The 231,128-nt window shown below is 41.3% G+C and overlaps 23 protein-coding genes and 2 long non-coding RNA genes across 99 annotated transcripts; 11 read left to right on the top strand and 14 right to left on the bottom strand.

The window, feature by feature from the left end:
- Positions 1-22,591: 22,591 nt before the first annotated feature.
- Positions 22,592-74,597, bottom strand: Oamb (Octopamine receptor in mushroom bodies). Of its 7 annotated transcripts, none has more exons than XM_086839411.1 (7): positions 50,559-50,751; positions 49,394-49,808; positions 40,325-40,768; positions 34,964-35,255; positions 34,657-34,893; positions 32,911-33,439; positions 22,592-24,687 (listed from the first exon to the last, which is right to left on the bottom strand). In XM_086839411.1, exons 4-7 carry the CDS (start codon positions 35,213-35,215, stop codon positions 23,768-23,770), a joined length of 1,938 nt encoding a protein of 645 aa, XP_086695537.1. In that variant the 5' UTR covers positions 35,216-35,255; positions 40,325-40,768; positions 49,394-49,808; positions 50,559-50,751; the 3' UTR covers positions 22,592-23,767. The 7 variants fall into 7 exon arrangements, with proteins under 7 accessions (XP_086695537.1, XP_020799483.2, XP_086695538.1 ...); XM_020943824.2 differs by having other exon boundaries at positions 50,608-50,705; XM_086839412.1 differs by having other exon boundaries at positions 50,370-50,701.
- On the top strand, positions 69,698-70,586 carry LOC110177213 (phenoloxidase-activating factor 3; the record flags this gene model as incomplete). The annotated part of the gene is made up of 1 exon (XM_020943832.2): positions 69,698-70,586. A coding segment is annotated over one exon (837 nt), but the record flags the coding sequence as incomplete, so codon positions are not given.
- On the top strand, positions 70,657-73,107 carry LOC110177214 (uncharacterized). Its single transcript, XR_002319295.2, has 3 exons — positions 70,657-70,942; positions 70,993-71,376; positions 71,439-73,107. It is a non-coding gene; the product is annotated as an uncharacterized LOC110177214 (long non-coding RNA).
- Positions 74,598-74,971: 374 nt separating the features above from the next.
- On the top strand, positions 74,972-76,771 carry Cdk2 (Cyclin-dependent kinase 2). Its single transcript, XM_020943828.2, has 7 exons — positions 74,972-75,237; positions 75,530-75,725; positions 75,779-75,889; positions 75,942-76,103; positions 76,157-76,351; positions 76,414-76,614; positions 76,697-76,771. The coding sequence occupies exons 1-6, from the start codon at positions 75,110-75,112 to the stop codon at positions 76,561-76,563; spliced, it is 942 nt and encodes a 313-aa protein (XP_020799487.2). The 5' UTR covers positions 74,972-75,109; the 3' UTR covers positions 76,564-76,614; positions 76,697-76,771.
- Positions 76,772-76,805: 34 nt separating this feature from the next.
- LOC110177209 (uncharacterized) lies at positions 76,806-77,975 on the bottom strand. Its single transcript, XM_020943827.2, has 2 exons — positions 77,854-77,975; positions 76,806-77,784 (listed from the first exon to the last, which is right to left on the bottom strand). Exons 1-2 carry the CDS (start codon positions 77,973-77,975, stop codon positions 76,806-76,808), a joined length of 1,101 nt encoding a protein of 366 aa, XP_020799486.2.
- Positions 77,976-79,388: 1,413 nt separating this feature from the next.
- On the top strand, positions 79,389-95,159 carry LOC110177205 (solute carrier family 35 member F3). Of its 38 annotated transcripts, none has more exons than XR_015273150.1 (12): positions 79,416-79,534; positions 86,197-86,739; positions 86,805-87,213; positions 87,282-87,460; positions 87,515-87,643; positions 87,721-87,910; positions 87,987-88,076; positions 88,543-88,672; positions 89,027-89,096; positions 90,777-90,806; positions 91,842-92,113; positions 93,432-95,159. XR_015273150.1 is itself a non-coding variant. In XM_020943823.2 (11 exons), exons 2-11 carry the CDS (start codon positions 86,242-86,244, stop codon positions 93,927-93,929), a joined length of 2,223 nt encoding a protein of 740 aa, XP_020799482.2. In that variant the 5' UTR covers positions 79,416-79,534; positions 86,197-86,241; the 3' UTR covers positions 93,930-95,159. The 38 variants fall into 38 exon arrangements, 24 of the variants coding, with proteins under 24 accessions (XP_086695522.1, XP_020799482.2, XP_020799478.2 ...); XR_015273149.1 differs by lacking the exon at positions 93,432-95,159 and adding an exon at positions 92,370-92,484; XR_015273151.1 differs by lacking the exon at positions 93,432-95,159 and adding an exon at positions 92,370-92,484 and having other exon boundaries at positions 79,433-79,597.
- On the bottom strand, positions 82,320-84,455 carry LOC110177211 (CLIP domain-containing serine protease B9). The gene is made up of 2 exons (XM_020943829.2): positions 83,112-84,455; positions 82,320-83,048 (listed from the first exon to the last, which is right to left on the bottom strand). The coding sequence occupies exons 1-2, from the start codon at positions 83,290-83,292 to the stop codon at positions 82,348-82,350; spliced, it is 882 nt and encodes a 293-aa protein (XP_020799488.2). The 5' UTR covers positions 83,293-84,455; the 3' UTR covers positions 82,320-82,347.
- On the bottom strand, positions 83,668-84,777 carry LOC110177212 (phenoloxidase-activating factor 3). The gene is made up of 3 exons (XM_020943831.2): positions 84,689-84,777; positions 84,509-84,625; positions 83,668-84,455 (listed from the first exon to the last, which is right to left on the bottom strand). Exons 1-3 carry the CDS (start codon positions 84,744-84,746, stop codon positions 83,758-83,760), a joined length of 873 nt encoding a protein of 290 aa, XP_020799490.2. The 5' UTR covers positions 84,747-84,777; the 3' UTR covers positions 83,668-83,757.
- Positions 95,160-95,213: 54 nt separating the features above from the next.
- On the top strand, positions 95,214-153,180 carry Syp (synaptotagmin binding cytoplasmic RNA interacting protein). Of its 29 annotated transcripts, XM_020943800.2 has the most exons (14): positions 95,214-95,762; positions 112,162-112,251; positions 133,320-133,438; positions 133,510-133,831; positions 133,904-134,145; positions 135,252-135,387; positions 138,910-139,043; positions 139,107-139,235; positions 139,302-139,442; positions 139,504-139,610; positions 140,037-140,158; positions 141,718-142,022; positions 144,280-144,541; positions 148,126-153,180. In XM_020943800.2, exons 1-14 carry the CDS (start codon positions 95,750-95,752, stop codon positions 148,299-148,301), a joined length of 2,298 nt encoding a protein of 765 aa, XP_020799459.1. In that variant the 5' UTR covers positions 95,214-95,749; the 3' UTR covers positions 148,302-153,180. The 29 variants fall into 29 exon arrangements, 27 of the variants coding, with proteins under 27 accessions (XP_020799459.1, XP_086695510.1, XP_086695504.1 ...); XM_086839378.1 differs by lacking the exons at positions 95,214-95,762; positions 112,162-112,251; positions 135,252-135,387 and adding exons at positions 119,846-121,806; positions 136,702-136,837 and having other exon boundaries at positions 140,061-140,158; XM_086839376.1 differs by lacking the exons at positions 95,214-95,762; positions 112,162-112,251; positions 135,252-135,387 and adding exons at positions 119,846-121,806; positions 136,702-136,837.
- On the bottom strand, positions 95,780-101,028 carry LOC110177201 (uncharacterized). The gene is made up of 7 exons (XM_020943796.2): positions 99,955-101,028; positions 99,600-99,895; positions 99,355-99,535; positions 99,164-99,281; positions 98,101-98,630; positions 97,674-97,791; positions 95,780-97,560 (listed from the first exon to the last, which is right to left on the bottom strand). The coding sequence occupies exons 1-7, from the start codon at positions 100,866-100,868 to the stop codon at positions 97,294-97,296; spliced, it is 2,424 nt and encodes an 807-aa protein (XP_020799455.2). The 5' UTR covers positions 100,869-101,028; the 3' UTR covers positions 95,780-97,293.
- On the bottom strand, positions 110,109-112,616 carry Takl1 (Tak1-like 1). Its single transcript, XM_086839416.1, has 4 exons — positions 111,409-112,616; positions 111,068-111,247; positions 110,851-110,995; positions 110,109-110,783 (listed from the first exon to the last, which is right to left on the bottom strand). Exons 1-4 carry the CDS (start codon positions 111,553-111,555, stop codon positions 110,185-110,187), a joined length of 1,071 nt encoding a protein of 356 aa, XP_086695542.1. The 5' UTR covers positions 111,556-112,616; the 3' UTR covers positions 110,109-110,184.
- Positions 113,209-113,942, bottom strand: LOC147642700 (uncharacterized). The gene is made up of 2 exons (XR_015273154.1): positions 113,863-113,942; positions 113,209-113,479 (listed from the first exon to the last, which is right to left on the bottom strand). It is a non-coding gene; the product is annotated as an uncharacterized LOC147642700 (long non-coding RNA).
- Positions 153,181-153,402: 222 nt separating the features above from the next.
- On the bottom strand, positions 153,403-158,722 carry Fancd2 (Fanconi anemia complementation group D2). The gene is made up of 13 exons (XM_020943843.2): positions 158,594-158,722; positions 157,783-158,537; positions 157,545-157,686; positions 157,399-157,467; positions 157,148-157,338; positions 157,022-157,094; positions 156,794-156,963; positions 156,247-156,734; positions 155,984-156,182; positions 154,794-155,929; positions 154,508-154,732; positions 154,231-154,450; positions 153,403-154,178 (listed from the first exon to the last, which is right to left on the bottom strand). Exons 1-13 carry the CDS (start codon positions 158,666-158,668, stop codon positions 153,503-153,505), a joined length of 4,419 nt encoding a protein of 1,472 aa, XP_020799502.2. The 5' UTR covers positions 158,669-158,722; the 3' UTR covers positions 153,403-153,502.
- Positions 158,723-158,838: 116 nt separating this feature from the next.
- Positions 158,839-161,136, bottom strand: LOC110177184 (uncharacterized). The gene is made up of 5 exons (XM_020943778.2): positions 160,926-161,136; positions 160,001-160,161; positions 159,848-159,938; positions 159,656-159,774; positions 158,839-159,587 (listed from the first exon to the last, which is right to left on the bottom strand). Coding segments are annotated over exons 1-5 (510 nt in total). The 5' UTR covers positions 160,928-161,136; the 3' UTR covers positions 158,839-159,450.
- A 1,046-nt stretch (positions 161,137-162,182) lies between these two features.
- On the bottom strand, positions 162,183-165,022 carry LOC110177156 (lymphotoxin beta receptor inhibitor). Of its 2 annotated transcripts, XM_086839418.1 has the most exons (6): positions 164,702-165,022; positions 164,511-164,624; positions 164,200-164,447; positions 163,726-163,874; positions 162,650-163,517; positions 162,183-162,577 (listed from the first exon to the last, which is right to left on the bottom strand). In XM_086839418.1, the coding sequence occupies exons 1-5, from the start codon at positions 164,813-164,815 to the stop codon at positions 163,282-163,284; spliced, it is 861 nt and encodes a 286-aa protein (XP_086695544.1). In that variant the 5' UTR covers positions 164,816-165,022; the 3' UTR covers positions 162,183-162,577; positions 162,650-163,281. The 2 variants fall into 2 exon arrangements, with proteins under 2 accessions (XP_086695544.1, XP_020799400.2); XM_020943741.2 differs by lacking the exon at positions 162,650-163,517 and having other exon boundaries at positions 164,702-164,982.
- A 347-nt stretch (positions 165,023-165,369) lies between these two features.
- Positions 165,370-166,496, top strand: RpS20 (ribosomal protein S20). Its single transcript, XM_020943743.2, has 4 exons — positions 165,370-165,459; positions 165,593-165,748; positions 165,975-166,064; positions 166,309-166,496. Exons 1-4 carry the CDS (start codon positions 165,457-165,459, stop codon positions 166,420-166,422), a joined length of 363 nt encoding a protein of 120 aa, XP_020799402.1. The 5' UTR covers positions 165,370-165,456; the 3' UTR covers positions 166,423-166,496.
- Positions 166,487-167,482, bottom strand: LOC110177157 (calmodulin-like protein 4). The gene is made up of 4 exons (XM_020943742.2): positions 167,308-167,482; positions 167,138-167,168; positions 167,011-167,075; positions 166,487-166,943 (listed from the first exon to the last, which is right to left on the bottom strand). Exons 1-4 carry the CDS (start codon positions 167,308-167,310, stop codon positions 166,593-166,595), a joined length of 450 nt encoding a protein of 149 aa, XP_020799401.1. The 5' UTR covers positions 167,311-167,482; the 3' UTR covers positions 166,487-166,592.
- A 92-nt stretch (positions 167,483-167,574) lies between these two features.
- Adss (adenylosuccinate synthetase) lies at positions 167,575-173,571 on the bottom strand. The gene is made up of 5 exons (XM_020943844.2): positions 173,176-173,571; positions 170,948-171,050; positions 168,976-169,255; positions 168,551-168,911; positions 167,575-168,491 (listed from the first exon to the last, which is right to left on the bottom strand). Exons 1-5 carry the CDS (start codon positions 173,338-173,340, stop codon positions 168,063-168,065), a joined length of 1,338 nt encoding a protein of 445 aa, XP_020799503.1. The 5' UTR covers positions 173,341-173,571; the 3' UTR covers positions 167,575-168,062.
- Positions 173,572-176,899: 3,328 nt separating this feature from the next.
- LOC110177174 (zinc finger HIT domain-containing protein 2) lies at positions 176,900-178,347 on the top strand. Its single transcript, XM_020943761.2, has 2 exons — positions 176,900-177,084; positions 177,140-178,347. The coding sequence occupies exons 1-2, from the start codon at positions 177,056-177,058 to the stop codon at positions 178,311-178,313; spliced, it is 1,203 nt and encodes a 400-aa protein (XP_020799420.2). The 5' UTR covers positions 176,900-177,055; the 3' UTR covers positions 178,314-178,347.
- Positions 178,267-187,558, top strand: Synd (protein kinase C and casein kinase substrate in neurons protein Synd). Of its 3 annotated transcripts, none has more exons than XM_020943758.2 (10): positions 178,267-178,445; positions 180,580-180,686; positions 181,346-181,455; positions 185,024-185,361; positions 185,456-185,682; positions 185,749-185,869; positions 185,936-186,046; positions 186,115-186,329; positions 186,450-186,607; positions 186,676-187,558. In XM_020943758.2, exons 1-10 carry the CDS (start codon positions 178,392-178,394, stop codon positions 186,786-186,788), a joined length of 1,554 nt encoding a protein of 517 aa, XP_020799417.2. In that variant the 5' UTR covers positions 178,267-178,391; the 3' UTR covers positions 186,789-187,558. The 3 variants fall into 3 exon arrangements, with proteins under 3 accessions (XP_020799417.2, XP_020799419.2, XP_086695496.1); XM_020943760.2 differs by lacking the exon at positions 178,267-178,445 and adding an exon at positions 178,939-179,062; XM_086839370.1 differs by lacking the exon at positions 178,267-178,445 and adding an exon at positions 179,000-180,519.
- A 2,126-nt stretch (positions 187,559-189,684) lies between these two features.
- Positions 189,685-192,860, top strand: LOC110177179 (uncharacterized). Its single transcript, XM_020943769.2, has 3 exons — positions 189,685-190,612; positions 190,669-190,951; positions 191,007-192,860. Exons 1-3 carry the CDS (start codon positions 189,900-189,902, stop codon positions 192,186-192,188), a joined length of 2,178 nt encoding a protein of 725 aa, XP_020799428.2. The 5' UTR covers positions 189,685-189,899; the 3' UTR covers positions 192,189-192,860.
- Positions 192,861-194,724: 1,864 nt separating this feature from the next.
- LOC110177261 (homeobox protein MSX-2) lies at positions 194,725-195,369 on the top strand. The gene has a single exon (XM_020943911.2). The coding sequence runs from the start codon at positions 194,836-194,838 to the stop codon at positions 195,367-195,369; it is 534 nt and encodes a 177-aa protein (XP_020799570.2). The 5' UTR covers positions 194,725-194,835.
- A 2,733-nt stretch (positions 195,370-198,102) lies between these two features.
- On the top strand, positions 198,103-198,954 carry RpS30 (ribosomal protein S30). The gene is made up of 3 exons (XM_020943719.2): positions 198,103-198,133; positions 198,350-198,438; positions 198,519-198,954. Exons 2-3 carry the CDS (start codon positions 198,361-198,363, stop codon positions 198,837-198,839), a joined length of 399 nt encoding a protein of 132 aa, XP_020799378.1. The 5' UTR covers positions 198,103-198,133; positions 198,350-198,360; the 3' UTR covers positions 198,840-198,954.
- On the bottom strand, positions 198,870-202,690 carry Ir93a (Ionotropic receptor 93a). The gene is made up of 9 exons (XM_086839368.1): positions 202,582-202,690; positions 202,371-202,523; positions 201,611-201,747; positions 201,440-201,548; positions 200,807-201,354; positions 200,637-200,739; positions 200,426-200,577; positions 199,765-200,371; positions 198,870-199,708 (listed from the first exon to the last, which is right to left on the bottom strand). The coding sequence occupies exons 1-9, from the start codon at positions 202,688-202,690 to the stop codon at positions 198,972-198,974; spliced, it is 2,655 nt and encodes an 884-aa protein (XP_086695494.1). The 3' UTR covers positions 198,870-198,971.
- Positions 202,691-202,955: 265 nt separating this feature from the next.
- On the bottom strand, positions 202,956-209,775 carry KaiR1D (Kainate-type ionotropic glutamate receptor subunit 1D). Its single transcript, XM_020943752.2, has 13 exons — positions 209,310-209,775; positions 208,739-208,894; positions 206,695-206,789; positions 206,550-206,639; positions 206,325-206,482; positions 205,525-206,200; positions 205,295-205,464; positions 204,978-205,238; positions 204,791-204,922; positions 204,537-204,735; positions 204,364-204,475; positions 204,188-204,307; positions 202,956-204,125 (listed from the first exon to the last, which is right to left on the bottom strand). Exons 1-13 carry the CDS (start codon positions 209,407-209,409, stop codon positions 203,830-203,832), a joined length of 2,565 nt encoding a protein of 854 aa, XP_020799411.2. The 5' UTR covers positions 209,410-209,775; the 3' UTR covers positions 202,956-203,829.
- Between the last annotated feature and the right edge of the window lie 21,353 nt (positions 209,776-231,128).

Below are 231,128 nucleotides of genomic sequence, written 5' to 3'. Positions count from 1 at the left end.
AGCATAACTAAGCCAAAAATGCGTTAATTTCAATTCGGAAAGCTGTTCTGTGTTAGTCTTTATAGCGCCAACAAATCTGCATACTGTGTTTTGAAATTTAAAAAATTCAATTTTTGGTCGAATTTAGTAAATTTTAATGATGTAACCCCTTATGTTTTTTTCAAATTTCGGAAAAAAATGCAAACATTTATTTTGCCACTAGACATGGCTAAATCGATTCAGCTGTTCATTCTGAACAATAATATATATGATTTATAGGGTCGGAAATGATTCCTTCATTGTGTTTTCAGCTTCTGATTAATACTAAGACCCAGCAAAAAGGTATAAAAGCCGGCAATTTTTGTAAAAATGCAGTCTTTTGCAAACATTATAATTATGCCAATAATGCGTTAATTTCAATTCGGAAAGCTATTCTGTGTTAATTTTTATAGCGCTTACAAATCTGCATACTGCGTTTGTTGATGCTGTTAAAAGCTTCGGACTGAAAATATAATAACCAGAAAAAAGGTATAAAAACAGGCAATTTTTTTTTTAAAATTTAGTGTTTTGCAAACAGCATAACTAAGCCAAAAATGCGTTAATTTCAATTCGGAAAGCTGTTCTGTGCTAATTTTTAAAGCGCTAACAAATCTGCATACTGCGTTTTGAAATTTAAAAAAATTCAATTTTTGGTCGAATTTAGCAAATTTTAATGATGTAACCCCTTATGTTTTTTTCAAATTTCGGAAAAAAATGCAAAAATTTATTTTGCCACTAGACATGGCTAAATCGATTCAGCTGTTCATTCTGAACAATAATATATATGATTTATAGGGTCGGAAATGATTCCTTCATTGTGTTTTAAGCTTCTGATTAATACTAAGACCCAGCAAAAAGGTATAAAAGCCGGCAATTTTTGTAAAAATTCTGTGTTTTGCAAACATCATAATTATGCCAATAATGCGTTAAATTCAATTCGGAACGCTGTTCTGTGCTAATTTTTATAGCGCTTACAAATCTGCATACTGCGTTTGTTGATGCTGTTAAAAGCTTCGGACTGAAATTATAATAACCAGAAAAAAGGTATAAAAACAGGCAATTTTTTTAAAAATTTAGTGTTTTGCAAACAGCATAACTAAGCCAAAAATGCGTTAATTTCAATTCGGAAAGCTGTTCTGTGTTAGTCTTTATAGCGCTAACAAATCTGCATACTGCGTTTTAAAATTTAAAAAATTCAATTTTTGGTCGAATTTAGCAAATTTTAATGATGTAACCCCTTATGTTTTTGTCAAATTTCGGAAAAAAATGCAAACATTTATTTCGCCACTAGACATGGCTAAATCGATTCAGCTGTTCATTCTGAACAATAATATATATGATTTATAGGGTCGGAAATGATTCCTTCATTGTGTTTTAAGCTTCTGATTAATACTAAGACCCAGCAAAAAGGTATAAAAGCCGGCAATTTTTGTAAAAATTCTGTGTTTTGCAAACATCATAATTATGCCAATAATGCGTTAAATTCAATTCGGAAAGCTGTTCTGTGCTAATTTTTATAGCGCTTACAAATCTGCATACTGCGTTTGTTGATGCTGTTAAAAGCTTCGGACTAAAATTATAATAACCAGAAAAAAGGTATAAAAACAGGCAATTTTTGTAAAAATTTAGTGTTTTGCAAACAGCATAACTAAGCCAAAAATGCGTTAATTTCAATTCGGAAAGCTGTTCTGTGCTAATTTTTAAAGCGCTAACAAATCTGCATACTGCGTTTTGAAATTAAAATATTCAATTTTTGATCGAATTTAGCAAATTTTAATGATGTAACCCCTTATGTTTTTTTCAAATTTAGGAAAAAAAGCAAACATTTATTTTGCCACTAGACATGGCTAAATCGATTCAGCTGTTCATTCTGAACAATAATATATATGATTTATAGGGTCGGAAATGATTCCTTCATTGTGTTTTAAGCTTCTGATTAATACTAAGACCCAGCAAAAAGGTATAAAAGCCGGCAATTTTTGTAAAAATTCTGTGTTTTGCAAACATCATAATTATGCCAATAATGCGTTAATTTCAATTCGGAAAGCTGTTCTGTGCTAATTTTTATAGCGCTAACAAATCTGCATACTGCGTTTGTTGATGCTGTTAAAAGCTTCGGACTGAAATTATAATAACCAGAAAAAAGGTATAAAAACAGGCAATTTTTGTAAAAATTGTTTTGAAATTTAAAAAATTCAATTTTTGGTCGAATTTAGCTAATTTTAATGATGTAACCCCTTATGTTTTTTTCAAATTTCGGAAAAAAAGCAAACATTTATTTTGCCACTAGACATGGCTAAATCGATTCAGCTGTTCATTCTGAACAATAATATATATGATTTATAGGGTCGGAAATGATTCCTTCATTGTGTTTTAAGCTTCTGATTAATACTAAGACCCAGCAAAAAGGTATAAAAGCCGGCAATTTTTGTAAAAATTCTGTGTTTTGCAAACATCATAATTATGCCAATAATGCGTTAAATTCAATTCGGAAAGCTGTTCTGTGCTAATTTTTATAGCGCTTACAAATCTGCATACTGCGTTTGTTGATGCTGTTAAAAGCTTCGGACTGAAATTATAATAACCAGAAAAAAGGTATAAAAACAGGCAATTTTTGTAAAAATTTAGTGTTTTGCAAACAGCATAACTAAGCCAAAAATGCGTTAATTTCAATTCGGAAAGCTGTTCTGTGTTAATCTTTATAGCGCTAACAAATCTGCATACTGCGTTTTGAAATTTAAAAAATTCAATTTTTGGTCGAATTTAGCAAATTTTAATGATGTAACCCCTTATGTTTTTTTCAAATTTCGGAAAAAAATGCAAACATTTATTTTGCCACTAGACATGGCTAAATCGATTCAGCTGTTCATTCTGAACAATAATATATATGATTTATAGGGTCGGAAATGATTCCTTCATTGTGTTTTAAGCTTCTGATTAATACTAAGACCCAGCAAAAAGGTATAAAAGCCGGCAATTTTTGTAAAAATTCTGTGTTTTGCAAACATCATAATTATGCCAATAATGCGTTAAATTCAATTCGGAAAGCTGTTCTGTGCTAATTTTTATAGCGCTTACAAATCTGCATACTGCGTTTGTTGATGCTGTTAAAAGCTTCGGACTAAAATTATAATAACCAGAAAAAAGGTATAAAAACAGGCAATTTTTGTAAAAATTTAGTGTTTTGCAAACAGCATAACTAAGCCAAAAATGCGTTAATTTCAATTCGGAAAGCTGTTCTGTGCTAATTTTTATAGCGCTAACAAATCTGCATACTGCGTTTTGAAATTTAAAAAATTCAATTTTTGATCGAATTTAGCAAATTTTAATGATGTAACCCCTTATGTTTTTTTCAAATTTCGGAAAAAAATGCAAACATTTATTTTGCCACTAGACATGGCTAAATCGATTCAGCTGTTCATTCTGAACAATAATATATATGATTTATAGGGTCGGAAATGATTCCTTCATTGTGTTTTAAGCTTCTGATTAATACTAAGACCCAGCAAAAAGGTATAAAAGCCGGCAATTTTTGTAAAAATTCTGTGTTTTGCAAACATCATAATTATGCCAATAATGCTTTAATTTCAATTCGGAAAGCTGTTCTGTGCTAATTTTTATAGCGCTAACAAATCTGCATACTGCGTTTGTTGATGCTGTTAAAAGCTTCGGACTGAAATTGTAATAACCAGAAAAAAGGTATAAAAACAGGCAATTTTTGTAAAAATTTAGTGTTTTGCAAACAGCATAACTAAGCCAAAAATGCTTTAATTTCAATTCGGAAAGCTGTTCTGTGCTAATTTTTAAAGCGCTAACAAATCTGCATACTGCGTTTTGAAATTTAAAAAATTCAATTTTTGGTCGAATTTAGCAAATTTTAATGATGTAACCCCTTATGTTTTTTTCAAATTTCGGAAAAAAATGCAAACATTTATTTTGCCACTAGACATGGCTAAATCGATTCAGCTGTTCATTCTGAACAATAATATATATGATTTATAGGGTCGGAAATGATTCCTTCATTGTGTTTTAAGCTTCTGATTAATACTAAGACCCAGCAAAAAGGTATAAAAGCCGGCAATTTTTGTAAAAATTCTGTGTTTTGCAAACATCATAATTATGCCAATAATGCGTTAAATTCAATTCGGAAAGCTGTTCTGTGCTAATTTTTATAGCGCTTACAAATCTGCATACTGCGTTTGTTGATGCTGTTAAAAGCTTCGGACTGAAATTATAATAACCAGAAAAAAGGTATAAAAACAGGCAATTTTTGTAAAAATTTAGTGTTTTGCAAACAGCATAACTAAGCCAAAAATGCGTTAATTTCAATTCGGAAAGCTGTTCTGTGCTAATTTTTAAAGCGCTAACAAATCTGCATACTGCGTTTTGAAATTAAAATATTCAATTTTTGATCGAATTTAGCAAATTTTAATGATGTAACCCCTTATGTTTTTTTCAATTTTTGTAAAAATTCTGTGTTTTGCAAACATCATAATTATGCCAATAATGCGTTAAATTCAATTCGGAACGCTGTTCTGTGCTAATTTTTATAGCGCTTACAAATCTGCATACTGCGTTTGTTGATGCTGTTAAAAGCTTCGGACTGAAATTATAATAACCAGAAAAAAGGTATAAAAACAGGCAATTTTTTTAAAAATTTAGTGTTTTGCAAACAGCATAACTAAGCCAAAAATGCGTTAATTTCAATTCGGAAAGCTGTTCTGTGTTAGTCTTTATAGCGCTAACAAATCTGCATACTGCGTTTTAAAATTTAAAAAATTCAATTTTTGGTCGAATTTAGCAAATTTTAATGATGTAACCCCTTATGTTTTTGTCAAATTTCGGAAAAAAATGCAAACATTTATTTCGCCACTAGACATGGCTAAATCGATTCAGCTGTTCATTCTGAACAATAATATATATGATTTATAGGGTCGGAAATGATTCCTTCATTGTGTTTTAAGCTTCTGATTAATACTAAGACCCAGCAAAAAGGTATAAAAGCCGGCAATTTTTGTAAAAATTCTGTGTTTTGCAAACATCATAATTATGCCAATAATGCGTTAAATTCAATTCGGAAAGCTGTTCTGTGCTAATTTTTATAGCGCTTACAAATCTGCATACTGCGTTTGTTGATGCTGTTAAAAGCTTCGGACTAAAATTATAATAACCAGAAAAAAGGTATAAAAACAGGCAATTTTTGTAAAAATTTAGTGTTTTGCAAACAGCATAACTAAGCCAAAAATGCGTTAATTTCAATTCGGAAAGCTGTTCTGTGCTAATTTTTAAAGCGCTAACAAATCTGCATACTGCGTTTTGAAATTTAAAATATTCAATTTTTGGTCGAATTTAGCAAATTTTAATGATGTAACCCCTTATGTTTTTTTCAAATTTCGGAAAAAAAGCAAACATTTATTTTGCCACTAGACATGGCTAAATCGATTCAGCTGTTCATTCTGAACAATAATATATATGATTTATAGGGTCGGAAATGATTCCTTCATTGTGTTTTAAGCTTCTGATTAATACTAAGACCCAGCAAAAAGGTATAAAAGCCGGCAATTTTTGTAAAAATTCTGTGTTTTGCAAACATCATAATTATGCCAATAATGCGTTAATTTCAATTCGGAAAGCTGTTCTGTGCTAATTTTTATAGCGCTAACAAATCTGCATACTGCGTTTGTTGATGCTGTTAAAAGCTTCGGACTGAAATTATAATAACCAGAAAAAAGGTATAAAAACAGGCAATTTTTGTAAAAATTGTTTTGAAATTTAAAAAATTCAATTTTTGGTCGAATTTAGCAAATTTTAATGATGTAACCCCTTATGTTTTTTTCAAATTTCGGAAAAAAATGCAAACATTTATTTTGCCACTAGACATGGCTAAATCGATTCAGCTGTTCATTCTGAACAATAATATATATGATTTATAGGGTCGGAAATGATTCCTTCATTGTGTTTTAAGCTTCTGATTAATACTAAGACCCAGCAAAAAGGTATAAAAGCCGGCAATTTTTGTAAAAATTCTGTGTTTTGCAAACATCATAATTATGCCAATAATGCGTTAAATTCAATTCGGAAAGCTGTTCTGTGCTAATTTTTATAGCGCTTACAAATCTGCATACTGCGTTTGTTGATGCTGTTAAAAGCTTCGGACTGAAATTATAATAACCAGAAAAAAGGTATAAAAACAGGCAATTTTTGTAAAAATTTAGTGTTTTGCAAACAGCATAACTAAGCCAAAAATGCGTTAATTTCAATTCGGAAAGCTGTTCTGTGCTAATTTTTAAAGCGCTAACAAATCTGCATACTGCGTTTTGAAATTTAAAAAATTCAATTTTTGGTCGAATTTAGCAAATTTTAATGATGTAACCCCTTATGTTTTTTTCAAATTTCGGAAAAAAATGCAAACATTTATTTTGCCACTAGACATGGCTAAATCGATTCAGTTGTTCATTCTGAACAATAATATATATGATTTATAGGGTCGGAAATGATTCCTTCATTGTGTTTTAAGCTTCTGATTAATACTAAGACCCAGCAAAAAGGTATAAAAGCCGGCAATTTTTGTAAAAATTCTGTGTTTTGCAAACATCATAATTATGCCAATAATGCGTTAAATTCAATTCGGAAAGCTGTTCTGTGCTAATTTTTATAGCGCTTACAAATCTGCATACTGCGTTTGTTGATGCTGTTAAAAGCTTCGGACTAAAATTATAATAACCAGAAAAAAGGTATAAAAACAGGCAATTTTTGTAAAAATTTAGTGTTTTGCAAACAGCATAACTAAGCCAAAAATGCGTTAATTTCAATTCGGAAAGCTGTTCTGTGCTAATTTTTAAAGCGCTAACAAATCTGCATACTGCGTTTTGAAATTTAAAAAATTCAATTTTTGGTCGAATTTAGCAAATTTTAATGATGTAACCCCTTATGTTTTTTTCAAATTTCGGAAAAAAATGCAAACATTTATTTTGCCACTAGACATGGCTAAATCGATTCAGCTGTTCATTCTGAACAATAATATATATGATTTATAGGGTCGGAAATGATTCCTTCATTGTGTTTTAAGCTTCTGATTAATACTAAGACCCAGCAAAAAGGTATAAAAGCCGGCAATTTTTGTAAAAATTCTGTGTTTTGCAAACATCATAATTATGCCAATAATGCGTTAAATTCAATTCGGAAAGCTGTTCTGTGCTAATTTTTATAGCGCTAACAAATCTGCATACTGCGTTTGTTGATGCTGTTAAAAGCTTCGGACTGAAATTATAATAACCAGAAAAAAGGTATAAAAACAGGCAATTTTTGTAAAAATTTGGTGTTTTGCAAACAGCATAACTAAGCCAAAAATGCGTTAATTTCAATTCGGAAAGCTGTTCTGTGTTAGTCTTTATAGCGCCAACAAATCTGCATACTGCGTTTTGAAATTTAAAAAATTCAATTTTTGGTCGAATTTAGCAAATTTTAATGATGTAACCCCTTATGTTTTTTTCAAATTTCGGAAAAAAATGCAAACATTTATTTTGCCACTAGACATGGCTAAATCGATTCAGTTGTTCATTCTGAACAATAATATATATGATTTATAGGGTCGGAAATGATTCCTTCATTGTGTTTTAAGCTTCTGATTAATACTAAGACCCAGCAAAAAGGTATAAAAGCCGGCAATTTTTGTAAAAATTCTGTGTTTTGCAAACATCATAATTATGCCAATAATGCGTTAAATTCAATTCGGAAAGCTGTTCTGTGCTAATTTTTATAGCGCTTACAAATCTGCATACTGCGTTTGTTGATGCTGTTAAAAGCTTCGGACTAAAATTATAATAACCAGAAAAAAGGTATAAAAACAGGCAATTTTTGTAAAAATTTAGTGTTTTGCAAACAGCATAACTAAGCCAAAAATGCGTTAATTTCAATTCGGAAAGCTGTTCTGTGCTAATTTTTAAAGCGCTAACAAATCTGCATACTGCGTTTTGAAATTTAAAAAATTCAATTTTTGGTCGAATTTAGCAAATTTTAATGATGTAACCCCTTATGTTTTTTTCAAATTTCGGAAAAAAATGCAAACATTTATTTTGCCACTAGACATGGCTAAATCGATTCAGCTGTTCATTCTGAACAATAATATATATGATTTATAGGGTCGGAAATGATTCCTTCATTGTGTTTTAAGCTTCTGATTAATACTAAGACCCAGCAAAAAGGTATAAAAGCCGGCAATTTTTGTAAAAATTCTGTGTTTTGCAAACATCATAATTATGCCAATAATGCGTTAATTTCAATTCGGAAAGCTGTTCTGTGCTAATTTTTATAGCGCTAACAAATCTGCATACTGCGTTTGTTGATGCTGTTAAAAGCTTCGGACTGAAATTATAATAACCAGAAAAAAGGTATAAAAACAGGCAATTTTTGTAAAAATTGTTTTGAAATTTAAAAAATTCAATTTTTGGTCGAATTTAGCAAATTTTAATGATGTAACCCCTTATGTTTTTTTCAAATTTCGGAAAAAAAGCAAACATTTATTTTGCCACTAGACATGGCTAAATCGATTCAGCTGTTCATTCTGAACAATAATATATATGATTTATAGGGTCGGAAATGATTCCTTCATTGTGTTTTAAGCTTCTGATTAATACTAAGACCCAGCAAAAAGGTATAAAAGCCGGCAATTTTTGTAAAAATTCTGTGTTTTGCAAACATCATAATTATGCCAATAATGCGTTAAATTCAATTCGGAAAGCTGTTCTGTGCTAATTTTTATAGCGCTTACAAATCTGCATACTGCGTTTGTTGATGCTGTTAAAAGCTTCGGACTGAAATTATAATAACCAGAAAAAAGGTATAAAAACAGGCAATTTTTGTAAAAATTTAGTGTTTTGCAAACAGCATAACTAAGCCAAAAATGCGTTAATTTCAATTCGGAAAGCTGTTCTGTGTTAGTCTTTATAGCGCTAACAAATCTGCATACTGCGTTTTGAAATTTAAAAAATTCAATTTTTGGTCGAATTTAGCAAATTTTAATGATGTAACCCCTTATGTTTTTTTCAAATTTCGGAAAAAAATGCAAACATTTATTTTGCCACTAGACATGGCTAAATCGATTCAGTTGTTCATTCTGAACAATAATATATATGATTTATAGGGTCGGAAATGATTCCTTCATTGTGTTTTAAGCTTCTGATTAATACTAAGACCCAGCAAAAAGGTATAAAAGCCGGCAATTTTTGTAAAAATTCTGTGTTTTGCAAACATCATAATTATGCCAATAATGCGTTAAATTCAATTCGGAAAGCTGTTCTGTGCTAATTTTTATAGCGCTTACAAATCTGCATACTGCGTTTGTTGATGCTGTTAAAAGCTTCGGACTGAAATTATAATAACCAGAAAAAAGGTATAAAAACAGGCAATTTTTGTAAAAATTTAGTGTTTTGCAAACAGCATAACTAAGCCAAAAATGCGTTAATTTCAATTCGGAAAGCTGTTCTGTGCTAATTTTTAAAGCGCTAACAAATCTGCATACTGCGTTTTGAAATTAAAAAATTCAATTTTTGGTCGAATTTAGCAAATTTTAATGATGTAACCCCTTATGTTTTTTTCAAATTTCGGAAAAAAATGCAAACATTTATTTTACCACTAGACATGGCTAAATCGATTCAGCTGTTCATTCTGAACAATAATATATATGATTTATAGGGTCGGAAATGATTCCTTCATTGTGTTTTAAGCTTCTGATTAATACTAAGACCCAGCAAAAAGGTATAAAAGCCGGCAATTTTTGTAAAAATTCTGTGTTTTGCAAACATCATAATTATGCCAATAATGCGTTAAATTCAATTCGGAAAGCTGTTCTGTGCTAATTTTTATAGCGCTTACAAATCTGCATACTGCGTTTGTTGATGCTGTTAAAAGCTTCGGACTAAAATTATAATAACCAGAAAAAAGGTATAAAAACAGGCAATTTTTGTAAAAATTTAGTGTTTTGCAAACAGCATAACTAAGCCAAAAATGCGTTAATTTCAATTCGGAAAGCTGTTCTGTGCTAATTTTTAAAGCGCTAACAAATCTGCATACTGCGTTTTGAAATTTAAAAAATTCAATTTTTGGTCGAATTTAGCAAATTTTAATGATGTAACCCCTTATGTTTTTTTCAAATTTCGGAAAAAAATGCAAACATTTATTTTGCCACTAGACATGGCTAAATCGATTCAGCTGTTCATTCTGAACAATAATATATATGATTTATAGGGTCGGAAATGATTCCTTCATTGTGTTTTAAGCTTCTGATTAATACTAAGACCCAGCAAAAAGGTATAAAAGCCGGCAATTTTTGTAAAAATTCTGTGTTTTGCAAACATCATAATTATGCCAATAATGCGTTAAATTCAATTCGGAAAGCTGTTCTGTGCTAATTTTTATAGCGCTAACAAATCTGCATACTGCGTTTGTTGATGCTGTTAAAAGCTTCGGACTGAAATTATAATAACCAGAAAAAAGGTATAAAAACAGGCAATTTTTTTAAAAATTTAGTGTTTTGCAAACAGCATAACTAAGCCAAAAATGCGTTAATTTCAATTCGGAAAGCTGTTCTGTGTTAGTCTTTATAGCGCTAACAAATCTGCATACTGCGTTTTAAAATTTAAAAAATTCAATTTTTGGTCGAATTTAGCAAATTTTAATGATGTAACCCCTTATGTTTTTTTCAAATTTCGGAAAAAAATGCAAACATTTATTTTGCCACTAGACATGGCTAAATCGATTCAGCTGTTCATTCTGAACAATAATATATATGATTTATAGGGTCGGAAATGATTCCTTCATTGTGTTTTAAGCTTCTGATTAATACTAAGACCCAGCAAAAAGGTATAAAAGCCGGCAATTTTTGTAAAAATTCTGTGTTTTGCAAACATCATAATTATGCCAATAATGCGTTAAATTCAATTCGGAAAGCTGTTCTGTGCTAATTTTTATAGCGCTTACAAATCTGCATACTGCGTTTGTTGATGCTGTTAAAAGCTTCGGACTAAAATTATAATAACCAGAAAAAAGGTATAAAAACAGGCAATTTTTGTAAAAATTTAGTGTTTTGCAAACAGCATAACTAAGCCAAAAATGCGTTAATTTCAATTCGGAAAGCTGTTCTGTGCTAATTTTTAAAGCGCTAACAAATCTGCATACTGCGTTTTGAAATTAAAATATTCAATTTTTGATCGAATTTAGCAAATTTTAATGATGTAACCCCTTATGTTTTTTTCAAATTTAGGAAAAAAAGCAAACATTTATTTTGCCACTAGACATGGCTAAATCGATTCAGCTGTTCATTCTGAACAATAATATATATGATTTATAGGGTCGGAAATGATTCCTTCATTGTGTTTTAAGCTTCTGATTAATACTAAGACCCAGCAAAAAGGTATAAAAGCCGGCAATTTTTGTAAAAATTCTGTGTTTTGCAAACATCATAATTATGCCAATAATGCGTTAATTTCAATTCGGAAAGCTGTTCTGTGCTAATTTTTATAGCGCTAACAAATCTGCATACTGCGTTTGTTGATGCTGTTAAAAGCTTCGGACTGAAATTATAATAACCAGAAAAAAGGTATAAAAACAGGCAATTTTTGTAAAAATTGTTTTGAAATTTAAAAAATTCAATTTTTGGTCGAATTTAGCTAATTTTAATGATGTAACCCCTTATGTTTTTTTCAAATTTCGGAAAAAAATGCAAACATTTATTTTGCCACTAGACATGGCTAAATCGATTCAGCTGTTCATTCTGAACAATAATATATATGATTTATAGGGTCGGAAATGATTCCTTCATTGTGTTTTAAGCTTCTGATTAATACTAAGACCCAGCAAAAAGGTATAAAAGCCGGCAATTTTTGTAAAAATTCTGTGTTTTGCAAACATCATAATTATGCCAATAATGCGTTAAATTCAATTCGGAAAGCTGTTCTGTGCTAATTTTTATAGCGCTTACAAATCTGCATACTGCGTTTGTTGATGCTGTTAAAAGCTTCGGACTGAAATTATAATAACCAGAAAAAAGGTATAAAAACAGGCAATTTTTTTAAAAATTTAGTGTTTTGCAAACAGCATAACTAAGCCAAAAATGCGTTAATTTCAATTCGGAAAGCTGTTCTGTGTTAGTCTTTATAGCGCTAACAAATCTGCATACTGCGTTTTAAAATTTAAAAAATTCAATTTTTGGTCGAATTTAGCAAATTTTAATGATGTAACCCCTTATGTTTTTGTCAAATTTCGGAAAAAAATGCAAACATTTATTTCGCCACTAGACATGGCTAAATCGATTCAGCTGTTCATTCTGAACAATAATATATATGATTTATAGGGTCGGAAATGATTCCTTCATTGTGTTTTAAGCTTCTGATTAATACTAAGACCCAGCAAAAAGGTATAAAAGCCGGCAATTTTTGTAAAAATTCTGTGTTTTGCAAACATCATAATTATGCCAATAATGCGTTAAATTCAATTCGGAAAGCTGTTCTGTGCTAATTTTTATAGCGCTTACAAATCTGCATACTGCGTTTGTTGATGCTGTTAAAAGCTTTGGACTAAAATTATAATAACCAGAAAAAAGGTATAAAAACAGGCAATTTTTGTAAAAATTTAGTGTTTTGCAAACAGCATAACTAAGCCAAAAATGCGTTAATTTCAATTCGGAAAGCTGTTCTGTGCTAATTTTTAAAGCGCTAACAAATCTGCATACTGCGTTTTGAAATTAAAATATTCAATTTTTGATCGAATTTAGCAAATTTTAATGATGTAACCCCTTATGTTTTTTTCAAATTTAGGAAAAAAAGCAAACATTTATTTTGCCACTAGACATGGCTAAATCGATTCAGCTGTTCATTCTGAACAATAATATATATGATTTATAGGGTCGGAAATGATTCCTTCATTGTGTTTTAAGCTTCTGATTAATACTAAGACCCAGCAAAAAGGTATAAAAGCCGGCAATTTTTGTAAAAATTCTGTGTTTTGCAAACATCATAATTATGCCAATAATGCGTTAATTTCAATTCGGAAAGCTGTTCTGTGCTAATTTTTATAGCGCTAACAAATCTGCATACTGCGTTTGTTGATGCTGTTAAAAGCTTCGGACTGAAATTATAATAACCAGAAAAAAGGTATAAAAACAGGCAATTTTTGTAAAAATTGTTTTGAAATTTAAAAAATTCAATTTTTGGTCGAATTTAGCTAATTTTAATGATGTAACCCCTTATGTTTTTTTCAAATTTCGGAAAAAAAGCAAACATTTATTTTGCCACTAGACATGGCTAAATCGATTCAGCTGTTCATTCTGAACAATAATATATATGATTTATAGGGTCGGAAATGATTCCTTCATTGTGTTTTAAGCTTCTGATTAATACTAAGACCCAGCAAAAAGGTATAAAAGCCGGCAATTTTTGTAAAAATTCTGTGTTTTGCAAACATCATAATTATGCCAATAATGCGTTAAATTCAATTCGGAAAGCTGTTCTGTGCTAATTTTTATAGCGCTTACAAATCTGCATACTGCGTTTGTTGATGCTGTTAAAAGCTTCGGACTGAAATTATAATAACCAGAAAAAAGGTATAAAAACAGGCAATTTTTGTAAAAATTTAGTGTTTTGCAAACAGCATAACTAAGCCAAAAATGCGTTAATTTCAATTCGGAAAGCTGTTCTGTGCTAATTTTTAAAGCGCTAACAAATCTGCATACTGCGTTTTGAAATTAAAATATTCAATTTTTGATCGAATTTAGCAAATTTTAATGATGTAACCCCTTATGTTTTTTTCAAATTTAGGAAAAAAATGCAAACATTTATTTTGCCACTAGACATGGCTAAATCGATTCAGCTGTTTATTCTGAACAATAATATATATGATTTATAGGGTCGGAAATGATTCCTTCATTGTGTTTTAAGCTTCTGATTAATACTAAGACCCAGCAAAAAGGTATAAAAGCCGGCAATTTTTGTAAAAATTCTGTGTTTTGCAAACATCATAATTATGCCAATAATGCGTTAAATTCAATTCGGAAAGCTGTTCTGTGCTAATTTTTATAGCGCTTACAAATCTGCATACTGCGTTTGTTGATGCTGTTAAAAGCTTCGGACTGAAATTATAATAACCAGAAAAAAGGTATAAAAACAGGCAATTTTTGTAAAAATTTAGTGTTTTGCAAACAGCATAACTAAGCCAAAAATGCGTTAATTTCAATTCGGAAAGCTGTTCTGTGCTAATTTTTAAAGCGCTAACAAATCTGCATACTGTGTTTTGAAATTTAAAAAATTCAATTTTTGGTCGAATTTAGCAAATTTTAATGATGTAACCCCTTATGTTTTTTTCAAATTTCGGAAAAAAAGCAAACATTTATTTTGCCACTAGACATGGCTGAATCGATTCAGCTGTTCATTCTGAACAATTATATATATGATTTATAGGGTCGGAAATGATTCCTTCATTGTGTTTTAAGCTTCTGATTAATACTAAGACCCAGCAAAAAGGTATAAAAGCCGGCAATTTTTGTAAAAATTCTGTGTTTTGCAAACATCATAATTATGCCAATAATGCGTTAAATTCAATTCGGAAAGCTGTTCTGTGCTAATTTTTATAGCGCTTACAAATCTGCATACTGCGTTTGTTGATGCTGTTAAAAGCTTCGGACTAAAATTATAATAACCAGAAAAAAGGTATAAAAACAGGCAATTTTTGTAAAAATTTAGTGTTTTGCAAACAGCATAACTAAGCCAATAAAGCGTTAATTTTAATTCGGGAAGCTGTTCTGTGCTAATTTTTAAAGCGCTAACAAATCTGCATACTGCGTTTTGAAATTTAAAAAATTCAATTTTTGGTCGAATTTAGCAAATTTTAATGATGTAACCCCTTATGTTTTTTTCAAATTTCGGAAAAAAAGCAAACATTTATTTTGCCACTAGACATGGCTAAATCGATTCAGCTGTTCATTCTGAACAATAATATATATGATTTATAGGGTCGGAAATGATTCCTTCATTGTGTTTTAAGCTTCTGATTAATACTAAGACCCAGCAAAAAGGTATAAAAGCCGGCAATTTTTGTAAAAATTCTGTGTTTTGCAAACATCATAATTATGCCAATAATGCGTTAAATTCAATTCGGAAAGCTGTTCTGTGCTAATTTTTATAGCGCTTACAAATCTGCATACTGCGTTTGTTGATGCTGTTAAAAGCTTCGGACTAAAATTATAATAACCAGAAAAAAGGTATAAAAACAGGCAATTTTTGTAAAAATTTAGTGTTTTGCAAACAGCTTAACTAAGCCAAAAATGCGTTAATTTCAATTCGGAAAGCTGTTCTGTGCTAATTTTTAAAGCGCTAACAAATCTGCATACTGTGTTTTGAAATTTAAAAAATTCAATTTTTGGTCGAATTTAGCAAATTTTAATGATGTAACCCCTTATGTTTTTTTCAAATTTCGGAAAAAAATGCAAACATTTATTTTGCCACTAGACATGGCTGAATCGATTCAGCTGTTCATTCTGAACAATAATATATATGATTTATAGGGTCGGAAATGATTCCTTCATTGTGTTTTAAGCTTCTGATTAATACTAAGACCCAGCAAAAAGGTATAAAAGCCGTCAATTTTTGTAAAAATGCAGTCTTTTGCAAACATCATAATTATGCCAATAATGCGTTAAATTCAATTCGGAAAGCTGTTCTGTGCTAATTTTTATAGCGCTTACAAATCTGCATACTGCGTTTGTTGATGCTGTTAAAAGCTTCGGACTAAAATTATAATAACCAGAAAAAAGGTATAAAAACAGGCAATTTTTGTAAAAATTTAGTGTTTTGCAAACAGCATAACTAAGCCAATAAAGCGTTAATTTTAATTCGGGAAGCTGTTCTGTGCTAATTTTTAAAGCGCTAACAAATCTGCATACTGCGATTTGGACTGAAATTATAATAACCAGAATCAAGGTATAAAAACAGGCAATTTTTGTAAAAATTCTGTGTTTTGCAAACATCATAATTATGCCAATAATGCGTTAAATTCAATTCGGAAAGCTGTTCTGTGCTAATTTTTATAGCGCTTACAAATCTGCATACTGCGTTTGTTGATGCTGTTAAAAGCTTCGGACTAAAATTATAATAACCAGAAAAAAGGTATAAAAACAGGCAATTTTTGTAAAAATGTAGTGTTTTGCAAACAGCATAACTAAGCCAATAAAGCGTTAATTTTAATTCGGGAAGCTGTTCTGTGCTAATTTTTAAAGCGCTAACAAATCTGCATACTGCGTTTTGAAATTTAAAAAATTCAATTTTTGGTCGAATTTAGAAAATTTTAATGATGTAACCCCTTATGTTTTTTTCAAATTTCGGAAAAAAATGCAAACATTTATTTTGCCACTAGACATGGCTAGCTCGATTCAGCTGTTCATTCTGAACAATAATATATATGATTTATAGGGTCGGAAATGATTCCTTCATTGTGTTTTAAGCTTCTGATTAATACTAAGACCCAGCAAAAAGGTATAAAAGCCGGCAATTTTTGTACAAATTCTGTGTTTTGTAAACATCATAATTATGCCAAAATAGCATTAATTTTGATTCGGAAAGCTTTTCTGTGCAAGTTTTTAAAGTACTAAAAAATCTGCATACTGCGTTTGTTGATGCTGTTTTAAGTTTCTGACTAAAATTATAATAACCTGCAAAAAGGTATAAAAACAGGCAAATTTTCCCAAAAATCATAGATAAAAAAAAAACGCACAACTAAGCCAATAAATCATTAATTTTAATTCGGAAAGCTGTTCTATGCTAGTTTTTAGTAGATTAACAATGCTGCATACTCAGTTTTCAAATTTAAAAAATTCAATTTGTTGTCAAATTTTGGCAATTTTAATGATGTAACCCCTTATAAAATTTTCAATTTTCGGAAAAATGTCGAAAATTTATTTTCTGACCAGACATGGCTAGAACGACTGGGCTGTTGATGCTGATCAAGTATATATATGGTTAATAGGCCCGGAAATGATTGCTTCACTGCGTTTTAATCTTCTGATTGAAGCTATACTCATCAAAAAGGTATAAAAACAGACAATTTTCTTAAATAATCGGAGTTTTCCGAACATCATATTTATGCCAAAATAGCATTAATTTCAATTCGGAAAGCTGTTCTGTGCTAATTTTTAAAGCGCTAACAAATCTGCATACTGCGTTTTGAAATTTAAAAAATTCAATTTTTGGTCGAATTTAGCAAATTTTAATGATGTAACCCCTTTTGTTTTTTTCAAATATCGGGAAAAAAAATGCAAACATTTATTTTGCCACTAGACATGGCTAGATCGATTCAGCTGTTCATTTTGAACAATAATATATATGATTTATAGGGTCGGAAATGATTCCTTCATTGTGTTATAAGTTTCTGAGTAATACTAATAACCAGAAAAAAGGTATAACAACAGGCAATTTTTACTAAAATTCAAAGTTTTTCAAACATCATAATTAATCCAAAAATGCATTAATTTCAAATCGAAAAGCTGTTCTGTGTTAGTTTTAAAAGTACTAACAAATCTGCATACTGCGTTTGTTGATCCTGTTGAAAGATTCTGACTGAAATTATAATAACCGGAAAAAAGGTATAAAAGCCGGCAATTTTTGTAAAAATTCAGTGTTTTGCAAACATCATAATTATGCCAATAATGCGTTAATTTCAATTCGGAAAGCTGTTCTGTGCTAATTTTTAAAGCGCTAACAAATCTGCATACTGCGTTTTGAAATTTAAAACATTCAATTTTTGGTCGAATTTAGCAAATTTTAATGATGTGTAACCTCTTATGTTTTTTTCAAATTTCGGAAAAAATTGCAAACATTTATTTTGCCACTAGACATGGCTAGATCGATTGAGCTTTTCATTCTGATCTAGAATATATATGTTATAGGGTCGGAAATGATTCCTTCATTGTGTTATAAGCTTCTTTTTAAGATATCTGACTGTCGAACAGAGAATCCTTCCTTTATTCAGATTTGGCATTTAGCTATAAAACTAATTTAAATAACTTAAAGTGTCTAAAAAATTGAAGAAAAAATTAAAGCCTGTTTTGACTAGCTTACTTTCTTGCTATATGTTATACTAGTAATATGAAGTCAAAACACAAACAATTTTAAACATTAAGTAAATGTAAGTGTGGATGTGCCTTACCTTTTAAAATAATTATTTTTTTCTTACAGCTCAAATTAAATGTCTTGGATAAGCTTATCCTGACCTTTGCTTTAAGTTAGAGCTTATATAAACAAAATGCTCGGGGTCACAGGGCTAATTGGATGAGAGAAACTTTTTGTATTCTTTCCCTGGTAATTCGACTGTCCCAAGTTGAATTTTCCTACACAGAGAAATGACCGCAGGCATCACTTAACTTTTATATACATAATCCGAATTAGTGGGCAGTTTCCTTTGCTCATGCCAAATCAATGATCCAATATGAGAAATAAAATTACGGCTGTGTGAAATCCAGTGCCCAGTCAGCGATTAGTTTGGCCGACCTCTGACGGATCATAATTGAATCGAGCGAAATAAGTTATTGAATTGGGCCGAACGTCTGCTTCCGTCAACAAATTATCAGCAACAATAACTAAACAACTTATCAAGTGACACAAATCCGAAGCGAAAAAGGGAATAAGCAGGGCAAAAAGCCAACGAAAAAAACTCCTGGCGGAAATCGACTGCGAGTCCTCTTAGGGGCTGGGTAGGAGCACTCGAAAAATGTCCTGGCTCAAGGATATCCTCGCAATGTTTTCTGTTTTTTTGTGTTTTTTGTTTTGCTATAAAAGCAAATTGTTTGCCATTTTTGTGGATTGGCTGCTTCAACGCAAACTCCAACTTCAAATTCCCGGCGTCTTTTTTGTCGCTTGTGTTCTTTGGTGCCGAGTCGGAAAGGAAATGGGTTATTGAACTGCAAAATGGCCGGCCAGGTGGCACCTGGCAGCTGGCATGTGGCAGGTGGCACTTGGCTGACAGCGGGGAGACCGCACGAGAGTCCTGCAAATGGCAGGACTTGCTGGCTGGTACGTTAAACGCGTCACCGACGGACTTTTCCCCCCAAGGGGCTGACTCCAGCTTTTGTATATGTGTGTGGGGGAGGCTTGCGAAAATTGTTTTCGACTCGATGTTTTTCCTTGACGACGCCTGTGTGCGTGCCGGGTATTATTTTGCTTCTTTTTTTATTTATTTTAACAAAACAGTCGCCCGGCGGGTCTGCCCGTTGATTGCACTTCAGGCGGCCATAACAATTAGGCGTAAATTAATGGAATTAACGCGTTGCGCAAATTGTCATCACTCGGCTTGGGGCCGGCTGCGGTTGGGGCACCAATAGCCTCAACAACCGACCCTCAATTAAGTACGTGTGCGGGGAACTGAGAACACTCGTATTTGCCAAAAAGAAAGCCAACCGCTTGACAACGGTTCGGTCCGATTAGAAAGAGTTTCAGTGTCCTTTCAAAGAAAATGGGAATTACAATGACATCTGTGAACAGATCTCGGAAACTTCGTTACTCAGACATTGTATGTATGTAAAAGTAAGCAATTGAGACCGAAGGTTTAGTTTGTATTGCGTTCCCTTTTTTGTCCTAGAATACGTCAGATAATTTCCATTATAACTACTCTTTATTGTACTTTTATTTCAAGTATTTATAGCTAAGTCCCAAAAAATTACGTATACGCACTGGTGTAATTATATTCTTGCCGGGAGAAGGAGTCATTTCCGACCCCATAAAGTATATATATTCTTGATCAGAATCAATAGCCGAATCGATCTAGCCATAAATTTTTAAAAATTTTTCGAAATTTCAAAATTTTATAAGGGGTTACATCATTTAAATTGTCAAAAATTCGCAAAAAATTAAATTTCTTAAATTTTAAATCTTGGTATGCAGATTTATTAAGCTAATTATAACAAGCATTGGAAAGCTTTCCAAATTAAAGTTAATGTATTTTTAGCTTACTTATGCGTTTTTTAAACTTTGATTTGACGAAAAACTCGTCATATAAAAATCTCGATAAATGTGACTCAAAGAATGCGAATATTTTAAATTTACTTATGCTCGATTTCCTATTCGATACTACAATTCAATTGAAAACTATCTTTATCCTTAGTGATTGTATTAAAATTTAAGAAAAAAAGACAACAAATATAAGGAGCTATATCCATGTGCCAATATCTACAACAATATTTATTGTCATCCCAATTTATATATACTCTTTGTTATAGCTTCCTTTATAGCTACGGTATAAACAGTAACCCTATTCCCATCTCTTAACATTTGCATATGCATTAATTATGAGGAAATTTAAAAGGTCCTTACTATCAAGTAATTCGATTCCCTTTTCGCTGTCATTTCGGAGTGTTGAAACTTTTTCGAATTATCGTAAAACGTTAACTAACAACTGGCCAAACTTTTACACTTAACAAGGCCAACACAGCAGCTCTGAGCCCTGAACTGAACCGTGCGCTCAGATAACAATTCGATACATTTCCCGACCATTCGCCCATTCGAATGCGAAAGTTTTCCCCCGTAAGAGTGTGTAAACAGTTCGCTGAGTTTGCAGCCCACAAAGCTGTCTTCACTTTTTCGATTTCGGCTCTCTTGCTGGCTGGAAATGTCTTTGTGGCATTCTGTTGCCCCGATCCAAGAAGCTCTCGTACTTATATTTTTATTTCCGCTCCATTTGTCAATCCGCTTTATAGTTTTGCAAGCTGACTTCTTTGTTTATGCCTCCCGGGCTGTTGTTGTTTCCCTCAGTGGTTGATGCAAAAATTAAAGTTACCCAAAGGAGCTAAGTAAGCACAAAGAATAACAAAACAGATATAATGTTCACACATCCTTAACGTTTTGTTGTTATTCAAGAAACTATTGTTGGTTCAGCTTTTCATGCAAAATTTTTAGTTACTTCTTGGAACTTATTACAAAGTATGTAAGTAAGTTTTCACGAAAATGGAGTACGACTTAAAACGACTTTAATGTTTTTTCCGTCATTATTTTAAAGTTTAAAAGTACTTTACGGCTTTGTTGCATTGAGGTAGCAAATATTATTATTTTATACCTCTTTCTGACTTGCAGAGGGTTGGAGCTCAAGCTCAAAAATATAGACAAGTTTGACTGGCATTTTAAAAATCGGGTAACGCAAAAATCAAATCGATTAAATACCGAATCCACTTGACTCCCACTCGCTTAAAGAGCCTTCCCACAGTTTCTCCTAGAATTTGTTGTTTTGGTAAGGGATTGTAGGGATGTTTGCTCAATCGATTGTTGTTTCGAGGGGGAAAATAGGTAAAACCATTCCGCCTCTAGCATCGATGGCTTCTGTGTCTGTGTCTGCTGGCGCGTCCATCTATCCTGCACCTTGAAGTGCAAACATGGATGCGAAGCCGAAAGCACTCAGACAGCTGGACAGCCGGTCAGCCAACCATTTGGCGTACGCTTCACTGCCACCAGACCAGCTCTGGGCCTCCTAAATGGTTCTAACCAAGGCTGAGAGACCCAGCAGAGCACCCAACGTGCGCAGTCCTTAAAGGGGTCTCAACTGGTTGTTTTGTGCTCTGCTTATGTATGGCGGGCATAATGAAATCAGAAAGTTTTGTAATTTATGCCGTCTACCCCTCGGTTTGTTTCTCCCACTTGCTGGCCCAATTATCAACTACCTGCCTCCGGGCCGCAAACTTTTTGCCACATTTATGCAAATTTGCCATGTATACATGGCTATTTCATGGCAAACTTTGGCAAATCGCCTGAATTCCAAGGTGCATGCTCAAATTGTTTTCCCTAGGAGGAACTCTTGAAAAAGGGGAACGCTGTCGAAAATTAAATTCAATTTGATTAATTAAGCCTGCCGAATGAATCTTACCAACCGAGCCAAGCGCTGTTAAGGAACTCGGAATATCTTGTTAAGGTTAATAGCCAAATTTTGGGTGTTCGCCGCGCTATCTGGCCGTGACGGTTCCTCCCAGCTGCCAATTTTATGGGGATGGTGCCCCGAAACTTTAGCTCCAAGTTAATGCGTTTTATCAATTGATTTCCATCAAATAAAACACTTTCTTGTTGCGGAAAGCGAGGCAAATAAATTGGATTTCTCGGGGAGTGGCGGCAACGTTGCCTAGTTAGGCGGAATCTCCATTCGGGGCATAAATTAGTTGCCCCACTCATTTTCTGTTGTCTATTTTATGTGGCCGCGCGAGGGAGCAATCAAAGGGAATGTGTTTTCGGTATACACACACTTGGACTCGCTGCCATCCAGTTATGTTCCGTACTGTACCCACTTCAGCCTTTAATTCAGTTGGCGGAAGTGCCGCGGGCATTCCAGCTTTTAATTTGGCCTTCTCAGCTCGCAGCTCGCAGCTCGCAGCTCAGCACTTTCGTTATGCTGCAACTCTTTTATCGCACTCACCTTGTGACTTTGTAGCGCCGCCCTCCGAGTACTTCCGCTTAATTAAAAGCCCCGTTGTCCGCTTAGCCGGATGTCGGGGAGAGTGCTAGAAAGCTCAAAGGAAACCCACTTGCTTGCCTGGCAGAAACAGAGAAACAGTCGCTCCTTAAGTTTGCCGAATAAACGAAACTTCCTTTATTTGTAGCACACAAAACGTTTAACTCGAGGATCGTATATTTGTATGTATATAGTATTTGCGGATGCCCTTGGGCGTACACTATGGGGTAGGCCGGGGGTTCGTTTATTGCATTTAATATGTATGACACAGATATTTCTCAGGATAATCTCTTCGAGCTGAGAGTACAACATTAACACTTTGTTATTTTCGAATTTGCCTATGCTACTCTTTAGCACTGGGTAAGTTTTATTTGCAATTAGCAACGATTTGGTTTCTGCTTAGTCGTAACAACCAGATATTAATATTCATGCGGAAGTTAAAGGTACAACTCTCAAATGCCAGCGATATCCTAGCTAGACTCCTATGTAAATATGTACACTCTCTGCTCGCCACTCTGGCAATCTTAGGCTACGTCTATGTACAATGTTTGGTATACCACCTCCTGTCTCCTTTCGAGTCAAAGGATTGTTTCAGTTAACAGTGGAAAGTTCACAGCAACTGGATAGAGGTAAACACTGAGGAAAAAATCACATTAAGTTTTTGGAAAAACATTTAGAACCTTTTGAAATTATTTAAATGAACTACTATTGTATACATTTGCATTAGCAACTATTAGAGATCTGATGTTAATATGCTTTGTTTGAATTTATAAATGTTACTTTGGGTTTAATTTTAAATGGTAACGAAGACCAAAAACCACAAGACCTTTGAAAGTGAATTTCTTATTAGAAATCCATTAGCAAGGCTTTATGTTAAGAAGTGTAAATACATCAATTAGTTTTTATATTTTCTCATTTCATTATTTAACTTTTTCTCAGTGCTCCCACCTCTCCGCCTATCTTGCTCTTTGAAATCCTAGACCCTGGCATCGCTGTATTCGATGCGAACCATGCGCCTTGGCCGCTGCCCCGGCAATGGGACCGCCCCGGATCCCAGGCCACGCAGCGCCAATAGCTCCCGCGGCTACAATTGCGTCCGTTTGGCCACTCCGCCGGCGCCGGCCGTTCCTCCGGAGGTGGAAGCGTCGTTGGAAGTCTCCACGTATGAGTAACAGGCCGTTTCCATGACCAACGGGTGACAAATCTCGTAGACGGGCACCTTGAGGCTCGTCTTCCGCAACCCGCCCAAGCTGCTCTGCGAGCTCGAGCTGGGCCCAAACGATCGTCACCTGGGGTCGTTGCTCATCTCGGAGTGGTGCAGCTCACTCTCGTCCCCAAAGCTGTGGGCCGCTGCGCTGGGCGTGATGCTGGGTGTGCGGGCTCGAATCCGGATGGCGGACATGTCTGACCCGCGACGGGAACTCTTCAGCGAGACGGACTGGCGGGAGCAGAAGCAGCGGCAGATGATACGCTTGAAGGCGAACCGAAAGTCCTTGGAGAAAAGGGCGTAGATCATCGGATTGACCGCCGAGTTGCAGTAGCCCAGCCAGAAGAGCACCGAGAAGAGCAACGGGTCGATGCAGTCCTGGCAAAACGGCCGGATGATGTACATGGTGAAGAAGGGGCACCAGCAGAAGATGAACATGCCCACGATGATGGCCAGCGTCTTGGCCGCCTTCGTCTCCATGCGGAAGCGCTTCACCTGCGCCTTGATATTGCGTCGACCCATCTTTTTGTTGGCGGGTCGAGAGTGCCCGCCCTCGCTGGTGTTGCTCTGCCTCCTGGCCAGCTCCGGCAGGGCCTTGCCAACCTGCAGGTAGCAGGAGCTGGAGCCGCCATGCTGCTGCTGCTGGCGATACAGCTGTGACTCAGTGGCCTCCCGTCCATTGGCGCTGTTGTAGTGCACGGCGAAGAGCGCGTTGCCCGAGGGCCGTCGCTCGTGACCCCCGCCGTCTCCGTGGCCGGCCAGCTCACTGATGTTCTCGCTGGACGGATAGGACACGGAGATCTTGATCTTGTCGTGGTGGTGCATCCGCCGGGTGGCATACTTGGAGAGCCGCTCCGGCGAGGGTGTGCCCAGCGTGGTGGTGGTGCTCTGGGTGCTGCCGTTGCTGTGCATGGAGTCCTGCTGGTTCGATCCCCTGCCCCGGTGGATGCGTAGCGTCAGGCGCTGCTCCTCGAAGCGTGAACCGATGCCCTTGGAACCTGTTTGGGGGGAGGCAAGGTGAGAAGTAACATCAGTATACAAGGTATTACATGGTGGCGGTGCTGTTCGGGTATATTGCTTGTTTCCCTGTCGTCTTCCCTCACTCTTCTATCGAACATCGCTTATACGCCCCGTTGCACGCAGCGCACGCACTCGGAATTCGTTGCCTACTTCACGGCTTTCGGGCCTTTGGCCTACTGGCACAGAGCCAGACTGCTTTGCCAGCTTACCAGGCCACCAGCCTGCGCCTGCACTTTAGCAAATTAAACGCGTAATTATGCAAATGTTCAGCCATAAACGCGACAAGCACTCGACGTTGTCGTAGTCCTCGTTTTGGTGTTTTCCCGCCCTTCCGCGAAGCGTAGCCGCCTTTAAGCTGCCTTCAAAGCGAACTTTATTTCATTAACACATACATTTGCATAATCCTTGTTTTCTCGTCTCAGTCTTAGTACCTCGTCCTGCGCATATGTTGGCTGCCTTCGCCAGCCTTACATTTATTACTCATACGCACGTTTAACTGCTGAATACATTTTCATTACTCGACCCGCGACGAGTAATGAATAATCGGCACAATAATGCAGTATTTTACGCCCACCATTGGCACTGGCACTGTTGCTTCGGCTCTGGCCGTATTACAACCTGGCTTTGGCTTATTGTCAAAGGCATGCTCGAGGGCTTTAAGTCACAGTCAAGAAGTTGTGCATTTAAGTCTTCCTCGAGCCTTTTAATATCCTTTTGGACACTCTGATGAGCAGCAGACCGTAAAGCTTGAAGGCAGCCAACTTAGAGGAGAGTGACCCATAAAGTCCTATCAAAGATGATTGCTGTTTGTCTGAGAGATCCTAAGACCAAGTAATGAAGTAGCCAGTCAACAGCTTGAGGTATCTAAACGGATTTTACTTTTTCTTACCGCCTAAAAATAGAAAATGTGTATTTTTTAAAGAATAAATATGAATAATTTCATAAAAAAGATTTAATTTGAATTTTAAATGATAAGGAATTCAACATAATAAATGTTTATAAATAATAAAATGATATTCATTTACCATAAGGTCCAAAAATTAAGAAATAATTAGATAATAATTAGAAAAATTTTAAATAAGATATACAGAATGAAGGCCGACTTATAATACATTTTTCCTAAGAGAGAAACCCAGTGAAGAATCCCTTATGTGATAGTAATTCCAAGTTTCTTTGCTTTTAAGTGTAAAAAATAGTCGGTTGAGTATTACCTACTACCGATTTGATGTTCGGAATGTTTACCAGCTGCCAATACCTGTTTGACCAGCTGTCAATGCCTGTGAACTGTGACCTGTGACCTGTAACCTGTGAGCTCCCTGGTATTTGCCAATTTATTTTCTGGTGGTCGGCACTTGTTTTTGGCTTTCTTGAGCTTACATTCGATTGTCTGTTTGGTTTTTAACTTTTATTGAAAATGCGGCCGACTTACACAGCTGCTATACACACATATCATACATATACATTCATTAATATATATAATACATATACCTGGGGATTAACAACTAACAACGCGTGTGACTTTGCCCCAGCGCCTAACACACATTTACACAACGGAACTGAAAACAACGGGCTGCTTATGTCTAACAGGCGTATCTCATGGTGGCGTATCTGTATCTCATGGGTTAAGTATAGGTGTAGTTTAAGTATAAGTTAAGTTTTACATGGCCTTAGCGCTAAGGTAAATACATGAAAATTATTGCCATACAGTTACACGTCGTTCAATGCGAATACTGACAGTTTTTGAAAAGTGCGATGCGGGTGCGCCTGCGCGGGCGCCTGCTTCTGGCGGTGATTACAAAAGTATCAAAAGAGAGAAATGCATCTTCACCGCCCCCTAGAGAACGCGTCCCTTGCAGAAGCCGCCGCGACGGATCCGGCGCCCCGATCCGGAAACGGACACCGACACGGAACCGGATCCTGTGCCCTCCTGGGGCAGCGAGGCTGTCCGCTGCAAGGGACTCGGTTCGTAGCTTCCGATTAGTCAGCTAAAGTCGACACCATCACCGTCGTCCGAACAGCCGGAGATCGTCTTGTGGAACGTGGCCGGCGCCATCAGGGCCCGCGCTGCAATCATCTGGAAGTTCTCCGAGGCGCGGAAGCCACTCCTGGTGCACACGCACCGGCACACGATCCGCTTGAAGGCGATGCGGAACTCGTGCGAGAAGAGTGCGTAGATCACCGGATTGATGGCCGAGTTGCAGTAGCCCAGCCAGAACAGCACCGAGAACACCGTCGGCTGGATGCAGTTCTCGCAGAAGGCCCGGATCAGATACATCGTGAAGAAGGGCAACCAGCACACGATAAAACCGCCAACGATGATGGCCAGCGTCTTGGCCGCCTTTGTCTCCATCCGGAAGCGCTTCACCTGGATCTTGGCACTGCGCTTCCCGGCCCGCTTCTTGGCCGCCAACGAGCTGCTGGAGTGACCGCTCTCCAGGTCACCGGCGGGAGCCGAGTCCAGGTTGAAGGTGGTCTCACCAATGTCGAAGAGGCTCGTCTTGAAGGAGGCCCGCCTTCCGTTGGCACTGCTGATGACTGCGTAATGGGGCGAGGGTGGTGGCTGCTGCTGGGCCGCGTCTAGGACGTTTTCGGAGGAGGGGAAGGACACCTTAATGGCCACCTTTTCGTGTCGCTGGCGGCAAACCCGCATCGAAGTGGCACGCTTTGGAGTGCCGCCCTGGAGGTGATCCTCGGCTGAACCACCTCCTGCTCCACCGCCGCCGCCGCCGCCCCCGTTGCTATTCACGCTGAGGGTCGAGGACATGGAGTGCACGGAGAGGGGAGTGCGCTGGGGCGTGGAGCAGGGTCGTCCTCGATGGATGCGCAGGATGAGCTGGGATTCGTCCACCCGGTTGTTGCCCGACTCGCGGGGGCTGCCTGTAATTAGTGAGTGGAGCGATTGGGCGGAGATTCTTCGCGAGCACCTCTCTGGATGAGATTCGGAGGACAGTGTGGTCTTGGGGTGTGTGGAACATGGATGTAAGACATTCAGCTTGTATAGTACATGGACATGTGGTTAGATGGACGATCGGTGGCTGCTGGTTGCTGTTGTTTGTGGTGATCGGTTAGATACATTCGCAAGAGCAGATGCAGAAGAGCAGCTCCCCCGAGTTGGGTCAAGATATTGGTTGGCTGACACTTCACACAGAGCGTTGACTAACTACGAACTGTTACATTGAGATAGATATAATGTGGAATAAACTTACGAGTAATTGAGTATAATAAAATGTTGCTCTACATTGCAATTACAAATTTATTATTTATAGAGAGAGAAAAGGGCTCATTCCAGTAAAAAAATCTAGTACAAGAAAAAACGTACAAATATTGGAATTTATCAAATGTTCATTGTTATTGTTTTGTTTTGTATCTTTTTTTCGGTTGACTATAACTAGGACCAGGCATGGTTAGAACAGGGGAATGTTGGGTATTATAGATATTAATCACATAATTTATAAATGCAAAATATGTTTGATTAATAATTGCTATAAACAACTTTGTTAATTTATATGGGCTTATTGGTTGTTTGCTTTTGTTTATTTTATTGCGGTTTTCACCCTCTGGGCTAATGCTATTCATTATCCAATGTGGGATAGGTCAAGTGGGAGGGAATGGACATGAAATTGAAATGCTAAATGTACTCCATGGAGCATTATGGGCAGACGTAAATGAATTGTCCCAATCGATTTCAGGTATATTTTTCCCGAATTGGCCTAAGTAATTACCCCGAAAGAATAAAAATAGACGATGCCATTATTTATTCGTTATTCGTTATTCCCTGGCCCGTCAGACGGCCATCATTTCGGAGGTCTGAGCTGAATAAATATTGGCGATGACACCGATATGTATCTATATTCAGTCAGCGCCGTATCTTCCCGGGCTATCTTAATTTAAAGCGAAAGAGGCGGCACTTTCATTTGCATAAACCATATTAAACCTATTGAGAACAAATATTGTTCGCCCACGGAAAAGCGAGAGTGAGTGAAAGGAAAAGGCAAACAGGGAACCCGGCATATGTGTAAATAAAAAAGGGATCCACTATTGATTTTTTCCCCACATATGTATATACATATGTGCCCCCAAAAAAATGAAAGTTAAACAAACAATTTGTATACAAACATATAAACGAAAATATCCTAATGTATGTAAATATGCCTAGATATGAAGACGCAATCCCAGCGTCCACTGCCTGGCGGCTGTTTCGCCTCCTGCGGCGTTGTTGATTTAAATAAATGTATAACTTTTCTCTACCAGTAAGGACAATCCCCACTCACATTAAAATGCTACTGGCATTTTACATTTTCCACTCCATTGCAAAGCATTTTCCGCCATTTTCGTCCATTAATTTGTCATTTACAATGCACGATTCACTCGCCACACCTTTGCGGTGGCCCCTGATTGCATGGCATTTAATAATAATTAAATAGTTCCGCATTCGGCGGTGTAATTAGCCAGAATTGATTTGTCCTTTTTTTTCCCGTAAAACATGCATTATGGCTGCTGCTGACCTTTGAACGATGGCCTGGCCGGGACAGGAGACAAGTGGCTGTGGCTGCGAGTCAAGGCCCAGGACTCAAGACTCGAGCACCAAGACTGACTGCCACAGGCAGCTCGGTGCCGTTGTGCTACGTTACGTTACGTTCCGTTCCGTTCCGTTCAGCTCTGCTCTTGACACAGGGCCAGGGTCACACTTTTGAAATTTCTAAAGCCCAACAATAACAGACCGCCTCCGTCGTCCCTTCACTGCCCTTCTGGCGTAGGTCGACGCCATGAACCTCGGCAAGTTTTGAACTTGAAACTTGATTACCTCCAAAAAGCCACTGAAAAGGCGCGTGGGATGGTTGGTAGACTACCTCAAAAAAAGCAACAAAATTTGAGAAAAACTAAGCCAAAAGCATCAGAACCGCCCGCATTGTGTCACGAAGCGTTTTCATACTTTTTGCACGCACATGGCAAGTGGCCCATGTATTTGGGCTGTGTTCAAATTAACGACCGAGGGCACTCTACGAGTATCGTATCAGAAATTAATTATGCCATTAAATATTCTTTGTATATAATAATAAGGTTTTTTGTTAGTAAAAATATTGCAATATTCTTTTGCATTATTTTATTTATAAGTACAACACTTGGGAAGGCCCAAGTTGATATACCCTTGCAATTTGCTAATCATTTTTAGGATAGAATTGGAAATCAATCAAATCTAAACTTATAATTGTCGCATTCTTTAAATCACTATTTTATTGTATTATATTTTCATATGAAAATTTTTTCGCCAAATCCAAGTTTAAAAATCTCATAACTCAGCTAAAAATATATGCAAAATTAATTTGGAAAGCTGTCTTATGCTAGTTTTTACTAGGTTAATAAATCTGCATACTAAGATTTTAAATTTAAAAAATTCAATATTTTGCCAATTTTTGACATTTTTAATGATGTAACCCCGTATAAAATTTTCAAATTTGGAAAAAATTACAAAAATTTTTTTTTCAACCGGATATGGCTAGATTGATTCAGTTTTTGATGCTGATCAAGAATATATATACTTTATGGGGTCGGAAATGATTTCTTCACTGCGTTTTAAGCTTCTGACTATGATGATAATACCTTAAAACACACTATATAAAAATCAACATATTTTATAAGGCCCACCTAAATAACTCAATTAAAATCAATTTATTAGTATGCATTATGCCTTGTCAATTAAAATGTTAGTAGTTAGAAATGAAATAATGCGACTTTTAAGCTTTTGAGCCCAATTACAACGTTTTTAAGTTAAACTGGGACTTCTTAGCTCTATAGAATTAATATTCTTTAGAAAGGAGTCTATTATTCTGAACACGCCTGTTTACAGGGAAAACTATAACGAGCCGTCCATTGTGTGTGTGTTTGGCTGTGTTGGTAAACAGCTCTCTTCAGCTGTCTTACCTCCTCTCGGTATGGGTGTGGGTGTGATTGTGTGGAGACAAAGCATATTTCAAGGCTGCCACACGCTGTTTTTCGCCAGTTTTCTGCGTTTGTGTGTGTGTGCTGCTGGCAAATCTGAGCTTTGTGCTCAAAATGGCGCCAACTAACGACACGACAGTGGCAACACGAAAACGAAAACAATAACAATAACAGGGCATTGAGGAAGGAACAAGGCAAGCAGCTGGGCCGAAATGCATTTCGTCCTGGGAGCTTTGAAATCGACTTAGCCTTCAATATTGCGGCACTCACTGCCCCAAAGTATGCAATCACTTTTAAAATGCAATTTTCACAGCTTACTTCTCGACTGGGGACCAATCTATTAGCTGGAACATTGACTGACTCCCTGCTGGCTATTGATTTTCCCGACCGACAAGCCAGAAAGTCAGGCGGTCAGCCGTCAGCCGGTCGGTGGGTTCTGGGACTGCGATTGGGATTAGGTTAGTTACTGCAGATTATCATCTCATGCGTGCACTTTGCTTGTTATCATGCGGTGGCTCCAAGGATAAACGCTATGGAGCAGAGGCCAATGCCCAATGAGCTGATCACGCGGAAGAAAGTGCGCTGTGTGCAAGAAATCTGGCCCATATTAAAATAAACACTCAATGCCAGCTCAATGTGTGCCCGCCACGAACTTCAAACGGAATTTGTTCCCGGGTATTATCGCCACCGCAGAGACCAGGACAAGGACGTGGGACACCCAAGCTAGGCTAGAGCACGAGCCAGGTTAAATGAGAAAACCCCAGAAAGTGGAAAATCCCAAAGACAACGAGCTCTACACACGACAACGATGAAGCCATATTCACATTTTTGTCTTTGTCGGTGGGGTCGCTTTCATGTCCTGGCCGCCTCTAATGGCTAAATCTCTCTCGTTCTCATTTAATCCCGAGCGCCTTTTTATCTAAGCCGATTCGTTTGATGTGCTGCCTCAGCACTCGGCTGATGCTCATCGATTTTTGTTTTTGCCCATCACGGAAAATAATGCTAATTATGATGCGTGACTCCTCGTTTGCTTTGAGCATGTGATTGCTATAATGCTGTGATAATTTAAAATGAGCAAAGTCACATGGGTTGGGATGCGAACATGGGAAATGAACTTGATTCCGGATAAAACACTTTAAGTGAAGGAGAGGGTTGGCGCTTTGGGATTATTCACAATATTATGTTGTTGGGGAGTTTCGTTAATCACTGTATATATGTTCACTTAGATGGGTACACACTAGGCTAGTTAATATTCATAAGTTGGGGCTTTCTGATGCTAATTTATGGTGACATTCGCTTGAATAATGTTAAGGGGTTTTAAATTACAGGGAATTAAGATTCGTCGTTCGTCTTGTACAGGATTTATATATATTTTTTCGTTAGGGGAACTTTATTCACTTGCCCAAGATCATGGCTCTATTGGCAATCGGCTGTAAGGGGTTAACTCTGTAATGCCTGGGCTTTCACTATGTGTATATGCATACATACATTTGTATATTTATATATATTTATCCATTTGAATGTTATTTATCATGTTTATTTATGTGCAAAACACAAAAACAAAATGCCGACAATAAGTGTTTGTGTATGTGTGTGTGTATAGGGCTATGTCTGTGTGTGGGTGTTGCCATATGAGTAGTTATTTATGAATGTAAATTTAGTTGTCTATTTTTTTGCTCTCGTCGATTTATACAGTTCCTCATGTTTGCTGAGCCCCGCCGAGGGACACACACGTACACGGAGTGAATTGTTATTTACTCCTCCGACAATTTATGTTTTTCAGGCCACGAGGACAAAGATGAGGACTAGGACGAGGACGAAGGCGATGGCGAGGACTGGGACGAGGACGAGGACGTGGATGAGGATGAGGACTGGAACGGGAACTGGGGTGATTGCTGGGTGTCGTGAGGGTGTCTGGCATGAATTCTCAGTGTGGATCTGTACACTTTGGAGGGTAACCAAAATAAAATGGGACGTCACACTATTGACTACACGTCGAGAGAGTTGAAACTGTTTAGCAATCGATATTAAAGCTGAATAAAATGAACTAGCTACGTGATTACGTAATACGTACGTTACTTATTGGTAGGTAGTAAGTCGAACAAATATAAGAGAGAGATGAGAATCAAAAACCAAACTGTTAGCTACGCACAAGTTAGGACAAAACCGTGACAAGGACAAGGTGACAAGGATCAAACAATTGTGTCCAAATGATCTGGAGGTGGTGGATTCAATTCGGTTCTGCTACGTAGCACACTTACCCTTGGTGGTCTTGAAGCCCTGGTTGATGGCACGCGTGGTGCGGACAGCGGCCCGGTAGATGCGCCAGTAGAAGAAGAGCATCACGAACATTGGTATGTAGAAGGATCCCAGGGCAGAGTACAGCACGTAGCCCCGGTCGTTGGTTAGCTCGCACTTCCACGGACAGCTGCCGGACACTGTCTGGAGCCTGTTCTGCGGCGGTGAGCTGAGCAGATCGTAGTCCATCTCCGTGGACGTTGTCGTTTCCGTGCTGCTTGAACCTCCCGCCGGGGTTGTGCTCGTGGAGCCCATGGCCGCGATGCGAATCTCCGCAGATCCATCGATGGGGGCGAAATCGGGATCATACGGATTGTAGGCGTGGCCGCTGCCCAAATGCGGAGGCGGCGGCGACGACGACGATGATGACGCAGGTGACGGATGCGTTTCCTTAATGCTATCTAACCCTATTTGGCCATCCTCCGAGCTTGACATCGTGGTGGCGTAGAAAAGCGTAGAGTTTCCCCTCGAATAGGTCGGCTGAATGACGGCCTGGAACGGAATAGAGAGAGAGAGCACGTTGAGGATTGGGATCATCATCAGATGACACTTGATATTCGGAGGACCCCCATTAAAATTCCGGCCGCGTCCTGTTCACCCTGTTCACCGGGCTAAGAAGCCAATAAAAATGCAACTTAAAGCGGGTTATATTGCCAGAGATATTCGCCGACGTGTTGCGCATAAATATGGCCAAAAAGGTGGCGGTAACAAAAAGAGCCAACAGCCGGGGGAAAAATGAATGCCGCGAGCTGTATGTGAGAGCATGTTGGCTGGGCTGGCCCATCCTTTCCATGCCTCCGCCCTGCCCCTCTGTATCGGAATTGAATCCGTCGGGATGGGACGTCGCAATAATAATCGATGGCAACAGCCTCGACTTGCTAACCGAGTTTCAATATGGCAGCCGGCTGGCTGAATGCCATCCATTCAACGCAGCCCATTCAGCTGCACTCAGTCGCTGCAGTTGCACGCTGAATGGAATGGAATTGAATCGAATCCCATCGAATCGAATTGAATCGAGTCCTCGAGGAGATACTTTTCGGTGTTCATCGGCAGCTTAAGGCCGTGTCTGGGGAGCTGGTACGAGCATTCGGGTAAGCAGAGGCCATATGGCCTACGGGCTGCCAAAAGACAAGGCCATAAACCGGGTCCTGCCATGAATTCCGGCTCTGATCTGATTACCCACTGACTGGGTGCTCATAAATTCCCCCCAGCATGTTGGCGGCATGTATAACACATCATTATCAGTGCCATTGCGTAAGGAGAAGAATGTCCTGCAGAGATGGGAGATGGCAGGGAGTCGGGCGAAACGGGAGCGGAAGGAGAAATTAGAAATGGTCCCACAAAAGGACGAAGCTCGTGTCTTGTTTTACGGTAATTTTGGCACAAATGAGCCGGATTGCAGTCTTTGGCACGAGCCATTGTCGTCGTCGTCATCGTCGTCGGCATTGTCGTTGCGGTTGGGCAACCACTTTCAGCCCCAAAAATGGTGTCAATGACAGAATGGCCCCCCAGTTTGGGCCCGACTTTTGGCAACTTTCGGCCCACCCGGTTTCTTTACGAGACTCGAGCGTGCTAAAAACAGTTTACGGACTTTCAATTTCGACGGCCCCTTGTCCTTAGACTTGGCAGAGACAAACCGCGCTCGGCTCGTTAATTTATCGCACCGGGTCGCTTGTGGGTCAGTTGTGGGACTGGCGGGTCGGACTCACCTTTTGATCCTTCCAGCCGACTAGCGGCGGAAAGCAAATAACAAATGAGAGCACCCAAATGCCAGCGATTAAGGACTTGGCCTTCTTCGTGGACATGATGCTTGGGTAGGTAACGGGTCGTGTGACCGCCACATAGCGATCCAGGGATATGGCACACAGATTCAGGATCGATGCCGTGCACATCCAGACGTCGACGGCCAGCCAGATGCGACACCAGACATCGCCGAATATCCACACCTTTAATGAGATAACAATATCGGTGATTAACACCAACTTATTAAGGCTTTAAAGTTTGTAGTAAGCTCACCTTAAAGACCTCCCAGGTGGCCGAGAAGGGTAGCACCGCCAGACCCACCAGCAGGTCTGCCACGGCCAGGTTGACGATGAAGAAGTTCGTCACACTACGCAGCTTGTTGGAACAGAAGACGGCGGCAATCACGAGGCAATTGCCGCCAATGACCAGAACGTTGATAAACTCGAGTATGGCCAGGGAGATCAGATTGGCTGGTTCCGTCCATTTCACAGATTTGATGAGATCCTCGCACTCTGTCTCATTCATGGCGGTACTTTTGAGATGGGTGTGTATCCGTGTTCACCGCCTGCAATTATATTTCCGAAGGAAGGAGAGTTAGCGAGGTCAAAGCCAGCTGACTGTGTTCCTAATTGCCGCCACATCCTGTTGGCCCTCGCGTGCCTAATTAATTTATAAAAAGGAGGTCTATAAATAGCCCCAAAGTGAATAAAGTGGTTTGCAAATCGAGGCATGCCGCAAAAGAAATACAAATGTTGGGAGGTTCGTTGTAAATCTATTTCAGGAACAATGGGAGAAAGGGGAGAGCACTTGACCAATAATAATTGGAAACTCAAAACCGAATGCTTGTGCAAAATAATTCGATGTAAAAATGAATGTGAAGTGAATGTATGAATATAATTTTAATGGAATATTGCCAGCAGAATTTTCTGCAAAATTAAAAACCTGCATATAAGTTGTTATCGAGAAACAATGAGGCTTTAACTTACAAATTTAAATGGACTGTAATTAGTTCCTGGTATTGGGAAAGACAAATTTCCTGCAATGAATAATTTAATGCACGCGCAACAACCTGGAGCCTTAAAATAGAATAGTAAACTTAATGCGGGCTCATTAGACATAAATATTTCAGCTTAATTGCAGGTTAAACTAAGTGGAAAACACTGAAGCAAAGCGATTATTCCCGTATCCGTTTGCCTGATAGTTAAAGCTTTAATGAAGGCCAGAAGTCGAGTAAAGGGAATGGTGATTCGCCCTCAGCAATGAAAACAAAAAATAGGGTAATTAAAGGCAGCCGGGAACAAAAAGCGAGGAAAAAAGCACAGGATAAGGGAGTATTATATACAATAACGCCGCTGGCATATTTGCTTAATTGTTTTGTAAGACAAAATAAGCCACCTTTAAGCATAAACCGCGGCTGACCTGGCCACATGATGGAAAATTAAATGCTTGCGGAAGCGTAATGCCAACGGGATGAAGCCTCTGAATGGGGAATACATATCTCTCCCACTTGGCATTCAGCTGCAGTTGCACATTGCAATTTAATTGCCGTAATTAAATGCGGTCGTTTATAATTTCAGAGTGAGTGTGTGTGTTTGTGGAGGGTGAATCTATGAATGAATTGGCATGCGAATCGATTGCCGAGCGATCCATTGAGGAGAGCTCATATCGAGCCGATAAACTACAAATTTAGCTAAACAAGCAATCAACTGCCATAAAGTGGCCTCAATGTTAGCGCACAATTCGGTTAACTAATCAATATTTGAAATTATTTTTGACTTTAATGGCTGGCCCGACTGGGCCAGGCACGAAGCCGAAAATAGCGGAAGGAGCCACCACCGACGACGCATCCCCTGGGTCGATTTCTGTGGGGTAATTGCTGGGCATGAAATATTCACAGCACGCAACAAATCGATTAAAATATACATTAGCTTAAAGACCTCAGCCGCCTCACCGGGAGCGACGCACTTTGCTGCCGATTGTGTGAACTTTTGGCAACTTCTTCTGGTTTTGCCACTCGGCGGAGCACCTGTTCCGCTCCGTCGGGCACTGTTAATAATGCAGTACGTGTAGCGATGTGTCCACAACAGAAGCCAACAGTTGTGGTGGAACCTGTTCGACCACAGGAGGCAATCAAACAAACCAAATCAAAGCTACATATGTGTGTATGCAATTGCATCGATTGCAGGTAACTATTGATTACACGGGTTAAGTTCAAGGCTGTGCAACACCTCCGAGCGAAGGTTAATCAAAATACTTGCTGGCTTTCGGTAGTACACAGCTGGTAATTGGCAGCTATGGGCTACTCGCTGTATGCCACAATAGGGCCAATCGGGGGCAAGAAGTGCGTGTACGAGGCCCGCATAAATTGCCCACATGACAAACAGAATGCAAAGGCCAAAGAGGAGCTGCTGCTGGGCCTTTGCTTTTGTTGCCAGTTGTAAAGTTTAAAAGCATTTGCTCCCGGGGCCGTGGCAGAAAGCCTTACTCAAAGTCGGAGCAGAGCCAAGGCGCTGCCTGATGGCATTTTGCTTGGCGCACAAAATTTGCATGCCAAAATTTGCTTTGTGGCAGCTAATAATGAGAAATGCCCAAATTGAGTTGCACGCTGAAATTCGCCGACATTAAATTGCCGAGTGTAATAAATAATTGGCATTTAAACCGAGTTGTGAAAGCTTTTTCGCCCACGACCCACGCGGCGTATACGCGTTGCTGCACACTTAATACCCTTGTTGAGGGAATTACGGTCATAAGAGAACGAACATTCAAGCTTAGATTTTGGCAAACTTTTGTTTCTTTTTTTTTCAAAATAATACACAAGAACACATAACAGAATGTTAAACAAATAATTATAATCCTTATACTCTGTTTTTTCGGGAAGAGCATCACCAGCCAGTGCTGTGCTCTTTATTCCATTACGCATACGCCTAGTTGACGATGACATTAAAAGCAAAGCACGAAGTGTGTGGCAACGCAGGGGTGGCGCTTTGAAGCAAATTAAATTTAATTACTGCAGCATTAAAAAGTTAACGGAGTCCTTTAGGCGAAATTAAATTGTCAAAAGGCGTAAAAAAGTTGAATAACATTCGCCGTTAATCATACATATTTATGGAGACACGAAATGCCACTGGGTTTCTTTATGCAAATGGAAGTTCATACTCGATTCGAGGACACTTCTTGCTCTTTTCCTTTTCATTAAGCTACAGTCACTCGGGATTGTTTGATTGATTTCTTCAATCAGCAGAAAGTTGTGGTAGAGCTGCAAAGCTGTTGACAAAACTAATGGGCAATCAGTACATGCCATCGCCATAGAAATTCTTCAGTAAATACGGAATAATTAAACGTTTCCATTAGTGCATAGTAGAGACAGGATAGCGTAATTTTATTTATTTTAGTGTCCTGACTGCGGCGCCAGCAGTTCTCTTCCAACAAGGAATTTTTAATGCATATTCTGTGACAAACAATTGAGACAGTTTGCCAACAGCCTTGTGCATACAAATTAAGCATAAATTCCATTATAATAAAATAAATATTAAACTGCAGTCACAGAGGCCACAGAGTGCAGGTGAAGTGGCATAAATTCATTTCGTTTCACCTTTTTCCCGAATCCAATTTGTGTGGCGCAGCTTGAGAGGAAATTAAAAGCAGGAGGAAAGCGCATAAACCCACAGAGGAAACTGCACTAAATCTGATTTCAGAAGAGATAAGCAGGCGGGCGGTGTAAAATAAGCAAAACCAGGTGCCTCAGGCGCCAAAAACAAGTTGATGAAGCCACAATCCAATGTCAGAAACAGATATAAGCAACCTCTACTCTGGATTTAATATTCAAACAACAGTTGAACTATGATAAAAGTTGCTTGTTTTTGGGACTGTCCAAGCATTTGAGCTATCAGCTTAACTTCCTCGGAATATTATTCAACCAAATGTCACTGGTTCGTTGTAATTAGCCTGAATGAAACCACTGTGAGCAAGGACAATAAAGAGATTTCAATAACTGCATCGGCACGATTAACTCTTTCCGGGAAAATGCTCGCTCCATCGGGGCGAACAATGGCGCTACATTTGTGGCACGAAATCCAGTTGCCGCAAATTAGCTGGACCCGTAGTTTTGGAACCTAAATGAGTTGAATTAAATGGCGGAATTCGCAAGAATTCGCGAAAGCGGGGGCAGAAACCGGAAACGGGACCATTACACACAGCCACAAAGCAACCCCACGCAGATAAAACAATTTTGCGGCTTGCTGATTTCTGCCAACTGCAAACGCCCGTCGACAATTCCGTAAAAACTTTTAATTTAATTCTGATAATTGCGCGCGAATGGCGCCAAAACATGGAGGATTCAAAGGACCCCACCACTCATGTGGCCCGGCTAGGGCGATTCCTGAACTTTAATATTTGAAACTATCCTAGGGCACAATTTGCTATAGACTCTGAAAATTCCCAGTTATCGCCTAATACAATTGAGTTGTTGAAAATCAAATGCAAATGACAGGCGAAAGCCTCTCGATGTGTTCGCCGGCTTTGGCCATAAGCCTAGATTTGTGAGCTGCTCAAGTGCTACGCTCAAGGACCTGTCCTCTGAGCTCTGGAGTTCCTCCAGAGTTCTTCTGCTACTTCTGCCCTCAGCTGAGCTGATATGAATGGCTGATTTATTATGAAAATTACTTCAAGTAATTAAAATTTAATTAATGGCTCGACTGGCTGATAATGCTAAGTAGTTGGGCCATTAACAGATCCCCGACTTTTACACTCGCCTCGGTGTTTTACGACTGAGCACATGCCACTTTACGACCATCTGCCAGAGACACATGAACGCGACACAAACTGATGCTGATTCCCCGATTCCCGGACTCCCGACTCCCGACTCCTGTTGCCTCCAGCGAAGATATATTCTATGGATTCATTGCCGCTCATTTGGCCAACGGTGACTGCAGCTAGGCTAGGCAAACGGGCAAAGAGAGACAGCTACAAGATAATCAATGTCGGGCACACACATCAGCATGTCAGAGTTGATTGCAACATTCACGAGGACACAGATGCCAGACGAACGCAGGACGCCAGCGGCGAAATGTGCAACTGACAGTTGCAAAAGCAGCAGCAGCAGCAGCAGCAACAGCCATGGCCACAAAACTAGGACGTGCCTACAGCTGTCACTGCCAGTGTCGCCAAAAACCCTTCTCGGCACTGGCCCTGATGAGCCCCGCTGGGGCAGAGACTGGGCCTGGCCAGGACGTGCGTGCCTCTGTGCCACAACGGAAGCAACTGCGGAAATAATAACAGGAAATGTTGCCAACTAAATTTTTAACACACAGCACAAGTTCTGCGCTCCAGCTTGACTAATTGTGCGCGACATGCATTCCATTCCTTTCTATTTCTCACAAGTCCTTTGGGTAAATAGAGTCGCAAGCAAATTGTTTGATTGATCGTTGTTTGTGTAAGTTGTCAGGGAAATCAAGATACGAGCAGAGAAACGACTTCTGGCCCAGAAAATGAACCCTTAATAAGGATTCAAGGGAAACTTTAAGAGTTTCAAGACTTTAAATGGCTAAGGAATTACTTTAACCATTCTGATTTAAAAGGGTTTCTTAAGGGTAAATCTAGGTAAGATTAGAAGAGAAAGAGGACTCATTTACTTACCAATATCAGCTGTTTATTGGGTAGTTGTAACCATGAATTACAGCCTGCTGGACGCTGTTGCTTTATGGCCATGTTGTTGATGTGGCTGCTGATGTTGACACTGCGGTTGTGCCTGGCAATCGGTGGTGTCCTGTGCCGATGACCCTGATGCTCGTGCCAATAGGGATTGCGATACCGATACCGATGCCGTTGCCTCCGCTCCAGTTAATCCCTGAGCGTCTCGTGGGCCCCGGCACCCGCAGGTGGCTTCCATCCAGGACAGCTCCGTTCCGGTGGGGGGTCACTGGGTGTCGATGTGTGGCGGTAACTGTCGCGTCGTTCGGCCCAATATAGATGTGTTTACACTCCTGTTTACACGACCCGCGGTTTACATATCAAATGTGTGCAGAGCAAACACACTCCAATGTCAATTATTTGCGAGTGCTGTCGGGTGCTCCAAATAAACTGCAAATAACAATAGAACAGAACGGAAAAGGGAGTTCGATCAGGGCCACAATGGACAAGTTCGTTTTATCAATCACACGGCGTATACGCAATTTATCACTCAACAAATCAAACACCTTGGAAGCCTGTCAATTCGTCCGTGTGAGCATCAGGAGCAGCAGAAATATTTCTGCAAAAGAGATTAACTTTTTTGCAGAGTGTAGAACCAAGAGTTTCTATCTTAAACTGTCAGTTTGCTGGCGTTTCAACAGGAAATTGGCAACATCAATAGAAAGTTCAAATCGTTTCTTTAATAGAAGGATTTTGTATTTTGCAAAGTTCTGTTGCCCACTTAGATGACAATCAATAAATCCAATCGGCTCTCTCTCGGCTGGCAATATCTTAGCTGACAAAAGCTATCAGAATTTACTAATTGCCTGACAGGAAAGTTTCGTCAGTGATTGTGCAGAATCCTTAGAACTTATCATGCCCAGCGCTCGCTCGATGACAAAGTTGCGTTGAAAGTAAATAAATAAGTGAGTTGCTCAACAAAAACTGACAAAATAACTCGATTCTGATGAGTGGGCTCTTGCAACTTGTGCCCGGCAAGCCGAATGCAGTTACAACTTTTGTATTCCCAAGGCATTCCTGCCTTTTAATTTGGTTCGCTTCACAAAATGTCCTTTCGCACTTATGTCTCTTGAATTTATTCATTCATTTCACACGCTGTCAGCCAGGTGATTTTCCAGCTGTCCCTTATACATACCCTTAAAGCCGGAATCCCTTTTCTTCCTGGCGCCCGAAAATTAAATGTCAAACTGCGTTGCCGCCACTGTGACAGGAAGCAAAAGAAGAGAAATTGCATTTGCACAGGTAATTTGCATTTTTGCCATCATCCGTTCCTTCATTTCAAACTTCAAACCCACTCACAAGGGGCACAAAAATCGATAGGTAATCAATGTTTAATAACTTGAGCGTGTTCCTTGACCGTGGTTAAGGTTGAGGCTAAGTCAAACCCAGGCCAAACCGAACAGAACCGAACCGGCTGTCAGCATTGTAAACATTGAATGAGCCATGGGCGCGACTAAGTCGGAAAGCTGGCGGCGCGTTCACGCATATTTAATGGGAATATTGTAATAGGGCCACGTCTCCAAAATATCCCAAATCATTCGGGCCGAGCAGCTAAATACGTGGAAATGGAATAGGAATATACATAGTTGTGCCTCCAATCCACCTCCAGTCCGAATGCGTCATTTAAATTTTCCGCGCGTTCTATTCAAGAAGGTCAAATCATTGTCAGGGCCTGCCCCTTGCAGGGCCAGAGAGTCCGCTAATAACCATAATTTGTATTTAATGACATTCAGCATTCGCTCCCCTTCGACGCCAGCTAATTTCTATTCATTTCAGCCGGCACACCCAGGACCATCCGGAGTGGACACCTATTAATAAATATATTCATATTTGCCTTATGGCCACCCGGCACGAGAGCATTGATTCATTTTAAAACATCTCCACCCAGAGGAGATTAAATGGCATAGAACTGTATGTAAAGTTAATGGTATTTGCATAATGATTCCACCTTTTGTGTCTGTCATTATGACATTATGCACTGCCGGGAACGTAATGTAACGTAACGTGGTTCTCATCACGCACCGATCTCATTCGTGCTCGTGTGCGCCAAATGGAATAAACTTGCCAGAGTTGGATTTGGAGATGGAGCACATTGGCAAGGACACCCGATGCCGGAGGATGCCACGTCATGTGCAGGCACTTTTATCCTCAGCCGGAAAGCGAGCGACTTCCGACAAATTAGGGAAGGAACTGTGCGTTGCATACGGAATTCAGTGGTTTGGCAAGCTAATTAGCTGTCTGCCGAATACGTCAAAAAAAGTGGCTCACTTTGGGGCACCCAAGCAAAATAGACAGGAAAGGTTTAATTTAGTGCTCATGTGGCCAAGGGGATTCGTGCGAAATGTACGAATAGCGAGGACTTCTGCGCAATGAAGAGGTGGGAGTGGCTTACCCGTAAGCACAATTAACAAGGATATCAAACAAACACAAATACCTTTTATAGAATAATTTCTGTGAATTTCTATCTACAGATCAGAGATATATGCAATATAATTATATTACTTTAGTAAGACATATGTTTAAAATAAAATAAGATTTCTGATTTAATACAGCTCTATATAAAACTCTAATCTCATTTAATGTTTAGTTATTTATCATTATAAGGGTATTATAATTTTATTTAGAAGCATAAAACACAGTGAAGGAGATATTTCGACCCTATAAACCATATACATATATTCTTGATCAGAATCAACAGGCGATTCGTTCTAGCCATGTCGGAAGAAATACAAATTTTTAACATTTTTTCAAAATTTGAAAATGTTATAAAATTTTCAAAAATGGGCAAAAATTTTAATTCTTTAAACTTTTAAACTTATGTAGTATGCAGATTTATTAACCCAATAAAGACTAGAAAAGGTTTCCGAATTGAAATTAATGCATTTTTGGCTTAGTTATGAGATTTTTTATACTTTGATTTTTCGAAAGAATTGTAAAACTATCGAGCATTTTTTAAAAGATTTTCTGTAGATTTGTGGTAGTTTTTTGGAAACTTTAAGCATTTTAACATACTCTTAATTAACTGTCGTATATGTACCTCTTGATTTCTTTATGATAAAAGTACAGATTTATGAGTACAATATGCCATATACATATAGTGCAATGAGAGGTCCAAGCAACCCGAATAAATCACATGAGAAGTCATTACATGTGATTCTAATATGTTTTTGCTCAAATATTAGCATAGCCATAAATGTTTTATGCGTCTACGCTTATTCAAATCGCAAATGAGACCCCGGACAGTCGTAAAAAGTCCAGAAAAATGTCTTATAACCAAAAGGAAAGGAATGTCAAGGACCTTCCTCCCAATCCACATACATACGTCACCGGCCAGGTAGGTGACCAAGTTGGCTGTGTGTTGCTAACAAGACGAAATCACTCGACTGCACAGAGATTGAGATTCAGGGCCACTTAAGTGTCATTACATTTGCCTTCGCCTCGCGCTTCTTTCGGGTCTGCACTCATTTTCATTTGTGTGTTTGGCATTTTGTTTGTTGTTCTCTGTTTTCCCATTGTTGCCGCTCATTGTTAAGGTAAAAGTGTACTGTGCAACAAGAGAAACTGCCACTGCCACTGCCACTGCCACCACCTGCTAAGGGGTGGCACCGACTTGTTTACTTCATGCTAAGTTTGTGCTTGCCAAATAGGATTATTGTTAATAAAGCGAGAGTGTTTATACACATTTATTTTTGGCTGCGAAACAAATAAAAAAGACCGAAATAATTTTGTTTTCTTTAGCCTTTGAGCACGCTTGAATTGATTTCAACAAACTGTGTTTTTGTAGAAAGTTAAATAGAAATGCTGCTGTTTTTGATGTATTTCCATTAAACTAATACATTTAAATTAAATTCATTTGTTATATTTTAAATCCAACACTTTAAATAAATAGTTATTTATATCAAAAAGAACTTGATTAAATTTTGATATGTGACATTCTTTGTTTATGACAAGATCATTGAATGCTTTCGGCAGTTCTAGTTTCACAAATAATTTAGTTTAATAACATTGACTAAGCTTTGCGTTCGCAAAATAATTGTTATGTAAAATGTGGCTATTTAAAGCAAACATTATTTTGAATTATGAGGCATTATATTTATTTTATTTACAACCGCATTTATACAATATTACTTTTTGGACGTGCTCATATTTAGACAAATGTGAGCAAGAGTTCTTAGAGTGATTTATTTTTATTTAACTAGTTAAGGGAAGAGTTATTTTGGCATTGCAAGAAAGTATGGGATCTAAGGAGCATTCCTTAAAATTCGTTATCCATAAATTGGTAAATAAACCTGCTGATCCTGTGCAATACATGTACGACTAAGATTACTCAATAGGTTTTATGTTTGTTTCATGTTTGATTTAAGTTTTTACAAAGACTTTTAGTGTTAAGAGTATACTACATGTAATTCAATACATTTAGTAGTTTTCTTGTTTTCTTTAGTTTGATCTTTTTGAGAACAAAATCTTAAAGTTTTTTTTAAATCAAAAACCTACTTAAAATATGAACCCATTCATGTGCTGGTAGTTAATGTCTTTCATGCTCATTGCCACTGTCCTAAATGTACACTAACCCGCACACACAACAGCAGCAGCACGGCTCTGCTAACAAAAGGTTTTATGTGCCATGCACAACGAAATATAAAAATTTACACTAAGCCAGGCAACCCCCCATCCTCATCCGCATCCTCATCCTCATCCTCATCGCAATCCCATTCCCATTTCCAGATCCTATTCCTCCGCCAGCACACACATGTCAGGCGTTGTCTTGTCTTTGCCTTTACATACAAAATTGACTGTGAAAACGCTTTGGGCACTTTGCCTCTCTGTTTGCACACACTCTTGCCGGAATCGTCCTGCTATATAGTGCGCCACTGGTCCTATATATAACATATACACATGTATTCCGGCACAACTTTTCCTTTCATGCCTGCGTCTGTCTATGTCGCATTATGTTCCTTGTTTCGGACTCGTATTTTCGTTTTCCAGCTTCCACAATTCGCAGTTTTTGTCTTTCTATGGCGAAATAATTTGTGTTTGGATTTTATGCTGTCATAAAAGAATTTCCCTGCCACAAAAACTCGACGCACTAGAAATAGTTTTGAAAAATTCATTCAATTGAATGAATGGTTGGCGGACGGGCTTTAAACCAGAGGATAGTTTGATTTCTCTACGCTTGATTAATTAACTAATGAATGCCACTGTGTGGTGAATGCATGGACGGCTTTCATTCGGATTGGAAATTGGGTGGGAGTTCGGTTTTCAACACGCACGTAAAGGCAGACAAAGCCTGATATAAATATAGCCGGAGAGGCACCTGCTAATTAGATTAATTACGTGGCCACACACATTCCGGAGAACACACGCCCAGGAAACAAATTCGATTTTCTGTTCACTCCGATCTGGGCTCCGGGAAGTCAAAGTTGAGCGTTGAATTCGATCAGATAGCTTTGCGCTGCCAGAGCAGAGTGTTCTTGCCAATTCGGGCTGTCAATCAATATAACAAAACAATCGAAATGAAATCCATAAATTGTTTTCCTTCACACAACTATATGTTACATATGTACATATTTCATTATCCAGCCGATGCAATCGTTGCTCGTATCCATTATCTTACGATTTCAGCGTGTGCCTGGGCGTGGCCGGGTGTTGGGATCCCAAACATGGCTCGAGTCTGGCTGTTGGCTCAAACCTCGACTGGGGGGCCGTAAAAATAGCAGGGCAGACGAATCGGACTGGCTCGTGGCTCGTGGAGGTGTGCAATTAATTCAAAAGTGCCTGGCAAAGAAAGTTGCAGTCATTAATTAGCATTTCCATATAGACCCATAGACACTCATCCAAGTTGGCAAAAGTTCTTGGCGAACGCTCAGTTCATTGGGCACGTTTCGGGCGAAAGGAAGAGCTGGAATATGGAGAGCCAAAGGACCGGGAGTAAAGCTCATTTCCGCTTTATATTTAAACACTCGAGGGCTAAAATGTTTGCTCTACTATTGCCACGCAGTGCAAAATCATCATAAAAGGCAGGGAATGAAAAAATAAATAGCCTAGGCCCCGGAGAGTGCCTCTCCATGGAACTGAAAGCTGGAAGCTGTAGAGCTAGAGGTGGGAAACGCTTAGCAAGTGGATTTTTAAATTAGTTTGTCGACTCGACGGCATTCCACATCTTTGCAGATAAAAGCCAAGGCAACTTCGGACTTCCCGAGCGCAGGAGGCCACGTCCCTTTCGGCAAATGGACTTGCTTTCGGCACCAGCATCTCCTTGCTTATTTAAATGAATTAGGTGATTTTTCAAGAGCTAAGCCCGCCGCCACGAGCAGTGAACTCATTTCCGTTCCAGTTGCCCTTGGCTGTTGGCTCCTTGGCCCTTCATGCTTCATTTGGCATCGCCTCCACTTTGTGGCTGCATTGCAATGAGCTGTTAATTTGCAGGCGACTGCGTGTCAATCAAAACTTTTACGAGATCTCGCCATGGTAAATTTGATTGCCTTCCACCTAAGCAACAGAGTGCGCAATCATCGCGAATGAAAAGGAAACAAAGAGCACTGGCAGCCCAACATTTTCGGTGAAGGCGTCGTAAAAAGTGCTCGCTGAGTGTTAAATACATTAGGCAGATACTTTCCATTCAAAAGGCCCGCACGTTCTTGGGGAATTTTCTCAAAGATACCCGGCCCACACGCCGTATACGCAATATCGTGTGTTTGCCATTGTTTTCCTGTCCCCCCAAGAAGCCTCATTGCGCAGACGACGCGTGTGCCATGCAGGGAGCAGGGAGCAGGGAGGCTGCGAGGTGAGAAATTCGCAATAGGGCTGAGAAGTGGCACAAAAACTGGCACAAAATACGATGAGTGGAGGATAGAAGGTAAATGTGAAAGTGAAAGGGTTGCTCTTGCACATTCCCCATTTATTTTTTCCCCCGTTTTATTGCCAGGTTATTGTTATTTAATGCCAAGTTTAATGCCAACACACACACAGGGCGGCAGCAAACACCTAAAACAATTTCATGCCCGCCCCATTAATATATTTCAACTGGTTTGGTTTGTTTTATTCCAGCGTACGTGTGGGCTCTCCTCCAGCTCCTCCACCTGCCGCCCCAATCCCCACACTCCGCATCCCCTTTGTTGTAAAGTTTCACCCTCCGGCCGAGTGGCAAGTCATTTGCTCTGCTGGTTGCACAATTCTATGTTGACGCTCTTTTGTGTTCGACTGGGCGAAAGAATCTCAGGTTTCGGTGGCTTATGCACGTAGGTTGCCATTGTTGTTTCAGCTGGACAGGGAAGCAATTTGAATGCCTTCACAGAGCGCTGCACACAGCCCCGAATTATGTTAGAGGCAACTTTGTTGCCACTTGAAGCTCCCGTTGCCCAGCTCCCAGTTCCCAGGGGCTGACGAGGCATGAACAGCCTCGGGAACATTGGTTATAGCAGGAAAATAAATTAAAAATTCAATTCTAATTTCTTTTCTTATAGAAATTTATCAAACATTTGGTACTTTCTTAGTTATCAACAAGACAAGAGACTAACTTCGATAAGCCCAAGCTTATAAACCATTGCAGTTTGCATTTAAAATATAGAAAGGAATCGGAAGTCGATTCTATTAAAAAATATATCGATATTTAAATAAGCAATTTTTTTTTTTAAATCAAAGTTTGAAAATCTCATAACTAAGCTAAACATACATTAATATTAATTTGGGAAGTTTTCCTATGCTTATTTTTATAGAACTAACAAAACTGCATACATCTGATCAAGAATATAATATTACAATATGATTTATATTTAGCCAAAGTCTTTTCAACCATATAATAAACTATATTCTTTAAGCAGTAAATTCCTATAAAAACTATAACATATGTACATATATTATTACAACTTGTATTTAAGTTTAGCAATTAAAAGTACTTTTTGACTTGGAACAAATATTAAAACTCTTAATGGATTTTATCATAGAAGTACATTTCTGCACTCAATTTGGTTTAAACAAGGATTCGGGAAACTATTATTTTTAATTTTCCCCAGAGTATTCCTAAGTAGAAAACCTTTATGCCACTTATAAGCAATTAAAGCTAAGGTTTATGCGAGGCTTTAAATGTCAGAGAATCGTGACTTCAGTCGCATATGCGATGGATGTTTGAAACTGATTTAGTAAATAATAAATATACCAAATAATATAAAAGTCAGGGTGCCCTATATTTCTCACTTTAAAGTGAAATAAATTAGGATACATAAAAAAAAAACTTATTTATAACTACATTTCCCGGGGCCCGCTTTCCATCCGCTCGGTTGGGATGCCAACCCATCTGTCCAAGTCCACATTATTGGCTCAGTCGGCCGACGCATCGGGCCATTGTGGGCCCTGTCAAAACAACTGCCATTGTTTGCTCCCATTTCACCTGTCAACTGGCCTTTGTGTCTGGTAAGCTTCACACTCGACTCCAGCTCCGGCCAGGAAGACGGGAGAGGTAGGTGGCAAGATGGGCCTAGGGCGGAGCCGCAACTCTTGCCAAGTGCCCTGGACGGTCACACTTTGGCTGCCATTGTCAACACAGCCGGCCAGCCAATTTAGTTAATTAGGCTACCGAAAGTGAATAAACAAAATCTGTAACCATAGGCAGCGGGCGGGCGGGCACGTGCTAAGCTCTGTGTGAACAACAAAAAAAACAGCAGAAATGCACAAAACACTTGTCGAATTTTTCTAATTTTTGCCTCGTAATTTTGTATGACACGCGCCGGCCCCTTCTGTTAATTACGTGGTCGCCGTCGTGTATGTTGATATGGGTTTGTAATTAGTCGACTCCTATGGATTTATAGCCATACCGTTTTGACACTAAAGCGTATTTTTTAAGGCAAGTTGTTGAACCAATCCATAACAAATGCCTATCCCAACCGCAACCGAGTATAAGGTATACTCGAAATTTAAAACCGAAGAAAAGCTATTTTCTTAGATAAAATTGCTTTGAAACCCCGATTTTTCCAAGTGTGTAAATGATACAAAAAGTGCGTTTAACTCGAGCAGACTCACCTGCATAAATCATCGCGATCTCGATGGCGATTGAGATCGGATCGGAGTTTCTGGGCGAGATTAGCAAACAGCAGCCGCTTGCCGTCGCCGAAGCACTTGGAAAATCGGTCAAGTTTTTGCTGTTAGATGTTGTTTTCGATTCGTATTTTCCGATGCACTTGCAGGCGTTAACCGGCTCGCCCGATTGATATATATATTTTTGTGTTGTGTTTTTATTTTTATTACTTTTTTGCGACAAGTTGCCGCAGGTTGTGTTCACTCTCGCTCTCTGAGGGGCAATCAGTTGGTTGTCAGGCGTTGAGTAATTGCACGCATTTTGCCTAAAATCTCCATGGCTCGGCTCAGTGTTCGGTGTGTTGATCTTTTCGTTGGGGCGTTGCTAAGCCGGGCTCGTGAAATTAATAGTTTGTTTGCGCTAGAATTTGATTGAAATATGCTTTATTTGCTGATTGCATAGTTTGGCCACATTGTGAGCTGGCAGTTTATGGCAAAACAATTATTTGCTGTCACTGCTAAGCACATTTAGCACAGAGAATTCGGCAGATACTGCCGGCTGACATCATGTTTTTGGGGGGACCGCGTCTATAAACAGCTATGTTTATTTTTGCATTTGTGCATTGTGTGACAGCGGCGACAATTATGAAAATTGCAGCTCGTCAATGAATGACAGAAAAGAAAATTGTTTGCTAATGAGAAAATTACGAAACGAAAGCAACCGAATTGATTCGCAAACAAGCACGGCGCTGAAGAAAACCCCATAGAATCACATAAATCACATTCACACTCGTCGCACACACACCCGCGAGTTCACAATGAATGCACTCACTTACTTGTCGCGCTTTTTGCGAATATTTAAATTTTGTTTGGGTTTTTTTTATTCTCTATTTGCATATAATATTGGGCAGTAAGCACGTATGAAGCTAGATACTTTCAGTTTGAGTTTTAAGTATCAATAAAGGCCGAAAACATCACCCACTTGTGGTTTCAATTGCACAAAACTAGGCCTTAAAGTGTAACTGCTATTCTGGCATTATCCCTTTGGCTCGCACAAGGACTCAACAGGAACTGAGAGCGGAAACTGCAGTCGCAAAATGGTGGCAACAGCTGTTTGTACGCGATCAGCGACGAAGCGAACGGCGCTTCGGAAACTAAAACACACACTCACACAAACACTCGCAGCAGTCCCACAACACCCACGCAGCAGTGAAATGTACCGTTATGTGCCGTCGGCAAGAACCGATAGCCAGTGAGCTCCGCTCGAGCAAGTTGGCACAACCGACGCGGCAGAGCTTTGAAAACGAACTAACTGCCAACAGTTGGCGGTCCACATGCCATGGCGTGCTATAAATTACGAAGGTAGTCTCGTCGGGTGCCAAAGCGTTCGGGTTTTGGTCCCTTTCTGTTCGCTTTTGTTGCCAGAAAATGCAGTGTGTGGGTGCATTTTTTTTAGAAAATTAATCCTTATGCTAAATGTGTGCCATAGACACGAGTATGGCCTACAATTTTTCAAGGCACCAATATGTTAATATATGAATTATTCATATATATATAAAAATACAAAAAATTAATACGGTTTAAGCACTTCAAAGGCACATTAAAGCTTCACACTGATAGGGCTTAATCTATGGTTGTTTATTGCCAACGAGGCCACCTTTAGTAATTGTAACATGCCACAGGCCTTGTGGGAAAGTGTGGAATGGAACAGAGGCGGAATGAAACGGAACGGAAAACGGAACCTGGGGCATGGAACAGCGCTCAGGCCAAATAGAACTGAATTTTCCTATAGGCCACCTCAGCAGAAGCCGCTTTCAGGGGAAAATCGCATGCGAATTTTCCCAGGCCCAGGCACAACCAGGAAGATCTGATTAATTATAAGCTTTTGATTCTCGTAATCTGCATTTGCCTGCAGCCAGTTGCTTGAAATTCTCTTTGATTTGCGACGACGCTTTTTTGCTTGTTAACCTTTCTGGCAAAGAGGCAGGCAGACAGAGTCAGTCGTCGCCCCAATAAAAGAAACCACGCATAATAAATTGGGAAATTCGGCCGGGAGTCGAGTCAAAAGGATGCCCGTTTTCCGATGCCCAGCCTGGTGCCTTGTGCCTGGAATGACGGCTGAAAAAGGACACACACACTGGCCCCATTTTGATGGGGCATCCGCTCATCCTTATTCTGATTATCCCATTCGTTGATTTTTCTTGCAATTTCATTTTATGACAAAGTTGCCCGACTTCAATTTGGCGATTTTCGCCCCCCCACCCCCCGAACTTTGGCCAATTTTCCATTAGAGCTGCAAGGCGTTGATTGCTTTTTACCAGCTCTTTTTTTTAGTACAAGTTTTCCCATTTAATTTTATACTTTTTGCCAGCAAGTTTCGGCTTACGGTCAATTCTCGATTCCGAGCTCATTACGGAGGGGCCAGAGGCATTCGCCATGCAGGAGCTGTTTCGGCAATTACTCACTTGATTTCTGGCCGCTTAATCGGTTCACCTCCCAGCCTTTATCTCGCTGACCTTTGGCCCGTTTTGGGGGCTAGTCCGGTAATAATGATAAATGAAAGGAAAACGCCCCGCTTGGGGCCACGCCCCCTCGCCGGCATGTGTGCGCTCGTATCGCCTCTAATTAGGATAAACAGATGTTGCCGAAAATTAATTACACATCACGAGCACATGAACAGCCTCCTACTCATCCAGCTCATCCCTCTCCGCCTCTTGACTTCCCAACTTCCCATTAACTGTCTGCGGCAAACCATTGGGGTTTCGTTCTAATCAAAATGACCGCCATCACGACGATGATGTGTATCCTTTGGGTTACTTTCATCACCGCGAATGCCCAACGGACCATAAATCTCCTCCGGCTTAAGGATACTCCTCCAGCAGACCGAGACCTGCAGCAAGTTTCATCTGGATTTGCATAGCTAACCAAGGTAAATCCTCTTCGGGCCGCTGATTGTCCCCTTTTTCCAGCTGTCGCTCAGCTGAAATGTGTAAGAAATGCAATTCCGCACTTTTGGCCCCCTTAAAGCTTCACGTTGAACAAGGGGAAATCTCGGTTATGAATACTCGGCTGCGGCTTGTATTATTATTTTAAGCCATTCAATATGCAGTCCTGGGTGTCGGATTTTCCAGGAATTCCGGTTGGGTTTGCATCGAATTACGGTTTCCCTTAAATCGGATTTGAGGCATTGCCTCCGTGAGTCTCTCTCTGGCCAGATAAAAGAGATGCTCATGGCTTGCGACAATGCCAAATCAATTTGCAGGCACAATCGAGCAACGAAGTGTGGCTGGCCTCCGTCTTAAAGCCGAGTTTCCCGGAGCTTGGAGACTTTCCCGGGAAGTGCCCGCAACTAAGCTCCTGCCCGCCCTGCCGTGTGCGCCAGATTGTGCCTTCTGTCAGTCAAAGGCAAACACCTGTAATAAATATTCGTTTGTCGTCCTTCGCTCGCTTCGCTCGGTTATCCTGGATTTCTGGCTGCGCTGTCACAGATACATTTTGTCTGCTTTTCCGTGTGAGCGCACAAGACAACGACTACGCAGGAAGCGCCAGGCAGGAGCAGAAACGCTCAAAAGGTAGCCGGGAAAAAGAATGCCTAGCTGGCACAATTTTATACTTCTTTTTCAGTTCAGTGTCCTGGCCCCATTCCACGAGACGTAAGGATGCGGAGCACTTGATGTTCAGTGGCCACTTTCGGGCTCCCGCACTCAAGAAGCAATTCACTCAGCCATTTATGGGTGCACCAGTGGCCCGTGCACGCGGCCATAAATATCCAGCTCGCGGCGCTCAGTCCACAGTTTCAGCTGCAGCAGCGACTCTTAATTTTAGACCAAGTATGCCGAGGACACCGAGGAGGATGCTGGCAAGGACTCAGAGGATGGAGCGGCTGCGAGGATGCAGCTCCTGTTGCACAGCTTGCGCCCAGCTGAGCGCTCAGCGTGTGTTATTAATTGCGTAATTTGTTTATTAATACGCAAGTGAGGCTTGTGCACATATGCGCCAGCACCTGCCTCAGTTTAAGGATCCACCCGCTGCGTCCAAGGACTCTGGCTCCTCATCGCCTATTCAGGCAATCAGAAGATGTTTGCCCTGCTCTCCAGCCCAGCGTGTAATCAAATTAAATCTCGACTGCATAAACTTGGCGGCGAACTGTTTGACTTACAATTAAATGGTCGGGCCCTTCGCTTGGAGGGCGGCAGTCGTTCGTCCTACGTCCTTTGTGCTTTCCTTCCTTATTGCCCTGGCTGTTAATTGCACACACACCGAGAGTTCTAATGGCAAACACGAGCGGGTTTTCAGCCGGCAAAGATGTTATTAAATTATAATTACCAGCACCCTATTAGAACAATTAGGTTTGTGGGCCTAAACCGCAGCTGAGGACACGCTTTCTGACTTGTCTGGCTTCGTAGCCTCTGGCGGCAGGACTCAGTTCACTGCTCGCTGGCAGACAGAAAGTCACTGACATTTGGCGCGGAGTCGCTCGAAAACAAGACGAGATGACAGGGCATAAAACCCAATCAATCAAACAGATCTACTCGAAAGGGAATATTCCATTCTATTCAATTCGATTCGCGGGGGATGATCGCTCCTTGGGATTATAAATAGCTTGAGCAGACGGATTTATAGCCCCCGCATCAATCGGAAATGGGAAAAGGCATTTTGCATACGTAGATACTTAATCAAAAGCGATGCATAAAAGTGAATGCATAAACAACTGGGCTGCTGGCCATATTGCGCATACGTCACGTGGGCCAGCGAGATGCATCCGTAACTCGACAGCAGGTTCAGGTCCTGCTCATTGCTTGCCGTTGGCATATCAATGATTATCCTACTAAGTTGTACACCGAACACTGCCAGGTGCAACACTCACTTAACACACACCCACACACACACACACACATCCTCCCATGCGCTTTATCATCACGGTGAAGGCTTCAATGGCAGCCGTTGCTAGCTGCCTCCTGCAGACGGAACAACAATCTCAAAACAACAGAAGCACCAGCAACAAGAGTTTTCAAAGAAAAATGCAGCTTATGCAGAATGTGTACGTGGCTAAGAAGGAACTTAAACGGAAGTCAATGATACCCTATTTGCAATACCTAAGTCAAAGATTTTCAAGAATTTGTGGAAGAGAATTGCTTCCACACTTCCCTAAAGATTACTATGTAAAAAAAAGCAAGGAAATAATTATTTATAAGTTATAAAAAAATATACATTTTCCAGAATATAATTTACCAACAGATTAGCTAAGAATATGCATAGCAATATAGCAGTAAATGCTCTTGACAGTCCTTTAAGGACATTCCAAAGAAAACTAGAAAGGCTTATCCTCCAATCCTATCCAATTTAATATTACATTTTCATTATAATATTTCCTTTGTATTTTAACTATGAAATTTTACAAGACAAGACTTGTTCTCAGTATTCCTTCAAGGAATCATACATTTCTTAAATCTAAAATTTTCAGAAAACCTTTTTTTACAAGAACATAATTGATATTCACAAGGCTTCACTATCCCTTATCACTTCCAGAAGTATCTGAAATTTTCCTACAACCTTTACTAAGTATACCTAGAAATCAGAATGTAAGAAGGTCGAGTATTCTCCGAAATACCCATCAGCAGTATAACAGGGCGTCGAGTGCATTAGATGAATATTAAAAGCACTCACCCGCAGCAGCACTTGAAACTTAAAAGTGAATGGCAGGCGGACTGGTCCTTGTCCAGGACCTGCCCAGAGGAGGAGCAGCAGCTTCAGCAACAGCATCATGATGCGTTGCATAATTTATTGTTATGCAATCAATCGAAGCAGTCGGGTTTGGAGCACGCAACAAATGGACGCTGCTCGGGCAGCACTCATCCGGGCCGAGTGGCTCTGATGGACTGCCAGAGTGGCCATAAATAAAACATATTTATTATTATAATCCAAGCAATCATATTACATTCACCTAGGCGAATCTGTCGAATCGGCGAATCCTTCTGCCCTGCCGCGACCAAACAATGGCCTCCTGGCTAATTTGTGCTGCGTAATTTTCCGAGTGCGGCTCATGACCCGCAGATGGGGCCCCAACAATGGCGTATTAAGTGGCAGTGTCATCGCCACAGCAGGCTGACCTGTCATCGCCAAGCGGAGCCACATTTCCGGCCATCTGGAGTGCACCTGAAAGCGGAGAAGAGCAGCGCTCACGGGGCATTGTTTCCAAAGGGACTGCTTAAACCTCTGCGGGCATAATTTTACAGCATTCCCTGTGCGTAGAGAGGCCCGAAAATGGCGTTGATTTCAAATTTATGCAAATTTTCCACGGTACCTGTTGCTGCTTCCGCTGCCTTGCCGGTTGTCCCTGGCTCTTTTGGCTAATCAAGCCATGCGACAAACGCAATTTATTAAAACTCGCAAAAGGGACCCAAGGACGAAGAACACCGGCGCTAAGCTAACACACAAAGACAAGGACAGACGAGGGACCGTAAGCCATTCGCTTCTGGCCAATTTCCGGCTGCTCTAATGGCGGAAGGATACAATTAATTTGGTTAAGGTCGAATTAGGAACGTCACCTGTTAAAGCCTAACGTGACACAAAGGCCGAGAACCCGAAAAGTTGGCTTTAATATTCATGTGGACCCTGACTCCCGCGTCGTTCATCATGCGAAGAAGATGATGGCCATGATGGCTGGAAGCAGGCCGACATATTGCATGAATAATTGCTCACAAGCTGCTCCTGCTGCCTTCTGCCTTCTGCTTTCTGCTCCGGCTGCAGCCACTCACATCTGAGCAAATCGGAACAAGCCAAGCAAATTAAAAGCCTTAGCAACACAAGTGAAAAGTCAAAATCTTTGTTTAACAAATACTTTCAACACTTTACGCATACTTTGATAGACTGCCAGCACGAGGACCATGTAAACACTGGAAGATAAAACTGGTTCTCTCATTAAATATTTATAAATAACTTTAAGTCGTTGAATTATATTAATTGAAACTGTTTGGAGAAACTTTCATTGCTAAGAAAATGTGTGAACAGGAATTGGGTTTATTTAGGGAAATGGAAGTGGCCATTCCTTGAAATATTAAAATAACAAATAACAAAGAGGGTATGCATACTAAACACTAAACTAATGTTTACATAAACAAATTCCATAGAAGACAATTATTTCATGTGCGAGCATTTGTGCAATTATTTGTAATGTGGTTTGAAGATATATTTCAAGAAAAGCTTAAAACACATTTCTTCGGAATTCCTAATCATTTTTCCGCTGTGCAGACTGACGTTCAACCCCTGTGTGTGTGTATGGGGGAATATGTTTTAATCCAACCACAACACAAACACCACCGAAGTGTGGGTCGAGCCCCAAGGCAGTACACGGACACTTAAAGCAAACTAACAAGGCTGAGGCAATGGGAATCCCAGTAGCAGTAGAACCAGGAGCAGGAGCAGGAGCAGGACAAGAGCAGGATCAGCAGGACAGCAGCGAAAACAAAGGGAGCCAGGGAGGGAAGGCTAGTAAGTCAAGGCTGCTCAAATTCCTTGGCTTATCAACGAGACGCCGGAAGCTGTGGCAGCTCTCATACATATTTACATGGCTCGCTTCACATTTCCAGGACGGGGCACATTGTGTGTTGCGTCTGGTCTCATCACATTACGTATTCAGTAGTACTCGGAGTCAAACAGGGCATGTGGTTACTTCGGATGCCCTTTATCTTGACAAGGCTCATCTGGGGGCCAGGGGGATGCAAACAAACAGACGAACAGAACAGTAAACAAGCTGCACTAAACGTCAGGACTCATGGCTTCCATTCGGCTTTCGTTACTCAATTAAGGCAAGTCCTTGTCTCCCCATTCAGGGCTCTTGGAATTGAAAGATTTTCGATGCAAATTCAATTGCTGCGAAAAATGTCCATTAAAAATCGTAATTGAAACGTTAATAATTTAATGCTATTGGCGGCAATTTCTTGAGTTCCTCCTCCATTCGTATCCAGGCATCCCGGGCATCCTGGCACAAAAATCGATCATAATTCGATAAAGGCCTTGCCAAGAGGCGCAAAGTGTTCACAAGATACAAGAGGACACTGCGCCCCGTCGTAGTAGTAATTGGACTCTCAGTTTTGAGTTTTAGCCCGAAAACTGGGAGATAGAGAACGGGTTAGAATTCCAAGAAAATGAAGATACTTTTTCATGTTGAAAAATGCCATTGTAATCAGTTTTATGCGTTTGTCATCATTTCCATTGGGAACGGGGTAACGGAGGCCGGGACGACTCCACCAAAGAGCAGACTCGGAAATGAGATTCTGCAGAATCTGTACCGTAATGGGGACATCAGTTGGCAGCTCTATCCCGAAATCACGACCGAGTTCCCGCCACAATGGCAGGCATCCATCAAGCAAATTGAACACGCCCCCGTCGCATATATTACCCGCTCCTTGCCCTTTATCCCTAACCCTTTTAGCCTTTAGCCATCAGCCTTTTCCCCCTGCCGAGCGGGCTTAAGGCAGAGCAATTGCAAAGCCAGTCAGTGTCAGTCCCACGCACGACAGCCATAGACCGTTCCTCTAATATCGCTCCATAAATAAAGTCAAACAATAAGTGCGTTGCTAACCTATGCGCGGCCAAGCTGACGGATCAGTCAAGGCGACAGCTCCTGTGGAGCACACGGCCCAAAAGTGATGATGGGACAGGACACACCGCCTGTCTGATGTCGCTGACACGTGTTGACATGTCAGTTAGGCAAATGAGGGTAGACAGCTCCGAGTTTAGCCTCCCGAGCCGGCTCCGAGTGGCTGCCTACTTCCGACTCCTACGGACCTCGGGCCTATGGGCCAGTCATTAGCCAGATCTCAGCTTGGGCAGTGTAGACAAATGGTGGGTGGCTCCCCAACTCCCCATAATAAATGCCAGCCATTTGCCGAACAATTGTCCCCGGCTGCCGGCAGCTGGACCACTCTAAATCTGAGCTTAAAGACTCAGATTAATCAGAATTTGTCCTGGCGCTGAAGTCGAAGCCAAAGAGCTGGAGATTTTGTGGTGGATTTAACGACAGTCACCTCGATTGGACCACAATGCCGGTCTGAAATCCACAAAGAACCCGGAATCCGACAGGGACCGCAAGGCAAGCCGGAATCGGAATAAAACATAAAAAAATAAATGCAAAATAATAAAAATCGATTTGAAACAGGCTCCAATTGGAATTGAATAGACTCGCAGCAGCGGTACGTCCCTCGATCCGCAGGATGTGCCGATGCCGAGCACTTTGCACGTTGTCATTTGATAACCCATTGTGGCAGACGCAAATTGAAAAAAGTGCCGTCGTCCGTGGGGCGAAATGGCAAAGGGGAACAAAGCTTCCATCTGGAGAAGGGACGGAATACGGAGGACATCTGTCGGATGTGTGCGAAAGTGAGGTCTAACATGGATATAGTGAGCCCGGCCTGCTTGCCACTCTAATTCCATGAACCCCAAACCACCCACAAAATCGAGGGAAATATGCATTGAAAAGGGTTCTGGGGGCCACTTCATTGTGCCGTCGGTCGAACTTTGAACTTTCCGGGGACAAGCGATGCCAAACCGCAACAGAAAAGCAATTAACATGAAATGACACTTTGATTGAAACGTCTAATGTGCCGGGGCGGTCAAGCAACTCGGGTGAGTTCATGAGCCCTCCAATCGAACAGCAGAAAAAAGATGGAGCAAAGCCAATCTGGCTTCATTCTCACGAGTTTTCAAGGGTAAAAAAGTACTAACTTTGGGGTCAATATTAAAGTAATTTAACTATGAATTAAATCATTGGAAAATATTAAGATTACCACATAAACAATTTAAATGAACAGTGTATACAGAGCATCTCAGTCTTTAAAACCCATAAAGTATTCAGGTATTTGATTGTTTGCCAATCGTTCTGTGTGGCCAAATTTAAATTCCACCCATTTACATCCAGCTTCAGTCAGGCGTATAGATAAGAGTGGCTCAACTTTCTTCGAACCGAATTCATGCTGGCCAAATGCAAAAGCCAAAAATCCGGCATGGGTGCCCTGAAGCCCTCACATCTTTCGGCCTTGGGCAGAAGCCAGAATTCGGTGAGCACAGGATACGTGCCTTTTGCATCTGCAACGGATAACCAGAAGCCGATGCTACTGCGTATTATCTCAACTGGCCATGTGCATCTTCGCCGGACACCAGGGCGTATGCGTGTTGGGAGAGGTGGCAGGAAATGGAAGGCAAACAGCACGCTTCAGCTTCAGATTTCGCGGGAAAGTTTAATGCTGCCGGAGAGAAACGAAGCGGACACGTGTTAAGCACTTAATGTCACTCGTAAATCAGGAAAGTCGTTAGCTAGACCATGATCAAGGAAAATTAAAACGGACTTCTTGCAAAGTCGGCGACCGTGAAATACTCTGCTGCTGTCTGGTGCCCAAAATGTAGGGCGTGCCAAGTCGCAGAGATAGCCGAAATGCCCCAGGAAATTGGCAGCTGCCTGTTGCCAAATCTGTGCGATTAAAATCCAACTGTAATTTGAGTTCAAGACGCCTCCGCCTCCGCCTTCGCTTCGATTCCGCAATCTGCACAATGTTTAAGATTTAATTTAAATATATATATGTAGGCAAATCCTAAGCACGCTCTCCGTTTCGGGAATAAACAGAAAAGCAAACCCTTGCCCAAGTTTCGTTCGAGTTTTTGTTTGTGCATCAAATTAAGGGAAGTCGGCACTGGGGCCAACTTTTATGATTGGGTTGCTGAGGGCACCGCGTCCTCAGCCTGCTGTTTGGGTTAATAAAATATGCAAAAATTCTCCACGAAAATTAAGTTTCCTTTCCGTCGCAGCGACCTTTCGCACTCGCCGAGACCCCCATCTCCCCGGAAAACTGTCGGTTTTCGGTTGCCGTAGAGGAGCAACATATGCGCAGAGGAAAATAGGGACATCACACATCCGCCCTGTTGCCCGCGCGCAGCCTAATAATCAAATTATTTAATATAACTAAAACTTTTCAGGGCCTGTCACGTCTCGGCTGTGTAATGGGTAAACTGTGTTTTAAGCGCTCAAATCTGATGTCGTTATAATTATCATGTTATTGAGTTAATTACACAAGCAGCCAGGCAACAGGAATGCTATTTGACAGCTTAAAGCATTAGTTTTGGGCCCAGAACACAAAACCAAATTATGGTGAAAGTTGGGTTGAAATTTGTAAGCCACTCAAGATTAACTCTCCGTGATTACTCCTGGCCATATTTCGGGGGCCGTATGTGCCTGCCTGCCGCTATTCAACGGCAAATTCATTTAGCACACAAATATGGCAATTCTATTAAATAAATTGAATATGTGCACGGGTCCAGGAAGCCTTTTAAACTAATGTGTGGAGCCCCGCCCCTTCGTGGTCCTGCTCGCTGAGCACACAAAAGTTGGCTGGCAGAAATGCCATAAAACGAAACGAACGGAATAAGCTTAACCAGAAAGTCAAGGGCCCTTCATTTTCCCTCCCCAATTGTTGGGAATGCGGCCCAATATATCAATACCCGATGATGAACACCTACACCCCCTCCTTTCACCGAAGACCACACACTCCGGCAGCACAAAGGTATATACATTATTTATGGGTATGTATTTTAACTAAACAGAAATTGAATTGTTGTTTCTGGTTGTTTGCTATTTGTGCTGGCCGCCCTCCGCCTGCACGTGGCTTTTCGACGACTGTCAACAATTCGGTTTTTTTGTTCGCATTTCGCAGCTACCGCTTTTTGCGGTTTATTTATAAGTGAGCCACCAAATAAGAGGCGAACGTGTTTATGGGACAAATGAAGTACTTTAGATTCAATTATGCATTCGTCAACAGAACACATAATGGAATCCCAAATTGTGGCATCCGTGTGGGCGACTTCGCTGTCGTCTCCCGGCAACTCTTGGCATCTCCTGTGTTTTTGTTTGGCCCCGCTTAAATTTCGGCCCAAAGGAGTCTGTTTAAAGGCGAGACCTTGGCTTTCCCTTTGGCCACAAATCAGATTTGTGGTTTATGCCTCTCTCTCGTAATCCAGGGGCACTTAATAAGGGTAAGTGATGCCTGGGGCGGACCGCAGAAGTCCAAGGGTTTGCAGGGAGCGGTGCAGAAAACTGACCTTTGTTTGCACTTGACAGCAGCCCGACTCCAAATCAGAGCTCTCCACTGTCTGTCTGACGGCTTGAGTGTTTATTAATGGATGCCAACTTCTTTGGATTTACTCATTCTATTGCTGCGCTCCAGCAGACATTCCTCATACGCCCCGGTGGACTGGTAAAAAATCAATACTTTGGCTATCCGTTTTGGCGGCTTACAAGTGTAATCACCACATGAGTAGTTGACTAACCCAGGAGGCGTCAGGAAATCCCGGCTAATAGGCAGTTCCAATGCAATGACCGGACTCCCCGAACTGGATAGACATCCCAAATCGAAGGGGAGTCCCCAACTCTAACCACAACCGAACAAAGGAAAACTAAGTGAAGCCGAAATCCTTTGAGAAATTAGTTGGCTCGACCAAGCGGCTTTTCGCTTCTGTGGACATTTTCCAGCTGGTGGGTAGAGCTTTCGTGTCTGCGAATCCTCGGAATTCCACTGTCCTTTCGGTAGAAAGCCACACACGCAGTAAAGAAAAAAAAACGCTTAAAGAAAATGGGGACTTCTTGTAAGCATTTCGAATAATAAAATGTGGAATAGTATGTTTACAAGTTTAAGAGATACCATTTAAGGCTAAAAAGTTCTTCTCATTTAATTCATTATTCAAAAAGGACATCAAAATACTAATATACACCAATGGTTTTTCTGAGAATATTCTGATGGTCTTCTAAAGATGAATATTTTAGTTAGTTATCTAGTCGTACCACATCTCTTTTCTTAATAAATATTTAAAATACTTCCTTGAAACATTCTTAATCACAATTATAAAAGGATTTTTCTTACTCTGCACCTACTGGACAGTAAAAATCAATCAGGAATGACGTCAAGCCCGAGGACATTTCGACATGAGGACCACAGGCCTTAGGCCCCCTTCTGCGGTCACTTCAAAGTTCGATGTCGAGGTCCAAGCTTTTTGGCAACCTCTTCGCAAAGTGAGTTAACCCAAAAGTGTCCCTGTGGTGGACAGCACTTAGCTGAGTTCTCCGATGCATTTGTCCAAGTCAAAGGGCGTCTGGGAATCAAATTAACAAGCAAATGCAATTAGAAGCGACTAAATAAACTAGAGTTGCACTCTTAATTTCATTCCCAGCCAGTGCAAAGACACAGCTGCCATTGAATGTGCGAAATTAGAGAGACACTGACGGGTTTGTGCCCGATGCGCAATCAGGCCAATTTCAAGAAAGCTGCTGACTCAATTAGGGAACCAGATTCGCAAGGACACAGCCAGTACACAAATCGGATTGGATCAAGAGTCGCTGTCTCGTCTCCGGCTCCGACTCTTGGTTGAGACATTAAATTATTAAAGCCCTAAGAGCCCGTCTCGAAGCTGGAATTGGCCAAAAGTCATCACCTGTTGGCCCAGCTCCGCCCTCCCCCCCTTGGGTTCTGCTGCCTTTAATTTGCGCCTCACCTTGCCGACGCTTGTGTCACCTTGCCGGCACCCCTAATTCAATTATCGGCAAGAGAAGAGGCTCCAGCTTCAGTTCCCAGCCGCCCATCTGCAGGGTAAATATTTGCATAAACTTTACAATGAAATTATCTGAGCGTGTCAAGGCAGTGCAGGCACAACAAGGAAATTCCGCCTCCACTCGGCATCCATTGTGGCACACATTGAATTGACAAAGTAATTGGAGTGTGTTGTGGTTAACAGTGGGCAATGAAGGCTTCAATTGGTTAGGTAAATACTAGAAAATCGTTCTTATCGCATTGAATTTCAAAGAAGTTGAATATAGTAATGCATTTATCAGAGACGTAAATAATTGTCACAATAAAAAAGCATCAAGAGTAAGCATTATATCCATTTTCAGCTCAGAAAAACTTTCTAGCTGATAATCAATTACTGAAAAAGGATAAAGGGAACATTTGATATATACACTAATATCATAGGAATCAAGTGAAACAACCTTTAAAATTTATGATGCGCAAAGATATATAAAAGAATGGCTAAGACTAAGATTTGGCATACCCTAAAAATATTATAAGGTATACTTTTTCTTTAAATAAAACCTTCCTGATGCCGAGTGGTAGTAAGTCCTTTTAGAGAACAGAGCTGGTTCTTCAGAAGCAGATTAACCATTGCTGCTATCCAGCTCCTGAGCATCCGTTGCCACCAAGCACTTGGCGAAAGTCTGTCGCATTTAATTAAAGGCTTTGGCACTTAATCCCCAGACAAAGCGTCGCGACAGTCAAGTGGTCTTTTCTCGCTTTAAAAAATTAAAATTAAAAGTGCGACGAGTTCTTAAATTTTCAATAAGTTTGCTGGCTGCCGACTGATGGCAGATGCTACCCGGGAATGGCAATGAGAACCGGAGAATTTCCAGTCCCTCGCTCTCTGTTCTCGTACCGTACATAATTTAATTTGCTGACATAATACGCTGAGCATTAACAAAGTAATTACGGGCATTATGGCAACCGCATCGCCAGGGAATCCCCTCTCTGTCAATCTGCAGTCCCGCTGCGATTTCCACGGTTACCATCGCAGATGAGATGAGGAGCGGCCATTGTGGCTGCCACAACCACATCCACATCCACGTCCACATTGGTATCCTCGTTCACATTGCCTTTCACTCAGCCAATGAGATTGTGCGTTCACCAATTAAGAAAACGCTTTCAGCACTCCGACAGAGCCTAAAGCTAATGATTCCACTGAATTGCCAACTGCTGAGATAAGGCCAAGAAATGACAAAGAGCCTTGGAATGTCCTGTGAAATGGACAAAAAGGATTCGCCATTTATCAGTCTGTATGCACATGGACAACACTTTTCTAGAGAAGAAAAGCCTCAGCTTAAATTCAATTAAATTAATAAATACTGGAAATAAATTAAGAAATTCCCAGAAGTATACCCACTTTAGTAATTGATATAACCACCTTCAGACTTTAATTACTTGAATAAAAACAAAGCAGGTCTGCAAATATATCTGGATATTCCAAGAAATACCCTGTTGATTTAAACCATGTTACCCGAATTTAAGTTATTTTTTACAGCTACAACCTCTAAGCCACTTTCAGTGATTTAATTAGCCCCCATCAACTTGACATTTGACGGGTTGAATTTTAAATAAATCTGGTGCTGAATTTGTCCTTTATCTCTCCGCTCGTCCTGGGGAAAGAATGTAAATAAATAAAAAGAAAGGTCGCCGCAATATCTCTTAGTGCTGGCGGAAAATGAAAACGAAGCTTAGAGAAGTGAACAAAATATGCAGCTTTAAGTTGAAATCGTTGGCAAATTAAATTCCTGAAAATGTCAACGCAGATTTGGTATCGCAAAAGAGTGCGAATCGGGTGTATGCATTGAAAAAAAGAGAAAACACAAAACGAATTAAAATGCGATTGTTGAATTGTGAAATGAATAAGCAAGTCCCTGGGCCGGGGGCAGATTTTCGTTGTCAGTAGCGACTTTTGATTGATTCCAGCAGCGTTTATTTTCGTTCAGCTTCTTGTGCTCCTATTTTTTTTTTTTTATTCTCCGCTGTACAAACACGAATAATCAAATGCACGCAGCTGCCGTGTTTCGCAGTAAAGTGAAAGTTAAATATTTTCCCGCCCGCCCTCGGGGCGACATTCTCACATATCCACGCAGATGTCAAAGGATCCAGCAACGCTCGCCCACTCCCACGTACGTATACGCAACGAGGTATCCAAGGCCGTAGGAATGCGTATACGCCGGGTGGGCGCGTTGAAGATTCATATGTTGCATTTTTGTGGCACTCGTTAAAATGCTATTTTGTTGCATCTCTGATTGCGAGTGAAATGGCGAAGCAAAGGTGAAGCTAAAGGCCACTTCACGCATACCAAATGCAACCCAAAACCAACATTCAGTAGGTTTAGAAAAATACGTCGAAATGTCGGAAAGTGGGCAACAGGCAATGGGCGACGAGGAGTGGGCGTGGTACATGCGCAATGGCTGCCGTACGGCAACTGGCCAAAAGCCATTGCGGCCCGAACATCAAGTCTCTCCCTCCGAGGACAGCTGTCAGCTTTTGGGGAACGTGGTGGCCATGAAACGGTCCGGAATCCGGAACGTTACCTTACCATATTACGACAATGGAGCGCCTAAATGCTCCCACTAGCATAATGCGCCAAATCTCGTTGTTTATATCTCCAAATGGTCGTGAACTTTTGAGAATCGAGATTTACGGCGAAAGTTGGGGGAATCCTAGCAATTTACCATCTTCCATAGTCCAAGGCTTCTTCCAAGAGCTTAATGGGGGCGCAGGTACCGGGGAGTCAATGCCCACTCACCTGTTGATTCCACTTGCCCGGCTTTTTGTCTCTAGCCGGGTCCCAATTAAAGTCAGGTAAATGAAATAGGGCCGGTCGTCGGATCTGGCCAAGACAACTTTGCTTATCCGCAGCGCAAAAGTTTGACTTGGCTCTAATAAGTGGACAAACAGCATTGGGGTATGAACTGAATCAAATTAATCCACTTTGCTGAAATTTGTCAAAGCCCAGCCAAGTTGGAAGGAAACTCAGGCTGGGTTGGTTAGAGGTGAAGCAAATAAACTTGTCTGATTCAATGTGACAGGCCTTCAATGAAGATACCGAAGTAAACTTTTTCCATAAAGGATGGCCTAAGTTACAAGGAACAGTAAGTCAACCATGTACTGATTTACACGCGTTCTATAAATTCCAATAATTGGATAAATTGTTAGAGTTTGAAAAGATGAGTGTATCAATTAATTGAAAGCATAAAATAATGCATTCAATTTTATAGTAATTAAATTAATTTAAAGATGGGTTTCAAAGCAAACTATTATCTGTTTAGTATAAATAAGAGTTATTAGTTTAATTAACAACAATTCTTAGATTACTCTCATTACTTTTTCTTAGATTAATATTGATATACCTAATATCATTTCATAATCTATTGAGAATTTATATAATAAGTAAAACAACAAATTTAGTTTGAATTAAATCTCGATAAACTGTGATTTTCAAATCAGAGCTTCATATTTCCTAAGCAAAAGAACTTTTCATGACACAAAGACAGAATCAAAAAGCAAAGTTCTCTCTCGCTCCATGGTGTCTGGCCTAAACCAGACGGAGCTGTTCCTGGCCATTTTTGTATTAAATTATGCACGGCGATAACAAAGCAGCACAATAAGGCAAATCGGAGCGTGATAAACAACAGATGATAGGCATACAAGGCGCATTGAAGGTCTGGGTTAAGTAGACAGGCGTACTTAAGCAAATATGACATTTTCAAATTGTACATGGAAAACCTTTTACATTTCTCCCATATTGTTTGTTAGTTAGTTAGCGGTGCTGTGAATTATTTACAAGCGTTCGAGGGGAATCAGGCCACTGCCAATGCAAAGCACGGGGGAAAAGTTGCCGCGACAAGGATTATTGTAAGGATTTAGCGGGGAGCGTAGTGCGATGTTAAGGCGCACTAAGATCCTCTGCTGCGGCCTTCCCATTGTTGGCGCTAATGACACTTTTATAACTTTTTATAGATTTCTCACACACATAATGCGAACTCTTGGGCCATTTATCGTGGCAACAGCGACAACAATCCTTTTTTGTATGCCAGCATAATACACATAAACGCCGGGGACGTTTATTTCGCCTTTCTTTTCGAAACTTATTTACGAGAATGTGCGGAAGAAGCAACCGGATTTGGAGACCCTGGTCCACAGGGGGGCCGTCTGGGTGGCTGGGTGGAATCTGGTATCTCGTATCTGGCATCCTAGTATCCAGTATCCAGTGGTTGTTGCTAGTATCTGTCTGCCTCTGTGCTATGTGTGCCGGAGTGGCTGCCTCGGGGCGCACGGCGCCCGGCGCGTATACGCAACGTGACGCATACGAAGCAGGAGCGGAGCAAACAAGCCGCAATATAATTTCGCAACAAATTTCAAATGCTAGGCAGGAACAACTTTTAAACTTAACCCCCACACACACACACACAAGAGTATCTGGATCCCATAGTAACACTGATGCGTGGCAAGTTAAATTTAGAGGCGGATAAATACAACTGGGTTTGGGTTTGGGTATGGGTATGGGTATGGGTAAGTAAGCAAAATCAAAAGTAATCATGTTGATATTTGAACAACCCACAGGAATTATCTTCAGGTTTTCCAGAGACTCGTTTAGGTTGATTTGATTGGTCGTAAAGCTGTTAAAGAAGCCCCATCATCATCTATAAGTCTGATCATGGAGTTTTCCTTTTTAATTCAAAGACCAACCAAGGAGTAGCTGTGGCCTGCATATAAAAAGGGGCCACTGGAGTCTGATTACCGAAGGAAAAACTAATTCCTATGCTCCTAAATATTTGATAATTACATTCGAAGAGTTTTTATAAACTTATAAACAGAATAAATATTAATAACTAATAAGGTACTTGGAGGTTTTCGCTCCTCTGAAAAATTATTAGGATTTTTTACGTAATTTCGTAATAATCTCAGCACTTTTGATTTTCTATAGCTACCCATTGCTTTATACCAATATATGAACCTGTAGTTTCCCGGCCGAGGGCTTAGAACTGCTAGACAAACATTGTTCGCTGCAATTCAATTGGAATTAAATCCAACCGCCGGCAACTGTGCCATTCTCAGCTGACCTCAGATGCTCTTCTTTTAGACAAAGCATAGACACTTTTCGATGCAACTCACCATACAGAAGGCAGTTTATTTTAGCAAGAGTATCTGAAGTGCGCTATTTTTTTACTCGGAAATCTTTGCACGTGTCGGCAACTGCCAACCGCCGGGTATTTGTGTGTTTAATGGTGAGATTCTGTTGCTCTCTCCCATAAAAATACATTGGAAGAAACATTTAAAGATTAAAACATACTAAACTCAACAAAGTAATATTATTTATGCCAACTTAAGTGAAGCCAGAAAAGGTTATCAATATTAATGATCTAACAATAATGTATAGTTTAAAAGAAACGAATTCATTTTTTGATACTAATCAAAAATATTTATCCTTTCCTTGTTAATAACTTTGGATAAAAATATATATATATACATATAAACTTTTCTTTTTTTTTTACTGTGCATTTACAAAGGCATTGTAAGCCACTCCCTTTGACAAATATACTAACGTATAAAACTATGTACATCTGTTGGCAGCATTTGTAACTGGTTGGCTTTTGTTCAAATTACAAGTTGCATTCTTGCCCGCCATTTGCTCCTTCTGCCGGACATGCCAGGACCTGCTGGCTGTGTTGTCGGTGTGTCAATATCCTGTCGTCATTGTTATTACTGCAGCCCGAACATGCGCCTGCTCGTTAACTGGAGAATACATACATACATAGTTTCAGGGCACCCTGTTTATATGCCCCGACGTCCTTGTTTTGGCCAACAACTTCGACATTTGATCAACACCATTAAAAGCAGGACAGCAGAGCAGATGCGAGGATTCAGATTAAAGCTGGCCAGCAGCAGCAATTGGCATCGTTTAATTCCGTGCCAGCATCAGATCTCCCTGGAATCAGTGCAAAATGTCAACTGGCAGCATCCGGTTTCCACGGCAGCTCTTTCTTTTGCCGGTGTGCTTTCCATCCGTTCAACCCCAGCAGGGGGAAACTCGGAAAAACTTTCGCTGAGCAACTTTAAGCGAACCGCAAACTGTTTGCCAGCGATGAGTGCGAATTGATTATATTAATTAATGCTCAATTAGGCATGCTGATTTCGCAATGCTGTTCATTGTAAATGAATAAATAATTATGCACGGCTAATAAATCTTTATTCATATTTGCGGCAGCCTTTTATTGCTGCTGGTTTACACCCTGTCATTTTTTATTGAAACAAACTCAAGGACTTTTGAATTAAATTTGAAATTTATCGATATTGAAATGTTACTATCTGAACAGATTTAAGACTTGTATTATAGTTTTAGCTTATATTCTTTAATTCTAATTCTAAATGTTCAAACTGAGAAGTGTATAAACACTTTGGTTTATTCCATTTTCCGCTTGATGCACTATTTATTATTTATTTAATGTCAATGAGTACCAGGTTGCTCTTGACAGTAATAACTGGATTGGCAAGCCAGCTTGATTTGAGGTTTCTAGGCTTATAAGAGAGAACGCTTAAACTGGAAATATCTCAGTGCTGCTTGATCTTTATAGCCCACAAGATGCGGGTGCCCATTTTCCTTATTTCAGTGATTTCCATTTTATTTGCTAGTGAGTAAAATAATCAATTAACTTTAAATAAAATAACTCATAGAAACTAATAAATTCAACAGCCATCCGTTGCTCAGAATTGTGGAAAACTCGATGAGAAGCAGTTCAAGAACAAAAGTCCCACAACGGCGCTGAATGAGCATCCGTGGATCGCACGGATCGAGCACACTGAGAAAAATGGGGATCGAACCTGGGGCTGTGTTGGCGTCCTCATAGATGCCCGTCGGGTTCTAACTGCAGCTCACTGCGTTTCGAGATCTTCTGCTGAAGTAACCGCCGTGATATTTGGCGACTGGGATGGCAGCAATGATTACGCCGATCCTGATTGCAATCGTGAGGGACTCTGCACTCCTGTACCCCAGCGCGTGGCTGTCGGTGAGGTCGAAGTTAACCCAAATTACTCGACTAAGAAGGTCCAAAATGACCTGGCCATAATCACACTGGCGAAGGACGTGGAGTTTAGCGACTATGTCCAACCCATCTGCCTACCTCCGGTCGAGGCCACTAAAGGCGAGATTCCCAATGCAGATCTTATAGTTGCAGGCTTCGAAAGACCACCGTTCAGGGAGAGGGGAGAAGTCAATCTCATAAAGGAGCGCATAAAGATGCCATTTACAAGGACTAGTGGTGAGGAGTGCCACAAGCAGTTAGCTCAGTTTCCGGCGGAACTCATCTGCGGCAGCACTGACAGAGACCCGCTTTCCGGTAGTCCTTTGGTAGAGGCTTCTGGCACTCCGCAAAAGTATCATTTAACTGGAGTTGCAGTGGCAGGCTTTTACTCCAAATCCTTGAAAACAGATTTCCAAGGCTATGTAAATATTCGATCCCATTTAAGTTGGATAAATCGTTCATCTAAAGACTACATCCCGGTAAAGTTTAAAGAGATTTTCTGATGTTTCTACATTAACATTATTTTACAAAATAAAAAATTTGAATAATTTAAAAGTATTGAATGTTTCTGTTGTTCAAAAAACATATTTTCTTTGTATAAAATTCCATTTAAATTCCCTTTCAGAAATTCAATGGATTCTAGTGAATTCTAGATATGATTTATATGCGTAATATATTCAAAGCCACAACGTTGTATTTCTGTATTGTGTATTTAATTATTTATTTGCTGCCAAAGCTACTGCAGTTTATTTTAGTCATTAACTGGATAAACAAGCTTGCTCAATTATAAACTAACTCAGCTTATAAGAGTAATTTTAGACTTAAAACAACTCAGTCTAACTAGAACCTTGTAACATACAAGATGAGAGATGAGAATTTTGCTCTGGCGACTTTACCTTTATTGTTTTTAGGTGAGTGGCGAATGCATTTTAAGTACAACTAATTAAGGTTGTAATTTCAGCAATCTAAGCAATCGGTCGGTTGACCGCTTCGGAATACTCAGACTAACAGAGTTTAATAATAAAGCCTTGATAACTGAGCTAAATAAGAACCCTTCAATCGGATGGATAGAAAACACAGAAACACAGCTTTAGTTGGGGTTTCCGCAGGTACCCGAAACTTTTATTTAGATAGTATTTTGGTCCTTTAATTAATTCTGATACTACAGGATCTGTTTAAGTATTCGATCCCACCTGGACTGAAATAGGACCCAATGAGATCTGGGGTAAACTTTTCTCATTAGCACTGAGGGTTTTTAATTTGTAACTGCCAAGCTGTGAGGCTGTGACCTTTGAGAGGTGTACTTTTTCCGTAAATAAAGACGCAAAACTCTACGCCAAGTTCTGTGGGTATCCGTTTGACGCCTCACGCTAGTTGCTGCTTCTAATAAATTGAAAATGCTTTCAGGTTATTTGCACAAAGTTGCCGATGGCCTCTGACCCAAGCCCAAATGCATAAATCACGCGGGGCCCCAAAACACAGTTGGGGTCTTTGCTATTGGGTTGTCGTCTGCATGGAATTTAATTCCCACCGACCACATCCCATGCCCAAACCCTCGGGCCCCACAACTTTTGCCATTAGGGAACCCCAACTCTTGCCGCTGCCTGGCAATTTGGGCAATACTGTTTGTGCTACTGCTCTGCTGCTACTTCGTTTTCGGGGAAATGCACATTTTCGACACTTGGCTGGCGCCAAAAACCTTAAGTACATATCAACCGGAATAATTTATGCTACTGGTGCTGCTGCTGCTGCTGCTTCATCTCCCTCCTGTAGTCTTATCGAGGTGCAGCCAAGGAATATGGAAATGTGCGAGCAGCTGCAGCCATAAATTCATTGAAGTGAAGCACTCGTAAGGGTGGAGCAAGCTCCAAGCGGTGTTCAGCTTGTAGCTCGGAGCGAGTGGAACTGGAGATTTGCAGAGCCAATGAATCATGCCTAATTGACGCCAATCGCCGGGCACTGATCGCAGTAGCTGAAGGATTCCGGTGGAGTCGTCAACTTGAACTTGATTACGCATACGCCCCGTTCGCCGAGCTGCGTTTACCGAAATGATTAATGTGCCATAAAATGCGCGCGCCAAAAACATTCACAGCTAGTCCCTAAACACGCAAAACTCGCACGCAAAAGCAACACAGAAGCAAAGTCAAATTAAAATACACATTTTTATGGCACTTTTTTATTGCAACACGTAAAACACAAATTGAGACAAGATGAAGTGTAAGCCAATTGCGTGCGGCCCAAAACAAGCAATTACACTTTTAAATGCAACGCACATAAAATGCATGAAATGTCTTTTTAAACGATAACGAGCCGCGATTCCAAAAGGGAATACCTTACTGCTCAGCCGCAGGCCTTCTTTTTTAGCATAGTCACTATATGACTGGGCACTGGCAATGGATCGGAGTTCTTGTTTTTAAATAAAAAGTACCTTCATAAGTCATTCTGCAGATTCTATTTTAGGGAGCTATGCTCTGGAGTCCCTAGATATTAAGCGTTCAGTGAGAGATAATTGGCTGGAAAGGATCCCGGTAGGAGGAATCCTTAAAAAGCAGGTTGTGCGATCATAAGATAGCTTAATCTCGATTTGGAAAGCTTTCCGGTGTTGGCTTTTATAAGGATACTAGCATACACAGCTTAAATATTAAAAAAAATTCAACATTTTTGGAATATTTGACAATTTTCATTGTTCATTTTACCCCTTTTAATTATAATTAATTATAATATAATTATAATTTATAATAATTTGCATTATTTATTGATTAAGATTTATTTTTCAAAAAGAACAATGTATGAGTTTCGGCAATCATTGGCTTCTTGGCCTATCCATATAATCAAGATAGCCTAATATACATAAGTGTAAATTAGGTATATTAAATAGATAGTTTTATATATTATTTTTTTAGTAAATTCGTGTTTGTAAAATATCATACCTAAGCCAAAAATGCATTAATTTAAGTTTGGATACCATTTGTGTGCTAGTTCCTAAAGGGTTAACAAATTTTCATATATAGTTTTTAAATGCAAGGAATTAAAAATGTGGTAAAATTTTGATAACTTTTAAAATTTTTTGAACAAATTTCGAAAATGTATTTTTTTTTACCGGACATAGCTAGATGGGTTCTTGATGCTGATCAAGAATATATATGATTTATAGGGTCGGAAACGACTCTTTCACTGTTTTGCAAGCTTTTGGCTGAATTTAAAATTTCCCTGAAGAGTATAATAATGTTGGCTGTCAAAGTCTAAGTAAGTAAAGTCTAAACTGACTATCGTAAGGGAAAGAAATCAATATTCATGAAAAATGTATAATTAAGTTAAACTGTTAACTTTGAGTATACATTTGTTGATATCTTTAATATAAATGGCTGTATTACGTTATATTAAATTAAATAATGGCAATAAGGGATTTATTTGAAAAACAAGAAAGAAAAACAACCAAGCTAACTTCGGCACGCCGAAGTTTATATACCCTTGCAGATAGAAATTCTATGACTAGGAATCCATACAATTGTGTTAAAAAAACAATGAAGTAATACCTGTTTTTATTTCATTCACCAATACATATTATATTTGCAGTTTTACATTCACAGATTTGCATTTTTCCTCTAAATCAAACGATCGTTTGTATGGCACCTATATGATATAGTCGTCCGATTTTCATGAAATTTTACACAATATTTAAAACTTATATATAAAATGGCTATACCTCAAATTTAATGAAAATCTGTTGAAAACTGAAAAAGTTATAATTTTTAATTGTATTAATTTCTCGATCCTTCCTTTGGGAGCTATATGATATAGTAGTCCGGTATTAATAAAATTTTACACAAAATTGTAGAGTATAATATGATAAATTGGCTTTATCTCAAAATTTATGAAATTCTGCTGAAAACTAAAAATGTTATAATTTTTTTTATAAAAATTTTCCGATCATTCCTATGGCAGATATATGATATAGTCGTCCGATCTGGCCCGTTCCGACATATATACGAGTGAGAGTATATAGAAGGCTAACTACAAAGTTTCATTCAGATAGCTTCAAAACTGAGAGACTAGTTTGCGTAGAAACGGACAGACGGACAGAATGACAGAAGGACAGACGGACAGACGGACAGACGGACATGGCTAGATCGACTCGGCTGTTGATCCTGATCAAGAATATATATACTTTATAAAGTCGGAGGTGCCTCCTTCACTGCGTTGCAAACTTCTGACTGAAATTATAATACCCTGCAAGGGTATAATAAATAGCTAGCTCAGCTGATTCTAAACCAAGGCCTAATCCTCATATTTAGCATACATACATACATATATTCTTATACATACATAATATATGGTTAAGACTTACCTGAATAGGGGACACACAATTATCCTTAGTCATCATTGCTTAATTCCGTCCAGTTTAGAGTTGTATTCTTGGTGACTTCAATTTGGCTTTTCATGGTATCATCCTGGTTATCCAGATGTTTTGCATTGATCAGGTGACATCTTTAAGATCGAAGGCAATCACTATCACTGGAACTATCACTATAGATGCACACACTGGAAAAGCCACGGACAGACTGAAGCCAGAGTGAGTGCAGCGACTGTATTTATAGTCTCCGAGTAATGAGAGCAGAGAAAACGAGAGCAAGAGAGAAACAGATATCTCTAGAGAGGAATACAGAGAATGGGCTGTCTGAAGAGAAACTCAGAGAGAGTTAAATATTCCGCACAGCTAGAGGTAAACCGAGAGAGGAGCCTATGTTTCTATACATTCATAATATGTATAACGTCCAAACATGTTCTCATGCTTTAATATATTAATAAAATTAAAAAATTAACGCTGATACACAAATATGTTACACATTTCTTAATACACAAATAACTTGTGAAATATTAAATGGCGTTGCCATATCGATGGAAACCTTAGTATATCGCATAGTTACAAACTATCGATATTTTTTGTTTGGTGCTCGTGAGCTATCGTTATTGCCTTGGCATCTTTACCATCACGGAAGAAGAAGAATTTCCCTCCAAAATCATTGAATTTTGCGTTTGTTTAGATTTGTTTATAACTGAATGTCTAAGTAAACTCGATGAACACCATTCTGAACAACTTCCAACGCGCTGAGAAAATCGGCGAGGGCACCTACGGCATTGTGTACAAGGCGCGGAGCAACGCCACCGGCCAGGATGTGGCGCTCAAGAAGATCCGCCTGGAAGGGTGTGTAGCCAAGCATTCGGACGCAAGAAGCAATTCGGTGCATTCGAAAATCAAAACAATGCACGGCATCACATCACGGCAACATCATCCTTAGCGTGTCCTTGACGAATGTCATTCACCTGCATCACGCAGCCCGAATTGTGTGGGGGCTGCGCTGTTCCCCTTGCCATCCGTAGCACCACATGATTCGGCTTCGTGGTACAGGGCAGCATCCACGGATTGCCACCCGGAAATAGTCTAAATGTTTATCTGAAATCCTTAAAATTAAAGCCATTCTTCTATTCCTTTCCAGGGAGACGGAGGGCGTACCCTCGACCGCCATTCGGGAGATCTCATTGCTGAAAAACCTCAAGCACAAGAATGTGGTGCAGCTGTTCGACGTGGTCATCTCCGGGAACAATTTGTACATGATATTCGAGTACCTTAACATGGACCTTAAGAAACTGATGGATAAGAAGAAGGATGTGTTTACGCCGCAACTTATTAAAGTGAGTAATTGCTGCTGATATGCCCCCAGATTGTCTATATCGGTCCTTTTTAGAGCTACATGTATCAGATCTTCGACGCCCTAGGATTTTGCCACACGAACCGCATTCTACATCGTGATCTCAAGCCCCAGAACCTACTCGTAGACACTGAGGGCAAAATAAAGGTGGGATAATTTGATTTCTTTTCGTGTCAATCAGCTAACACTCCATTTTTAGTTGGCCGACTTCGGCCTGGCACGAGCCTTTAATATGCCCATGCGAGCATATACCCATGAAGTGGTTACCCTTTGGTACCGTGCTCCGGAAATTCTCCTGGGCACCAAATTCTACTCCACCGGAGTAGACATCTGGAGTCTGGGCTGCATATTTGCTGAAATGGTATAACAGTTAAATGCGTAGTGATTCTTTTTATAATAATTACCAACTCACAGATCATGCGCCGCTCCCTCTTTCCCGGGGACAGTGAAATCGACCAGCTGTACAGAATATTCCGCACCTTGAGCACTCCTGACGAAACCAAGTGGCCGGGAGTGGCACAGTTGCCAGACTTTAAGGCCAAGTTTCCCAAGTGGGAGGCGAATATGCCGCAGACCATCACCGAGCACGAGGCCAACGATTTGATTATGGTGCGTGAAAGACATTCCACTCCAGAGACACATTCGATATATTTTTTTATTTCGTTCTGCAGTCCATGCTGTGCTACGATCCCAACTTGCGCATCTCGGCCAAGGACGCCCTGCTGCACACCTACTTCAAGGATGTGCAGCACGTTGATCATGTGGCCCTGCCTGTAGACCCCAATGCTGGCAGTGCCTCCCGCCTCACAAGGCTCGTTTGATCGTGCCACCCCCAGACCAGATCTAGCAAACTACTTGTGATCTTTAGTATAGTAAGTCTCATGTCTACCTCGTTAGCGTTAAGGTGAACTAGTGCAATTATACGTTATCTACATTATCTAATCTCTCTTGCAGCTGCCAGCTCCATTTCATTTCACCATCACTCGCACATAACTATCAACATCCGAACAAATACACGATCATCCAGTACATACAGCGTTTATTCAAGACAGGTTAGCCTGGCTCACCAGGCGCCCAGCCGAAAGAAGCGGCGTGGATGACTGCGGGGCGATACTTTGGCCTCGGCATCAAATGCTCCTGCTCCCTCACTAGTTTGCCTCTGACGCTGCCGTGAGTGGCGATCGTCGCGCATGTACGCGCCCAGAGCATTGCGCATGCTCTCGGAGAGAGGTGAGTGGGTTGCCATATTGTTCTCTTCCTCGCCAATCGTTGAATCTCCCGATGCACTGCTGTCGTCGGAATCGTTTTCGGTGTCCTCAATCGTATCGTCGCTCTCATTGGTCGTTTCTGGCTCACTGAATTCTGTTAACTTGGCTGGAGATGGGGCTTTAGGCGCCGACACCGGCAGGGGGCGCAGTAGGGTAACCTTTCTGTTACCGAGCCTCCGCATCACGGCCGGCTCCTCCTGTTCGATCTCCCCTTGCTCCGCTTCACCATGCTGCTGGTTAGGGTAGTGGTAGAAGCTGGACTGGAAATCCTGCGGACTGAAACGCTGCACTCCGTAGTAGCTGCCGGAGTTGGTGTCATAGAAGAACATCGGCTGAGTGTGGGCTGGATGCGGCGGTGGTGCATAGTAGGGTTCATACGGGCCATAGGGATCTTCGCTTTCATCTGAATCGTATACGGGACGTCGCTTTAGCTGCTTGCGCCGTTTCCGTTTGCGCTTGCTGGAACTCTGCGAAGCCACTGGGGCAGGCTCCTCATACGGCAGTTCCTGATCGTCTTCGTAGGATTGAATGAGAACGGGTGATGTTTCGATGATATTGGCACTGCCGTCGTTAAAAAAGTTCGCTAGCGGATTGGTCAGGTTGCGCAAACTGAAGGCAGGCTGGACACTGCGAACGAAGCTATTCCAGACCCGGACCAAAGGGCGCTCTGTGGTAGTGGTCGGAGCTGCTTTCCCCAAGCCATGGACATACCGCCTCCTGTATCCACCTTTGGGATTTGGCAGGAGGACATACTCGATGGGATAGTTCCTGGAGCTGTAATTAACCAAAAATGATTACCAAGGTGCCACTTAATAATCCATCGTAACACCAGATGTAACTTGCCTTATCTTCGTCTGCTTCTCGGGCCACCGCTGTTGAATTTCCAGAGCGGATATTCTAACTGCTTGGGCAGGATAACTCCAAGCCACAAATATTAACAAGGCCACACAAATTGGCCACTGCATGGCTAAATACTGTACTGGATACGAGCTAGTGATAAAAGCGTCCGTTGTCGTTCCCGGTCGAGGGCCAACTAATACTCCTCCGAGTGTTGATTTCCGTGGTCAACACCCGGAGGGCACTGCCTTTGTCTTGTCAGCGAGCGCATCTCATTAGAACAGCTTTTATGGGACCACCGAACGGTTAGCCAATCTCTTAGCCAAATTGATTTGTAATAGCATTGTTTCCAGTCCCAGTCCATGTCGGAGCCACACTAACTCAAGCCGACAGTAAACCAACTAACCCAATTCTAAGACCACATCTCCCCCGGGCCTCGTTGTCACCAGCCAATTCCGCCCATACATATGCAAATAGATTTTTATAGATTACACAATTAATACGCCATTCAAGGTGTTGGCTGTGACTGAAAAAAAAAACTCGTTTGCCGATGGATTCTGATTTCCAAAATTATGCAAAGCTGTCTGGGGATGAGTTGCGCATCGCGAAATGCTTTCTCCAGACGAATTTGTGTTTATGATGGCTTCTCCTTATCCAGACTTTATGATCTGGCTAAAGATGTGGGTATTAATGGGTGCATTTTCTTGGCAGGCAACATTAAAGTTTGATGGCCCAACCATGCTGATTTTGATGGGAACTCCAAATGGTCGCAAAAGATGGATTTAACTAATTTGGCAATCTTTATTGCGGGGGAATTGGGAGCACTCTGCAAATTAAGATGAGATGTTTTTGTCAAATTAAAGTCTTGGAAAAGAATTATAACACTTTCTAAAATGGGAATCCAAATTGGGCTAAAGTCGTGGTTTATAAATGATTAGTTGTTTATTATTTAAACAAACCTAATTCGTTGATATAAACAACATTATAAAAGCTTAATCCTGATTCCTTTTATTCATATTTATATTCACTTTCAAAGAATACAAACCTAATTCGCTGATATAAACAACATTATAAAAGCTTAATCCTGATTCCTTTTATTCATATTTATATTCACTTTCAAAGAATACCAAGTGAACACTTACCTGAAATGGAAAAACGCTTCCTTTGGCCATGATGATAGACAACAATCGATTTGGTGACTAAAACTGCCATTTAAAAACAATTTCATTGACTTGCAATAACTTATTTTGTATCGGCAATCACGGAATGTGGAAATCCTTATCAACCAAAATCTCAAGTCCGACTTCCTTTGCCAGGCAATTTACCGAGTCCTTCAAACAGCTGAACGTTTAAGCGCCGCAAAAAATGAAAAGGCAAACAAAACAAAAAAACCAGAGAAAGAAACGCAAAGGAAAATTCCTAACAAGTGTTTTTCTTTGCGGACCCGATTGGTGGAGAGGAAAAGCGGCGAGAGCAAGCCGTGGCCCAGAGAGAGAGGGCTTTTCAAGTGCGAGAGTAAGGCCAGGAAAAGCTCCGACACTGGCTTGGGCCGCTGGCGAGGCAGCTCAGGAGTCGTCGTCGGGTCAGTCACATTGAGATTCCTGGCCAGAAACGACACGGGCTCCCCAGAAACGGCCGCGGCGCGTGCTCTAGAAAAGGAAGGCTGGAAAAGCGCCAGCAGCAAACGGTAGAACGCCAGAAACGCTGCTGTCACAGTTTCCACCTAAGTCGAAGGAAAACAAGTCAAAAGGCTCGTTCAAGTGGCAGTTGCTTTTTTTTCGGGCCAAGCCAGTGCTTCGTGTGTGTGTGTGCGTGCCTTTTGTGAGTGTGCGGCCCCCCTAGTATCTGTGTGACTGCCCTCCGCGCCCCAGCGTGCGTGTGTGTATGTGTGTGGTGGTGTTGTGTATCTGTGTGTGCATGCGTTTTGTGTATCCGTGCTCCAAATTTATACCCAGCATATTTTTGCACATTTAATTGAATTAAGTAAAGGGCTGAGCGGATACAAAGGCGACCGTCGTCGTGGTCGTGGTCGTCGCCGCCGCCATCGTGGTTTCGTCCAGTTCCAGTCGGACCCGTCCGCTCGTCCCTCCCATTCGCCCGCTATCTTTATATAAGAGAAAAGAGCGCAAGACGGCGAGAGAATTGCGTAAAGTTCGTGTGCCGTGGGAAAATGACATTAAGTGCTTAAGTAAATTATATAAAAACATTAAACGCCTCGCTAAGCATCCATAACATAACCCATCCGAAGCGACAGCTGTGCAGCCTGGAAAAACACTTTTCCCCCCCCCCACCATCGTCTTGGACGCCGCCTAAAGATAAACGGATTCGCCAGGCAATTTCCCATGCTCTGCATTCACAAGGCGAAATGAAAAATTCAGACACAACCCAAGTCCCAAGTTGTCACAACTGTCTGGTGTGGGTTGTAAGGGGAGGTGGGTGGTCTAGATTTTCGACTACTGTCAAGGTGGGCGCCCACCTCAAGGCCTAGTCACTAACCCTAAACCCGACCACAAACACAGGGAAACATACACACGCTCGGAGCGACGAATAAGTATCTTGGCGGGCGTTTTGTTTCCATTTTCAGGAGCGCATTTGTGCTTTCCAAGAGCAGCACGGGGAAAAAAAATCTAAAAAATGTTGATTACATTTAATAAGCACAACAGAAATTGCTGAGAGATTATAATATGCATGGGAATAGTATGCAAAGTTCAGCTACAAAGTAAAGCAAAACTTATTAGCATTCCATTTTGGGATTTTAAAAAGTTAACAAGGGAAAACTTTGTCAGGCTTTAAAGGAAATTAAAAATCCTTTTCATCTTAAATGATTATCAGGATTTAATCAAAATTTCAATCCACAGATCAATCGCACTTTTAGAACCCTTAACCTTTTCATTTCGAAACCGAGAATAAATTACAAATTAATCCCTTCTATTTTCTCTGTGTCCCAGGTGACTTTCTCTGTCTTTGTCTCTGTCGCTGATGTTGTTCTTGTTTTCGTTGTTATTGTTGTTGTTGTTGTTGTTGTTGTTGTTTTTGGTGAGCAGGTGTCTGACTGCCACAGTTTTTGGCGTCACTTTCGTTTTCGTTCTCGCATTGCCCTCGCTCAAGTGCTGTGCTTGACCATAACCACTAAAAATGTCACATTGCGTATACGCCGCGTGGTGTCCTCGACCGCGGTGGGTGCTCTTGTGTTGTTACTGTTGCTTGTATTTGCGGTGTTGTTGTAAGCTCTTTTACTTTGGACACCAGCACCCCCGCAAAGCTGCTCTCTCTCTCTGCGTGTGTGTGTGGGTTTTACTCATGGGGCTGTGCTCTCTTTCCTGCCACACTTTCTCTCGTTCAGCTGTTTGTTTTGTTTTGAATCGCATTTCGCCTCGAACGACTGGAGGAATGCGCTGTTTATCCGTGTGTCTGTCGGTCTGTCGGTCATCTGGTCACGTTTTGTGGCACCTCCAGCTCCTTAAGACGAGCCCGCATAGCCGACAATTTAAATTTTATTGTGATTTTTATTCTCGGAAAGAATAAACACAGAGCGTCGCTATTCTTAGCGTTGTTTTATAGAGCAATTTGGCGCCTAAAAGTATGCTCCGGCACGCCGATAAAAGCGATGTGTCTACATTAGCCTGACGAGACTTCGGGGAAGGGTGGATGATAAAAGATGAAACTTGCCAGCAATTTAATATTTAATCCTCCTGGTTGTACTTTGATGTCCCTTTGTAGCCGAGCCTATGTTGAGCATAGTTGTTGGTCGACGACGACACATTAAAATAACTCTTACACATCAAGCCATCCATTCAGTGCACAGCGCGAAAAAGGTGGGCAGATATATCCTTAATAATATACATATATGTTAAAGAATATTGCAAACTGAAAAAGTTTTATAAAAATCTATAAAGCAAATCAGAGAGAAATAAGCTATAGGGATATTTATAATTGATTTTGAATATAAGAGATTTCTGTGGAATGCTGGATTATTTATAAAACTTCAATTAAAGTTTCATTATATGCCTTCTATTTTGGTTTACTAACCAAAGCAAACCTTTTCTCAATTCATCGCTTGGATTTCCTCGAATTTTGCCAGTTAAGTCAATGTCTTGGCATTCGGCCAATGGCAAGGCAACCCAGCTGCTCTCTCCTACAGCCCCCATTGCTTCCGCTTCCGTTCTGCCGGGTTTTTTGCAACATTTTCGGCTGTCTCCTGTCGACTGGCAGACTTTAATGCCCACAAAGGGCGGACTGGGCTGGCGGGGAAGGGCGATGAAATTTCCATATTCCTCGCATTAGCCAACTAGCGGCGGCTGCCCTGCGCTGAGTGACTGCTCATTAAAATGCTATAAGTGTATGAACAGTTTGCATGTTGCACGAGCTTCGAGCTGAGAGCTGAGAACGAAGAGCTATGAGCTACGAGCTACGAGCCTCGGTTCTCTCGCTTCCAGATGAATAATTAACACCCCAGGCAAGACCTGTTGGCACCTGCTCTATGTCTTGTTTATTTTTCGCTCAGGAGCGTACAATCAGTGAGTCGGAATTCTGGTAGATAAAGTCCAGATAGTTGCGGATGGCCAGGAAGCTGGACATGATTCGGTTGTCGTGCCAACGCCAGTCTATCATCAGGCCCACCAGGTAGAAGTTTTGGGTGGCATGATTCTTCACCTGCATCCCGACCAGCGGTGCCCCCATATAGAAGCGCTCCGGCATGTTCTGGTAGCCGCAGACCGTGGTGCTGCTGGTCACCAGGGAGCTGACCTTCGACTGGCAGAAGGAGCGGCTATGTGTGTTCACCCAGACCTTCAGTCGAAGGTCCTCCGCGGTCCGTAGCCCAGCCACTATGAATGTCTGAGCCACCAGCGTCTGGTTGACCAGGTGGGGCGGTGGCATACAGATGGGCATCACGTTCGCATTGAGCTTCGCTTCCCGCTGAAGGGTCAGAACCGCCAGGCTGTTCTTTAGCGTCAGGGAATCGTACTCCGGGTGGATGGCCACTTCGGCCAGCTTGATCTCCTGGGCCGGGCGCACGCAAAAGCCATCCGGATCGCAGGAAGCCTCATTGATGGGGGTGCTCTTGTTATAGACGCCCAGGTGCACGGAAAAGCCCTCCGCCATTCCATTATACTGCACGAAGCAGTAAGCTGGGGCCAGCACCGTTCGCTTGGATATTAACACACCCAAGCAACCATTCTCCCGGATCTTGCCCTCGAAACCTGCGGAGAGTGATTAAAATGCTCTCATCCCATACATATCAATAACACACAATGCTCACTCACCCTTGGTAAAAGTGATCCGGGCCAGCCACTGCTGTTCCGTGGGATAGGCGAATCTTGTTTGCTTTAGCAGGTTATCCTCATCGAAACTTCCGCACTGAACGTTATCCTGGGCGGATTGCACTTCGGACACAATCTGAAGTAGTCCCAGTAGCACGGTGATCAGTGCGCTGTGTCCAAGCATTCTAAAGCGTAGCTCAAAGTCAACTGACAACGGGTTGGGAAAACTTGAAAATCTCCGACTATATTTCTCAATGCAATGCAATGGGGTTTATCCAGAGACTTATGATAGATATGAGCTTGATTACACGGAAAAAAATCCACTGAAACTTAACTTTAAAAGTAGTATTCTAGTTGCACCAACTTTGGGCTTTGCTGTAGGAAATGTGCCTTAAATATAATATTTATCTTTCTGTGTAGCAAGTTGTTTTTCTAATGGCGCCGCCTCTGATTAATGATATTCAATTACATTACTCTTATTGAAAACCCGTTCGCGATACGGAACTATGGGCAGCTCCCATCACGATGCATCGGTAATTTTCGAAACACCACAAACATCTTGCTTTCTCGAAGGTAAATTTATTGGAGATTTGCTAATACATATTCATTGGCAACGTTGTGCAACATGTCAATGAGTTGTGGCATCTGCCTATTTCGTCGCAGACTTTTCCATTATCCATGAGCGGGCTTGGCGCACATCCTGATAGATTTGTGTGGTGGCATCCCCGGAATCCACGGTCCTTACTAGCAATGCTACCAGGTAGAAGCTATGCGGCACATCGCGCTGCACATCGACGTCCATGAGCGGTGCACCCGGAAAGTACTTGGTACGCTTCGCAGGGAAGCCGCACAGCTGGTACTCCGGAGGCAGAATGGACTCAGTGCCGGCTATCAGAGATTTGCACTTCCGCCGGGACACCGTCATGGCCAGTCCCTTACCCTTGCGCGAGTCGCCTGAGTTGAAGCCTGCATAGTGCAGGTTGCGATTGATCAATGACTCCGGCTCCGAGCCACCCTGCATGCAGATCGGCTGAATCCAATTGTTCCACTTGACTGGCTCCGACAGACGCAAGACAGCCAGGTTGTAGTCGCCGGTGTCCTTGTCTGAATTCGGGTGCACCGTGATCCTGTTGACAATGCGCGGCACAGGACGCGGCGTACAGAAGCCCAGAGAATTGCAGTCAAGCTCATCCCCCGGCGAAAGATTTGAGTCATACATCCCCAAGAGAACCACAGCGTTGGTGTTCCCTGACCGGGTCTTGAAGGGCTTCATGCAACTGGCAGTGGTTAAGACGTGCAGCTCGTTGACGATGACCACAGAGCATCCTGCCTTCTCATAGTGACCACCTGTAAAGGTTTAAATCTCCTAGAATGTAATGGCAAACTATCCTCTGACTTACCTTTGTCTTCCGCCAAGAGACCTATCCAGGGCATCTCGGAGGGCTCCGTCTTAATGGCAGTGGTGTACATCAATTTCTCCTCGAGGCGACCGCATTGGGAATCCGCCAGGGTCAAGGCTGTCAAGGCAAATAGCAACGTAAATGTGACTAGTAAAGATTTAACTTGAATGCGCAACTCACCCGCCAGCAATGCCACAACTAAAAACTGAACAAGTTTTCCGCTTCCAAGCATTTCCATGTCGATGTGCTTCCAGTGCTCAGAGTTAACTAAGCTCAGATCGAAATGGTACTCGAACAAGCTCACAAGTTATTTATTAACAATTCCAAATCTCTCTCACGTTGTTAGACTCAGATTCAGTATCGATTTCGTGCTCTCTGACTAGACTTTCAGATCGATTGAATATGGCCAATCGCTCTTGGCAAAACAGGCAATTATCAGGACCCTCATTATATAGCCATTAGGCCCTCACAATTCCTGGGTCTACACGCTCCCCGAGGACCCCGAGGATGTGCATTTGCTCAAGACCGCCTCCAACTAGGCTGAATAATTAATGTTTCAATTAGAATACTATTATCGGGGGCAGGCACAGGCCGCTCAGCGGGATGCGAAGGTGAAGGACAGCGAAGGACATTGTAATTTAGCCGGCCTCGAGGAGGGGGCTGGACTTAACACTCTACTAAAATGCTTACAAATTGCCCGGCCAGATCCGGTTGGCAGTTTATTGTCCACTCAACCAAACTCAACTTGACCTGCTCGGGCCGGGGCGTTCATAATTCGCATTGTTATGAATCCCACTGAACCCGCATCCTTCTGCCCTCCTCGCCCTTTGTGGGCATCCAATCAATGTGCTCCTAGTTGGGCCCGGACTTTAATGAACGACCGGCTGGTTGGCTGTTTTGCTGGATGGCCGGCCATTCGGCAGTGCTCATAAAACTTGCCTGCCCTAGCCTTGAGTGTGGCCTAGGCCAGAATGTATCCCCGAGTCGTTGGCGGAAATGGAAAAGGGGAGACGGTGACGGAGACGGAGACGGAGACCCATGCAAATTGTTTGGACCCTGAGACGACTGAGCGTGGGCATTGGGTGCGCCTCTAGCTTGTAAAGGGTCGAGAAATGGCCTCCCACTTGCGTGTGCCTCAATCCTTAATCGCTGGAAGCACGTGAGCAACCTGATTCTCGGCTCCTGGGTTACCGCTGCAGGGCTGGAGCACGGTTGCCCGAATCGAACTGAATCATTGATTAGGTCTCGCAGGACCTTATTTTAAAGTGTACATTTAAGGCAGCCGGAATATTTATTTTAAGTTGAAAGAGTTTTGGGTTTGTTACCTAGTTTCAGTAGCAAAAATTTCTTAAAACTAGGAGTTAATTGATTAAACTCAAAGCCAGTGATGCTTAAAGCCCTGACATCCAAGTCAGTAATTTTCTCTTCTTGGCCAGTGCGCTATAATTGCAATTTTGCGACCACACATAGCCTTATTTAAAGTTTAATAACTATTTTTTAAGTCTTGTTTTCTCTTACGTAGCCACTTTGTTGTATTTCTTACCTAAACAAATAGGAAACAATAAGCAAAGATTTGTATTACATCTCTTGAGAAGGCTTTACATTTATTGACATTATGTCTTTTGCATTCAGACAACGAAGGAACGTTTCAAGGATAAGAATAATTCCCCTTCTCCTTGTTCTTGCAGGATCCAACCACTATGAGCAATAAAGGAGCGCGACAATGAGGCAGAATGACGCGTGACGGCGAGATTCCAGCCATCTTCAATCCGAAACGGGTGCGAACTCCTTCCGTGGTGGTCACCGGCGACTCATCCACGAATGGCCCATACAATAATAACAATAGCGGCGGCGGCGGAGCGGGAGCCAGCAGTAGCAGCAGCACGGCAGTTGTGGTCGCACCAGGATCGACTGCACCCAATGGCAGTGGGACTGGAGCGACCGGCAGCTGCGGTTTCAGCAACGTGCTCACCTCAAGCAACCCGCAAATAACCCACCAAGACTCGATCTCATCGAGCCAGCAGGATCCCAATGAGGTGATCATCATACCGGCCGACACACCCACGAGTGCTCCCGGTAGCCACAATGCAGCGCATCACTTTGGCGGCGGTGACTCCAGCGACACGCAGACAGAGCAGCACCAGGCCAATGGACATGGAGAGGAGCCGGAACTACGTTTCAGGAAGCTGCAAGCGTGCAAGGAGTCGTGTTGCTCCGAGTTGGCCCGCAAGGTGAGGTCAACAAAAGGATAATATTAGCAAACAAATTTTAATAATGGAATGATTATTATGTACAGATGTACTTTGGCGTGTGCGTGACCATCCTGATGACCGCCTCGTGGGTGGGGGCCACCCATTGCATCAAATACATGTACAAGTACAGAGCTCCGTACGACGACGTGCTAAACGACGACCAGGACACGTCCTCAAGCCGCGCCGAGCTGAGCACAGAGCTGGAGGACATACTGGCCATTAGCGACTCATCGCTGCATCATGTCGAGGACGCCACCGAGATGTTCAACATACCACCGCGCCAGCCCGTCTATTTCAGTGCCCCGTTCTTCGCCGCCTGGTTCTTCACCAACTTCTCGCTGCTCTTCTTTCCCATCTACATCCTGGGATTAGTCTCCACGCGCAAATGCGAGAAGCTGAGCGACATCCTTGGCGACGTGGTGCGGGGATTCCGGGAACGCGGCTTCACAGTGGGTGAGTTTTGTGTTTGACGTCCACTAGGGTTTCCTATATATTCCCCTAATCGCTTCCTATCCATGCAGGTCGCTTCCTCAACCGCTGCCTCTGCTTCTGCATTTTGTGGCTGGTCACCACCTATCTGTATACGCTCTCCCTGCACGTGCTTTATGCCACGGATGCCCTGGCACTGTTTGCCACCAATGTGGCCTGCGTCTATCTGCTCTCCTGGGTGATCCTGCACGAGCAGTTTGTGGGCGTGAGAGTGAGTAAATGACTATACTTTCCTACATTTATAAATTAACTATTTATCCTTAAGATCGTGGCCATTATCCTCTGCGACACGGGAATAGCGCTGCTCGCCTATATGGACGGGATCACAGAGAGTCGCACCCTGAGCGGCGTTGTCCTGGCCACGCTGGCCGGCGCCGGCTATGCTGTCTTTAGGGTGAGCTCACAGTTTACTCTGCCTTTTCGTGTGCAGACCATGTCGTGCTCATGTGGGCCTGTCCTGTCGCTTTCCAGGTTATGTTCCGCAAGGTGATGGGCGATCCACCGGTGAGCCAAATCGCCTTCATATTCACCGCCCTGGGCTTTCTCAATGCCCTGCTGCTATGGCCCGTGGTGCTGGGACTCTACCTGACTGGCACGGAAAGCCTGACATCGGAGAGCATACCCTGGAACCTGCTGTTCGCGGCGAGCCTCCTGCTCCTGGGTAGGAACTACTCCCCAGCTCCTTGCATTTCTACTATGCTGCCAACTTTTATCGTTGTAATTAATTTTGATTGCAGTTTTCCACGTTCTGATGCAGTTCAGCGCCGCCGTAACGTACAATATGTTTGTGACATTGGGTCTGATTACCGCTGTGCCCGTTTCTGGTGGTATGTACACGGTCGGGCTTCTCCCCAACATGAATTCAAAGGGGGAGTCTTGGCTAGGGGTCCCCTTCGGCATGACGGATTCCGTGACTATAAATTGTTTTAAATTGTGATATGAAATCCGGGCACTCATGTGGGGCACGTGAAATCATTTGATCCTAGTGGTCCGGAGTGGGTGGAATGCGACATAAATTTTCACATACAAATGTATGTATTATATTCCTAGCCGTATTGGAATCCTTTCTATTCAAACATTTGAACATATAATCGATATTTTAAGGTAGTAGGAAGGTATTACAAGGAGGCAGTACAAACGTTATTATTGTTTATCATCGAAGGGTAAAGGGAGAACATATTAATATTAATCATAATTATTTGCTATAAACTTTCCTTATAAAGCATTATTTATATGATAGTTCCCCAAGATTTACTGATAACTAATTCAATTTTAATTTTTCAACACCTGTAGCCCTCGATGTCATACTGTACAGTGCTAATTTTGCGGGCATGAAGCTGGCCGGAGTGATTCTGATCGGCATCGGATTTTTCCTCGTTATGTTCCCCGAAAACTGGCCAGACTATATAACGCGATTGTTGCGGTAAGTGGGAAATATTTTTGGACTTTACTCATTATTGCTACGAATAATTGTTATGCCAATTAATATGCTAATTTTCTTTTTTTGTCAGAGTAAAGACTCGTGCGTGTTTGGTTTGAATATTTAACGGCCTTAGTTGATTTCGGTTGTAATTCACTTTGCGTTTCATTTTGAATATAGTTTAATTTGTGTTAACTGCCACCGCCGTGTGGCATTAATGACTAAAAGCAAACAATTAAATAACTCATCGAAGAAATTAAAGTTTCTACCCTTGTTTGATTTTGATAAAATGCCATTGATTTCCTGTATACTCACATAAACTATATATTTAATTTTATATAAACAAACATCTTGCAGAAAGAGCGTTCGTGCCATACTCCGTTACCAATGTTGTTGTGAATTAGCCGAAATTCGCTATGCTCATTCGGTAGGCCAAAAACACAAGCTAAGCCAAAAACCCATAACCCAAACCACAATTAAAACCAAAACCAAAAACAAAATACAACCCTTGATCCAAGACACGTTTTTAGATATTAACTAGAATCGTTTAGGCCAGAATAAGATCTGTGTTTACACTAATCTAACAACTAATAACTAAACTCTTTTTTCAACTTTGACTTTACATAAAGCTAATGATAAGTAACAGAAACTTGGCAGATTTTTTACTGAATACACTATGAAAAACTTCAATGCTATCTTTAGGTCTATAAACATCCTCCATATATATATCCTCCCACAAAACAACAAATACAACACCTTGGCTTCCAAGTTTTGCGCTCACCCTTGTTGAAAGAAATATCTAGACATGTGTATCTCTGTTACTATATACATATATATTTAATTGCCTTTATGTACACACCCAAATTAACCATATACCGAAATATATACCTCCACACACACGTTTTACGAACATATATCCAAAAATATATATATCGTTACCGTTACCGATTTACCAACACCAATTACCTCGGCTGTTGTGCAATTGGTTGACAATCCCCATCTCGTTGTTGTTCTTAACGTTTTTTGGCGCAGCCTTTACTATACATGTACTTATGTTAACTACCCGTATTGTTGATACGTTTGATGATTTCGTTAAGTTCCGGCATATCAGCAACCCCCCACCCACCAAGCTCCAGATCGATCTCAGTGCCAATCTTTTGTTTTGACCTTTGTCCTTGTGGTTGTAAGATATATATCCCTATAATATCTGGATGTTGGTTGCTGATGTCGGGGCTCGATTACTGTAGTAGCGTTCGTTCGTTTACACCTCAACACCGACTGTGTATACACAACACACACACACACATGTCACACACACAGTACACCTGCCTCTACGTATGTAGTTTTGAGTTTCGCTGGTGTTGCGAAAGTTTCCATATAACGATCCGCGATCCAAGAACCCCAAGAAACTGGACGCTGGTGACTATTTCTATGACTATAATAATGATGATGATGATGATGATTCGTTTGGCTGTTTGTTGTGTGATCTCTCCTGAATTGCAGCTTTTCCTAATTGGGTTGAATCTGTTGGCTTGGCCAGTATACCTGTCTTTGGTGTAAATACATTTACTTTTTTAGTTTTCTGTTCTTTTGTTCTGAAACTGTCTGCACCTAGAGAGGAGAGCGCAAGTTATCATAGATGTTATGCAGATGTTAAGACGCAGCATGATGGATCTCTCAGTCCCCTCCTTGATCCAGAGAGCTATGTTTTGATCACCTTTTGCCTTATCATTTTGTCCCAGACCCAGTCCAGGACCCTAATGGCCAGAGGGAACCCGGATGATAACCGAATATGAACGCAAACCCCTTAAGCTACCCTTAAATACGATTAAACCCTAAATAATGATGATATCCATTAAAATGCATTCAAATTGTTAACCGATTGGCATGTTTGAACCGACCTTCGTTTTCTCTTCGTTTTTCGTTTCGAATTGACCGTTTTTCATTTTCCAAACTGATCTACTCTTGAGTTCTACTCCTTTATTTCTGTGCGATCTGTCTGTCTAACTTTAAATTCTTCAAGCTCTACTCTATGCTATATACTGTACCTACTTCTCTTATATATATATAAAATACGTGTCGACATTTCTCAATTGTCTTTTTGCAGAAGCATCATAATGCTGGGTCACAATGCGAGGTGAGTTCCGAGATTAGGCTCAGCTGAAGAATTGAATGTGTTTTTTACAACCATAAGCATAAGCAACACTTGGCCCGAAAGGTGAAAGAGAAGGGTTTTTTCGTTATTATACGCCATATATAGGAATACCTTACTCCATAAATACCCAGCCAATACCGAGACAACCAATCAACAAACTTACTTAAATATTTATCCAAATCCAACTGTAAGCGAAGTATGTTTCTTCATTCGATTTCGATTTCGTTTTATATATCCTTAGAACCGGCTCTTGCCTAGACTTTTGATAATTCGGGTTTGATTTGGTTACGTTTGGTTTCCAAAAGGGATTGCAACCGATACTCCCTTCTACTTTATCTCTCGCATCCAACTTATAATTTTGATACCAGAGTAACAGTATGATAGATGATAGCCTTAGCCTTTGGCTCCCAGTCAACTACGACTGAGGGTTAGTCTCGGTCAATCAGTCAATCAGTCAATCAGTCAGTCAGTCAGTCAGTTGGTAGCCCCTCGTATGGCCCCGCTGGTGCTAAGGTAAGTCGATCCGAGGGTCCTGCAAAAGCCCACTGCCAGCTAATCTCTCACCAACCATCACCTCATCCAAACCCAATCACTAATTCGCGAGTGGAGCCCCGCCGGAGTAGATGCAATGATCATGATCCATGACCTTCCGTCGAATTCTCCTCTCCGAGAGGAGTATGCTCCGAAATTATAGATATAGCAGCTCTCTATTGGTAGAATCTCCTGATTTGTATATAGTAACACCGCTAATCTGTACTATTGCTTCTTTTTCTTCTTGTTTTTCTCTTCACCTTTTTGCCACAACCTGCCTATCTCTCTTTTTCTCTCTCTCTCTCTCTCTCTCTGTATCTCTGTATCTATGTATCTCTCTGGTCTATCTCCTGTCTTCTCGAACTGTTCTCTCTCTCTTTCTCCACACACACACGACACCTGAATTTGGCTAACATTGCAAAATACACTGCAAAAAAAAAACGAATGTACATCACCACTAAAAACACACACACATCGAACATGTAGCGGTAGGCCAGCGCTTTGTAAGCGAGACGCTATAGTCACCGGCCCGTCCACCAGATATGCGCAAAGGCACATCACGCGCACGCACCACATAAGCTAAGGGCTTGCGGCGAGTCAATTGTTTAATTGTACAGAAACAAAAGCAAAAACATAAACAAAAAACAGAGAACAGAGAACACGACAAGAAAACGTATATTTTGTAAAAAGATTTTGAAAAAAAAACACAAAGCCAGGCCAATGTAAAAACCCAATTGCACCACTTGCCAGAAAACGGGGTAAGTACGAAACCAGATTGCATTTGTTATCGATAAGTAAGATGCTGCAAGGTACAGTTGCCACTCGTAGAAATAGTACCGAACCGGAAGTCATCTCTTATTTTGTTTTGTTTCGTCTGATCTTCCGCCACTGATATTTTCCTTTTGACATCCCCTCAAATTATGCGTTCTTTTCTCTCTCCCCAATTTCTCTCTCTCTCTATATATATATCTATATTTCTGCCTGGACTCTTTTTGGATTCTGCTCGCCTCACAGATCGCAGCATATCTATGCTACCCATTACAAACACAATCGAAAGTATTACGCGGTCAAAACCAACTCATATGGGGTTTGAGCCAATATCGCATGAACCCGAACCGTTAACGAAAAACGAAACCTTCAGGGCGGCCAGCGTGTGGCTCCCGACTGTTTTTGCTTAGGTCCATGGCCACTGCCACGCCCACGCATCCCCCCCAGAAAACCAAAAATGAAAAAAGTTTTTACAACTGTTATGCGACTGTTAAGAACACTTTTGTACCAAAAAAAAAAAAGATTACATTTAGTACCCTTCGAGTTTCAGACTGAGAAACTAAAACGAACTAACACGGTGAGAGTCCCCAATATTTGTTTTTGATCAATCAACCCTTAGACTCACCTAGCCTCACCCCAAAAATCCCGACTGCATTCACTCCTGTACAGCTCACCGGATCACTATCTATCTTTATCGAAATTCCCATTTTTTCGGAAAGTCTTTAAGTCTCTCTTCTTTTAAAGTTACCTTGCTTCTGTAATGTTTGCGATTTGCCTTTGTTGTTGGAAAGTGTCTTTACTACTTTTGAGCTACTTGTGAGATTTGTGGAGAGCACAGCTTAATGTAACTATTTGTGGCACCCGTAACTTGAACCACCCCGCTTAACCCCAACACCCAACATGGACACACCCACTACTCCAGACACAACACTCACAACACACACACAAGAATTTGTAAATAACCAACACATGACATCAGTAAAAAATCAGTAAAAAGTCTTAGCGCCTAGGCTATGGAGTCTGTGCACTGCAGGGACACGTGACCCCCAATAGGACACCGATGCCCTGCAGTGCAGAGTTCCAAGATATATCGTGCAAGTGCGTACTCTATGTAAATGTGAGTGTTTGTAGCGCCAAATGCATATAGTTCAATCAAAAATGCCTAGAGAATTAACAGAGCTAATGCCAACTGACACAGATGATGAAGAACTTTGAGACGATCGCTGAGCCGGCCGATACTAACATGTGACACCTTATCTTTACCACAAAAACAAAACAATATCTACCAAACACACACACACACTCTAGATGGGGTCGCGGCCCTCGGAGCGGTACTTCAACAGGTCAGCATCCCACCATTATCGACTATCGGACGGGATACATAAGGTCCCATCTTCGTTCACCCTCTGGCCGTGTGAGATGACTGATCTGTCGCCGACCACCACTGGGTTTCTGCATGGCCACGGCAGCGCCAACGCACAGCATCACCAGCAACTTTTACACCACCAACAGCAGCAGCACCTCCAGCAGCAGTTCCACCACCGGCAGCACTCGCTCCACCAGCAGCACCTGCAGCGCCAGCACTCGCACACCTCGCTCACCAAGATCCATCGCCAGAGCAGCAGTCACAGTGTCCACGGTGGCGCTGGACGAGCGGTGGCTGCCGGCGGGACCACCGGACGCCTCTTCTCCTACTTTGGGAACGAGCATGAGCACGAGCACGAGCGGAAGAAGTCGGAGACGTCGTTCTTCAACCTGGGCTTCCGCCGGAAGTCCACCGTGGTTTACTACGCCCCAACCGATTGAGCGGGGACTCCTTGCTCAGGCATATCAGGCGTGTAACCACTTAAGCAAGAGAATACAATCAGGCAGATTTAAGGACTTAAGTCGGATCCGCTCTTAGTTTGTGTTTGTGTGTGTGTCATTATATCATAGTTAATGTCGTCGTTGTTGTTGATGTAAAAGTTAAATCGGAACACATGCAGTTACAATTTTGCTCAAATATGAAAAACACATTTAAATGCTACAGTTACAGATTCAGATACAGATACGGATGCAGATGCAGATGCAGATGCAGATGCAGATGCAAGTACAGATACACCTCTGCACGGGGACTAGAGTCTCCATCAGCGCCAGTTGCCCGTTGCCCATGCCTCGCCTTGAATCTCAGTCTCAATTCCAGGACAAAGAAACCCAGAAAGGAGCCCTCAAAACGAGCTCAAAAGTGCCCCGAAAGTTAACTATATACGGTTATAATTTAATACTCATAATTATTATGAAATTGTATAAGGAATCGAAGCCAATTGTTTTTAGCAATTATATACATACATTAAATATTACGGAAATGATAATAGTCAAATATTTTAAAATGGATTCACTCAATGGCACACCTTAAGAAGATAAAAAAAAACGATAACGATAGCGACGGAAACGAACAAAGAAATCCAACTTATTTAAGGCAAATAGTTGATAGACACAAATAAAGATCTAACTTCACCCCACAAAGAAACCCATTAAATTGTAAGCTCATCTAGCCACTAGATCCGGATGAATTTTCATTTAAACTCAACTGTGGATTCGATTTTTGTTAAAGTTTTTTATTTGTGAGAGTGAACTGAGTGTGAACCGAGTCAAAAAAGGAAAAAAAAAACAAAGCGAAGTATTAGTATTTTTTAAATGTTTATGTGTTGTTCGTAATTTGTAATTAAAAGTGTTGTAGGATCGAAATGAATCAACGAGGATACTGATACTGTTATATTACCGCGACCTCTTATCTGAATCCCCAAAGTCCGGGAATCCCCCTTCCTGTGTTGGCGCATTCAGATCGGAGATGTTGCCTGTTATATGTATGTACTAAGTTGTGTAGCCACATCCAATAATTGATTTGTGATAGTTTTTAAAAATGTTTGATAACCAACTGCATACACTACAAAACTTTTACCTACCCGCCCCCCGAACAGAGAGGCAGAGGTATAGCTGCGATGTATTTAGATCACACAAAAAGACCGAACACGAAATAAATAGTTCAAGAAAATATTTAAAACTTGTTTTCTTTAACATTTCAACTGGCCCTGGGTCACCTGTCGGTTATTTAAACGCACATCTGTCAATGTAGACTTGGGTTGAAAATTTTTCAGTATTCAAACATCAACCGTTCAAATTAAATCTCCTCCCCTTCCAAAAATTTTGTTTAAATTCTAAAAGGATCAAAAATAAATCAAAGTCCAAATTAGAAATTACTCTTAATATTTCGCGGATAGGAAAGACGGATTGCATAGGCTCGACCAAGCGAACACAATTGATGATATCGAGCCAGTGCAGTCGAGGAACCGCGAACATATATAGAAGATAACGAAATCGGTGGAGAAATTGCGAAGCTCGACGAATCGACGCGACGGGCGACGTTAATTAATATCAAAGTTCCACGATCATTTGTGTTTTGCTTCTTTTACTCCCTAAAATATCATATATTGTGGTAACTTTCGCATTTTCATACAAACCGAGAAATTCAAACATTGGATTCTGATTTTTGATTGGAGCAAACAAACGTAATACGTTCAAATTATAAATCGTAACGGAAATTGATATCTAGACGAGCAACTGGTATCTGGAGGAGCACATGCAAGATGAATAAGTTTGGTGAGTTGCATCGATCGTTTTTCTACAAAATCATATATATTTGAACGACATTTGTTGTGTGTATAGAATATAGAATCGTTTACAATTATTAGGCACTTAGGGTTCTATTCATTAGGCTAAAAAAGAATGATGTATTGCTGTAAAAAGTCCTGCGATTGCTCTCTTTCGACACTTAAAACTAAGGTAGATTTCATAATACAAAAGAGACTATTAATTGGACGGACTGTCGTAGTTATAGATTTACAATTATTCGAGCAATTAATTAGTTAATTCATAATAAAAAAGGGACTAATCATTGGACGGACTGTCGTAGTTATAGATTTACAATTATTCGAGCAATTATTAAGTTAATTCGATTTCATAAGGCACAATGGCTTCTTGCTTTGTACTCAAGTACAAATCGATTGTGGAATGCCATGGGGACATTGCCATCACACCCAAAAACAAAACCAAAAGCGGACACAACCAGGCACTCGAACGTGTTCCGGCAGACGGGGGGCATCCTTCGGAACGGATACATAGAAATGGCAATGAAAATGGAAATGGAGGAGTTGCCCGAATGCTGAGACAGTTACTGCCCACCGCTACTGCCCTGAAATGACTATGAAAAATGTGTGAAAAATATTTTTTGTGCCCCTGTCCAGCTCCTCTACCTATGACCATGGTTGGTTTTTAATGAAAAAAAAAAGCTGGAGATTTCTTTTTTTTTGCCCTGGCCGAGGAGACCAAGTGGCTGATAAACTGGTTCCTGTGGCGCATAGAAAAAGTTCTCAGGGTACAGATAATAAAAATTCAAGCGCATATGATAATCAAGGCGCAAAAAACAAAGAGCGGAAAAAACGGCAGCATCATCGGCATATACATTTAATTCAGGCAAAAAAAAAGAAGCGAATAAAAAAACGCAGCCAACGGACCATCGACGCGATTTAATATAAGAAAAACACGACGGCAGGCGTTGAATTTTTTGTGCCATCCGTTGGCTGGTAGCAAAAAAAAAGGTGTGCATGCGGCGCAAACAACCCTCAGCTTGGACCTGGATGGACCTTCCCGATGGGTGTAGGTACGGGGCCTAACTGGGTTCCGATGTTAACAGGTTTGCGATCGCAACACACACACAGCTGTGCGACTTCACGGACATTAGAGAGGATCTCTGAAGGAGCAAAAGAATGGCAAATAGCGTTTCCGTAATCTGAGCGGAGTAGGCGCGGCTGTTTGCGCTTTTCTGCCAACGCTGCCGTTGCTCTTGCTTCTGCTTTTGCTGTTGCTGCCTTTGATAGAAATGACAAATAACCAGATTCATTGTAATAGATTATGTCTACAACTTAATCGCCTTGCAGATAAATGATGACAATGTTCAAAGGGAGCCTGGCTGGTTGTGTCAGCTCGTTTTGTTTTTGGGTGTCAATTTTTGTGTCTGTCTTGCATTGTAGTTATATATATCTATGTATATATATATATATCTTTTGTGGAGAGATTTTATGTGAGTTGCGTTTGGACGGAAGTTGGAATTAGTTATTTGGCATGCGGCTGCTTAACTAAACCTATACAGCAGAGTAAGGGTGAGCCCGATTAGGCCGACCACCAGACCCACTGCAGACTGTAGACCAGCGGCGCCGGCCAGCCGACACTTGAACATATCGTAGCGCGTCTCCTTATCGGCCACTATATTCTGATACTCAGCCTCCACGAGCTGACCGTCGTAGTAGGTGATGAGATCCTCGAACGGATACTCGTAGCCCTGCAGGCACTCGCATTTGTAGCCGCCGGTTTCATAGCCACGGCCCATGATAGGAACGCACTGAAATCGTTAAATAAATAAATATTGAATCCTCTATGGAAAGAACATAGTTATATATCAATATTGTGTTTATATACATTCCCGGTTTCACCCTTCTAAATATATTAACTCACGTAGGATGACTGTTCGTCGCACTTGTGCGTATCCTTGTAGGCATTCGGTTCATAATACATGTCCGGGCACTGGTTGATGTCCAGCTGCAGCATATCCATTGAGACGGCCACCACACCCCTGCACAGAGCAAACAAATTAAGTCAGTTTAATTGCTCGAATTTGCATCACAATGCCAAGCCAGGAGTCGAGAGTCAGGAGTCACAAGCCAGAAGTTAGGCTGTCTTGTCAACACTCCAAAATTAGACAATCAAATCCCGGGCATTTGCATGTGAATGGAACTGGGATAGGGATCCGAGAAGTGGAAGTGGGACTGCGCCCTTAAAAAGGGGTTTGAGCGGCCCGCGACAGCGGCACGCATCGGACCGGCCCAACGAGTCTATTAAACCCAACCCCTTGGCCACATCCATCCCCTCTACGCATACTCACTTGAATTCCAGTTTGACTTTGAGGCTGTCCCAGCCGAAGAAGGGCGCCGCATAGGTTATCAGCCACTTCTTCACGTATCCGTCGCAGTCGAACTGCGGCTGCGTCCAGTAGCCGTGCTTGAGGTTGGCCGCTCTGTAGAAGTTGGGGTAGTGCTCGTACTTCTGCTGGTATTCACCTGTCTCGTTGTGCCGGATCTTGATCTTCATGTAGAAGGTCTCCAGGTCATCGAAGTTGGTGTTCCAGCGCTGCTTGAGGAACTTGAAGTACTTCTTCTCCGTGTAGAGCTCGTGCGTTTTGTTGATGCGCGCCAGGTCCTCCACCTTGAACTTGCGCGTGTTGAGCTCCGTCTTGTAGGCATAGGGTGCGAAGTAGGTGCGATTTGTGAACTTGTTGCGCTCCCAGAGCGTCGATGCCGACCACACCTTGCTGTCGCCCAGGACAATGGCCAGAGTCTCGCCGATCATTTGGTCTTCGGTCAGTGGCTTGTCCGCAACACGTTTGCCGGAGTACACCTCATTGGGATCCGATACCTGCCAATGAAGAGAGGAATCATTGTTTTAGTTTCAATTTGGAGGTCAAAGCTTCTCCCCATTTTCCCCATAGCATTTCAATGTCAATACATAGAGATCGAGTTGAAAGTAAGCTCTCATCCCCATAATTTCCTTCGCATCTTGATGCTTCTACTGCTGCTGCTGATGCGGCTGGCCTTTAATGAAGACGACGCCTTGTGGCGAACCCGTTTTTCGTGTCCTCTGCGCTCAAACTAATGAATTTAGCATTTGGTAATGGTTTGACACTGAATATTTAATTCACGCCGCGCGGCTGGCAACGCAAAAGTATCAGCAGGAGCAGCGGCATAAACCGAGAAACTGGCATTGCAGGAAATTCGAGGAAGTTGAATTACGCGTGGAAAATTATAATTTACACTTGAGAAGTTTTCAAGAGCCGCAGTCGTTGTCGAAGGCTCTTAATAGGTGTCGGGTTATCAATTATTGCTCTTCATTTAGCGTGAAGGAGAGCAGCGCTGGGAACGCATCATTTGAATCGGCTGAATTTGGCTTACCTGCAGGAAGGCGCTGATAAAGTTGGCCAGTCGCACGGCCATCTTGGCTTCATTCTCGAACTGCTCTTGGGCGCCGTAACTGACATCGCCGCGCAGAATCAAATCCTGCGGATGGAAGCTGCAGAAACGAGATCACAATCGAGATTAGTAACTGAAAATCTTATCTGCAAAGTTATTTGTATTGAACTCACTTCTTGCAAGTGCGGTAGGTTACGCCATGTATGAACTTCAGGGCCTGATCTATGTTCAGGTGCTCTGCGTGAAGAGCCCTCGAACCGGTGGTATAGTTCTGATACTCTGGATGCCTGTCCAAGTACTTTTGACGTATGTGATAGGGCGCCTTCTCCCACTGAATGGGCAGCTTTTGGATCCCTGCAAGAATAAATGTGGATGTTAAAAAGGTATCTGAAAGGAAGCCAAGGTTCTTAAAACTTACATCCAATACTGAGACAGTCGTATTCGTTGTAGTACTGCTCCGCCGAGGCCCGCTCGACAATCTCGCCGAGGTAGGGCCGCCGCACAACGTTCGGCAGCCTGAAGCCCGGTTTACAGCGACACTGGTAGCCACCGCGTCGGAAGCCCCACCCTTGAAGAGGTTCACATTCCGTAGTTTCCTTTTTACAGCGCGCCGTGTCCGCAAAGTGATTTGGTCCTTTGTTGCCTTCGCCCAGGGGACACTGGTTGATGTCTATACGTTCAAAGTCCATCTCCAGTACCGAAACAGCAGTGTATCTAGGATTTAAGTTGGTTAGGATGACAGTGTACATGGCTATCGCAACAATTATACTTACTTGGGGTACTCAATATGCCGGAACTGGGTGTGGCGAGGGTAGATATCTGCAATGGGCACCACGGCGGCCACCAGCCACTTGTTGGACCTGCCACAGTCAAAGTACGGCCGCGTAAACTTAATCGGACCCGGGTTTTCCTCAGAGCCAGGCGGGCCGTGGAAGGTGTACGTCTCGTTCGTGTTGTTTGCGTAGCGAATCTCCACTTGGTAGGTGATCTTCGTGTCGTGCCGCCCCTCCACGTTGTCCGGCAGCCAGGCACGGTACCACTCGTTGATCTTGTACAGGTCGTGCGTGTAATCTTTCGATATGGAGTCGGGGTGGTGGGCGCCCAGATCCTGCACGTCGAAGGTGTTCCACGTGGAGATCTTCTGTAGGTGGATGGGGTCGTTGAAGTCGTCCAGACGGAAGGTGCGAGGTCCAAATCTCGGGAAGGTCTTGTTGAAGAAGCCGCGATACGAGGAGGAGTACGAGCTGTTGGGCGAGAAGTACACGGCCGAGGCGTTGATATGCGGGTTGGCGGAGACGTCGGCCACCGTGGATAGGAAGTAGTACATCATGCCCGGGTCGTAGGTGTCGTTAATGGCAGGCCGAATGAAACGCGACTGTAGGATGTAGCTCCAGAAGAAGCTCCTGCTAAGCGCCATGTTCTGCAGATGCAGCAGCGCAGTCCGATTGGGGAACACCGGGTTCACGTTCACCTCCTTGATGTCCGGCTTGTGGGAGACCGCATCCAAGGGCATGAACAGGTCCGAGTGATGCTGGATGGGGCAGTTATCCGCATTCACCTTGTCGAACTGGCGCTTGATCTCGTCGAAGGCGTCCCGCGCCTGCCACTCGTGCTGGGCAAACACACCCACGGCGAGTACCAGCATAAAAAGCAGGTAACTGCGCCCTAAAATCGAAGAGGGGAACATATTGTTCGTCTGCACACTAATAACACAAATAACACGTTTAACTAAGTTAAAAATTAAACATAAAATGAGATTCTAGGGCGCGTCTCACGCCAAGCCACGATTAGTAATAGAAAATTATGTTTGCACTTGTTGGAACTACGCCCTCATGAACTGTTCTAAGCTGTAATAAAAATGGTGGATGGCTTTGATGAATGCGGGTGGGAAACTGTGCTAAACAAAAACAATCACCTGTATATGGCAGCTTAGAGCTGCAAAGAAATCGATATTAACAATGTTCAAATCGATTCCGGCTTAGAAAATCGATTGACAGATGGAAATCGATTGCTTTTTTGTGAAATGAGTACAAACTAAGCATTAAAACAATTATTTTATTTGATTTTTGGAATCTTTCATTTGAATTTATATTTTATATTTGTTTTTTGGAAATTTTTTCGAAGCCTCAAAACAAACAGTGTTGTTAGCTGCACAAATTAGTGTTGGCTAACGCTTTAATTCAATGACGGTGGTTATCGAATTTGGCGGACTCTTAAACAAGGTTTAACTTTGAATATAATCCAAAATGTTTATATATATATATCTTTAAAGCAGGCCACATGTTCCAGTTGGTGACATTTGGAACTTTGCCAACGTAGTGTAAAGCCTTCAAATCTGACCTCTTTTGAGCTCGGGTTAAAAGGTTAAACAATTCGGAATACTTAAGTATTCTCTTCTAGTTTATTTAATATGAGTTTTAGTGGCCTGTAACGGCTTGCACATGGTTCATTAATTTAATATAGGAAATCTGCAAGGCTTTACACATTGTAAAGGGGAGTTTTCCAGCCCATCGAGTCAATCGAAATTCAAATGGTTACGTTGAGTAGCGCATGTTGTATTTCTAAAAAGGGGTGTATTTATATTAACTTTGCATAGGTTTATATTTATTGAAAAATAACTACATTAATTTTAATATTTTTTGTTTATATCTTCGCGATTCTTCCTTTTTTAATTTATTTACAATTTGTTTTAAACAAATGGACAAAACTGGGTGTAAAAATATTGTTTGAACGACGACTGAGACCTAGTTTTAATTAATTAAGTAATATCTTATTAGTATTATAGTATTATTAGTATTAAGATCGTAATCCCCTTTTTTGGTGGCGCCTTTGCCCTTTGACCCTTTATAGGCGACACATAACCCCCCACCAGCATTATTGAAGCCGGTCCTGTGATAGGGATTGAATTAATTCGGATTCGGGTCAGCACCCAGAGCAGCTATTTTGGCAACTTTGCGGCTGTGGTCACAGCTTGTGGCTTTCGTCCCTGGAGCAATGGCCATTTCCTGGCGCTATCGTCCAGCGTCAATCTGTTGTGGTCACCCCGCACCGGCTCCTGCTCCTGCCACGCTACCACTCCTGTCGCTTCCTGTCCCTCGTTGCTCTTCCTCTGTCGCCACCTGCGCTAAATGACACGAATTAGTGGACGAGAGATGTAACCCCTGCCCTCCTGGTGCCCTAGATGCACCACTTTCCATTACATTGCAGCGTCCACGTCCTGGCCATTTCGCCTTGGTTATTTATTACACCTGTCGTTTCTGTTTTGCCTTTGTTTTCTCCCCGGCCAGGTGAGTGGGCAGCGAGCGAGGACAGAGACGGGAGCGGTGGCATGTTTTTTACCAGTTGGATTGCTCTGGGATCCTCCTCTGGGCTCCTGGCCGACAAACTAAAATTCGGCACAAACATAATTTCCAGTTTGGCGACTGACATTTCCGTACGCGTGTGCATGTGGGTGTTCGTCCCTGTTTGCCAGAGCTGTTGCATCTTCATCAGTATCTGTATCTGTATCCGTATTTCTATCTGTATCTGTGCCTGTGTTTGTATCTGTATCTGCAGTGGTACGGCATAATGCAGATAAATCTACGCGCCTCTCGCACTGTTTTATTTTGCACGTGGGAATCATTGGGATTGCAGAGAGAAAATTTTTTTAAATTTCTGTATCAAAAGGGGTATCAAAGTAATAAAAACATATATTTGAAAGGGTTTTCCAAGTGATTTAATTTTCTGATATATCTATATATTTATTTCTAGGTCTGGGTTTCTCGAATAAAATCGGTTTGAAAAATAATAAGAATATACCCTTTGGAAAATATATTTATTTTTCTCTAAGCTTTAAATATATATTTATTTCTGCCAACTTACTTTCATTATCTTGAAATTTCTCAAACTGTTTGATATTTTAAACTTCCAAAAACCATTAATAAATATAATAAATTATAAACATTTAAAGAAACCCCTCAGTAACATTTAATTTATTTCTCTCTGTGCATTTACTTTATTCTGGCCTCTTTTCGAAGCTCTCTTGGGTTTTGTTTTAGGATGGCCCATTCGCTTTTTGTTTTTCGTTAGCACCGGCTACTGTAATTGATTGTTGTGTAAATTCCATTATTGTTGCTGTTTTTGCTGCTTTCGTTGCTTTCGTCCTAAATGACCATGGCAATTGCTTTGTGCCAACTACTGCCGGGAGGAGATAGTTTTCCTGGGGGCGGGAAGGACGCAGGATTATTGGATGTAGTGGAGAGGAGCCGCCAGGAGATTTGGCAACGTTGCATGGCAGATAACGTTTTAATTCGGCCATGTGCCAGGGCATTAAAAGTTTCGCAATTCGGGATTGAACGAGTTTCGGGATATTTGAAACTTTCACAGCAACTGATGGAGAATTACAAAAGTCCTCTTCGACCCCCCGAAAATGAAGAACAGGGGGAACTACTATACTGTTTTTATACCCTTGCAGGTATTATAATGTTGGTCAAAACCATGTTAAGCAGTAAAGGACCGACCTATAAATCATATATATATTCTTAATCAGCATTAACAGCGGAATCAATCTAGCTATCTTGGGTCGAAAAAAAGAATAATTTTATAAGGGGTTACATCATTAAAATTTGAAAAATTTAGAAAAATTTTAATATTTTAAAATGATAAATGTAGTTTATAGATGTATAAACCTAATAAAAACTCACATAGAACCGCTTTCCGAATTGAAATTAATATTTTTTTTACGTAGTTGTGAGTTTTGGAACTTTGATTGCCCAAAAAAATGTCAGATAGAAAATGAATTCTAGTACTTTATTAAAATGTATATTATAACTACTGCTTTAACATTACCAAAAAACGTTCCTTAAATACAAGAATTTTATGATAAGAAATTGCTCATATAAAATTTTTAAATTTTTAAATCACAGAAAATATATGTAGCTGCTGGGGGGCTAACTTGTGATAATATTTATCAACCAAAACGGTCTCCATTTTGCTAACAAAATAGCTGCTTTCTAAGTCCAAGGCGAGGGTTCAAAAACCCAGCAAAAAAAAAAAAACCAAAAAGCGCAGCGAGATAAATACAGAACCAACGTGAAATAAAACATCTTAGAATGCCAGACAACGGGCAGCAATTTAAACAAAATCAAACATAAATGGCTGGGGCGTAAATATAATAAAACAAAAGCGAGCGTAGACAATGCCGGACAATGACAAGAGCAGCGGACAGCGGACAAACGGACAGCGGACAAGCAGACAAGGAGTTGTTCCAAAGACATGGACATATGCAAAGCAACCGCCCTCGAATGCGATCCAAAAGCGATCACATTTTGGGCAGAAAACCGCGAAATCAAGTGGAGAAGAGAGTGTGGAGTTCATATGTGGATGTGCCTGCACGTCAGCAATCCCATCCAACCCAATCCGATCCAATCGCCTGGCAGGGCGAGCACCACCACCGCATACAAAAGCGGCCTAACACACAGCGCGGAAATGTTTTTTGTCAAGGGTGAATGACCCAGAATCAAAATCCACAAAGTCGTCGTCGTCGTCGTTGCTGCTGGCTGTTGTTGGCTGACTGTTTTGCCTGCTCCTGCCCCTTGGCTTTGTGCACCTCCTCAGCCTCATGAAGCAACAGCAGCAGCAACAGCAAGAGCAGCAACAGCAACAGCAGCAGCAAGAGCACCAACAGCAACAGCAACAGCAGCAGCAGCAACAGCAACAGCAGCGACAGCAACAGCAGCAACAGCAGCAACAGCAGCAACAGCAGCAGCAACAGCAACAGCAGCAACAGCAACAACAGCAGCAACAGCAACAACAGCAGCAACAGCAAAAGCAGCAACAGCAACAACAGCAGCAATAGCAACAGCAACATCAACAGACAGCAGCAACACAGCAACAGCAACAGCAACGAGTCTTCGTGCGTTTGGCTCGTTTCAGTTTTCGTCATCCTCGGCCACGCCGCACCTCTCGCTTTCTGCATCATTTTGTTTTGTACGAACATTTCGATGTGGTCGGGGTCCACATCCATTTCCATTCCCCGCCTGCACCAGGGCCAGCCCCTTGTTATGATTGCCGTTGCCAGACGATAACCCAGGCCAAAAAAGCAAAAATCGCAAAATACAAATACAACAATCGAAAAAGAAAGAAAAAACCAAAACAAAAAAAGAAAATAAAATACTAAATAAAAAAAAATTCACACAAAAAGCAACAAATAAAATGCTAAAAGGAACGAATTTGAACATTTTTGCAGCATTGCACACACGCGACTCCCGCTCGCTCGCTCAGCCAGACAGTCTGAGAGATACCAAATGCGGCCCACTCGCAGATACAGATACATTTACGGATGCACATACAGATACATTTATACAGAAACAGATACAAGCAATGCTGCTCTCCGGATTTGCTAAAGCCCCCAAGTGTTATCGGGCAAACCCGAGACGCGCTAATTGCCATTGTGTTTGCCGTAGATACGCGTTCCTTAAGCCTTCGAGCAATGCCTTTAAATTATGTGTCACTTGTCCTCTGGTCCAGACTTTATCAAACATTATTTTAACATTTAAAATTTATATATATTTATGAATATTTGGTAATAAAAAATGATGTTAGAAATTCGATAATGGGGTTTCGGTTTAAACTTTTAGTAAGTAATATAATCTTACGCTAAATGAAATAAAAATTGTATTTACTATAAATAATAATATTAAAAAATAATACAGTAAACTAACCACAGATTATTAATATTATAGTGTTATAATAATAAAAAAAGATAAATTTCTAATCTTCAATTAGAACTCAAGAGCCTTAAAAAAAAAGCTATAAATTTTAGCCTTACTTTAAACTAGGACATCAAATAAGAACTTTAAACTTATTGTATATTGTTCCAGCCGTAAATCAATCTAAAATAAAATAAAGAAATTTGATATTTTTGTATATAAAAAAAATATGTTCAACTCTCTACTTATCTAGTCCTTGTGTAGGGATATTCTTCGATTTTCTCCAAGTGCACTTGCGTACAAAGCGGCAATTAAAGTTGGCAGAAGACGATGTCGACAAGAACCTGAAGCCCGCTCGAGGCTCGCTTGTTCGCCTCGTCCTGTCACCTAATTTCCGTTTTAGAAAACATGTCCTCTGCCCCGGCCAAGAGCCACTTGAGGACCCCAGTCCCTCCTTCGTCTCTTTGCCATTCCGATCTTGTCTGGGGCTGTCCTGCTAGGCCAACGTCTGACTACAACTAGTTCTGTCAGTCGGAGGACGAAGGACGAAGGACGAGGGACAGCAACAACGACGACGACGACAGCAGCAAATAATTTTGTAATTCAATTGTTGTCCTTCTGCGCATATGGCGTGTGTGTGCCGACAAGAGTCCTACGGCAGGTTCCTTGAGCTAGCAGCCAAGCAAGGCAAGGCAAGTGGCCGCCTAGCCAGACGGCTGTTCGACTGCCGGTCCTTTGACTTGTCCTGCTCCCGTTTCGAGGACCTACGACAATAGCAAAAGTTACCGAGCACAACCGGAAAAGAAATGGCCGACAAGCAGCGCCGACCCCGACTCCTAAGGAGAACTTTCAGTAAATTGCAGTCTGTGTGTCCTGTCGGTATCCCTGCCCCTTTTGAGCAGCTCTAGCCGGCTCTTTCCGGTTTCTATCCACATCCACTCGTTGGTTCCTGCACCTGAGTTGGCAAACAGTTTGCACATTACCTTACCTGCTGTAGAACCCAAAGTAGCCACATTTTCCCAGATCCTGTCATACATGGCGGAAAAGTGTTGCTATTGGGAAAATTATTGTATCAATTAAATAAAAAAAAATATTGCAGAGGAAACAGTTCTTAAATAAGAGTTTAAATATAAACGTAATGTACTTAAAGGAAAATGAAGATGGAATATTATAAACTCTATTTTTTTCCTGTGTCTCTCTGTTATTTATGCCAGACCAAAACTTTAGCATAATGCACAAACTTATGCCGTTTGTTTTGTTTGGCCAAATGTTTTAGACTTTTAATTAGGGCTTGGCATAAAGTACTTCAACAACAGCAAAAGGGATGATCACACCAGGAGGCTTGAGGTGTCTGTGGCAGATGGACTGCTGCCTGGTTGTGGGATTGGACATCGTCCTTTCATCATCATCGATGGCCGGGCAAAAGTTTTTCCCAGGACTGGCCAGGCTTATCCTCCGCCATGTAATTTATGCGTATTAATTTCATCTCTGGCCTATCCGGCTTCCTGTCCCTGCGATGATGGCACAATGCAAAAATTGCTTCGCTCCTTTTCTGCTCCTCGTTATGCGTTTTGCATTGGATGGACCCCGTTCCATGCCATAATCAATCCGTTGTCCGTTGTCGTTGCGGTCCGGTCATTGCATCCCAACAGGCATATTGACCGGCACAAAAGATACGGCGTGGCAGAAAAAAAAAAAAAAAAAAAACAAAATATATATAAATACAAAAAAAAAAGAAACGGAAAGGATTCCCTTGCCTTTGCTCCTTGGCGAGGACAATGGGGGATGCAGAATGCATCGCAGAAGCCGCTCAATCGCTGCGCCATTATTCGCATTATAATGCCATTCCGATATGTGTATGTAAATAAACAACAAAAGTGGGAAAGCCTTGGCCAGGACTCGTTGTGTTCTAATTGCCGGCAAGGACCTGCCTGGATCCGAACTGCCTGATGCCCGGCATCCTGCTAGGCTGGACATGCAATTGCATTGCAGTCGCTGGCATTGTTCCAGGCCCCGCTTAAGGGTTGAGTTTCAAGTTCTGCACTCGTCGGGGTTATCGCACGATTACAAAAGATTTCCCTACACTCTCTGCTCTGGTCCTGGTCAGCAGCAGCAGCAGCAGGAGCAGGAGCAGGAGCAGAAGCTATAGCTTTAGCTGAATCGGTTGAGGATTCGGATTCGAAATCGCAATCCTGAGTACAGCATGGCGAAAAGGCATAACTTGCAGCGGAAGTCGAGCGTACATTTCATCAGCTGCCCCAGAATGGAAGAGGAGCAGGACAGGGGGCAGGGGTCTCTTGGCTTGAGATTTATCTAGGAGATACTTTATGCAGCAGCTGTGCCAGACTTTGGAGGACATTAATCACCGGTCACCGCTTCAAACTTTGACCTTCTGGACTGCGTGTGAAATCAAAGTCGTTCATCAGCAATATATCCTGATCCTTTCACGAGATTTCTATAAAATATGGTGGGTTATTTTATGACCTAAAAGATCTAAGATATATTCCTTAGTAAAAACAACTATTTCTTGAACTTCTGTTGTTGTTTTTCCCCGTGTTTGACCTTCTGAGCTGTCATTGACCCCGCTACGGTGTGTGAGGCCAACTGCATCGTAACTTTTGCGGGAAAAGGGATGCAGGGAGGGCAATATATACATATATATATATATATATATAGGGCTGAGCGGTCTCATTATATATAAGGTACTACTAGCGAGTCCTGTGCCACTTATCCCTGGCAGAGCGGCATGTGCTACCAGTCGCGTTCCCATTCCTTCTTTTGTTTTACCTCGCAAATTATTACAACACAACGTACACTTGAAACTTAGAATGCACACACACACACACCACTCTCTCTCTGCTCGGCACACTCGCCTGCACTCGAATACACTCACTGGGCCGTACTGACCTATTCCTCTGAAAACGCTGGTTGGCCTGTCCCCGTCTGGTGGCAAATGGCTCAAGTAGTAGGGAGCCCGGAACGATTCTCGAGAGCGAGCCAAGCGTAAACGTTTAAAGTTCCCATTGTTTTTGTCCAGGGATCTAATGTGGGCGGGATGCAGGGCACTGGGCATGGCAATTTAATGAATAGGATAATGAATAGGTATGCATCGCTGATAAAGACATAACCATAAGCTGAACTTCTGACAAGATCTTTACGTCTTAAGGTGGGGGGTAGAGTAATCTCCGGGCTAGTCTTAATAAGAGGTCTTAATGAGTTCTTTGCTTATCTGAAGGGGAAGAGAGAGTGCACTTTAGAATCTCCTCCGATGCGCTTCTCAGCTTTCTGCTGCAATGAACTGCAGTTTTTGCTTGAATGAAGCCAAGTGCAGGGCTTGCAAATATGATCTGCTCTCCCGATCTACCAAGATTAGTGACACTTGAGTGCGCGGCATTCTATGTCCCAGGCTCTCGATTCCTTACAAAATGTTTTAACACCTCGTTGAGCTTACAATGGGGCTGCTGGTTGCGGCTAAGACTCCAGGACTCCTGCACCTGGAAATCGATATTTGGACAGAAGGTTAAAGAATAAAAATATGAACGGCCTGCCAACACCTTGATGCAGTCGGACGGCGGGGGTATTGAATGTAATTAAAAGGAGTTGGATTACACGTGTCGGTGTCGCTGTAGAAGGGGAGCCTTCCTTGGCTGTGCCAAAGGACCCCGCACGAAAAAGGGAGAGATGCCTTTGCATGGAAAAGCAAAACAAAGCGACCAAAAGGGGAGAGGGACAAAACGTTTGGGGAGACGACGACAGAGTTCTTCTTCCTTTCACTTAGCACACAAGTGAAGCTCTCGGCTTCGTCTCTCTCTCTTCTGACTGAGCGACTCTCCAAAATGCACTTTAAATGGCAGTTTCCGGTCACACACACACACACACACATACTTACAGAGCCACAAGCCACATGGCCGTGTGTGCAGCTTGTCTGGAATAATAAAAAAAAATAAAGGAGAGAGAGGAGGAACAATGCAAAAAACGCCAAGGAGTCGCGCTGTGCCAGGAGCAGCAATGCACCGCTTGGTACAAACTGTACTCCGCCCTGCTCCGCCGCTCGTTTTGCTCGCTGTCATGTCCGCCGTCATAGTCCTCATAGTCCCGTCATCCTTGCTCACATCCTTCCCTGCTCCCTGCTCCTCGTCCTTATCCTTCGTGCTTAATGCAGTCTAAGCTTTCCATAGGCCTACCCCTTGCAGTTTGCATTTGCCTTCGTCCTGTTTCGAAGGGTTGCTCGAAAGGACTCTCTGCATGCAGTCGGCTTTTTATTAATCATTCCCGCACACATTACCATAACGAATTAATAATCATATTTTGGTCTCAGAATCGCAGCTTCTTCTTCATCTTTCTGACCGCTCCTTCCACATCCTTGCCCGCGCGGGCCACCTCACGTCCCGTATCTCCGGCCGCCCTGGAGACTTCCCGCTCTGTATCCTTTGCCGCCCTTGAAGTTTCACGCTCTCCATCCTTTGCCACCCTTGAAGTTTCACGCTCTCCATCCTTCTCCGCCCGCCGGACTTCACGTTCTCCATCCTTAGCTGCCCTGGCTGACTCCCTGCCCACATCTTGGGCTGCCACCGATACCTCCCGTGCCACCACACGACCCAATTTCGCAGTTTCCCGCTCTACGATCGGAATGGTCAGACGGATTGTTTTTTCCTGTTTGCGCCAGAAATCAATGCGCATGATGCGCCGAATGCCGGACGGATCCTTGTGGAAGGTAACCACGGCCACGGTGTCATCGCCAAGGATTTCAATATAGTCCTCATAGTTGAAGTTGGCGCACAGACTGCCTAGATACTCCTCGATTTGCTCCGAGGTAGGCCGGCAGGCGGGATCCTTATCCCAACAACGGACTATCAATTTCCTAATGCCCTCCCAGCAATCGGGTCTAACTGCTTCCAGGGGAGGACGTTCGCCTGAAGAGAAAGATATATTTAAGATATATCCATATCGGAGTATATATCGGAGTATATATAGACCTACCCCTTATGGCAGCTCCCAGAACGGCAAATCCATTATCGCTGTTTTCTAAGTGACTAAAGGGCACCTGACGGGACATCATCTCCCACAACATGATACCAAAACTGTAGATATCACATTTATCTGTGTATTTTTCGTCCTTATATACCTGTACTTGGCAATTATAAACAATTATGTCATTTACAATTTAGGGAAAGTAAAGCTTAGCTGCTCTACTCACCTCTGGAGCCATATAGGCTGGTGTACCCTTCATTTGTGAGAGATATGTTGCCAAATCTGTTGCTGTACCGAAATCGCAAATCTTTAGGCGTCCAAACATATCGGTTAATAGCATATTCTGTGGCTTAATATCACGATGAAGCACTGGCTTTGGCTCCATGGAATGCAAGTGTACCAAAGCCTATAAGAAATCAAGGGATTTAGAACTATAAAGGCAGCTTAAGGATCCATATTTCGTTTGTTTTCAAGAGGAATGCTAAGATCTTAGGGTTATTTTTTATTGAATTCTATTTAAAGTTTTATTATTTTTCTAATATTTATCTAAATATAACTGTAACTCACCGCCACACATTGTTTGGCCCAGCGCACGGCCTCCTCGACGGTGTACTCCCTCTGATCATCGCCATGGAGAAAGTCGTGGAGGGAACCCTCCTCCAAGTATTCCATCAGCAAATAGGCATATTCATCATCATCGGCGGAACCAAACATCTTGACAATATTCTCATGTTCGATTTGGGACAATTGAGCAATTTCCCGCTCTGCTGCTGTTTTATGACGCCGATCTAAGATATCGTACACCTTCACTGCGATCTCTTGGTCACGCCAATTGGCCTTGAGCACATAACCAGTGGCTCCGCTTCCTATTTTCTGTGGGGTTAGGGAATCACTGATGATTAGTCCTTGACACAATTACAAAACTAACACTGTACCTTACTCAGCTGCAGTTCCGAGAAATTTACTTTTTCAGCCATCGAAATGGGAGCTGTACGTGCCTTTAGGTTGAATAGCTTTTTAATAACTGAATTGCATGGATCATATTCTCTGTGTACATATACTGGTTTAGTTGGGAGTGATAAAGACACCTTATCGGGAATCGGACGCTCAGTTAACTTATCATATGTTGTTAAATTTATATACTCGAAACTGAGCTAAAAACAGGGGGTTACCTAAAATCTTTAAGATGTTATTGTTAAGAATAATGATGGTAGATTATATGGAAATTCTGATAGTATTTTAACTGGGAGTTTTCTAATTTATGTAGTTCTGATATAGTTATATATTTATTTTAACAAATTTCTTATTTTTTATTTGCAGTTGCCAACACCTTGTCTCGAGACACCTATCGGGTCTTCTCCAGCGAAATGTACTCCGCATTGAACAATCCTTTGACACAGCATAGTGCTGGTGAGTTCAATTCTTATTTCATTATAGTGTTTTTATCATTATATTATCAATAAGACAACAAATTATTTCAATTTCAATTATTTCTGGTAAAGAATGTAAACAAAGTTGGCTTTAACACACTTTAAAATATAATTCTAAATGTCATTAAAGAAAGATAAGTGGTTATAGGATTCACAAATATTGTAGATGATTACTATAAGGTTTAAAGTTTAAACTTTAATCTTGATTAATTAAGACTTTAAATTAAGTTCTCTTTGGCTATAACTATTACCATGAGCTTGAAACACAGAATTGGCCGTCTTTTGCCAATCTTCGTTCTGTTTTTAAGTATCTTTTCTTGTGTGTAAGCAGATGTTATTTTAGCCAGAATCCAACTAGCTCTTCAACGAGCACTTGGACTTGGATATGCCCTCGGGTGCTGGATGAGCTTAGAGCTAATGGTGCTTCATGCTGTGTGTTTATGTTGGCAGATCCCTTCCCTTCCCATCTGGATCTCGCATTACACGCCGATGCAATGCGATGATGATGCCCGTCGCCTGCTTGAATTACACGAATGTCTACGGTTACATAAAGCGGCTGACAGCAGTTGCTCTTCATTAGCCGCCGGGTTCCTTGCACTCCTTTCGTTTTCACCACACACATTTTTTGTTGGTGTAGGTCCAGTCCAGTCCCGCTTCCATTCCCGCTTCCAGTCCCAGCCCCCAGTCCCCAGTCCCAGCTCTCTCAGTTCCAGACTTATGTAAACCACATGCACACTTTACTTGGCAGGCTGCCTGACTTAACTGCTTGCTTGGCTGGTTGAATGGTAACATACACTCAGCAAATTCACTTGGTTATTATTTACATTTTATTGGTAAATTATAAATTAAGTATTCAGCATAATTATAGGAGTTTTTGTATGCTTCACATAGGGGAAAAGGTGTCCCAAGCTCAACTTCTTCATTCAATTCCATTCTATTCTCTGCAATAAGTCTCTATATTTATTTTATTATATCTAGAAACTGTATTGATGGTTATTTTTTTAAAGTGTATTTATGTCTGAGGCCCCCAGTGCACGTTTATATAATGCAAATGCAAGTACATAGCACTTGGGCATGCTCTTCGCGCCACATTTCCCATACTCGCCGGCTGCATGTGTTCTTGGCCCGAACCTGCTGTCCATCCTGTCCCGTTTCTGGTTAGCCCTTTGCCATGTCAGCACCTCGCATCATTTTTTCTTTTTTTTCGACTGGAATTAATGGGTTAAGTAAATAGCCATGTAATATGTTACAGTGCCCGAAGAGAGAGGGGGGATTGTGTTGGTTATGGTAAAAAGGACTTCAATAGCGGCGCTTGGCTGCCAATGCTGATATCCTTTTTGGTATTCAGCCATTATGCTGATGGAGCAACTTTAAGGAAAATGAATTCAAATATTTGTTTTACCAAAAGCTGCTGTGGCGAAAGGGATTTTATAAATTATGGTTATAAATAAGATATAGAAAAAGAGCCATATGATTTTAAGAATATTAAAGAATATTTCTAAATTGGTGGTCTATATTTCTAACTTTATATTAACAATAACTAGTTCTCATTAACATTAAGGTAATTTAAAATATAGTACTTAAAGCTTACCTATAACAGTTCCGTAAGTTATTTCTAATTGGGGAAAAGGTTTAAATTTCATTTGAAAGAATATATTAAGTAAATCGTAGCTTGCTGCCTTGGAAATACCCATGGGTTTTTCTCGTTAACAAAATATGTGTGTGTACATATGTCCCAAACTGAGTTCAAGGAACTATATTTCACTTAACCATGGTGGCTTTTTCTCCCTCTTGCCGGGGGAAATGTAGGTGAAACATTTCGCATTCATTTGGCGGCGACAAAAAGCGCGCGACTTGCACTTTAACCAACGCTGAAAATATCCGTAAACACAGTCAAAGCAACTAAAAGCGCTGTTGTCGTCGTCGCCATGTGTGCGCAGATTGCATTTCAATGGGCCACCACTACCACCATCCCTCCTCCATCGAGGAGGGGAGCTCCCTCTGGCATCCCGCATCTCGGCTTCCCCGGTTTCCCAGGACGCGCCATGTGCAAGCTGCAGTTGCAAAAGCGGCTGTTGCATTACCCCGTTGCAAGGGTCGTCAGTTGCGTCTTTTGTTTTAGAAAAAATAAAATATATATATATATAAATAAATAAAGAAAAAACGGTGAGAAGAACTCGCCCCATGCAATGATGCCGAATGGCAAAAGTAGGCCAAGTTAAAATTGATTTAATGCGTTGATTGCGTGGAAGTCGAAGCAGTTGCAGTTGCAGTTTGCAGCTGCTGCGTCGGCGATCGCAGTTGCAGTTGCAAATGCAATTGCTGTGGATACTGGCCAGATTTATGCCGCGTCAGCTGGGTCTTGTTTTACTTTCAATGGATCTTAATCTTGCCTGGGATCGCAGTGACCCAGAAAAGGTGAAGAATCCTCCACAGCGGACACGCGGTACACGGGGCGTATGCGTGTTGCGTGTGAGGTACGAACATTGACCCAGGGCACCTCTTTCTGTGTGTGTTTGTTAAAAATAATTGCCAGGCAACCTTCAGTGATTTTTCCGCAGTTTTTTGTTGATTTTCCCTGCTGGCAACGTCAAGTGCTTGCCTTGCCTTGCTTTCCTTTTGACAGCTAATTGGAAAAATGTTCGGAAAGTCAGCTCCTTTAGTTCGGTGTGGTGTGTTTATTCTCGCACGTAGACATAAGACCGTTGGCATGGCAATCGCTTCAAAAGGGTCCTTGGCTGGATGCGGAACAAGGGCGCATTATATTTTAACACCTTCATCCAATTGCCAGCTTTTTGTTCTATTTCCTTGCATCGATCCTGGCCGCTGTCAGATGCTCTACCCCTTCTGTCCCTTCTGCCGCGGGCTTAATTTATGGACTTTGGCGCATCATTCTGCTTTTTTTTTCTCTTCTCCCTGTGGCCGCTTCATTCCAAAAGTGACGACAAAACATTCCACAATATGACAAAAAAAAAAGAAATCCTTTTTGCAAAAGAATCAAAAAAGAACGCCATCGACAATTTAGATAAATTTTCCCACCAGCCATGGCCATAAAAACAAAGACCTCGACCCGAGCAGATCAGCGAGGGGTGCTCGCTCGCTCTCTCGCAGGATTTCAGGGTGTCCAGGCCACGGGTGCGGTCATCATCATCATCTTACTCCTTGTACTCACACTCACACTCGTACCCATACTCATATCTCCTTGGACGTAATCACGCTGTGCTCGATATCGAATGATAAACTTCGAGGCAGAGTCGCTGTATAAAAGTGATAGTGGTGTGCCAGTGCAGCTTGCCTCCAGTTTTCTGTGTGCTCAACGGCTCAGCGCATATCCTTCAGGTACAACTTACTCATATATCACAAAAGGATACTGCGCTCCTCCTGTTGTGTGCTTTTCTGCTTAGCTTTTTGTCTTGTCTGCGTGGTTAGCTCTCCTGGCTATTGCTCCCTCATCCCTCATCCTCGTCCTGCTGCCCGCTCGAAGGTGACACCGTGGCACAAACAATGGCCAAAGGAGGAGACGCTGGTCAAGCGACCGCCTCTCGCAAAGGAAAAAAAAAAGGAAGCGTCGAGCGCAAAAAAAAATTAGACGATACGAACCAGTCCCAGTCGCTGGCCAAAAGCAAAGAAATGAAAAAAAAAAAATTAAAATAAAAAGAAGTACGCAAATCAAAATCAACTCATAAAAAACTACGTTTTATATGTGGGTCTGCATTAAAAATGCAAATGTCGCATTGAGTTTCCTCCTTTCACGGCTCGTTCTTTTTTTTCTTCCTTTTTTTTTTGTGCCATCCTCCTGCGATGTCCTCGCTGCGGCTGGTCATCCACTTCCTGTCCCTGATTCTGTGTTTGGCATTTAAGATTTTGGGTAAACAATGTTTCGCAACGGTGACTAGAACCTGAGCAGCTCTAGGCTGGAACTATGGTTATATTTAAGGTTACTGAGGAAAAAGGCATTATTCAGATATAAAATCTATATAATATAAGATAAATAATACAAGAGTTTATATAAATAAAAAAAGGGATTTATATGTAATAAGAATTTATTATTTTTAAAATTAACGAATGTATTAAAAGAAAGCTGTACAAATACGGCAACTTACATATATCTTTTCGAATATTAAATCTATATAATCTGGGTTAGATATTTATATAAAATATGTATATATAATATATGTATATAATAGGAATTTGTTTGATAAGAGTTTGTTCTTTTAAAATAAAGTATTTTATTAAAAGAAAGCTGTACAAATACAGCAACCCATTTACGTGTATTAATTATAAGGAATGTTTCGGATATGGTATATTTTTTAATACGTTTTATAAAGAATATGTATTGTTAATTCAAATATTCTGAAAACGCCAGAAGGTATTTATAATATAAGGATACATCCTATATATACTATATATAGTCTCAGTTAAAGTATACAAATGTTTGATGATGCACCCTTTAAATCAAAATAAGAGGTCCTTACACATTAATTATGGATTAGGCATGGATCAATTTATGTTTAAAATGCTTATTAATAAATATTTTTTAAAAAATTGTCTATAAACCTTTAAATATTTAAAAACAGCTTAAAGCATAATTATATCTTAGTAAAAACCTATAAGAAAATTGTGGTTTAGCTTTGCTTAACCCCCAGGACTTTCTAAAAAGCAAACTCACTTATTTCAAGAGTACAGCAGGATCAAAACTCTGCAGCAGAATCAACTCTGCATAAAAATTCGAAAGAAAAATACGAAGAAGAAACCGAAATATCCGCAAAGCTCAATAAGTTTTCAGGCCCTGGACATTGTCCATCCTTGGCAAGGAGCAAGGTTCAGGTACATTCGAGGACGACGACGAGTACCTCTTCCCTGTGGCCCTACCTACATTCATTTGAATGCAGACAAGTCCTTGCGTCGTGATCTTCCTTTGTGCGGCGGCCAAGTGCGCTGCTGCTGCCGCTGCTGCTCCTGTCTGCCTCTCCCTACCCCTTTCCTTGGTCCTGCCCTGCCCTGCCCTGGCCTCATCGTCAGCAACCCCGGCATCTCGCAAGGAAATAAAAAGCATGCAGAAAAACTTTTATTATGCGCGAGAGGGGGAACATATATATATAAAAAAAAAATGCGATTTTTTATATAAAAATATTTGGAACGGACTGCGGCTGCTGGCAGGGAAGGGCAGGAGCGGCCGGGAAGGGGGTTGCTAGGGCGCATTTGGGGGTAGGCTGTGCCTGTGCCTGTGCTTGTGCGCCTCTCGGATCGCAAGAAGTGTTGGATGTCATCTTATTATTTCGAGACCATCGCTGCGACGCCGGCAGAGCGATCCGATCGCCTTGATGACCATGCGCCCGTGATACCGCCGCTGCTGCTACCGCTACCGCTACCGCTTCAGATGCTACTACGGGGCCACAGCCTCGTCGTCCCCCGTCAAGTTGTAAGCCTCGCAAGACTGTGGGAATCAAAACAGGATCGTCGCGAGGAGAACTACGGACATTTTTTTGTTGTTCCTGCCCGCCGAGCTTCTTGATGATGCCTCCGATTTTTGATGATGCCAGCTACCGTTGCTTCTGCTCCTGTCCCTACATCCGATCCTGATGCTGATGCTGCTACTGCTGCTGATGGTCAGCGCAATCGTGATCAACAGCGTTATCCTTTGAGCCTCGTTGCCTACATTCGCTCCGTTTCGTTTTCGTTTTCTGCCCTGGTTTTCAGAGAGAGAGAGAGAGATACAGCTTTCCACACAAGGTTGTTCAGGGAAAATAATACAGTTTGGAGTTTCTATAAATATTAACCATTATCTGGAATTAACGAAGTTCTGAATAAGCTACACCTGTTGGCCGGAATTAGGGTAATCTCCTATAGACTTATCATTAAGTACTCCTTATATATACATTTATAATTGTAATAGTATTAGGAATTTATAAAAGCTAAATTAAGGATTAAGATGAATATTTAAATTTTTTAATATTCAAATGTATTGTATAAAAGCAATTAACATGTTGATTCATATATGTATAATGACGATGCAAAGAATCATATTAAATAATAAATCAATTTTTCTGGGTATTAAAAAGAGAGCAATTAAGTTAAGGATAGCTTTTCAATCCCTAGTCCCAATCGGAATCAGATTTTAAGCTTTTTAGTTCCTTGAACCTATCGATTACTCGATTAATTTCCGTTCGCGGTCATCGCACCTGCCAGACTAACAAATTGAGTTGGCAAATTGCGAAAATCCATGATTCAAGATTCGAGATCCCAATGCGAGTGCGAATCCGAGAGAGATGTGCACATAGAGCCATGACAGATCTTATCGGGAGGCATCTAGATACGCTTTATTTGTCGCTCGGCCATTGTCCGTGACTTCGAGTTAATTAAACTTGGACGTTCGGGGCTCGAGGCAGCGGCGGCAAAGTGAGTGGATCATAAAAACGGATTGCCCGGCGGGCTGCGATGGGAGCAGAAGAATTGCAGTTAATTGAAATGTTCCTCAAACACGGCACACAGATACACAGATACACGCACACCCAGTGAGGGCGAGCGAGAGGGAGGCACAGCACATTGCGAGAGAGACCAAAGCCCATGGCGACAAAGCGCATCAGCGGTCGGTCGCGACTCTCAACTTTGTTGGCATCTTTCGGCAACGGCATCGGAATCTCAGTCTCTGAGGGGTCAATTCGCAGTGCATAAAAAAATCCACAAAAAACTGGAGGGAGGAGAGGCGTTTGAACTGAAGAACGAAGAGACCGCAGAGAGAGAGAGAGAGAACTGGGCGACAAAATGTTTGACTACAAGCCGGCGAAAAAAAGGCAGCGAGGCATGGCTCGGCGGCAGTGCAGCTAGAATTCTGGCTGGAAAAGAGCCTTGTTTTTAAACAAAAGATCTTAACATATATAAACTTTTTTCTCCTTAATGGATAAGATCGATCAACTATAAAAGTTACAATTATTGAAACCATCAAAAAAAGGAATATACAAATTGTTATATTCCTCATATTGAAAATATTGCCTACTTTTTGGTGGCTACGTATACTGAATATTTCAGATAAAATCAATAATATTCCTTATACAACCATTTTACATGTTTATTAATTCTTAAATAAATAAAAATCTATAAAAATGAGGAAATATAATTTATAGCTCTAAATATTTAAATGTTTAGAACTGCCTTGAAATGATGTATATATTATCTTTTGGTCAGAAGATAACTATAAGAAATAGCTTTTTCCCCGCTAGGACGCGGCAACTCTGCCGGGTGGTTGCTTGCGAAAAACTACAAAAAGCCCAGACGTTCTCTCTCCAACTTGAGGCACTTCGTCTATGCGGGAATGCTTATGTGTGTGTGTGTGCGAGAGAGATTGCAGTACTCATACCAATGCAACCGCCCGCCGCTGCGAATGCGAAAAACAAAACAAAAAGGAATCGCACGCTGCGCCTGTGTGCGAAGCTTCGCCGGCTGCTGCCGCTCTCTCTCTCTCACACTCCGTGACGATATTTCTCTCAGGGTGAGAGAGCGCGTGTATGTGTGTGGCTGCGACGGCAACTGCAGCTTTTTTTTGTCGCCGACGGAGACGAAAAGCGACGACGGCTGACTACCCAGCGAGCGCAGCCGGGTATCTGTATCTGTATCGCATCGCCACTCCACTCGCAAGTATCGCGGACGCGCAACGACCATGCGAAAATATTGCAACCACAAATCTGGAACTTTTTACACAAACGGTTGAGGAAACTCTGAATCTCATCAGCACATTTCGGAAACAAACGAACCAAAATCAGCAGCAATCGCAATCGAAATCAGTCAAAATTCAATTCTGGATCGGAGTCCGCGCATACGACGTCTTCAAAACCCTTTGGATATATCAACAGCAATAGAGCCAGCCATCAGTCATCATCAATCATCAATCAATCGAACAACAATAGAATCGAAAACCAACAGTTATCGTACCAAAACTTCTTGTTAGTGTTAAAAAAAAAGGATTAAGCAAAACATTTGCCAGTTTTTGTTTAAGTTTTTCTTTATTTGCTACATTTGATATATATATATAACAACGGTAAATCTTTAATAATAATATTCTACTATGGTTAAGTGTACAATTGTGAGGATCACAAGCTAATTACGCTTCTAATTTAATGTCAACTAAGTAAAATAATAACGCAAAAACGCACATAAAATATACATAACTATAACCAATATAAAATAATAATAATAAACTAATAATATCTATGGCCACGCGTTGCAAACTTTAAAAGCGCACGAAAATGCAGCGACATGTCTGGAAATGCATAAAAATTAAATACAAAATCTATAAATTTGAAACAAGTGAAGCAAACACAACTTAAAGCCCAGCAAAAACAAATCGAGTTTGGGACTAAGGAAGCGACTAAAAGTGCATATATATATCGTGTTTAGTGACAAATTATGATCATCAAGTGAAGCTAAAAACAAAAATAAAGCAAACTGAAAACAATTAAAGTTATATAATAATCCGGTTAGAGCCAAACTCTCGAAAAGCGACTGCGTTTAAAGCCAACAAAATCGCAATTCACATTTGCAATTTAGCCTTCGAATTGGATTGTACCCAGAGATTGGATTTGGATTCCCCGAAAACGCAGTCAGCCGAGACTTTCGAAATTTAATCTAGAACAAAATTGATCATAGCCAAAAGATCATAGCGAAATTGTAATCAAAATTTAACCAAGATACAAAGCTTTTCGATCACTAGCTTTACGTAACCCGCTGGCCCCTGAATGCAGTTACAGATCCCTTAGTGCATCCGAAGCTTTTGAAGCGGCTCTGGACCCAATACACACGATCACCGGAACGGGGCTTCAAAGCTCCACGGGGGTACACGCCCCATCCAGCCAAGAAGCTCGTTAAACCGAGCGAGAAAGAGAGAGATAGAGAGACAGACAGAGAGGAGAGCCCAACTGCAGCAGCCGAGCAAGGCCGAGAGCACTCGTAACTTGTTCTCCGGGCCGCCTTCGTGCACTTCCTGTGCAGCCGAGAGCGACGACGATCTGCAGCGACCAGCCCCCAGCAACAGGCGATCAGTTAGCTGGCGAATGCAACTCTGATTGCAATTACTGCAGAGCAGAGCAGAGCAGAGCCAACCGCCAACCGTCGCTGCTGCTGCATTCCTGGGCGAAAAGTGAAAGAGGGGCGACGCGCGACCGGTGATCTGTACTGTACTCTCCACCATCCGAGCATCCGCCATCTGCATCATCTTCCTCCACTCCGCCGCAGTCGGGCAACGTGTCGGAAAAGCGCGAAAGTGGCAAATAAATTGCACGCAACGCGAACTAAAGTCGTGAGTGCGGTGAAGTGAATAAATACTTGGTGAAGTTCTTGAATAGTGCAACACGACTACGACGATACGAATCGAAACTCAGAAAAAAACACACATTCGCATTAATTCGCATAAATAATAGCTAAGCAAATATTTTGGATTAAATATCTACACACACTCACAGCACCCATTGGATACCACTTGGATACACAGCGCCTGCCTGAGATACTCTCTAATCGGAACTTGCAGCAACAATTCGCTCGAGTAAGTCACCACTTCTGCATTATAATCGCTGCCGGTCTGGCATTAATTGCGTTTGCTGTTTGCCGCAACACACCTTTCCAGTTAGCAAAAAACAGATATGAATCTCTGATTTCGTTTTTTATGGAAAGTGATTTCGCACAGAATTTCATTTGCCATCGTAAAGATATCGCCTTTAGATGGTGAGTCAAGGTTGCGGGCTAGTAATCTGTTCTGAAGGTTTCTATTCTGGCAGAAATCGTGCGGATTTATATATACTTGATCATAATGAATTATAAAAATTACCTATGATAACTACAACCTTTGCCCTGTTAAAGAACCTTGTAGTTATTAATTAAATTTTATTACACGCTGGCAGGGTTTTACAATTATATTCAGAATTTTGCAACGCAGTGATGTAGTCATTTCCGACCCTATAAAGTATATATAATCTTGTTCAGCAGCAACAGCCGAGTCGATCTAGCCAAGTCCGTCTGTCCGTCAGTCTCTATATTTTTAAGCTATCTAAATTCAACTTTGCGGTACTTTTCTATACTCTCCAGATAGAACGATTAGGAACTATTGAAAATTTGGTAGAAAACATATTTTAGAAATTGGTATTTTCTACTATTTTATAATTTGGGTTTAATATTATTAAAATCGGGCTATTATTTCATATAGAATTATTATACTTCTATGTCATATTTTAAAATATCCCTTCTCAGAACTTCAACCTTTTTTATCCAAGAATATAACATGGAAAATAGTTGAAAATATTTATTCAGGCTTTAATAATAATGGTCAAATAAGTTATAGATAAAGATACTTCATAATTTAGATTATTTTAAATCCAAAAGAATTTATATATAGAAAGAACTAAGCTTGATTCCTTATCATATTTCGGGGGTGTTGTGATTTCTAACCACAAACATTCTCACACTTTTCTTGGAATTCCCTGAACACTCAAATTCTTTCCTTTCTAGGCTTCTAAGGTTACTCAGCTGATTTACAGTTAGTTGTCGGCATCCACTTATGTTTTCTTCCCAGGGTCTTTGGCTTTCAGAACTTTTCGGGTAACTTGAGGAGAGAGTGGCATTAACTTTATCCGCAAGATAAATACCTTTGCGGCATAACAAAATTCGATTGAAAATTCTGCGTAGAGCGCTGAAATTTGCTGTTTATTTTAACTAAAGTCATTTGGCATCACAAAAGTATTGAATGGTTGGATGGGATGTTCACGTGCTCACCTGGCTAAAGGTGGGTGTACCTGGTAGTGGTGGGGGAACCGGCAAAAACCCACAAGTTCATGACCAAAGTGCCGGGATAGCCAAACAGAGAGAAGGCGTGGGCGCCGCTCCCGGCCCCCTCTCTCTGCAGCTCCAGCCCACTGTCCAGTCATAGTCATCTCTCGTTGGCTGCAAAAGTATCTGTATCTGTGCATCGGCATCCGTGCGGTTGCAGTGGTGTGCGCTTATTTTAGTTACCGATACGACATAACGATTTTCTAAAAGTTCCTATACAAATTTACAGACAGCATCAACGTTTTTTTACACTCAGCCCTTGGGCATTTGCTCGCCGTTCTGTTTTCGCTCATTTTAACCCCTTTGAAGGAATGTTTTCGTTCTTTATTTCATCTTTTTTTCTCTTTGCTTTTGCCTTTGCCTTTGCATAGGAAGCTCTCGTCTGTGTGGAACGCATTTTTGTGGAACGTCGACAGTGTATCCCAAAGATATGCATGCGTTCTAAAGTCTCGCAGAGCAACGGCTTAACCTACGGGGTTTTTGGCCTATTCCAGCGGTATTTTCACTTTTGTTTGCGAGTTTTTATTTTACTTTTTTTTATCTTAGCCTTTTGAGAAGTTTCGGCAGCTCAGCTTCCACACGCCGCCACATAGTGTTGTTGTTTTTGTTCTTGTTTCCCCCCGATCTTCTGGAGCCGAGGGAGAGCGCCAGAGAGAGCATGTTTTTTCGCCATACGCTTTGTTGTGCAAATTCGTCTGCCACTCGCGCTGCTTATCGAGCGTCGCTCTCTCTCGCCTCGCTTGCCTGGCTGCCTGCTAGCTCTGGTTGCTGTTGTTTTTTGCCTGCCTGAGACTCACACGAACGTGTGTCTGTGTGCGAGAGTGGCGCTCTCCCTCTCTGGCTGCGTGAGTGAGTGGCTGAGTGTGTGTGCACTTTTGTCGCTGCAGCTTTTTGCGGACTGCGCTGCCGCTGCGACTGCGACTCCCCGAGAGTTGTAGTTGTGTGTTCGGTCTGCGGCTTTTGTTGTGCGACAGAATTGCGAGCGAGCGGAGCAGCCTCAGTTTGTGCCTCAGATACCGCCGCTGCTGCTGCTTCTCAGATTTTCTCCGATTCTCAGCAGTTTCTCAGCGAGCCGAGAACCGTGAACCGGTGACGTAGCCGTCCGCCATATTATTGCAACGCGGCTGGCCCGAAATAGCTCTCGCCAAACTGCAGTTAAGACAACAAAAACAAAAGGAAAGAATTAAATAAAAGAGTGCCTGCCAAAACACACATTCGAGTCGCGCGTAACGAAAATAAATGCAAACACTATAAACTCGCGTAGTTATTAATATGCTGGCAAAGAGCGCGCGCGGCAGGCGAAGCGGTTCGGAATCGGAAACGTAACGACGGAACGGCGGGCGGCCAATTGTGATCTCATACAATAAAAGTACACGGCTACCGATACGAATTAGGAATAGCGGTAGAAAATGCAGCAGAAATAACAGTGCAACGCAACGCCTTCAATATATCTCAATATCAAATATAGTTCAAAGATATAATACTACTGTACCGTCGGGTATATTATTCTATTGTATTCTGTGAATTTCCTAGTGCAAGCCAAATACAACAAACAAAAGACGGGGCGGCGACCAAAGGAAGAGGTAATTTCAGTACATTTGCCAACTGCATTTTGCAATTAGCAGCAGAGTGCACACATACACACCCATACAAGCGTATGGGGACTGCAAAAAAAATAAATAATATAGAAAAAAAGTGAGCGAACACATTATCGTCGTCGTATCAAGTGCCTGTGTGTGTGAGATTGTATGGGGCGATGTATGTGTGTGTGTGAACAACGTTCCGATGTAGGAACAAAAAGCGACGGCATTTTTACTTTATTATTTCTTTCGTTCTTCTTCTTATTTTGCATTTTTTTGTTGTCGTTTTCGTTTTATGTCTTTCTTTTCGGCGTTCTCTGCTCTTCTCCTTTGCTTTCTTGCACTGCAGCGCCCCAACATTGAGTGGCTGTGTGTTGGTGTGTGTGTGCAAAAATTAGAACCGTCTATTTGTGTTTATATATCCATATATATTTACATATATTCCCATGGGGTATAATTCTAAAAGTGCCAAACAGCTGACGCATGGCGTGAGGTGAAATGAAATGAAACGAAATTTAAATGTATGTGCGTTCAGGTGTTTTTTACGAAATTAAAAAAATAAAACGGACAACGACTACGACAACAACAACAACGCCCACCGTTTGCCGGCGTTGTTCAACACTGCACCAGCACACACACACAGACACACACGCGCGACCGAAACACGAGACCCCACAATGAAAGCGCCCCCAACACACATACACACACAGGTTGGTTCTCAGGAAAAGAGAGGTATTTTTTTGCGAAGCTTGGTTGCGGTGCGTGTGCTTGTGTGTGTGTGCGGCATTGCATTTAACATCGTCACAATCGCATTAAAGCGCCGTCGTCTACCTCTTTGGTATCCCCCTCCCTCACATTACCCGCTCCAACAGCCGCCCGTTTCCACCATTTTGATTTTTGCGCTTTGCATCGTTCTCCGCTTGCGCCTCCCTTCTTATTCGTTCGCTTTCCCTCATCCTCCTTTATTTTTTGCTCAGCTCCAATATCTCGCCGCTGCCGCCGACGCCGCCGCTTAAATCATTAAAAAGTGAACTTAAAATAAAGAAAAGTCCAGACACAGCCCCGTACGATTGTGTGTGTGTGTGTGAAACCGGTTTGTTCTGCCTTCGTATCGAAGATTTTTTTTCACTTTTTTTTTTACTGGCAACTTTTTGTTTGTTGCCTTGCCTTGCCTTTGCAGTTTGGCTTTTGGAGCAGTGCATCCTGAAACAGGCGCAGCCTGCTTTTCCTCCTGGGCTCCATTTCTCGGCCACGTGTCAACCAAATGGCGTCCACACACACACAAACACGCATGCACCGCAACTTTTAACCCACACATATGCAATTGTGAAAACCGGCCGGCGAGTGCAAAAGGGGAGCACAGACGAGGAGAGGAAAGTTTGCTGCTTGCAGCGGCCAAAAGCTTCGGAGTGCAATGCGCTCTCCACAAAGAGAGAGCATCGAGAGAGAGCATAAGAGCGGCACACACATACAGTGCAATTATTTGCAGTTCTTCTGCTTCCGTTTCTTCTTCTGCTGCTTTACTTCTTCTTCTTCTGTTGTCTGTCGCGTCCTCATAGCCCCCTGTTTTACCCCACCCATGTGCGCATAATTTGGCGCTTCGCCATGTTTTCTCCTTTGTAGGAAAGCTGCCCCCAAATGCGGCTCTCATTCCGTTTGGATGTTGCATGATGCATGACTCTTGGCGCTCAACGAATAACATGGCCGGCGGTGGCAAGGGGCTTTGGGTCGGATTAGGAGTTGGAGTTGGGAGTCGGTCGACTTGGGAGCCGTGTTAAGTAATTTTCTCCACCGCTTCGTCGCTTTCGCTTCGCTTGCCGTGCATCTTCCCATTAATTATTCAAATTGAAAATATGTATTAATAAGGTTTTGAGGTAATTGTTCTCAAAATGTCGCCTCGGCTTCGAGTGCAATTTGTAATCAATAATTGTGTGACTGTTGGTTTATTGATACGTTGTGTGATCAATTATTGTGATGGCAAAACAGAATTATAACACTTTCTTTCAAGAATTCTTTTTCGAAAGCTTTAATTTATTTATTTTTGGGAAATAATTGAGTTTATAAAATTATTTCCCTTAGTAAGTGTATTTTATTCTTCAATTTTAAGAAATAGGCTTTTTAATGTATTGTTTTAAATTAAATTAAAAGGAAATTTCTGAAAACTCTAGGTTAAAAAATAATTATTTGAAGCACATATTTCCCAATGAACACAATGATTTATAATAGGATCTTAAACTGACTGCAAATCTAAGAATCATGTTGGTAAAAATTCAGAAAAACTGCTTTAATTTTACATGTATTATTATCCAGCATTCCTTTAAAATGTAGAACTTTCCCATTAATAATTTAATATTCTAGAAATATGCCCAAGTTCTCTGTTCCCTTCTGCTGTCTCTTCTCAATTCTTTTAAATAACTTCCCAGCTCGGCACACAACACAATTTATTCAGGCCACTTTGAATACCGTTGTGGCTGATGTGGCGCGTTGCAATCAGCGGGTGCCGTGCCATCCAGAGTCATCCACCGCCAGGACATGCCGCCTGTTCCGAGCCAACTCCCCGGCCCTGCTATATGGGGGTGTAATGCATATGGCAAAAGGCACCACAGCGGGTGGCACTTGGAGCAGCCTAATTTCGCAAATAATAAAATATGCTGAAATAAAAATGCAAGATATGCGCTCAACGAGACTCGTTTACCATCTTCCCTTGCCCCCTCCCCCCATGCCTCACACTTCCCCTTGCTGCAAATGCAATGCAATTGAGCGGCGCCTGCAGCCGGCACTTTTCTAATTCGCTGAACTATGGGGAACCACCGGGAGCCAGTGGCAGGGAGCCTGCCCCAGCTATCTCCTCGGCTTAGCTCATGTTCCACCCGGATTGGGCTGGGGCTTTGTGTCGGATTGGATTGTGTTGGCCGGGCTTTTGGATGGGTTTTAGTTTAGTTAGAGAGCACACAAAAAGCGCTTTTTAGTTTCCACCGGGTCGTGTGGCATGTGCCTCGTTTTAGTATCTGTTTTTTGGCCACCTTTCAAATGCTACTTTTTTTTTAAGGTTGTAGCAAATTCTCTAATTACAACTAGGAGATTAAATATTTGGCTGGGTTCAAAGGGAATTAATTAAAAGGCTTCAGGTTTTTCTTTGGTAAATGGTTCTATTGGAGATATTTATGATACAGTAATAATAATATTTATGATAAGATAATATTTAAAATGATATTACGACCATAAATATTATAATAAACCCTATCAATATGATAAACCCAGTTAATGTAATGATTCCTATTATATTTAAAGTTAAAACCTGGATCCTGAAGAGTATATAAAGCCTCTTAAACACTCGAAACTTCACTCAAAATGTTATGAATATAGTAAAAACATATGTTTTAATATGATTCTTCATTTGTAAGAGTATTTCAAACTTCGTTCTTTAATCCTAGGCATATTTCCTTGTTTTTCCTTTCTTATTTTTTTTTTGCTCTGAGCCAATGTTGTTGTAGTTGGCTTTCTACTTTCTACGACTCTTGCTTCGACTCCTGGGGGGCATCTTTGCCAGCCATAAAAAAGCACACCATTTTCTTCTCTTGGCAAACTTTTGTGTAATTTTCATTTTGCGCTTGTCGCGTGTCCCTTTCCCCACCTTAAAAAACCTCTCCCCCCTTTGTGCCCAAGAGCCAATACGGCTTTATGTACTGTTGCAGAGGCACGTTGGATGTCGCTTTTGCACTCCTTATTTTTGGCAGTTGCACAGCGCAAATATACGGATAGACACAATGGCACACACACACAACTGTCGTTGCCGCAATGCAGTGAATTCGGTGGCACTTTGGTTCCGGGTTCTGGCCTGGCCAACACGTGACTGACCTCCACGGTTTGGTTTGTTCTTTTTCTTTTTTTGGGGAGAGTCACAGGATGAGGATGAGGCTGAGGATGGTCGCCATTTTCATTTGTTGATGCGGTCGAACAGCGGCATCCCTGCACTTTTGCGGCCACAAAATGTGAGCATCAAATATTGAAAACATTTTCCCCAACCGAACCCCGGGCTCAGTGTGCTGACTTTTTACGGCTGCCTGGCCAGGGAAATGTGTGGATATGGATGTGGATGGATGTGGTGTGCCCTGCCCGCCCCCTGGTGACTTGGCCGGGGGAGAAAAAAAGAAGAGTTTCTTTTGGCAGAAATTCCAGTAGGCAAGTTGCGCCTGATTGGTTTCTTGGCAAGACGAAGACCCACAGAAATGTAACGAGGCCCATTCCGTTTGCTGTTTACTCACATCAACCCGACTTGCAACTTATGGCCATGTTATCTCTGATTTTGGCACCGTCACAACGGCAATCGGGAGCAGCCTGGGTCCTGGTGAGTAATTGGGAGCGATGCTCTGCCGAGATGTGACTTCAGATTGGTCCATGTTTACTCAGTGATAAGATAGATAGCAGACAGATAGAACAAATATTGCAAATGGAAAGATTAAGCAAAGTGAGGAAGGGGAATAACATCAAGACTCCCAATTACCCATCCATAATTAACTTCTCAAATATTTTGTAATAATTGAGCTACGTATGAGTAATATTTCACCAAGTTAGCTTTGAATTTCACTCAAGTATTTCCATTTTAAAATTCACTTATTCTACTTAGCTGGCTTCCACTTTAATTTCCTTTGAAGCATTTCAAATATTTCATTAAACTTTAGCTCCATAAATTACAATAAATTTCATTCATTTAATATTCTCCTTAGAGAGAGGGGGAATCCCCCCCTATCCTGTGCAATCTCCACCGTTGTCTGCCTCCTGTAAGGCGATTCCATCTAATTTGCTTGGTTCGCCTGCACTTTGCTGGAAATTTGTTCGTTGTCGCAATGCCATAAATTCTGCAACTTATGCGGCCAACTGGCCGCCTCCTAATACCCTGCCCGCCCAAACGACCCGACCCCCTTCCTTGGCTATAAATTACAAGAAGGCATTTGCCACACTTCCGTTCTTCGGCTCGGTTTCGGCCTGGTCTGCAGTGTCTGCCCTGGCTGCCGTGTCTGCAGTTTCCTCCGGCCAGGCTGGAGTTATTTTTGTGCCTTAAATCGGCTTAACTGGGCGCTCCGGGGCTGTCGTTTGTTGTATTGGCAGTATGTAGTAGTAGTTAGTTTGGCTCATCTGAAAATCAATAAACCAAAGGAACTGCCATTGTTGTCGCCGTTGTCCATGGCAATAGCATTTAAATGGCGTTGGGGCTTCGTCTTGAAATTCACCTTTTTTGAAAAAGCCAGGAACTTTAAACACTTGCCCCATGCATATGATGATGGCATTGGGAAACAACCCCCAGATATATATATATATATATTTGTAGTTTCTACAGTCTGGCTTCGGAGTTAGCAAAAGGGCGTTGTAATTCTAGACCAGACACTACCGCCACTTGGCGACGCATTGTCTGGTGACGAACAAATGTGGCAAAACGATTTATTCGGCTTTATCAGCAGTTTCCCGTATCCTTTGTCTCTCCCATCGAAAGGAGCAGTAGAAGTAGTCGCATTAAGTGCTTCTCTCGCGTGGCGGTGATTTGTCATATCGCTGATTTACTAACCTTGCACACCAGGCATTATCTCTGGTCCTGGGTCCTGGTCCTGGGCTCGTAACCGGAATCGGAATCGAAAGCCAGTCCTGGGGAGTTGAGGCATTCCACCCCTGCGAAGAGGGTGACTTTTTTTTTTTTCTTTTTTGCCGAGGGTGTAACTAACCGACACAAGTGCAGCCAGGATATGCCTGTATCTGTGTGTAAGTGTGTGTGTTCTTGCGCATATCGCCGGCATCAACATAAAATTTATTGAGGTAGTTGCCAAGCGGCTCTGGCAAACAAAACGAACAGGGTTCCTTAACATGCAAACGTTTCTTTTTTTCATTTTATTTTATTTTATGCCCAGAGTTGCAACAGAGTTGAGAGAAAAAGAGGGCAACCCTGTTGTCATAACAAGCATGCATGCATATAAAAAATGTTGGCTAACACACACACACACACAAGTCGGCAAAGCCGGCAAAGTGTTGCAAATTGAAAAGGTTCACCTGAATAGCTTCCAGCCGGGATGCAACCCTAAATTGGCCCGGGAATGTGGCCAGTCTGTGTCCGGTGTAAACCCCCGTTTTTCCCCTCAGAATCCAATGTATTTGCCAACACTGCGTATGAGAAATACCTTTTATCGATATGTTTGTTATGTTCCTAATGGAATTTTCACATGCCTCCTGCATTTGTTGTCTACTCACTATCCATTGGTTGTTTGTTTGTTTATTATTCATTTCCTTGCAGTGCCCATTTTCCTGCACATTTTCATGGCGCAGACCCACCCCCCATGGTGTTTTCCCCTCTTTTGTGCTTGTCGCCAACACTTTTCACTTACAGTTCGCTGCGTTTTTCGCGCCCAACGAGACTGGCTTTTATATATTTTACATCATTTACAGGATGTGCGAAAAGGACTATTTGGTATTGTTTGTTGTTACTAACCGATGGCACTGCAGTTGTCATAAATATTTGCTCTATAGTAGTAACCCTGCTGATTTTCTTATCCATCATAGTTGGCTTTTGCAGGTAGACAGATGTCAAATGTCATTAGGTCCCTGGGTCTCAACAAATTTCATTTCATTCATTTTTTTTTCTCGAAACGTTTCGGAACACCTCTCTCTCTCCGGCCGCTGATTAGTAAAGCAAAAAAAAGTACCATTTTCAAAAAGAAAGAATCGAAAATATTAATTTCAAACGAAATTCCGAGTCTTTGAAGGAAATTTATAAAATTCTCAATTCTACTAAACGGCAATGGAGAGCAATGTGAAGCCAGTTGATGGAGGCGGTGGTGAGCCGTTGTCCACAAGCCACAAGGATCGCCTTCCAATCCCGACAACGATTGCGATGGCCATTCGCAGTGAGTAGAAGGAGAGCATTCAATGTTCAATCGAAAAGTGTGTTTCAATGTCAGCCAATGTGCGTGTGTGTGTGGAGCAGGGAACCAAATATTTGCCAGCAAACGAAATTCGCGATATAAAATAAAAAGGGGGGCAGTGGGGCGAGGTGGAAGAAAAAGCAACAAACAAAAAGGCAAAGCTATAGAAATTATTTAGAAATGTTCGCGCTCATAATCTAACGTTGCTTTCCGCTCGCTCTGGGAGCGATATTAGAAGAAGAAGCTTTGCTGATATTTTGCACATGTTACGCAATTATCGCTCTCGGCAAGTTTTTTTTTCTTTTCGTGCTTCTATTTTTTGCAATTTATTTTATTTTTTTTGCAGCTTGCTTCGTTTTTTGTTTGAACGTGGTTGTCATACACACACACGCACACACTCACTGAAAATAGCTTTGCTGATAGTGCTAAGGTAGATTTCTATGAATCTATTGGTTTTGCACACGTATACACACACATATCTGAATGGGTGTACATGTGTTTGCCACTTGACAACTGCGGAAAATTTGCATTTTCATTATGAGTCGTTGCCATAAATATTCATTTATGATAAATTTGCTGCTGAATGCAGCTGCAGGTTGTGTGTCTGTGTTTTGGTCCATTTTATGCAGTGGGAAAAATAATATTAGAAAAGTGCGAGTTATAACACTAACCAAAAGAAAACAAATAATATATATTTATGTAAAAAATAAATTATACACAAAAAATATAACAAAAATAAAGTAAAACAATAATAGTAAGGCTTTCGGTGTGACCTTTTACTAAATGAAAATGAAAAAATATTAAAAAGTGTTTTACTTCATTATAGAAGTCAAATAATTATATTTAATAAACTAAATACACATAATATATATGAAAATGATTTTAACCATTTAAAAATAAACCCTTCAAAGAATGCAGTGTCATAACACCATAATAGATAAATTTATAGTTATTGTGTACATTGTACATATATTGCTCACAGGCAAAATGAGTTACAAATCTTCTACCTATATTACCCACAAGCTCCCACTAAATATTTACAGTTAAAACATCTAAATTTAATTTGCGACAACTAGCAACCAAGTGTTAAATTTAAGACCAGAAGTCTATTTAACCAATTAATACCGTACAATAACCAATAAAATAGACACCTAGAGAACTAGGAATTAAGAACCTGATAAATATATATATGTCAAGATATCTCTGTGGTTACCATGGCAACACTGCTGCTACGTCACTCTTATCGGTCATTAAGCGAACCTCTCCACATGGCGTATACGCAACGCGGCACGCATAATTCGCCGAAACGGGCCTCTTTTCGATTGTTTACATTTTTTGGCCGCTCTCTCTTTCTTTGCTTCTCACGCACTTTTCGTGAGTATGTTGGCACCCACTCTCTATCACTCTATTTCGCGATTTTTGTGCGTTTCGCATTTTGTTTGAAGTCAATGAACTTTGGGGGCTTTTGTTGTCTGTGTGTGTCTCACTCTCTCTCGCAGTCCGGTGCGTGCGACGATGCGTAAGTTGCGAATTCTTTTCTTTTATTATTTCGCAAAATTCGCGCGACCTATTTTTTTCAGGCAGTCGAAATTTGTTGCTATTTTATAGCGTTCGTTGAACTCGTCAAGGTAAATAAATGGGAAGTGAGATGAATAGAGTTCATATCTGCTAAATAGGGAATATCTTTCTTATTTTTGTATTATTTATTTATATTGCAAAATTCATTTATTTATTTATTTAATTTGCAGAAATGGCGGAAGGTAATGGCGAACTGTTAGATGACATTAATCAGAAAGCCGATGACCGTGGCGATGGCGAACGTACCGAGGACTATCCCAAGTTGCTGGAATACGGTCTGGACAAGAAAGTGAGTCTTTAACTCAAGGAATTCTATTATTATTATGGTTATCATTAATAATTCATTAAATTTCCCTTTAGGTTGCCGGCAAATTGGATGAAATCTACAAGACCGGCAAGCTGGCTCATGCCGAGCTGGATGAGCGCGCCTTGGATGCGCTCAAGGAGTTCCCCGTCGATGGTGCCTTGAATGTGCTGGGTCAGTTCCTCGAATCGAACCTGGAGCATGTGTCAAACAAGTCTGCCTATTTGTGTGGCGTGATGAAGACGTACCGCCAGAAGAGTCGAGCGAGCCAACAGGGCGTGCCAACGCCCGCAGCCGCTGTTCAGGTCAAGGGACCCGATGAAGACAAGATTAAGAAGATTCTCGAGCGTACCGGCTATACATTAGATGTGACGACAGGTAAGATGAATTAACATATATTATGTTTTATATATGTACTAAATATATACGATTTAATTTCTCCCTTTGCAGGCCAGCGTAAATATGGCGGACCGCCACCGGACTGGGAGGGCAATGTGCCGGGCAATGGGTGCGAGGTATTCTGCGGCAAGATACCCAAGGACATGTACGAGGATGAGCTAATCCCTCTGTTTGAGAAATGCGGCAAAATCTGGGACCTACGCCTCATGATGGACCCAATGACGGGCACAAATCGTGGTTATGCATTTGTCACATTCACAAATCGCGAAGCAGCCGTTAATGCAGTGCGCCAGGTATTTAAGCCAACCAAAGAACCTTCATACCTCCATGACCACCACCACCACAGCCACCAACCAACCGACCAGAGCGTAAAACCCTGCCTCCCCCTGCCCCCCAATCAGTCTTTCCCGCTTCAATGTTTTTATACGTATTTGCTAACTATTACGATATATACATATTCCCCTCTCTCTATATATATATATACATATTTAACGTATTGTATTCACATAAAATACTCTTTCTGTTACACATCGGAAAAAGTAGGAACAGTTGTTGTGTGGCCAAAAATCCAAAATTGAACCTCTGGCAAAGAAGCAGCAAAAATATAATTGATCATTTGGCGCTTTTAGATCTGACCGCAGGAGTTGTGCAACTTTAATTGAACTTTGAACTATGCTAATCCCACCGCCTTTGCCTCCACAAAATTGAGCAGTCTCTTCTCTACTTGATCTTTCTGTAACTTGTAATGCATGTCCCGTGTTCTATGAGTTGTATTCTTAATTTACGCAAACGCATCCTTGAAATATCGAACAAATAGCAAGTTTGAAAAGAGTTCTCTACGAATAGAACGGAAACAAAAAAAGGATTGGCTTCCTACCCACCCACTCCTTTCTCTCTATTTCTCTTTGTATTATTTCTTTTTAGTTGAAATTTCTTTTCTTAGATCTAAGTCAAGCTATGTAGCCCTTAAACTTTTGTAGTCAAACTTAGACGAGTACGTTCGATCTCACTGTCTGGTTTTATTTAAGACGAGCATGTCCAAAATTCAGACCATGATCTTGGGATGCGCACCAAGACGCATTCGCATATATAGAACCTTAACCACTAACCAAAATCGTTTTCCTTTAACATTTCCAAACTGAAACCAAAACGAAATTATATACATATATGCGGCCCGCTTCGAAAAACAAATTGGTAATCAAATGAAATGTATTTACAGCCCTAACAACCCTTTAATTTATTTTATTATTTAACCCTCAACCGTCCTTATTATCGTCCCAACCTTGGCTTTATTTCAAAATTATTCGTTAGTTATGATTTTGATTTATTTATTTGATTTATTATTAACATTGAATTGGTATTAAAAAGAATCGTTTTACCTCTCCCATCCACCATTTAGCTCGATAATCACGAAATAAAACCCGGCAAGTGTCTGAAAATAAATATAAGCGTACCGAATCTGCGCCTTTTCGTAGGCAATATACCCAAGTCAAAGGGCAAAGATGAAATATTAGAGGAATTTGGTAAACTTACAGGTAAATTGACAACAACAAAACAAAACAACAAATTAACAAAAAACAAATTTATTTTAAATTAAAATAAATGGAGTTGCATTTTGGGAAACGAAAGAGGGGCAACTTCAAAATCGGCTTTAAAGTGAAAACAAAAATCCAATTGGCTGAACTGAGACTGAAATTGGCTAATTGCAGAAGTGAAGAATAAATATTAGGTAGCTTTTAGACAGGGTCCTAGGTCATTGAGTTCAATTTAAGTTTAATTAATTTGATTTTTTTTGTTTTTAAACTCATTCTAACCACTCACACCCCATCCAACCATCCGCCATTGCCATCTATCTCCATGAAAAATATTGAAAATATGGAAAAGTGCCCCCCGAGACACTCTTTTCAAATGCGCGCTCTCTCTTATATCTCTCGCTCCACGACAGAAACTGAATCATTCCTCAGTTTAATCATATAATTATACATATATGTTGCCTCATAAAGCACAACACACACACACCACACATCAACACACACCGCCACATACAAACCGCAGTCTCATTGCCATTCGTTAAAAGCTTGAATTGTCCTATAAGAGTATTTCTTTTCAACTTATTTACATAATATCTCCAGTCATTAACTTTGCCTACGAAAAAAAGAAGAAAAACAAATGATAAAAAAAAGTATTGAAATTTTTAAATTTTGTTACCAAATTGTTATGATGCATTCCAAGACTTTGTTTTTTTTTTATAAAACCTTGTGTTCCGTTTTCTCTTTAATAATAAATAATCACACCGTAGGAAAGCAGGCTCTAATGAACAAATTGTATAAATATCACGTATACGCCGTGTGTCAGCTGGAAAAGTCAGTGCGAATGAAAACACTTTCAAGGTAAGATCGAATCGCACTTGATTTTCCAGCTGCACAGAGCCAGTCGTTTTCTTTATAATTTCTAAATAACTATTACGCATAGTAAGTACTAGTATATCGGTAGTGACAACGATTAATCCAAACCAACAAGCCAACTGGATATTAGCTAAAGAATCAACCTTATTTTTGAGTAAATTCATTCTTTATTTGGCACGCATTGAAAATATAAAAAAAGGTTGTTCATAAAGTTTAGATATAATAGAAATCTACACACACACACACTCTCTCTCTCTCCCCAAAAAAACACATGAGAACTATCACCACACACACACATACGAAAAACACCCATATATTGCTCCACCACAAAAAAACCTGAAACCAAATCAATCCAAAATCAAATCGCAGTACCAATGAACTACAAATTTTTCATAGCAAATCAAAATTTTCTTTTGTTTTGTGTGAACTTTTAAACAATTGCAGCTAAATGATTTTGAAATTCGGAAAGGCAAAAAGATTGGTGTTACGATATCATTTAACAATCACCGGCTATTTGTCGGCAATATACCTAAGAATAGAGATCGCGACGAATTAATTGAGGAATTTTCAAAACATGCACGTAAGTGATTCCAAAACCAAAACCAAAAACCAAAAACCAAAAAACCAACAGCAACAGCAAACCACAAACAAAGCAAAAGACCCCGATAAAAAAAGAAACCCCTAGCACCACAAACCCCGATTGGCTGTGAGAATTGGTCGATCCCCGATAAATATATATCATATAAATGTTATCCCGAAAAGGTTTTTAGGGGCGATACTTGCAGAATTGAAAAGCGCATGGAAGCCTATGAAATGAAGTATCAATTGGATTTTTGTTTTGCAATTTTCGCTTTTAAATGCTGGAAAAAAAACCCCAAATGGAAAATTCCAACACTCCAAAAAAATACCCCACAAAATTAAAAGACATTTCCCAAAAGGATATAGCTTCATCTCATATATGGAAGCTGTGTCCTTTGGTCAATTGCATTATACCCCTTTCTCTCTCTCTCTCTGTCATATATCTCTCTCTATCTCTATCTATTTATATCTCACTCATTCTCTGTAGCGTTTAAGCGCTGTTAGTAAATACAACAAAAAATTAATTGTTCCTTAAGTTCCATTTTTTGGTTAAATCGAATTATTAAATGTGCCCAATTTGTTGACATTGAAAACCCGTAGCTAAACAATTCGCTAAACTAAAACGTTTTGAATATTTTTGAAAAAACATCAATATAAAAACTGATTAAGGGATAAAGCCTAGTGTTTTTGTTTTAGTGCAGACCTATATATAATATATATCCTTTTTAATATACACATAAAATATAGATTACAAACGGCGCACACAAACCGATTAAAATGCGATCCCTTCCCCAGAAATATAAATAAAACCAATCAATATGAAACAGCAATTCGTCCATCCAAATCGATATGTTTCGGCCCATTCACGTTGAATATAATAATATATATGAATGAAAGATTCACTTACTTAATGACTGGAGACTACTACAAGCCTTAAAAAAAAAATTAAGACTCATTTAATCTAACTCTCTCTCTGTATCTATCTCTCACATAAGCGCTACTTCCCCGAGCAATTGATGCAAACGAATCGAAGCGAGAAAAACTAAGCCAAATTCAAAATCTTATCCATATTTCGTTACGTTGTTACGTTGTTATTGTTCTCTATATACATATATCTCTATCTCCTCCTATCTCTACCGAACTCTCTATTGTATCTCAGTGTACACACGTTCTCTTCTGTCTATAACTCTGGCTATGTTTGTGTATAGTTTTCCCGTTATCGTTTCCATTACGACCAAAAGAAAACCAAGCTCAATGTGTGCTCTACTACTATGTACTCTCTGTGTTTTCGGTTACATTTTATTTACCTCTTGTTTTTATTGCAACATGTACTATAATATATATCCAAAAACAAAACAATAGCAATACAGCCACAGCCACAGAGGTTTTTAAGTGTCTTTCTAAATGTGTGTTTCATTTTACAAATACTCTATACGTACTACATATCCAACTTAATGTTATAAACCCCGCTCTCTCTCTCTCTCTATCCTGTCTCTAAATCTCGAACGAATCGAAAATGTTTTTAGCTTTTAGCAGCGTCATTCAACTATTCAAAAATATGTCAAAAAGTTAAGCAAGCAGCAATTGTTGGCATTGGTTTTCGAAATCATCTAATTCGCTCTATATACTCACAAAAGAACGTACTATAAAGAGATTCAGATTGCGGAAATATTCATTATTTTACATAACAAAATGACAGTTTGTTGTGTAAAATTTTGCGCCTTTCCGTTTTAAATTGCAATAATTCCATCTATATATATATTAATAGGCACACTGGTGTCGAGTGTGTCTTATCACCTGTACTGTACCTGTACTCTCGAACATACTATCGCACATAAACACACTCAAACACACACACACACACACACACCTGCCAAATACCAATACCAGTACCAGTAACAGTACAGATACAAATACTTTTTTGTTGTATTTCTTTCGTTTTCAAACTTTTACATATGCAACCAACTAATCATAATGCATTTGAAACTGATAACACCGCGTGCTAATTTATTGTACTCAAATGACAATTTTCTTTATTTATAAATAAATCTGATCCCGAATCCGAACCTATAGCTGGCCTTTACGAGGTAATCATATACAGTTCGCCAGATGATAAGAAAAAGAACCGTGGCTTCTGCTTTCTCGAATACGAGTCGCACAAGGCGGCATCTTTGGCCAAACGAAGACTTGGCACTGGTAGAATTAAGGTGAGTTTTATCTATAACTATTTAAAGATGTATTTAGCTAATGAGTAAATTCATTTCCTAAAGGTTTGGGGATGTGATATAATAGTCGACTGGGCCGATCCACAGGAGGAGCCGGATGAACAAACTATGTCCAAGGTTAAAGTTCTTTATGTGCGAAATCTAACTCAGGACGTCTCCGAGGATAAGTTGAAGGTAAAAGTCTCCTTTCTACTAAAATAATGATTTAATAACAAATTACTATCTGTGATCTCTAAACAGGAGCAATTTGAGCAATATGGAAAGGTGGAACGAGTTAAGAAAATTAAAGACTATGCCTTTATACACTTTGAGGATCGTGATAGCGCCGTCGATGCTATGCGTGGCCTTAATGGCAAGGAGATCGGCGCCTCGAATATTGAGGTTAGTGTACTTTTCTTTAATATTTCTATAATATTATATTAAATCCTGAAATATCCTTTAGGTCTCTCTCGCCAAACCCCCCTCGGACAAGAAGAAAAAGGAGGAGATTCTGCGGGCTCGTGAGCGCCGTATGATGCAAATGATGCAAGCGCGTCCCGGGATCGTGGGGTATGTATTCCCAATCCCTAATCCTATCCAACCTCTAAACACTTGCCTAGCACAGCAACACCAATAACCACCAATTGGCGCTAAATTCTAAAAATATATAAAATATTAAAACAATGCATTTAATGCATTTCACATTGGGCACTCTTTGTTCTCGGCTAAAACCAAATTCAAACTGTCTGTTTGCTTATCAAGTCGCCACCCCTAAAATCAATTAATTCTTAACTTATTATGATTGTTTTTTTATTTTTTTCTTTCTTTTTGCCCGCCATGCGAATTGACTTCGCCACAAAACAAACCAAAACCAACCAAAACACACACAAATACCGTAAACCGTAACCGTATCCGTAACTGAAACCGCAAAAAACCATAAACCAATAATAATTCAATGAAATGCCATTCCTCTTGTGTTGGGATTATGTTGTAAAGATTCGAAACCTTGTCTCCATACAGAAATCTGTCGCCGACACATGCCAACATGATGTCCCTGACGCCCATGCGCCTCCAAGGGGCGCGCATGCCGCTGCGTACGCCGATACCTCGCGACTACGGTAAGTTTGGCAAATTTGCCAAGTGAATAATCCGTCAGATTCGATTCTTAGATGTCTGTATGTATGTATGTATATGCATAGCCATCGGCATCGGGCCGTTGGCCATGCCAATTGAAAGTGTAAAATGTAAGGGGGCCACAGGCGGGGCCGACCTCCTCTACACGATTGAGATAAAAAATAATAATACTTTATAACTACTTTTGTTAATTTGGTTTAGTTCTCGTAGTCAGTTGTTAGCCAAGTTGTTAGGCACACTCGCCATCCATAAACCACACTACACACTACACACTCACCCACACTAACACACAGTACACAGGCTAGGATTCTGTGTTTAGTTTTAGTTGGATTTCTAACCAGCAACAGCAGCAGCAGCAGCAGCAGCAGCCAAAGTTTCTGAACTACTAACCCCCAGAAGCAGTTTTAGCCTAACACTAAGCCTTAAGTTAAACCGATATCATGTCCTGTGCCATCGAACGCAACGTTTTGTTAGCTCCCCTCTGTTCATCTAGATTATTGTTTAACCCCTTTGCCTCCCACTCATTTTGGTTAATTAAAGTCGTAGCATGTACTACGTAATCCCAAGTTTAATCAGATTCTGAGGGTTACCTGGTATATGCACGACACGTTTAGGTTAATAGAAAGCGCCCGCTATGAACACTAACATATTGTATTACACACTCACATCACACACACACACCCCATGTCCCAAGGTCACGCCTAGCACACTGCCCTTCGAGCCCCAAGTCAAGTATGAAAGAGTATCCAGCTAGATAAAGATGATTAATAACCCCCCTTTAACTAACCAATATTGGCAATCAATTGAAGTAAACCCCACACAGAAGCACCATCAATTATTTCTCTTACTTTCTCTTAATCGTAAATGTTGATGCTTTCTCTTACTTTCTTCCTTCTTTCTGATACTCGCATTTGCAAGATTATGTGTCAATGCTCGTACTTATCTTCCACTATTATCCTTATACTTTGGGTTTTATTTGCATGTCAGTGATTATTTTCAATTTATCGATGTCGTCCTGTTTATCCTTTTTGTTCAGTAACCATTACCTTCGACTCTCTCTCTATGATGTCTCTGTAAGACCCATTTCCAAACCGATATACGAACAGAAAACAACAACATATCCAAGCCATATCCAAGCATAGACATTAGACATTAAAAACCTTAACGTTGTCCATAGCTGTTTATGATTATTAAATGTTGCAATTGTGTTCTCTGTGTAGCGAATGTTAAGCACCCTGTATACTGTTTGATGTTATATCACCGGTAAGTAACCCCCCAAGTCTCATCTACTTAAGCCACCCACCCACTATTACTACTACCTTTACTGGTGTACTAAGTGTGTGTACCAGTGACCACCAAAGCGTCCAATCCCATCCCCATTTCCTCCTCCCTCCCCCCCGGTACGCGACCAATTCGTTGAACATTGGCAAAGTGAAACAATTGGCAGGGGAGCATATAGGTCTACATAGTGGGTCCCACAGCATTCAGTAGAAGAGGAGAGTATAACATCAAACCTAATCCTAATCCCGAACATACCCCGTAGACTATGATTACGACTATTTCGGTTTCTCGGACTACCGCCCCGGTGCCTATTCCAATGATCTGTACTATGATGATATGTACCGTGCTTATGATCAGGACTATGGCTTCTATGAGTACTCGAATCCCACGGGACTTGGGGGAGCTGGTAATGGCGGCGTCGGCGGCGGCGGCATCGGAGGAGGAGGAGTGTCCGGATCGATGATGCCGATGCCGGGTGGCACCGCCCAGAGTGCTCCGCTATCCGGGGGCCAGCGAACGGCCAGGGGCATGACAACTGGTCCCAGTGGCTCGGCAGGTCCTGTTATGGTGCGTTGCAACTCCCCAACGGAACGATGTCAGGGAAACAATTTGAAACAGAATCAGAAACAAGAACAAGAACACAAAAGAACGCACACAGAAACACTAGTTTTGTAGAATTTTGATTTGATTACATTTTTGATTTTAGATACTCCTTTAGTTTGATTGATTGCCTTCCCTCCCTCTCTCTCTCTATCTGTAACCCCCCGACCGACCTGTAGTTGATTTTGTATGCCATTTGCTTTATATTAATTTTTGGCTTTAATTTCCACAAAATTATATTCTTTCTGTTTCGTTTATAAAGTCAAAATTTGCACGTATATTGCCGCCAAATTCAACCACACACACCCACTCACCCACAAACAAAAAAACGAAGGAAAACCAATGCTTATGCTCATGCCACGCCCACACACCCAACACACACACACACATACACACCCACGAACGCGGATTATTTGTTGCTTGTCTCGCACTGTTTTGCTTTAACCACAAGGACATGCCATAAATTAAGGACTCCATCCGCCATGCAATCGCCAACCAATCGAATAATTAACACATTGTGCTTTATTATGCTTAACTTATGCTTCGCTTGTACGTATACCCACCCTCCCCCCTTTTTCCCAACCCGCCACCTGCTTATTTATTTATAATTTTAATTGCACAGTCCATCGCCAGGCTGGAGGAACAAACCATTAATACTTTATTTATGAGCTGAACACGGCGTGCTGACGTTTTAATTTTAATTACATTTTAGCAATTAAGTGGAGCGCTTTTAATCACAATGCGTCGCTTTATTTTTTAGTATATATATTTACCCAGTATTTATTTCGCAAAACGCTTTAATGTTTAAAAACATATTAACCGCATACGCTTATTGTAATCCCCTTTAGTTACGTTTAAAAAAAAAAACAAGTCAACAAACATGGTAAAGTTATTCTTTTCATATAAAACATATATACATATATATATTGTGTCAATCGCAAGAGGCAAAACTTTTGTTTGCTTGAACCTCCGAACGTTTCAAGCTCCCAGATCCGTTGTTATAAATAACTATATAAGTATATTATGAAACCCAAATTGACTAGTTGAACCTGATCACTCAGTTAACACACTTGATACAGAGAACAGTATATATATATACATTTAGTAATTTCTATATGAATAATACATACTTTATATGCATACATTATTACATCTCGTGTATGTACAATTCTCAAACAACAGTTTTACACCAAGAATCTAACGCGTTTATTTCGATTTTTTTCTTTTCTTTTCTTTCTTTTTATGTGTTCTTGTTATATACTTATCTATATACAAACAATTCATTTGTTTTTCGGTACTACCAATATGACAAAAACGAAAAAAAAAAACAACAAATCTTGAAAAATTATATATATGTTCGTCAAAACTAAATCAATTACAAATCCTATCTACGCCACCAACCTGAATCAAAATCAAAAATCAAAAATACCAAAATCCACCACCAACCAAATGACCAAAAACTATCGTTAACCTTTCGATTCAAAAACAAACAAAAAAAAAATTATATAAAAATGAAACCGCTTTTCCGACCCCTCTTTTTCGAAAAAAAACCAAAACAAAATTCAAAACTAAACCAAATTCGAAATTCTCACAACGATTCGAAATTCCAAATTCAAAAATCAATTCAAAAACGTTTTTACTTTGCTTACCTTTTCGTTCAATTCGAAATTCAAAATTTCAAATGACCAAACAAAAAAAATTTGACACTTATCTTGGCGATCCATATATATACAAACACATTCAATTATATATATATATATAAAAATGCTAATGCAATTCGAACCAAATCTGAAAACTCAAATCAAAACCTGAAACTGATCAAAAATCGATATCGAAAAATGCAAAACCAACGACCGATGGATAAACCCAAATGATGGATAACGGAACCGAATCTGGAAATGCAAAACACACACAAACAACACACACTCACACACGCTCACCCCCAACTCACACACACACACACACACACACGAACCGTACACACATCACACACACGCCACCTTCACAAACGCAACTAATGCATGCAAAAATGACGATGATGTTGATGATGATGACGATGACGACTACCTTTGATGGTGTTGAATCGATAACGATAACACAATATCCGGTTTGCGGATGTGGATGTGGATACGGATGTGCTTATGCCGCAATTGCTGGCGGTGTGATGCAATGTGATGTGATGTGATGTGATGTTATGGGATGCAACCTATATACGATCGTATAGGGAGTTGGTCGTGGGCTTGGAATCACAGTGCCGCGTGGCAGAGCCGTTGGCCCGCGTGGCAGCATCAGTCGTCTGGGGGGCCAAACAGTGCCACAGGCGGCGGCAGCGGCGGCGGCGGGACAGGCGGCGGCGGCGGCAGTAGCTCAGCGGGGGGCCACCGGTCAGGGGGCGCCGGCAGCAACCGGGGGGGTCCGTGGGGTGGTGCCAATGCGTCCCAGCGCTCGTGGCACCCAGCACGTCAAGCCGCTACAAAATTTACCAGGTGAGCTCAACAAACACAAGAAAAAACGTTATCAAAATAATACACCACAAAAAACCACTCTACAACCAATCAACAAAAAGCAATACCAAATCAAACTCAAACTCAAAATCGACCTCGAAATTCAAACCAAAAAACCAAATCGAATCAAAACGAAACCCTCCAACAACCTGCGCCAACTGAAAAAACTGCATAAACAATATCAACAAACTGCAACAAAACTTGAGAACAAAACATGGCGAATGTCGAATTCATATCAATTAATAATTTAAAGCCAAAGTAAAATGTAAACATGCCACACTCACACACCCCTCTTGACACAAACAAACACCACACATACACACACACACACACACTATACACCTCGCGTGCACACACACCAACGAGAGATTTTGTTAGTGTGTGAATAGTCCATCCCCCTACCCCCTCCCCCCAAGGACGAAAGAAACCCCTTACCCTACCCCCAAGAAGGTCACTTAAATGTCGTGTGTCTCGCATTTGTGTAAATGTTTTAAATGTTGTAACGTTTTTTGCCCCCTCCACTCTTTGGTTTCATGTTCTCTCTTTTGTTCGCCAAATACTTTTCATTGTTCTTATTCAATAATCGTGTATAGAGCTCTTTTTAAATACTATTTTTTTGTCAACTCAAAAGTAGTTGTGCACTTGCTGCTTACCATGGGGAATTTTTCATTTCCGTTTCCTGCCAGCGCGCTGAGATGTATGCTACGAATTTTGATGCATGCCTTTGCCTTACGTTTTTTATGTCGCCCATTTGTAAGCAGCAACTGGCACTGGCCACACACCCACAACAAACACACACCAAACACACACACACACTCCTCTCACACACCATCGCCGCCTATGTATTTATATGGAAAGCCATTATAACAAATTGTGTAACTGTGTCTCTTCACACATATTGCCTTGGATATGTGCCTAAACAATATATATGTGAGCAAAAGTCTGTAAACGTTTATGAATCGATTAGTATTTATGTCCCTGTTTCCCTCTTTCCCCCCTTACCACCGCCACACACATCACCTCACTAACTAAGCGGGCGGGCTTCGATCTATCAATCCATTATCATCCAAACCTCCCCATCGAAAAAGTCCCACCCCTCCGAGGATAATAGTGCCATCCAAAATTTTGACGTACGTGTATATAATTTTTTACGTTCGTTTGTTTTTCTCTTGAAATCTCGCGCCGACTTATGATAATATACTTATAAAATAAAAAATGAGAAAGAAACGCGCTGCAAGATTGACCGGTTCAGAGATCGATTGCGATTGCGATTGCACAAGTCCTAATAAATATATGAAACCCTTATTTACATATTTAATTATACTCTAGCCCATTAATTTAACAACTATACAATATGCATATAATATTCTGTGTGAACTATGTATATCGAGTTGTGAGTTCATCATCGATCATGCTTTAAGGAGCCAAAAAGAAAAATAGTTTAGTTGCCTCTACACACACACACACACATAATATATAAATCCAAACAATCACACATGTATGCCCATATGACCCCCATATATAATATGTATAATATATATAACCGCCCTTTAACATTTCTCTTACATATCATAATCACTCACAAAAATACACACAGGGTGACACCGATACCGATACCAAATGAGATCATTTTTCTTATTTATTTTACGTATAAACAAATACTAATCGATTCGTGTATTATGTTTACAACACGCACACACACCGGCTGACCAAGCAGTTATCTTATAATTTGTTGTCAATGGAATCCACACACTTGTTTATACATTTAAATAAATATATATATATACATATAATATATATAGCGGAGAGCCCCGAGAAACCCATCCGGAGTGTGGCACACCATCCACTTCCCCTAAAAAAACACACCGCTTCCATTTTGAACACGCTTTACATTTTTGTGGCTGTATTTCGTAGATACTTTTCGCCTTCGCGGATGATAAATTTTTTTTTATAATTTAATGCTAGAATGCTTCACACACAAAAAACACACACACACTCAGCAGCGATACAACCTTTTATCCACAAACCAAAAAAAATGGAAACCAAACACTAAATCCTTTTCTAGCTGGATCCGCACTCAAGACATTCATGGAGGGCAACTAAGCGTAGCGCGTCGACCACCTCCTCGGATAACGACGAGGTTAGCCGTCCGGTCAAGAAACATAAATCCCACAAGTTTGAAAAATCCAAAAGCAAGTCCAAGAAGCATTCCCGCAAACACAAGCAATCGCGAACCGAAAAAGACAAAAAATCCAAGCGGGATTCCGCCTGAATGCAAGAAGAAACCGAACATGAAATCGAATTCAAAATTCATAAACCGGACCGAACGCCCGAACCCCGACGTTTTGGCGCTCCTTTCCGTCCCCTAAACACAAAAACAATGACCGGCCACCTCACAACCATCAACTCACTTGGCCCTAGGTCACACCACCTGTTCCCAGTGAACAAACACACACATTTCCAAATCGAATACTACCTCGTCATTGGCGGCACTCAAGAGGACACAGTCGAGAAAACACATACAACACACATTCTGCATTGCAAGATCAGATCAGATCAGTTCAACCCGATGGACGGGCAAGCCAACACACCCCATGAAAGTTTCTTTCTAAATCAAAATTTCAAATTTGGGAGAGCTGCTGAGACACACCGCCCACTCGGCAGCACCCACGATCAAGAAGATATTTCAAGAAACCACCTTAATTCAAGACACTTCCAAGAGTACAGCGCTCTATTAGTGATCGATCAGGCGATCGATCCGCTTATCCGGCGATTGATTTGCGGTCTTGTCCCGACCATTCGCCACCCATCCATCATCGTAATGTGTTCCATGTTTTATATAAGGCGATAATATCATGTACAATGTTTTACTCACACGATAAATGTTCGGTAATTGTAATCCATACATAATACACCTCTCACCGTCATCACGAACATATAATGTATGTGCACTTGCCTCATATTGTAAACACACACACACAACACAACACAACACAACATACTTAGATATATTTGTACATGTAATCATGTCCCCAGTCCCTAAATATGTCGAGTTACACTTTCCGATTTGTGATGTGCCGAACCAATGATGAGATAAATTAAATGAACAAAAAAAACAAAACAAAAATCAAATGTTTAATGTGTTGTCTTTGATATTCTTGGATTTACGTACCTAAAACGCGCACGCTCCGCCCCCCCTTCATTAGAAAAGCGAGATACCAAAATGGACAAAACCATCAAATTGTGCTACTAAAACGACTAATATATCAAGAAAATCCCCATTCGAACCATAGACCAGTTGAAAAAATAATAAAAAAAAAAAAGAATACCAATCCAAGAAAACGAAAAAAATAATAGCAACAACATTGAACCATTATTGTATTAACAATATTTTTAACTCTCTTTCTCTTTTTTTTCTTTCGAAAAACACCATCAACCTTCCACACAAACACCACCACAACGCACACCACAACCAAAACACCAACAACAACAACACACCAACAACAACCCATCCGAATGCGATCCTCCGAACTTCGACCTGGCCGATACCATCCACCAACCTGCAGTAGTCGGTAAACGTAAGTTCGATGGAGGTCACCAAAATCCGGCAGATGTTAAGCGACGTTACCCGAGCGGTTTGATAGGAAATGGCGGCAGTTGGGGCAGTTTACCGCTACCACAGCAACCTTTAGGCACCAATGGTGAACAGTGGTACATGGATACGTTTTCGGCATGGAGTTAAAACCACACACAGCAACAACAACAGCAACAGCAAGTGCAACAACAACAACAACAGCAACATCAACATAAAACAATTGAAATCAGTTAAAAGCATCATTACGTACCGCGTCGCATGGAGGCCAGCAGGTCAACTTCTCCTAACCACATCCTGGAGAAGATCCATTTTGCGTCACAGCAACCACACTCTTACAAGCAATACATTTAGTTTCAACAAAAGTGAAAAAACGATTATATATATATACATAAAGTATAATGAATACCGATTAGCAGCAATTCAGAAAGCATCGTTTAGAGGGATTCGTTTCGAACTTGATTCATTTGCTATGCGAAATATCCATGATAGCAGGTCAATAGGTCGAGTAGAGAGTATATGTATATGTAATCACATAAACAAATAGCCTTTGCAGCAAAACAGCATTTTAAACGCAAATTTTTCATTTAGAGTCTAGCCGATTTTCCCAAAAAAAAAACTTACCAACATTTTAAACATAAAGCCTCACAACGTAGATAAACCAAAGTCAAATCGTTTTAAAAGTTCACAAAACAAAGAAAATGAAAAGTATAAACAAATTTGTCTCATAACGTTTTTAACTTGAAATTGAAACAATAATTGAGCATATAGCAAACCTATATTAAAATGCATACAAATATATTTATCTATAACTATATAGAGAGAGCAGTCTAAGCCCGTACAGATTGATTTTAAATCTTAAGCAGCATGTAGCACCTTTTATACATTGAAAACAAGAAACAAAAAAAGATAAGAAAATGATTAATTCAGATTCGATTTAAAGTAAACACCATTTTACAATACTTGCAAAGGGCATAAATCTTCTACTGTATATAACCAATGAATAGCTGGCAAATCGCTGAAGCAACAATACATATACAGACGAGATCAGGCTCAGAGATGAATTAATGTTTAGCAATCTGACAACACCAAGAAACAAGAACACACAATTCAAATTGAAAAGCAAAGCTTAATGAGGAAACATTGACTGACAAAGATAACAAAAAAAGAAAAATAAAATTAATAATTAGATTGAATGACTTAAAGTGAGAGCGATAAGAAAATACAAAAAATTAAAAAAAAGGCGCCCAGCATTATCATATAATGTCTGGCGGCAGCAACTGGCAAGACTTTCTGCATACATTTGAAAACGAACTATTTTTTAACAAGCGTAAGTTTTAGGCAACTTCAAATCAATTATCTGTCAGAAGTAAAAACGTAAAATTAAAATACAAAAAAATATGTAGAGCTAAGTAATTGCACACACAAAAACACACAAGAGCTACACCTACACTCGAGCATATAAGCTCAAAAATCGCAAGTCAACACGAAATTCGGACTGGAAAAAGGTCCGTGAAATGAAGCAACGAATTAGAGAGTCAGGATGAGGAGGACACTGACGAGCGGAGAGACCACACATCACAAAACAGTAAACTAATAATACAATTGAATATTATAAATTTTAATACCATAAAGCATACTTAATATTAACACACGTACGATGCAGCAATCGAGTCGTACTTAACCGTGGAGAACTAGACAACAAACTATGAAATCAATTAGCCAGCGCTCAAGTGCGTTAATAGCAGCAAAACCTAATTAACTCAAACTATGAAATTCTATTTAAAATCCAGTTATCTAATATCAAGTTCAGACTAGTCTCTTCCCACTTTCCTTTACTCATCATCTACAACTGCTACGCACAGAAATACGGAAATACGGAAGGAGATCCAGCAGCCGTACGCTAAGATAATAATATAACACAGATAATACAGATAATATATCAGATGCCGACTTGCAAATTGAAAACTAAACTAACTCCATGCCTATAAAGAGAAAGAACAACGCCACACACACGTGTCAAAGTACGATTATAGGGAAATCAATGAGAAAAAAAAAGACAAAAACAATGAAACTTGCCTTTCTTTATTAATTTTTATAATTTTTGCAAAAATTTCGAGATAACAAATCGTGTTTGGTTGAACAAAATTCTGTCGTTTAAGTTTCCGCTATTGCAAGATCTCAAGTAAAGCAAAAAAAAAAGTTAATTAATATATATAAATGTATAAAAACGAAAAGAAACAAAAACAAAAAACAAAAAATATATAAATTAGTTTTAAACTAACGAAAGAATACTTCCAATTTTGAACTCAAGTATAAAGCAAAATACAAACTGTTGGCAGTAGTTGATGAATGACGCGTGTGTTTTAAAACGTATCTATGAACATTGTTCAGCATAAGCCTAAAAACAATAAACGTTTTTTTAAATTTAAAAAGTACACATACACAGACAACACACATACACACACACCAAGCAGTTGCCTAAAGTAATGAAATTTAACGATAAAAACAAAAAAAAAAAACATGAATTAAACCTTGCGCAAAATTTGCAAACCAGCAAAGAACTTTAAATACATAATATTAGCCACAAACAATAAGAGAATATATACAACAAATTCTAAATGACCATAGTTAAGCTTAAATTTAGTAACACTCAATACACACACACAAACAACACACACACATATATACACATAATTATAAAAGTAAAGTAAACTGTCGTTGTAGAGGAAGAGAAGTGTGCGCCATTTTCTAACTACAATAACAAAAGAAGAAAGAGAACATAACTAAAATATTTACCATTTTTTTTTTAATTTTTGATAAGTTTCCCTATGAATTTTTCCTTAAATATTTGACGTTTTTCATTGAGAGAGCATTTCAAGCGATCGAAAGGGAGAAATACCTTTTAAACCTTTAATCATTTTATAATTTTTTTTTCTTTAAACACACACAAACACAACAAATTAATTAATTTGATAAGCAAGTGAATTACTACAAATTCTTTAACGCCGCGTCTTTTTGCATGCAAAATTTTCGATTTTTCGCCTTAGAAATTTCCACGTTTGGTGACTTAATTTGAACCTTTGAACCCAATTCAAAAATTGCAAATATATAAATATAATTAATTTTAACAATTTGTTTAATTCGATAACTGTACTGATTTTATATTGTTTTAAATTTGTAATTTAATTTGTAAGTTTTAATTGTTAATGTGTTTTTTCTATTGTAAACTAAAACTAAACTAAATCTATACACTAATTGGCAAATTGTTACACAAAATCCGTTAAAGTTGTCCGATTTCGTCGTCGATTCAAAAATTGAACAATTGAAATTATTACAAAATTATGTGCCGTTATATTTCGAAATCAATTCTTTGGAAGTCTGAAATTGTCCTGCACCCTTGAAACACAAAACCTAAACCTAAACCCATCACCCAACACCCAACCCCCCTCAACCTTTATCCCTAATTGTGTTAAATATTGTAATTTGTAATTTTTGTTTTAATTTTTCGGGAAAGCAAAAACGTTTGGCAAAATTAGTTTTTAATTTGAATATTTAGTTTTGTTTGTGCGCTTAAGTTTTCAATAGTATGTTATATATATATTAAACTATGAATATTAATTTTTAGCAAAATATTTTTACGACCTAACATAAAGCACTAATGTTAAATACTTAAAGAACTAATTTGTTTAGCTGTTTAATTGGTTTACAATCTTTGTGTATTTGTGAAAGAGGAGCAGAGAGCAAGGAGCGCAAGCAAAATTTATCTATGATCTAACAACAATAACTGTATACGTGTGTAAATTTCAACAACCAACAATTTCAACAACAAAAGCAAAGCAACTTCAACACAACAATGAAAAAACAATATAGAAATAGAAATAAAGTCGAAAAGTATCATGAAATAAAAGTAAGCAAGGTGGACAACAAAATTGCAAACTGCGCATGGAAACTGAGCGAAAAAAATGAAAAACTTTACATGAATTGTGATGATGCAAAGGCAAGATTTAATCATAATTACTAAATCTATATATACAATAAATATATATATCTTTCTCTATAAATATATATATTGAGTATATAATGTATATGTAGGCGTAGGAGTGTATAATCTAACTTTACTTTTAAACAGACTGCGTACGTATTAAAAATTTTTAAAATTAATTTGTGTAAAATGTTTTAAGTTTTTGAAAAATTGGCAAATAAAGAAAACAATAAAAATTAATAAATCAAAAAAAAAAAAACACGATCGCATTGTAAATTGAAATATACATCATATATTTCGACCTATTCAAAATTATCTCTCCAAACCTTTTCAGCTCTCAAAATCTTTTCGTGTATATTTCAAGACAAGTATCGGCTAAAACCAAGCGCAGCGCAACTGTTTATAAAGAAAGAGAGGACAGTGGCAGTGACAGTGGATGAAAGGATCAAAATCCCATTGGAATGCATCCACGATTGTTTCTTTTAATTCGAACGAACATAATTTGTATGAGGACAATATTTGTTTCACGCATACACACACGCGTTAGGCTTAGATTCGCTTAGAAAACATATTTGTTTTTAATTTAATTAAATTTATAGTTTGTGTGTGTTTCTTTCGCTCTTTTATTACATACATATATAATCATTTTTATTATCGATTGACCTTTTTAAATCTTTTTTATAAACATCACAAAACATTTGCATACATACATACCTCACGTGTATGGAAAGGGATTCATGAACCGTGAACGTAACGTCGCCAATTATTACGAAATAAAAACAACAAACAAATGGAAATTTATAATAATAAAAAAAAAACAATCAGAATTCATCGTAGAAGAAGGCCGAATGTGAGAGAATGGGAGAACAACTTTTACGTCTTAATAAACAATTATTGTTAACGAAGAAAATAAAAGTGAGAAAAGTGAAGAAGCATATTGTACTAAAATATTTGATATACATACATTTGTTATTATTTGTAATACGAAAATTAAATAAAATTGCATCCAGATAATAAAAAATGAAATAAATAAAGAATGCAAAATCATCTTCTGCTCAATTCTAGATTAAAGATTAAGTATTCACAGACCAAGTAAGCATTTGCTATATCATCTCAATGTTTGCTTTAAGAAATGATATATGTAGATTCAAATCGAGCATATATCATGCTTCGATATATACAATTTACAGCAACTAGTCCTGTCATCGGACTTGACCTCCTTCTCTGTAAGGACCTACATCCCATATTACCAAAATTAAAGGCTCGTTTTAGTTTCGAAAACTCGGACAGGACACTCACCATACAAATGTATGTATAGTAAGAGAAATGATTTATTTGTACCATTAAATTGAAAAAGTGTATAGTTTTAAAAGCATTTACTGCGTGATGTAGACTTACTGCTTCGCCGGCTGCCATCACTTGGTCTTGTGCTGATACTAATGGCGGTGATGTTGTCTCCCAGCACTGTCTCATCGACACTGGTATCGTCTTCGGGTATTTCCTCATCGCTGTTCTCCTCGCCAGCGAATGAACTGACTGGCGTTATGATGGAATCGCCGTGCAAATCCCTGTTTATCATATTACCCATGTGGAAGGCCGAGTGACAATTGTTGGCAGCTAGGAGGGCTTTCACCCGAAACACCAGCGTCTCGATCGTCTCTCGTAAGGTGGGAATGTAGCTGATGATGGCTGTATTTTTAATAAACTTTGAATGGCAGCAGAGCTGGTGCAGGAACCTGGTCACCTTCTGCAATTCGTGCAGGAACTTTGTAAGTCGTTCGGGATCCTGCCGAACAATAGATTCCAGGGCTGACATTCCCTGCTGAAGCAGCAGCTTGAGAAATATTTGCGAGTGCTTTAGAAATAGTCCAAAATTTCTTGGTTGTTCAACAAGCTGAACAATTCTAAGCAGGCCGTTTAATAAGTCCACCGTGGACTCCCAGAGTTGCAGGTGATCTCCTTTTTTGTCCACGCTAAGATGGGCACTTAGCGAGTGAATGAGCACCTCGCACAGTCCACGAAACAGCAGTGGGAAGTTGGCTCTAAGAAGGCAACGGCATTATACAGAGTACTACATGTAAGGACATAGCTTACTTCTTGAAGTTTGGGAAGGAATTCAAAGCCTTGTCCTTGGTATTAAGAATCGCACATTCCTCAACCAACTGTGCCAAAAGCTTGCTCTGATCTTCAGGTGTGGAGTTTTTGAAGAAGCCCTTGACTAGCTCGTCCAGATAGGTATTACACTGCGCACCCTTATCCACTGTTCCAGAATGGTGAAACCATTTACGTCGCAGCAGCTTGTTGCAAAGTGCGCCTGCAAAATTTAATTTTAGTTTGTAGTTAATATTTATACTACAATCTTTAAACTTACGCGAATCCTGGGCATGCTGAAAGCTAGGTTGGCTAGTATTGAATCGAGCACTTCCCAACTTTAGCAGGCAGCACAGCAATCTATGCAGTTGAACCGCTGTACTTAAATTCAAAACCGATTTCTCATACTTTAGAAAGTATTCGAATGTGACAGTGGCCAGGCGTGGAATGCTTTTCTTCTTAAGTGCTGCCCACTGTTCCTTGGGATGTAGTTGATATAGTGACTCTGGAAATAGGATTATTTTCAAATGATTTTAAATATTTTAGAAGCATGCCTTATCACTTACTGTGCAGCAACTCAGCTTGTGACTTATCCATCCACTCGCTCCAGGCAAAGTAAAGGGCAAAAAGGCGAATGCAGAGCCCAAAACAGGTTCGTATGTAGTTGAATTCCTCCTTAAACAGATCCAGATTGCTGTAAACATGGTTGACTTTCACCAATTGTGTGTCGATGGCTTCTGCCAAGGTTCTGAGGTGATTGTTCACCTCAAGCAGACAGGGAAGTAAATCGCATATAAAGTCCTCTGGCTTCGCCAAATGCAGCCTCAGGCTGTCCGTATCGGAAGAGTCCTGCTGCCCATTGACTGCAGCTTCTAGTTTGAGTACCATATCCTCTAACAGAAAACGCAGTTCTAGCAATCCCAAGAACTCGCCAACCTGTTCCTTCTCCAGTGGATAACTTAGGACGAACTTCTGCTCAACCAACAGCATAATGATGCCCACTTCCATGGGCCTATACTTCTCCCGCGGCCCATACATCTGCTCAAAGTCGATCTTCGGTTTAATGGTCTTGCAGGGTGCTACCTTGATCGAAAAGTCTGTCATCGTGGTTTGATTAGCGTCTGGTTCAACCACTGGGGCGTTGGCTTTAGCAGACGCCTTTGGTGGTCCTGGACGTTTCTGGACTTTGGCATTGGTTAAAAACTGGTATGGCGGTGCCACGAAGTCAGGCGGCGCTCGAGCCAAGAGCGGCTTAATCCTCTGCTCAATACGTATAAGTTCGCCAAGTCTCATAAGAACCCGACGTCGAGTGGCGGGATCCCGTTGCGCTGCGAACGCACTGATCGTCACCCGCATCCAGTTGACTGTGTGGAAATAGATGCTCAGAATGTCATTCTGCTGGTCGTCCCGGTAGTTGTCAAAAATGGCCAGATAGTTGTCGTCCTCAAAGAAGGCAGGCAACACGATAGCGCATCCGAGCAAGGCATTTATCTGTTCCAGACTGTAGTGGTGGCGATGGTTGTTCAAGGCCCTGACACAGTTAAAGAGCGGCGCTAAAACATATATCGAATCGCAGGCTTTGGCTTTGGGCAACAATACCAGTTTGGATATGTTTACGCCGATGCTGAGGACCTCCGTGTCGGTGTGAACATTTGTGTCGTCTAATTCGTTAATGTTTAATTGATATTCCAGCTTAATGCCCCTTTAAAAGTAAACTTGAATAGAGTTAGTTTCAGCGGAAGAGGCGTATACTTACTTTACTGTCTCGGCCAGGTCTTCGGTGACAAAGCTGTTCTGAAAGCGAAATGTTATTAGCTCACAGGCCCAGGCAATAAATTGATGATCTGGACCACAGACGGTGGTTCCGTCATGGCGCTGACTGAGAACCGTCGCCAGTTCTTCATAGAAGAGGGCCAAGGACTCGGCGCTGTTCCCTATAGATGCTTCGGTGCGAGCTGTGCAGTGGAAAAATATATGTGTAAGCCTATTGATTACTGTATGAAAGAGCCTTTTAATTACTTATCAAGTTGGAAGCCAGTTTGCCGCGTCCATCTGGCAGGGAATCCACATTTTCCACACTCGTAAAAGAATCGTCAATCTCCACATCATCGATTTGGATGCGCGCCAGAGCATCGATCAGCTGCACACAGCCAATAATACCCTGTTTCTTGATATTGTCTGTTGAGTTGATCAGCTGCTTCTTCACCACCATATCGACCTGCTCCTGTAGCTGCAGGCAGCCAGTTAGCTTAGGATCTGGGAACGCCACATGACAGAGTAGGTCCATGGCAACGCGAGTTTGCGTCAGAGTCAAGTCACTAATCCGGTCCAGCATGGGAATGAGGAGTGTGGCACAGTTTTGCACATCTTTGGCGCTCTTATACTGCAGGTCGCGTAGCAACTCCAGCGCCATGGTGGTCAAGTGGGGCGATGATTTGTCGCAGGTGAGCTCTAGCAGCTTCTTTAAGATATTTTTCTGTATCGAGTTAAATATCTTGAAAAGTATACTGGAAAAAGACAAGTCGTAAGAAAAGGAATAAATATGGATGGTATGTAAAATATTTACCTATATGAGGACTTTGCAAAGTCGGACACAGTTCGGTTTTTCTCGCGCATAAAGTCATGCAGGATGTGCATAAGTGTGCTTATATGCTGCTCCAGTATGTGCTTATAATGCAGTTTTACTTCCTCCAAAATGTTAACCGTAATGTGCTCCAGCTTTATGCGACGACGAAGCTAATAAACAATTCATTAAATTAGTTTCATCTATTTGTTATAATTAATAATAACTTACTATATTTTCAATGTACAAGGAATTATCTTCGTTCACATGTATAAGCAGCAGTAAAACAATTAACTCAAAGGAACTGAAGGAGTCAATGAGTCAGTATTTGTAAATTAATGTATAGTTACAGCTTACGTGAATCCCTCTGCGGGCAAACTAGCAGCGGTTCTCTGCCATGTCTGATAAAATCTCTTGGAACGTATCAGGCCGAGCTCCAAGAAGCCAAAGAGCTCCAGCTGCGACTTTTTGTCTTCAACTGGTGCCGAAGTGTTGTCCCTATGAACCATGTGACGCCAGTTAAAGATTTCTCGCAGTTTGATGATCAACTGACAAAAGGAAAATATATTCTTAGCAGTTTGGTTAAGAACAATATTAGTCAGTCTTACATCGCGCACACTGTCGTCCGTGTCCATTTTCAAAATGTTGAGCATGAGCCTTATGAGGTGCGCCAAGGTCTAGAGAAAAGTGAATTCATAAAAATATGTATATTTATATTGTGTATATTTTGAATATTTTATCTATATCTTCTTACTGTATCTGGGCATTCAGCACTTGTGGCATACTCTAAAATACGCAGACGTAGCCTCTCCTGGGTGCTTTCGGAGAGCGATAGATTGCTTAGAGTGTGCACAGTAGTCATGTGGAACAGGTCTTCAGTTCTCGAGTAATTAATGCTGACAAGATAATAAGTATTATTAATGTTGTTAAGAAATTTTTTTAACTAAAAACATCCAAAAACTTTATAGAACGTCCATTACAGCTAAACTTACATGAGTAGTTGAACAAATTCATCGTGCATACTGGCATCCAGTATCAACTCAGCACTGGCTATGATATCCAACTTGGCCGCATCAGTGGCCCTGTTAAAGATGCCTTCGATGCGGTTGTAGATTTGCTCCTTGTGCGAGGCGGTCAGGTATCGCAGTTGAGCCAGCATCAGCGGCAACAGTGGCAGGGGGATAGCCGCCTTTCCAGTGAGTACGCGGTCTGCAGTTGCCACCTCCTCGATCTTGTTCAACAGCACCTCCACGCAGGGATCCCGCAGGAAGTCGATCATAAGGAAATTCATGAACATGCTGTTCTGCGACTGGTATATCTGTTCCTCCCCAGAGGCGTCCACAGTGCATCCTGTGAGAAGCTTCTGCACCAGCTTGGACTTGGGCGCCATCGCTGCATTCAGGCCCGTCTTAAAGGTCTCCACCTTGTCCGTGTAGGACGAGGCGCTCATGAAAATGTCTCGCAGCTTGGACACAATGGACACATGGTCGCAGGCCAGAATCAGGCTGTCGCCCTGGTCCAACTGGACACCGGCTCGTATCAAAACCAGTTCGAAGAAGTTGTTTGGTTGCCGGGAGAGACTCAGGATGTTCCGGCCGGAGGACTGCGTGCGACCTAGGGTGGCGGCCAGGATAACGCTGTGCTGCGAGAGGAAGCGCTGGGTGTGCTCCTGCGAGGCAGGTATGTTCTCTTCGCTCCCGCTACCCGTGGACTCTGCCGAAACATTCGCAGTGGTATCCTCCTGACGCTGTGAAAGACTCTTGATTCCCGTTTCAAAGAGGAAATTCCAGAAAGTCCACTTACCGGCACTTTGATGGTGGTGTTCTCGTCGATTGTGTTGAGGGCCTTCTGCGGCCGTTTCTTATACTTGCGATACATGGCAAACAATTAATTAATTTCACAAGAAACAAAATAAAAACAAAACAAATTCTTCTGGCGCGCAGAAGTGTGACCGAAGTTCGGGCGCCCAAAAACCTTTACCCTTTGTTTTCGTTGGTATTTTTCCCATTTCCGGTATTTTTGCTTGGTCGTTATTTTAAAGTCGCTCCTTGGCGGAAATTTTAAAATTTTATTCAAACGTACTCTACATATTGCGTATAAAACTATTATTGTTCCTATATCAAATTAACGGGTAATCATATGTGGTGAGTATGTGTATGTGTGCTTAACTGTAGGATCCGGAAGAATGTTCCATAAATTGTTAATCTTATATATGCAATGGAAAAATCCAACGTAACGCTAATGATGATTATAAACTTATATTTAAATTTAAAGCCTTTCGATTTTAATTGTTTAACTTGGGTGCTAACTCTGATAATGTTCAAATGATTCCTAATATCGATTTTCAACTCTTAAAAGTGCAAAAACTCACTATTGTGCTATACATTTCTAAATGTATATATATGCTTGTATATATGTATGGTTCATAAAAAGGAAGTATATGTATGTCTTGAAGTGATTATGCCAGAAATTGACTTATTTTCGTAACTAGTTCATAGAAAATCACTAATTTGGCGTTGTTTTCAGTATTGCTATAAGGTATAATGATGAACTTGATGCCATTTCTATCACACCAATGCAGTCCAAAGCGGAAAATTTGCGATTCCTTCACAATACTGTGTTCCTGGAAACTCTTCTCTAAGTCCCGCTTAAACATTACATTATTGTTTTTTCGCTCGACGCCTTTTAAAGCCCGTCATCTGCTTCAGAAGCTGCGAATTTTCATCATCGAGATCCATGTTTGGCTCCCAGAGCCGCAGTCGTTTGGGTATATAGATTAGGCCCAGAAGAGTTATAGCTGGATTAAAGAGAATATTATAATGAAAATATATATATTCGTAAATATATAAATAGATATATACTCACTGTTTAGCACACAAGGGAAGATCACGTAGAAGTTTATGGTGCTGGAGCGAAAGTATAGCGCCTCGGTGGCATAGAAGACCATGGTGAGGGCCAGAGAGCACCCGCCCATGCTTACCACCCTATGTCACAGAAGAGCAACAACATTAGCTTTATTATTATGCTAAATAAATAAGGCTCGTGGGAAATACTTACGGTCTATAATGGATGTAAAGGGTACAGTGAACCAGAGCAATGGCCTTGAGCAGACAGTACATGCCAATTATGCGTGATATTGTGTAGTCACCTGCATATCCATTATATATTTTAATATAACTCATAGATTCTCAATTTTTTAAAAGAACTTACCTTCTATAAACTGAGTGTCACTATGATCGCCTAGGAAGCTGCGCCTTTCTATATAGCTACGAAATGCCGTCCCCAAATCCATGAAAGCCACAAAGGCAATCCATCCCCGGAAGGCATAGAGCAGACGTTCGCGGGGTCTTCCGCCAGACTGCATGGCAGCCCTATAAAGTTCACAAGTGTTTATGTTAGTATTTAGATTATATAAAGTCAAGTAAAGTTGACAAAACTAGGAACTATTCCACCTCTTTGTTTATTTGTTATCAAGAATTTATAGACTTTACAGTCTTAAATACGGACTATACCCTGCAGGTCCTTATAACCATGTAGTTATTTAACAGGCTACAATAAACCCCCTTGTAATGTACGTAACATAATGATTAAGATTTAGTTCTTTTGATATGCAAACACCATTTGAATTGTCATCGCACTTTCGCGTGTGCATAATTAGGCCTTCTATAATGAGGGCTTTCGGGTATGGAAGGAATCCCAACTGAGCAACCAAGTAATGGCATGTCCAGCCGGCTTATCGACCTCTCGGAATCGCACTCGGAAGTCCCCGGACAACCACCCCTTTTCCGCCCAGGACGGCGAACCCGCCCCCAACGCTGGGTAAAATCGATATTATGGCACATAATATGTACGCTTGGTCCGTTTGTTGTTTGTGCAGCGGCAAATATTTGTGCAAAGTGTAATTCCCGGTTGCACGCGACCACGTGGACCGGACACATACTTGGTGGAGCTCGAGCTCCCCGCCCAGCCGGATTGTTTATTTTCAATCAACACCGCCGGCTGCCTGGGTTGCCGTCGCCCGAGCAACGCGATTTGGCCCCGGGACCGGCTACCAGCCGATCCATAATTATTCCCATGCATTCTATAACACTCTAAATGTGTGTATATATATTTATTTTTGCCACAATTTGCTTACATTTTGCAGAGATTACCGAGTTACACAGCAAACTCGAAGTCTGGCACACGCGGCGTATGCGTAATATACTCGAATGTGCCACTGCTTAATCGGACGAAACTTATTTAATACTGCAGCGAATTGTTTATTTTCTTTTCGGTTTTCATTTATTGAAGCCGAAACAATTTTCGTACCGTCGGCTGCAATGCCTCGCCGTTCACTGATTGGGGAAATTTCCCTGCGCCAGCGACAAGCTTTTATGCTTTTTTGGAGCTTTACGAACCCTTGGGGTTCGTAACGCACAGGGGATACCTGGAGAACTTGGTCTAGAATTTAGATGAAGCCTTCAAGGGTAGATTTAAAAGTTACGAAAATATATTAAGTCTTAACTAAATTAATCATTGCGATTAGTATTCTATATCTCTCACTAATATATAAATCGGAACGGGCTGGGTCAAATGACTAAATCATATAACGGCCATAGGACCAAACGGAAAATATTTTTAACTTTTAGTTATATTTATTTATATATTTATAAATATATTATTTAATATATATGTATATTGTTTTATTATTGTTAATTATAACTTCCGTTTTTGCAATAATATAATATATAATATTTAGTTTAAATAAATGAATAATAATTTATAATTATATAAATAAATAAATAAATGACTGAATATCTCTCTCTCTCTCTCTGTCTCTATACCCTCTCTCCTCTCTCCCTCCCTCTGTGTATCCCAAGCGATAGCGCTTTCCCTCAATCCCTCTCTGTTCATCTCTGGAGATATCTGTTTCTCTCGCACTCTCACTTTCTCTGCTCTCTTCACTCGGAGACTATAAATACAGCCACTGCAGCCGTGCTGGCCTCAGTCTGTCCGTGGCCCTCCCAGTGTGCACATCTGTTGTGATAGTGGTAATGATAGTGATTGCTCTTCGACCGGATAACTATCTCCTGACAATGGATAACCAGGATGATACCATGAACAAACCTCTACACTGGATGAATTGAGCAATGTCGTAAGCGGATAGCTGTGTGTCCTCTACTGCGGTAAGTCTTAACCATGACAATATATCAAGTATATAGATGCTATAGGAGGAATCAAGTTAATACATTTCCTTATTAACTTCTTTTCTTGTTTATAATAAAATAAAGACTGATAACTCTTAACCCGAGATTACATTAAATAGGACATCGAGTAGTCAGAAATAATAATGTATATTTTTATAATTATTATTAAATTATAAGGAAAACCTATAAATTAAAAACTGCTCACATTAATTTCAATAAATTTTATTTAGCAAAAGTACAAAAATTTATTACAATTTTGAAACGCTTAGGATGCATATCAAGTTCTAAGGCTGTAGGTACATAGAAATCAAACCCATAGTTGGTACGTTTCCATAAGCAAAAGTTAAAAAGATTAACAAATTGTCAGGTTTTATGGCTCTCCTAGGTCGAAAGTTGTTCTAGTCCTTGCCAATGTTGGCCTCAGTCTTGCGGTACTCGGCCCAGTCCACAAATCCGTCATTGTTCAGATCCATGGACTTTAGCACATAGTCAATGGTGTCCTCTAGTGCTTTGTCAGTGTAAACGGAACCGGATTTGTGCTCCTCGGGCTCGGCCTGTCCATCTGCGTGGCCCTCGGCTGGTTTCTCGCTACTATCTTTGACTGGAATGGTAATGAAAAGTTACAGACTTGGCAGTGTGGGTTCCCTTAAGACGATGGTTAGGACAAGCTCACCCGAAACCGCTTATTTATGTCTAAGTCTACATTTCTACTTGGTACTTGGGACTAGACGTTCTTGGCTGTGATTTGGATTTGGTTTTATTCGCTAAATCGGTTTTATATATAATAAGTTTCAGTTTCAAAAAGATTTCCACTTGGTAGGCCTTTCTTCGATTTATTTTATCGCGCATTTTTCTTTTATATTTCTTTTTTTTTTGTACAAAACAAACTTTTACACAATCAGTCTGTTGTTGTTGCTGCTCTCAAGTCGGGCTTAGAAATTAGTTCATATCGCCAAATAACTAAAGTAATGAAAATGGAAAACAAAAACGAGAGAAAGCAGTTGAAATTGCACAATCCACTCGTGAGATTCGCGTTCAGTATTCGAAATAGGAATCTTTGAGAAAATTCGTGGAAGAAGGACAATAAGTTACAATTTGTTCATTGAGGTTCTCCGATTGGAATGCTTGCAGCATGGTAAGTAAAATTGATCCGAATGTAATTCTAATAATGTGAATCGACGTAATTTCATGACATCATTTGCGGCAGAAGTCGGGAGTATGTGGAGCACGTCACAATCACGAGACGAGGACATGGTTATGAATGCCAAAACTGAACGGATCTACATATGTAGGTGACGAAGACTACTAATGAATAGGCTGCTGTGGCTGCTGCTGCTGCTGCGGCTGTTGCTGCTGCTGCTGCTGCTTTTCGGCGGCCTTTTGCTGCGCCTTGATGAACTCCGGATAGTCGATGTAACCGTCGCGCGAGGTGTCGTCCATCTGCAGGATGGGATCGATGAGGGCCACTAGCTCCTCGTCGGAGAAAACCTTCTCCTCTACATGCGGCTTCTCGCCATTCGGTTGCTCCTTGCTGCCTTGCTCTGCACGGCAATGAGTTGTTATGGCGGATGCGAGATGGATTAGCATGAGATTCGAGCATGACCACAACCACAACCGGAAACAGCCCCGTTTAGTTACGCATATGCAAAAGAGGTAGAACAGAATAGTGGGTCAAACAAAACGAAACAAAAACCATAGACGCAAATCTTTCTACACGCAAGCCGGACAAAGAGTTAAAGGTGATCTTACCGTGCCAATGGATCAGCGATTTGATCAGTTCACAACCGTCCAGCTTGTTGTTGTTGTCCGAGTCGTGCATCTTGAAGTAGTGGAACTGCAATTCAGCCTCGGACATCTTGCTCGTATCGATGGGCACCTGCATGTGCTCTTGGATGTGACTGTAAATGGTTGAAAATGTAATAAGCACGGGCTGAGTAAGGTTTTTCAGTGTCTAATATACCCTATTTTGCGTTTCGTTGAAGAATATTTTCAATATACATGCTTTAAGAGTATCAAAGAAATAATAGTTCAAACCATATCCGAGTTTTTCAACTAAATTAATTCTAACTACACATTACAATAGTTGGAAAAGAAGACTAGCCGTCTATCTAGACTAGGTGTCAGTTTGGCTAATTTATGACGTTCTCCAAATTAGAACTAAATCCCCCTTGATCGATAATGATTGACGGATCGTGCTTAGTGATAAGATAGGCGGGCACTTACGCGCGTTCCTGTTGGATGTTGCCCGTGTTCAAGACCTGCTGCGGTTGGGCATGGTGGTGACCACCCGCGGGCTGCTGGTGGTGCACCTGCTGCGGCTGCTGGTGGTGCACCTGCTGCGGCTGCTGGTGGTGCACTTGCTGCTGCTGCTGGTGGATTGGCTGCTGCTGCTGTTGCTGCTGCACAGGAACTTGCTGGTACTGGACAGGCGCCTGCTGCTGCTGTTGCTGCACGGGCACCTGTTCATATTGCTGTAGAGGATGACAAATTAAATGCTATCTGTGAAGCAGGGATTAGCATTGCATTCCACTCACATACTGCTGGGGCGGCACTCCGGGCGCCGAGTGGACCTGTTGCTGATACTGCTGCTGCTGGTGCTGCGGCGGCGGCGGTGGATGGTGCTGTGGCACCTGCTGCGGCACTTGTTGCTAATAGGGTTAAGGCAATGGATTACTTAGCGCCAAGAACACAGCTCACAGCTGGATCGAAATCCCATCATACTTACATAGTGCTGCGGATTGACACCGGGAGCGACGCGCTGGCCGGCGGCAAGGGCCACCAGAGCCAGGAGGAGGGGCAGCAGCAGGACTGCTCGCTGGTCCGGGACGCGCATCTGCATGGAAGTGCTGGATTCTAGCGGGGATCGGATCGGGTTCAGTGGCGCCTGTAATCACCACGTCGCTAACTCAAAACACACACGTACACAAATCGCAGCTTCTTTACCTTTAAGCATTCAGAGCGGGCGACAGCTGTTTCACAGGTAATTTTGACAATTCGCCCCGAAATAACTTTAATCCGAGGTAGTTTCGATATTTTTCGGACAACTGCCGCTACTGTTACGATACTATCGCTCCAAACCAACAACAAAGAAAAATTAATGAAATTACTACTATATGCCAGTTTAAACACTTTTTTATCAAACTTAATACGTAAAAAATGTCTAATATTTTTTAACTTTGGGTATTATTTTATTAAAATCGGACTACTAAATCATATAACGTCCAGGAAATTAATAAAAACAACATGTTTTTTAAAATTCAGTCTGTAATCAATCGTGTATGGAATACCCCAAATCTTTTTTATTATTAAATATGCTAGATCTAGCCTGAAATAAGCTAAACTGATGATTTGCAACCTAAACATGACGATTAGCAACACTGCCCGCTGCTCCCCCTCTTCTTTTTCAAAACGCAAACCAACTGGTTCAGCGCTGCTCAAAATACAAAGATTTGAATATCTCGACCAGAGAAATTGCTAAATATGGTAAGAAATCTATCATTGCACCCACCCGGATAAGTGGCATTTGCCGAAAACTGCACTTTTACGTGGAAAAACGGTGCACGTGGGACTCGGTGAACATAACCTAATTCTGGGCATGTTTCTTACACGTCCACAGGCTGCTGCACCCAAGGATATTGAGAAGCCCCATGGCGGCGATTCTGCCTCTGTGCACCGCATCCGCATCACCCTGACCTCCAGGAACGTGCGCTCGCTGGAGAATGTGTGCCGCGACCTGATCAACGGTGCCAAGAACCAGAACCTGCGCGTCAAGGTAAGAAGTCCCGCCATCCAGCGATGAAGCAACCGCATTTACCTGGAGGCTTTGCGTGCCCGCCAGACGCTTAGCCTAGTCATTAATAAATGCTAGAGAGAATGCCTGAATCGGACATTATTTTCGCACTGATTGCTCCAGGGCGAGAATAACACATGGTCCAGGCGACAAGACCTCGCAATACTGTAAGATTTGCCACTAATCGCATCTTTTTTAACCATTTCAGGGCCCCGTGCGCATGCCGACCAAGACCCTGCGCATCACCACCCGTAAGACTCCTTGCGGTGAGGGTTCCAAGACCTGGGATCGCTTCCAGGTACGAGGGTTCTACTCTTTACTTTATTATCCCATCTATGGACAGATCTGATATCGTGGTTGGGCAATACCCCTGTCATTCCACTGTATCTATATGGTCCGCCCAGAAAAAACGTGTTCTCATAGTCCACTTTGTTGGTATTCCTCACAATTTGGCTCTCCGAATTCGACAAACCCATTGACTCTAAATAATATGCTGCCCATCTGTGAGTGGTAACTAATTCTACATTATCCTTACTTTCCAGATGAGGATCCACAAGCGCATCATCGACTTGCACTCTCCCTCCGAGATCGTCAAGAAGATCACCTCGATCAACATCGAGCCCGGCGTAGAGGTTGAGGTCACCATTGCCAACTAAGATCGGCAGATGCTCCTTTTTTACACCGTGAAGAGATTGGCGTGCGAAATAAAACCCCAACTACTTTTCCTAAACTCGTTTATTTGGCTTTACAGCAATTGTGTGTTGTGCGAAATCATATTTGGGTGCGAAATTTGCTGGAATGTTTTAAAATAAGATGCAACCCGGATCTAGTAGTAATCTGGGACTGGTGCGCAAGCTATCTTTACAAAGTCCGCATACCGCACGGTGCTGTTGTTGTTAACGTTAGCCTCTCGGAAAATATTGTCCACCTCGCGCATGGACAGGCCCTCGCCCCAGTTCTGGAGGAGATTGCGCAGCTGCCGGGCGGATATAGTGCCCTTGTTCTGGGGATCGGCTGCCTTGAAGGCGGCAATCACCTCATCCGGGAGGCTCTCCACCTTAGAGTGCTGGTGCATGATGTCCAGGAAGTCGGCGAAGCTCATTTTGCCGTTCTTCTGCTTCAGGTACGAAACCAGTTCTTGGATGGTCGGCGACAGCCCCAGAGAACGCATAATAACCTGAATGACGAAACTATTAGTACGGGTTTCTCTCAGTGGAGGAGGGGTGGTAGGTGATTACACTCACCGTTAGTTCGTCCAAGTTGTTTATTTGGCCCGAACGGGCGAACAGATAAAAGCACTCGCGGAACTCTAAAGGGCAGATAAGAAATACTTTTAGAATGAACTCATCAATGACTGGCTGCCAAACTTACCATCAATGTCCTGTTCTTTAAAGTAGCGTGCCTATAAGAATGACCAATAGAAAGTTGCATAAAAAGAAATGGTTAATGAGGGCAGCCAAGTGGAAAGTGCATTAGTAATAAAATAAACCCTAGATTTATTCATTTATTATTAGTTTAGCCATGTTCTAAGCGTAGCTCACCATTTCGAATCACTTTTTATTGCACTTTAACGGAAAACAAAGAATAAATAAAGTAAACAAGAGCAAATAAATAAATTAAACGAAAAACTCAAACAGGTAGCTGATGAGTGTGACCAGATGTGGGAAATGTAGAAAGGTGTATACTTTCTGGTTGCAGGTAATTTCGATAGAACTGACCGATAGCCGGAAGTAAAAAACTTCCATCGGCTCGATAACCTCTTCCCCTCTGTTATCAAATTTAAATTGGAAAGAAAGAAAACGCAATTATTGTTAAGACTTTAAAATGTATTTACCTTGCGACACAATTACACATGTCAGAGCACACTGTTGTATTTAAATATTAAAACAACATCATTTAGTTATTGTACAATAAAAAATATCTGCTTCCCTTCGCATACAAAATTTGAAACTGCACCTGATGATCTTAAAAACTAAGTACGTCCTCATCAAACAAGAAGTATAGTATATATATATATGCGTGCGTGCCCAGGAGGCAACGCTCAAAAATGAATTTGTGAACATCAAAATTAAGAATTAAAACTTAAAGAAGCAATAAGCTAATAATTTGTGTCCAAATGTTGTAGATAGTCGAAATATTAGTTGTATTGTGGGGTTAGGTCTTTAGTTGTGGTTGGATAGTTAAGCGCCGTCTAGCAGATCAGAGTCTCCTAATGGTCTAATGGGCTTTAAAGCGTTTCCGTCTCATATACACACACAGTCGTAGGCATAAGTACGTCGGCACACTGGCGGTTTAGCTAATGAACGTTGATGATGGACTCACGACCCTTGCCCACACCCACCCAGCGCACAGGCACGCTCAACTCGCTCTCCAGGAACCGGACGTAGTTCTGTGCGTTCTCGGGCAGCTCCTTGAAGTTGCGTACTTCCTCGGTGGACGTTTGCCAGCCTGGCAGCACGGCGTACTCCACCTCAATGCCGCCTAGCTCGGCGATGGTGCCTGGGAAGTGGTCGAGCTTCTCGCCATTGGGCTTCTTGTAGCTTACGGCCACCTTGATCTCCGGCAACGTGTCCAGAATATCCAGCTTGGTGATGCAGATGCACGTATAGCCGTTGACCAACGAGGTGTACTTCAGCAGCGGGATGTCAAGCCAGCCGCAGCGGCGCTTACGCTTCGTGGTAACGCCGACCTCAAAGCCTCGTGTCTGCAGCAATTCACCGATTTCCTGAAAATTAATATAGGCATTATTAAATCGTCCTGAGTTAGTGCTAAACTTGTGCTCACATTCAGCTGTTCGGTGGGGAAAGGACCGTCACCCACTCGCGTCGTGTAGGCCTTGACCACGCCAATCACCTCGCCAATCGTTTGCGGGGGCAGACCCAAGCCGGTAAGGACGCCGCCAATGCTGCAGTTGCTGCTCGTCACATACGGGTACGTGCCAAAGTCAATGTCCAACATCGCCGCGTTGGCGCCCTCAACAAGGATCGTCTTGCCATTTCGCAGGGCGGTGTGCAAGAAGCAGATGGTGTCCTTGACATAGGGACGAACCTTCTCAGCGTAGTCCTTGTAGCGGGCCAGCTCCGCCTCCACGTCCACGTTAATCGATGGGAACAGGCGCACGTGCGTGGCCACAATCGACTTGAACCTAAAGTGGGTAGGCGGAATAGATTAACCCTCTTAACTCTACGATTCCAATAGGCAGTACTTACTTGTCGCTGAACAGGTTAAAGTCGCCAAGCAGCTCGCCGACACGGATGCCGTTGCGAGTAGCCTTGCTGGAGTAGGCCGGGCCAATACCCTTCTTGGTGGTGCCCAGCGACTTGCCACCCTTTTCCGCCTCCTGCATGCCATCGACATGCTGGTGGAAGTCAAACACCAGGTGGGCACGGTCCGAGATGATCAGCCGGTTCTCCAGATGCTGCAGCCCCTTCGCCTCGTTCTTCAGCACCTCGTCGAACAGCGAGGGCAGGTGGATGACGACGCCGTTGCCTGTAAAAGCGAAAAGCGAAAACTTGTACCATTCGTTCTCAATCTGGGGGGATTTCCCCATATTTCCCAGGGCCTCGATTTTAATGAGTAATAAATCAGAAAATCTGCATTGCAGTTGGTAGTTATGTAATTGCATCAACAGTAATGTGACTTGGAAATTATATTGCTTCACGCTCATATTTGGGAGCTAAGTCACTTTCAGTTAAACTTATTTCTTAACTAGCAGACATGCAGACTAAAGACTGCACCTCAGACACGTAATTTGTATCTCCTTTGCAAAGTATATACATATATACATACATATATACATGTGCCTATAGGGCACAATATTGAAAAGAGCAAATAGTGCAAATTTGATTAATAATGATAGTTGAACATTAAAAAAAAAAACAAACCTGCTATCTTAAATAATAAGTTAATGAAAGATAATACTAGGTTTAACCAATGGCAGCGTATTGCCAGCTCTAGGTCGACCACTTGACAGGGACTTTTTGTGTGATTATAATTTGTACTTCCTGGCTAATCACTTCGCTTTATTATTTAAGAACGGGGGCTTTTCCAGAAGCCCCGAAGTGCTAGCGATACTGAGTGTTACGTCCCTTCTGGGAACACCAAGGAGTTTCAAAGCCTATCTATAACAGGGACCCATTTCGGCAATTGTTGCATAATAAGTAGACGAAACGATGACTCTATGAAAGTAATTTCCAAATCATAATGCCAAGGCACGCGAGCTGGCTCAACGGAATAACAGGGTCGTTTGAATTGAGCTCGAAACGGGTAGGGAAATTAAAAATAATAAGTTAATTGCCTGATTAGAATAATTTTCCACAACATACGAGAGCCCCAGACGAGTGTGTTGCCTGTGTCATAAACGATATCTAAACGGCAAAAGGGGTTGCCTGTGTATTGGTGCGGTTCTGATTATCTCACAAATTAGTCTTGTGACAAACGATGACAGTGCGGATACGGTTGTTGCTGTTGGCAAACAATGTCGCCCACACCCCCACCCACTTGCAACATCGATTAAACTTTCAAACCGAATAGGAGAGCAGGACAAAGTTGCGATAATATTGACAACAATGACGACCTTGGACGATGACAGCTGGTGACGTCACTGGGGTACTGGTTGGCACCACTCCCCCGTCCCCCCGGACCCTGATTTAATTATCTCAATTGCTTATCTACAAAAATAGAAAAACCTTTCATTTTCATGGGCATGAGGCGCATCAAAGTCGAAAAACAGACCAACTGACCCGCAAGCCAATGTCAATGATGCACTAAATCTTGCCAGAAATTCCTCTCATACATTTGCCTCTATTCTATATACTCTATTCATACATACATATATCGGGGGTGTGGGTATATAATGCTGCAAATATACATATATTTGCTCGATACGTTCAATTTCAGTTTGCCGCAGAGCGAGTGAAAACTAAAAGCAAAACAAACCGACAACACACCGTATATTTACGACGTATACTATATGCGAAAAATTTTGTATTCTGCTTATATTTAAATTTGAAATAAAGAAAAACAAAAGTGAATGAGCGTTGGGGAAAACAATTACTTGCTTACTTTCATTGACAACTTTTCTCTTGATTTCTTGCTAAAACTTGACTCTCACACCCGTATCCTGGCCGATCATGGCTATATATGTATGCAGCTCCTCGATCCGATATCCTCTCAACTTACCAATCACGGAGACGCACTTCTCGTTCACAACGCCGCTGGGCAGGAGATGGAAGTCGAACTCCGTGCCATTGGCCACCACAGTGTGTCCAGCGTTATTGCCGCCCTGTGGGAAGAAAACAAATAAAACAATATAGTATAAGCCATACGATACGATTCCCAGATATATGAACTATATGTGTGGATACACAGAATTAGCATTGTTTGTTTTGCTCTTGGCGGAGAAGAAAAACAAAAGTTGTGTGTGAAAAATAAATAAATATTATAGATTGTAGTAGTGTGTAAATTGAATAACACGGCCGACGGTACGATATGGCGACTTTGTGTGTGCCCCACGTGCCCACAAATATCGAATGACAATAAACGAAAGCGTTCCACACACACAGGCACAGATAACACTACGTGTATCTGACGGATACGTAAGCACTCGAGATATTTAATGTGTTTTCCTTTTCATTTTGGCAACTGTACAAGTTTTCTACGTTCTACTAATCTAACTCAAAATTTGTCTTCTTTATTAATATTTAATATATACTGTAAAGCATCTAAAGCAAAATGATTAGCGAAAAAGAAGAGTCAAAATTCTGGAACCTTCACAAATCATTGCTAAAAGCCAAAAACAAGATAATCAAAATGTTTACGCCGTGCCAAGGGAAGAGCTTATAGTTCGGGTTTCCGATAAGATACGGGGAAATGGAGAGATCGCGATCGCTGTCGAGGTCCCGCTTTCAGTTCCCGTTCCTATCTGTGGCCTTTTGCGGCGCAGTAAGCGGAATACGGCCGTAATCGCAATCGTTGCCAGAGGGGCGTGTCAGTCGTGTGACTCAGGCCCGGGGTGCGATAACCGCGCCAGGGTTTCCAGCGAAGCTGTTATATAAGGACCGCCCTGATAACAGCTCCTCGATTCTGCTGAACTACTCTGATATGATGGATAGAGTAGTCTCCTACTCCATCCATGCCATATCGTGCATTGACCCGGAAAAGTGGTTATGGATTCGACCTAGGACGGAAATCAACAAGTGGTTGGTCACCATAAACAATCCGTTGGCGACACGCAATTGCCGAATCCCCTGGATGTTTGTTCAGCAAGCCCAGAATGGCGCGGATGCCACCCGCCGGGAAGCCAAAGATTCTGCACGGGTTGCATATTCCCTCCCAATGATGTGAATGATGTTGGCGGTTATGTAAACCTGGCGGTTCGCTGAGCAAGCACAACAGATGCGTGGAACAGAGACGGGGCAAGGAATTAACGTCAGCCGCGAGAGAGACGGCGACTCGGGGCGGGAAAGAGACGGCCAGAACGAGTGACGAATTTCGCTGCGCTAGCATTTGTTGGCAGACTTGCTGACGGAATAATAGTGCTGGTTCTGGCAACAATGAAAAGAAGTAGCTATGGAACCTTTTAAAAAATAAAGAAATAACCTACCTAAACCTTTTTGATTTAGATTTATAGTTTTTATATTAAACAAGTTTTTGAAATTCTCACATAAAAACTTTTTTAATTTAACAAGTTTTTAAAATTCTCACATAAAAATGTTTGTTATTTAAATAATGACAATGGCAAATTATTTAATATTTATGAATGAAAATCTAAGAGGTAGTTTGGTGAAAAATAAAATAAACGAATATTTGATGAATACGTAATAGAAACCCTCTTTGAGACCCTGTCTATACGAAATACATATCTCTAAATATGCTCTGTGGTAGTTTAAGTGGACATTTTCAAAACACTTTCAGCAAAACTCTTCAGAAGGACAAAAACTATAGAGTTTTGCTGGACATGCTACCTAGTTCCTGACCACCGGAACAAGCCACATTCGGCCAGAAAATGACCGGAACGCCTGCACTGCGGAATACACACCAATACATGCAAGGCGAGGCTGAGAACGGGAATGGAAGTGGGAGCGAGACGGGCGGACTGGCGCACTCATGCGCCGCTCGCACGAACACTTGGACAAACACGCTGACGGACGGACACACACACACACACACTGACGCAGCCACATGGCGGGCGCAGAATTGATAAATACAAATGGGAAAGCATGCGGCGGCCGAAAAGAGCGATAATAGTTGGGAAAAAAGTCGCTTCTCTTGTGAAATACCCAGATGCTGGGCACTAGGAGCCGATTGTGCGGCCTGTCCTTGGGCAAGGATAACGTCTGGTTTGTTATCAGCGCATTGGCCGAACCCCCTTTCAGCTAACCCGATTACAGCATACAGCAATAACTCACCTGACACCTGCAAACAATGTCCACCTCTGAGGCCAGCATATCCACCACTTTGCCCTTGCCCTCGTCGCCCCACTGGGCGCCCAGGACAACGTCCACCTTCGACTTGTACATCTTGGTGCGGCCTTGGTGCAGCTGCTCGTAGTGGTTGCCGTTGGTGGCAGACATCTCCCCGGATCAGAATCGGAAGCGGATCGGACACGGAACTCGGGAACTCGGATCGCGGATCACGGCGTTTGTCACTCGCTCTCGAACACGTTGTGATTATTTTCTGTTGGCTGCTCGAGCGTTTTTTTTTTTTTGCCCAGAAAGAAGCGATTGCGGACTGGCGCCGGCACACGGTCCTACTGAGCGCCGGATTTCCACCCGCCAGCGGGAAGGCAACACTAAGCGCGAAGCGTGGGCGGGCCGTGGTAGGGTCACATTTACTGGTCGCTAAAACGTCTAAATTAATTAAAAGTTTATCCGAAAGCTCAATCTAACGGATACAACGTCAACATAAGGATCAGCAGATTGGCAAACAACCTCCTATACAGAGAGGCATCAGATTTACATAAACTATATGGTTCGGAGCTGCAAGAGCTACCTTGTAATATTTAATATATATCTTTATTTTAATAACTGTATCTGTAAAATACACAGTGCCAGATACATTATTAAAGGCAGATACATTATTTTGCAGAATATTAAAGGCAGATGGTGCCATCCACGATGGCGCTATTCATTATGTGTTCAAATTTAAATCAAACTACAGGCAAATTTAATAGATTATTTAATAACTATTAATAAACTATTTCCGTCAAATTAGCAGTTTTTGAGCAAATCGCATAACAGTGATCTAACCTCGGGGTCGGCTCCATACAAAATAGGGCATCCAAAATTGTAAGGCTTATAACTTCGATTTACGAACACGTGCACATATACGCGGTATATAGGCTTACTAGGGGAAGATTAACGAATATTTAGTGAAAATTTCAATTGTTTTTAACCGTCAGATTTCGAGAAAATCGAATAACAGTGGGTGGTGTATTTGGGCTGATAGCTAAGGCGCGAACTATGAAAATGGAACCAGATGGGAACCAGCAGAGAACCACTCGCTGAACCAGACCATGGAACCATGTTAAGAATAAATACTAAATTAAATAAACATGACAAATTGTTGAATAAAACATTAAGAAAAGTAACTGCCCAATAATTTCAAATTAAATCTCTATTAAATCCAACCCAAAGATTTTTAGAAATTAGCGTTTCCTTTTTCCGATCTCATTCACAAACACTGGTTTCATATCGATAGGGGCGCCTCCCACACCCTATCGAAGAATAGCTCGCCAGAAAATATTCCTGTAGACCATTTAAACAATTGTATAAAATATGCATGCCCCATGAATGGAATTGACATTCCAAGCGTTTTGGTAGTTGTTTTATCAAAATCCGTTCAGTCGTTCATGAAAAAACCCCACTTTTGCATTTATTTCCATTAATATTCCTTTGTAGAAAAAATATATCTGGCAGCACAGTCTGCATAAAATTAAGTCAATTTGATTTAAACTTTATTTGAAAACTTATGCAAAATTAAGATCGTAACATTAACGGTATTGCAATTCTGAACATTTTGATCCACGTTTCGTCAAAATCCGTTCAGTCGTTCATAAGAAATCTCTACTTTTTCATTTATTTCCATTTATGTATCGGTGAAATATAAATATATCCGGCAGCCCTGCCTGCCTAAAAACAAGAAAACTTGATTAAAACTTTATGGTTAAACCTATGCAAAAGGAAGACTGTCCCTTAGACGGCATCGCAGTTCTGAACATTTTGATATATGTTTCATCAAAATCCGTTCAGTCGATAATGAGAAATCCCGACTTTTTCATTTATTGCCGTAAATGAATGTATGTACATACATACATATGTACATATGTCTGTATGTTCGACGAAGAATATTAAATAAAAGATTGTGATTTAAACTTAATGGTAGGACGTATGTATTCAAATGGAATAAACGGCACTGTATTGCTGAACATTTTAATCCATTATACACTAGTGAGAGTATATAGAAGACTAACTGCAAAGTTTTATTTAGATAGCTTTAAATATGAGGGTCTAGATTGCTAATAGTTGAAGACAGACAGATGGACATGGCTAGATAGACTCTACTGTTGATGCTGATCAAGAATATATATACTTTATATGGCCGGAAATAATTTATTTACTGCGTTGCAAATTTTTGACTTGAAATCATATTACAAAGCAAGGGCATTGCAGGACTAGATTTGAGAAGCAAATTTTCAAAATAAGATTTAATAGTCTGCCCAATAAATGATATCGTTATTCTAAGCAATTTGGTGGGTGTTTTATCGAAATCCGTTCAGTAGTTTTGGAGAAATTAACATTTGAATTATTAATTTCCATACTAAGGAGGCATGACTGTGCACCCCTGGTACCCAACCGCAATAAATGAAAAGTCGGAATTTCTCATTAACGACTGAACGGATTTTGATGAAACACAGATCAAAATGTCCAGAACTGCCTTGCCGTCTATGGGACAATCTTCCTTTTGCATAGGTTTAACCATAAAGTCTTAATCAAGTTTTCTTGTTTTTAGGCAGGCAGGGCTGCCGGAAATATTTATTCATCGCTGGCACATACATAAATGGAAATAAATGGAAAAGTAGAGATTTCTTATGCACGACTGAACGGATTTTAACGAAACGTGGATCAAAATGTTCAGAATTGCGATCCCGTTAATGGTACGCTCTTCATTGCGCATAAGTTTTTTTAATAAAGTTTAAAACAAAATGATTTAATTTTAGGCAGACAGTGCTGCCAGACATATTTATTCTTCATAGATACATTTATGTAAATAAATGAAAAAGTGATGTTTTCTCTTGAACGGCTGAACTGATTTTGATGAAACATCTACCAAAATGCTTAGAATGTCAATTCCATTCATGGGACATGCATATTTTATACAATTGTTTAAGTGGTCAATAGGAATATTTTCTGGCGGGCCATAAAATTCCGCCGTGGTATATACTAAAATAATCTTATTTTTTAACATGGTTCCATGGTCTGGGTCAGCGAGTGGTTCTCTGCTGGTTCCCATCTGGTTCCATTTTCATAGTTCGCGCCTTAGCTATCAGCCCAAATACACCACCCACTGTTATTCGATTTTCTCGAAATCTGACGGTTAAAAACAATTGAAGTTTTCACTAAATATTCGTTAATCTTCCCCTAGTAAGCCTATATACCGCGTATATGTGCACGTGTTCGTAAATCGAAGTTATAAGCCTTACAATTTTGGATGCCCTATTTTGTATGGAGCCGACCCCGAGGTTAGATCACTGTTATGTGATTTGCTCAAAAACTGACGGTTTGAAGAAATTTAAACTTGGTAGGGTAAAACTACAATAAATTTCCTTTATTTTGGCGGGAAGGGTATTGCTGCACGCGTTTGATTGGCCGAGATATTAAAAAATCCGTGAAAAAACGATTTTTCACATGCTTTTCTTAATGTATTTAAATGTGAAATACTTTTAAACCCAGTAAACACAATAGTTACTTCATTTTTTAGCATTTAGAAACTTTATATTATTTAAATAAGTGCCTTAATTACGAAATAAATTTAAAAATTAAAGACCCCTCCATGTTCCATTTTTCCACCGTTCCATTTCGATGCTAACTCATCGACGCTAATTTGACGGATATACAAAACTAAAGAAGATTTATAATGTTAAAATCAACAAAATTAAATAATCAAGCTATAAAACGGTTTTTAATGTTACCCGAGCAGCCATAGAATTGGTTATTTTCCCACATTCGGATTACGGTCATACTGTGGCAATCAGCTGTTCGCAACCGCATTATTTTGTTTTGATTTACCATGTCTGAGGCCGAAGAAAAGTGTCATTTGTAGGTTTTATAAAAGCTAAATAAAATACATATAATATTGTTGAGTATTCCGCAGTTGCCGGGAAGCGCCTTTCAAGTACACCTGCCCCAAGTGCAATGCCTTGTACTGCAGCGTTGGATGCTACAAGTCAAAGGAGCACCTAAAATGCTCAGAGGAATTCTACAAGTCTTGCATACAGGACGAACTGGCCGGGGCCGCGACAACGCCGGACAAGCAGGAAGATATGAGAAAGATCTACGATATTTTGAAGCGAATGCGGGAAACTGATGGCGGCTTCAATCCCCAAGATTTTGACACAGATGGGTTGGAGACCACCTTGGATTCAGATGAAGGCGAAGATCCCCAACATGAAGATGCTGAGAATGATGGCGAAGAGGAGGGGTTTGCGGGTGAAGAAGGTGAAGAAACTCTTGAGGACGAAATGGAGAAAGACATTGCAGCTCGACTGAAAGGCATCGATATCAATGATGCCGATGAAGTTTGGAGTCGGCTAACAACGGAGGAGCAAGAGGAATTCCAGAAACTAATCACCAGCGGCGACATCATGAAGCTCATGCCTGATTACAAGCCGTGGTGGAACAAGGCCAAGAACTCAAAGATTGTGGTTATTCCTTCGCCGGAAGAAGCTGCAAAAAAAGAAAGCTCCATGCCAGAGATATGTGGGAGCATAGCGAAGTTCTCGGACATCTGCAAAAAGGTACCGTCGCCCTGTCTGCATTACAATTTGTGGAATATCCTCAGTGCCTACGCCTGCGTGGCTCGATTCTTTGGCGGCGAGCAGAGAACCAATGCCAGCGAAGCTGTAGCTCACCTGGTGAATCTAAGCGCCACTCTAAAGTATGGCACCAACTTCGAGGATGCTGAAGATGCCATCATCTCCGTGGAGATGGAAGCCATAACTACGGGAAATGGTCCGGCCGGAGCAGCGGCCGTGGGAAGTGCTGGAGCTGGCTCCAACTTTTTAGTCGAGAGCAGAGAGCAGCTGCAGCAGGATGCTCGCCAGCTTATGGGCACGAGGGAAAACAAGCTGGCTGCCCTAAGTGACATTCTTCACCTGCTGCAGCAGACCAAGGCAATGAGCAAGCGTAAGAATCCTCAGGAGGCAGAGTTCCAGAAAATATTTGCCTTGGCTAGCGGCAGTGTGGAGCTGGACCGTACGAAACTCTCCCAGTTGGCCCGAAAGGTAGAATTCATGCTATCTTATGTTGCGCGTGAGGAAGTCCTGTGAGATTTCCGTCAGTATACATTAACATTTTTCAAAATCCAACCGTTTTTTCACTCATCTCTTTAATTGGGCTTCCCAAAGATGGAACCTGTGGTCAAATTCTTTGACATGTTGTCGTCCCTTGGGCGCAGTATTGTAAGTAAATTATAAGTAACACAAAAATTATGTTAAATAACTTTTGGTAACGCTGTCTTTATTTTTAAATGTTAACAAGATTTTCAATGTGTATACTACAAAAATTTTTTAATTATTGAAGTTAATATATCCATGAGTTTAGTATCATGTTGTATTTTAAGCTACAGTATAATTATGGAAAATTTTGATATAATAAATATACATTTAATTTAATGTTTACCTAAATAAATAGGAAGCTAAAATTTGATCACTCCCCTTTACTAGTACACCCTTTTTTCAATTTTGTCGAAATACCCTTTGGCTGGGAATTAAATGAGTAAACATTTAACCATTAAAATATATTTTGTGAAGGGTTTAAGTTACTATATATAAATATTTTTTGCAGATTCTTAAGAAGCCGATTAAAAATTAAGTTTTTGATCATTTTACGCCTTACGTGATTTCAGTTACGGATTCCCCAAGTTGTTCAGTTACGTCCTTGCTCGAGTGTGACCAGTGCATTAAAATTCCGCTTCTGCCATAAGTCAGGCATTTGAGACGGCCCGGCTGCGGTCACACATAGTTTTTTTAGTTGGCCAGACACACTCGAGTGCTTTTTTACGCTATTTTGTTATTTGGTAGGTGGCCGTGCTTTTCCGAAAACTTGTACCTGACAAAGTACACTGTGCGAAGGACTAAATACACATGAAACAATTGTGCTGCAGCAGCAACAACAATTCGGAACGGACTTAGAACATTTCATGTAAACGCGCTACGCGTTTGGGTGTAGCGGAATTTAGCTGCTGTGTTTGTGTGTGTGTGCTGCGAGCGAGCGCTGTTTGAGTGTGAGTGCGTGTGTCGGTGTGCGTCTGGCAACAACAGAAATCCAATTCGTACGCTTCGTCTACTAAGTAAAAATTAGTTCAAACCGAGAGACAATTTAATCGCAAGTCCCCCATCCTTATGTAAGGTGCCTGGATAGCGATGCAAATATTTACGGGAAACGGGAACGAGAACTTCAAGTTAAAGATAAACGAGTTTCGATCTTGGAACGCGCAAGGGGTGCGGGGGAGGGGCAGGTGGCTGCCGCTTATCTCCCAAGTGTGCGACGTGTTAGCCCAGGAGTATGCGTGTGTGCGAGTGTGTGTGGCATACATAGAGATGCTTGTGCCGTAAAGTTGCTTATCTATCTTCACAAATATGCGAAGTATGCGTCAACCTGTTTGTAAACTTTCTGTTGCCAATTTCTACTGGCAATTCGCAAAGAGCCGCGAAACCAAAGTAGTTATGACTGCAGCAGCTAAATTTATACCGATGAGAAAAAACCTGATGCCAGCCAAACGCCGTAAGCGCATCACATATCGATGACAACAAAATGCTGACGCCCAAATCAAGACAACTTGAGGGGGATTCAAGACCCGTCATCAATCCCGGCGTGCGTGTGTGTGTGTGCCTGTGTGTGTCGCAGTGATTAAATTCCAGCCACCTATGTATAATTTTATGTACATATATAACCGGTCAATGTCTGCCTGATAACATAACCGTTATACGGGCCAGAGAGGCTAAAGTGTTTGTGCTGCCGCCAGCGCCTGCATTGTTTACAAACAGCTGACGGGCATGCAGGGAAACTCCTCCCCTGATAAGATAAAGAATTTTCCCTCGAAACTGGTCTTCTAAATATAATATTAATATACCGCGATCGCATGCGGAATGTCGCGACATCAGTGAGTCAGAATCGATAATTCCGAGCCATTATCAATGAGGGCAGGCAGAACAAAGCCCAAGGCAAGAAATACGGCATTTGATTAAGAACCGAGAATGTAAAAGTTCCATTGAAGTTCTACCTGTTGCATCAAGGCCCAGGAATTTCCTAATCGCAGAAAATTAGGCAAACAATCAATTTGCCAAGCGGTATACTATATTGTTTAACAAACGATTTGTTGGCTCAAGATAAACACTACAAAACTACAAGTTTGCGTATAAACAAAGAGCGTATTTGTTGTTGTTGCTGCTGCTGCTGCTGTATAGGGAAATCGTTTATGGCGGCAGTATCTATTTACGTAACCGCGGTCGAAACTAATATTTTATGACCAGTGTATGCGGCTTATGCCCTCGAGAGTGTGTGATTTATTAATATCGATATTGGAACCCACAGGAAATGTCCCACCACAGCGATGATCAGCTCCTGCAGGCTGGAAGCGATTCCTTCTGGGAGCCTGGCAACTACAAACGCACCACCAAACGGATCGAAGATGGAAACAAGTGAGTCTCGTACTAAATATCAAGTAGCCTCAGGGATAGAAACATAAATAAATACATCAATTCAATTCACTGCACAGAGAAAAATGTATTAAGTTGTAGCTATCATGTTTATTTTAAAAACTTCGAGTTTGAATTCAATCGTTATAATTTAATGTAATATTTATTGGCTTGTCAGATAATCTGCGAATTCAGCGATAAACTATTTTAAAATCTTTTGAAGTTTGACCAGCCAGCTTAATTAGTACTGATGATAAACTCGTCTTAATTAATATTATTATTTGTTTAAATTTGTTAAGTCATATAGAAGTAAGATCCATTATAAATCACCTGAATACCTTTATCAAGTAATGTATAATTATCATAACATTCGTTTTGTTTTTGTGAGGCAGAAATTGTGCTTTCGTCATCATAATATAAAGTTTATAGCTTTATTAGGGTTAAGTTAACAATGCTGATATGCTAAATAGTATGACACAGATGAGAGGTATTTTGATATGATAGCTAGCTGACATTAATGAGCCACTTGGTTGTTTTTCTCTGTGCATAAGCACTTGGTCCCCTGGGTCATTGCCAGCAAAAGGCAGCGGATAGAGTCACTCGGAAAGCAAACCCAAACCGGTTCGCATTATTTTGATTTCTGTCTCTCATTTTGCACGCAGACTCTGCAATGACCTACAGCAACTGATACAGGAGCGAGCCGACATCGAGAAGGGATATGCGAAAAGCTTGCGCGCCTGGTCAAAGAAATGGGGTGAACTCATTGAGAAAGGTAAGTGAAAATGGTGTGAGGTCCAGGTCTAGGTGGTGGGAGGAGGCATGGGATAACTCCTCAACAGTGTTGCCAGGTGATGAGCGCCCATATAAGCTAGATTTAAAAAAAAAATAAGCTAGAATAAGCTAAACAATTTTTAAAAAATGCGAAAAAACAAGCTACACCCAAATATGAGAAAACACGAAACATATAATATATATTATTATATTATATGAATATGTTATTATTAAAGAAAGTCTTAAAAATATGTTCTTAAAGTAAGCACTTAAAACAAATTAGTTAATATTTCATCAATTCCTTCATGTTGTTCGTCGCCGAGTGTTCGGCAATGAACAAACAAAGCGCTGCTTCCTGATCCTGAGTCTTGCAACACTTAGCCGGAAAATTTATTTTTTGCGATTCAGCAACTGATCTCATTGATAAAATGTGCTTTTTCGATGCCGCATGCTGCCTGATTTAAAAAATTTTGGCTGATATTGTCGACTTACAGTAGCAACAATATGCTTTGGTTCCTTCTCCTGGCACTTAAATTCGTTGTTTTGGAGCCAAGCATCCCGAAAAATCTGTTTATATATAACTTTCGGCATTTTGAGGACACGCTTTACCTATTTTCACAACACAACAAAATTATTGGTGGTAACACTTCAGCCAACAAATCGATCTCCGATGACACTTTCGATTAGAAATAAGTTCACGATCACATAAAATGCACATAACCATCGGAAAAAAAGAACAAACTCCAATATTTTCATGCTATAAAGCATATTTTTCGTAAAAAACATTCCGTGGATGTCAAAAATACATAAAAAGCTAAAATATGCTAGATGAATTTTAAAATAAGCTATATTTCAAGCTATAAGCTAGATGGAAATTTTTCAAGCTTTTCTAGTTTCAAATATGCTAGAACTAGCTTATAATAAGCTAACCTGGCAACACTGCTCCTCAAGTTACCCGGCTGCCATTTGTTTACACACTCGTTCACGCCCCGCCAAAGCTGGAGGCGGCAGTGGGCTTATCATGGCCGAGTGGAGCAGCAAGTAGTGACCCGCTGGCAGTAGAAGCGTCGGTTCCACCGGCAGCGTCACGTTGTCTTCCCACCGCTTCTTCTTCATGTTGGCCCACTGGCTGTTCTTATTCGCCATACATTCTGTACATCATTCTGGGCATTGTTGTTGCCGTTGTGCGATAAGTGGCTTAAGCTATTAATGGCTTTTTTTTCGTTGTTTTGTTACCTCGTTTTTGTCGGTTGTAGTCAGCCAAAGCTTCGCACTGTGGTTCCAAAATCAACCAGCCCCAATTTATTTAAACATGTTAATGAGCCGGCAACGCCGAATGTTTAGATGAACATAGATATTTGTTTATATTCATAAAAAGGAAACTTAAGAGAATAGGAAGCATTTATTATTGCAACAAGAAAGAAAGCTAACTTCGGCACGCCGAAGTTTATATACCCTTGCAGATAGAACTTCTGTGAATAGGAATCCATACAATATTAATTATATATATTTGTGTTAAAAAACAATGAAGTAATACCTGCTTTCATTTCATTCACCTATACATATTATATTTGCAATTTTACAGTCACAGATTTGCATTTTTCCTCTACATCAAACGATCGTTTGTATGGAACCTATATAGTAGTATAGAACCTATAGTCGTCCGATTTTCATGAAATTTGCCACAAAATTTAAGACTTATATAAAATGGCTATACCTCAAATTTGATAAAAATCAGCTGAAAACTGAAAAAGTTATAAATTTAATTGTATTAATTTCTCGATCGTTCCTATGGGAGCTATATGATATAGTAGTCCGATTTTCATAAAATTTTATACAAAATTGTAGAGTATAGTAAGATCGCTATATCTTAAATTTGAGCCAATTCTATTGAAAACTGAAAAAGTTAAAATTTTTTTTTGTAAAAATTTTCCGATCATTCCTATGGAAGCTATCGGATATAGTCGTCCGATCCGGCCCGTTCCGACATATATACGAGTGAGAGTATATAGAAGGCTAACTACAAAGTTTCATTCAGATAGCTTCAAAACTGAGAGACTAGTTTGCGTAGAAACGGACAGACGGACAGACGGACAGACGGACAGAAGGACAGACGGACAGACGGACATTGTTAGATGGACTCGGCTGTTGATCCTGATCAAGAATATATATACTTTATATAGTCGGAGGTGCCTCCTTCACTGCGTTGCAAACTTCTGACTGAAATTATAATACCCTGCAAGGGTATAAAAATAGGTACGTTTTTATGGCTAAATCTATTCTTCAGATCTCTGATATTCAAAAGACCCTTATTCGTAGAGATAGTTAGAGGTTTTTGCAATATCCCATAAATACTTCTTTGTTTTTATGAATAATGGTTGTATTCTTGTATATAATATGCTTTAAATAACATAATATAGTCACACCCATTCATGACTTGCCTTATCCACTACTTCCCTTTTATTTTTTATAACCTACCTTCTGTGTTGGTTATGATTGAATAACCTGGCGCCTAATGGCATAATTGTCTAACGAATGAAGTCCATTCCCATTCCATAGCCACGGAATTGGGTCTCCGGCCATTTTTGGCGGATGTCCGGCACAGTGTGCGCGCTTCTTCGTGAAATGAAATCGAGTACAGCGCTTGCAAAGTTGGAAACCGCTTTGCCTCATTGCTGCCGCTGCTGCTGCTTCTCTGTTGCCTCTATTGCTGCCATTTGCTGTGACCGCCTCTGCACGGAATTCTGAGTGTCCACTTTCACAGTAACCAGCAATGGGCAATTGCAAAAGCGGCTAGCTGCCACTTCTTTCGCCCCCGTCCTCTGCCCATGGCCACTTCTATCTTCTGGCCAGCGGAATTTGCCTAGCTGCGTCTAGTCAAAGATACAGATACGAATACACAGATACAGATACAGATACAGATACTGATGCGAAGACTGAGACTGGGAAGCAAAAGCAGAAGCAGAAGCAGAGGCAGAAGCAGAGGCAGACGCGCTGGCCAGCGGATCACCAAACCGGCACCAAAGCGTCGCTTGAAATGGTTTCGAAAATCAATGCGACGGGAAAATAGAACGAGTTATTTCTGTGCTAAGCGTCTCAATTTCTATATCTTTGTATATGGCTGTACGTCTGTGTGTATTCTGGCGGGGTATTGGGGCTAGTGAGTCGTTAGGCAAACTAGTTCCGTGCATTGCCAATTATAAGACGAGCATCATATAAATTTGATTACGGTGCGCGCTGCTAGCTCTTTGTTAGCGCCCAATAAAAAATGCCAAAAATGTGCGCTGTTCTCCGATCGCAGCACCCATACAAGCGCCCATTCCCACAGCGAGCACGCTCCCCAAGCATATTTGTGGCTATAGCTAGCCATATTTGTAGCCGTAACTGCGACTGCTGCTGCTGCGACTGCGGCTGATTAGATAAACCCGTGTGCGCCGTGTGCCAGAGGGCTCCGAGATGACGTCAGCTCGCCAGCTACCTCGACTTGGCGACACGCTTGTAATCTCCTGTTAATTGAGAATCGAATGGCATAACCGATATTTAAACACATTTTTGATTTCTTCTTCCAGGACCGGAGTACGGTACCACGGAGGCAGCCTGGAAGGGCGTGCTGACGGAATCGGAGCGCATCTCCGATGTTCACATGAAGATCAAGGATAACCTCTGTAACGACATCAACAACCAGATCAAGACGTGGCAGAAGGAGAACTACCATCACACGCTCATGCAGATCAAGGAGCGCAAGGACCTGGAGGATCTATTCAAGAAGGCCCAGAAACCCTGGGCCAAGTTACTGTCCAAGGTCGAGAAGGCCAAGGCAGACTACCATTCGGCCTGCAAGACAGAGCGCAGTGCCACCAACCAGGAGCGTAATGCCAATGCCGACAGCTCATTGTCGCCCGATCAGGTGAGAATCTGAGAAGAATTCTATGCTAAGAAATAGGAATTTTTTAATTTATAAAGATTAGTATTTTATTAATATCCTTCTCTCTTTTAATTAGGTGAAGAAAATGCACGATCGAGTGCAAAAGACCAAAGATCAAGTGCAAAAGTGCCGCGAGAAATATGAGCAGTCTATTTCGGAAATCACCAAGTACAATTCGGTGTACATCGAGGACATGACATCCGTGTTCGATAAGTGCCAAACATTTGAGAAGCAACGGTTGCAGTTCTTCAAAGAAATCCTATTTAACGTGCACGCGTGTATCGATCTTACCAAAGTGCAAAGGTGCGTAGCTTTTACCCCATTAAGTCTAAATACTTTGGATAATTTCCCATTTACGTTATGCCACAGCCTGCCCCAAATCTACGAGGAGTTCTACCACACGATCAACAATGCGGACCATCAAAAAGACTTGAAGTGGTGGTCGAATAATCATGGTATTAATATGGCCATGAACTGGCCGTCATTTGTGGTGAGTAGACGTTACCATATTGTGCCATAGGTCAAGCGCCTAATGGAACTTCCGGTTTGTTTACAGGAATACACGGAGGAGTTCCGTGACATTGCCAAGGGCAACAAATCAAAAGAGGCACTGCCGGCAGCACCCATCACGCTCATCAATCAGCGACCTGTGGCCGAGGATGTGCACGTAAGCTGTCCCCTCCCAATACGAACGTACCTATTAATTAAAAGCATACTAAACTGATTCTTCGGCAGGAATACTCCACAACAAACAGCCTGAAGAAGAACACCAGCACGCTGGGCAGCACCAGCAGCAGAACGAGCGTGAAGAGCGATATTGTGGCCACGCAATCCTCAGCCACCACATCAGAAGCCAAAACATCAGCGGCGGCTGCCGGGACCGCGACAGCGTCAGCTACGGCAGCAGCGGCAACGGCAGCGGCGGCATCGAATCGCAATCCGAGCGTAACGTAAGTTGAAACAGTTTGTATTGTTTTGAATTACACTCGAGTGCTCGCCTGGGCCAGAGACACGTCGCGTTGAATGCGCTCATTTTCATTGAACTAATTGATTTCAATTTGTATACACAGCAACGGCAACGGCAAAGTCGATGCAAATCCGTTCGACGAGGAGGAGGAGTGGGACGAGGGCGACAACGTGCTGGTGGACAACGGTGAGCCGGGTGTGCCGGTCAAAGCGCTGTATGATTACGAGGGCGCTGAAAGTGATGAGCTCACATTCAAGCAAGGTGCGTTGCGGGCGAAGCCCTCCATATGATAATCTCTAACGCTCCGTTTCCCCCTTTCACGCTTTCAGGTGATGTTTTCGAGAAGCTTGAAGATGAAGACGAACAAGGCTGGTGCAAGGGACGCATGAATGGTCGCGTCGGCCTGTATCCGGCCAACTATGTAGAGATATTCAACGCGTAAGAGGGCGGAGCAGCAGTAGTGGAAGTCGTTAAGCAGATATAGATATATACATGCATATACGTATATATAGATATACACCGAGGTTAGAGACGCATTACGGATTGCGTATACAGTAGAGCAGTCGTTGATGAAATATTACCATACATATGTATTAGAAATTGTTATGAGCAATCGCTCGCACTATTCGCGTACTCTGTGCGCGAAAGTGCGGCCACTGAGGTATTGGGCATTGGGAGGAGAATTTCTTTCAAACAACGGATGCTCCAGAACCGATTAGCCAACCAACATACCAACAAACCAACCTACCAATCAACTCACCAACAGTAGCAATGCGGCCGTTAGCAGGCCGATACGAACATACGGTTATATGTAACAGAAACTTAGCTAAAAGTCGTCAACAGAACAATAAGTGTAAACGTCAATGTATGCAATGGCATTACGAATTAAATGTATTATGTAATTTATATGCTATGTATAACAACTGAAACTGAAATTATGTATTTTTTGTCACGATGCGGCCGCATTTTTACTCCCCCTCTCTGGGCCGTAACCTCTTTTGTGGTCGTGGTCAGCCGGGGGAAGCAGCAAAATCTTTGGCAGATTTAGATATTGTACATGCATAGCATTTGTAATGCGTTTCTTAAACATTTTATTATTTATGAAGTTTTGTGTATACATACATATTGGATTATGTATACGTATATTATTGTACTTGTACATTTTTAAATGACTTAAATTATTGAAATAAAACAATGAAAACATGATATAAATTAAACTTTGTTGGGGATTCAGACTTTTGTGCCATTTTTAATACGTTTTAAAATAGTGAATAGTATCTTTTATGTTACAAGGACTAATAGATAAGAATTAGTTATGAAGATCCGCATAAAACAACATTTTTAAAGACTTTCTTTATTTAATAAAGCAAATGTCAGGAAGATTCAAACTAGACTGAGATGTTAAGGGCTTCAAGTAGCTTTAGTGCTTAATATATTATTTTATTGAGACAACTTTCTTTGGATTTAGTATTTTGTTAACGTCATAGGCCCAAACTAAGCTATATTTTCATGTAGTGACTATATTTTTTCAAGAAAATTATTTAACAATATGCACTTAAGAGGGTTTCATTTAGTAGTTCGTACATACTTAAGAAAGATACTGTCCGAAGTCTGCTTTTGGGGATGAAAGTATAAATCCTGTGACCTATGACTTAAAAAATTATTTTAATAGTAAACTAAACTTAACCAAAAAGATGGGATGGTTATAAAAGGAAAGAAATTAAATTATTATTTTAATATTGAATATAGTTATATGATCACTTTTAAGGGACTGTGATGAACGAGTTCGTTAAATTTAAAATAATCCGACCGGAATCATATGAATTGTTCTCAAGGCTTTTCCATTTGCCAACATGTTGACCCGATGAACCTGGGAATCACTTGAAATGAATGCCTTTATATAAACGCTAAAGTGGTGATAAAAAGGGGGTACATCATATTTCAATGTGATTTATTAAAATTAATTAAGAGTCTGGCACATGACTGCTATGCTTGCGGTCAATTTACCAATTTCTTGAAAGGTATATTACGGGATGACAGAAACCACTTGACAAAAAAAGTGCACGTTCAGCACGTATGTAATTAACACCTTTAGAAATTTTATTTAGACTACTATTACTTGGGCCGATTTTAAATTACACATGTAAGAATGCGTAAATATATTCTCTTGGCTGAGCTATAAGTTGTCCGAGTATGAGAAAAAGTTCTAAAAATACAGTCTCTACTACGGAAATAATTAAAGATTTTAATGGAAAAACTAAATTTAGCGTAAAAATCTTTATTCATTGATTATCAACCTTTAATGGCAATCATAGTAGAAATATTACAATGCCATATGCAGTGTGAATATTAACCTTCAGTATACAAACGATGTTTACGACTTGCTCTTTTGGGAAGCTGAAAAAAACAATGCAAATAAGCAAAGCTTACATGTGGTTACTAAAATTTGCAATATGCTAATTACTATTTATCTAATTCCGTGATTACTGCCCCAAGACTTTAAAGCTTTCGGTAAAACAGAGGTAGGAAAAATCAAATTTGGGATGATCATATCCACTTCATCTTTAGGAAAAATTACCAGAAACATAAGTTAATGATTTTTACTACTTATGTTTAACCAAAAGGCCTTACCCCTAATATGTTTGTTTCGTTTATTTCAATATATGTACATACATAGTACCCATGGGAAGTCATGCTTTCGTCAAGATCGTGCTTAATAATGAACAATGGGTTGATGAGTCGGTTTTTTGCCTATGTTTTCATTGAAATTAATCATAGAAGCTTAATAGTGCTCGCCCTAGCCAGAGCGTAGAGTACATACCCTTGTTTATTTTTTATTAAAAAAATGAGTGATAAGCTGGCAAGATATGTTATAATATTTATTTTTTTTGGTAAATAGTGAAAAATTCGATAAAAATAAATTAATTATCGAACATAACATAGGGCTATGACCTAAAGTAATTTCATACACTAAGATTGACTATTTTTTGTGGATAATACTTTAAAGAAAACTCTGCAAATTTTCGAATTTTTTCAAATTTACGATCTTGATACAATATATTTTTAATTTTAAACTTTTTTGCTTCTCATTCCGAGTTCACGAATATATATTCCCTGGCTGTCTGCAAATACTCGGTATAAATAGTGGTCTTATTTGATAACTTAATTACATTTTATCTATGATCGAGGGGCTTAAAAACCCATAACGACCGAGGCTAGAAACGCTATTGTTTTCTGCTTCAAGCTTTTCCTAATTAATTAGTCATTACCCCAAACTTTTTGATTTGAATAAAAAACACTCAAAACATCTGTAGTTTAAAAACTTAAAATGGTGAGACAAACCCATAAGCAAGCTCTGCTGGATTATGACGTCTTGTGCCCAACACAGAACCTCCGGTCGGCGATAATTATATATCCGCAGCGCGGTTGAACTATTGCCAGTTGAGCAGTTGTGACTGGTAACGCGAACGGAGTGGACATACGGAGGGAGCTCCGCTTCCTACTAAATATTATTTGAATAGTTTGCGGAAATGGTATTGATAACGCCGGGAGTATGTCGACAATTAAATATCAGCTAATTCCAGTGGATGAGGGAGAGCCCATTGAAACGAAATCCCCACAATGGATAGGGAAAGTGTGTTTTCTGTGCACGGCTCTCTTTGTGATTGTGTTCTATTGTCTGAGTTCTGTGGAAGATCAGTTGGAGAGCAGTACCCAAGGTTATGCGGCGACTTCTGGGAGTCCCTTGGAGTTCTCACTGAAAACCAGTACGGTGAATTCAAGGATATCTTCGCGTCTTTTGGATATCCTACAAGACCCGAGCACTATGTCCCCTTGGACAGAGATTATTGAACCCTCTCCGCCGATTGTCGAATATCCAACGGAATCCGAAAACGAAGAAGAATTTCCCACAGAAGCGCAACTGGAGGAGAGTACTACACTTCAAGTCCTGAGCTCCTTGGAACAAATTCTAACTGAGACGACTACGAAAGCCTCTTACCCATTGGAAACAGCATCGGGAGAGAAATACTTTGTGAATAGCCCGAAGTGCCAAATGCGCCATCCAGATCCCTTTGCCCGCAACATCCGAAAGATCTACAGGAAGCATCACTATATAGTCTGCGATAGGAGTCCTGATATGATCACAGTGAATTTTAATGACACGACCGGCACATACAGGCTGCATAAAAATGAGGATAATTCTACCTGCTGCTACAAACGGATCCTCCGAGTAGGAGTCCGAACCATGGCAGATCACAAGTACAAGTAAGTCACCCAGTGTCAAACAGAGATGGCCACTAAAATGTAGCCCATTTTGTCAGGCTTCTTCCGTGTGAGCAATTCCCTCAGGACTTTCAAGTCCCAACTGAAGTCACGTCCATGATCACCGAATGCCGGAAGAGTCCCCACGACAAGGTGTCACAAACGGACGCTTTCAGTTTTGTGCATCCAGGGAAGGATTCTGTTCCGGCTTTGGGTAAACGACCCAGTGTCCTGCTCTGGGGCATCGATTCTGTCTCCCGAATGAACTTCCAGCTGACCATGCCCCTCATGTACGAGTACTTAAACGGCCAGCACTGGAACGAACTGCAGGGCTACAACAAGGTATTATAAATATGGAGATGTATAAAAAATTAGTAACTAAACTTTAATGCCTTAGATGGGCGATAATACCTTCCCGAACCTGATGGCTCTGCTGACGGGATTCAACAAGACCTACGCCAATGAGAGGTGCCGACCCAGTCAAGTAGGTGGCCTGGATGCTTGTCCGCTGGTGTGGAAGGACTTCAAGGCCAAGGGTTACACAACAGCCTTCGCTGAGGATTGGAGTAAGTTCTCCACTTTTGACTTTATGAGCAGAGGGTTTCGCAGTCCACCGACAGACGTTTATGGCCGACCTATGATCCTGGCTTTGGAGAAGGAACTTAGGAAGACAATGATTGCTGACATGCCGTTTTGCATGGGCCGCAGGTCATCCGGCGAGTACATCTACGACTTGGGTGTGCAGTTCACCAGGGCGAACCGAAATCGAACCTTCTTTGGTATGTTCTGGACGAACACCTTTAGCCACAATGACTTCTCCATGCCGTCCGCCATGGATGCCAGGATGGTGCAGTACATGCGGTCGTTGGACAAGAACGGCGTCATGGATAACACAATTATTATCTTCTTCAGCGACCATGGAAGTAGGTTTGGTCAATTGCGGAAATTGGACAGTGGCTTCCTGGAGGAACGGCTCCCCTTTTTCTATATGCGCGTACCGCGATGGATTCGGGAGAAGTACCCGGAATTTATGCAAAACCTGCGGGCGAACCGGAATCGCCTTACATCGCCATACGATATACATGCCACGCTGAAGCACATCCTCAGGATGGACACCCCACCGGAGCAGTTGCCCCGTCCCGAGGGCTGTCCCAGCTGCCATAGCGTTTTCGAGGAGGTGGATTGGTCTAGGAATTGCTTTCAGGCTGGAATCGATGAGCACTGGTGCGGCTGCGATAGCTTCACCGAGTTGCCTTCAACGGATACCAGGATGGGAGCTATGTCCACTCAGCTGGTGGAGGCCATTAACGAGTTTGTAGCAGGGAAAAAAGGAGCAGAAAAGTGCCATCGCCTAAGGGTAGGAAGAGTAGTATCGCTCCAACAAAGGGGTAACACAAATGCGTATCTACTGCAGCTCTATGCCCAGCCAGGAAACGCCTTCTTCGAGGCGACGGTGAACTGGGATCCAGAGACTCAAAGGATATCCATTCGGGTGCCTAGCATCAGTCGACTGGACTACTATTCCTATCAATCGAAATGCACTTCGGTCAAGGAAACTAAGAAATTCTGCATCTGCTAGGGTCTTGGTCCCAGCTCTGTTTAACCGCAGGATTGCACTAAAAAGGACTCCATTCATTATCTTGCGGATCTCGGATACCGAGGCCTTTGTTCCAGTGAGTAATAGAGCGTATCGCACGAGGCAATCTACGTTAGTTCCTGGCAACCACTTCCGACAAAGTAATTGCAGCCTTGAGATTGTGCAAATTCAAAATTGGTTGACAATTACACGACAATTGGCAGATAATTGTTAAGAGATTAACAAGAAATTTCAACTAAAACTTACCGCAATCACGGAGCATCAGTAAAATACAATATTATGAAGTGTTCTATATTTTATAACTGGATTGAGTACAAGTATAAGAATAGTTTATCTTATCAAAGAGGTTGTATTGTGAAGTGCGCTTCTTATCATCTCAAATGCACTTGAACATTAAAATGTTGTTAATCTTATTCTAAGAATTTGAGGACAAGCCTCTTTCATAGATAATGAGAAAATGAATATATGTATTTATAATGAGCAAAATTGACCTAAAAGCGCTTTATAAAAGTTGTGATTTATCAAATCAAACATTGGAATTAAGTTTAAGTACTCTAGAAATTGAAAGAATTTATTTACCAATCTGTTACTCATTTTAAATAATTTATAATTCTAATTTATCTATATACAAATAAAGATTGATCAAATTCAGAATTTTATTAGTTGCGTCAGTTTTTGGATTCTACTGATTTTCATTTAAAATCTTTTCGTATTTGATAAATTCTATTATTACTATAGAATTTTAACCAAAAGTTGAAGTTCTTAGGAAATTCTGATATCAATCTCAGGTCTCATACGGTATTGGGGGCACTCACTATATAGAACTGCAATTAACTGATAGGTTTCCAAGAAGTTGCAATCAATGTTGACGCTACGGGATCATAAAATTTAATATTATCTATATATATAAATGCTGTATAATGTTAACAGTGGATTTCCTGACGTTATCTTTATATATCTTTATAATTATAGCTCACACCTTGAAAGTCGATATGATATTTAGAAATGGAAGTTGACCTAGTACTATTAATTTGAAGGTAGATAACCGATATCTTCAAAAGGGACTAAAATATCAAATATTTTCGAATATATAATATATTTTATTGAATTTATTAAACAAGCTTATTAACTAATAAAGTTAGCAGAAGCTTCGCCACTTGCTATGTGTATTTATGACTTTAAAAACCTTTGTCTCAAGGCAATAAAACTGGTCACTAGCTCAATTTATTAAACAACTCATCTCCGAATCTTTGAGGTTTATTTGAGGTATTAGAGTCATTGAATCGACTGATTGCATGTTTCTAACAATCATAGCAGAAAACTGGTAAATACATTATATGATGTCATTAGCAAGCCTTCTACTCCATCGTTTTGTATGGTGTTCTTCACTGTATCTGCCATATGCTGACTATCCGATGGTTATTCGCAATTAACAGTGTAATTGATACTCTTTGAGACCCGCGAGAAGCGAGGGTTGCCGCAAAACTCGTTTCCCAAAGGCAACTGTTATGAAAACACATTTACGAATCAATCAAAACATACGCGCATCAAAATATATATCAGGCTCAACTTGTTTTCCCATTGAAGGGATGGGCTTGGGATTGAATGGGATTGGAGGGCTCGGCCAAAACATGGCAGCGGATTGGGAGGGGAATCAGAACCACCCTGGTAGCCCCTGCCATAACCACAACAAATTATAAACTATACAAAATTTGTTAAGTATTTCGTTGTTTAGAAGTACCGACGACTGCATGCTCTTAACTTGTAAATACTTACTTTTTTGGAAGTTAATGTTTTGATATTGTTATAAATATAAAACACTTTGATCAAACAAGTTAATAAATACATAGTTTTAGTTAAAAAACTTTAGGAGTAATGCATGTTATAATCAATTAAAATAATTATAATGATTTTAAAAGGAGATATCCTGGGAACTGTGTAAGTATAAACCCTTTAGATGCGAGCCATGTATAACTTTCTTTAAGATTGATCAACTTTACGACTAAATGTGATATAAATCATATTGCTAAGATTGTTATAGAATAAGATAATAATAATAGGCATTAGGGAATATATGTATAAATTCCTCATAATCCTCATAAAGTGTGACTCAGTTTAATTTCTATGTATTTTGATTACGCAAACATTAAGAATTGATAGTTAATCGACAAAATGCTTTACTAATTACCATTAAGTTTATTAACCTCTACCAACTTCCGGTTAGGGCATAAAGATATCAACCTAAAACAGAAGCTGTAATCACAAACATTGTAAACGACGAACATTTGATTGAAAGTCAGATACAATTGCTCATGGAATCGTGTTCTTTATTGCCTTCCCGGGCCTAATCTCGACCGCTGATAAGGGTAATATAATTGAGCTCCGACCAGAGACAACCGACTGACGGCTACCTGGCCAAAGTTGGGAAACGCCTATTAAACGCCTCGCTGCTCCCGAATCGGATTTGTATTGGGCCAGGCAGCACTTCGTCCTGCGAGACAGGGATGGCGGCACTGTCTCTGTCGAATGCAAATGGCGGCGATGGGCAGTCCTTGGATAAATAGCTCGGGGATGCGCAGCGAACTCAGCAGTAGCACTTGAACCAGCCCAGCGAAAGGATCGCACCAGGATGAGTGACTTCAGCATTGAGTATATCCTGAACCGTGCCGGCGACAGATATGTGGGTACGAATGCCTCCTTGGGAGTCATACAACGACTACGCGGTAGTTTGCCATTCCACCCGTACGCCGGATATCCCACCAAGGAGCTTCGAGCATCTCCGCCAGCTGCAGAGGAGGCCAAGATACCGGTGTACGACTGGCTGCAGTATACCCGTTACCATCCTCCCAAGCTTCCGCGGGGACTGCGGCAAAGTGCTCCCGCGAAACGGACGCCAGGCCGTCTGCCCCGCATTCCTTTTACGCCCCATCAGCTCCAGGCGCTGGAGAGCGCCTACAAGGAGTCCAACTACCTGAGTGCCGAGGATGCCAACAAGCTGGCAGAGACCTTGGACCTGACCAACACCCGGGTGAAGATCTGGTTTCAGAACCGACGGGCTCGGGAGAGACGGGAGAAACGTGAAAAGGACGAGAGCTGTGACTCCACCTTCTCATCAAATGCCTCCAGTCCGGAACCGGAAATGATCGATCGTCGTTTAACTTGAGACAATTTAGAAGACTTTTCGGCTGTTACTGTGTAACTTAGTGGCTTTTTGTAAATATCTACAATAATTAAATAGGTATAAGATAATAATAAGCATAAGTTAAATATCTTTAAGTTAACATAAATAGAAGAAAAACATGACAATATTTTAATTGAATTTGTTTAAATTGGGATGGTCTCTGTGGTTGTTTTATAAATCACTATGCGAGTTAAAGAACTTTCAATGGATTCTAACTTGATTATTACTTATTAAACAATAATTTAATATTGAATATAATACTCTTGTACAAATATTGAGACCTAGTCCGTCCAGAGTTATGAAAAACTATTTGCATTATAGTAAAGACTACTGGTAAAATTTTATTCAGAAAGCTTTAAAAATAAGGGAATCGTTTGTTTTGAAACGGATGAACCGGCAGTCTAGTATGGCTATTAATAATGTACAACAAAAAAATTATAAATTATAATTATAATAACCACTCCGATACGATCCTAAATAATGGAATGGCAAAGATATAGAAAGTTTATTTTTTGGGTTTATGTTGGCTCTTCAGTTCTTTTTTTAATTAATAAATTTTTGGCTTTATATTTCTGGAATTTTTAGAATTTCAATATCAGCAAATATCGTCGTTAGTAGCTTGTAATATTTTCATAAGATAGATCTATTTACTTGAAGTAAAAACTTAAATAAAGTGGTTATAAAAAAGTTCTTAAACTATCGTAAGACCTTAGTACTCGTACACTCACCTAAAGTGTGTTCTTTTTAAACTAATTTGAAATTATTCCAAAGAATATTTATTTAATGTTCGTTAAGTTTGTTAGAAGAGAATAAGCTATTAAATTTTTTTCGGAGGGTATTAGAAAATAGCTAATTTAAAAGCACTTCTGTTATAATTTGTATTAAAAACGATAACTATTTTTCCCACAACCCCTAGATATCCATTTCACCTGATGCAAATTGAATATGGATTGAGTAACTTAATATTTCAGTGCGGAAACTGGTTGACTTCACTGGTTCTTCTGCTTCCCATGGCATCAGCATCACATTGGCATAATGGGATCAAACGCAGCCGCCCCCAGGATAAGTAATGATAAGACGATGTGTGGCCGAAAATCGATGGCATATGGGAAAACAACCAAAAAAGGTGAATGAAAATGAGGAAATTCGCGTGCCGGAAAAACAGCAATCAGGAACGAAAGGAAGACGAAGGGCGGCAGGCTAAGCCGATTTTGCAATTGTTGCCGCTGTTTTTATGGTCAAGAGTAATTTGTTTTTCCGCTGCCTTTGTTTGCAAACATGCAAAAATATCAGATTACAGAGCGGCAGTTCCTCCAGAAAAAGAAGAGCATCAGAGTCCTCGAGGGGGGAACCGATAGCGGATGCATTTCCCAAGCCTTGATTCTGCCACAAGGTCTGGCAAATGAGTTTACGCAAATCCAAGAGATCTCTATCCTTAATCCCAAGCTAATCCGATCATATGAGCAGGGAATGGGCCTCCAGGAGATCCACGTCAATTTATTTATCTAAAATGAACATCGAAAGGTGGACATCGTCGAAGGGTTACCAGAATATCGAATGTCGGATCTGTTTTGATATCAAACCCATGATTATATAGAGACGACAATATATATATATATATATATATATTTAGACCTGATCACTGTCTTTTCAGCAAGCGTGACCTTCCTCTCCCATATCCAGACACTCGAAGGATCCAGAACTACTTAAGCCACACTCATTAGTTGCAGATAATTCGTACAAATTTGTCAAATCGGCTTATGATTTGCATTCTATGACGGAATGTTTATGTTACTAATCTAGTCCTGTTTGACAAACAATGCGGCAATATTTGTTCTAATGGCGTAGAATAACACACAGCGTCTGCTCTGTTGTCCTTTCTTCGGATCACACAAAGGACCTCACCGGGACTAGGAGCAGGCGCAGGCGCATGAGAGGCCCACGGAAACTGGGTCAAGACGGGCGCGGGCGAGGACTAGTGGCGGCGGGCTCAACGTAATTCCCATTTTCTCAAAGATTGAGGTAAGCGGGGTGTGCGGGCTTAGCAGGGCGTCAGCCAGACTGTCCTTTTCCGATGTATTCAGTAAGGAAAAGACAAAGGCCTTTACATGTTTGTGTTCAATGAAAATTAAACTTTCTTTATTGCTGAAAAAACAAAAATATAAAAATATGTGTATGATATTATTTTTTGAATAATTAATATAGTGGTGTGGCGGATACAGAGGCTTTTAAGTGTTTTTTAATTGGTGATTTTCGGCTTAATATTCAGATACATTACCAATGCTCACTTTTTAGTTATTTACACATCAAATGCTTTGATACTTGCCATATATTTACTTTTGCTGATCATACTTGGATCTTTTATTATAATTTTCACTTAAAGTGAATTGCTTTTTAAAGAATTTCAATTAAAACTAAAAATAGAAGAATACACATATAGTTGGGCTATTATTTAAATATCCCGCTTAACATGAAAGTGATAACTGGCCACACTCGGTTTTTCATACCCGTGAAGAAGTTCTGCCACATTTCCCACACTTTGTGTAATCGATACCTTCATCGATCAATTTTGGTTACTCACGATTTTCACGTTTTTATCATGGTTTCAAACCTTTTTCGAATAGTTTATAATAGATTTAGCCTGTTTTCGCACCGATTTTAGGGCAGATTACACAGAGTATTTTTTGCCGACGCGGTCACACTGCCGCCATCTTTCTTTTTCGGGATCCGCACACCAAGTTAAAAGGTGAGCCGTCGATTTTTTGCGAAAATATAATAGAAAATGCACCCAATAAATGGAAATTACCGGTGGAATGTGTGTGCGAACGAGGACTGAGTGCGCGGCGAATGAAATGCCAACTGGGGAAGGCTTCGAACGGCGCCAAACAGTTGACTCAGCGGGCACACGTGTTCCGTATTGCTGCCAAAATGAAAACTAATTACAGGCATGGTTCCTTTGCAGAGCGAGTCAACATGCAGCTTTTCGTACGTGGATTAGAGACCATCCAGGCCCTGGAGGTGTCCCAGGATGCCACCATTGCCGGAGTCAAGGTGAGTAGGCCCATCGACGCACAACAACAAACGAGCGACCCTAACCTAAATGTGGTTTCTCTTCCCAATCCGCCCGATAGAACCAACTGGCCCAGCTGCATGGCTTCAGCTGCGAGGAGTTCAGCCTCAACTGCGAGGGCACCACCCTGGCCAACGATACGCCCGTGACCGCGCTCAGCTCCTTCGAGCTGGACATCAACATTCCCATGCTTGGTGGTAAGGTGCACGGCTCTCTGGCGCGTGCCGGTAAGGTCAAGGGACAGACCCCCAAGGTGGAGAAGCAAGAGAAGAAGAAGAAGAAGACCGGACGCGCCAAGCGCAGGATCCAGTACAACCGTCGCTTCGTCAACTTTGTCCAGGGCTTCGGACGCCGTCGCGGCCCCAACGCCAACTCCACATAGAGTGTGTGACAGTGTCGCGGGATGTTGATCGAGTTGCTATCTACTCTTTAATGCAGAACGCAGGTTGATGTTCATAAAGTAATTTCAAACATTAAACAAACTATTTTACACGGTACGTGTTGTGGTCAGTGGTCAAATGGTGAATTCCTTGCTTTTGCGATTATCGCTGAGCACGTAGAAGCGGTGATACCAGAACTCGCAGCAGCCGACGACGACGGCTATCACGAAGCCCAGGAGCAGTACCAGGAAGCAGCCCTGCATGTCGTCCATGTTGACCTTATGGTTCGTGACCTGTCGGAGGGCGCTCTTGCCGCTGCACTTGTCGGCGCTGGGCAGATTCTTCTGGTGCCAGCGCTCAATGAAGCCCATGCGGAACATGCTGTCGATGTGACGATTGATGAGGTGCAAATAGGCGCTCTGCGATGGCACTATCATGGCGATCTGCTCGTCCACGAAGCTCTCCTTGCCCAGGGCGAAGCGGCACTCCTTGTCGCGCTCGAAGTGCTGCTGCACTATCAGCTGCAGGTTGATGCGCCAGTCGATGTTGATGCGATGTCCACTCTTTACCGCATCGATGTCCTCGCCCTGGGCGCTACCGTAAATTGTCGCCCGCGACATGTAGTATTTAAAGTCTTCCCGAGTCGTCGTCTGCACATACTTTTCAAAGAAGGTGCCGTTCCGCAGGCCGTACTGCGAGATGGATTTGTGGTGCTGCAGCTGGCCGAGGTAGTCGACACCCGGCTGGAACTTGGGGAAGGTGAGGAAAGCCACCAGATTGCCGCAGTAGGTGGTAACTAGTACGATGACCACGATCCACCAGAAGCCCACCACCAGGCGGCCACTGTCGGCTCGGGGTAAATACATGCCACCTGTTAAAAGAGGAAAACTCAGTTGCAGAAAATGATAGTATTGCTCCTAAACTTGCCTTGTTGTAGTAGGGCTCCAAAGACGTACCAAAAGCAACTCTTCACAGTGGACAAGCCCGCGATTTGCATCTCATCCAGAGGAGCCAGGCGGTTGATGGCATACAGCATGGGAGCGGTTAGCAGAATGATGCCCACCAGACAGCCCCAGGTCTCCATAGTGAAGGGAGCCGTGAACAGATAGATGCGGGACACCTCATCCGGCTGGCGTGTGATGAACGAGTACTTCTGTACACTGACCGACTGGGTGTAATTGAAGGGCTTCTGGTCGGGATCCTCCACGGTGGCAGCCACGGCGGCTATGAAGAACTGATTGCCCTGGACCATTTCCACCACGCGGTAAGGTATGCGAAAGGTCATTGAGCCCGCCAGTTCATCCTGTTGAGAAACCATTGCTGAAAAGTAACCGAACCTTGGTAAGAATAAACTCACGGTTTCGTTTGGATTCAAGGCCGTGCTAAAAGAATAATCCTCCCTGGTGGCGGCTTCGTGCAGATAGTAACTAAAGTTCAGGGCCCGACTCAGCTCCTTTAGGATTTCCATCACAATGCCCGAGTGCTCGACGATCACACCGTGCTGGTTCTTGGTCAGGATTTGCCAGGGCGGATTCTACGAGCGATTTGAACCAATAATAAGCATTATATTCCTGGCTCAAAGACTCACATGCACTGTCAGCACGTCCATGGTGATGTTGCGAAAGTGATGCTCGATATGGGGAAAGGTTAGCTCCTGACAAACAAATCCGAGTAGAGGACTCCAATAGCCGATGTTGATGAAATCGAAATTTCGGTTCTTGGCATCGCGTGTTGGAGCTTCTAATAGGGAAACGGTGATTGAGTTAAAATTGGAGAGGCAGGTTGGATGTCAGACTGACCTGAACGGAACTTCCGGTTTTCCTGGCTCTTGCCCCAGGTGATGGCGGTCTCAATGCGCCACTTGGCGCAGCTGGCACACCGGCTGTTGGCTTTTAAGTAGTCCTTAAAAAATAATTAAAGTTAATTTAAAGTAAAAATAATATCAATTCCTAAAAACCCTACTACTAACCTTCATGTACTCCAAAATTTCAGCCTGTTTTTCCTGCTTGGTAAAGCGTATGGACTCCCATTCCTCGTCGGAGATCTCTCCATATACGGACTGCTCCTCGACGGTCATCTTGGCAATGGAAGTCACCAGGGCCAGGCTCACCTCGGAGATGGTACAGTTCAGCGTGTCCTCGCAGTCCGGCAGGGTCTCATTGAGGGCAAAGGCTATGTTGGCGCCTTCGTCCAAATTAAAGGTCACCGTGCCGGCATCAAAGTCGCGACGCACCTTATCCAGTACAAAAAACATCCACTGGTTGCCCACGTGAAACATGTTGAGCGTCTCGGCTATTTCAATGATGTCCTCATGGAAGGCGGACACCACTAGGAACTGCTGGCGCTTCTCCTCGTGCTTGGTGGGTGCGAATTGGGCCAAGGCCTGGCGGAGAGCATTCCTCTTTTTTTGACCCCTTAACGAGTCATCGATCTTGTAGAGAATCAGTGAGATCGGAGTGATGTGATTGGTGGTGCTTTCGTGTACGATGGACTTGACCAAAACGGCGTTTTCTTCCACTAAAAATGAAATATTAGAAAAGGTAAAATATTATATCTGAAGACTATGTATAGAGTATTATATCTGAAGCGTATGTCTACTCACATATGGATTGATCCACAAAAACCACAGCTGTCTTCCAGTTTAGAATCTGCTGCACTTTGGCATCCAGAATAATTTGGGGAAATTCATCGCCGTGGTCGACCATGGGAATCTATGATATAGGAGGTTTGTATTCTTGTAGGAACCAAATGGAGCTTAGGGGTTTGAGCTTACCATTAAAGCCCTGTTGAGTGGGAGCCGTGGACAATCGGAGTCCGTGATGGCAATCAAGAGCACTGAGGTCTCTATAGAGTTTTTGTAAAAGTTCCAGGTATTCTCACAATCCGTTACCGTAATGGCAGCCAGGAAATCTGGAACAAATCCAGGGATTTTAGGAGTTTAGAGAAACCAAGAAAAGGTGTTCATACCAAGGATTTTATAAAACAAGAAGGGACCCTATTTTCGAAACGCCAAAGCGTATATACTTTATATATACTATATATATTATATGATAGAATCGGAAATCAAACATGATTAAACTTAAATAATTCGCATTATTTGAATCAATATTTATCGTTATATTTATATGACATATTTCCCGACAAATCAATGTTTAAAAAACTCATAGCTAATCCAAAAATTCATTAATTTTAATTCGGAAAGCTTTTCTGTGTTAGTTTTTATTATGCTATTAAATCTGCATACTCCATTTAATTTAATTTAAAGACATAAAATTTTATGACAATTTTAATGATGTAACCCCTTATAAAATTTTGAAAAATTTTGAAAAAAATAAATATTACCCGGACATAGCCTACATCGACTTGGCTTTCGATGCTGATCAAGAATATATATGATTTATACGGTCGGAAATGACTCCTTCAAAGCATTACAAGCTTTTGACTTAAATTATAATACCCTTCAAGGATATACAAATAAGATGCCTCTTATTCTGTATATGGTTTGGCACTTGCTCTTTGACCTTTCCTCTTACCCTTTTTCAATCGCACCGAGTTCCAGTTGAAATACCGCACATTAATGCCTCCATTCTTCAGATTCTCCCTGATAATGTCGCTCAGGATCTTTTCAAAATGGGCCAAAATATTCTGACCATGCGTGGTCATGTACTCGTGATCCACCACAACGGCTGTGTACATCCGATAAGCATTAGGTTTTCGCCAATAGGTATATCCTGCAGAACTCACCCAGCGAAGCGTTGGCACTCAGAAAGGAGGAAAAGTCATTGCCCTGTATGGGAACCCAGAGAATGAGCTGTAGTCCGCAAAGGAGCAGGATACAAGCCGATGACCGCATGACGCCAGGATGCCCCAAAGACGACTGAGAAGCAAAGCCCGCAAAGGTAACGAGGTTACCTCGCTGATAAAACAAAGCCAATTAATGCCACACACATGCCGCACTTGCAGCGAAGCGTGTGCAGGCGCCATGAAAAATTCATTTTGGGGGAAAGTGGAAAAGCCCGGTGATTGACAGTTTGCGGTTAGGCGTCGACAGCCACATCAAATGCCAAATTGGACGCAGGTGTTCGTCGAAGGATATCAATGCGGTCAACAATGTGATGTTTTTGTTAACTGGTTTTATTCAATTGTAAGTATTTTATGAAATTGTCTGTTTGAATCGCCTGTATGAGTGGTAATTACATTTTACAATCTTATATCTTAGGGGGAGACAGAGAGAGAGAGAGACAAGGCTGGGGAAGACGGGGAAAAGTGGGAGTAGTATGTCTAAGCTAAGAGTTACAACTCACTTAGGTTAGGTCTACTGGCTAAGTTCGTCGAAAATATCGGCTTCGATTTGTTGTGTGTAAATTGTGTCCGGCTTCTTAGGGTTAAGAATACGCTGATCCTGTCCACTGGGTTATATGCATTCTGATCGTTCCGTGTGTATAAATAATTTAGCTACAATTACGCCTATAGGTCAATTCCCAAAAATGCTTTCAAATATAAATGCAATACGATTCGATTCGATTTGTTGCAAGTATTTGCGTTGTGGTTCCTTTAGTGAAGAGCTGTCCGCAGAGTGTCCCTAAGAACTAGCTCTAGGACGCTGTGTGTGCAGCTCTGCTTTAGTGTATAGTTTATGTATATGGTTAGTACGAGTATGTTACGAAAGGGAGTATAACCTGTATAAATATATATTTGGCATATGGCTCTCATATGCATATGCTGCTTAAATGTATATTAATATCTGGTTCCACGTAGCCTTCAAATCGGTGCAAACTTTCATTGGTGGCAACTCCGGAAATCTTGACACTGATACGTCCGAAGTTCGTGTAAGCCCCATATCTGCGTGGGATGTCGACAACTGGCTATTTCGTCTATTGCTGTTGATATATGCTCTACCGGATTGCATGCCTTCGCCTCTACTTGCATCTTCGATTGCCCTCCCGGGACCCACGTCGCCTAGACCCACTCGTCCCGGGTTTACGACTTTTCTCATTCGTTCAGTATCGCGCTCAGGCGCTCCTCTACGGCGACCTTGCGTGACTTCCATACGAATTCGCAGACGGCAATGACACAGGCCACGCCCATGCCGCCCATCAGTACCACAAACACGCCGCCCACATTGGCCAGGCCCAGCTCATTGGCTGCCGATGAGGACTTGGAGGTCTCCACCCGGCATTTGCCGCCGCCGCGTTTCTCCTTCCACCACTTGGTTTTCAGGATGTGCAGCTTGCCCTCCTCCTGCAGCTTGAGTATAACGCTATTGATCGCGGTGCGGTAGGGTGAATCTGTGGGAGGGAACAAGGTTATTTTGGGAATAGGTTAACTCATATTCTATTTCCGGACTTACTGGGTGGGGTGGCTATGCCGTAGCTCTTGGTGTCCAGCATGCCTCCTACTTGCGTTAGCTCGCAGTTGCGCTCAGTCACATATTCGATGGAGGTGGATTCCATTAGAAAGGCATAGGATCCTGCAAGTTGAAGGTTTGATAAAATATATCCAAGTAAAGTAGGCGTCTTTACATACCTTTGCCCTTGGCCACACGCTCTACACCTTCTCCGTTGCTGGCTGTAAAGACCGAGGGACGAGCCGACTCCATAAAGGACCACATTCGCTGATATGTGGAAATCTTCGAGTCCTGCGTGGATTTTCGTTTGATTTTGCTTAAGATTTCTCTTAGTTTCCTTCTACAAACTCACCCTAAAGAAAGCTGCCGTGCTGCCGCCCTTCAAGGCTCCGTATTTGATTCTCGTCTGCTTGGCCAGATCCTCGGCACTCTCGATGGGCGAGTCCATGCGCTCGACAGTCAAAAAGGCAGCCAGGTTGGCAGTGTAAGAGGAGATCATGATCAGGGTGAAGAACCACCAGATGCCGGCCACCATGCGCGTGGACAGAGCCCTGTAAAAATATACTTTAGATTCAAAGAACACAAGTTTTCGTGTTGTAGAGTTACTTGGGTAGGAAGTCACAGCCCTGCTGCATCAGAGATCCAATGGCAAACCACATGCAGTTGAGCAAGGTAAACTGACTCTCGACCTTCTCGCCATGTGCATCCGTATAGGCCGGCCATTCGTAGGGTGTAAATCTAGACAATAAAAACAATTAGAAGTTAAAGTCATCACTGCTAAAGGATCACTCACTTGGCCAGGATGAAGAGCAGCACAGAGACACCCAAGTAGGCAGTGGCCATGTAGATCCACACATCCAGGGATAAGGGTGACAGGAAGGAAAACAGATTCGGTGGCTGCTTGATAGGTTTCCGATACAATATGGATACGCCCAGGTTCATAAAAGGCGTGGTGAAGTCCACCGCTTGCTCACGCTCGAAGGTGATGGTGAGATCCGCAATGGCCAGGTCGGCTCGCTGCTCCAACAAATCCCGGATCATGCCGTTCCACTCTCTATAAATAATTATTACTATTTATTTGATATTTACAAACCGAAGTGAGCTCCTTACCCAGTCAGTTTGTTGAGGCTACCATAGCTGCCATCTGGCACCAGCTGAATCTTGTAGTTGAAGCCCAGGGACTTGGAGATCTCGTGGATGAGATCCACGGCATAGCCTTCAAATTGGTCGTTGCCACTTAGAGGCACCGCCGACTCCTTTCTCATGCAATAGGGATTGCTCTGCAGGAGAAAGGTTGGAGAATTCCTTTACGAAACAATTGCAATCCGGTCAATGCTTACCAGTATTGTTGTAACCACCAACGTCTTGTTCTTCAGATTAGCCTCAATTTCCTGCTGCTTCTGGCTAAAGGTCCTCGTGAAGTTGATGCCATCGGGCAGGGTGGAGTTCCAGGTGCCTATTTTCCGAATACCCGCCGGTGTCAGCTCCACAATGTCCAGCATAAAGTCCGTTCGGAAGCCCTGATGGTCAAATTTGATCACATTCGTCAGGCCCTTCATCTCGACAATCTTCATGTAGTTGATTAGGCTAAAGCCGTGCTGCCAGGTGCTCTGTCCATCGCAGCTAATTGGATGGATGTCAATCTGCTGCGATGTGTCCAGATCGTGCAGCGCCTTGGCGAACAGATGCACGGCATCATACATGAGCGCCGTCTCGGAGCGCACGGTGGTCAGGTTAGCGGATCTCAGCAGTCCCTTCTCGTCGATGCTCCACTGACGGACCACGTCTGAGACGATCTTCTCATTGATCAGCCGGAAGCCGGTGATATTGGTTCCTCCATACCGAAACTCGTCCAGATTCACCGTGTGCAGATCCAGTGAGGTCACCAGATAGCTGTGATAGTCACTCATCATCCCGATCTGCTGGGCCTGCTTCAGCACCTCATGGATGCGCTCCGTGGAACAATCCAGCACGATGTGTGCCTCCGCCGAGTTCTTGATCTGCTTCAGCAGGGGTCTATAATAGTGTGTAAAGTAATAATCACATTAAATAAGGGAAAAGTATTAAATTTAATGTAAATAGTTTGAATGATCCCCAAAAGTGGGACATCTTCTTGTTGGAGACGATTAACAAGGCTTACCTGTAATCCCCGCTGTCGCTCAATTGGCGCACAGTAATAGGAAAGGGTGTCATCCCGTGAGCCTTGAGCAGCTCCTGCAGCCGCACGATGCCATCATTGTTCTCGTAGATTATGGTGAATGTCTTCCAGCCCCAGTGTCGTACGATATCCACATAAGCCTGCAAGCAAGCGAAAAAACATTACTACAAAGTGCAGTCGTAGGGGATTGGGGGAGATTGGGCCTACCTTGGAGAGCGTATTAGGGTGCGGATAAAGATTCACCAGACAGCTCTCCCGCCTCAGCCGATAGTCCCAGCGATTCTCCAAGTGAGGAATCTGGAACAATGTATGTGTATTTTGTTGCTTCTGCTCTTGGCTGCTTACTACTCACCTCCATGTTGTCGCAAATGCTCTGTACGTGGCTGGCGGTGTGAGAGGATTGAGGCCCAAAAATGGCGGCAACTCCGATGTTCAATAAACCGCAAACTGCAAGACAAATAACAATGCAATTGGGCTTTATATGCAACTTATTTGTGGCAACTCGATTCCCCCTCAGGCCAAACCACTGTGAAATATCTGCGGGGAGCTACTTTTGACACACATTCCATATGGCAAATTGAGTGAAACACAAATCCCAAAGAGCTTAAAAGTCACAAATTGATTTCCCAGTAATATGCTCTGCTCCCAGCGCCATCCCATTCCCATTCCCATTGCAATTTCAATTCCAATCTCAAGCCCAAACCCAATCCCAATCCAATTTCCCTACACAATCCGCTTGTGTGGGAGATAATCTCGGTCTGCGACTTGAAAGGATCAAAAAGTAAAAACGAGACCAAGTAGCACGGTAATGTGCTTGCCTCTTGCTCGCTAATGTTCAGTTAGCCTCGTTCGCATATTTAAAATGCACTTCAGTATGACATAATTTCGTTTTGTCGTTTGCCCTTTCCGTCTGGCCCAGCCCCCCCTCAGTCCTCAGTCCTTCGGGATTTCGCCCCCGCCCCGGCACTTCAGTCATCCTTTTCAGCATCCTTTGGCTCATCAGGCCCGCTAAGCACGTGTAAGTGCATGTGCAGCTTCACTTCGATGGGCCGAGTCTGTCGGTGGTCGGTGCGGTTAACCTGCCCTAGTACTTTCATAGCGTCGTATGTGTGCACCTGTGGGCACCTGGGCGCCTCGTTACTGTCGTGCTGAAGTGTGTTTTTCACGTTGGCCAGGCGAGGTCCTTTTCGGGCACCGCACTGTCCAACTTCAGCGTCATTTGTGTCTCATTTATCACAGGATATTCGACAGTTGGCTCACGTTCCTTTGCCCGCTTTACGATTCATCTTCAGCTTTTAACGATTATCAAGTGCCAGCAGAAGTTTCATTTTCGCCCCCCACATAAAACTTAAAATTGCAGAGTGAAAACTGGCTTTGGGTTGCACCATTCCAATATTTCTTTTGTCGACTTTTAGAGATACTAGTTGTAGAGGAGTTTTTTTTAAGGCTTAAAAGCTTAGTCTTTCCTTCTTATTCCTGCTAAGAATCGATCGATATGATGTATGAATGAACTTTATAGGTTCTATGCTTTTATTTAATCTCCAAAACTTTGAGGTTTACTAGCTAAAAAAGAAATGTAATTGAATTTATTTAATAACAATATCTTTTTAATGAATCAAACTTTGGAAATTGTATTGTCTTGCAGTTTGTAATTGGATCAGAAGCCAAATCTAAAATCGATCATATCTAAGTCTAAGAAGGATTCATTTCAATTTGGAAAGCATTTAACTGATTGTTTATATTCAAATTCTTTACATTTTTGACAATTATGTATAAATGTGCTTCGTTTGTTGCTTCTATGATTTATAGGGCCGAAAATACCTCATTCATTGCGTTGCAATGCCGTTTCACTATGTTCTTTGTATTAATAGTACTCAACAATAATTGGCAATACTGAGCAACTCCATAGGAACTCAAAATACATACATAAGAAGCTTATGGTCTTTGAAATCGAAAACTTAGAAACCTTAATAATCATTGAAAAAGAAAACATATATAACAATAAAATGTGTAATTATCAAATAAGATCGACAAGTGCAGCATATATTATATATAAAACTAAAGCTCATATATTACAGCCTGGCCAGGAGATGAAAGGAAATCAGGACCCCAGGCATCAAATAGCATAACATAAATCGCAAATCAAATGCAAAATCAAACAAAAGGGTGAATTGAATGAAAACCAAAAATGGCAGCAAAGAGAGATGCGGAGTTGATAATGTTGAGTTAGTCAAAAAGCCGAACAAAGGGCGTTTGACTCAATCAAATATGCAGCCAGCTGCGTTGGGTTAAGGTGGAGTCAAGGTAACACACACGCACACCAAAGATGGCAGTTGGGCAGGGCAGTGGGAAAACAGGCCAAGTCAACAATTGCAGAGCTCGGCGGTGGTACTTACCCCTTTTTCCGGCATGGAAGCTGTCAAAGGGAGAGATGCGCTCGATCTGGGCCACCAGCTTTGAGCGCGGCAGAATAGAACGGTCGGAGTTGATGCGGTCCACTGCCTGGCGGAAGGCCAGCTCCTGGTTGTCATCGGAGGGATGGAACAGACCACCTGCGGGGAACACATTAAGAATGTAATTGGAAATGTCAATAATGAGAGATAGTCATAGGCAGTGTAAAGTGATTTGGGCTCAACCGGAAATGGCGTCCAAGAGTATGCATTCTATAAATTACAGCATACTTTCAGGCTCACTTCCAGAGGTGGTGATTTTTGTGATGGCCGAAGCCGCGGGAAATCCCAGAGCATTGAAATAAAAACAAACAAACCACACACAGCCGCGTGTATCAAATACATACACACACACACAAAAACAGTATGATGACACAGAGAAACGCGCTCATGATTATGACGTGAAAAAAATCGATACACAGCGGCTGAGAGATGCTGGCGGAATTTTGTTTTCATTTAATGAATCCAGTTACCAAATACTTGAACTTCGGTGGTTTCCGATGCTGCATTTACTTACCAATCTTAATGATATCGGGCAAAGCTAAAGCCTCTCGGCAGGTGCAAATTAATTGCAGGACCAGCAGCGGCGGCAGGACAAAGAATCTCCTCGTCCGCATCTTTGTATTGCTTTCGATGGCAGTTTCCGGTTGCACAAATTTAATTCGATTTCTATTCGAGCACTTGTCACTGTTGCATTTATTAGCATCTAGCAGATATTTAACATTTTCACAACGCGGCAGAGTCCGCTGTGCGATTTGTATACTTTCCGAATGTTTATATATATGTATTTTCCGCTTTTCCGCTCGACCGTTATCTGCGAGGATGTGACATCCACTGAGCTGCGAGTGTTTGATTTGCCTGCTTTTATCCTGTTGCCTGCTCAGTATTATGTGATGTGGAATGGTGTGGTATTGATGCCTGCCCTGGAGGGTGGGCCAGCATCCAAAAGCCGGCTGACAGTTCGAACAGCTGCGCAGTGGATGCTGAGAGTGTAGCAGAGGGTTGCCACCACCAAAAACACAGATGAGCTTTCTTCCCCCACCGAAGGTCGTTTGGTGGGAAAATTTGGAGACCAGACTGCTTTGCCGATGTGCTTTGAAAAAGCTTTGACAGCATTAGGATCTAGGTGTTTTCCATAAAAAGTAGCTCGTTATATTAGACTATAACTCTAGGTTAAAATAGAATATGAAAACGTTCTTAGCTTATGTTTAAATTTAGAAAATACTTTTCTCGGGCTGGTTTAACCCCAGAGATATGTTAGTAAATGTTAAAGTTTTAAGAACATTTTATTCAAAGAATATATAGAATTATTTCAGCAATAATAGGAAAAAGAAAGAAAAAAGTCAATTCCCCATTTCTCTATTACAACTTATAATTACATAAAAACATTCAAAGATAGTAAATAATAATAATAATAAACAGTTTATACTTTCGAAGCTGTGAAAGTTAAAGTTTTAATTTTCCACGCTACTTAAACCTATTATTTTTGGCCTTTATGCAAAATATTTTGCTTTTCGGAAATGAGAGCCCCATTGAGGGTTTTCAGTTTTTGTGTGTGGCTAGCTGGCTTGTTGTCTGTGGGTAAGCAGAAACCTCATCGGACCTCCTTAATCACTAGGCCCTCCTCCGCTTCCCGCCGTTGTTAAGCTCCTTTCCGCACGCCGAAGAGGAAAAGGATTAAACAGCACAAAGGAGGCAGCAGCATGGCGTCACGGCAACGGCAGCAGTGAATAAAAGGAATAAATAAAACAGAGGTCTCATTATGCCGTTGACCGCGTTGCGCTTAAAGTGCAAGGATAATGCAAAACGGCTGTGATGGGGAAATGCATGCGAATGGCGACTTGAATTGCAGGCGCGTAAATGTGAGAGTATTAACAATTTAACAAACAAAGGCAACTGGCCATTAATAACACACACAACAACGCATAATATACATGGCGATACACACACATACACATTCATGTGTGGCCATAAATACAAAATGTCGTTGCTGGAGGAATATCGGAGAGCTCGCGCAAAATATCATCAGGCTCTGTTGCCTGGCAAATGAGTCGGTTCAGTCGACGAGCTCCAAAATGCACTGGGGGAAATGATGATTAAAATGCATTAAGTTGATATATTTTTCTATAAGATTTCATTAATCAATCCTGAATTTCTTTAGAGAGTAAATGGATAATTTGCCTGTTGTTAATTATTAAAGCTCCATTGTATTGCTGAGTCTGAGCAACATTAGGATGTTGACAGTAATCACGGATGTTGCACAACCACAACATGTTCCCATCAACATTTGACTAGCAATAACCCTAGCACCCCAATAATTTTAAAATAATAATATAATAATAATGATTTACCAGTTTTCCCTTATCTTAAAGTATTTAGCTTTCAATACTAGATATTTCATAGTTTATACCTTTAAAATGCTGCATTTTTACTAATTTTATATGCCTATTTTAAAGATGTCATGTTTATGGGATATAGATAATATCTTTGAAAATAATATATATGTTCATATGTAAAATTAAAACTTTCTTCAAGTGTATTTGGTACATGTGGTGTATATGAATGCCTCTCTCCCCTGCAGCTGTGCCCGCGTCGGTGTGTGTAATCATGCATATCTTTGCCAGTGGGTTTTCGGTTAGTGCCTTATTTACATTGGCCGGAAGCTGCTGGTTGTGCTTGTTTCCGCTTTTGTCTGTGCGACTTCATCACCATCTCTATGGCTGCTGTCTCTCCCTCTGCTTGTCCGCCATTCAGTCCTGCCCTCTTGCTGTTGACTGCTAGCTTCTTCCGCTGTGGCTATGAAGTAGAGCAATGGACTGGCTCATTAATTTCAACATAACGCGCACATGGCCAACAAATTTACCACGTACACGCACACACACATATAAATTGCACGTAAACACACAGTCACACACACCGCGGGCATAGTTGGCTCTTAGCTTTCAGCGGTAATTATTTCAAATTAAATGGGGAAAGCACTTTTCAAGCAGGTGCTCCCGAAAGTGTGCAGCACATTATTAGCATCAGTCAGCGGGAAAAAGGATACAGTCGAGCTTCGTTAGGTTAAACATTGGGAGTACATTCTGGGGATTAGTTAGCTAGAATCAAATCAAAGAGATGGTTTAGGGTATATATTAAATTATATTTTAGTAGTATTTTAGTTTATCTTACATTTCTGTACATTTTCCTCCCATTGGGTAATATTTTACCTACAATTATGGGAGTTTCCCCAGCTTATACTAGACTGTTATTGCTTCTGACAACCTTTGTGTGCGTGACTCCTCAATTCCAGGACTCCCCTGGGCCATGAGAGTGCACTTTGATTCCCCTTTCTTGCAGACTCTGGCCCAAGATGGACAGGGTCAGACAAGGCAGCTGACTTTTGGACTTTCTTCTCCCGGCTCACAGCTCGCCGTCTGTCAGATGTCTGGCCTCAATCAGAATCGCCTTTGGCTCCGTTTTATTATCCCAATGCGTATGGAAATGCTGACATGGCTTGCGCTTGTCTTGCATGTCTGACTCTCGGGCAGAATGATGTTAATAATGCAAAGTAAGATATATGCACACATGTGAAGGTTATGCCCCAAGCCATTGCATTCCAGGGTCAAGAGGATCTCGAAAATATTTCGGCATTCTGCTTGAATATAAATACATTTTCGGGCAGTTAGTCATTCTCCTTCCTTCCGCTCGGTTTCCAGGGAGAGATGAAAGCGAAATGCCGCAAAGAAAATATGGGAGAGGGCCAAATGTTGCTGCTGTTGGTCAAGCATATGCGATGCATTTTCCATGTGGAGCTTTACTGAAAAGAATGTGAATGCCGGGCGGGGTCTGCTTTGCATGGGTACATATGGTATAACCCATATTTTATACAGCAGAATTTTTGAATGCAAATTCCACTGTCAGAAATGCCAGTTTTTTCTTGCATAGATTTTTCTTAAAATATAAAAAAGGAGAGGTGTAAAAAGTGGTATTATTTTCATATTTCCATTGTGTTACAGATGTCTGATTAATTTTCAATCCGGTTGAATTTTTCCGCAGCTCAACTTTTCTTTAACAAAAAAATTTTAATTAAAATTGGGAAACAATTAGTTACTATTGTTGATTTATTTTTAAATATATTGTAAAAACTTTTTTTTTATGCTCAATAATGGTTGAATTTCTCTTTAATAATTACATTTCCCATTAAAGTTATTTGAGTTTGAGGAAAAGCTTTTAGCTGTTTAGGTCGCAATTCAAAATGGCACTTTAAAAGCGCGTTTTACCGGGAAATTCGATTTAGCCTGCAGCCTAATTGATAATTATAATTACCTCACTGCCTTTGCAAGAAGAGCATCCTTGAGAAGTCTCTTGTCAATTAAATGACGCACACAAAGGGTAACTTGAACCCTGTCCCCCCTTCCTTTCCTTTCCACCCAAATTATTCCCCATTTCTCTGCAAAACCAAGGACATTTTTATCAGCTTTTTTAGGTGCATTCGTTAGGCAGGAGGACAGGCTGAAAAAGAGGAAAACATAAGAGTAGGAGAAGCTAGAATTAAAGTACAATGTTTAATTCCTTGTCAGCTGGTCGGATGCCTTTGCGGAATGAATAGATGAATCCTTGGGGATAGGACCTCAAGCTGCCACTACAAATCCTAAGGTCTGAGGAGGCTTGTTCCTGGCTTACATTCCTGTTTTTTTTTTTGGGTGGCCCGCTTTTATAGGCTTCGCCAAATCCACTTTGTAAGCCATTCCATTGGTAATAAAGGCGAAAGTGAGTGCCGCTAATATAAAATTGAATTTAAATAAATGGAGTCGGGGCCGTAAAAAGCCGAAAAGCAGCTCGAAACGCGACGGCAGACGCCTCTCTCTGCGCCTCGATTCTGATTTGATTTGTTTGGAGGCGCACGCCCAGCACTTAGGCGCCATTTGATATGCAACAATCTTTGGCAGTAGCCGAAAATCGACGGAAAATCGGAAGGAAGGAAGGAAGGCGGGGCATAATCATCATCATCAGCATCAGTAGAGGAGGCATCACCAGTAGCAGCAGCATCATCATGGGAGCTCTCGAGTGTTTCGCTTTGTAATAAATCTTGGGTAAGAAATGTGGCCCGAAATCGTTTTAATTTATTCATGCCACGCGCGTTCGCTGTTTTTTTTCCCCTCTCCCTTACTGTTTTATGGAGGGAATCCCGTAAAGTCATTGATTAAAAATGCAGAGGACTGCACTGCGCCGGCCCTTGATCCTTGAAGGAGACACCTAAGCACATGCAGTACTCTGCCCCGATTGTGGCCACATTATGCAAATGCTGTTGACTGAAATCCAGGGTTCTGAACTTGAACCATCCAACCTGGGCCGCACCGAGCCGCCTGTCACCATTGCCGCTTTCATTAATTAGTCGACAGGCTGTTAGCCAGCTAATTAAAGAGCCGGCCTACAAATTGGCAGCTTGTGTGGGCCATGTGGGATAGATTTAGGCAATTAGCACTCGCACTTGGCTCGCAATACCCTCCAAGCTGTGACTTAACCCGTTCTCCAACCCCACCGAAAACCCAAAACCCATAATCCCACCAACCCTGTGTCCCTGTATCCCTGTATCCCTGTTTTTCCCCTCCTTGTTCGCAGTCGGTGGAAATTTAAAACGAGATGTTCGTCCTCGTCGCTCACCTGCACAAAACATCTGGCTTCGTGTCCTTGCTCGCCTGCCTCCTGATTGCGTAATTCCAGCTCACAAGTGCCGACAACGGTTGAGGGTCTATTAAAAATGTATTATCAGTGTGATTGCCACCAGATCCAGCTGAAGTGTCGACGATATCCGCTCGTATCCGTGCGCAGTTGTTTGAGTTTAAATGTTTCAATTAGCTAGTAGCTAGCTCTTAGTGCTTCAAGCCCCAGCCAGGTATTCAGTTTACATTTAAGAGGTGGATGAGACCATGGGGGATATATCTTTACTTAAACAAGAAATGAAGGAAGTTTATAGGTATATATATATATAGATATACGTATGTAGATATTTGTTGAAAATTTTAACAATGTAACCCCTTATCAAATTGTGAAAAATTCAGAAAATGTATTTTATGGCCGGACATGTATAGATTGACTCGGCTTGTAATTCTGATCAAGAATATATATGATTTATAGGGTCGGAAATGACTCATTCACAGCGTTAGAAGCTTCTGTCTAAAATTATAAGGATACTTCGCAAGCATATAAAACTTGAAGTTTTGTATAAAAATAGTAGAAATCTTGTGGTATAAGCTAGAAAAATCTACAGCTTTATGAGTCATCAGCTCAGCAAAAACCTTATTAGTTCAGTTTATTCCAGCGCGCAGCGTTGAATCAAGTCTAAAGAAAATGCAGTCCTCACTTTCTCTGGCGTAAGCTATATATTATTTAAATCCTTTTTTCCTTCAATAGTACAAAATCTGTATTAAAATGCTGTTCATAATTTAAATACAGGTTCATCGGCATTTTATTTATAAGTCCAATTTGTTGGGCATACTCTGACCATTGTTTTCAAATGTATATCACTAAATCTTTTAGTGCTTTCTTTTCTAATACCTTTAAAAAATCGCTTTTTATACCCTTGCAGGGTATTATAATTTCAGTCAGAAGTTTGCAACGCAGCGAAGGAGGCACCTCCGACTATATAAAGTATATATATTCTTGATCAGGATCAACAGCCGAGTCGATCTAGCCATGTCCGTCTGTCCGTCTGTCCGTCTGTCCTTCTGTCCTTCTGTCCGTCTGTCCGTCTGTCCGTCTGTCCGTCTGTCCGTCTGTCCGTCTGTCCGTTTCTACGCAAACTAGTCTCTCAGTTTTAAAGCTATCTGAATGAAACTTTGTAGTTCGCCTTCTATATACTCTCACTCGTATATATGTCGGAACGGGCCGGATCGGACGACTATATCATATAGCTGCCATAGGAATGATCGGAAAATTTTTACAACAAATTTTTAACTTTTTCAGTTTTCAATAGAATTGGATCAAATTTGAGATATAGCCATTTTCCTATACTCTACAATTTTGCATAAAATTTTATAAAAATCGGACTACTATATCATATAGCTCCCATGGGAACGATCGAGAATTTAATACAATTAAATTTATAACCTTTTCAGTTTTCAACTTATGTTCATCAAATTTTAGGTATAGGCATTTTATATTAGTCTTAAATTTTGTGTAAAATTTCATGAAAATCGGACTATTATATCATATAGGTGCCATACAAACGATCGTTTGATGTAGAGGAAAAATGCAAATCTTTGAATGTAAAACTGCAAATATAATATGTATAGGTGAATACAATGAAAGCAGGTATTACTTCATTGTTTTTTAACACAAATATATATCATTTATATTGTATGGTTTTTTATTCATAGAAGTTCTATATGCAAGGGTATATAAACTTCGGCGTGCCGAAGTTAGCTTCCTTTCTTGTTTATTTTTATTTATTTCATTCTCAAGCTTGTATGCTTTGTAGAGGTACAACCATTTCCAGAAGCTCAATCAGAAAACTAGAAAAGAGTTGGAATACAGAATAAAATAATAATAATAATGCCCTTATAGCTTAATGCCCCTATAGCTTGTGTTCATTTTTTCCTCCTCCTGGTTTCATTTATTTTACATTCCAAAGCTGAAAAGTATCCACTCTCAGTTAAGGATTCACTTTGTCGAACGGAATTTCTGCAACTTTATTTATTCAATTGGGCCAACAAAGTTTGCGTCGAATTCAATCAACACTCTGGGAATCTGGACTGCAGGCAAGTGTTTTCCGAAAAGTTTTTGCAATTATTATTTCGGTGTTAAATGCTTTTTTCGGTGTTTGGAGAAAAACTCGTTTCCGACGGACAAAAGTTTTTGATTGTCTGGCCGAAACAAGGCATGTGGAAAGTAATTACTATGCAAGTGTCGAAAGAGCCTGAACAGGGTCCTTCTACGCCGCCTCTTGGACGGGACATCCTTGTGGCTTGGCACTACTATGTGTGCTCGCCTCATCAACGCCATCAGCTGTGTGGCATTTGACTTCTGAATGTGTCGTAAAGTTGATCCTTTACCTCCTTCCTCCGTTCCTGCTTACTGAACTTGTCAACCCGGCTTCTACAGCTGCTGCTGCTAGCAATTTGTTTAATTAAATGCTAGCCCAAGTGCCAACATACACACTTACACATACCAGAACAGCCACTCTCAGGAAGCGGCGGTTGCAGATGAAAATTAAATTGAATAACAACGGCTAAACATATCGGGGCCAACGCCTGCTTACTACTAACCAAAGTGTCAACAGCAAAACCCACTTGTTCTCGATTATAATCAAACGTCACTACTACGTATTGATACCTGAGCCACAACGAAATTTCTCTATCAGGATACTTAAATAATTAAAAAGTGTTCTCAGGGATATTGAATTTACTGAAAGATTATTGTCAAAATATTAATATTTGCATTGAACATTTAAAATACAAACTAAAAGATACATTTAAGCAAAGTTAACATTGAAGTTCAACGATTTTCGTCCTGGTAATTTTAGTTGCCAGAGGCTAATGGATTTACTTCAGTGACATCCTAGTTTTGGCGACGAAACTATGTGGGTTACTGTGATTTCACAGGCGACATGCAAATGGAGTTCCCGTGGCGCAAAGTCCAAAAAAGGAAAGTTGCCAAGCAACTTTAACGCTCTGCTTCATGGCGTGTTTTTTGTGTCGTTCCTAATTATGTGAGTGTGAAATTCAGCCTTTGGCAGGAAAAGGACTTTTTCTCTTATTGCGTTTGAGTCCTGTCACACGGCCTGCTCAGCCATCGCTTACAAGGGCTCTTGGCTTTAGCATGTATTATCGCGTATATCGTCCTGATTATCATGTGACAATGTGGTGCACAAAATAAAATCAGCATTTTTGCCTTGTCAAGTGTTATCCCCTACAGAAAGCCAAACACAGAACAGAACAGAACTGAACCGAACCGAGCAGATCTGAAATAAAATGTCCTGCAGGCACATACAAGCTGCTCTGTTGTCGATGGCTAAAACAGGATACCCATCCTGTAGGGCACGGACTAGATTATTCCTCTGCTTCTTCTCAGATTTCCCTGCCCAATGCCATGACCCTCAACTATTTACATGGCCAAAAACATGTTCCAGCGGGCCAAGGAAATTGGAGAAACTTTCGTTGTGGCTGGCTTTAAAGGCTATGGTCACTGAAGTGTTCCAAAAACTTGCTGCTGCCAATAAATGAGGGAAAATAATGACAGTTTTTTAGTTTCTGGGTAGCAGTCTGGGTTCAATGATAAATGGCTTTAGATATTGAATTGTAGCATAAACTAAAAATATGATAGGAGCACAAACATTACAGTAAAGCTGGGATACTGGTGTACCTTTATATATTTGTTCCAAGTTCGTTCATATTAGTTTCTTGAGCTTTCTAACTTTCCAAGACCTACTTATTTATCTATTCTGGGAACGCCCATTCCATTAAGTTAAATATATGTAAGGATAAACTTTCGTGGAGAAGGTTTTTTACCCAACATAACCACCGAAAACAGTTTTCCCCATCCTACGGCACCCTACCCTACGCCAAACTGTTTTTCGGGAAAATTCAATTTCGTTTGTTTATGTGCAAAAGTCTAATTCAAATGCAAAGATAAGACACAACGTTGGGTACTACAATAGATAGATACTTCAGCACGCTTCCCTCGCAGGATCTGCGCATCCTGAGAGCACAGGCTCCCCCTCCACTCCCCTTACGCACGCATATGCTGATAAAGTTTTAGCACCTGTACGGTGAAAAAATGTGGAGGCAGGAAAACAGAAAAGAAAAGTTTGCCGTTTACAGGCCATCAAGTCGGCTTCAATTTCGGCCTCCTTTTGTCCGGGAAAGGTGGAAGGCCGACCTTCCTCGCTCTCCGCTCATTTTTTTACAGTGTAGGTTGGTCTTGTGTTTGTGTGTGAGTGAGTTGCCGTTGCTCTTTGTTTGTCACTTTTGGCAAACTTTATGCGCTTTTTACAACGTGTATCCTTTTTGCATGTCGACTTACTGTTTTTGGCTTTGCCCTTCGCCATTTTATTGCATCAACAAAGGTATCCTAAGCACGTGTAAAGCGAGCTGAGAAACAGAGACAGCCCCTTACACACATGTGGAGAGCCGGTGAGAACTGCGGTTGGCAAACTTTGATCTCCTTGGCAGGAGTCTTAATTTAATGTCCTTCTCTTCGTGGGCTACCAAGTCGGCTTGCCGCTGACTTTTTGCGGGCTCCTGTTTTGTTTAAGTTTTGTGTCGTGACACAAACACTGAATTTCAATTACCGTCTGGGAATGTCCTTGCCCAGAAATAGGCATTTACACATGGAAAAAGAATGCGTGAAATTATGAAACTAATTTAATTATATTATTAAATTGTATTCCCCTGGGAGTGTGTCACAAGAAACTGTGGTAATTAATAAGGATTTATTTAAAAGTAAGTTGAAGTAACTGCTTCTAAAATCCCCACGTACTAAATCAGAGACAAACTGATATAAAAGAAAGTCACCAAACCTAGTACTGAAGTTTACTTAACATTATCTTAAATAACTTCCTTTTAAGATTTTACTTCAAAACACATATAAAGGTAATTTAAGTAATGATTTTGTTTTGTGTATACAGTTGGTTTGCTTCAACTTGCGAGTGTGTCGGTTCACCGCATTTGTGCCAGTTTTGGCCTTAAAGCTTTCCAGAAACAGGCGAAAATTTGGCCAGGAATTTATGAGCTCAGTGTTGGCCAAGTGTCCTTGCGGGACTTCATACTCACACACACCACCACCACACTTTGCACTTTATTTTCATTCAGAGCCTAACGCATGAGCTTATTTGATTTTGGGTTTCCCTTTGGACTTCCCCTTGCGAAATTTTCCCGACATCGGCATCGGCATCGGTGTCCCCCACTCATAAATATCGGAAAGGGCATGGGGACTTGTTTGTTCTGGACAACCCCGGGTCTCATCTGTCCCTCGCAGGCCCCGAATATTAGTGCAATTTCAACGTTGACCAAAAGTTCAATTCATTTTGCAAGAGGGACGTGTCGCTGCTCCTCAACTGTTTTCATAAGAATTTATTGCTTCTCTTGGCAACTAAGTGGATCAGATTTCTCTTGGCAGCTTTTGGCCTGTGTGCTGTATAATATGCCACAGATTTAGTGCTACCGAAATTACTTTTGCCTTTTGTTCGCCTCCGTTCCAGGACCCCCTAGGTTCTTTTATTTTTTTCTTGTTTTTTTTTCCACAATTTTCCCGTATCGGATTGAAAATTGAGTTGGGTATTTTAGGTGCAGGAGGAAGGAAGCCGCAGCCGACCGCAGACTGACAGTTGGGACAGTTCTTAGGTGAGATTTTCTTCACTCAAAATGGTTTCTTTTACAATGACTGTGGAGAAAAAAACCGGTCCTTAAAGCTCAGGGGACTACACCTTGAGATTGCTAGTACTTTAGGAAGTTTATGGTGTCCAAATTTTGAGTATTTAAGCCTGGGAAACCGAATATATAATTCCTTATTGATTCATAGCATTTTTCAGTGAAACACATAAATCAAACTGGTTTAATCATTTCGTATTTCATTTTATTAAATGATTCGTTTAATATTTAAATACTTTTTAATCATTGCCATGATTGATTCATTTAATATTTAAATACTTCTTAATCATTGCCATGATTGACAATGATTTATTGCAATCAGTGATTAATAACACAAATAACTTGCTACTTTTCTCGATATTAATAAATATTATTATATTGTCGCAGGGTATTATAATTTTAGTAAGAAACTCGTAAGATATGGAATAAAAATACTTTTTAAAGCGGCGAGTATAGGAGATAATATTTAAGAGCATTGTCCCCAGTGTAGTTGCCCATTATTCTTTACTAATTATTCATAGGTCTGTGTATTGTCTACATAAAGTAACCACTTTCCATTGGCACTCCCTTCATGAAACCGCCTCTGGTGATTGTGTGGTGGAAAGTGGCTTTTTCCTGTCCCTTTAAAACTTTTGCACTCGAAATGTTGCGACTCCATTTTGGAAATTTATTTCGTTTATGCATAGCTTGTTTGAGGTTGAACGGGTGCAATTTGGTCGCCATTTTCCGGTCACAGTGCGTCACTGGAAAAAATCAGGGAAATTCTGAATGAAAATGTATACCAAAGTTTAGTGTGTATCTGCGATTGGGCTTGCGGGCGGGTGGGTGTGTGTGTGTGTGTGTGTGTGTTGGCCTAAAAGTGTGTATTGATTTTCAGCCTGACGGCAGAGCGAAAATATTTATTGTCAGCTCGAGGGAGCTGGCTGAGTCGTCGGATGGCAGCCAAGTTTCGCTCAAATTGTTCCCAGGATGGCGAGGAGGTGCCTCAGGTTGGAGCATCCGCGATCCATTCATATTTCTGCTCGATTTCTCTGTCAACGCTAAATCGAGAAATCGAGAATCATTAACAGCCAGGAGATGCCAACTATTGCGCTGAGGGGCCCATAATTATGGCCATGTCCTTGCGCACACACACTCTCGCATTTCCGGGCGCTGACATGCATTAATATTGATTGTTGCTGTCGCTTGAACCGCACTAATCAGGACGACATGTCGGTGTCCGTGCTCACCGTGTACACTGACATTGACATGGAAACGGGCATGGGCATGGAGCTCCCACAATTATTCGCATCCTTGTCCGCAGCATCATCATCGTCATCGTGATCATCGCCAGTCGCCACTGCCAATGTCATTGTCAGGGCGATGAAATTACTTGTTACATATCGCATTTACATTGCTGTCATGTAGTTCTCCTTCTGATTCAGTCAGTTGTGCATTTGTGTATAGCTCTTTATTCTCTCGTGGGGAGGCGAGGGTGGGAATGTGAATTTTCCGAGCGCACTAATTGAGAAAATCCTTGCTTTGTGACGGTAACTCTGTGATTTGAATTTCTAACAAGCAGTGTAACAAAATATAACAACAAAGTTGTTGAACTATAAATAGAATTCACTTTTTATCTATTATTTCATTGAAGTAGTTGCTTTAATGCTTGAAGTATAAATATATATTTCCTTCTTAAATGAAATTTCCATAGTTTGTTACGTCTCAGTGAAACTAATTGATAATTTAAGGGACTAGATGGACCCAAAGAGGACATCAACTGCTTGACAGAGAGACTCCATTGAGTGTATTCTGTTTTGACATTCATTTGCCAAAGTCGCCAGAAAGCGTTTCGAATTTGCTGAGGCATCATCGACATCATTGACATCAGGCATCGGCATTACAACTGGGGGGAACTTGTGAACTTGGAGAAGTTTTAATGAGTTGGCAAATGGAATTGGCAATCCGTAGTTGGGATGCTCGACACTTGAAGCATGAAATCAAACTAATTAACTCAAAAATTTTACATAAATGCTGCGCAAAGTTTTCCCCAAAGGGGGCCTCCTCAAGTTGGCTTTTTCATGTGATTTTCCGCTCTCTGCACATGATGGCAGTGCAATTGTACACAAGTGGGCGATTTTCCATTTACCCCCATGACCAGACCCCTCGACTCCCTCCCTAATCCGGCATCAGCACCTCCGTGCTGAATGATAATTCAGTTTTGCCGGCATGATGAGCAAATTAAAAACTTTTCTGTTTCATCCATGATCCCGGCAAATGGTCTACAAATTTCTCCCCAACGTCAAAGTTTTTAGGTTTTTCCTTTTTTTTTTCGCTGCGAGCGATTTTCAATGTTGTTGCTGTGTTTTCATAACATTTTCCATTGCCTTTCAGGGTCTTTTGTCTGTGCCACGCCTGTTTAGGTCTGTGTATTCCTGTATTCAAAGAGCTCGTCAAACAGTTCGATTCGAATATCCTTATTCAGGGCGACTCTTGCCATTTGCATTGGGACTTAGGCAAATGTATCCAGAGCTTGGCTTAGAACAGGGACTTACATATGCTCACTTAGAGCGGCTTTGGCTTAAACATGGTCGCTTAGATTAAACCCACCGCCGAATGCGGCCAACGAAATATATTCCCATTTAAGCAGGAACGTGATTTTGAAACACTCAAACCTCTCATCAACTATTTCCCTTTGATGTTACTGCTGAGTGCCAACCTGAGATCCGGAGGGGGGACGAGTGCCGTGCCTAATGTTTATTACATTATATATGGCATACTTCAAGGAGCTGAGCATCCTTGCTGAATGTCCTTTGGCGCTGCGTCAGAAAACCATTGCATAAGTTTTGCGCTTGACAGCAAACTTTGAAGCCTCGGTTTTTATTTCACTTTACCGCCAGCGGAATATGGGTATAGTTATGTTCACCTTACTAGTACTTCCATGACATATAGTGCACATGAAACTAGTATTATTTAATGGGTAAATCCAGTCACTTTTAAAGTTTAATAACTATCCTTAAATTTATTAATACTTCTTATTTTTCCAGACATACAATTATATTTAAATTGATATTGAATACAACGTGCAAATATATTCTTCTACTAAATTTAAGGAATTACGTATTTTATTAATCCTTGTATGACAAAATCCTTACTATTTTAAACACAGCTGTGGTAAATCCATCCATATGTATGAGCTGGTGTACGAATCTGGGTCCTTTCGTGTTCTCTATCTGTGCAGTTTGACAGTTCGTAAAATCAAAGTTGTGTCTCTCGCAAAATGTAATAGATTTTTATTGCCGGCGGCGGTGGTTTGCTTCATCTAGTCACCACTTCCCATTTTGTTTGTCAACCAATCCGACTTTCTGGCTGCTTACCAGACTCGGAATCCAGTTTGGATCCAAATCCACCTACATTCATACATATACTATACACACTCAGACAGAGGAAGAAGTTTCCCATTTTGACGGGAAATGCTTTTAATCTAACTACAAAGTTACTGCCGAAAGTTGTGCTCAAGTTCTATGGTTTTGTTGTTTTCCAGCCGTTGAGCAGTTGAAAATTTTCTACAAATTTAACTTGTCCTTGACACGTTGGCGAAATGCAAAGGATATGAACGAAATCCAATTTTAGTTTCCTCTGTGTTTCTGCCAGCCAGAATTTCCCGAGCGAAAGAGAATGTTGAGTGGCTGGTGAGCTGAGGATAAATCACGGGGTTTTAAACAAAAGTTGGACTGGTGCTCTAATGAATTTCATTTCCTTTAAGGCCGAAAACTGACACACACTGGCTGGAAAGGCGAATAAATTAAACTGTCAGATGAAAACGCGATAAAATATTCGCATTTTCTTTAAAGCCAATAAAAATTAATTAGCGCAGCACGTCGGAGATTGTGGCCTCAATTATGATGCCCAGGTCTTTTTTCCACAGAGTTTGGCCAAAAAGGCGAAAAATCAATACGGCTCCCGAGCCGGGGGGCGGGGGAGCGGTGTTGGTGGTGGGCGACAGGACTCGTCCTTGGACGGCGGACGCGCTAATTTCAAGAGCCCTGGGCCATAAAACCGTGTTGAGGGAGCACAAAGCCCTAAAAACCAGCCAAAGCGAACCGAAAGACGTTCAAGCCCGGCCATAAGTAGCTGTGGATTAGGCAAGAGGTCGCTCATTCGGCTCTTCTGGCTCTTTCGGTTGTGGCCCGCTTTTCGCCTTTCCTTTCGCTTGGCATCGACGACTCAAGTCGGTAGTATATCTTTTAATTATACGATTTCACTGGATATTTAACAGCCTCGTGCTCGATTGTGAAGGTATTTTGTCTCGCTGCTGGGCCATAATGGAGTCCCAAATGGCATCGCTGATTAATGTCTCGATTTTATGGCGAATAATGTTGAATGGGCCGCTCCGAAAAGGAAAAAAATTGGAAGTAAATAACTTTCAGCAATGTCTTTTCATTCTTTACATTTTTATAGAACCCTAAAGTCTAATGGACTTAACCTATCATTAAATTCGGGAAAGTACACTAGCTATTGGCTATAATTTTTGATTATTTTGATCAATAGATTTCTAGTTTAATAACTACTTTATTTTTAAAGTACTTTCCTTGAGTCTACATTGTTAAGTATATTAAGTTTCTATTTTTCATGAAAAGTCAAGAGTTTCTAGAGCATTTAGCCTTCGTTTGTGGACTTATCCATTTGCGGCATCTTGATTTTTAATTTTACTCTGCCATTTTGGCCGGCCCCTTCAAATGTCTTCCGGTCCTTCTGTTTTGACCTTCGGCGTGTCTCTCTAGGCCTTGCGCGGTTTCCCGGCCGAATAATTAAAATTCAAAGTTGGCAGCGGCATTTGTGCATTAATAAATTAGTTGAGCTCGGAGACTGGCCACTTAAAAGTCATGAAAATAACCAAATATGCAGATGAAGTTTATATTAAATAGGGGCGAGGAGGACCAGACACGGCCAAGTTTCGCTTTTCGGTTTTAGTTGGCCATTTTATGGCTGCTTTGGGACTGAATGCATTTGCATTTCTAATAATTGCCTTCTACACTCCACATTCATTCTTCTCGGTGTCTTCAGCCATTTATGGGCCACAGCGGAGGTCATATCTCGCTCCCCCCCCCCCCCCCAAAAAAAAAAAACCGTTTCATTCATTTTTGATGGCATTGAAATGGATTTGGTTATCATAAAAAATGTTGCCAGGGACAATAAAGGGAAGCGAAACAATTGAAATCTGAAAGGCTTCAAACTGCTTATCGATTCGAATGCTGCCGCTGGTTGTCATAAAATGCTCAAATTTGTATCAACCCCCATCAGACGCCCACTTCCGCGCCCAGCCGTCCTTGGGGTCCACCCCTTTTGTCACTTACGGGGCACAGTGGGAGAACAGTCCAAATTTAAGGCATATTACTAGTTTAAACAACTCTTTGTTTCAATATTTGTAAAGCTTTGTAAAAACAAGAAAGTAAAGCCGAATTTGTCATATATTTAAAGTTTACAATCGAATTGTGGGATGGAATCGAAAATTGATTATAACTAAGCTTAAGGTTCGCATTATTTGAATAGAAGTGTTTATATGAACATTTTATCAACAAAACCAAAATTTAAAAAACTCATAACTCTGCCAAAAAATCAATAATTTTAATTCGGAAAGCAGTCCTATTTTAGTTTTTAATATCAAATTAATTCTGCATACTGAATTTTTAATTTACAAATATTCAAATTTTCAGCAATTTTTGACAATTTTAATGATGTAACCCCTTATAAAATTTGGAAATTTTGAGAAAATTTCAAAAATTTATTTTTTGACCGGACATGGCTAGATCGTTTTGCCTGTTAATTCTGATCAAGAATATATATATAATTTATAGGGTCGGTAATGACTCCATCACAGCATTTAGCTTTTGAATAAAAAATTAAAATACGCTATAAAGGGTTAATATATATATATTTTTGTTTATTTAATAATCTTTGACATAATGCTCCTATGGCCCACTGTTCGAGAGAAACCTGAACAGCGTCCAGGCGTGCGACCCATAAAGGAAACCTATTACATTTTTTATACTTAATGCGAGGCATTTAAAAAATAAGAGAGAAGAGCCCCAATGGGGAAAAATGTGTGAAAGGATCTTTGAAGGTCACGCCTTGGTGACCCCGCCTGCTCCGCACCGATAAGCAGATGCTCCCGCTTATTGATTGACTGGGGAAATGGCCGAACTTGCTGCTAATTGAATAATTTAGGCAGAAAGTCGAGCGAAAGACGCATATATTTCACTTTGATAAGCCCATAAACATCGTCGGCCGACATCATTATCGATGCAGTGCTCCGGCCAGCGGAAATTTCAGGGTTTTTTTTTACGCCGGAAAACGTTAAAATGAACATCAGGTGGAGGTGCTGCCCTGCGCAGTTCTACTGCCTTTGGTACACCTGTCTCACCTGCCCGTTGGCGAAGGGATGCCGTCCTGGGATCACATTAAATGATTTATTGGTCCTTGGTCTGAACTGCGTGAGTCCCTAAAATTTCATAAATTTCAGCCTTCAGCCTTCAGCTGTCTTCTGGCAGGCCAGCAGCCTGCGCTTTATGGCGAATATACGACAGGAAAGTTTCCTCAGGAGCTCTGGGTGCTGGGTCCTGGATCCTGGGCAAGGAAAAGTCAATAAATGGAGCTGCCATATTATATATATAGTATTGTGTATTACATATTGTTGCTGTTGGTCCATCAGCGGTGGAATACACAGCCGTTTGTTTAACTTTGCAAATTGCTCCGAAATCAAACATCAAAGTTAAAAGTGCTTATTGTTGCCTTTTCTCTGTTTATTTTCGGCCCCCGTTTGCATTGTTGTGCCATTGGGCCAACGCGACGTATACTTCATTTAACCGGTGGCCTCCAGTTGATTGAATATATGCATGACCCTCGACGGACCCTCCCGATACGCTGATAACTGCGGATGGGAAATTTCATTACACAGTCATCGGGACGACAAGAACAAATGAATTTAATTAAATATTTGCGAGCTATAATCGAATTTCAATTGGAGAGCTGCATAAATTCCGAATAGCGTATTCAGCCACCGATAATTGAATGTATATCACTTGTTTGGCCCCGCAAATGGCATTTTAATTACATTACCATCCCCAGGAAACCAGGTGCGACAGTTATTTGTTAGCTGCGGCACAATCGCAAAGGGAATGCAACGTGTGGAAAATGGCAAATGCGATTCCATTCCATGCGGAATTGCACAGAGCTGAAAGTACAATATACATAGGTATATGTATATAGGGTAGTAGTCAGGTATTCTTTTGATTGTGAACAAGTGCATCTGGCACTTATCTGTAGATGGGGAAACGCCCCCCACTTCGATTTCCTTTTTGCTCCTCTATGCTTATTTCTTTACCAATCACAAAACCCCTTTCTCGGCCTTCATCCTTCCTCGCTTGCATCCTTCAAGGGGAAAAGTTCGTTTCGTAACTGACCAGAGAAGGATACTGAATTTAACGAATAAAGTTTGGCAAAAGCAATTCAAACTAGAGACTAGAAGCACTTGGCAACGAGCAGGTGCAGCCTGAGTTTGTTTCTACTCGCTTTTAAGCTTATTCCAACTGCTGGGAAATTTAATATTGAAAATGGGAAAATAGTTGAAATAAATTTGTAAATAAAAGCAGTAAAAGAATTCTATATTATTTGACTGGATAGTTATTTTGTTTCGCAGGATTTAAAATTGCAATTTAATTGTGTGTTTAAATAATAAAGACACGAAATAAATTATAGGGTTTAAATACCCCATTTCTTAAAGACATTTTAAAGATTTTGTCTCTACTAAGCTTGTGTTAATCGTGTGTGTGTGTGGATGCTGATAAATCGTTTGGATGAAGTTGCTAAGTTTTGCCTAAATACCTTTCACTTTTGTGGCTTAGAAAACGCCGTACTTTGGATAAGTCTTGGGGATTATGATGCCTTCGTTTTTCAAGGGAGAACCAAGCCCAACATTACTCATACGCCACGTTGGAGGTCTTAATAATTTTTCTTTGCATTAGCCCGTCTCCCTCTCTGCTTCTGTGTTTTTAAGCTTGGGGGGCAGTGATTTATATTCATTTGCCTGCTCCAAAATACCGTTAAAGCGGCTAACAGAAAAACATTTCTTGTGACAAATTCGTAATTTATGTGTTTTACGTTATAAATTGTAAAGCACAAGGAGATTGCGGTCGTTCGTCCTTTCTCCCAAACTTTTTTTTATACGTATGTGCGACATGTTTCTGGCTTCGTTGGATTTTCATTTTATGCCAAAAGACTTCACAGGCTTCGTGACTTTCGTTTTGGTTTTCTCACTTTAATTTGCTTTGATTTTTCCCCGAATGTTCATGCCAATTGGCAGTTTGGCTCGGGCACCCCCTCTTAGCGGTCACGCCTCTGTTTCGGGCCCCCAAAAGCTAATTTGCTTGCTACTAACACAGCTGCCTTCTTCTCTCCTCTTTCCTGGTCGATCTCCTTCTTTCCTTTCCGACAAATTTAAATGCGACTGATTTCCGCTTCCGTTTCCCATGCAGCCATTTTATTTAGACCTGCGGTTTTTTCCCTCTCTCTCTCTCTCTCTCTCTTGTGTGTGTGTGTGTGTGTGTGTCTTATTTAAGACTGCGATTTTTGTGGTTATTTATTTTTGTGTTGGTTTTTTTTTGTTTCGTCTGCCAAAGCCGCAGCCTTTTTGAGGTTTATTTCTCTTTTGTATTCGCAATGTCGCATTTATTCCGATTGAATTTCATTTAGTGTCCTGCGCCAAAGAAGAAACGCATGTGGGTGTGGCTGTCAACGGCATTTCGCCGAGCTTAAAGTCGATTACGTTCCGGGCTTTCATTAAAATTTCCGCCCGCGGCTCTTGTTTCAGTCGCAGCGTTGCTCCTTTTTTAAATGCCATCGAGAAATTATTAATGAAGCCATGCGAGCCGAAGGACGAATCAATAATTCACCTCCGATATATGTCTGGGTGTGTGTGTGTGGGGGGGAGGTGTGTGTTCGTGAGGGAGAAACTAATCGAATTTATTAGAACGGCAGCAGGAGCAGTATAGAGAGAGTCGTCTTGTGCAATCGCCAGTGGCTGTGGGTCTCCAGATTCCTGTCTGTGGGGTTGGCTCTAACAAAGCCCTGCGATATGACCTGGCACGGTCCTCAACATTATTGCCAATATTTATGTTCGCATCCAGCAGCCAAGCAATTTACTGCACGGTGCGGGTCGGCTTTAACCTCGTCATCATCATCATCATCAGCATCTACGATAGATGGAGTCACTTTGCCCGGAATTCTTCGCATGTAAGCATATCCCACGAAAAACCTATTAAAGTTTCGTCGGAAATTCATAAGAACAATTCAAAGTTCCCAGAAAATACCATAAGGAATGTTCAAGAGATGATAGAAAATATTTAAGGGCAACTTTTGGTTGAAGAAACTTAAAAGGACTATCAAATACACCGACTTCAGCTTGTGTTAATTTTACTGGCTAAATTGCAAAACAAGGTATCTTAAATTAAATGAAATATTCAATGAGAGACAACGAGAAATATTTGTTATATATACACTATGCTCTTTTTATGTTGTTTATTTAAGAATACTTCATTCTTTTGAGCTTGAAAAGGGTTAAGACTGTGAAATAAATCATATTCAAGATGTGACATAGATCTTAAACCGGAATTTGTCTCAATTTCTTTTTCGCGCTGGGTAAAGGGTTCAAGGATATGGAAATCAAAGGAAATTAGTATGTTGATTGTTAGTTAGCATCGCATTCTTTTGTTTCGTTTTCCATTGAAAAATGAAATTGTCACAAGTGCCACACACACACACAGGGACACCATAGCACTTACACCAAAAGAGAGCCACTGAGAGAAGAACAAACCCATTGACGTTTGTTGGTACAAAGGAAAAACCACAATGGCGGAAGGGGTTAAGGGTGGGCTCGAGGATAGCCGGTCCACACCGTCCATGTCCTGCCGTACAGAGTCCCTGTATTGGTAGTTTGTTTTGTGCTTTGTGCTTTTTATGCCGCCACACAAAAAGGACAAAAACGTTGAAAGCATCGCAGGTAATTTCATTATTCAAATATGTGTGAATGTGAATGTGAGCCGGGCCAAGAGCGTGATGACTGATTGGTTGGCTGACTGACTGACTGACTGACTGACTGACTGACTGACTGACTAACTGACTGACTGACTGACTGACACACGGGCTTTTCCCTATGACTGGCACTTTGAGAACGCGTCGGACAGAGAGCGTGGACCATGGCCAGTATTGGATCCAGTCTCTGAGCAGGTGGAGCACACAAACAAAGGCGCTTCCGCTTTTTGCTTCTACTTCCGTGGCTTGTTTATTTGCACTTCAATTAATTACTCTCTGTTTTTCCCCACTGTCGGCCCCTCTATTAATTGCAAATTTCATGCATTCTTTATGGTAATTTGGCTCGCAGCTTTTGTCAAATTGTTTTTCGTGCCTCATTAAGTGGGCCAGAGACCGCCTCCTCTTTGCTTCGCTCCGCGTTCCGGATCTATCTTTTCCCAAGGACAGAGCCTGCGGCAGGGGCGTTTAATTTGTTTCAGATGACTTTTGATTATTTTAGCAATTGGATTTACGGCCAGCCATAAATAAATATATATTACGTGCGACCAGCGAGTTGTATTAGCTGTTGAAATGCGTTTAATTTGAATTTAACCATCTGGAAGCCGGAATAATTAATGACAAAGAGAAAAAAACGTGGCCCTGAGGCGAATTAAATAACAAATTCAAGGCCACCGTTCAAAAGGTCCTGCCCAGCCAACGAACCAACCAATCGAAACTTCTCACAAACCGCAAATATTTTAATCAGGAATGGGTCTTGCCGCTTGCCGCTTTCAGGAATTTCGACAGTTTGGCCAGATCTCAAAAAATCAAACCCCAAATGAAGATGCAAAGCCACAACAGCCAACGGAGCTGAACACTTGGCCGGTAGTTTGGGGCCCCTTTTGGGTGATTTCTGGGAGCATATGCCAGGGGTCACA

The sequence above is a fragment of the Drosophila serrata genome, unplaced genomic scaffold (genome assembly GCF_035046125.1).
Source record: "Drosophila serrata isolate PLE 108 unplaced genomic scaffold, ASM3504612v1 contig_364, whole genome shotgun sequence".
Classification (NCBI taxonomy): domain Eukaryota; kingdom Metazoa; phylum Arthropoda; class Insecta; order Diptera; family Drosophilidae; genus Drosophila; species Drosophila serrata.
This window is presented reverse-complemented; position numbering and strand designations above follow the sequence as displayed.

Bases quoted from the DNA above. Each gene is read 5' to 3' on its own strand.
- Ir93a (XM_086839368.1), bottom strand. From the start codon at position 202,690: ATGCGGTCATCGGCTTGTATCCTGCTCCTTTGCGGACTACAGCTCATT. The intron at 200,740-200,806 runs GTTAGTAGTAGG...TTATTTTTTAAG, and splicing joins AAATTTTGGAGTACATGAAG to GACTACTTAAAAGCCAACAG. The intron at 200,372-200,425 runs GTGAGTCTTTGA...AATCGCTCGTAG, and splicing joins TGGACGTGCTGACAGTGCAT to AATCCGCCCTGGCAAATCCT.
- RpS30 (XM_020943719.2), top strand. From the start codon at position 198,361: ATGCAGCTTTTCGTACGTGGATTAGAGACCATCCAGGCCCTGGAGGTG. The intron at 198,439-198,518 runs GTGAGTAGGCCC...TCCGCCCGATAG, and splicing joins CCACCATTGCCGGAGTCAAG to AACCAACTGGCCCAGCTGCA.
- Takl1 (XM_086839416.1), bottom strand. From the start codon at position 111,555: ATGTTTGGTTCCGCCGATGATGATGAATATGCCTATTTGCTGATGGAA. The intron at 111,248-111,408 runs GTGAGTTACAGT...GATTTCTTATAG, and splicing joins GGGCCAAACAATGTGTGGCG to GCTTTGGTACACTTGCATTC. The intron at 110,996-111,067 runs GTGAGTAGAGCA...TGCCAAGTACAG, and splicing joins CAGCCTATATGGCTCCAGAG to GTATATAAGGACGAAAAATA.
- LOC110177184 (XM_020943778.2), bottom strand. The intron at 159,939-160,000 runs GTAAGTTCTTTT...ATGGATATGCAG, and splicing joins TGACACTCAGTTTATAGAAG to GTGACTACACAATATCACGC. The intron at 159,775-159,847 runs GTAAGTATTTCC...TCTGTGACATAG, and splicing joins CTTTACATCCATTATAGACC to GGTGGTAAGCATGGGCGGGT.
- LOC110177179 (XM_020943769.2), top strand. From the start codon at position 189,900: ATGTCGACAATTAAATATCAGCTAATTCCAGTGGATGAGGGAGAGCCC. The intron at 190,613-190,668 runs GTAAGTCACCCA...CCATTTTGTCAG, and splicing joins ATGGCAGATCACAAGTACAA to GCTTCTTCCGTGTGAGCAAT. The intron at 190,952-191,006 runs GTATTATAAATA...TTAATGCCTTAG, and splicing joins AACTGCAGGGCTACAACAAG to ATGGGCGATAATACCTTCCC.
- LOC110177157 (XM_020943742.2), bottom strand. The intron at 167,076-167,137 runs GTAAGTTTGGCA...TCTGCCCTTTAG, and splicing joins TAAAGAACAGGACATTGATG to AGTTCCGCGAGTGCTTTTAT. The intron at 166,944-167,010 runs GTGAGTGTAATC...TTCGTCATTCAG, and splicing joins ACAACTTGGACGAACTAACG to GTTATTATGCGTTCTCTGGG.
- LOC110177205 (XM_020943823.2), top strand. From the start codon at position 86,242: ATGACGCGTGACGGCGAGATTCCAGCCATCTTCAATCCGAAACGGGTG. The intron at 87,911-87,986 runs GTAGGAACTACT...TTTTGATTGCAG, and splicing joins GGCGAGCCTCCTGCTCCTGG to TTTTCCACGTTCTGATGCAG. The intron at 90,807-93,431 runs GTGAGTTCCGAG...CACACACTCTAG, and splicing joins ATGCTGGGTCACAATGCGAG to ATGGGGTCGCGGCCCTCGGA.
- Syp (XM_020943799.2), top strand. From the start codon at position 131,448: ATGGAGAGCAATGTGAAGCCAGTTGATGGAGGCGGTGGTGAGCCGTTG. The intron at 133,439-133,509 runs GTGAGTCTTTAA...ATTTCCCTTTAG, and splicing joins AATACGGTCTGGACAAGAAA to GTTGCCGGCAAATTGGATGA. The intron at 139,443-139,503 runs GTTAGTGTACTT...AATATCCTTTAG, and splicing joins TCGGCGCCTCGAATATTGAG to GTCTCTCTCGCCAAACCCCC.
- LOC110177212 (XM_020943831.2), bottom strand. From the start codon at position 84,746: ATGGAAATGCTTGGAAGCGGAAAACTTGTTCAGTTTTTAGTTGTGGCA. The intron at 84,626-84,688 runs GTGAGTTGCGCA...TTGCCTTGACAG, and splicing joins AGTTGTGGCATTGCTGGCGG to CCTTGACCCTGGCGGATTCC. The intron at 84,456-84,508 runs GTAAGTCAGAGG...AAACCTTTACAG, and splicing joins TCTCTTGGCGGAAGACAAAG to GTGGTCACTATGAGAAGGCA.
- Adss (XM_020943844.2), bottom strand. From the start codon at position 173,340: ATGTCTGCCACCAACGGCAACCACTACGAGCAGCTGCACCAAGGCCGC. The intron at 171,051-173,175 runs GTGAGTTATTGC...TTCTTCCCACAG, and splicing joins ACATTGTTTGCAGGTGTCAG to GGCGGCAATAACGCTGGACA. The intron at 168,492-168,550 runs GTGAGCACAAGT...ATTAATTTTCAG, and splicing joins TCCCCACCGAACAGCTGAAT to GAAATCGGTGAATTGCTGCA.
- LOC110177201 (XM_020943796.2), bottom strand. From the start codon at position 100,868: ATGTTCCCCTCTTCGATTTTAGGGCGCAGTTACCTGCTTTTTATGCTG. The intron at 98,631-99,163 runs GTAAGCCAAATT...CTTCATTGGCAG, and splicing joins TTATCAGCGCCTTCCTGCAG to GTATCGGATCCCAATGAGGT. The intron at 97,792-98,100 runs GTGAGTATGCGT...TGCTCTGTGCAG, and splicing joins AAAGTCAAACTGGAATTCAA to GGGTGTGGTGGCCGTCTCAA.
- LOC110177156 (XM_086839418.1), bottom strand. From the start codon at position 164,815: ATGCAGATGCGCGTCCCGGACCAGCGAGCAGTCCTGCTGCTGCCCCTC. The intron at 164,625-164,701 runs GTAAGTATGATG...TAACCCTATTAG, and splicing joins GTGTCAATCCGCAGCACTAT to CAACAAGTGCCGCAGCAGGT. The intron at 164,448-164,510 runs GTGAGTGGAATG...CATCCTCTACAG, and splicing joins GAGTGCCGCCCCAGCAGTAT to CAATATGAACAGGTGCCCGT.
- LOC110177174 (XM_020943761.2), top strand. From the start codon at position 177,056: ATGTCTGAGGCCGAAGAAAAGTGTCATTT. The intron at 177,085-177,139 runs GTAGGTTTTATA...AGTATTCCGCAG, and splicing joins GCCGAAGAAAAGTGTCATTT to TTGCCGGGAAGCGCCTTTCA.
- Cdk2 (XM_020943828.2), top strand. From the start codon at position 75,110: ATGAACACCATTCTGAACAACTTCCAACGCGCTGAGAAAATCGGCGAG. The intron at 75,238-75,529 runs GTGTGTAGCCAA...ATTCCTTTCCAG, and splicing joins AAGAAGATCCGCCTGGAAGG to GGAGACGGAGGGCGTACCCT. The intron at 75,890-75,941 runs GTGGGATAATTT...CTCCATTTTTAG, and splicing joins ACACTGAGGGCAAAATAAAG to TTGGCCGACTTCGGCCTGGC.
- Oamb (XM_086839411.1), bottom strand. From the start codon at position 35,215: ATGAATGAGACAGAGTGCGAGGATCTCATCAAATCTGTGAAATGGACG. The intron at 33,440-34,656 runs GTGAGTCCGACC...ATTCCGTTCCAG, and splicing joins TCGGCTGGAAGGATCAAAAG to GCCGTCATTCAGCCGACCTA. The intron at 24,688-32,910 runs GTAAGTGTGCTA...CCCCCCAAACAG, and splicing joins GGGCTTCAAGACCACCAAGG to GTTCCAAGGGCATCGGTTCA.
- KaiR1D (XM_020943752.2), bottom strand. From the start codon at position 209,409: ATGCGGACGAGGAGATTCTTTGTCCTGCCGCCGCTGCTGGTCCTGCAA. The intron at 204,923-204,977 runs GTGAGTGATCCT...TTTATTGTCTAG, and splicing joins CTGCTCTTCATCCTGGCCAA to ATTTACACCCTACGAATGGC. The intron at 204,736-204,790 runs GTAACTCTACAA...ATATTTTTACAG, and splicing joins GGCTGTGACTTCCTACCCAA to GGCTCTGTCCACGCGCATGG.
- Synd (XM_020943758.2), top strand. From the start codon at position 178,392: ATGGAACCTGTGGTCAAATTCTTTGACATGTTGTCGTCCCTTGGGCGC. The intron at 178,446-180,579 runs GTAAGTAAATTA...TGGAACCCACAG, and splicing joins CGTCCCTTGGGCGCAGTATT to GAAATGTCCCACCACAGCGA. The intron at 185,362-185,455 runs GTGAGAATCTGA...TCTTTTAATTAG, and splicing joins GCTCATTGTCGCCCGATCAG to GTGAAGAAAATGCACGATCG.
- Fancd2 (XM_020943843.2), bottom strand. From the start codon at position 158,668: ATGTATCGCAAGTATAAGAAACGGCCGCAGAAGGCCCTCAACACAATC. The intron at 157,468-157,544 runs GTAAGAAGATAT...ACTTTTCTCTAG, and splicing joins GTGCTGAATGCCCAGATACA to ACCTTGGCGCACCTCATAAG. The intron at 156,183-156,246 runs GTAATTAAAAGG...TCCACTGCACAG, and splicing joins ACTGGCTTCCAACTTGATAA to CTCGCACCGAAGCATCTATA.
- LOC110177209 (XM_020943827.2), bottom strand. From the start codon at position 77,975: ATGCAGTGGCCAATTTGTGTGGCCTTGTTAATATTTGTGGCTTGGAGT. The intron at 77,785-77,853 runs GCAAGTTACATC...GGTTAATTACAG, and splicing joins GAGAAGCAGACGAAGATAAG to CTCCAGGAACTATCCCATCG.
- LOC110177261 (XM_020943911.2), top strand. From the start codon at position 194,836: ATGAGTGACTTCAGCATTGAGTATATCCTGAACCGTGCCGGCGACAGA.
- LOC110177211 (XM_020943829.2), bottom strand. From the start codon at position 83,292: ATGCTTGGACACAGCGCACTGATCACCGTGCTACTGGGACTACTTCAG. The intron at 83,049-83,111 runs GTGAGTGAGCAT...CACTCTCCGCAG, and splicing joins CCGGATCACTTTTACCAAGG to GTTTCGAGGGCAAGATCCGG.
- RpS20 (XM_020943743.2), top strand. The intron at 165,749-165,974 runs GTAAGAAGTCCC...TAACCATTTCAG, and splicing joins ACCAGAACCTGCGCGTCAAG to GGCCCCGTGCGCATGCCGAC. The intron at 166,065-166,308 runs GTACGAGGGTTC...CTTACTTTCCAG, and splicing joins AGACCTGGGATCGCTTCCAG to ATGAGGATCCACAAGCGCAT.